The sequence below is a fragment of the Coregonus clupeaformis genome, chromosome 20 (genome assembly GCF_020615455.1).
Source record: "Coregonus clupeaformis isolate EN_2021a chromosome 20, ASM2061545v1, whole genome shotgun sequence".
Classification (NCBI taxonomy): domain Eukaryota; kingdom Metazoa; phylum Chordata; class Actinopteri; order Salmoniformes; family Salmonidae; genus Coregonus; species Coregonus clupeaformis.
The window spans coordinates 19,855,648-20,059,037 of record NC_059211.1 but is presented as its reverse complement, the minus strand read 5'-3'; the positions used below and the strand labels follow the sequence as shown (position 1 = coordinate 20,059,037).

Sequence of the window (203,390 nt, the reverse complement as noted above, 5' to 3'; positions counted from 1 at the left end):
TTGAGGCAAAGGTAAGAATCTCTGGATTAACTAATGTTAGCTAAATGTAGTAATGAATAAATTGGCAACATTTCTTTAAATGAACAATTCTGTGAACGGTCTTGTGAAAGTTTTAAATTGACACAATAACTGTTAGCAAAGGTGTCAGAGATGGCGTGCAGGAGCTTGCAGGGATTTGTAGTTTTGCATGATGTCTATTTTGCTGCTAATTAGCATGATCAAATCTGAGAGTAAATAAAGCCGAATATATTGATAAAAGTCACCTTGTCCGAGAGAGATTTACATGGTTATCAAACGTCACACCAGGGTAAGCCTACACGAAACACAGCCCTTACTTTATGTGTTTCTAAAATCCCGTATGGGAAAAATGAATGTTGGAAAACCGATTGGAACCATTTCCCTGTTTGACTGCTAGGTTTCATGGGTATTATGACACCTCCACTGTGGGGCTTTATTGACCGCCATACGTGGTCCTCTGTAGCTCAGCTGGTAGAGCACGGCGCTTGTAACGCCAAGGTAGTGGGTTCGATCCCCGGGACCACCCATACACAAAGAAAATGTATGCACGCATGACTGTAAGTCGCTTTGGATAAAAGCGTCTGCTAAATGGCATATTATCTTATTATCTTTATACAAAAACTCCCTGCTTGGTGGGCGAAACAATGAAAAAACGCCACCTGCTGGACGGAGACAGATATTCTGCTGTGTTGGGCCTCTCTCTTCCTCTCTGCTTTGGCTTTAAAGCCACCGGTCGGCCATATTGGTACTCCCCAGTAGGAGCAGAACCCTGGATCTGGTTCGTTCAACCATTCTTGTGGGGAAAATTAATGGGGAAAGAATAGGGTTTTGCGATAAATGCCGAAAATAAGGTAATCTTATACGCTTATATATTCATTTTCCCATAGAGCACGCCAGCTTGTAGTCTTAAAAACCAGAAAAGAGTTACCTCTGGTTCGTCCAGCCATTCCTATGGAGAAAATTAATGGGGAAAGAATAGGGTTTTGGGATAAACACAGAAAATAACGTCTTAGGTTAACACAGCCTTAGGAGATCTTATATGTTTTGTTCTATTTACATTTTTACAATTTAGTCATTTAGCAGACGCTCTTATCCAGAGCGACTTACAGTTAGTGAATGCATACATTCTTTTTTTTTTCATACTGGCCCCCCGTGGGAAACGAACCCACAACCCTGGCGTTGCAAACGCCATGCTCTACCAACTGAGCTACATCCCTGCTGGCCATTCCCTCCCCTACCCTGGACGACGATGGGCCAATTGTGCGCCGCCCCATGGGTCTCCCGGTCTCGGCCGGCTACGACAGAGCCTGGATTCGAACCAGGATCTCGAGTGGCGCAGTGCCTTAGACCACTGCGCCACTCGGGAGGTTGCCGAAATGAGTAGGAGATAACATCTATGAGATAACATCAGTCAGTTAACATGACCTTTATGAATTATGAAGCCTTTTTTTATTACATAAATACTTCCAACCAATTTGTTCATCAAAAGCAATATGCTGGCCAGAAAAAGGGTAGTTATTTGAAAACGTATTCATGGGTTGCACGTTGCGTCACTATTGTTTTGAAGGTTCGTTTTAGGACTGATGCCCAACAGAGCATTCTACTCAATGCATCCTCATTGGGGGCTGATGAAGATTTGGTCGAAAGTTTATTACTGTGGCTTGAAAACACGATGACATTTCTAAAGAAGGCAAATCATTAGTAGGAAAACCTTTTGTTGTCATTTTGATGTCGCTGGATTTACTTTAGATGCAGTATAACGTTAGCTAGCTAAGATTGAGGGGAGACCTCCAGATTTGAGCTTTTCTAACGTTAGCATTGCTAGCTATTTTGAACAAACTTTGCTAGCTAATGACATTGCCATATGTCTAAAGTAAATTTGACAACATGATGATGGCAAAGTTGTTTCCTACCAAATATGTGCCTACTTTAGTAATGTCATCGTATTTCCAAGCCCCTATAGTGTCATTTAGATGACAGTTATTAGCCCCCGTTCTACTTTTGAGCATCAAAATGGCTGCAGCGTCTTTAAAACGTTGATAACAATGGCAATGATGCGACCATTGAGGGAGGTCCATTATCATTTCAATATACTTTTAGACGTTCAAGAGAGGCCTGGAGTTTTTTTTACTCAAACCTCCCGCGGGCTGGATTAAATAGGCTCGTAGTCCGGATCCGGCCCGCAGGCCATATGTTTCCCACCCATGTTGTAGTCCAATGTTAAACAGTCATTGTCTTAAACCCAAACATAATTACGGGGTAGGATGGTCAACCTCTCCTTCTACTAGTGAGAGAGATTGGTTTCTGACAGGTGATGTATGCTGAGAAAGATGATACTTTTTCTGATATTTTTAACTGGCAGTAATGCTATTATTGTATGATTAGCCCTTGACTTGTACACCTGACCAATGCATTATAGTAATAATAGTTATAGGCAGTCTAAAGGGAGGAGGTCAGAGACCTGGCAGTGTTGTGCCAGGACAACAACCTCTCCCTCAACGTCAGCAAGACAAAGGAGCTGATCATGGACTACAGGAAACGGCGGGGCGAGCACACCCCTATCCACATCGATGGGGCTGTAGTGGAGCGGGTCGAGAGCTTCAAGTTCCTTTGTGTCCACATCACTAAGGAATTAACATGGTCCATACACACCCACACAGTTGTGAAGAGGGCACGACAGCACCTATTCCCCCTTAGGAGGCTGAAAAGATTTGGCATGTTATTCGTTATTCACTGTGTATTTATTCCTTGTACCACTATTTTTTGTTGTTGTTGATATTTTTGTTTATTTATATCTTTAACTGCGTTGTAGGAAAGGACTTCACTGCATTTCACTGTTAGTCTACACCTGTTGTTTACAAAGCATGTGACAAATAAAATTAGATTTGACAGTAGACAAAATGTCTCCAGGGGGACATTCATCTACACAGGCGAGGTGAATGCCTATCCTTGATGTGAGTCAGCAAAAAAAGGCACTCGAGAATGATAGAAGAATGATACATTCTGTTGACTATAATAAGTAACACATTTCTTTCAATATCCTATACATCACTGTAGCATTCTCCTGTGTCTTGTGGCCCACCACACACTGCTCATCATATGTTATCTGATTTATGGCAAAACATGAAAAGAAACCAAATAATCTAATTTAAAAGTATGTTCACCATCAAACAAACTACTAGCCATTTCGTTAATGCATTAATACAACAATCACAATTAAGAAGGTGTCATAAAGAGGGTTTAAAGCCTGACCTTGCCAAGGAAGGAGGATGATGTCATCTCTCTCTCTCTGGTGAGCTGCTCTGCTAAGTGGGAGATTAATGGCGAGATGATGTCCTGCCATCTCACTTAATGGACCTTGGAGTCATTATTTCCGTTGTGTGCGTAATTCTGCCCAGGCTTATGAGAGGGCAAGAAGCAAACAAAGCAGAAAAACCAATTAGGTGTGGGCAGAACCTTGTACTTAGAGAGTTGGGCCAATGCAGTTTCTGCATTATGATGCATTTACATGACACTTCAACATTCTATGGCAGCCATGTTAGCTCCCCATTAACATTACATGGAGAATATTTTTAAAAAATACTATTAAAAACTAAAACAGAGATCTATCTATTAAATTACCGAATTATATGGTCTAGAATGAGCATTATGGTGCATTTACATGACACTACAACATTCTATGGCAGCCATGTTAGCTCCCCATGAACATTACATGGGGAATATTTATTTATATACAGTATGTCTGTAAATAATTGCATCCTGCACTTGTATGCCGATGATACTTTTGTGTATGCTATTGCCCCCACGGTTGACCAGACTCTATCTGAACTACAGTCTGCCTTCATTGTATTACAAAACAACTTTATTGACCTGAAATTAGTACTGAATGCAGGTAAAACTAAGTATATGTTGTTCTATAGAGCGCATAAAAATAAGTCTGTACTTTGGATGGTGTCCATATTGATCGTGTCCCTGCTTACAAATATCTGGGCATCTGGATAGATTTAAAAAATGGTATTTTAAAAAGCATATTGATGAGTTCGTTAAGAAGCTGAGAATAAAAATGGTCTTCTTCTATAGAAATAGGTTCTGCAACTAGCTAAATAGTAGAAAGTAGATTATTCAGTCGAAGTTCCTATTGGTCCTAGACTATGGCGACATCATCTGTATGAACGCAGCTGCCACTTCATTAAAGCCGTTAGATGCAGTTTATCACAGCGCACTGCGCTTTATTACGGGCAACAATTTTAGTTTGCGTCACTGCATTCTCTACCAGAAAGTTGGTTGGCCCTCTGAGGTCACATAGGTTGATACATTGCTATGTTTTCATTTATAAAGCCATTTTACAAAAAGTCCCACTGTACCTATCATTACTAAACTTTAGATATATTAGTGACCACACGCAAACTCTGGAAATTCCTTTTGTCCCTATGAGTTAGGTAAATCAGCTTTTAGTTTTCTTGCACATTATTTGTGGTACTATCTTCAAAATGTTATGTGATGTTCTGTTGCCTCTCGAGCAATTCAGAAAGCTGATTGAAGACCTTATTACTGATGAATGTGTTTTCTATGACCGTGTTTTTCTTTCTTTCTGCTTGCATTTTGTATTTTCTATTTTGATGTGTGTATTTTCTGTAATTTACGAAATTCAGGGCGCATCTGTAAAAGAGACCTTGGTCTCAGTATGACTCCGTGATAAAATAAAGGTTAAATACAATTTTAACAATGCTATGTAGCTGAATTACAACAATATAACCAATTCTTAAAGTTGGCCTAACTCTCTAAATATACGGCTCCGGGTGTGGGGTGGGCATATACAGTAAGGGGGAAAAAGTATTGCTGATTTTGTACGTTTGCCCACTGACAAAGAAATGATCAGTCTATAATTTTAATGGTAGGTTTATTTGAACAGTGAGAGACAGAATAACAAACAAAAAATCCAGAAAAACGCATGTCAAAAATGTTAGAAATTGATTTGCATTTTAATGAGGGAAATAAGTATTTGACCCCCTCTCAATCAGAAAGATTTCTGGCTCCCAGGTGTCTTTTTATACAGGTAACGAGCTGAGATTATGAGCACACTCTTAAAGGGAGTGCTCCTAATCTCAGTTTGTTACCTGTATCAAAGACACCTGTCCACAGAAGCAATCAATCAATCAGATTCCAAACTCTCCACCATGGCCAAGACCAAAGAGCTCTCCAAGGATGGCAGGGACAAGATTGTAGACCTATACAAGGCTGGAATGGGCTACAAGACCATCGCCAAGCAGCTTGGTGAGAAGGTGACAACTGTTGGTGCAATTATTCGCAAATGGAAGAAACACAAAATAACTGTCAATCTCCCTCGGCCTGGGGCTCCATGCAAGATCTCACCTCGTGGAGTTGCAATGATCATGAGAACGGTGAGGAATCAGCCCAGAACTACACAGGAGGATCTTGTCAATGATCTCAAGGCAGCTGGGACCATAGTCACCAAGAAAACAATTGGTAACACACTACGCCGTGAAGGACTGAAATCCTGCAGCGCCCGCAAGGTCCCCCTGCTCAAGAAAGCACCTATACATGCCAGTCTGAAGTTTGCCAATGAACATCTGAATGATTCAGAGGAGAACTGGGTGAAAGTATTGTGGTCAGATGAGACCATAATGGAGCTCTTTGGCATCAACTCAACTCGCCGTGTTTGGAGGAGGAGGAATGCTGCCTATGACCCCAAGAACACCATCCCCACCGTCAAACATGGAGGTGGAAACATTATGCTTTGGGGGTGTATTTCTGCTAAGGGGACAGGACAACTTCACCCCATCAAAGGGACGATGGACGGTGCCATGTACCGTCAAGTCTTGGGTAAGAACCTCCTTCCCTCAGCCAGGGCATTGAAAATGGGTCGTGGATGGGTATTCCAGCATGACAAACCTGGTGGCCAACTACAAGAAACGTCTGACCTCTGTGACCTTTTTTTTCCACTGTATATACTTCACATCTATTCTGACAATTATCAATAGGAGATCGGCTTAATAAGAGGGCCTGTTTCGGAAAAGTGATTTTGCAAGCAATAGCTAAAAGACTCATAACAAGAATATAAATAAAACAACTAACATATTGTTAAGTATTTTATTGTAAGGCAAACACATGTTTATATTCTCTTCTTAAATCTGATTCCTCACAAACAAAAGCATGCCATTTTGGTGGGATCATCAGACCCAGTTATCCAATAAAAGTGGATGTGGTCAAATTGTTAGATTTTCCAGTTGCCAATAAGGGCACTCTACTGTACATTGTGGACCCAGTGTCTGACCAATGGGAACATCAGTGTATGTGCTGTAAACACATGCAGTGGGTGCTGTTCTGTTCCCTGTGTCCCCGAATCCCTCCAATGGTCCTTGGGAATGTCCTGATCTGCTCCAGCCTTCGCCCCGCCGAGACCAAAACGAGAAAAACACTTTTTTTCTGTGACTAAACAAAAGATGCGGTAAGTGTGTGAGTAAGTACCATGATGGATTAGCGAGAGATTAGCTAGCCAGCAGTAAGTAAGCAATTTCGAGCATTGTGTCCCCACGTCCCCCTCCTACTCTCAGGAGATGCTCTCTCCTTCTCACCTGTGGCAGGTTGAGCTGCACACTGGAGCATTTAGGAAACACAAAGCATTGTTTGAATCATAGAATACCAATGAGATATAGTAATATGGGTGTTCTTCTTCCCAAGCTTATTTGGTCGGCATCTCTCTCACTAAAATCTGGATTTCACAGATTCTCAAGAGTAGTAGTGTACCATATTTCCCACACACATCCCGTATGTCCATTCTGATCTGGACCTATCAGGACTGACACATACCTGTTTGTCTGATCCTTAAATACTTCTAGAGAGAGTATCAAATTACATCTACTACCTGTTAATGAAAATGGAGCACTGTCTAGTATAAAACAGACAAATGAGGAAGAACAAGTATGTGTGATGGATGAGCTGTAGGAGTGAATGAGAGGTACTGGGTTGGGCCCAGTAGTGAGGAGAGGCAGCTGTCTGAAAGGTCAGTGCAGTGAGACAGACAGTACAGTGGGCCTGCGCCCACCCTAGCTCTGCTCAGCCACAGAGATAATGGATGGGGAGGCCTCATGGAGCCAGCCGGTCCATTAAGTTGCGTTAATGCCGTTAGGGGAGATTCGCGTGGCTCATCCCTTCATATCCATTTTCAGAGCTGCTCAGTCATAGAGCCAGTGTGCTGGGTGAGCTGAACATCCTCTCTCTCTCTCTCTCTCTCTGAAATCCACAGAATCAGTTCTTAGCATCAGAGCAAGGACTTGGTTTATCTTTTAATTTGTTGTGCTGCCTCAGCTTTAGGCAGTGGTTTTAGTACTGTCACACCATCTGTTAAACTTGAGAACAGGTTGGTCTTCTCTGTATTACAAGGGATTTTTATATATTCACACATTTGCAATACAATGGGTTGTTACCCAATCTAATTCATCTACGGTCCATGTGTATGTAGCATGTTGAAGACAGTTCCCACAGTGCACAGGCCTCGTTGAAAGCTGTTGAAAGATCTTTGAAAGGCATTTAATAAGGCATGGGTGTGTAAGTTACCATCTGGGCTTTCACTGATTTCCTGCTATGCTGATTTGAGCAACCACAAGTTACAGTAAATCTAAGCGGATACTACTGAGTTCACAGAGTTTTTGAAATAGCATGTTCCTAATGTGTACTGGGAACTTCGATTGTGAAACAGAGAGTTGCACCAGCTGGCCATGTCTTCATAGAGATCGAATGAGAGCAACATAGTTCATGAATGGAGCACATTGGTTTCAGGGCCAGGCAGGTTGGCAATCTGCTCAGCATCATGACGGGAAAATATGTTGTTTAATGCTTCCCTCCAACCCACAGTAACGACTTCCACTCTCTGACCACCTGACGTATGTCTCTGACACCTCTCCGCTCTCCCAGATATCACTCTATTAAAGAGACTCTGAGGCATGACCAATCTTTCACAGACCCATAACTTAGACTCCTACACTGCCTGATGCTCTCCTGTGTTTAATATAGCTTTTTGTGGATGACTGACTTGTAAAGGTTAGTAAGTGTGTGCAGTCAGGTTCACCTCGACATTCTTGACATTCAAATTTGTCTCAGTCAGGTATTAGCAAGGCTTTCGAAGCTGTTAAATGAACAAATCCTTGAAAGTTCAACTTTTTTTGTGTCAGAGTCACACCCCAAAAAACGGTTTATTTGTAGTTGCACATTAACCTCTTTTATTTTTTATTTTTTGTAAATGTTGAGGGGTAGATCAGCTTTAATATTGCAGATAGATTGTAACTTCCATCAATGTAATTGTCTGCATCACTTCCAATGTGGGGTTTTTTCTTCTCGCAAATATATATATAAATATATATCCTTAAAAAATATATATTCCCCTTTATTACTTTCCAACCCCACCACCCCTTCCTTAATTAGAGTAAACAACGCTTAGGCCTCTACTTCCAGCTTATACATACTATATACATTTTATGGACACAGTCAATCTTACAATAATTCTATTTTGTTTGTTTTTACTCCTGAACTTCCTCAACCTCTCTGATCATTTTCATGATGTCCATCCGGTTTGCTTCTATATGCCATATCTTTCTAACTGTGCTCTTTCACAAAAGCTCTCAACCTATAACCTATATACTTATTATGGACACAGTATGCTTTACATGAGTTATCTTGTTGTTATTAGTTGTTATTATTAGTCCCATCCTTATCCATATTGGATTTCTATTTGCCATATATTTTTCAACTGTACTGTGATGTTTCACAAAAGTTCTGAACCCTTCTATTCTCATTGTTTCTACAGATTGTAAATTGAAAATAAACATTTTTGCTAAAAGTATTATTATTGATCGATTTACTATGACTTTTCAGATCACCCAGTAGTGCTATCTGCAGGGTTAGCTCCAGGTAAATATTGCAATCCTTCAGCCATTCCTGGACCTGTGACCAAAAACAAGCTAAAAATGGACAGTACCAAAACAAATGATCTAATGATTCTGTCTCTTCGCAGCAAAATCTGCAGAGCTGGGAAGATTGTATCCCCCATATGAATAACATTCTATTGGTAGCAAGAATTTTGTATAATTTAAATTGAAAAATTCTAAGTTTTGAATCTGGCGTTGTTTTGCGTATCAGTTCATAAACACTATTCCATGGAATCGGTACATTAACCTCTTAAGGATCAGACCCTTTTTTTCAATTTTCGCCTAAAATGACATACCCAAATCTAACTGCCTGTAGCTCAGGACCTGAAGCAAGGATATGCATATTATTGATATCATATGAAAGGAAACACTTTGAAGTTTGTGGAAATGTGAAATTAATGTAGGAGAATATAACACATTAGATCTGGTAAAAGATAATACAAACCAAAAAACGTGTTTTCTATATTTTTTGGGGGTTGCAACATCTTTGAAATGCAAGAGAAAGGCCAGACAGTGATGTGGGATTCTAGATGCAATTTAGATATTGTCCACCAGATGGCAGCAGTGTGTGTGCAAAGTTGCAGACTGATCCAGTGAAGAATAAAACATCACTTCACAATATTTTGTATCAAGTCTGCCAGGAGTTTTCCCAAATGTGCCGAATTGGTCATAAATGATGGATCATTAGCTTCCCTACAAAAAAGACACTAACCTTCATACATCTTACATTTACGTCATTTAGCAGACACTCATATCCAGAGCGACTTACAGTTAGTGAGTGCATACATTTTCATACTAGATGGCCGGGCAGGGTGGGTGTGGAGTCAGAGGTCAAACTGTAGAACCTAGTTCCTACATTTGAATATAAAAATTGATTTTTCAAACAAAACTACAGTCGTGGTCAAAAGTTTTGAGAATGACACAAATACTAATTTTCACAAAGTCTGCTGCCTCAGTTTTGATGATGGCAATTTGCATATACTCCAGAATGTCATAAAGAGTGATCAGATGAATTGCAATTAATTGCAAAGTCCCTCTTTGCCATGAAAATGAACTTAATCCCCCAAAAAAACATTTCCACTGCATTTCAGCCCTGCCACAAAAGGACCAGCTGCCATCATGTCAGTGATTCTCTCATTAACACAGGTGAGTGTTGACGAGGACAAGGCTGGAGATCACTCTGTCATGCTGATTGAGTTAGAATAACAGACTGGAAGCTTTAAAAGGAGGGTGGTGCTTGAAATCATTGTTCTTCCTCTGTTAACCATGGTTACCTGCAAGGAAACGTGCCGTCATCATTGCTTTGCATAAAAAGGGCTTCACAGGCAAGGATATTGCTGCTAGTAAGATTGCACCTAAATCAACCATTTATCGGATCATCAAGAACTTCAAGGAGAGAGGTTCAATTGTTGTGAAGAAGGCGTCAGGGCGCCCAAGAAAGTCCAGCAAGCGCCAGCACCGTCTCCTAAAGTTGATTCAGCTGCGGGATCAGGGCACCACCAGTGCAGAGCTTGCTCAGGAATGGCAGCAGGCAGGTGTGAAACCCACATATTCTGACAAACTCCAAGCATTGATTATGCAAGAATGGACTGCCATCAGTCAGGATGTGGCCCAGAAGTTAATTGACAGCATGCCAGGGCGGATTGCAGAGGTCTTGAAAAAGAAGGGTCAACACTACAAATATTGAATCTTTGCATAAACTTAATGTAATTGTCAATAAAAGCATTTGACACTTATGGAATGCTTGTAATTATACTTCAGTATACCATAGTAACATCTGACAAAAATATCTAAAAACACTGAAGCAGCAAACTTTATGAAGACCAATACTTGTCATTCTCAAAACTTTTGACCACGACTGTACACTACATTTGATCTCTGGGACCCTCAGGATGACAAATCAGAGCAAGATTACTGAATGTAAGTACATTATTTACCTTCAGAGGTGAATGTATCAAACTAGTTGCCGTGATAAGTGTTTTGTTGTTGTGCACTATCCTCAAACAATAGCATGGTATTTTTTAGCTCTAATAGCTACTGTAAATTGGCCACTGCAGTTAGATTAACAATAATTTAAGCTTTCTGCCCACATAAGACATGTCTATGTCCCAGAAAGTTGGCTGTTGTTTACAACACCATTCTAGTCGCATATTGAGCAACAACCGTCCCATATAAAGGACACCAATCCTTTTTTTTGTTTGAGTCACACCCCAAAAAAACGGTTTATTTATAGTTGCACATTAACACATTTATAGTACAAATAAAACATTCATTAAACTTGTTTTGATCCCTTAATATCGTGTTTACACCTAGTTTGAATCAAGGTTGCATCAAACATTCCCCTCCGCCCCCCCTAAAAGCCCTGATTTATCCTAGACTGAGGCCTTGCATTCCACGCCCGTCTCTTGTCATGTTTTCATTCGCCTGGCCTGCGGATCACAAAGGAGCACTGTGCCAGGGCCTCCCTTGACCTTCTCCTCTCAGACATGCTCTGAGAGCGGGAATCAGCCTCTGACAGCCTAATAAATACAATAACAAATTGCGGCAGGTCAAAAGTATGTGGCGTGGGCCGAGCTGTTAATGTAATGAACTCAGTTATGGAAATACAAGGCAATTAAACTCCCATGGTGCCTTCTGGGCCAGACGGGTGGCGGACTGGCTGTGGACGATGGTGGGGAGAATAGGGCCATTTTAGTGGCCCACAGGAGTAGGAAATATGCTCTGTGTGATTGAGCTTAAAAAGCCACTGAACACTGATTGGCATGTGTTTTTCTGTTGCTCATTAGAAAAATGAAATTTCAGTCTTGGAGGTGTGTTTCCTGACCAATTCCGCATTTGGTTAATGATGTTTGTCCCCCATGAGACACTGTAGACGTGGAAGCCTATTTCATTTCCTCTAAATCCCCAGAATGAATCTAAAACAACTTTTGATGTTTTCGCCAAGGATGTTTTAGTTGCTCAATTTTACATCTAACTAAGGTGTTGGTGCAGTATTTCTCAAGTAAAAAAATGTGCGACGTGGACATAGTCAAATCAAAACCCAACCTTCATTTACCCGTTGTGACGCACAGCTGTTCCAAACTCAGTTTTAGACGAGACAGACTTTATGACCAAAATTATCCTATTTACACTTTGTAGTCAATTTTGACACTAGAATAACTGTTTCTGATTCATATTGATGCTACATAGGCCATTTTCAAAGGGATTCGTTGCATTTTAAAGGCAGTCGCTCTTTAAACTTCAATTAGTCATGAGGATTGTCCTGGGGTGACATCTGGGTTGGGGGCCATTGTCACTCACTCACTCTTGTGTTTGTTTTGGTTGTTGTGCTGACTGCTAATAGCTGGTCAGTCAAAGGGTAAAAGATGGATGTACAGGCTTTTGTTCTGAGTTCAAATGTAGGCCTACATGGTGTTGTTAGTGAAAATATATAGATTAATTATTTCAATAAATTAATTATTTCAAATTGTTATTCAGAATAGGCTGTACTTTGCTACTAAATATGGACCTACAGTAGTGTTAGAGAGTAGGCTGTCCATGTAGCTTGGTCCATATAGGCATTGGTATTACCATACATATAACCCCACAATATGAGTCATTTATAAATTCCAGGCAGGTTACCACCTGCAGTATTGCTCCATAGTGTATCCAAACCTAACTGGAGGCTAAATCAAACATGTGACACTGAGCTGCTCCAATCAGGGAGGCCTAATCCCAGATTTAAACCACATATGTTTGGTATTTGGTTGGGCTACCGGATGGATGAACTGTAGCTGGGAGAGACTGTGGAGTGTTCCATTTAAGTGATAATGCCCGAGAAGCCAGTGTTTGTTGGATATATTGTCACTAGAAAACAGCTTAAACAAATGCAAATGCAGCTACTTTGCTGTTATTCTGGCGGAACTCTTTGACGTGACTAAGTTAGCTGTAGTTGACTAGCTAGCAAGCAAGGTATAAGAACGTTGCCAGCCAGTATGAAAATGGGACATTTAGAACGAACGATTGGGTCGCGTCTCTAACAACCCTAGATTTGTGTCGGGACTATATCTTGTGGAAGGAAGAAATAGTACAAATACATTAATCAAAATAACGTTGTAAATGAAAATATGTCAATCATTATTTGAATATGTTGGTAACCCGTTGTATAAAAGTGATAATGCCCTCGAAGCCGGTGTTTGTTGGATATATTGGCACGGATATATTGACAGTCGTTCGTTCTAAATGTTCCATTGCCATACTGGCTGGCAACGTTCTTATCCCTTGCTTGCTAGCTAGCCAACTACGGCTAATTTACAGTCACGTCAAAAAGTTCCGCCAGAATAACAGCAAAGTAGATGCGTTTCATTTGTTTAAGCTGTTTTCTAGTGACGTTTATTTGGATACATCCATAACAATGAGCTAATGAGGCGCGATTTCGCCTGGCATAGAGAATGTGCTCACTCGTCAGGACACTGTTGTTCAGAGGAGCTAGCCAACAACACAGCTACAGTAACACAATCACTTCAAACTGAAGCTGAGAAACGCTGCCTGCCTTTCTGTCTCGTCCCGACTCCCAACACGTTCAATACTATGGGACAGCAGGAGATCGAATTTGAATATTTAAACAATGTTGCAAATATCGGAGAGACAGGCAGCAACGTTTATACAAATCTCCACTGTTGAAAACTAAATGTTAGTCTAAAAGAAATGTGAGATAATGTCTAGATGCTTTTTATAGAGGAGATCAAGTTTATAAAGTGCCAGACTGGGTAGATGAGACAGTGGATTGCACAGTCAGATGGAACTGTGTAAATAGGCATTTTAACTCATAGATTTAGCTGGTGGTAATTTGTGGAATAAACACGGCTGGAATGCGGTTTTAACCAATCAGCATTCAGGATTAGACCCACCCGTTGTATAATGTGCAAATAACCCACTCCTGTTCTCAGAGTCATAGAGAAGCAATGTATTCTGGCAGCCTCCTGGGCCACATTGCCTGTGTTATTCTCTCCCCCTGTGTGTATTTTCCTCACAGATTCATTGTTGGTTATAAGAATAACAGTCATGGGCCAGATGCAGGAGGGAGACACGATTTTGAAATTCTAGTGAACTTTCAGGGAGTAATCAGAAGAAGAGGGGACGCTTTCCTCCCAGTTCACTTTATGCTCACGTAGAGATTTGTGTGGAATGGGACCTATTTTCACATGACCTCACCATATCTCCATGGTGACCTACAGCTTATCCATATAGCTGCTTATATCAGCACGTGGTGTTAACCAGATCTTGTTAGACAAATAGAAAACAGAGGGCTTTGAGCACACTTTGATAACCACCGTTGACCACCTCAGTGAGCGCTCTACTGGTTTAGATATTGAGGGAGCTCTTGCGTTGGACCGGTAAACCTCAGAGCTTTGAAGCTCCAGTAGCCTACCATGATGACATGCAGGCTATAGCCTAGACTCAAATCTACTAGCTGTGCAGTCAGGAAATGAAGAAGTCATGGTGCCATGAGTGTGGAAATTGGTATGAACTTCACATGGTATAACTAGAGCATTTACATTGGGAGGTTTTGTGTATATCGGGCATATCACTGACCCACTGGGAACAGACGTCAATTCAACATCTATTCCACATTAGTTCAATGTAATTTCATTGAAATGACGTGGAAACAACGTTGATTTAAACAGTGTGTGCCCAGTGGGGAGTGTGTAATGACTCAATAACAGAGTAACATTTTGCATCTCATTGACCAACATTTAGATATGTAGCAATGATTGTATTCATTAGGTATATTGTGCTAAGGTTAAATTAGGTTGTAAATTCATCATAAGTTAATTTACTTCTGTACCATAAATATAATTTATTGTGTTTAGGAAACAAGAATCCACAATGTTGCCATGGAATCATTAGGCTAAATGTAAGTCTGATGTTTGAGGGAAAAGGTTTGAAGACTGATTTGCAGCTCTGCCTATTTCTGAGACTCTGCGGCCCATGCATTTTTAATGCTTTTCCATTGACCATCATCATCCATCCTCTTTGTTTAACAGTTCACTCACCATTTCCCCATTACCTCCTTGATAACGGGCCAACGGTTGTAATGATCTCCTTGTTTTACAGCAGTACATCTGCGCTCTACATGGCATGAGCATGACCCTCTCCTTTAGCTTTGTGTGTGTGTGTCTGGCTGTCTGTCTCATGCTGCCCAGCTCTGTGCCACAGCCTGCAGATGGTGTTAGATGAGCTGGAGGGGATGATGAGTGAAGTGGCTGGCGTCAGGCCTTCATCTGTGATGCAGCCTTGGGGATCAACACCGCCTTCACCACACTATGCTAAACATCATGGTTCACTTCCACTGAAGAAGCACTCTCATAACAAATCACTGACAATATGAACATTGATCCTGGCAGATCAATATGTTTAGGGGACCTGTCATGCCAAATAGTGTCCCCCTGACAAAACGTGTCCGGGCTGAATTTGGCATGTTCTAGCAACGGCCCTAGCAACAGACGCTAATAGCTTCTCAAATCCCATTTGTAATTTGATCCCTGACAGGATCTCCTCTCAGGGCAAAGTGCATCCAGTCAGGGTGGCCTTGGTCTGGGCTGGGGGTTAGAGGCCAGAGGTACTGAAGGATAAAGGGTGAGGTGATCTGAGGGGTGATATACTGTAGGTACTGGGGGTGGGCCAGTGGGGGACAGAAGGGCCATATTGGGGAGGGTGAGTTGTGGTAAGGAGCGAAGGTACGTGCCACCTGTCTGCACGGTCGCGTCCTTTGATGTGCTGTGGCGGGGTGGCAGCCAGATGTGGAGGCCCAGCTGTGGTTTTGACCTGGAGAGTTTACGTAGTCCCTCTGGATTTCCCTCTGAGCCTCTCCACAGGACTGACAGCCATACAGTTATAGACACCACATGTGCCTCCCTCCTTCCCTCCCTCTCTCCACTCCTCCTCAATCCCAGGATGCAACAGATCCACAGAGGAATCTAACCCCCTCTTCATCCCCACTGGTCATGGTTATCTGATTCACTATGTGGGAAGGATTAACTCTGGTCACTCAACGACAGCCCACCTATTGTATACTGTACTGTCTGTGTTTCCCCAACAAAATGTAGGAACTGTCAATAGTTGAAGCCTATATTGATTTAGAAAGAACACATTGACTTGGCGTGTTTATTTCTTTCCGTGGCTCTGTCAGTCGTGACTGGGGTGAACATGACCTTATTACAAAGCCCTCAAAGAAAAAGCCCTCGAAAGAACACACAGAGCTCCGAGCTCACTAGGCAATATGCACCACGCTCCCCCTCTTTAACAGCTTACCATAAAATTCTCAAAGCTTTAGGAAACATATGTGTCTATTTTTATTGGAAGAAGCAATTGAGCAGGCCTCTGTGTGTGTTGGCGTAGATCAGGCAGGGTTCCTGCCCACGGATAATTCCAAACAACACCTCAGGACAGATGAGGAAAAAGGGTTTTCTAGAGGTCATTATATTATCAATTTGTACCTATTGTGTTTTACTTAAGGTAATTTCAACAAAACTCACAATTTTTCTAGAGACTGAAAACGAAAAGTAATAAAAGACCTAAACACATGAAGATATCAGGACAGCGGACAGGCATGCTTCGATATTGTGATCTGCCCTTCCTCTGTGTCCTCTCTTGTTGCCCTATGAAAAGGTAGGCTCTTGTCCGGAAGCCGAGCGTGGGCAGGAGAGAACTGTGTGTCTGCCACATGCAGTGTAACCTCTCCCTGTGGGTTGAGAGTGGTGCCCATGTGAGTAGGCTGTGTGTGTAGGTGTGGCTGTGTGTGTGTGTGTGCATCCCTTCCCGGCACAGGCAGCACCACGCATGACATCCCCATTTGGCACTGCCCACATCCCACCCTGACAAAGCCAGCCCTGCCCTGCCTGCCCCTACTCCCCTGCCCTGGCAACGTCCCCTGGAAAGTTAAAATGCTCCAGCTCAGGATGAATAAACAAACCTAGCAAGGAGGGGAAAAAAGAAAACCCTGTTCATTAATGGACTACCACCATTTGAAAGCCGGCTTGTGTGCGCTGTCTATCTGAGAGGGAAACAACAACACAATCATTTAGAGAGAAAGAGGGACAATATGGCTCTGTGTTCCAGATAGTCACATTGAGATGCTCTTTTGTTTGAAATGATCCGTAGTCACATTGAGATGCTCTTTTGTTTGAAATGAACTCAAACGGATCAATGCCTCAGTGTCTTCTGTTTAAAGGACAAAATCACCCCATAATGCATCAGAAAACTAAACTTAGGAAGTAATGGTTCTTAGGAAGAACGTGTCCTTACATTTTTTTTTTTGTGTAGTTTGATGATTTATTACACTGAAGTCATTTCTCAGTGTAATTACTTTGACATGGCTTTCTCCCACCCACCGCTTTTGTGGAGCATTATGTAACTTCAAGGAGTTGAGTCTTTCATGAGCAGAACCTTTGTCTTGACATTTGCACAGTTTGAGGTTCGAAATCTCTTTCATCTACAAGATGCCCTTATTTCTTCACTTCTCAGTCGACAACACTATTGTTGCAGGACACATACTTCTTTCAATATTTTGCCTTTTAATTAAAATGTATTTTAACATGCATAGCTGTCTTCAGTTCAGTTGTCTTCTGTTTTTAAGGAGATCAGGAAGTGTTAGAAGTTAGTTGAATTATTGAGTTAGGGTATTACTGGTATATAGACCTATTAGAAACCCAATGACCTGACAGGTTGTGTGTTTCATACCATTCACATTAGGGTTCGGCCTATTTTGATGTAGCATTGATCATACATATGCTGCTACAGCTCTGGTGCACGAATGTATGAGAGGTGAGGCAATGACACAGTGCACACAGAGTCACATGCTAACGCACACACACACAGTCAATGTGTTTCTCAGTAGTAAAAGGATACTGCACCTGGACTCTTTAGAAGCACCTTGGAAAAACAGAGACAGTGCCCCTTTAAGGGATAAGTCATGAGAGAAATAAAAGCCCAAAAGGAGTGAGAGGAGGTGTGTGTACGTGTACGAGAGAGCGCATTAGGCACTTAAAGCCATTCCTCTATGGCTAAAGGCTAATGCAATTGCCACAATAAGAGAGTCTCAACGGAGCCTGGAAAAAAACTGAGAGGGGGATGAAAGAAGAGAAGGAGGGAGGGGAAAAGGGAGGGAGGGAGGGAAAAGGGAGGGAGGGAAGAGGGAGGGAGGGAGGGAGGGCAGCACTGCTTCCAGACTCTCACATGGACAGTGGAGCTCTCAGGATGAACAGTTAAATGTTTATTTCTCACAATCCTTTTCTATAGCTTTCTCTCTTTTACTCTTTTACTTTCTTTTAGACTGTCTCTCGGTCATCTCTCTCTCTCCTGTTACTCTGCTCTAAGTGGACGAGCTGGTGCTGTGCATCTCCAGAGTGATTGATCAGGTTAAAAGGAGACAAAACTACAGTAGCAGCTAGTCACTAGCCAGCAGGTTGTGTTAACTAGCTCCACGTCTGACCTTCTTCTCTCCACTGCTCTCCTCTTCTCTATGGGAAACCGAACAGACCAGGACAGGACAACCCTTCTCTCCCTCATCTCCTCTCCACCACTGGCTGTGAGGACAAGACAGGGACAGCCCCCCTCTATGTCCCCAAAAGAGACCTCGGCACAGGACAAAGTTGTTGCTGCTGCTGGATCTGAAATGGAACATTCCTTAGAGCAGTCTTCCGAGAAAGAACTCCTCCACTGACTGCTCCACTCCTCCATATCCTCAGCTGAACTCGGCTCTCACGCAGCACTGCTGGATCTGTGGGCATGGTGAGTGGCAGCACTGTGCTCTCTCTCTCTCTCTCTCTCTCTCTCTCTCTCTCTCTCTCTCTCTCTCTCTCTCTCTCTCTCTCTCTCTCTCTCTCTCTCTCTCTCTCTCTCTCTCTCTCTCTCTCTCTCTCTCTCTCTCTCTCTCTCTCTCTCTCTCTCTCTCTCTCTCTCTCTCTCTCTCTCTCTCTCTCTGTCTCTCTCTCTCTCTCTCTCTCGTCTCTCTCTTCTCCCTCTTAGTAGGCTAAGGCAACTCCCTTGTCAGTCACTTAGATCAGACAACCAGCAACAGCATCAGACCTGTCTAAAGTTAACCAAGCAGACTGAGCATCAAAGTAAGTTCACGTCTACTGTACATCTCTACAGCCAGGCTCTCTTTCTATTGACTGTGGTGCTATCAGGAATAATGAAGCAAACATACTATTTACTGTTCAATTACTGTTTGAATCTGTTAATATGAAAAACAAGTTGTAACATTTATAGATGTTTGGTATTTGTCTGCATATCTTTCATAATGGGCATGAGGAGATTTCCATGTTGATAGATTACTGTTGGCCTGTCCACATATTTCAGAACTGAAATTTTCCCACAGACGAAGAAGAAAAATAATCCATGTCAGATTTCTATTTGAGACCTTGTTTAGACCTAGCTGTGTACGAAAGATCATTCCTCTATCCAGTTAAATTTAGTGAATTTGTGAGCGTTTCAGCAATACTGTGTACTAAGACTCTTCAAATACATAGCCTAGTCTATGTTTTGATACGGAATAGTTTGATTCGATAAACTCAAATTCTTCTATTTCGAGACAAATAGTCCAACTATTTGAATATGTTCCATTATTTCTGATTTACTAATCTAGTAGTTCCAAACAGATAAGGGCAAAGGATTCATAAGGTCTGATTTTTGTATTTCTTTAGGTGCGTTTTCAGATACACGTCTATTTCCTGCTGGAGATGCGTCTTTGGGCGTTGCCTGCAAGATAGGGAATAATGAACAGATGTTTATTATTTGGACTGATGTTGATGTCTTTGTCAGTAATAGGTGACAATTGTGTGTGTTTGTGTGTGTGTGCTCGCGTGCACATCTGTGCACACATTTATGTGGGTGTGTGTGCACTTGTTTGTGATTGTGTGTCTTTTGTTGGGTCTGTGTGTGTGTGTGTGTGTGTATGTTTCTTCAATCAGGTCTGGAACATTTAAATGCACAGGATGAGTTGTCACCACACAGTGAAACAAGAATGGTTGTCTGAACCCTGGCAATTACCAAACACATCCAAGTCATGCACCCAATGAAGGAGCCTTTGATAGGCCAGACTGACGCTTAGAATTTACTTTTACGACCCACCAAGCAGTAAACAGCTTCCCTTGTTGGCACTGGAGTGTGAGCTTAAACATATGCTTGCACGCACAGCACACACATTTACAAACAAACAAACAAACACAGACAGTACACACACATTTATAAACACCTATTGTACAGTACACAGTACCCAGTGGTGTCAATCACCCAATCATTTTCAGGGGGCACTGTTTGATAACCAAATTCCATCTTATAAAAAAAATCTATTTTTATATTAAATTGATCAAATTACAAATGAAATGGGCATGACGCTTCTGAGTATACACAAACATACCATAATTTCAACACCACCAATTCAATTAGCCTGATCAAAAGTGTGTGAAATTGTTGTAGTAACATTGGTCAGGTCAGTATGTTGTTTACCAGTCATTGAATAATCAGGTTATGAAAACAATGCTGTGCATCACGTTACAGTAACAGCAGGAACAACCGCCTACAATTGGAGACATCTGTCATGGAAAAACAGGCCTCAGTGTGGAGAGAAGAGAGAGCATTGGAATTGGGAGGGAGGGAGCCTTCCAGTCACCGGGGTCACCATCCGTGCACTGTGCACTCCTCATGTCTTCGTACATGCATTGTTGTTGAACGCTATGATTGATGTTGTGTTATCGTTGGCATGGCTTCAGGTAAACCATCTGATATGGTTTTGTCTGGTTCAGTGTAGTTTGTGACTTTCTGACTGACATATACGCCATTTATGTGTTCAGTCTGTCTCCTTAGATAACCACAGACTGTGTATGTGTGAGTTCACTATCTCTCTCTCCTCTCGCTCTCTCTCCTCTCTTTCTCTCACTCTCTCTCCTCTCTTTCTCTCTCTCCTCTCTTTCTCGCTCCCTCCTCTTTCTCTCTCTCTGCCACTCAGCATAGCTAATAGGTACAGTAACAGCTCTTAGCTAATAGCCAGGCCATCAAATTATGTGATAGCATAAGTTTCCAAGCTGCATTTATGCAGTTTTTATTTTTTACATATCCATTACACATTATGATCGATCATGATCCTTAAGTGCGTCAAAGCAAATAAACATTTTTCGTACCTCATTTTTCATCTCGAGCGGAGTGCATAATTCTGGATATAAAGCAGACTTCAAACCACGTAAGATAATTATTAGATAGACTAATACCAAATTCACTCATGAACTTTCAACAAAATCTGCTATTCAGAACAACAAGTTCAAAAGACATTCACTAGGTTAGATTTGATGTAAGCCTACTGGTAATGAAAGTGCAAAGTGAATTATAGCTAATGGGACGCCAGAAGCTTCTCTTTGATCCCCAGTGCCTCCATATGTCAGTTCTGAAAGGTGGCTAATTCTAATTGAGTGACTCAATGGGGTGAATAATGAAATCCAGACCTAATGAACAGCTACAATGACTTTTTAAAGCCGCGGTGCTTCTCTCTACCTGCTGGAACAAGGGTGTGATCTGACCTTTTGGGTTCAACATGGATCTCCTCTCATCTCCCAAACCACAGCTACTCCATCATGATTACCTCACCAGTCACCACTAAAGCCTATATACTTTAACACTAGGACAGCCAGCAGTGAAGGTCAGAGTGATGTAAATCCTGCAATGAGAACAATGTCTTACAATTCAGACTTTTAGGACTGTGTTTACACTAATCACCTATGGAATATAATAGAGTAGAATAGTATGAAGTAGACTAATGTGGCATATATAAGTGGTTTATAAGCAAGAGGGGCTGAGTCCTTCCTCTCTAGCTGTCTCACTCTCTCCTGCTCTCCTGTGTTAGTTTTGTATTGTGAGAGCAGCGTTTCGTAGTGGCAAATCATTTTGGCGCCTGTGTGTGAGATGCTGGATGACGTTAACAGTGTGTCGCTGTGGTCAGATTCTAAACTTACACCTGCAGTCAGAACCATCAGATACATGCCATGTCTCCTGTGTAAACAGAGGAGATATTTTACCAGTTTGGTGTTTTTCCATCATGTCTGGGAAACATCGTAACCTGGCGCATAATAAGCAGAAAAAGCAATCCATCACATTTTGAATGAGCTCATTTTGCTTTGCTCGGACAGAAAACACAATGTATCCCAACCCATGAACAAACTTGTCTGAGCATAGTGGTTATCTACTATGGATACAGTTGAAGTCGGAAGTTTACATACACCTTAGGCAAATACATTTAAACTCTGTTTTTCACGATTCCTGACATTTAATCCTAGTAAAAAAGTCCCTGTCTTGGGTCAGTTAGGATCACCACTTTATTTTAAGAATGTGAAATGTCAGAATAATAGTAGAGAGAATTATTTATTTTCTGCTTTTATTTCTTTCATCACATTCCCAGTGGGTCTGAAGTTTACATACACTCAATTTAGTATTTGGTAGCATTGCCTTTAAATTGTTTAACTTGGGTCAAACATTTCGGGTAGCCTTCCACAAGCTTCCCACAATAAGTTGGGTGAATTTTGGCCCATTCCTCCTGACAGAGCTGGTGTAACTGAGTCAGGTTTGTAGGCCTCCTTGCTCACACACGCTTTTTCAGTTCTGCCCACACATTTTCTATAGGATTGAGGTCAGGGCTTTGTGATGGCCACTCCAATACCTTGATTTTGTTGTCCTTAAGCCATTTTGCCACAATTCTGGAAGTATGCTTGGGGTCATTGTCCATTTGGAAGACCCATTTGCGACCAAGCTTTAACTTCCTGACTGATGTCTTGAGATGTTGCTTCAATATATCCACATAATTTTCCTTCCTCATGATGCCATCTATTTTGTGAAGTGCACCAGTCCCTCCTGCAGCAAAGCACCCCCACAGCATGATGCTGCCACCCCCGTGCTTCACAGTTGGGATGGTGTTCTTCGGCTTGCAAGCGTTCCCCTTTTTCCTTCAAACATAACGATGGCCAAACAGTTCTATTTTTGTTTCAACAGACCAGAGGACATTTCTCCAAAAAGTACGATCTTTGTCCCCATGTGCAGTTGCAAACCGTAGTCTGGCTTTTCTATGGCGGTTTTGGAGCAGTGGTTTCCTCCTTGCTGAGCGGCTTTTCAGGTTATGTCGATATAGGACTCGTTTTACTGTGGATATAGATAGTTTTGTACCTGTTTCCTCCAGCATCTTCACAAGGTCCTTTGCTGTTGTTCTGGGATTGATTTGCACTTTTCGCACCAAAGTATGTTCATCTCTAGGAGACAGAATGTGTCTTCTTCCTGAGTGGTATGACGGTTGCGTGGTCCCATGGTGTTTATACTTGCGTAATATTGTTTGTGCAGATGAACGTGGTACCTTCAGGCGTTTGGAAATTGCTCCCAAGGATGAACCAGACTTGTGGAGGTCTACAATTTATTTTCTGAGGTCTTGGCTGATTTCTTTAGATTTTCCCATGATGTCAAGCAAAGAGGCACTGAGTTTGAAGGTAGGCCTTGAAATACATCCACAGGTACACCTCCAATTGACTCAGGCTAATTGACATCCTTTATCAGAAGCTTCTAAAGCCATGACATCATTGTCTGGAATTTTCCAAGCTGTTTAAAGGCACAGTCAACTTAGTGTATTTAAACTTCTGACCCACTGGAATTGTGATACAGTGAATTATAAGTGAAATAATCTGTCTGTAAACAATTGTTGGAAAAATTACTTGTGTCATGCACAAAGTAGATGTCCTAACCGACTTGCCAAAACGATAGTTTGTTAACAAGAAATTTGTGGAGTGGTTGAAAAACAAGTTTTAATGACTCCAACCTAAGTGTATGTAAACTTCAACTGTATATGTGGAAATTATGTTAAGAATATGGAAATTGAAATCTGAATATGAGTATATTACATATTTGTGTATAGAATGTCTGGTTCTCCAAATTCTATTCTATTGCAAGTTGCCCATTCCAAATACAGTATCAGTGCATTTCCTATGCTGCGTGGTGTTGGGTAGGCCTAATCATTTGTTTGCTTACTAGAGCTGAACTGATATGCCACAGAGTCCTGTCATTTCGCCTCTGTCTTGGCAGACATGCCAAGAAAATGTCACCATCAACATCACTCTGTAGACATTGATCTGTGGAAAATGATGTCAGCAAAGAAACATTTCCTATAGCACATCTATCAAACAAACACACTGACTCACAAGTGACAAAGAGGGAAAGACAACTCCCTTTCTCTCTTCTCTCTCTCTTTTTCTCTCCCTCTCTCTTTGTCTGTCTGTCTACAGTGAAGCATAACTTGCCATTTCACATCTCTAAACTAGACAAACATATGTATTAATGATTCCAGAGACAGGAAGGAGGGTGTGACAGGAAGTGTTAACACCAGGCTAGACAAACAAGACATACATATTTCCCTCGCCGAAGGAAATTCTGCATCAAAGTTTTTTGTTAAAGGTACTTAAGCAATAGGGCCCGAGGAGGTGTGGTATATGGGTACCCTGGCTGCTACAGAATGACAATGTATGGATGCAAGGCCAAAGACAGGACATTGTGTTGCCTTTACAGACATGCAAGGGTAGGCCATTCCCTTGAGAGTTAACATAAAAATATACAGTATGTTACACTTATTGACAAAGCTTAAAACTCAGGGATAATAAACTTTAATCTGGGTAGGGTCCGTGATATGCATAATTATGGGTGTTGTACATTAAATCAACTGTTATTGATTTGATATATATAATATGATGTATCTGATTATTTGTGTCAAGAACTGCAACACTGCTGGGTTTTTCACGCTCAACAGTTTCCTGTGTGTATCAAAAATGGTCCACCACCCAAAGGACATCCAGCCAACTTGACACAACTGTGGGAGAGTTGTATGCGCCGATGAATTGAGGCTGTTCTGAGGGCAAAAGGGGGGGTGCAACTCAATATAAGGAAGGTGTTCCTAATGTTTGGTATACTCAGTGTATAATGGGCATAGACATTTCATTGAGATGAAATTGGCCATAGACGTTTATGTGTTGTGTGTGTGTGTGTGTGTGTGTGTGATGAGCTATTGCACACCAGACCTCCTCACAACTCAACAATCCTGTCATTATGTAGTCACCACGAGGGTGACTCTGAAAGAAAACAACAATAATATTACATGACATTCCTCATACAGCATGAAAAGGAAGTTGTTAAAAGAGGAGTTTGTTTGTGGTTTTCTTTTCCCGCCAAGTTATGCCCACACACTTGAATGTTCTAGAACACTGTAGAACTTGAAGCTTACACGTTCTGCTCATCTCTGTTCCATGACCAAGGGTGAAATATTTTTATTGGGGTGGTCTGGGAGTACACTGCACTCTTAATAAAAAAAGGTGCTACTGTATCTAGAACCTTAAAGGGTTCTTTGGCTGTCCCCATAGGATAACCCTTTGAAGAACCCTTTTTGGTTGCAGGTAGAACCCTTTTGGGTTCCATTTAGAACCCTTTCTACAGAGGTTCTACCTGGAACCGAAAAGGGTTCTCCTATTGCACATGTCAAACTCATTCCACGGAGGGCAGAGTGTCTGCGGATTTTCGCTCCTTCCTTGGACTTGATCGATGAATTAAGGTCACTGATTAGTAAGGAACTCCCCTCACCTGGTTGTCTAGGTCTCAATTGAAAGGAAAAAACAAAAACCATCAGACACTGGGCCCTCCATGGAATGAGTTTGTCCCTGTGGGGACAGATGAAGAACCCTTTTTTCTAAGAGTGTAGCCCTCTGTGTCAAATCCTGCTATACGTATTTGAAGTGTTTTGGGACAAATATATTTATTTACAGAATGTATGTCTTATGGTCCATACTGCATGTTTCATGTCCTGTTTTTCTCTAGTTCTGGTGTTAATGGGAGTATTGACATCCAGTAGCAATAGACAATGCTCCAGCCATTCCAAACAAGAACAATGTTTTCCCTCTGAGTCACTCCAAACAATGAGCCTTGACTGAACAGCTGTGTCTGCATATTCCAACCAGCCTCCACATCTGCTGCTTGCCTGCTTCCCTCTGACACAAACTGCATGCAACCAGAGTCTGCATAGTCATTCCATGTCCACTTACTTCATCAAAACCGCCTTTCGTAATGGAGATCAGACTATTGTCTTCCATTCCAGTCTCATCTGTATTGCATGGTGGACAGTAAGTAATCTCTCCCCCAGTCTGTGCTGAGGTGGTGACAACTTCTCTCCCTGCAGGGTGGATCTGACTGGGAGCAGCCAGAGAACACAGCTGGACCACAGCTGGGGAGACATCTGGTGGCCACACCGCTGCGGGCCAGGGACGGGTACCCGGGCTTGCTCGCTACCAGTCTGGCTGTGGTGGGGAGGGTTCCTGGCACAGTGATTTGGTGCACAAACATAAATGAAAATCACATTGCCAGGGATTTCCACCCTTTCACAGGCAGCTCTCCAGGTGACCCAGGTGGCGTCGGTATGTTCTGCCCGTCAGGGTACGTTTGTTTCTGTTTCCTGTCTTGGCCCTCTGTGGTCTATGGAAACAAGATAATGTAAAAGAATACTCAACTCCAGATAAAAGCTGTTTTCAGCTCTCACACAGGGATTTACAATTTACCTCCTGGTATTAGCTCCTTACAAACTGGAACTGTAGGAAACTGATCATACTTTGGCAGCCTTTGCTTATAGACATGCGGAGTGGATAGATTCAAAGAGCAAAGAGTGTTTTACCTTCTATAGAAGTCTACAAAGTACTTCCAGCTTTAGAGGAGTCAATCAAAGTTCCTCCCGACTGCCAATGAAAGTCTATTATTTTCCTCATGTGCATCCTGTAGTGAGCAGCCACTTGCTAAAGGCACAGAGCTTAGCTAATTGGTGAGCATTGATCCCTCTTATGTGTTGTTCACAGTGGCTAAGTTCAGTGCCTGAGGTGAAATAGTTGATGCGGCAGGATGTGCTCCAAACGATGGCGATGAATGGAAAGAGGACTGGCTGAGATGTGAAGTTGAAGGAAGAAGGTGGAAAGAGAGGGAGAGATAATGATGGAGGAGTGCGGTGTTGCGTGGGCATGAAGACGGAGGCGACAGCGGGACGCAGCAGATCCCTGTAGAGAGTGGAGGAAGGAAGGAATGCTGCTGAGGGAATGTCAGGCCAGCCCAGGCATGCCCAGTTCCACTCCATCTCAGTCAGTCAGAGCACAGGGCACTGGTTTATGTGTCAGAGGATAGGGCACAACTCACCTCACCTCCTCCCCAGAGCTGAGCTAATGTGTGGGCTAGGCTGCCCTCCATTCACACTCTGAGCTGAGGACTGTGGGTGCTTGGTACTTGGTATAGTACCACACCAAGCTGCCATGCAACTCTGAGGCCACATTACGAGTGTGTGAAATTCACTTTGAGTTAACATACATGTAAAACATATTGTGGGACAGTGGTCAACCCAATTACGTAGGCATATTTGCATATTTTTTATGCTTTCATTTGTTGTTGTAGTACTTATGTCTGTCCTTGTCCATTGGTCAGTTGGTTAATTGTGGATAATTATTATAGAGTCCCTATGGCCTATTGGAATGTTGTTTCGTCAAGCGGTTTAGACCTCTTGTGCCAACTGCTTAGTAAGGCATTAGACTGACAGTTGCAGATTCGAGTCCTGCTCAGGGCTACCCATCAAATTGGCTGCAGTATGTTCTGTGGGTTCCATTCCGTCTCAATGCAGAGTGGTAGAGTGTTTCTAAAGGGATGGACGTGGAGGGTTAAATACTCTATGGTTGGGGCTGTGCCCTCCTGTGCCTACTGAACTGGTATCAGTTTGAACTCTGAGTACTGGCTCAGTTCAGCAGGAACAGGAGTGGAGCCCACTGTGTGCCATTACATCATTATCATCGCCCTCCAATCAGCATGCAGAAAGACGTCCAGTACCCCATTAGCCCTGCCCACCAGACCCCCAAGGGCTTCTGCCATTGGCCTTGCTGAAACCCAACATTCCACCTGTCAGCATTAAACCCTTAGATATCAGACCGAGGCATTGCAGCCTGTGAGAGTTGAATGTCCCTGCTTCAAGTATGAATGTTTCATAACTAGATTTATCACTCTTGCTAGGAACTGGCAGTCAGCGTGGAAAGCGTACATTGAATTTGCTGCATACTGATGCAGTCATTCTCCACAGACTTCATGTTTATTTCAGTATCGCATTCTTCCCTTGACAAGGCCGCAAACACGCACACATGCACTCTCTAGCTCTCTGAGCCGTCAGAGCGCAAACGAAGAAATAGAAGTTCATTGTGTGGTAATCCAAGTGAAATGTCTGCTATGTCCATGTATTTGATGTTACCCGAGAAAGCCTCATTTTCAGCTGATTGGGAATGTCTGCTATGTTACTTTATGCTCCCCTGCCACAGAGATAATGTTGCACGTTATAAATCAGGACTTTGGAAACATACTTAATCTTAAGAGTCTTTACTCATAGGATAAAAGAGGTTCATTAACTACACAACAGCTCATCCAGTGGGCCGTGAATTGTAGATGGCATTTGCCGCCTCTTGAAATTTTTGCAATTACTTTTAACCTTGAAGAGATTACCTGAATGAAATCTTGTTTTGTAATATGACAAGACTGGTGGATTCTTGTCCTCGGGGCATTGTTCCAAATTAATATCAATCAAGTGCAATGGATTTTTATTTGTTTTATCTATTAGGGGATACAATTAGTCTAATCCATCAGACAGGAGATTAAACTACTACTTAAAATGTCATATTTGTGGTTTCTTAACTCTAAGGCATGCTGTGTTTCCTTTGTTGTCACAGGTATCTCTTTCATGCTGTTCTGTGAGTCACCACTTTTACTGTAAATCTCATGTAATGCTACCACAAAATCCATTAATAAAAAAGTATTACTTCATACAATGTCTGCTCTATAATTTCTTCATTCTGAAGGTTCCCAGGGTTTTCTCTTGCTTCTATGTGGGTGTAGTGGCAAATGATGAACAACACCATCCTTTTATCATCATAATGTCTTTGCTTAGGTTTAGGTTTTTACTTGGTACATTGTACATGAAAGGGGCTTAAAAGGCACCCAAATTATTTTCCATGTAATTGCAGGTCACAGGTTCAAATCCCCACCAAGATTACACTTGTTCCACCCAGTGGGCTGCCTACAATCCACACTAGAATCATAAATATGACAATACACACTTTCCAGCCCTCTACACGCACAGTCCTAAATGGGTTACCCAGACCAAAGACTCGGCTTTACCCACTACTCCTATTTTAGTTTCCATAGCAATGATAAAGTCCTTTTATCATCCTCCTCAAAGGCTGACCAGATTTCATGATGTGGCTGCTTTATTTGGCTTGATTCGCTTTTGTTGCCCCCTCCACTATTTAATCAGGATCCTTGTGGTCCTGGCCATGGTAGCGTGCAGGCTGGGTAATTGGCTTAGGCTGAGCAGTACCAGCTGTGCTACAAAGCCAAGCCCCAGTCAACTCTGCCTCATAGCGTGTAAATGACAAGCTTGGAGAAAAACCACGGAATCGGGGGTACTGCCTGTCAGTCCTCCCAGCCACAGGTCACAACCTTGCCAAAACTCAACTCTCAGTGAAGAAAATAAGGTCATCTCTTTGAAAAAGTATGCGGTGTGAAGTCATGCAAAAATTACACTGAATTTCCTAAGAATATTCTTTATTAAGTTCATATGCGCAGCAGCTATTGGAAGGGAAGAAGGGTGTCTGAAGAATTTCATCACGTCATACCCGTGTCCTCCTATATCATCTAATATGCCATCATGCATCATCTGGTGTGTCAATTGAGCTTTACCTCAAGAATGCTTTTTTTATTTAAGAGAAAATGTCTTCATTTAAAATATATGCAGTGTCATCACCCTTGAAACATCTTTCCCAACACAATAAGTTAAGTGGCAACAGTGCTCAGCCAAAAGAATGAGAGGATAAAAGTAAACTTGCCCAGATTTGCTCACAAGGTTAAGAACAAAGTAATTGTTGCTGGACTGAGTCCAAGTTTAAGGAACATGAACTTATTTTTAGTAATAATATTTTTTACTCAATGAATGAAAGAGGTGTAGCCGTGAACTCTTACTACCCTGCTCTAGATGATAGAGATGAACACATAATGTACCCTACTCCACGTTTCTCACAACTAGGGCCCGGAGCATTTCCTGGACAGACCACGTGGTCAAGAGAAATTCCTGGTCCTACATAGCCTCTATCTTGTCCCTCCCCCCATACATCTTCTGATCTGGGAGCCAGACTCGAGCGATAGAGAGATCTGAGACTGATAAAGGAGAAGGAAACAGCTGAGTTGAAGGCCTTAGTACATCTCCTCCGTGCTCTCATGCTCTCTTTTCCTCTCCAGATGTTTTTTCAGCTTCTCAGAGGCCAGCTCGTGTGTGTGTGTGCCCTCAGTACAGTTACAGTACATATTTCCAGACTTATATCAAAACTAAATCAAAGCCGACAGGGTTTACAATACAAGAACAACTGAGTATACTGAACAATAAGTACTCCAAATCCTCAGGGCAAGATCCCATGGCCAGGTGCGACAGACAAATGAAATTGCAGCAATGGTGTAATATGCAAATAATGCACTGTGTGGACAAGCTGTGATTACGCAGCTATGCCCTTCTCTTGCTTTGTTCTCTGTGCTGGCAGGAGCATTATCTCAATGATCCGACCTCAATTGGAAAGGAAAAGGCAAGTGTTATGATTATTGGATGGGATTGTATCCACAACACTCACTATTTAGGTAGCCTTTAGTAATGGCTTAATGCGTAAGCCTAGCATGACCGCTGAATGCGAAATTCCTGACATATGTCCTCTGAACAACTTGGAGGTGTTTGGAGGCACTTCGATATTGTCAGATCGACAGTTTATGAAATCATCCACCTGAACACTGAAAAATAACAGATAACCAGTGACCTCCATGACACCTTCAACCATTACCTCAGACTCCAAACACCTTCAAACCTCTTTTCTCATTGCTTCTGTTCTGTTCCTTCACCACAGTCCAAATCCCCTTTACGCACTTACAATCTGCGCCAGAACCAGGGAGAATGTGCAAATGTTCCCACGCTCCAGACCACATCCACCTCCCGGCCTATTCAAATGTTGTCCTCGTTCCTAATTTTACAGTCTAGAGAACACACCATTTTATAACTCACTCAGGTAGCTAGCACTCCGGTGGGTTCATGAACTGCAAGTGGAAAAGGAAAGGGGGAGGATAGGAAAGAGAAGCCAGAAGGAGTGGAGTGCTGGAGCGGTTTCAGGGCCCATCGTCATGTCAGACAGTACATCATTGGCTGTCTGCCGAACACCTGGAGGCAAAGTGCTGGTTAATTAAAGAGGGCACGGCTGTGTCTGCACGCAACCACCATTCACCCATTGCACCTCAATTGGAGCAGAGAAAGGGACAGTTGTGGGCGAGAGAGAGCTGCCGTGAGTGGATCAGCCCTTGACATGTCAAATATGATGGCTAAGCCCTGGGCTAATAAAGCCTGGAACTTTCCCCCCATTACTGTAAAGTGCAGGAATTTGTGTGAAGAAGTAGAGCGACACTTGAAACCAGTTGTTTGCTTCAACAATGTAACAACAACTGTAAAGACACAGAAGGCCACTACCCAGCTAGCACATTTGGTTCTTTGGAAGTTGTCAGAACATATGTTTTTGTTTCACATTGGTTGTGGAAACAAAGCCATACGTTTCCTGACGTGTAAAACAGAATTTTTTAAAAAATGTTCTGAGAAAATAAGTGAAAATGTAGCCTGTTCTGGAAATCTACATTTTTTGTTGAATGGAGGTTCTGAACACGTTTTACTCTGGTTCCTTGAAAGTTTTCCTGGGAGGTTTTATTAACACACTGAGAATGGAAATTATAGGTTATTTTGAGTTTTTTAAATAATAATAATATGCCATTTAGCAGACGCTTTTATCCAAAGCGACTTACAGTCATGTGTGCATACATTTTTACATATGGGTGGTCCCGGGGATCGAACCCACTACCCTGGCGTTACAAGCGCCGTGCTCTACCAATTGAGCTACAGAGGATCCCTAATAACTTCTTTAACTTTCAATTAATGTTTGAATAACACTTTGAATAACACTGCTAGCTTATTTTGGATTAACTTTTTAATTACTCGAAGCACAGATAGGACACATGGAAATTCATTTCCTTAGGCATTAATTATGCGAACACATTTCTTTTTTTATTGTGACATGGCATCAGTGAGATTCGAACATACAGTGCCTTCAGCAAGTATTCACACCCCTTGACTTTTTCCACATTTTGTTGTGTTACAGCCTGAATTTAAAATGGATTAAATAGTATTTTTCTCACCTATCTACACACAATACCCCATAATGTTATGAGTCACACACATGTCATATAAAAATATGACATTAAATAGAAACACATGGGAACTTGTGTGGAGTGTTCTGTGGAAGTACTGAAATTCCCACAGAAGAACATTGTTTCTTAATCTTCTCTGAACAATTTGAGAACATTACTTTAATCAGAACCTTGAGGAAACATTACGCTGAAGTACTGAAATTCCAACAGAAGAAGGTTGTTTCTTAACGTTCTCTGAACTATTTGAGAACATTCCCAATGTCAAACCAGTTGGAGAAGGTTCTTAGAACATTACCAAAATTGAAATGAAATGTAACCAGGTTTTAACTTTTAGGAAACGTTCTGTTAAAGTAAATAAATATTTTTTTATCAAGTTCCTTAACTGTGCTGACAATATTCCAATGCCAAGCAGCTATCCTGCACCATTCCCAGAAAGTTGTATACAAAATAACCTTAGGACAACCACACTTTCACCAAGCTCTAAGAAACGTTACGTGCTAGCTGGGAATGCAGTGTATTTTATTGCAGTGACCTGAATTATTTATCCTCCACTCCCTGTGTGTGTGTTTGTGTGTGTCATAGCAATCACCTGCATGGCCAAGCAGGTGAAGGGCACATTTGTCTTCTCTCACCTCATGCCCCTCCCAGCTCCCACAGCCGCCATTGATGAGCCCGAGCAGCTCAGCGACATCACAAACAGGCATGCCTGTGTTCCAAGGTCTCTCTTGAAAAATATATTTTATCTCAATGAGAAAAACCTGTATAAATAAAGGTTAAAACGTATTTTATTTTTTTATCACCAAACTGTGGCTGCATGTCAATACTCTACGTGGCTTCCTTGTCTTTTTTCACTTTCCAAAGGTGTTTCAACAAAGTACTGAGTAAAGGGTCTGAATAATGTAAATGTGATATTTCCGTCTTTTATTTGTAATACATTTGCAAAAAATGCGTCACTGCACAGCTATTTTCAGGTTTCCAGAGATGTTCGATCGGGTTCAAGTCCGGGCTCTGGCTGGGCCACTCAAGGACATTTTAGAGACTTGTCCCAAAGCCACTCCTGTCTTGGCTGTGTGCTAGGGTTGTTGTGAACCCCAGTCTGAGGTCCTGAGCACTCTTGAGGTTTTCATCAAGGATCTCTCTGTATTTTGCTCCGTTCATCTTTCCCTCGATCCTGACTAGTCTCCCAGTCCCTTCCGCTGAAAACCATCCCCACAGCATAATACGGCCACCACCAGGCTGCACCGTAGGGATGGTGCCAGGTTTCCTCCAGATGTGACACTTGGCATTCAGGCCAAAGAGTTCAATCTTGGTTTCATCAGACCAGAGAATCTTGTTTCTTACGGTCTGAAAGTCTTTAGGTACCTTTTGGCGAACTCCAGAAACAACAGAACAAATAATGCAACAAATATTGTGGTTAAACTCAAATATACTAATTGATAAATAAACATTATTTATTGATATTTTTTTTTTTAAACCTATAATTTTTCGTAAATGATATCATAGGTAGGACTGGTGGAGTTATGTCGCACATGCAGCTAACAAAAACATATGGAAATGTCTGCTCTACCCAAAATTACACCCAAATAATTGCAGCATTACCGCAAAAAATGGAAGAGGAAAGTGGAAGGGGGATAAAGAAAGGAACTTGTCTGACGGCCCTGCATTAAAGAACATAATTGGTTAAAGAAAATGGTGATACTTAAAGTATACCAGTTTCACTTAAGGACCAAAGGATTGACAGCCGTCCCATATACAGCTCTGGAAAAAATTAAGAAACCACTGCACATTTTTCTTAAATCAGCATCTCTACATGTATGACAGCCATTCCATTCCAGTGTCTGTTGAATTCCAACACAAGCACACATCATTCTACTGAATTAGGTACTGATTAGGTGATCACCTGAACCAAATCTTTATTTAACGAGGAAAAGTATAAAAACCACTGCTGTGGTCATCACTATCCTCTTGCAATAGGACCAGCTGGATGGCAAAAACAGTGCTAATAGTACCGCAAAAGTAATATTAATCAAAAAATAACTATTGACCATGCCAAAAGAGTTGAAAATGAAAGTTTTGAGTGAGGAAAAGAAGGGTTCAATTCTGGCTTTACTGGCAGAGGGATACAGTGAGCGCCAGGTTGCTTCCATCCTTAAAATTGAAAAAGACGGCGGTTCATAAGAACAAGGTCAAGCAGCAGACATTGGGGACAACAAAGCTACAGCCCAATCTCCAGACCTGAACCCCATTGAAAAATTCTGGAATGTGATCAAGAGGAATATGGATGATCACAAGCCATCAAACAAAGCTGAGCTGCTTGAATCTTTGCACCAGGAGTGGCATAAAGTCACCCAACATCAATGTGAAAGACTGGTGGAGAGCATGCCAAGACGCATGAAAGCTGTGATTGAAAATCAGGGTTATTCCACCAAATATTGATTTCTGAACTCTTCCTAAGTACAAACATTAGTATTGTGAGAAATGTTGTCAATAGTTTATAGAATAAAACAAAAATGTTAATTTCACCCAAACACATACCTATAAATAGTAAAACCAGAGAAACTTATATTTTTGCAGTGGTCTCTTAATTTTTTCCAGAGCTGTAGATTGCAAAATAGTTGGGAAAAGATTTTTGATGTACCGATTCCATGGCATAGTGTATATGAACTGATGCACAAAACGACGCCGGATCCAAAACTTTGAATTTTTCAATTCAAATTATTATATACAATTCTTGCTACCAATAGAATGTTATTTATATGGGGGATACAATCTTTCCAGCTCTGCAGATTTTGCTGCGAAGAGACAGAATCATTAGATCATTTGTTTTGATACTGTCCATTGTAGCTTGTTTTTGGACACAGGTCCAGGAATGGCTAAAGGATTGCAATATTTACCTGGAGCTAACCCTGCAGATAGCACTACTGGGTGATCTGAAACGTCATAGTCAATCGACCAATAATATAATAATACTTTTAGCAAAAATGTTTATTTTCAATGTACAATCTGTAGAAACAATGAGAATAGAAGGGTTCAGAACTTTTGTAAAACATCACAGTACAGTAAAAAAATATGGCAAATAGAAATCCAATATGGATGGTGTCAAGATATAGATGGGTGGTGTTGAATGGAGTTGAAGGATGGGACTAAAAACTAACATCTAATAAGATAACTAATGTAAAGCATACTGTGTCCATAATAAGTATATAGGTTATAGGTTGAGAGCTTTTGTGAAAGAGCACAGTTAGAAAGATATGGCATATAGAAGCAAACCGGATGGACATCATGAAAATGATCAGAGAGGTTGAGGGAAGAGGAAGTTCATGAGTAAAAACAAAAATAGAATTATTGTAAAATTGACTGTGTCCATAACATTTATATAGTATGTATAAGCTGGAAGTAGAGGCCTAAGCATTGTTGTTCACTAGTTTACTCCAATTAGGGAAGGGGTGGTGGGGTTGGAAAGTAATAAAGGGAAATATCAATTTTTTAAAGGATAGATATATATATATTTGCGAGAAAAAAAAACATATGGGGGATTGGAAGTGATGCAGACAAGTACATTGATGGAAGTTACAATCTATCTGCAATATTAAAGCTGATTTACCCCCTCATAAAAAAACAAAAACAAATTAAGACCTAATTGGTGTGCTGCAGAGACGGTTGTCCTTCTGGAAGGTTCTCCCATCTCCACAGAGGAACTCTAGAGCTCTGTCAGAGTGACCATCGGGTTCTTGTTCACCTCCCTGACCAAGGCCCTTCTCCCCTGATTGCTCACTTTGGCCGGGCGGCCAGCTCTAGGAAGAGTCTTGGTGGTTCCAAACTTCTTCCATTTAAGAATGATGCAGGCCACTGTGTTCTTGGGGACTTTCAATGCTGCAGACATTTTGTCATGGCTTGGGTTTTGCTCTGACATGCACTGTCAACTCTGGGACCTTATATAGACAGGTGTGTGCCTTTTCAAAATCATGTCCAATCAATTTAATTTACAACAGGTGGACTCCAATCAAGTTGTAGAATCATCTCAAGGATGATCAATGGAAACAGGATGCACCTGAGCTCAATTTGGAGTCTCTTAGCAAAGGGTCTGAATACTTATGTAAATAAGGGGTTACTGTTTTTTATTTTTAATACATTTGCAAACCTGTTTTCGCTTTGTCATTATGGGGTATTGTGTGTAGATTGATGAGGGAAAATAGTATGTAATAATTTTTAGAATAAGGCTGTAACGTAACAACATTTTGAAAAAGTCAGGGGTCTGAATACTTTCCGAAGGCACTGTATTACTCAATATTAGGAAGATGTTCAAAAATGTTGGTATATTCAGCGTATATTTAATATAGGATTAAAAAGATTTTTAACATTTCCATGTGGAATTTTCAATTGAAATAAATTCATTAAGCCCTAATCTATAAATGTCACATGACTGGGCAGGGGTGCAGCCATGGGTGGGCCTTGGAGGGCATAGGCCCACCCACTTGGCAGCCAACCCACTGGGGAGCCAGGCACAGCCAATCAGAATTATTTTTTCCAGACAAAAGGGCTTTATTACAGACAGAAATACTCCTCAGAATCCCCCACCCCCCTCAGACGATCCCTCAGGGAAGAAGCCCGATGTGGAGGTCCTGGGCTGGCGTGGTTACACGTGGTCTGCGGTAGTGAGGCCGGTTGGACGTACTGCCAAATTCTCTAAAATGACATTGGAGGTAGCTTATGGTAGAGAAATGAACACTAAATTCTCTGGCAACAACTCTGTTGGACATTCCTGCAGTCAGAATGCCAATTGCACACTCCCTCAAAACTTGAGACATCTGTGGTATTGTGTTGTGTGACAAACTGCACATTTTAAAGTGGACTTTTATTGTCCCCAGCACAAGGTGTACCTGTGTAATGATCATGCTGTTTAATCAGCTTCTTGATATGCTACACCTGTCAGTTGGATGGATTATATTGGCAGAGGAGAAATTCTCACTAACAGGGATGTAAACAAATTTGTGCACAACATTTGAGAGAAATAAGCTTTTTGTGCATATGGACATTTCTGGGATTTTTTATTTCAGCTCATGAAACATGTGACCAACACTTTACATGTTGCGTTTATATTTTTGTTCAGTGTAGATTGATGTAACAACCTGTTGGTCAGGTTAAGTCAATGTATTGAAGTTGAAGTTTTACCCTACTTTCAATATTTTAAAGAGAGTATCACTGCCTCCTTCTCACAAATGATCCAAAAAATATAAAAATTAAATAAAGTTGGTTCAACACAGTGGCGGGTCATTTTGACCCTAGGACAACGGGAGAGTTAAATACCTTCACGGGTTCCGTCTCAACTCTCACCATTGCACCTCACTCACAGATCTGGTGTCACAAAACAAAGAGGTAATCTGGAAATACTGGAAATTCAGGCATGTAAAAGAAACTATGGCTCAGAGCCAGAAAATAATCTTAAAATGAATAAATTCTCTGCAAACATAGTTACTCATGTCACTTGTCACTTGATATCTCACATGGAAGGAATCTGTATATTTTCTAATCCTAATGTCTGGAACTTTTGGCGACGTGTTGATATCCATTTCTATGCATGCCTCATCAGTTGGGAAAATACTCAGAAGGTAAGTAGTTCAGAGGTCACTGTTTACTGAATTATTTCCTTCTGTGACCTGCCATTGGACGTGAAGCAACATCTTCACAGAAGCCCCTGGTAACATGTCTCCACCTTGAGGTAGATGGTGGTAATTGCTTATGGGAGTCAATGGTTCATTTCCATTGACACAGCAGTGATCCAGTACAACAACCGGACTGAGCGTTTCCGTTGCAGTGCCATCCCAGCCAAGGTTCACCTGCTTAACAGTTTTTAATTGTCTACATCTGTTGTTTATTGAGTTTTAATATTCAAATGTAAGTTGTAATTCAGCATGTTGCTGCCACTTCTACAATGTTCTGTTGAAAAACAGTAAAAAAAAACATTCTCTCTCTTGCTCTCTCAACAAGACACATATTCTATGTTAAAATATTGATTTATACATTTTCAATTTACAAAATAACAGCAATATTACCCTCCTTCAGAATAACAGCAATAGTAAAGCGTTCAACAAATGTATACTCTTAAAAACAAAATTGAAAAAATGTATACAACGCTACCATTTTGTACAATGTACACTGAGTGTACAAAACATTAAGGACAACTTCCAAATATTGAGTTGCATCCTCCCCCCCCCCGCCTCTCTTTTGCCCTCAGAACAGCCTCAACTCATCGGGGCATGGACTCTACAAGGTGTCGAAAGCATTCCACAGGGATGCTGGCCCATGTTGACTCCAATGCTTCCCACAGCTGTGTCAAGTTGGCTGGATATCCTTTGGGTGGTGGACCATTCTTGATACACACGGGAAACTGTTGAGCGTGAAACACCCAGCAGAGTTGCAGTTTTTGACACAAACCGGTGCACCTGGCACCTACTACCATAACCCGGTCAAAGGTACTTAAATATTTTGTCTTGCCCATTCACCTTCTGAATGGCACACATACACAATCCATGTCTCAAGGCTTAAAAATCCTTCTTTAACCTGTCTCCTCCCCTTCATCTACACTGATTGAAGTGGATTTAACAAGTTACATCAATAAGGGATCTTAGCTTTCACCTGGATTCACCTGGTCAGTTTATATCATGGAAAGAGCAGGTGTCCTTAATGTTTTGTACACTCAGTGTATTGTGATGTCACGAGAGGCTACACAGCTTTCAGCGGGATTGCTCAAGTAGTGCAAGGAGGCCAGGTTCAACCAAAACAAGGATTTTATTAAAGGTCTTGGGAAACTAACGAAAGTATAACACAATTCTGTTCTCTGGTGGCTCTTTAAGGGTTAACAGTTCAGGGATGTCTCTTCCACATCCAAAATCATAACTCTCCCTCGCTCAAATAACTTTTCCCCAGTCTTACTGTATTCCACGTTGCAGCTAGTGGCCAACCCAGCAAAACGTCCTTCCAAATGTCCCACACGTATTTCCACAGGTGCATATATCCAAAGGTGAGTATTTCCCAAAGGTAAGTATCTCCAAATCCTTATATTCCTCATGGAAGTGGACGTGCAGCACTCTTGTCCTCCAGAGAGCCCAGGTTTGAGACCGTGTCTCTTCCCTTCAACAAACCTTCAGCTCATCAGCTCCTGATTGGTTTCAGCTGCGTGGGAAGATTGGCCATAGAGGGTTGGAGTTCCCGACCATACCAGCAGATGGAGCCATAGCTGTCTGGGTTTGCAGCCATCTCAGGGGGATGTAACGTCCCTCCAGGACACAGCCTCTCGTGACATCACAGTATGTATAAAGAATATTGCATTTTCAAAATATATATACATATTTATTTGTTTTTAATTCACTTCTATTTAAGTGATACAATAAAAAAGCGCAGAAAAAGTGCATATACACCTCTTTCAATGAAAATATTTTACTGTGAAGATGGTTATATGTTTTAAGGCTGAAACAGTGAAACGAAAGCAGCTTCCATATTGCAACTTTTATGATAAATCTTGAATGAGTTTGAACTCTTACATTTTTTGTAATGCATACAATAAAACAGATCGGTGTTGCTACAATAACAGATATCCAAAAATATGCTCTTTCATCAGTGTATCAGGTCCTGGTCTGATGACAATGAAAACAATTATAATTAACAAAACCAACAACAGATAAAACCGTTAGACCTCTATCATGGCTGTATTAAGGCCATATTTGGGTGGAGCTAGATAATGGAGGAACTGCATTCTCTGTGGTAACACAGACACACACACATGCACACACACCAGTGGCGGTTAGTGCCCTTTCAGATTAGGGAGGACAATATTTTTCTTATGAGCATGGCCTCATTTCTATTACAGCATATTGGATGACTGTCATTCATATTCCATTCACCCAGCTCAATGTAACATCAATAGGTTTAGGCTACTACATGATACTAGAATTTGCCCTATACCCATCATGACCCACTGGGCACAAAATGGTTGAATCAACGTTGTCTCAATGTAATTGGTCAATGTATTGTGACATGGAATCTACGTGGAAAATACATTGGATTTGAAAAAAGTAATCAACTGTTGTTTTGAGGGTGAAATTTCAACCACATGATTATGTCATCATTGTAACCAATTTTCAAGATAGACAAACCTTCTTTAAAATACAGTATGTTGAATTTGTACCTTTGAAACGACGTCAGATCTTCAACATAATGTCCATTATCAGGATTTTATTTTTGTCTGGGCAGCACCTCCTACCAGAGAGTTGATCTACAACTATTCATTTGGTCTCCAATACAGGGTTTTAACCAAGCACTGCTAAGCTTTTATATTACCTACTACCAATGTGTTATTGTGAGAATGATTATTTAGAGATCTCTTAGCAACTCAACATATTCACTGTTGCTATCAAAGTAGTTCCAAAGGGTAGGTTTAACAGAGCAAATTAAATGTACCATACATTATAAGTCATATCATCAACAATACTATTTAAGCCTATATAGCATTTGCAAAGTCAGCAACAGCTATTGTTTCAATTCAACGCAGGGTTCACATTTTTTTCTCTCTCCAATATACAGGACATGGGCCTAGGATTTCAAGCTTTAGTTGATTTCAAATGTAATCTTCACGTTAATCATTAATATGTCAGATTCACGTCTCCGTCTCAACCAAAAATCAAAGTTAAAGAATGGGACAAAATCAAATCAAACTTTATTTAAAGTGCATTCAAAGAATAGGACTAAATCAAATCAAAAACGTTATTTACAGTGCATTTAGTTTGATTAGATTGTCATATTCTTTAACTTCGATTTTTGGTTGAGACGGAGACATATCAATTATTCATTTGTAGACTGGATATTGAATTGTGTTTTGTTGTCAACACAACCAAATATCAACATTTGATGGAGATCTTCTGCTTGTATAGTTCCATCTGTGCCTCTGACTTAGTCTGGCTTTAACTGCAATTTGTCTACAATAATAATAATTTATATTTTGGATTTCATTTGTATTTTTTATATTTGTATTTTTATGAAATTCACTGAGTAGGATGGTCCTCCCCTTCCACCTCTGAGGAGCCTCCACTGATACACACACACACACACACACACACTCTCTCTCGCTCTATGTCTCTCAAACACACACACAGCTACGCCCGTTGTGGTCTAACCGCTCGACACAGACAGGCAGGTGGTGGTGGAGCTGAGGCGGCGGCTCTTCTTGGGGGCCTTGGGTGCAGGCGGGGGGCTGATACTGAGACTCCTGACCTTATTGAAACTGTTCCTCAGGCTGCTGTGCCTGGTGCTCCCAGTGCTGCTGCTCTCCTTGGACACAAAGGTGTCAGGATGACAGAGGCCTGCCCTGAGGCAGCAGCAGCACAACAGGCCTGCAATAGCCTTCCTCAGCTCTGTGCTGCCCAGGGCGTAGATGACCGGGTTCAGGGCCGAGTTGATCACGGCCAGGGCGATGACCCAGTCGGAGCTGAAGAGCGGTGCGCACTGCCGCGACACACAAAAGAAGTCCACCAGCAGCAGGGTGAACAGAGGCCCCCAGCATATGATGAACACACCCACGATGGAGATGACCGTCTTCAGGAGCCCCAGGGAGCGCTTGCGGCTGCGCTGGGAGCCCACCTTGGAGCTGCTGCGCACGTGGCAGTAGATGGCGCCATAGAGCACGCCAATGGCCAGCAGGATGAGGGAGAAGATGAGCAGGGAGAAGAGGATGTAGCTCTTGGAATAGAGCGGCAGCAGGGTGGAGCAGGTCTCCAGGCTGCACACACAGTTCCAGCCCAGCAGGGGGAGGAAGCCGATGGCGAAGGCCACGATCCAGCACAGCACCACCAGGCCGTAGATACGATACGTCTTCCTGGCCGACTTCTGGTGCAGCGGCTTCATCATGGTGGCGTAGCGCTCCACAGCTATCAGCAGCAGGCTAAAGATAGACGCAGCGAGGGCCACAAACAGCACCCCCTCCCTGAACAGCCACAGAGCTGGGCTCAGCCTGAACGTCTGACTGCCCGACATGCAGATGTTGACCACATAGGCTGCCCCGGCCAGCAGGTCGCTCAGGGTGATGTTGGCGATGCACACGTAGACCCAGCGGCGGCTGTGGTGAATCCGGGAGAGCACGGCCACCAGGACCAGGAGGTTCTCCAGGATAATGAGGACACTGATAAAGAGGGAGAGGACCGTTCCCAAGCTCAGACCACCATGCCGGGGCACGCGGTACTGCAGACGCCCTGTGTGGTTGTAGTGCTCCAGGATCACATCGCTGTTAATACTGCTGCTGTTGGTGGTGTTGCTGGCCCATAGGTACAGGTGAGAGCAGGAGGTTGAGGAGCTCAGGGAGGACAGGGCATCCATGGCTGGGTTGTGAAGGGCTTGGCTGGGCTTGGCAAGTCAGAAAATGATTGGGTTGGGCTGGACAAGGCAGGACTTGGGTGAGTGTAGAACTCCTGCCGTGGGCTCAGACTCAGGCTAACACACTCTCTCCACTGGAGCTCTGCTGTCTCACAACCCACCTAGCAAACACAGGAAGATGTTTTATGTGAAAAGATGTCTGATATGCGATAATAATAATAAGTTATAAGCTGTTTGTAGTGCATGAACTGCAGGTAATGAAAATCAAATATTTTTGGTCAAGTTGCATTGTTTATAAATGTATTGTTAAAAGCTGAAAGATATTTTTAAAAATCCCCCCAAAAAATTAGATAATATGATAAGACATTTTGTCAGTAGACCTGACAAGGATTCTCATCATAAAACTGCATGCCTCCACTAGCAGGAGTTGGGGCCATTTAAACCTCTGTGGTGACATTTAAATCACCATGTGGTTAGTTGAGAGGAGCAGCCAGCTGCTGCCAGGAAGGGGGTTTAAATCTGCACGTGAAGTAAACATCTTTGAAAGTTGTAAAACGGCTATTTCCAAATTCCTGTTAGTAGTAATGATTGAAAAACGACATCCTATTCTCCCAATATTGCAAAATATTAACTGTTTTCCTCTCTGGAGTGAAATAAAAAGTAGCATATTACATTTATAACTTTTGTTCATTATTTGATTTTATAGTACAATTTCCCTTTAAATTCCTAGATTTTTATTTTATGCATAATTATTGTTACAATTTGTTGCATGGGAGCAAAAGCTTGTTCATGACCGCAAATGCCTTGCATATTTACTGCTACAGTTAAATTAAATTTGACAAACTCTGGGGCTTGCGAAAGTATTCACCCCCCTTGGAAAACGCAGGCAGGCTGGGAGATAAACAATAGGCACACAGAATGGCCGCTACTCCTCTATACTTCCTGAGCAACAATGCGGCGTCTGTCGACACGCCTAGTGTGCCGATTGACCAATGGCAAAGGGAGGCTCCTGCAGCTAGCTCTTCCTGTAGCATAAAACTGCTGCTTCCTGTTAGAGTCTGCAGTTAGAGCCCACTGATAGGAGGTTCCTGTCTGTGGGCTGGGAGACTGTGTGTGGTACAGGGAGGGTATGGTTGGTTAGACTGGCTCAGAGTCACTACTATGGGCTTCTGGATGCAGAAGGTACAGTAGGTGCCAGGTAGAGGTTAAATCCTGGCTTAACTCTGGGCTTTCTGCTAGGCAGGGCCATCATACCAATCAATCAATAAACCAACCAATTTGTATTATCCAAAGAGGTCACATTTGGGTAATTCCAATCTACCAGCATTTGGCTGGTGTTAATTTTCCACCCTGGCACCAATATTGCATTTTAAAAGCCTGTAATATTTAATGCAGTGCCCTTTAATATAGATGACATGGAAAATTCAATATAAATGCAAAATATAAAGTGTTGGTCCCATGTTTCATGTGCTGAAATAAAAGATTGCATACATTTTCCAGGCACTCAAAAAGCATTTTTTCTCAACAATAAAAAAATCTTACATTTGAATATGTCGCTGTTAGTGAGCATTTCTCCTTTGCCAAGATAATCCATCCACCTAACAGGTGTGGCATATCAAGAAGCTGATTAAACAGCATGATCATTACACAGGTGCACCTTGTGCTGGGGAAAATAAAAGGCCATTAAAATGTGCAGTTTTGTCAAACAATGCAACAGATGTCTCAAGTTTTGAAGGAGCGTGCAATTGGCATGCTGACAGCAGGAATGTCCACCAGAGCTGTTGCCAGAGAATTGAATGTTAATTTCTCTACCATAACCCGCCTCCAACGTTGTTTTAGAAAAATTGGCAGTACGTCCAACCGGCTTCACAACCGCAGACCACATGTATGGTGTCGTGTGGGTGAGCGTTTTGCTGATGTCAACGTTGTGAACAGAGTACCCCATTGTGGCTGTGGGTTTATGGTATGGGCAGGCATAAGCTACGGACAACGAACACCGTTGCACTTCATCAATGGCAATTTGAATGCGCATAGATACCGTGATGAGATCCTGAGGCCCATTGTCGTGCCATTAATCCGCCGCCATCAACTAATGTTTCAGCATGATAATACATGGCCCCATGTTGCAAGGATCTGTACACAATTCCCGGAAGCTGAAAATGTCCCAGTTCTTCCATGGCCTGCATACTCATATGTCACCCATTGAGCATGTTTGGAATGCTCTGGATGGACGTGTACGACAGTGTGTTCCAGTTACCGCCAATATCCAGCAACTTCACACAGCCATTGAAGAGGAGTGGGACAACATTCCACAGGCCACAATCACCAGCCTGATCAACTCTATGTGAAGGAGAAGTGTCGTGCTGCATGAGGCAAATGGTGGTCACACAAGATACTGACTGCTTTTCTGATCCTCGCCCCTACCTGTTGCCAACAAATGCATATCTGTATTCCCAGTCATGTGAAATCCATAGATTAGGGCCAAATGAATTTATTTAAATTGACTGATTTCCTTATATGAACTGTAACTCAGGAAAATCTTTGAAATTGTTGCATGTTGCATTTATATTTTTGTTCAGTATATTTATTTCATGTGATTAGTGATTCATAAATGTACAAAAACCTGTCCCTCATTTTAACCTGTGGTCCTCTGTAGCTCAGCTGGTAGAGCACGGCGCTTGTAACGCCAAGGTAGTGAGTTCGATCCCCGGGACCGCCCATACACAAAAATGTATGCATGCATGACTGTAAGTCGCTTTGGATAAAAGCGTCTGCTAAATGGCATATTATTATAATTTTTCCTATTTTGTTGCTGTCACACCCTGGCTATGGGACTCTAGTTGTTGAGCCAGGGTGTGTTTGTTCTATGTGGTGTGTTTCTATGTTGGGGGTTCTAGTTCGTCTATTTCTGTGTTTTGCCTGAGTGACTCCCAATCAGAGGCAACGAGTGTCAGCTGTTGGCTGGTTGTCTCTGATTGGGAGCCATATTTAAACTGTATGTTTTCCCTTTGTGTTTGTGGGTTTTTGTTCCGTGTTCGGTCATTGTCACCGTGGACTTCACGAGTCGTTTCTTGTTTTGTATCATGTTTAAACTTTAACTAATTAAAGTATGTTTATTCATCACGCTGCGCATTGGTCTCTCCCTGACGATCGTGACAGTTGCCTTAGAACCTGGAATTAAAATGGATTTTGGGGGGGGTTGTATCATTTGATTTACACAACATGCCTACCACTTTGAAGATGCAAAATATTTTTGGGGCTGAAAAACAAATAAGCAAAAAAACCAGAACTATTCACCCCCCCCAAAGTCAATACTTTGTAGAGCCACCTTTTGCAGCAATTACAGCTGCAAGTCTCTTGGGGTGTGTCTCTATAAGCTTGGCACATCTAGCCACTGGGATTTTTGCCCATTCTTCAAGGCAAAACTGCTCCAGCTCCTTCAAGTTGGATGGGTTCCGCTGGTGTACATCAATCTTTAAGTCATACCACAGATTCTCAATTGGATTGAGGTCTGGGCATTGACTAGGCCATTCCAAGACATTCCAAGACATTCCCCACAGCATGATGCTGCCACTACCATGCTTCACTGTGGGGATGGTGTTCTCGGGGTGATGCGAGGTGTTGGATTTGCGCCAGACATAGCGTTTTCCTTGATGGCCAAAAAGCTCAATATTAGTCTCATCTGAACAGAGTACCTTCTTCCTTATGTTTGGGGAGTCTCCCACATGGCTTTTGGCAAACACAAAACGTGTTTGCTTATTTTTTTGTGTAAGCAATGGCTTTTTTCTGGCTACACTTCCGTAAAGCCCAGCTCTGTGGAGTGTATGGCTTAAAGTGGTCCTATGGACAGATACTCCAATCTCCGCTGTGGAGCTTTGCAGATCCTTCAGGGTTATCTTTGGTCTCCTTGTTGCCTCTCTGATTAATGCCCTCCTTGCCCGGTCCGTGAGTTTTGGGGGGCGGCCCTCTCTTGGCAGGTTTGTTGTGGTGCCATATTCTTTTAAAAAATGTATAATGGATTTAATGGTGCTCCGTGGGATGTTCAAAGTTTCTGATATTTTTTTATAACCCAACCCTGATCTGTACTTCTCCACAACTTTGTCCCTGACCTGTTTGGAGAGCTCCTTGGTCTTCACGGTGCCGCTTGCTTGGTGGTGTCCCTTGCTTAGTGGTGTTGCAGACTCTGGGGCCTTTCAGAACAGGTGTATATATACTGAGATCATGTGACAGATCATGTGTCACTTAGATTGCACACAGGTGGACTTTAACTAATTATGTGACTTCTGAAGGTAATTGGTTGCACCAGATCTTATTTAGGGGCTTCATAGCAAAGGGGGTGAATACATATGCACGCACCACTTTTCCGTTACTTATGTTTTAGAATTTTTTGAAACAAGTTAGTTTTTTCATTTCACTTCACCAATTTGGAATATTTTGTCCGTTACATGAAATCCAAATAAAAATCCATTTAAATTACAGGTTGTAATGCAACAAAATAGGAAAAACGCCAAGGGGGATGAATACTTTTGCAAGGCACTGTACACCTGGCTCTCCATCCCAATCATGATCTAATTGTATAATTTCAAATGAATAGGCTAACACATAAAGACAAGTGTTGTATTATTTTGATTTTAACACAATAAACACTTGTAGAATAAATGTTACTTACTGGTGAAGAGATGCTGTTGGTAGTGATGCAGTGTGTGGATAGCCATCCCCTGTGTGGGCTGGTAGTGCAGATGTGTTCTACTCTATAGACGCGATGAGGAAGGAAGCCCTTCACATGGTACCACACCCAAAGCGATCAACACATACACGAGATGCAAGAGGTTGTTGACACTGATGGGGTGTTTCATCACTGGCCAAGAGAAAACACACCAATTGTGAAATGCTTCAGAACGTGATTATTCATAGACCCCAATCAACATGTTAATTGATAAATAGATATAGGCTAATCCACACTTGCATAAGGTCACCACAATATACAGTGGGGAGAACAAGTATTTGATACACTGCCGATTTTGCAGGTTTTCCTACTTACAAAGCATGTAGAGGTCTGTAATTTTTATCATAGGTACACTTCAACTGTGAGAGACAGAATCTAAAAAAAATCCAGAAAATCACATTGTATGATTTTTAAGTAATTCATTTGCATTTTATTGCATGACATAAGTATTTGATCACCTACCAACCAGTAAGAATTCCGGCTCTCACAGACCTGTTAAGAAGCCCTCCTGTTCTCCACTCATTACCTGTATTAACTGCACCTGTTTGAACTCGTTACCTGTATAAAAGACACCTGTCCACACACTCAATCAAACAGACGCCAACCTCTCCACAATGGCCAAGACCAGAGAGCTGTGTAAGGACATCAGGGATAAAATTGTAGACCTGCACAAGGCTGGGATGGGCTACAGGACAATAGGCAAGCAGCTTGGTGAGAAGGCAACAACTGTTGGCGCAATTATTAGAAAATGGAAGAAGTTCAAGATGACGGTCAATCACCCTCGGTCTGGGGCTCCATGCAAGATCTCACCTCGTGGGGCATCAATGATCATGAGGAAGGTGAGGGATCAGCCCAGAACTACACGGCAGGACCTGGTCAATAACCTGAAGAGAGCTGGGAACACAGTCTCAAAGAAAACCATTAGTAACACACTACGCCGTCATGGATTAAAATCCTGCAGCGCACGCAAGGTCCCCCTGCTCAAGCCAGCACATGTCCAGGCACGTCTGAAGTTTGCCAATGACCATCTGGATGATCCAGAGGAGGAATGGGAGAAGACCATGTGGTCTGATGAGACAAAAATAGAGCTTTTTGGTCTAAACTCCACTCGCCGTGTTTGGAGGAAGAAGAATGATGAGTACAACCCCAAGAACACCATCCCAACCGTGAAGCATGGAGGTGGAAACATCATTATTTGGGGATGCTTTTCTGCAAAGGGGACAGGACGACTGCACCGTATTGAGGGGAGGATGGATGGGGCCATGTATCACGAGATCTTGGCCAACAACCTCCTTCCCTCAGTAAGAGCATTGAAGATGGGTCGTGATTGGGTCTTCCAGCATGACAACGACCCGAAACACACAGCCAGTGCAACTAAGGAGTGGCTCCGTAAGAAGCATCTCAAGGTCCTGGAGTGGCCTAGTCAGTCTCCAGACCTGAACCCAATAGAAAATCTTTGGAGGGAGCTGAAAGTCCGTATTGCCCAGCGACAGCCCCGAAACCTGAAGGATCTGGAGAAGGTCTGTATGGAGGAGTGGGCCAAAATCCCTGCTGCAGTGTGTGTAAACCTGGTCAAGACCTACAGGAAACGTATGATCTCTGTAATTGCAAACAATGGTTTCTGTACCAAATATTAAGTTCTGCTTTTCTGATGTATCAAATACTTATGTCATGCAATAAAATGCAAATTAATTACTTAAAAATCATACAATATGATTTTCTGGATTTTTTTTTTAGATTCCGTCTCTCACAGTTGAAGTGTACCAATGAAAAAAATTACAGACCTCTACATGCTTTGTAAGTAGGAAAACCAGCTAAATCGGCAGTGTATCAAATACTTGTTCTCCCCACTGTATATAGATATTTTTTTATACATTTTTTCCCCCTGTAATTTTCCACATGTCAAGGTCAGACTTAATCTCACTGATGTAAACACTTTTCCCACCCACTGCTTGAGCCATGTTTTTGACCCCTGCAATACTTTAATAATATTTCCCAAGTTGCCCCATGATGATTACGGGAAGAGCCTTTCATAATGTTTTCATGGTACATGTATGTTGAAGTGATTGGAGCAGGAAGTTTTCTAGGATGTGTCGCAAGATACTTTTTCTACTAGGAGGGCATCAGGCCAGTATTTTGGGGAGGATTCCCATAAGCCGATGTCAATGGCGACAGCTAGTCTTACTGGGGTCCGACACATAACGAAAAATACATTACAGACAAAATAATTTACATACATTTAAAAACATGAACATGTAGTGTGTGTGTGTGTGTGTGTGTGTGTGCATGATCAGTTACACATACATGTCAGTACATACACACAAAAAGTAGGTCACATGGGGGAGAGGTGTTGGGCCGTGCTTTATTTGTTTTTTTAAACCAGGTTTGCTGTTCACTTGTGCTATATGAGATGGAAGAGAGTTCCATGCAATCATGGCTCTGCATAATACTATACGTTTCCTTGAATTTGTTCTGGACCTGGGGACTGTGAAAAGACCCAGGTGGCATGTCTGGTGGGGTAAGTGTGTGTGTATGTTGATTATGCAAACAATTTGTAATTAATGTTTCTTGTTTCTTATAAAAACAAGAAGTGATGCAGTTAGTCTTTCCTCAACTCTTAGACAAGAGAGACTGGCATGCATAGTATTGATATCAGCCCTCTGATTACAATGAAGAGCAAGACGTGGCGCTCTGTTCTGGGCCAGCTGCAGCTTAACTAAGTCCTTCTTTGCAACACTTGACCATATGACTGGACAATAATCAAGATAAGATTAAACTAGAGCCTGCAGGACTTCTCAGCAAAAGAGAATCATGACATGAAGAAAACAGGAACCTTCTGATCAGATGTGTAAAGGGACCCCTCCCTTTGGTTTCCCTACTACAGAGATACAGCTATGGTTTCACACCTCACTTCACCCAGCTGTGCCAGACTATACTCCTGTCATAAAGACCTACTTGGCCTACCCAGTGGGCCCCAACCACTTACCATAAGTGGCCAAATACACTACACACACTCAGTAGTCAAAAATATCACTACTGATAAAAAGGAAACACCATCCCATTTGCTGGCTCTATATTCCAGCATTTTGGATTTGAGATCAAATGTTTTATATGAGGCGACAGTACAGAATCTCACCTTTTATTTGAGGGTATTTTCATGCATATCTGTTTTACCATTTAGAAATGAAAGAACTTTATGTATGTAGTCCCCCCATTTGAAGATGTCATAAGTATTTTGACAAATTCACTTTTTAAAGTAGTAAACAGTTTAGTATTTGTTCCAATATTCCTAGCACTCTACAAACTTGTTGGATGCATTTGCTGTTTCTTTTGATGTCTCAGATTATTTTGTGCCCAATAGGAACTGAATGGTGAATAATGTAGTGTCATTTAGGAGTCACTTTTATTGTAAATAAGAATAGAATATATTTCTGAACACTACCATGATTATGGATAGTCCTGAATTAATTAATTTTGGGGGTATGATCTTTGTGAAACCCAGCATGCAAAGATGACCAATATGAAAATCTTCTCAATTAAGTGATGCAAAAAAGGCAGTACCTGTTCGTGGGCCTATGAAAAACTGTCCAATAAATAAATAATTAAATAAATGCATCCTTAGGTGTCAACACACACAGAACTGTTGAAAACACTGTCTCTGAAAATAGAACTAAAACCACAATGTGCGTAGCTTACAAGGAAACTGAAACTATGAAATGTTTACCTTCTTTCCCCCAACATAAAGCTGAGTGGCGCAGTGGTCTAAGGCACTGCATCGCAGTGCTAGCTGTGCCACTAGAGATCCTGGTTCGAATCCAGGCTCTGTCGCAGCCGGCCGCGACCGGGAGACTCATGGGCAGCGCACAATTGGCCTAGCGTTGTCCAGGGTAGGGGAGGGAATGGCCGGCAGGGATGTAGCTCAGTTGATAGAGCATGGCGTTTGCAACACCAGGGTTGTGGGTTCGATTCCCACGGGGGACCAGTATAAAAAAATATATATATATGTATTCACTAACTGTAAGTCGCTCTGGACAAGAGCATCTGCTAAATGTTAATTTTCTATTACTATTTTACCTTTAAAGATAATAATTGAATTAATAATAATAATAATTATTATTATTATTAAGCTAATAATCCTTAATTGAAACAAGTGGTCACACTGCCTCTGTTTTGGTAAAAAGCTGAGGGATAGGCCTGGAGAAATTGTACCATTCTTAAATTCATAGACCATCCATGATATCAAAATTATAGTTTTAAAAATGTTTTGAGGCTATACAGTGTTTGCTTACGTTTACATTGTTTACAAACATTGGAATAAAAGGCTTATATTTTGGGTTCTGATGGGGTACAACAGTTTAACTAAGCTCATGAGGCATTTATAAATTATATTCTTCAAAAATCAATGGGTATATATTATTAATTTAAAATAAAATGGATGTAGCAACTACAAGGTTTCTAGTTTTAAGTATGTGAAAGATATACAGTGTGGGCAGTATGCCAAATACAGTCAACAAGTTGCCCTTAAACCACAGATACAGCAGGATATGGTATATTTTTCCCTCTCCATTATGATTAGGTTAGGATTAGAGGTAGGGTAATCTGATGCTAGATATTTTGTTGAGACCAAATTCTACCTCAATTGAGCATTTACAGTGAGGGAATTAAGTATTTGATCCCCTGCTGATTTTGTATGTTTGCCCACTGACAAAGACATGATCAGCCTATAATTTTAATGGTAGGTTTATTTGAACAGTGAGAGACAGAATAACAACAAAAGGATCCAGAAAAACGCATGTCAAAAATGTAATAAATTGATTTGCATTTTAAATCAGGGAAATAAGTATTTGACCCCTCTGCAAAACATTATTTAGTACTTGGTGGCAAAATCCTTGTTGGCAATCACAGATGTCAAATGTTTCTTGTAGTTGGCCACCAGGTTTGCACACATCTCAGGAGGGATTTTGTCCCAGTCCTCTTTGCAGATCTTCTCCAAGTCATTAAGGTTTCGAGGCTGACGTTTGGCAACTCGAACCTTCAGCTCCCTCCACAGATGTTCTATGGGATTAAGGTCTGGAGACTGGCTAGGCCACTCCAGGACCTAAATGTGCTTCTTCTTGAGCCACTCCTTTGTTGCCTTGGCCGTGTGTTTTGGGTCATTGTTATGCTGGAATACCCATCCACGACCCATTTTCAATGCCCTGCTGAGGGAAGGAGGTTCTCACCCAAGATTTGACGGTACATGGCCCCGTCCATCGTCCCTTTGATGCGGTGAAGATGTCCTGTCCCCTTAGCAGAAAAACACCCCCAAAGCATAATGTTTCCACCTCCATGTTTGACGGTGGGAATGGTGTTCTTGGGATCATAGGCAGCATTCCTCCTCCTCCAAACACGGCGAGTTGAGTTGATGCCAAAGAGCTCGATTTTGGTCTCATCTGACCACAACACTTTCACCCAGTTCTCCTCTGAATCATTCAGATGTTCATTGGCAAACTTCAGACGGCCCTGTATATGTGCTTTCTTTAGCAGGGAGACCTTGCGGGCGCTGCAGGATTTCAGTCCTTCACGGCGTAGTGTGTTACCAATTGTTTTCTTGGTGACTATGGTCCCAGCTGCCTTGAGATCATTGACAAGATCCTCCCGTGTAGTTCTGGGCTGATTCCTCACCGTTCTCATGATCATTGCAACTCCACGAGGTGAGATCTTGCATGGAGCCCCAGGCCAAGGGAGATTGACAGTTCTTTTGTGTTTCTTCCATTTGCGAATAATCGCACCAATTGTTTTCACCTTCTCACCAAGCTGTTTGGCGATGGTCTTGTAGCCCATTCCAGCGTTGTGTAGGTCTACAATCTTGTCCCTGACATCCTTGGAGAGCTCTTTGGTCTTGGCCATGGTGGAAAGTTTGGAATCTGATTGATTGATTGCTTCCTTTAAGAGTGCGCTCCTAATCTCAGCTCGTTACCTGTATAAAAGACACCTGGGAGCCAGAAATCTTTCTGATTGAGAGGGGGTCCAATACTTATTTCCCTCATTAAAATGCAAATCAATTTATAACATTTTTGACATGCGTTCATTTAATAAAATTGCATCTACTACTCCAGACACAAAGTTGTCAGTGCGCCATCTTCTTCTTCTTCTCTAGTATAATGGTGTTCACACAAATGTAATGTGCATTCCACCACCTACTGTACGGGAAGTAAACTGTTGGGGGGACGATGTTAAGCAAAGAAAAAATAACATCCCACTCCTTCAGTCACAGTCCAATCCAAATCAAATCTCTACAAAGGCTCAGGGGCCTGGGAGGGGGAAACATCTTCATTCAGTATTCCCTGCCATGCTTCGGCTGTTAATTCCTGCAGACCCAAAAACCTTTCAGCCAACCCTACAATTAGGTCCAGTTTCTTAGACTTCTTGTTTGGGCAGTACAATGAATCACCTGCGAAATAAGTCGCCAAAAAATCCATTAACTTGTCCAGTGATTTTTTGTCGACATTTAGAACGTTTGCATAGAAAATAGATGCGACAATTGCCTGCTAGGGTGCGTTTCCATTGAACTATCTTGTGTTGGTAAAAACAGCTGGGTGTAATGACATCAGACCCTGGGCCGTAACCAGGGTGAGTTCTAGTGTCCGCACAGAAGGGGGGGGGGGGGAAACAAGCAAAAATGACCCCAGCCATTATCACCGTGGCTGATGTAGGGTCATTCACGTCAGTCGATCTACAAACACATTGCCTATTAGCTATACAATTCTAATGTTATACCCCTGAAAAGGGGAAATATGATAAATTATTCACACTGACATGTCGCATCAGCGACGAAACAAAAAGGTATGACATTTTTTAACTGTATTGTTTGCTTTTTAATGTACGCCTATAGGGAAGACTTGTTTGATAAGATTAGTACAGATTTTCTCAGAGGACCCGACCCCATGTTTGGGAACCACTGTACTAACCTCTGCTTGCTTCCTCTCGCTTGGTCTCTGCTTCCTCCTGCATGCATTGCAGCCTGCCTCAGCCTCACCACTAAGTGTCACATCATGTCTGTCTCAGTAGCCTACTCTCTGTAAAGCAAAGTTATGAGAATTTAGTAGCATATTTTTGCTTCTGCTGAGGTAGGCTCCGTTTAACGTTAGCTTTCTACTTCAATCTTCAAATGAGCAAAAAAGACCAATGTCCAGACCTTGGTGTCCTCATATGTAGTTACCACTATGCTTCTTCTTCTTCTTATTATTAATCCACTTGCCTCGCACTCGCTGTCACAGCGCGCAGGCAGCCTCCATTCCGCACACACAGTATGAGAGCACCAGCTGTTCCAGACGACTGTGTGATCACGCTCTCCGTAGCCGATGTGAGCAAGACCTTTAAACAGGTCAATATTCATCCGCGGCGCCAGACGGATTACCAGGACGTGTACTCAGAGCATGCGCAGACCAACTGGCAAGTGTCTTCACTGACATTTTCAACCTCTCCCTGACTGAGTCTGTAATACTTACATGTTTCAAGCAGACCACCATAGTCCCTGTGCCCAAGAAAGCGAAGGTTACCTGCTTAAATGACTACCGCCCCGTAGCACTCACGTCGGTAGCCATGAAGTGCTTTGAAAGGCTGGTCATAGCGCACATCAACACCATCATCCCGGAAACCCTAGACCCACTCCAATTCGCATACCGCCTCAACAGATCCACAGATGACGCAATCTCAATCGCACTCCACACTGCCCTTTCCCACCTGGACAAATGGAACACCTATGTGAGAATGCTGTTCATTGACTACAGCTTAGCGTTCAACACCATAGTGCCCACAAAGCTCATCACTAAGCTGAGGACCATGGGACTAAACACCTCCCTCTGCAACTGGATCCTGGACTTCCTGACGGGCCACCCCCAGGTGGTAAGGGTAGGCAACAACACATCTGCCACACTGATACTCAACACGGGGGCCCCTCAGGGGTGCGTGCTTAGTCCTCTCCTGTACTCCCTGTTCACCCACGACTGCATGGCCAAGCACGACTCCAACACCATCATTAAGTTTGCTGACGACACAATGGTGGTAGGCCTGATCACCGACAACGATGAGAGCCTATACGGAGGAGGTCAGAGCCCTCCTCCGTAGCCCTCACCCTCCGATCCAACAGGTCCCAGACATGCTCAATGGGATTGAGATCTGGGCTCTTCGCTGGCCATGGCAGAACACTGACATTCCTGTCTTGCAGGAAATCACGCACAGAACGAGCAGTATGGCTGGTGGCATTGTCATGCTGGAGGGTCATGTCAGGATGAGCCTGCAGGAAGGGTACCACATGAGGGAGGAGGATGTCTTCTCTGTAATGCACAGCGTTGAGATTGCCTGACACCGCCCCAGACCATGACGGACCCTCCACCTCCAAATCGATCCCGCTCCAGAGTACAGGCCTCGGTGTAACGCTCATTCCTTCGACGATAAATGCGAATCCGACCATCACCCCTGGTGAGACAAAACCGCGACTCGTCAGTGAAGAGCACTTTTTGCCAGTCCTGTCTGGTCCAGCGACAGTGGGTTTGTGCCCATAGGCGACGTTGTTGCCGGTGAGGACCTGCCTTACAACAGGCCTACAATCCCTCAGTCCAGCCTCTCTCAGCCTATTTCGAACAGTCTGAGCACTGATGGAGGGATTGTGCGTTCCTGGTGTAACTCGGGCAGTTGTTGCCATCCTGTACCTGTTCCGCAGGTGTGATGTGCGGATGTACCGATCCTGTGCAGGTGTTGTTACACGTGGTCTGCCACTGTGAGGACGATCAGCTGTCTGTCCTGTCTCCCTGTAGCGCTGTCTTAGGCGTCTCACAGTACGGACATTGCAATTTATTGCCCTGGCCACATCTACAGTCCTCATGCCTCCTTGCAGCATGCCTAAGGCATGTTCACGCAGATGAGCAGGGATCCTGGGCATCTTTCTTTTGGTGTTTTTCAGAGTCAGTAGAAAGGCCTCTTTAGTGTCCTAAGTTTTCATAACTGTGACCTTAATTGCCTACCGTCTGTAAGCTGTTAGTGTCTTAACGACCGTTCCACAGGTGCATGTTCATTAATTGTTTATGGTTCATTGAACAAGCATGGGAAACAGTGTTTAAACCCTTTACAATGAAGATCTATGAAGTTATTTGGATTTTTACAAATTATCTTTGAAAGACAGTGTCCTGAAAAAGGGAAGTTTCTTTTTTGCTGAGTTTATATACTAGGCGGTGTCAGAGGAAGGCACAGAAAATTGTCAAAGACTCCAGTCACCCAAGTCATAGACAGTTCTCTCTGTTACCGCACGGCAAGCGGTACCGGAGTGCCAAGTCTAGGTCTAAAAGACTCCTTAACAGCTTCTACCCCCAAGCCATAAGACTGCTGAACAATTAATCAAATGGCCACCCGGACTATTTGCATTGACCCCCCACCCCACCCCTACCTACATGTACAAACTACATCGACTAACCAGTACCCCCCGCACATTGACTCGGTACCGGTACCCCCTGTATATAGCCTCATTATTGTTATTTTATTGTGTTACTTCATTTTTTATTACTACTTTAGTTTATTTAGTAAATATTTTCTTAACTCTATTTTCTTAAAACTGCATTGTTGGTTAAGCATTTCAGGTAAGGCCTACAACTGTTGTATTCAGCACGCGACAAATACAATTTGATTTGATTTGAACACACCCACACACCCAATGGCCCAAACTGGGGAGAGGATGAATTAACAATGAAATTGAGCAAGCAAGATCTATGTGTAAATAATGTGACCAAGGTGATTTTATAGCCTAGAACATTGGTGCCCAGGCCGTCGATCGTGGTCGACCGTTCGATCGCTAACTTCTTTCTAGTAGACCGCATAAAAGTTTTCAAAATGTATGCACTAAAAATATATATTTTGGCAATTCACAGCGTTATCATCGAGTCTCCTTAAAAATAATGAGGTCCACAGTTCTGAAGCACCGAATGCTTTGCTTACAGGTTAGCTTCTTTGTCGAATTTTACTGCACAGCCAAAATCTTTTTAAAAAAGACTGCTTGAGGCTAGTAATCAGTAGCTACAACCCAGACTATGCAAAGCATCCAATCAATAAGGTGACATGTTATTTAATTTTGGAGGGGGGTGTTGTATACCGCGTTAGGAAGAGGGTGGAAAAAGTAGATCATAGTAACTAAAGTCTGGGCAGGCCTGGCCTACAATATAATGACAAAAAATAGGGAAGGTATATGTCTGACTGCCCGCAGCATGAAAAATACTGACCGCCGGGCATCTCGCGGTAATGCAGCCCTCTACCCCTATGCAATGACCAAGCTGCCCCAGTGAAAAATTCATTGCGCTGCTGAGCAGAACTGTGGGGATCTAAGAGAAAGGCTAAATGACTTACTCATTGGTGGTGGTGTGTTAAGACAATAAGAAATATTCAGCTGTCAAACATCCCCACTTTTTTTTATATAGGTATACATTTGTGCGCAGGCAAATTAACCTACTTCTATATGCGTGATCCACATTCAACAGTAGGCAGGTTTCCATTGACGTGGGTTGATTCGACAGTGTCACGGTTTCGGCCGAGGCGGCTCCTCCTCCTTGTTCGGGCAGGTTTCGCCGGTCGTCGTCTCCGGAGTTCTAGCTGCCACCGCTCGATGTTTCTTGTTTGTTTGGTTTTGTCTGTTAGTCACACCTGTTGTGTATTAGGTCTCATTTAGCACCCTATTTAGTTTCCTTGTTGTTAGGTTTGTGTTGTGTGTAATTGTTCGTGTCGTGGTTGCGCTACCCGTGTCGGTACGTTATTTTTCCTGAGCTTCCTCCTTGTTGTGTGAGGAGAGATTTACGCACCTGTGTGTGCGCTTGTAGTTACGCCTGTGTGCGTCTTTTTGCCTCCGGGCTGTTTTGGATTAATTTTCGTGCTCAGTAAAGTCTTGTTGGACTTACCCTCTGCTGCCTGCGCCTGATTCTACACCTATTCTATTTTGTAGACCGGAGATTCTGTGTTAAGTTAGGGATTCCCCTCCTTCCAGTCGAAAAACCCTTTCATGTACATGCCCTAGATAGTCGTCCGTTAGGATCTGGGTTGATTGGGAAGGTCACAGCGCCACTTAGGATGATGACGCAGGGGGGTCATGAGGAGACGATTCAACTCTATCTTATCGACTCTCCTGCGTATCCGGTGGTACTGGGGCTTCCCTGGTTGATGACCCATGATCCTACTATTTCGTGCGAGAGAAAGCTCTTAAAGGGTGGTCTGCTCAGTGTGAGGGGTTATGTCTGGGTGTTTCCGTAGGGGCGACCTCGGTGGAGAGTCCGAACCAGATGCCAGCACTGCACATTCCTCCTGAGTATGAGGATTTGGCGCTCGTGTTCAGTAAGACCAGAGCGGCACAGTTGCCACCTCATAGACAAGGGGATTGTGCGATAGACCTCAGACAGGAGCAGCGCTTCCGGCGGAGCCATGTGTATCCTTTGTCACAGGAGGAGAAAAGGGCAATGGAGACTTACATTGCCGAGTCTCTGAGACAGGGATACACACGGGCCTCCACTTCTCCCGCGTCCTCGAGCTTCTTTTTTGTGAAGAAAAAGGATGGAGGTTTGCGTCCGTGTATTGATTACCGCGGTCTCAATCAGGTGACGGTGAAGTACAGCTATCCACTTCCTCTGATTGGGACCATGACGGAGTCCTTACACGGGGCAAGGTTCTTCACAAAATTGGATCTCAGGAGCGCATATAACTTGGTGCGCATTAGGGAGGGGCGATGAGTGGAAGACAGCATTTAGTACTACATCCGGCCATTATGAGTATCTCGTCATGCCATATGGGTTAATGAATGCTCCATCAGTCTTCCAATCGTTTGTAGACGAACTTTTTCCGGGACATGCAGGCGCAGGGAGTAGTGGTGTACATAGATGATATTCTTGTGTACAGTGCTACTCGGGCCGAGCATGTAGCCCTGGTGCGCAGGGTATTGAGGAGACTGTTGGAGCATGACCTGTATGTCAAAGCTGAGAAATGTCTGTTCTTCCAGGAGTCAGTTTCCTTTTTGGGTTACCAGTTGTCTGCGTCAGGGGTGAGAATGGAGGTGGACCGAGTGTCCGCCCGTGCGTAATTGGCAAACCCCAACTACGGTTAAAGAGGTGCAGCGGTTCTTGGGTTTTGCGAATTACTACCGGAGGTTTATCCGGGGGTTTTGGACAGGTGGCAGCTCCCATAACGTCTCTTCTGAAGGGGGGTCCGGTGCGCTTGCAGTGGTCAGCTGAGGCGGACAGGGCCTTTGGGAGACTGAAGGACCTGTTTACCTCGGCCCCGGTGTTGGCGCACCCGGATCCCACTTTACCCTTCCAAGTTGAGGTGGACGCGTCTGAGGCCGGAATCGGGGCAGTTCTTTCTCAACGATCCGGTACACCACCTAAGCTCCGCCCCTGTGCTTTTTATTCTAAGAAGCTCAGTCCGGCGGAGCGGAATTATGACGTAGGGGACAGGGAGCTGTTAGCCGTAGTACAGGCCCTAAAGGTGTGGAGGCATTGGCTTGAGGGGGCTCAGCACCCTTTCCTCATTCTGACCGACCATCGTAACCTGGAGTACATTCGGGCAGCTAGGAGACTGAATCCTCGCCAGGCTCGATGGACTATGCTTCTCGCCCGGTTTGTGTTCAAGATCACTTACATCCCTGGGTCCCAGAACGGGAAGGCAGATTTGGGGACCGAGGTGAGGTGGGATCGGCTGATTTATTGGGCTCACACGTCCCCCTCCTCTGGACATCCGGGTATTGGCCGGACGGTGCACTGCCTTAGTACGAAGTACTGGTGGCCAACGTTAGCCAGGGATGTGAGGGTTTATGTCTCCTCCTGCTCAGTGTGTGCCCAGTGTAAGGCGCCCAGACACTTGCCCAGGGGTAAATTACAGCCCCTGCCCGTTCCACAACGACCCTGGTCTCACCTCTCGGTGGATTTTGTTACCGATCTTCCCTCCTCACAGGGGAATACCACCATCCTGGTCGTTGTGGATCGGTTCTCGAAGGCCTGTCGTCTCCTTCCCATGCCGGGTCTTCCCTACGGCCCTACAGACCGCTGAGGCTCTATTTACTCACGTCTTCCGGCATTACGGGGTGCCCGAGGATATAGTGTCCGATCGAGGCCCCCAGTTTACCTCCAGAGTCTGGAGAGCATTTATGGAACGTTTGGGGGTCTCGGTGAGCCTTACCTCGGGTTACCACCCGGAGAGTAATGGGCAGGTTGAACGAGTCAACCAGGATGTGGGTAGGTTTCTGAGGTCATATTGTCAGGGCCGGCCGGAGGAGTGGGCGAGATATGTGCCCTGGGCCGAGATGGCACAGAACTCTCTCCGCCACTCCTCCACCCAACTAACCCCTTTTCAGTGTGTATTAGGGTACCAGCCGGTTCTGGCACCATGGCATGAGAGCCAGATCGAGGCCCCCGCTGTGGATGAGTGGGTGCGGCGCTCGGAGGAGACGTGGGACGCTGCACACGTCCATCTGCAGCGTGCCATACGTCGACAGAAGACGAGCGCCGACCTACACCGCAGTGAGGGGCCAGTGTACGCACCTGGAGATCGAGTCTGGCTCTCAACCAGAAACCTGCCCCTCCGCCTGCCCTGCCGGAAGCTGGGTCGGCGGTTTGTGGGGCCTTTTAAAGTCCTGAGGAGATTGAACGAGGTGAGTTACAGGTTAGAACTACCTATTGATTACAAGAATATTAACCCCTCGTTCCATGTGTCTCTCCTCAGGCCGGTGGTAGCTGGTCCACTCCAGGACTTTGAGATTGAGGAGACTCCTCCGCCCCGTTGGACATCGAGGGGCTCCGGCGTACACGGTTCGGACCATCCTGGATTCGAGACGCCGGATGGGGGTCTCCAATATCTCGTGGAGTGGGAGGGGTACGGTCCGGAGGAGCGGTGCTGGGTGCCAAGGAGGGACATTCTGGATCCGTCCCTGATGACCGAATTCCATCGTGGTCATCCTACGCGCCCTGCTCCGCGTCCCCCTGGTCGTCCCCGAGGCCGGAGGCGGCGCGCGGCTGGAGCCGCGCGTCAAGGGGGGGGTACTGTCACGGTTTCGGCCGAGGCGGCTCCTCCTCCTTGTTCGGGCAGGTTTCGCCGGTCGTCGTCTCCGGAGTTCTAGCTGCCACCGCTCGATGTTTCTTGTTTGTTTGGTTTTGTCTGTTAGTCACCTGTTAGACACCTGTTGTGTGTTAGGTCTCATTTAGCACCCTATTTAGTTTCCTTGTTGTTAGGTTTGTGTTGTGTGTAATTGTTCGTGTCGTGGTTGCGCTACCCGTGTCGGTACGCTATTTTTCCCTGAGCTTCCTCCTTGTTGTGTGAGGAGAGATTTACGCACCTGTGTGTGCGCTTGTAGTTACGCCTGTGTGCGTCTTTTTGCCTCCGGGCTGTTTTGGATTAATTTTCGTGCTCAGTAAAGTCTTGTTGGACTTACCCTCTGCTGCCTGCGCCTGATTCTACACCACACCCATACACAGCACCGTGACAGACAGAACCAGTGTCGCCCAAAAAGTCATTGTGAAATGTGTAATGGAAACGGCAGATAAAGGAGACCTTTTTTTAAAGATCAACAAAACATGTATCTGGAGGTGTGTTGGGTCATTGTCCTGTTGAAAAATAAATTATAGTCCCACTAAGCCCAAACCAGATGGGATGGCGTATCAATGCAGAATGCTGTGGTAGCCATGCTGGTTAAGTGTGCCTTGAATTCTAAATAAATCACAGACAGTGTCACCAGCAAAGCAACCCCTCACCATAACACCTCTTCCTCCATGCTTTACGGTGGGAACTACACATGCAGCGATCATCCGTTCACCCACAACACGTCTCACAAAGACACTGCGGTTGGAACCAAAAATCTCAAATTTGGACTCCAGACCATAGGACACATTTCCACTGGTCTAATGTCCATTGCTCGTGTTTGTTGGCCCAAGCAGGTCTCTTCCTCTTTTTGGTGTCCTTTAGTAGTGGTTTCTTTGCAGCAATTTGACCATGAAGGCCTGATTCACACAGTCCCTTCTGAACAGTTGATGTTGAGATGTGTCTGTTACTTGAACTCTGTGAAGCATTTATTTGGCCTGCAATTTCTGAGGCTGGTAACTAATTAACTTATCCTCTGCAGCAGCGGTAACTCTGGGTCTTCCATTCCTGTGGCGGTCCTCATGAGAGCCAGTTTCAGCATAGCGCTTGATGGTTTTTGCGACTGCACTTGAAGAAACTTAAACATTTATTGAAATTGTCCGTATTGACTGACCTTCATGTCTTAAAGTAATGATGGACTGTCGTTTCTCTTTGCTTATTTGAGCTGTTCTTGACATAATATGGACTTGGTCTTTTACCAAATAGGGCCCCCCCCCACCCCCCACCTTGTCACAACACAAATGATTGGCTCAAACACATTAAGACGTTAACCCCAGTTGCAACTATCAATCAGCTAATTATTAGAATCAGGTGTGCTAGATTAGGGTTGGAGCGAAAACCTACAGGACAGTAGCTGTCCAGGAACAGGGTTGGATGAGCCCTTCTTAAACTATATGAGTTATTTCCATGATATTGTAAAACTTTGTTCCTTTAAACAGTACAAAACAATTCATCTCAAACAACATATAGCCTAGCCTAACGTTGCACGCATGGCTACAAACACAGGCACTTAATTAATGAAACAATTCGAAGATCCTGTTTTTATCATTAGTTTTAATTAACCGTATATAGGCCTATATAGAAATGTGCAAAACATCGCTATATTGTAGGCTATATGTGTATGTAGCTTACCCTACTGTGTGAGAGAGCTGCATGGAAGAATTCCAATGCCTATAGAAATGGCAGAGACATATTTTCTCCTTTCATTGCCGGCAAAAATGTGGCCTTAGGCCTATATCACTGGAGACATTAGCAGAATATTTTTAATACGACAAAAAATACAGAGTAGCCTGGCACTGACAGGTAGAATTTGGCTACACATCACTAGCCTCTCTCTTTCAACTGTTCCCGTGCGCAACAGGCTATGCAAGCCTCTCCGCAATAGGCCATTCCTCTACTCGTGAAATCCCAGGAAAAGCTATAGGCTACAAAAGTTATAGGACATTTATTTTGATAATTTTCTATACAAGGCCTAATGGCCTTTTGGGGAAAGGAGCATGCTTGCTCTTCCATATGCTAAATGTAAAACAGGCCTACAGCATAGAACATGCATGTAGGGGAAAGTTGAGGAGAGAAAGTGCATTGGTGGGATCACTTTTGGCTGGTTATGATAACATTGTTGCACTGATGCATTGCAAATAGTTGCACAGGACAGACAGAGATGAGCACAGTGAAAAAGAAGATCCAAAGGAATGGACATCCATTTGGAGTAGGATGCGTTGATCAGTTGATTGACAGGTGTAGGACTAGAACGATAAATGATCAACTTTCCTCTAGTGTGGATGATTTTTATAGTTATGTAGCCTATAGTTGATCATTATCATTATAGTTATCTTTATGCTGTAGTTATTGGCTTGGTGGATGGCCCTTAACTCTGACACAACTAACGTTATTATCACAACAGAACTAGCTTACTAGTAGGTCTAGCTCACGTTAGCGAATTTGAATTAAATAAATATAAAATTACACTTATACTTGTTTACTTGACTTTTATACTCTATAAATTGACTTCTTCAAATCATTTACTCTGGCAAATTTGCCACCAGCACGCTGCAGTAGGGAAATAAAGCGGAAATCAAATCCATCACTTCCGTTGTTTGGCTGTGCCCATAGCAACGTTCGAAAATGAGGTGGTTGCTAAACAAGTTAAATATTTTACCTGTGATTAAATGTTTTTCACACACATAGCTACGTGTAGCCTACTTGGACACCGGGTCCCCACATTTCCCACGCTGAATAGCCTGAAGCCACAGGGCTCTTCTCGCAGGCTCTATTTCCCTACATTGGAGCGGTGCGAAGCGTAGGTCGGGATATTTGACCTGGTTACATGTACATTGAACAACACAGCAGCTTTTCGGCATGTTTTGTTATTTCTGTATAACAAAACAATTATGACGAAGTTGGCTCTTTTACACTGGGGATCAATGAGAAATAATGTTTGTTTTCCCCAATTTGTGGGCGTGGTCGAGGGGAATTCCTTATTATTATGTGAATAGCGACTCGGAGTATAGAGTACCACACTATGAGTAATAATACCCATAAAACCTAGAGGTCAAACAAGGAAATGGTTCCAACCGTTTTTCCACCATTCAATTTTCTCATAGGAGATTTTAGAAACACTTAAAATAAGGGCTGTGTTTCGTGTAGGCGTGACGTTTTCATAACCGTGTAAATCTCTCTAGGACAAGGTGACTTTTATCAATATATTGAACAGAAATATAAATACAACATGCAACAATTCAAAAGATTTTACTGAGTTACAGTTCATATAAAGAAATCAGTCAGTTGAAATAAATCTATTAGGCCCTAATCGATGGATTTCACATGACTGGGCGGGGCGCAGCCATGGGTGGGCCTGGGAGGGCATAGGCCCACACACTTGGGAGCCAGGCCCACCCACTGGGGACAAAAAGACTCCTCAGTTTCATCAGCTGTCCGGGTGACTGATCTCAGACGATCCCGCAGGTGAAGAAGCCCGAAGTGGAGGTCCTGGGCTGGCAAGGTTACTCGTGGTCTATGGTTGTGAGGCCGGTTGGACATACTGCCAAATTCTCTAAAACGACGTTGAAGGCAACCTATGGTAGAGAAATTAACATTCAATTCTCTGGCAACAGCTCTAGTGGACATTCCAGCAGTCAGCATGCCAATTGCACGCTCCCTCAAAACTTGAGACATCTGAAGCATTGTGTTGTGGAACAAAACTGCACATTTTAGAGTGGCCTTTTATTGTCAGCATATATTCGCCTGTATTTACAAAAATGAACTGCTAATTAACTGCTAATGTGGCTATCATAAAGAACTACAAATGCCATGATGATCTGGACGAGACTGCCAAATCAGGGCAATGGTAAGAATCCTGGATTAACTAAATGCTAATGTTAACTATTAGCTAAATGTAGTAATTAATAAATTGGCTACATTTCTTTAAATCTTGTGCAAGTTTTAAATTGACACAATACCTGTTAGCAAAGGTGTCAGCTAGAGATGATGTGCAGGAGCTTGTATTTGTAGTCTTGCATGATGTCTACTTTGATGTTAATTAGCATTTTCGAAACTGAGAGTAAATAGAGCTGAATGTATTGATAAAAGTCACTTTGTCCGAGAGAGATTTACATGGTTATCAAAACGTCATGCCAGGGTAAGCCTACACGAAGCACAGCTCTTATTTTAAGTGTTTCTAAAATTCCCTATGGGAAAATTGAATGGTGGAAAAACAATTGGAACCATTTCCCTGTTTGACCGCTATGTTTTCTGGGTATTGAGGTTATAAGGTTTAAAATCATATTTTAAGAAGATAAATTGTAGAACCACCGAACTGAAGAAGTCAAACAGCAGCTTAATAGTTGCATCCATTTGATTTGATCTCTACCTGACAAATAAAAGACAAATCAACCTAAGCCGGTTTCCACTTTCGTCTGTGATGTTACAACTGTACTCATAAAAGTGCATCACTCATCTAATATCTGTAGAGGGCGCTGAGCAATTTCATTTCTGGTGCAACAGCGCTTTGTATGGAATATCGCTTGCAGCTTTTTCTCAACTTTTTCCCACCGCGCATAGCCTGCTAGAGATAACCGTTCTCCTAGCAGCAGGATATTATGCTGTGAGCACAATCGGGAATTATCTTTTCTAAATAAGAGTCCCCCTGCAAAGACATGCTAAACTGAGAATATCCATTTTTTTAGCACTGTTTTTCACGGCATAGCAACCAGTAGTATAAAATACTTACTACTTAAGTATTTTTTTGGGGTATCTGAACTTTACTATTTATATACAACTTATACCTTTACTTCATTACATTTCTTAAGAAAGTAATGTACTTTTTACTCAATACATTTTCCCTGACACCCAAAAGTACTCATCACATTTTGAAGGACAGGAAAATGGTCCAATTCACCCGCTTATCAAGAGAACATCCCTGGTCCTCCCTACTGCCTCTGATCTGTCAGACTCCCTAAACACTCATGCTTAGTTTGTAAATGATATCTGAGTGTTGGAGTGTGCCCCTGGCTATCCGTAAATATAAAAACAAAAACAAAATATGGTGCCGTCTGGTTTGCTTAATATAAGGAATTTGAAATGATTTACACTACTGGTCAAAAGTTTTAGAACACCTACTCATTCAAGGGGTTTTCTTAATTTGTTTTTACTCTTTTCTACATTGTAGAATAATAGTGAAGACATCAAAACCATGAAATAACACATATGGAATCATGTAATAACCAAAAAAGTGTTAAACTAATCAAAACATATTTTATATTTGAGATTATTCAATTGGCCACCCTTTGCCTTGATGACAACTTTGCACACTCATGGCATTCTCTCAACTAGCTTCATGAGGTAGTCACCTGGAATGCATTTCAATTAACAGGTGTAAGTTAATTTGTTGAATTTCTTTCCTTCTTAATGCATTTGAGCCAATCAGTTGTGTTGTGACAAGGTAGGTGGGGGTATACAGAAGATGGCCCTATTTGGTAAAAGACCAAGTCCATATTATGGCAAGAACAGCTCAAACGACAGGCCATCATTACTTTAAGACATGAAGGTCAGTCAATAAGGAACATTTCAATAACTTTGAAAGTTTCTTCAAGTGCAGTTGCAAAAACCATCAAGCGCTATGATGAAACTGGCTCTCATGAGGACCGCCACAGGAATGGAAGACCCAGAGTTACCTCTGCTGCAGAGGATAAGTTCATTAGAGTTACCAGCCTCAGAAATTGCAGACCAAATAAATGCTTCACAGAGTTCAAGTAACAGACACATCTCAACATCAACTGTTCAGAGGAGACTGTGTGAATCAGGCCTTCGTGGTCGAATTGCTGCAAAGAAACCACTACTAAAGGACACCAATATGAAGAAGAGACTTGCTTGGGCCAAGAAACATGAGCAATGGAGTCCAAATTGAAGTTTTTTGGTTCCAACCGCCGTGTCTTTGTGAGACGCGGTGTGGGTGAACGGATGATCTCCGCATGTGTATTTCCCACCGTAAAGCATGGAGGACGAGGTGTTATGGTGTGGGGGTGCTTTGCTGGTGACACTGTCTGTGATTTATTTAGAATTCAAGGCACACTTAACCAGCATGGCTACCACAGCATTCTGCAGCGATACGCCATCCCATCTGGTTTGGGCTTAGTGGGACTATAATTTGTTTTTCAACAGGACAATGACCCAACACACCTCCAGGCGGTGTAAGGGCTATTTTACCAAGAAGGAGAGTGATGGAGTGCTGCATCAGATGATCTGGCCTCCACAATCACCCGACCTCAACCAAATTGAGATGGTTTGGGATGAGTCGAACCGCAGAGTGAAGGAAAAGCTGCCAACAAGTGCTCAGCATATGTGGGAACTCCTTGAAGACTGTTGGAAAAGCATTCCAGGTGAAGCTGGTTGAGAGAATGCCAAGAGTGTGCAAAGCTGTCATCAAGGCAAAGGGTGGCTATTTGAAGAATCTGAAATATAAAATATATTTTGATTTGTTTAACCTCTACGGGATCGGTGTCCTGTACACGGGACGGTTGAGCTAACGTGCGCTAATGTGATTAGCATGACTGTTGTAAGTAACAGCAAACTTTCCAGGACATAGACATGTCTTATATAAGCATAAAGCTTAAATTCTTGTTAATCTAACTGCACTGTCCAATTTACAGTAGCTATTACAGTGAAAAAATACCATGCTATTGTTTGAGAAGAGTGCACAACAACAATAAACTTATCACGGCAACTGGTTTGATACATTCACCTCTGAAGGTAAATAAATGTACTTACATTCAGTAATCTTGCTCTGATTTGTCATCCTGAGGGTTCCAGAGATAACGGGTAGCACAGTTTTGTGTTAAATGTGAATGAAAAAACGGGTCACTTTTGACAACGGTTTTAATACACATACCTTGTCCATAATGTAGAGACCTCTGGGCTCTTCATTGAAGAGGTCAGGGAGGAGGAAGATGGCTGCTGTGACCGAGACCTAAAAGGTTTTAGAGAAACCATTAATAAAAAATTAGATGATAGCCGATATGTGATCTGCATAACATTATGCGACAAACCAATAGTACATACAGTGAGGGAAAAAAGTATTTGATCCCCTGCTGATTTTGTACGTTTGCCCACTGACAAAGAAATGATCAATCTATAATTTTAATGGTAGGTTTATTTGAACAGTGAGAGACAGAATAACAACAAAAAAATCCAGAAAAACGCATGTCAAAAATGTAATAAATTGATTTGCATTTTAAATGAGGGAAATAAGTATTTCACCCCCTCTCAATCAGAAAGATTTCTGGCTCCCAGGTGTCTTTTATACAGGTAACGAGCTGAGATTAGGAGCACACTCTTAAAGGGAGTGCTCCTAATCTCAGTTTGTTACCTGTATAAAAGACACCTGTCCACAGAAGCAATCAATCAATCAGATTCCAAACTCTCTACCATGGCCAAGACCAAAGAGCTCTTCAAGGATGTCAGGGACAAGATTGTAGACCTACACAAGGCTGGAATGGGCTACAAGACCATCGCCAAGCAGCTTGGTGAGAAGGTGACAACAGTTGCTTGGTGAGAAGGTGACAACAGTTGGTGCGATTATTCGCAAATGGAAGAAACACAAAATAACTGTCAATCTCCCTCGGCCTGGGGCTCCATGCAAGTTCTCACCTCGTGGAGTTGCAATGATCATGAGAACGGTGAGGAATCAGCCCAGAACTACACGGGAGGATCTTGCCAATGATCTCAAGGCAGCTGGGACCATAGTCACCAAGAAAACAATTGGTAACACACTACGCCATGAAGGGCTGAAATCCTGCAGCGCCCGCAAGGTCCCCCTGCTCAAGAAAGCACATGTACAGGCCCGTCTGAAGTTTGCCAATGAACATCTGAATGATTCAGAGGAGAACTGGGTGAAAGTGTTGTGGTCAGATGAGACCAAAATCGAGCTCTTTGGCATCAACTCAACTCGCCGTGTTTGGAGGAGGAGGAATGCTGCCTATGATCCCAAGAACACCATCCCCACCGTCAAACATGGAGGTGGAAACATTATGCTTTGGGGGTGTTTTTCTGCCAAGGGGACAGGACAACTTCACCGCATCAAAGGGACGATGGACGGGGCCATGTACTGTCAAATCTTGGGTGAGAACCTCCTTCCCTCAGCCAGGGCATTGGAAATGGGTCGTGGATGGGTATTCCAGCATGACAATGAACCAAAACACACGGCCAAGGCAACAAAGGAGTGGCTCAAGAAGAAGCACATTAAGGACCTGGAGTGGCCTAGCCAGTCTCCAGACCTTAATCCCATAGAAAATCTGTGGAGGGAGCTGAAGGTTTGAGTTGCCAAACGTCAGCCTCAAAACCTTAATGACTTGGAGAAGATCTGCAAAGAGGAGTGGAACAAAATCCCTCCTGAGATGTGTGCAAACCTGGTGGCCAACTACAAGAAACGTCTGACCTCTGTGATTGCCCACAAGGGTTTTGCCACCAAGTACTAAGTCATGTTTTGCAGAGGGGTCAAATACTTATATCCCTCATTTAAATGCAAATGAATTTATAACATTTTTGACATGCATTTTTCTGTATTGTTTTGTTGTTATTCTGTCTCTCACAGTTCAAATAAACCTACCATTAAAATTATAGACTGATCATGTCTTTGTAAGTGGACAAACGTACAAAATCAGCAGGGGATCAAATACTTTTTTCCCTCACTGTACCTTTGTGTGTCTCCACGTCCGTATACCTGCAGACACAGACAAATAAGTGGGCAGTTCAGTCATCTGCGCCCAATGCAACTATAGCCTTCAACATATTCTTACCTCTTTGTTGATTGACATTCATTGAATTGTGTCCATTTTCTGTTTTAGATATTTTTTTAAATTTTACATTTGAGTCATTTAGCAGACTCTTTTATCCAGAGCGACTTACAGTTAGTGAGTGCATACATTTTTCATACTGGCCCCCTATGGGAATCGAACCCACAATCCTGGCGTTGCAAGTGCCATGCTCTACCAACTGAGCTACAGGGAGAAAGTGCCAAACAACGCAGCCATTTGCACAAATATGAAAAGATAGATGGTATCATCATAAAGCAAAATCAATTTAGATCATACAAGGGAGAAACCTTACCTTAAATTGAGGAGATCTTACAAATGTTCAGTTAAGGGCCTGCACCTGCTGTTTTCTCAAATTCAGATCCACATTGTTCAGTTGAGCAGTTAGGTTCCTGCAATAACCCCCAAGAACTAAGGAGGTTCCTCAATGAACCCCACTTCCTATGGGGTTCTTGGGAGTACCTTTTTGGGGGCATTTTTCAGTGCCAAGAACCCTAAGGTTATTCAAATAACTTTTAGGATCTTAGAAGAACCCTTGTTCAAAACAGGGGCCTGTTGCACAAAACTAGGATAAAGGATTAAGCCAGGATATCTTGGTGATCCTGGCTCAATTGATCCGTAATCCGGTTGCACTAAAGATGGATAGGGGGCAGGAGGATATGTTATGGTATAAATTACCATGGAGATTTATTCTGTGGAGCTAGCCTGCTCCAGACCAGGCTAAATTCCAGGATCTATTTAATCTCATCCCTAATGTCAGTCAGCAGTCACCACAAATGGAAACCAATAGTTATTTCACTGCTCACTATACATTGTTATCACATATAACTAGACCCACTGTCATTATTTAAACGTTTGTGATCATTAATTTCAATGATTTTGGATAAAAAATGATTTTTAGATGATGTTGCTATCATTAGATAATTTACTGTTTCCCATAGACTATAAGGCTATATATAAAATGATAGAATATTAGGGCCACAGAGGGGAAAAAAACACAAGTCATAATATTGTAACCAGTTGTTTTAAAGGAGGACAGTTGTTAAAATGACAGATGTGGGGCATTTCGTGAAATTGTACTTCAGTATGGTTTCATAAACAAAGACATGCTGATGTGCCAGAATATTAAGTATCACATTGTCATAAGTATCAAAACTGTAAAAACAATATGTAGCTTTTCTGCAGAAAGAACCAGCCTCATAAATTTATGACTTTATCCTTTTTCTTCAGTGTGGCCCTAGTACTCTGTCATATAAACAAATACACATTCCATATGAATATAAAAACACAATGTGTAACATTATGTTCCTTTATTGAATAAGGACAAAACAAAGCAGGTAAACCATCAGCTCCTTTCGAAACTGAAGTCACAGTGACTCTACAAGATGGAAAGCACAGAATCCAAGCATATTATACAAAATGATACATACACATTCAAAGGTCTGTATATAACACACCCTGCATGTCTGCACACTAAAATAAATGCAGGACAAATCCATACACATCAACTGAACAGACAAATGAATGGATGCAGTAGCCTCCCCTGCAGCCTTGTATTACACACAGTATACCGCACAAACATCATAAGAGGCCAAATTCGTAAAAAACGAACCCAAAAAAAACCCAAATTCCTCTGCCACCGCAGGACATATTTAACCAAAATTGAAAGCACACATACTAACTAAAATAATTCAACACATATTGGTCCCTCAGCAGCCGACCACTGTCGTCATCAGGGAAGATTGCCGGATTGTCCCAGTCCATGGCTGGTGGCACTCTGGGGGCCCTCTCCTTCCTCAGGCAGGCCACATTGTGGAGGACAGCACAAGCCACAGTAATATCACATGCCCTAACAGGGCTGACCCCTTAATTTGTGAAGGCAGTGAAAGCGTGCCTTCAGGAGGCCAAAGGTCATTTCAACTCTGGCCCTGGTCCTGGCATGGGCATGGTTGTAGGCCTGCTGTGCTTCCTGGGGGTCTGTGAAAGGTGTCAGGAGAAAAGGCTGGCAGCCATACCCCTGTCTCCCAGCAACACACCAGAGAATTCACCTGTCAACACAAAATCTCATCATTACTACCTCATAAACACAGTGATATTCTTGACACAGCCATGATGGTTATAAATAGGGGTTGTGTGGCTTACCTTGTGATAGGCACTGATAGATTTCAGAGGCCCGAAGATTCTGGAGTCATGGACTGAGCCAGGCCATTTTGCCACAACATTGCTGATCACACAGTCAGCATTGCAGACCATCTGAAATCATAAGATGAGGAATATTACACCAATCAATGCACATCACTGGCAATGCAGAGTGTTCGTCAATGGACAATATCAAAAAGTTATGTTCACCTGAACATTAATGCTGTGAAAGGATTTCCTATTCACAAAATCGGCCTCATGGGCACCTGAGGGGGCTTTTATCCTTATGTGTGTGCAGTCCACTGCACCAATGACATTGGGGAAACCTGTCACACAAAGTAATGAGTATCCTACTATGTGTTAACAGTTGTCCTGTAATTTGTAGATCCTCTTACCTGCAATCCTATAGAACTCCTCTTTGATGTCACAGAGTCTTCTGTGGCCAGGGAAGGAGATGAAGACATCTGCTAATGCTTTGATAGCCAGACACACACTCCTTATTGTGCGGCAAATTGTGGCCTTGTTCAGCTGTTCTGCATCCCCCACTGAGTACAGGAAGGCTCCACTAGCAAAAAAGCGCAAGGCCACACAAACCATTTGCTCCACACTCAGTGCATGGCTCCGTGCAGTGCGGTGCTTAATCCTGGGACCCAGTAGTCTGCATAGATACCTGATGCCATCTGCAGAAAACCTGTATCTTTCATATAGATGGTCATCAGGGAAGGCCAGTGGGTCCAACCGGTCCCTGAAGACCCTTTCTCGCCTGAAGGCTCTCCTCAGCACAAGTGCTTCTTCATCCACCACATCTCGCACGAATGGGCATGCCATTGTCAGAGCAGAAAGGAACACACAATTTTGGGCCTTCATATAGGCTAGTGGCCACACCTGGTGCTGGGGGGTGGGCAAAAGAGGGCGATGCCTTATAACGATGACTTGGTTGTACTGATTGCTGGGAAAATAAAAAAACCTTAGAAAGATGCCACCGTCCTGTGTGCTCACAATAAGAGCTCATATGTCATGGCTCACTTGACTTTACGAGAATATACCTAATTTTTATTTTGAGCTGTGTCATCTTCTTGGAGCTGGGGGAGGAAAGAAAAATAATGATTAATACATTTGTGTTACAGTTAGCATACAGTGTACATTGAAGGCATATCTCACCTCCCTCTCAAGTTTTTTTATTTCAAGGTCCAGTTTCCTAATTGTCCTCTTTTTTATTTCGGACTCCAGTGCAAGATTTTCCATCTTTTTCTTCTTGTACTGAATGTCTATGTCTGCCAGTTCTATTTGGCGCCGGAGGTGGTTGCCATACAACTTTCTGATAGCTTGTGAGCTCTGTGAACACAATACAATTAGCGCAGCTGGAATTTGGCAGGATGTGGTGTCCTTTTATTAATACGCACTATGTTGCCAGGCTGGTTTTCCCCACTGTATAGCATCTGGGTCCTGTAAAAGAAATTAGATTTTTGATTTTGATGAGGACTCCTCACCATTGTAGAGTAAATAGTACTTTCACAGTCTTAACATGATACCTCATGCCTTCTGGAATCCAGAGAGATGGTCTCCTCCTCATCATCGTCTCCATCATGTGCTGTTGCTGCTGCACTGGGGCCTTCACCCTATCACATTTAATCGGATTCATATTGAAGCTAGTAGACAAGACATGCCAGGCCTACAGTATGCCTTTGATGGAGTACTCACTGGATCAGCATCGTCTGGTGCTTGTGCTGGTGGCTCTAACAGGAACACAGTGCTGCCAGACACTGCAAGGCAATAGGTAAACCAAAGTCAGACAGTCCAAATTGATTCAATATGAATGTGGTTGTATCCCATGTAGAGATGGAAGGACATACCTTGAATGAAGCGGGTGGCATCTTGGGAGGAACCTATGCTCGTCTCTTTCCCCCCAGGGATCCCCTCTAAGACGGGCCTGCCTTTATTTAGCTCCAAGGCCATGTCCTCTGCTGGGGTAAGGTCAGCCTTTGGTGACCCACCACCCGTGCCTTGTCTGTGGGTATTCTTTTTCACTGCTAAAACAGTACAGACAATGTGTGAGCAGGCACCTTCTGGGTACAATATATGCTTGTGCTTTGTTAAATATTAGTCAGGGACCATACCATTCTGCAGAATGTTCTTGTATTTGATTTTGACCTGCTGCCATGTCCATTTTGGCCCGTTCATGTTTAATCTCACACACACACACACACACACACACACACACACACACACACATTTAATGGAGTCACACTGCAAAAAATTACTTGGTATTTTTGTCTTGTTTTCAGTAAAAATATCAAAAAATTTATCATAGCTTTATACAGTGTGATGGAGTTACTTTACACAATTTCACTCATATCTGCAGTGCATTTCAATTAAACATTTAACCGTTTCATAATTACAGTACAACTGCATTTTTGGAGATGTGAATTAAATATTTGAATTGTAATTGTGATGTTTCAGCGGAGCGGTGAGTGTGTAATTGTGCACTACTTACGCATTCAGGCGGTCTGCAATACTTTGCCACGCTTTTTCTCTTTGCTTTATCACTGTGGCGGTGTTGCCTTTCTTCTTAATTATATCTTTTACCTCCTCGTATGCCTCCATGAGGATTTGTGCTTCCGACGGGGAAAAGTACGCGGCTCTAGTTGCCATGGTAAATCAGTTAATCTGTGATCTGTGGCGGGGTCTATTTGAGTGAGCCGTGAGCGCGCACCTATCCAGGATTGGTTTCACCTGGCTTAATGAATCCGTGTCTGCTCATCCTGGCTTGGTCTTTGTGCAACCAATTAAGCCTGGACGCACATGTTTTGGCTTCATTGAGCTCAGCTGAGTAATTTATCCCGGATGTCTTAATTCTACTTTTGTGCAACAGGCCCCAGGTCTCCCTCCAAAAACAACACATATTTGGTTAGTATAGATCCTACTGAGAATTTCCCACTCCACTTTAGTTGAGACAGGTAGAAAAGTTCTCTCTACAGCCCAATTTTCTCAATATGCCAGTGTCAACATTGTAGTTTTTCATTATTGGTCTTTTAAAAAAATGCAACCTTTATTTTTTATTTGTTTTCATAAATTACTTATTGCCTATTCTTGTTGGCACAATAAAAGTGGCCGTTGATAAAAAAAAAAAAAGTATATATATTTTTAATCAACGAATGAAATTGCAATGTGTTGAAATGCGGGCTTTCATTTTTGAAGATTTTTATCATTATCACAAGAAAGTGACGTTATCATTTGTGCTGCTGGCGGAATAGTACTCTGCGAGAAAAAGGAAGAAGAGTAGCTAGCTAGCAGCTAGTAGTCAGCTCGCGAAGCCAGCCAGTAGACTTGAAAAGGATGTACAATTCAACGTATTTTACTACAAGCCAGGTTTTAATATTCGGGTACGATAGCAATAGCAAACAGGTACACCACCTTGCAGATAAATAACTCTGCGGTATGCTCCTGTTTTTGACCAATGTTAGCTAATTTAATAGCATATTTTTACTGCTTGATTCTGAACGACAACGTCCTTAGCCTGTTGTTAGCTAACAGTAGCTAACGTTCGCTGAAGGTATTTGGTTGGCCAGTCTTGATTTAATCAAGAAGGGAACTACAAAAGCGGCTTTTTAAATTATCTGTCAGTTGTATGCGAGAAATACAATAAGGAAGGAGTTATCTTAGACAATGAGAAAAACAACTGAACAAGGTAAGATAATTTATTATGTTAATCTAGTTACAGTGCTTGTTCTGAACACAAGTTTGTCAATGAACTAATCAATGAAATATGGGAAGCAGACCTTAGACAATTGTTGTGCCGTATCCAAATCATTTGGTGTAGGAGTTTTAGTGAACAAAGTATCTCTAGTCATCTTTAGTGATGATAACAAACATTTCACTGCAGTCCATTGATTTCTATAATTCAAGTTACCTTAATGTCTACTTCCTCTCCCAAATAGATAAACGTAGCTATCATGTAAATCATTGAGAACTTGAAACGGCCTCTGTGATTTTCTTCTTGCACTGACGAATTGTTTGATACATTGTTGCATTGGCTACTTGACATAACAAGTGCTCTACCCACTGACTGTATGGGTGATTTCAATACTGGCACTTTGGAAAGACCAACATCACACTTGAATGCTGAACAGTCCTAGAATGTTGAGTTTTGATTCTCATTCCATTGTTGTCCAAAAAAAGCAGCCAGACAAGTTGGTTGTGAACTAAACAATACCCAGTGCTCTTGCTCATTGTCTGAGCTTACACATATAGAAGTGTAGTCGACCTACGTTTTATGGCACAGATGACACAAGTTTCCCACGGGGGGCCAGTATGAAAATGTATGCACTCACTAACTGTAAGTCGCTCTGGATAAGAGCGTCTGCTAAAATGACTAAAATAAAGAAATAAAATACATATTGGAGCATAAAAGAGTGGGTGAGGCAAGCTTCAAAGTTAGAGGACTCTCTCCTCTGTAATTCAGTCCCACGTCCTTTCACCTCCACCCAACCACATGCTGCCAAAATCCTCCACAGCACTGTAGCTACATGACTAATGTATGACCTGTGGAAAAACGTAATCACAAACTGAAGAGACCAAGTAGGAACAAGGTCATTCCATGTCATTTCAGGAAGCCATGACACCCATTATCTCAGATTACAGAAATTAATTCAGAACAGTTAGAAACAGATAAGATAAGCATTCTGGAAACATTATTTAGTTGAAATATAATTTGATCTCTGAGAAATTAAGCTAATTGATTGCACCCATATTGGCCATTTAATTTATAGGATTCATATAATTTCGAATAAATAGTACCTAACACATGATTTGGACCAAACTTTTTTCTAATGAGTAAGACTTGAGGAATCCAAAGAAATTGTCAAAAGCCACCCACGGAACCCCCACACCCCACGCCAAACCCACCCCTACAACAAGTATACAGTATCAGTTCTCTTTGTCTGACAAGTAGGCTAGTATAGAGCTGCGGCTTGGAGTATTGTTTCTTCATCCTATGTAATGTATTTTCAGTGAATTAGGTGATATTTTTTATCCCCTGTCCAGAGAAATGTGTCATTGAACTTGTTAGGGTTATGTTAAAGGGATAATTCACCCAAATTACAAAATTGCGTATTGGTTTCCTTACCCTGTAAGCAGTTTATGGACAAGGTATGACAGCAACCCATGCTTTGGTTTTGTTTACCTGGCCACTGTTTCAAATGCTAACCTTTTAGCATTTGTGGCACAAATCCAATGCATGGGGGGGATTCTTAATAAAACCCCACCTGGAACAGCACCATTTAGTGGTCAGAACCTGGTAATATCAGGATGTAGGATGGGACATAAACCCAACAACTTCAATTACTAATTTCTCTGGACAGGGGAAAAAAACCATCACCAAATTCACTGAAAATACATTACATAGCATGAAGAAACAATACTCCGAGCCACAGCTCTATACTACTTGTCAAACATAGAGAACTGATACTATATACTCGTTGTTGGGGTTGGATTGGCATGGGATGTGAGGGGTCTGTTGGTGGCTTTTGACCATTTCTTTGGATTCCTCATGTCTAACTCATTGTTAGAAAACGTTTAGTCCAAATTGGATGTTAGGTACTATATTTATTGGATATTATAAGAATCCTATACATTTGAAATGGCTCAGTGATCAAATTCAATTCAACAAGATAATGTTGCTGAAATACTAATCTCATCTGTTTCTAACAACAGAAACAATTTCAGAACAATCTGAGATGGTGGGTGTCGAAATCCTCTTTCTTGTGCTTTTTTAGGTGGAAGGAACCAACAGTGAAATTAGGTGTAGGTTTAGCTGAAAAGTCTGTCATTCTTGAGCTTGCTATTTGGTGTTATTCCAGTTGCAGTGTCTAATGTGCAAGTCATTTCCTCCTGATGAAATAATGTATTTACACTTCCCTCTCTTAAGCTGCTCTGTTTGCCATATGTGTCTGCATTTAGTGGGCCTTACAGCTTCAACTTCTTTGTTGAGAGATTCCTGTGCTCAACAAGATACAGCGACCATTTCAGCTCCTAACTCTGATTTGTAAACATGATTGGGGAACAGGAAACATATCTAATAAATAGAGACTTTGTTTCATAGCTGACTCAAATGCCTTGGAATGTTAAAGACATGAAATATGAAAGACAGGGTTTCATTTTAATCATTTGCTTCTGGATGCACTGCAGAAAGCGCACTGGATCCACAAAAAGGCTTTTTGTTGTCTTAAGAAAAGGGCCATATGGCCTTTGGCTCATACCCCATTGCCCAACTGTAGTCAAGCTACTGGGGTTGGTAAAGTGGGAGGGGTAAAGCTCAGGGTGACGTTCCATTTTTAGGAGTCAGGAGTTCTAATTGGCCTAAACATCCTGGCGGATGCAGTTGAGTGGAACTAAGGGTGGAAAGATAATCAACGTAATTTCTCAGATATCAGCCAGAGATGTCTTGATATTCACTCCATATTTACACTTTGATAAAGGAATGCTTTGATACCATAATTTGACAAGCAGAAGTCTATTCTCCCTGGTAGTAGGCTAATGTGATACAAGATATTTGCTCCGTATCTCAGTACATAGGCTAACTTAACAGAAATCAACACTTGTGTTGATTTCATCCACAACCCTTTTTCCTATTCGCATAGGCAACATTGCTTTTGCATAAGCAACTCCACAGATGGAAAGCTATTTTCAGAAAAGTCTCATCAGTTTGATCAATTCACCAAAACTAAACCATGTAGGTCTGGCAGCCTAATACAGGAACTGTTGTTGTTCCCAGTTCTATGTCTTATCAAGCACACAGCATGTTACTTCGAGTTACACAACCACATTTAATTTTTACACTGTTTTATTGTAGGTTAGTTCCTAGGCCCTACATTTCTTCATCTCATACTATAACCTTTATGAATGATGTCAAATCACGGTGTTCATTTTGAATAGCCTTATTCATGAAGTTAGGGCATTAGGCTACTGTACACTGAGTGTACAAAACATTAAGAACACCTGCTCTTTCCATGACAGACTGACCAGGTGAATCCAGGTGAAAGCTATGATCCCTTATTGATGTCACTTGTTAAATCCACTTCAATCAGGGTAAATGAAGGAGAGGAGACAGGTTAAAGAAGGATTTTTAAGCCTTGAGATAATTGAGACATGGATTGTGTATGTGTGCCATTCAGAGCCAACTGTGGGAAGCATTGAAGTCAACATGGGCCAGCATCCCTGTGGAACGCTTTAGATTCCTTGTAGAGTCCATGCCCCAATTAATTGAGTCTGTTCTGAGGGGGAGGGACGCGCACGCAACTCAATATTAGGATGGGGTTCCTAATGTTTGGTATACTCTGTGTATGTCAGAGGCTTGAGTGTAAGCCGTTGACTGTAGGGTGTAGGCCTATTGTGGTTTCATGTTTTTAAAGGGGGGGGTACTTTTATTTTTGATGATGACTCTCGGAAGTGATGTAGATGCATGGGTAAGTTTAGTGAAGAGATGAGTGTGAAAGCTGCCTGGGAACCGTCTCTGGCTATCTTATCTCCCAAGGTGTCGGTCTGAGTTTCTCGAGTAACTTGGAAAGTCACACATTTTTCCACATAAGCATTGATGACTCATGGCTAGACACGGCTACTTTGTGAAATTAGGTCAGAGAAAGTATACTGAACAAAAATATAAATGTAACATGTAAAGTGTTGGTCCCATGTTTCATGAGCTGAAATAAAAGATCCCAGAAATGTTCCATACGCACAGAAAGCTTATTTCTTTAAAATGTTGTGCACAAATTTGTTTACATCCCTGTTAGTGAGCATTTCTCCTTTGCCAAGATAATCCATCCACCTGACAGGTGTGGCATATCAAGAAGCTGATTAAACAGCATGATCATTACACAGGTGCAACTTGTGCTGGGGACAATAAAAGGCCACTCTAAAATGTGTAGTTGTCACACAACACAATGCCACAGATATCTCAAGTTTTGAGGGAGCGTGCAATTGGCATGCTGACTGCCGGACTGTTCACCAGAGCTGTTGCCAGAGTATTGAATGTTCATTTCTCTACCATAAGCCGCCTCCAACGTCGTTTTAGAGAATTTGGCAGTAAGTCCAACCGGCCTCACAATTCAATAGGCCCTAATCTATGGATTTCACATGACTGGGCAGGGGCGCAGCCATGAGGGGGCCTGGGATGGCATAGGCCCACCCACCAGAATGGTTTCAATCTATGAAGTCACATTTAAAAAGTGAATTTGTATCATGCATAGGATAGGCCTACTTTAATATATACTGAACAAAAATATAAATGCAACATGCAACAATTTCAATGATTTTACTGCGTTACAGTTCATATAAGGAAATCAGTCAATTGAAATAAATAAATTAGGCCCTGATCAATGGATTTCACATGACTGGGCAGGGGCACAGCCATGGGGGGGCCTGGGATGGCATTGGCCCACCCACTGGGGAGCCAGGCCCACCCATGGCTGCGCCCCTGCCCAGTCATGTGAAATCCATAGATCAGGGCCTCATTTATTTATTTCAATAGACTGATTTCCCTTCAAATGTGACTTCATAGATTGAAACCATTCTGGTTTAATAGGCATCCATGGTTGGACTTGGAGTGTGGAGCAGGATGTGTAGCCCAGTGCTGGCAGTGCAGTGTGCTCTGTAACAAACCCTGAACAGTCCCTCTGCTCTTCCAGGGTCAGATTTTCTTTATCCTGCAAATGGTAAAGGATAGGATTTGGGGTTCGGTAATCTGATCCTAGATCTGTGGTGTTCTCTTGTTAGAAACACTAATGAGTCCCCAAGCTCCCCCGGTCTGTTTATATGCTGCCTGGTCTACCTGTGGAAAGTAGTCAAAGCCATCTGCCTTCGCATGATACTATAAAACAGAGGCTCAGCAGTTATTCAGTGGCATTGAAATTATTTTAGAACATGAAAGGACTAATACTCAAACAATTGCAGGATTCGAGACTGCGACCAAAACACTAGACCCTTTGACATGGCAGTGCGACATCAATTTAAAATTGTCAGTGAATTTTGTTTTCATTGGTCATGTTCGTTTTTAGTTAACAATTAGATTTTTAAAATGTTTTATCAAGATTTATTCAAACAGCGATGGGTATGCAAACCAGGTATCAAAAAGTTTGTTCTGAAGTCTTAGTTGAATCTTTGCAATGCGCAATTCAGTCATCATGCACTGTTTGAATGAACATTTCTAAAGGCTTTCCCAAAAAAACTTCCCAATTTAAATGTTGACTGCTAAGTAGGCCTACCTGGCAGAATGATATCATGATGATTTGTATCAATCGTGGGGCATTTGTTTTGCGAACTCTGCCATCACACTGTCCATTGTACAGTACAAAAACACTGCTAGCCAAACACAACAGTCTCTTGTAGGGCGCGCAATTGAATTAAAGGGCAACTACACCCTCCACATTGGGGGGGATTGTTCCCAGACCTCAAAAGTGGTCTTCTGATGTCGTTGTTGTGGGGGAAAAAAATATTCTATACAAAAGTGTGATTTTGAGCGTGAACCTGAAAAAACTAGGAAAACTCGGAAACCTGGAACAATAATTGGCATAGGCCTTCAGATCCTCAAAGTTATACAGCTGCGCCATTGACAGCATCTTGACTGGCTGCATTACCGCTTCGTATGGCAACTGCTTGACATCCGACCGCAAGTCGCTACAGAGGGTAGTGCGTACGACGCAGTACATCACTAGGGCCGACTCCCTGCCATCCAGGACCTCTATACAGGCGGTGTCAGAGTAAGGCCCTAAAAATTATCAGACTCCAGCCACCCAAGTCATAGACTGTTCTCTCTGCTACCGCATGGCAAGAGGTACTGATGCACCACATCTGGAACCAACAGAACCCTGAACAGCTTCTACCCCCAAGCCATAAGACTGCTAAATAGTTAACCAAACAGCTACCCGGACTATCTGCATTGACCCCCCCCTCCCCTCTTTGGACTAACTCTTCTGACTAATCACATACGCTGCTGCTACTGCTACTGCTTATTATCTATCCTGTTGCCTAGTCACTTTACCCCTACCCATATGTACAGTGCCTTCAGAAAGTATTCATAACGGTGGACTTAATTCCGCATTTTGTTGTTACTGCCTGAATTCAAAATTGATTGAATTGACTTTTTTTCACCCATCTACACACAATACCCCACAATGACAAAGTGAAAACATGTTTTTAGAGATGTTTGTTGAAAATGAAATACAGAAATATCTCATTAACAATACTTTGTTGAAGCACCTTTGGCAGCGATTACACAAATAATTGTGTATGGAGGGTAGGTCATTATAGGCTATAGGCTACTTGCTCAGCCCGCAAATTAAAGATAACATTTAAGTGATGCTTGCGTTATCCGCTTTCCAGGTCCAGTATTCTTTTCATTCGGGCCAGTAGCTTTCAGATGGCACTGGCAAATTTACCTGAATGTTAAGCCCTGCAAGGGCATGCTAATTTAAAAGATGGCTAGTCATTATTAGCCTGGTTCTGTATGGAATGCAGGTACATTATGGGACACAGGTCAGGTCATTATCGTCGCACAGCGTATATAAATTGGTGCGACCAACTCATGAGCTGGTGCCACCAGTGGAAAAAGTTAGTTTAGATCCCTGACTTGGAGAGGAGCTGCTGCCTTGAAATGACACAGTTCTGTAAGAGAAATAGGCTAGGCCAAGTTGACTTTACTTTGAAATAACATCTAAGGGAACTATTGTTAAATCACTACAGAAATGAGAATGAATTAGCCTTAAGTTACTGCGATAACATTGCTGAGGACATTTCTTGGCATGAAGGTCATGGACACGTAGAGGCCTGTCTTTGTGTGTTTCAGGGAGGCTGTTTTCTGCCTCTGTCTCCTGTTGAAGAATACTGGGATGGGCTGGGAGGGAGGAGTGATCCTTTGTTAGTGTAGTTTACCTTTCATCAGTTTACTCACCAAGTAACTCATTCACTGTCCATAGGCTAGTCTTCATAAAAGTTGACGACAAGTTGTCATTATGTAGGCATTTTACAGTAATGCACTCCTATAAGAATAACATCTGTCCCAATTTAGATTTTCATTCATTCCAAGTAATGTTACAGTATAGGTGTTAGTTTGTACCAGCATGATTTTAACACTGTAAGCCGTTGGTTCTTATAAGCTCAGCAGGGTGCCCTGAACTGGTCATTTCTGAAAAGCCTGTCCAATGTAGGCTAGAATATGGAGTTGTCCTTGCAGGTGTTGAGGCCATGGACCAGTTCCTCTGTGCCTCTGTCCGTGATTGGCTGGGGCTTTGGTCAGAGCAGGCCTCTAATCCAGAGGAGCCCTGCCTGCAGTAGTTTGACAGGAATGCTCCTGGGTGTGTCGTTTTGTGGGGAGAGGGAAGAAAAAGAGCTTTGAATTCTGCAGTGAGCGGCTAACCGAGCTATGTTGTGCGGATTTGGCGATGACGTGTGTTTTGGTACTTAAACGTATGGAAAACGCTTAAGATGGAGACTGAGAACTTGGATGGCACTCCACAATCCTGCTGGCAACTCTGATCTCTCAATGTGGGCAATCTGAGTTAATTGCGAGTTTATAAATAGCTGCAATTACAGTGTATAAGTGAAAAAGCCAGACTGTCAATTTGAAGGCATATATTTGTTTCGGGCTGTTGTTGTGCTTAGTCTTCATTCAGGCCACCACAGCCATCATAAAATAACATATACAAAGTAAAACATAATGAAGTCATGATGCTGAATGATCAAAGACTAAACCAAAGACTAACCATGCGTTTAGCTGGAGATTTAGTGTAGCCTAATGTTCATCCACAAAATGCAACAACTTTCTAGCACAGAATGACATGAAAAGTGTGTGCTGTCAGTTATGGACAGATGACGGCATTTAAAAGCCACTTGTCACCTCATGCACGTCAAAAGAGCTATCCCAGAAGATGGCGTAGGCTTAGACAACGTCATAATATGCACTTTCAAAGACCACATCACAGGTTTAGGGGCAGGCCCTTTAGACATTTTCCCTGGTTGTCATGCCCAGACAGGGAGGGAGGTACCCAAACAGGTACTGGTAGTGTTTTTAAATATTTGTTCCTGTAGACTAGACCTTTCCCAATCATAAATAATGAACAGTAAAATGAGTATCCCAGGTCAAGTAAGAGCCTATTGGACCATGGCGCTACACCTCTACACCCCCTCAGTACTGGTTCGGTCCCTGAGCTTAGCTCTCTCAGGATGAGCGCTGTCTGGCCGTGTGTGCGTGGTGTGGACAGGATGACTGGTTGTTTGCCCTGGTGAGAATAAATAAACTCCCCCTCCATCCTCTGTGGTCAGTGAGCCAGGCCCAGAGACATGACAAGCACTCCCCTGCACCAGACCCAGTCCTAGCATCCACCCTAAACCTGGCTGCTCCAGAATCACAATGATCAGTCAAGCCACCCTGCTTTCTCCCTTTCCTCTGACCAGCAGTACAGGTCCTGGGTGTGTTTTGCTTTTCTGTTTAGAAGATTAGCCTGATACTGAAGCTTCATCAACTTTAGAAGTGCTGCGGGGAGCTACTGTAATATCATGTCCATGGCTGAGTTACTTGAATTGGTTGTGATGTGAAAAGTCACAAGTCTATATGAAGTGAAGTGAATTCCCCCACTGCTCCTCATGATGAAAATGAATATCAGTGTCCCTCTCCAGTGCGATAGTTCCAAGGTTCCTCTGGAGACCAAGGCCCAGTAAACAAACCCTTGTAAATAAACACTGCATACTTAAGAGAGGAGAACACGGTGAGAGAAAATAACATATTTAACATTAAGTAATTTAGCAGACGCTCTTATCCAGAGCGACTTACAAATTGGTGCATTCAACTTAGGATAGCCAGTGGGACAACCACCACTGGGGGAGGGGGGTTGTAGAAGGATTACTGTTATAATATTCCAGGTATTCCTTAAAGAGGTACGGTTTCAAGTGTCTCCGGAAGGTGGTCAGTGACTCTGCTGTCCTGGCGTCGTGGGGGAGCTTGTTCCACCATTGGGGTGCCAGAGCAGCGAATAGCTTTGACTGGGCTGAGCGGGAACTGTGCTTCCGTAGAGGTAGGGGGACTAGCAGGCCAGAGGTGGATGAAGGTAGTGCCCTCGTTTGGGTGTAGGGTCTGATCAGAGCCTGAAGGTAAGGAGGTGCCGTTCCCTTCACAGCTCCGTAGGCAAGCACCATGGTCTTGTAGTAGATGCGAGCTTCAACTGGAAGCCAGTGGAGTGTGCGGAGGAGCGGGGTGACATGAGAGAACTTGTGAAGGTTGAACACCAGACGGGCTGCAGCGTTCTGGATAAGTTGTAGGGGTTTAATGGCACAGGCAGGGAGCCCAGCCAACAGCGAGTTTCAGTAATCCAGACGGGAGATGACAAGTGCCTGGATTAGGACCTGTGCTCGTACTCTGCGAATGTTGTAGAGCATGAACCTACAGGATCGGGTCACCGCTTTGATGTTAACGGAGAACGACAGGGTGTTGTCCAGGGTCACGCCAAGGTTCTTTGCACTCTGGGAGGAGGACACAATAGAGTTCCTCGGAGGAAGAGCTGCTCTGTCTTGCCGAGGTTCAGCTTGAGGTGGTGATCCGACATCCACACTGATATGTCTGCCAGACATGCAGAGATGCGATTTGCCACCTGGTTATCAGAAGGGGGAAAGGAGAAAATGTATTGTGACGTCTGCGTAGCAATGATAGGAGAGACCATGTGAGGATATGACAGAGCCAAGTGACTTGGTGTATAGAGAGAATAGGAGAGGGCCTAGAACTGAGCCCTGGGGGACACCAGTGGTGAGAGCATGTGGTGCGGAGACAGATTCTCGCCACGCCACCTGGTAGGAGCGACCTGTCAGGTAGGACGCAATCCAAGAGTGAGCAGCGCCGGAGATGCCCAACTCGGAGAGGGTGGAGAGGAGGATCTGATGGTTCACAGTATCAAAGGCAGCAGATAGGTCTAGAAGGATAAGAGCAGAGGAGAGAGAGTTAGCTTTAGCAGTGCGGAGATCCTCCGTGACACAGAGAAGAGCAGTCTTAGTTGAATGACCAGTCTTGAAACCTGACTGGTTTGGATCAAGAAGGTCATTCTGAGAGAGAGAGCAGGAGAGTTGGCTAGAGAGTTTTGGAGAGAAAAGAAAGAAGGGATACTGTTCTGTAGTTGTTGACATCAGAGGGATCGAGTGTTGGTTTTTTGAGAAGGGGTGCAACTCTCGCTCTCTTGAAGACGGAAGGGACATAGCCAGCGGTCAAGGATGAGTTGATGAGCGAGGTGAAGAGACCCGTTCATAATGGAGCGCCCACCCACCATTTTGACTTGAAGTTTAACGACACAGAGGATGGCCGCAAAGGAGGGAAAATTGAGAAAAACAAGAAAAATCAGCCAGGCGAGGCAGTAATGGTGACGAACGATTCCCACTGAATGTGCCAGCTAGTCCAGCAGCGGCAACGGCAGTCAGTGTGACTGAACTGAACTCGGTATTTGTCCCAGGCTGCAGCACCACTACTATGGTGAGTGATGGGTGGGAAAGAACAGAAGACCTTGGCTCAGTGTTTAGTATTGCCCGGCTTCACCTGGTTGCGTTTGCTTTTGGTCTATTTTTACCTTTCAAGTCTGTCTGTTCACGGCTGAATGTCTCCATATGTATGTTATGTTTGTATAGAATGATTCTATGTCTGGTTGCATGGTAATATAACAGACATTCTAGGGTCAATATGGAAGTGGCACTGTCGGCAGGCCTTGGCTGTAGGCCTAGACCACACATTTTATGGAAAGGGGCAACATTGTGGTTTTGAGATGGCATTTTAGTTAAGCAAAATCAAGTTCATCCTTTGAACTGAGTCACCAAAACAATGTGCCTAAAGCCATTCAGATCATAGTTTGTCAGTAAAGTGACAATCTATGGATTTTCAAGGTTAGAAAGGAGTTATCCTTCCTAAGGTGGTTATCGTCACATCTTAGTGCAGGAATCCGACAGGGCACCCAAACATCACCGGGGGTACGCCACAGTGAAGACTGCTCCAGTACCCTATAGGAGGAGATTACACAAGCCCTCCTTAGTAACAGACAAGCTCCTTATATCAACATGCTGTTATATGTCCCTGTGTTTTATGGCAATCCCAGTTGAACACATGGTTTAGTCTGATGGGGTGTGGTCAGGGTTTAATACCTGACCTTAAGCTCCTGTCTCCAGAGCATTGTCTACTAGAAATTGGAGGGAGCTGAGAGGGAGGTAGCATGGGAGGGCTTAGCTAGGGGGGAGGGCAGAGTTAGTGGCTATTCTGGTGCCACAATGGAGTCATGTGTTTGGGAAGTGTTTTTAGAGCAGTGGCCCACATGAGCGCTCCCGCACAATATCCCCTCTGTCTGCCTCCTTGCCTCAACTTCCCCTTCAACTCTTCATGATTTCTGCCACTCGACGCGCACAGCTGCTCCCTCCACGCCTCCCCCACCTTCTTGCCCCACGTCTTGAGAGCAAGAATGTCCCCCCGGCTCGCCTCTGTGCTCAGGCTTGTTCAGGAGGGATTCAACATTACAGAATGTACAGACATGTTTCGATGGGATGTAGAATGAACAGTTTTCAGCTCTAGAGGCCTCTAACTGGAAATAGTCTGCTTGATGGTTTATATTTCACTCTTCATAATTCTGCTACCCGCTGACTAAACCCCCACCAGTTCTTAGCAGTTTTCCAGGGCAAAAAGCATAGGCACTCTCCGGGGTGGTCCATCACCACCTGCCAGGATGGCATGAGCCGTGGAATACTCTGGATTTCCTTATTGGAAACATGTAACGTTTCATGTGGACGCATTGAGTTTTGTGTTTCGGCTCATCAGCCTGATTTGAAGGCACATTTCCCCTTTAACGCCACCATCACTGCCATCCCCATCCATTCAAGCTGCCTTCTGGGTGAAATAATCGTCTGCTGGGAAGCTCCTCTGTTGTCATGCATGCAGGTCCTCTGGATTGAATGTTTTGCATGTGATTAAACCTCATGTTGTTCTGCTGCAGGCCATGTGGTGTGGTTTATAGATGGGTTAGCTGACAACGTCACAAGTGATTTTTTATTTTTTATTTTTTTATTTCACCTTTATTTAACCAGGTAAGCCAGTTGAGAACAGGTTCTCATTTACAACTGCGACCTGGCCAAGATAAAGCATAGTAGTGCAATAAAACAACAACACAGAGTTACATATGGGGTAAAAAACATAAAGTCAGAAATACAACAGAAAATATATATACAGTGTGTGCAAATGTAGCAAGTTATGGAGGTAAGGCAATAAATAGGCTATAGTGCAGAATAATTACAATAGTATTAACACTGGAATGCTAGATGTGCAAGAGATTATGTGCAAATAGAGATACTGGGGTGCAAATGAGCAAAATAAATAACAATATAGGGATGAGGTAGTTGGGTGGGCTAATTTCAGATGGGCTGTGTACAGGTGCAGTGATCGGTAAGGTGCTCTGACAACTGATGCTTAAAGTTATTGAGGGAGATAAGAGTCTCCAGCTTCAGAGATTTTTTGCAATTCGTTCCAGTCATTGGCAGCAGAGAACTGGAAGGAATGGCGGCCAAAGGAGGTGTTGGCTTTGGGAATGACCAGTGAGATATACCTGCTGGAGCGCAGACTACGGGTGGGTGCTGCTATGGTGACCAATGAGCTAAGATAAGGCGGGGATTTGCCTAGCAGTGATTTATAGATGGCCTGGAGCCAGTGGGTTTGACGACGAACATGTAGTGAGGACCAGCCAACAAGAGCGTACAGGTCACAGTGGTGGGTAGTGTATGGGGCTTTGGAGACAAAACGGATGGCACTGTGATAGACTACATCCAATTTGCTGAGTAGAGTGTTGGAGGCTATTTTGTAAATGACATCGCTCGAAGTCAAGGATCGGTAGGATAGTCAGTTTTACGAGGGCATGTTTGGCAGCATGAGTGAAGGAGGCTTTGTTGCGAAATAGGAAGCCGATTCTAGATTTAACTTTGGATTGGAGATTCTTTATGTGAGTCTGGAAGTTGAGTTTACAGTCTAACCAGACACCTAGGTATTTGTAGTTGTCCACATACTCCAGGTCAGACCCGTCGAGAGTGGTGATTCTAGTCGGGTGGGCGGGTGCCAGCAGCGTTCGATTGAAAAGCATGCATTTAGTTTTACTAGTGTTTAAGAGCAGTTGGAGGCTACTGAAGGATTGTTGTATGGCATTGAAGCTCGTTTGGAGGTTTGTTAACACAGTGTCCAATGAAGGGCCAGATGTATACAAAATGGTGTCGTCTGCGTAGAGGTGGATCTGAGAGTCACCAGCAGCAAGAGCGACATCATTGATATACACGGAGAAAAGTGTCGGCCCAAGAATTGAACCCTGTGGCACCCCCATAGAGACTGCCATAGGTCCAGACAACAGGCCCTCCGATTTGACACACTGAACTCTATCTGAGAAGTAGTTGGTGAACCAGGCGAGGCAGTCATTTGAGAAACCAAGGCTATTTAGTCTGCCAATAAGAATGCGGTGGTTGACAGAGTCGAAAGCCTTGGCCAGGTCGATGAAGACGGCTGCACAGTACTGTCTATTATCAATCGCGGTTATAATATCGTTTAGGACCTTGAGCGTGGCTGAAGTGCACCCGTGACCAGCTCGGAAACCGGATTGCATAGCGGAGAAGGTACGGTGGTATTCGAAATGGTCAATTATCTGTTTGTTAACTTGGCTTTCGAATACTTTCGAAAGGCAGGGCAGGATGGATATAGGTCTGTAGCAATTTGGATCTAGAGTGTCACCCCCCTTTGAAGAGGGGGGATGACCGCGGCAGCTTTCAATCTCTGGGGATCTCAGACGTTATGAAAGAGAGGTTGAACAGACTAGTAATAGGGGTAGCGACAATTTCGGCGGCTAGTTTTAGAAAGAAAGGGTCCAGATTGTCTAGCCCAGCTGATTTGTAGGGGTCCAGATTTTGCAGCGCTTTCAAAACATCAGCTGTCTGAATTTGTGTGAAGGAGAAGGGGGGGGGGTAATGGGCAAGTTGCAGCAGAGGGTGCAGAGTTGGTGGCCGGGTTAGTGGTAGCCAGATGGAAAGCATGGCCAGCTGTAGCAAAATGCTTGTTGAAATTCTCGATTATTGTAGATTTATCGGTGGTGATAGTGTTTCCTAGCCTCAGTGCAGTGGGCAGCTGGGAGGAAGTGCTCTTATTCTCCATGGACTTTAGTGTCCCAAAACTTTTTGGAGTTAGTGCTACAGGATGCAAATTTCTGTTTGAAAAAGTTAGCCTTTGCTTTCCTGACTGCTTGTGTATATTGGTTCCTAACTTCCCTGAAAAGTTGCATATCGCGGGGGCTATTTGATGCTAATGCTGTACGCCACAGGATGTTTTTGTGCTGGTCAAGGGCAGTCAAGTCTGAGGAGAACCAGGGGCTATATCGGTTCTTAGTTCTGTATTTTTGAATGGGGCATGTTTATTTAAGATTGAGAGGAAATTACTTTTAAGGAACAACCAGGCATCCTCTACTGACGGAATGAGATCTATATCCATCCAGGATACCTGGGCCAGGTCAATTAGGAAGGCCTCCTCGCTAAAGTGTTTTAGGGAGCGTTTGACAGTGATGAGGGGTGGTCGTTTGACCGCGGACCCGTTACGGACGCAGGCAATAAGGCAGTGATCGCTGAGATCCTGGTTGAAGACAGCTGAGGTGTATTTAGAGGGTATGTTAGTCAGGATGATATCTATGAGGGTACCCATGTTTACGGATTTAGGGTTGTACCTGGTAGGTTCGTTGATAATTTGCGTGAGGTTGAGGGCATCTAGCTTGGATTGTAGGATGGCTGGGGTATTAAGCATATCCCAATTTAGGTCACCAAGCAGTACAAACTCTGAGGATAAATGGGGGGCAATCAATTCACATATGGTGTCCAGGGCACAGCTGGGGGCTGAGGGGGGTCTGTAGCAAGCGGCAACAGTGAGAGACTTATTTCTGGAAAGGTGGATTTTTAGAAGTAGAAGCTCAAACTGTTTGGGCACAGACCTGGATAGTATGATAGAGCTCTGCAGGCTATCTCTACAGTAGATTGCAACTCCACCCCCTTTGGCAGTTCTATCTAGACGGAAAATGTTATAGTTGGGGATGGAAGTTTCAGAATTTTTGGTGGCCTTCCTGAGCCAGGATTCAGACACTGCTAGAACATCAGGGTTGGCAGAGTGTGCTAACGCAGTGAATAACTCAAACTTAGGAAGTAGACTTCTGATATTTATGTGCAAGAAACCAAGACTTTTGCGATTACAGAAGTCATCAAATGATAGCGCCTGGGGAGTAGGAGTGATACTGAGGACTGCAGGGCCTGGGTTAGCCTCTACATCACCAGAGGAACAGAGGAGGACTAGAATAAGGATACGGCTAAAGGCTTTAAGAACTGGTCTTCTAGTGCGTTGGGTACATAGAATAAAGTGGGCAGATTTCCGGGTGTTATAGAAAAGATTCAGGGCATTATGTACAGACAAGGATATGGAAGGATATGAGTAAAGTGGAGGTAACCCTAAGCGTTGGGTAACAATGAAAGAGATAGCATCGCTAGAGTCATCAATTGAGTCGGTCTCCGCGTGTATAGGGGGAGGTGCAAAGGAGCTATCTAATGCAGGTTTAGCTAGGCTGGGGGGTCTACAGTGATATAGTACAATTAGAAATAACCGAAACAACAATAAACTAACCATGTTTGGGCTGAGGCTAAACATAAACAGGATGTAGTACCGTAAAAAGGAACAGTCCAGCAGATATCAGCTGTATAGCTGAGTTATAAGGTCCGGTGGTGAAGCACTAGTAAGAGGCTCAGTAGTGTGTGTGACCTCCACGTGCCTGCATGACCTCCCTACAACGCCTGGGCATGCTCCTGATGAGGTGGCGGATGGTCTCCTGAGGGATCTCCTCCCAGACCTGGACTAAAGCATCCCCCAACTCCTGGACAGTCTGTGGTGCAACGTGGCGTTGGTGGATGGAGCGAGACATGATGTCCCAGATGTGCTCAATTGGATTCAGGTCTGGGGAACGGGCGGGCCAGTCCATAGCATCAATGCCTTCCTCTTGCAGGAACTGCTGACACGATATTGAACTGCTGACCGGTATTAATGCACGGACCGGTTAGGGTTTTTACTTGTTACCTTCTATAATGGTATTTGCATGTTTGGTTTGTTAAATGTGATATGCCGTGTACATAGCGTTCATTTTTATAGTCTGCACCGCTACTTGTCATCTCTCTCTGCTCTCTCTCCATGCCGCTTTCCACACAGACCTAGCCCCACCCCCTGTCACTCAAGGACCGCATTTGTTGTTGCTTGACCAGGAGACACTTGTGTTCAGTCTGCATGGTCAATGCAGCACATGCAACAATGTTAATTTACATTTTAGTCATTTAGCAGACGCTCTTATCCAGAGCGACTTACATGAGCAATTAGGTTTAAGTGCCTTGCTCAAGGGCACATCGACAGATTTTTCACCTAGTCGGCTCGGGGATTAGAACCAGCGACCTTTCGGTTACTGGCACTACGCTCTTAATCACTAAGCTACCTGCCGCCTGACAACGATGTTTCCACTTTGCTTCTTATATAAATCCACAAGCGTTCTATATAGGGATGTTAACCGTTAATCGGTTAGCTGCCGAAAATACATTTGACCGGTCATGCTTATCGGTCTATAGGTTCATTTGCTTAATTTAGTGGAATTAAATTGGCACAGCATACAGAGCCTAGTTTGAGGAGCAGAATATCTTATCGCCTGTCAGACAGCAAGAGAGTAGCTCCTTACTTGAGTGAAATGTGCTTTTGTAAGCCCAGTCATTGTGCAACAAATAACAATTCTAAATGCAATCACATGTTAACTTTGATGGCCACGATTAAAAGGAGCTATTTTTATTTCTCAACTTGTAATTAAAGTGCGCCTCCCATTTGCTATGGCTATAGTCAACAGTAGGCAGGCTATCAGCGCGTCACCCACCACTTTGCATTGTGAGCTTGAGGCAGGAATTGTCTGAAAGCTTTACTTCAAATGAGGCATGTCTTACCTTGTTTCAAAGTAGCCTTATGAAAATCCATCCATAGAAACGTGGAGGCAATTATTTGATAAAGACTTCCTGATGCCATTAACCAGCATTTCTCTCCTGTTTTATTGGTTTTCATATCAACTTTCTTTCATTGTCCAGAAGCCGAAGGCACAATCCAAGTCATATTAGCAACCCATCCTAGTTGTTGTTATAGATTCCCCCTCTTTCTAAATTTCTAACAGAGATTTTCATCGCTGTCACAACTGCTCGCATTAGGTTTAGAACTGTGTGATCCAGTGACTTGCATTTTGGCAAATGTTTGAAAATGACTTTTTATTAGCTGCTTCATTACAGGAGTTGCATGTTCCATAATAGGCTATAGCATTTTGACTGTAAGACGATAGGCTTGCTATTGTTGCATGTTTTCATTAAGCTATTAATTTAAAATGTCCGGTCATTGTATGCATGCATAGTATCCGAGAGGAAGAGGCGAAGCGAGAGCTTTCACTCTCGCCAAAATCTGTCCAAAACATTTACATTTACATTTTAGTCATTTAGCAGACGCTCTTATCCAGAGCGACTTACAGGAGCAATTAGGGTTAAGTGCCTTGCTCAAGGGCACATTTACGTCATTTAGCAGACAAGCCCAATGCATTTCTATGTCGCCTGCCTTGGGACGACTACCATTGTTAAGGCGGAGAAATGAGCATCTCGTCATTATATACAGATCTCTGATAGTATTTTCTGTTGGTCACGTCATTTTACTGTTTGGAATTTTTGTGACTGTTTGTTAATCGGTTAATGACGGTCAGTTAGTCGGCAGCAAAATTGACAAATTTGCATTCCTAGTTCTATAATTACACTATTTGTGCTTCTTACATCTGCAAACGGCTAGTTTGTCTTTTCTTAAGAAGTTTTAGCTAAATCGTGCTAGTCGCTAATCGCTAGTAGCTGGCTAGCTAGCTAATAAATGTACGGAGTCAGAGCAAACGTAGCTAGCTATACAGCCTGATACCAGTGATGGTGTAGGCCTAAATCAGCATGTTTGTGCAACATTATCTTCTAAATCAAAGAGGAACAGGTGAAGCCTGAAAATGTTGGCTACATGGAAAAAACATTTAATGTAGCCAAAGATTATAGGGTCCCCTAGGAAACACTGACAAACACTTTGGTTCCTACCCTGTCACAATAACTCCTCCCCTGGAATTTCATTTGTTGTCATGTCAAACAACACTGTATTCAAAGTGCCCACTATTATTAATATTTTAACTATAGAATGAGAATAAACATTCTATTTCCATAATTCCAAGTGTTTTGATCTAAATCGCAAGTGAAATCGCAATTGCAACATTTGGTTAAAAATAAAGCCTAGATTTGTTGTCCCTGCATACTCACCAGACATGTCACCCATTGAGCATGTTTTGGATGCTCTGGATTGACGTGTATGACAGCGTGTTCCAGTTCCCGACAATATCCAGCAACCTCGCACAGCCATTGAAGAGGAGTGGGACAACATTCCACGGGCCACAATCAACAGCCTGATCAACTCTATGTGAAGGAGATGTGTCGTGCTGCATGATGCAAATGGTGGTCACACCAGATACTGACTGGTTTTCTGATCCTCGCCCCTACTTTTTTTTAAAGGTATCTGTGGCCAACAGATGCATATCTGTATTCCCAGTCATGTGACATCCATAGATTACGGCCGAATGAATTTATTTCAATTGACGGATTTCCATAGATGAACTGTAACTCAGTAAATCTTTAGAAATTGTTGCATGTTGCGTTTATACAAAAACAAAAAACAACAACATTTTATTCATTTGACAACCCTGTTTTGTAAGCTTTTAAATTATATAAATCTCAACCGTTTATATTTTCCAGCGAGGAAGACATGTTATGGTGGGGTATACAAAATGGGTCAACTTTGAGCACCTTTTATCTCTTGAATGATTTGGCATTCAGGTCCAAAAAGTCACTTTCTGAGCACTTCTACAATGGGGAAATACACTGCTCAAAAAAATAAAGGGAACACTTAAACAACACAATGTAACTCCAAGTCAATCACACTTCTGTGAAATCAAACTGTCCACTTAGGAAGCAACACTGATTGACAATACATTTCACATGCTGTTGTGCAAATGGAATAGACAACAGGTGGAAATTATAGGCAATTAGCAAGACACCTCCAATAAAGGACTGGTTTTGCAGGTGGTGACGACAGACCACTTCTCAGTTCCTATGCTTCCTGGCTGATGTTTTGGTCACTTTTGAATGCTGGCGGTGCTTTCACTCTAGTGGTAGCATGAGACGGAGTCTACAACCCACACAAGTGGCTCAGGTAGTGCAGCTCATCCAGGGTGGCACATCAATGCGAGCTGTGGCAAGAAGGTTTGCTGTGTCTATCAGCGTAGTGTCCAGAGCATGGAGGCGCTACCAGGAGACAGGCCAGTACATCAGGAGACGTGGAGGAGGCCGTAGGAGGGCAACAACCCAGCAGCAGGACTGCTACCTCCGCCTTTGTGCAAGGAGGAGCAGGAGGAGCACTGCCAGGGCCCTGCAAAATGACCTCCAGCAGGCCACAAATGTGCATGTCTGCTCAAACGGTCAGAAACAGACTCCATGAGGGTGGTATGAGGGCCCGACGTCCACAGGTGGGGGTTGTGCTTACAGCCCAACACCGTGCAGGACGTTTGGCATTTGCCAGAGAACACCAAGATTGGCAAATTCGCCACTGGCGCCCTGTGCTCTTCACAGATTAAAGCAGGTTCACACTGAGCACGTGACAGAGTCTGGAGACGCCGTGGAGAATGTTCTGCTGCCTGCAACATCCTCCAGCATGACCGGTTTGGCGGTGGGTCAGTCATGGTGTGGGGTGGCATTTCTTTGGGGGGCCGCACAGCCCTCCATGTGCTCGCCAGAGGTAGCCTGACTGCCATTAGGTACCGAGATGAGATCCTCAGACCCCTTGTGAGACCATATGCTGGTGCGGTTGGCCCTGGGTTCCTCCTAATGCAAGACAATGCTAGACCTCATGTGGCTGGAGTGTGTCAGCAGTTCCTGCAAGAGGAAGGCATTGATGCTATGGACTGGCCCGCCCATTCCCCAGACCTGAATCCAATTGAGCACATTTTATTTTTTAAATTTAATTTAATCACATCTGGGACATCATGTCTCGCTCCATCCACCAACGCCACGTTGCACCACAGACTGTCCAGGAGTTGGGGGATGCTTTAGTCCAGGTCTGGGAGGAGATCCCTCAGGAGACCATCCGCCACCTCATCAGGAGCATGCCCAGGCATTGTAGGGAGGTCATACAGGCACGTGGAGGCCACACACACTACTGAGCCTCATTTTGACTTGTTTTAAGGACATTACATCAAAGTTGGATCAGCCTGTAGTGTGGTTTTCCACTTTAATTTTGAGGGTGACTCCAAATCCAGACCTCCATGGGTTGATACATTTGATTTCCATTGATAATTTTTGTGTGATTTTGTTGTCAGCACATTCAACTATGTAAAGAAAAAAGTATTTAATAAGATTATTTCATTCATTCAGATCTAGGATGTGTTATTTTAGTGTTCCCTTAATTTTTTTGAGCAGTGTATGTATTGAAGGTTTCTTTCATATAAAAAGGGGTGCTGTCAAAGTTATTGGAAAGGGCACTAAAAGAGTGGAAGGATTTGGTTGGTTGACTGGGAGAAGGTAAAAACAAGTAGGCTAGGCCTATACAGTAGGCATATTTTATAGGGGGATTATGCTATCATGACCGTGATGAAAATAAGTGCCATGAAATCGGCCTAAAAATATAATATGTTTTATTGTCACATACACTGGGTTAGGTGCAGTGAAATGTGTTGTTTTACAGGGTCATCCATAGTAGTATGGCGCCCCTGGTGCAAATTAGGGTGAAGTGCCTTGCTCAAGGGCACATCACCAGATTTTTCACCTTGTCTGCTCGGGTATTCAAACCAGCGACCTTTCGGTTACTGGCCCAACACTCAAACTGGCTACCTACCGCCCCTGCTAGGCTACCTGCCTCCCCTAGCCTACTTCAAAAGGAGAAAAGGTTGGTTTAAAGCCAAGAAGAGGAGACCGACCATGTCGTGTTCTTTCCTGGTGTGTCGACACACTATGAGCTGTGGCCTGGCCTAGCACTCTCCTCACAGCTCCTCTCGGCTCTTCTCCTGGCGCTGACACCCTTTGCAGGGGAAATTCAGTAACTTCGCATCTGGACTGCGTTACTGGAGCAGTGCCACATGTGAGGCTGTGGGGGGGCAGAGCTCAGGAGCTCGAGCCAGGCCTGTCGGATTACCAACCCGCTGTGTAAATTACACAAAGGGTTTTATTGAGCCCAGCTAAAATTGGTGTTGAATTCCATGAGGAACAGAGGTAGAGGTTCGATGTACAGTCTCATCCCAGGGTCATGATCCAGTTACATATTTTGCAAACATACTCCCTGCTGCTGCATGCTTGCCAAACAGCCTTTTGCGTGACCTGGAAAGACCTTGTATGAATACAGAGTTAGGTCTATACCTGCCTTCAAGGAATGTGAGATGGTGGCGGCAGCCGGCTATTTGTTTATCTATTGACCACTTTTTGCAGTACCTAATCAATACAGTGCAGTCTGCTGACCATCGTTAGTGCTCTTCCATTTGGTTCTGATAGGCTGTTCCAGAGGTTATTGAAAGGATGTCTGGCTGGCTCATTGTGCTTCTTTCCCTTGTTTGTCAGCTTACTTTATAACGAATATTTTACAAAATGTATATTTTACATTTGACATTTGAGTAATTTAGCAGACACTTTTATCCAGAGCGACTTACAATTAGTGCATTCATCTTCAGACAGCTGGGTGAGACAACCACATCAGTCTTAGCAAGTACATTTTCCTTCGATAAAATAGCAAAGTGGGTGCTAGTAGAGGTAGCAGAGCGGAGTGCTCTGGTTGGGGGGTGTAGGCTTTGAGAAAATGTACAAATCAAATGCAGTTAGGGATCCCTGTATTCTCTTATTTTCTTTTCCCTGAAGAAAGAAGAAGCAGATGCTCATGTTTTATTGTTCATGGCTGGCCAGGTTTAGGGAGCCGAGTGGCGTTGGTGGGGAGGAGGGGGCAGCCTGGCGTTGGTGGGGAGGAGGGGGCAGCCTGGCGTTGGTGGGGAGGAGGGGGCAGCCTGGCGTTGGTGGGGAGGAGGGGGCTACCTGCATCGCTCTTTTTTGCTGGCCTTTGAGTTTCTCTCTGCCCCGGCCGTCTGCTAGAAGAGTTAAGTCTCAGATTGAGGTTTTCCTTAAACAAAGGTAGTGTTTCTGTTTCAGCCACATGCTCCAGTGGGAGGCTCTCTTTCATTCAGACTGACTCTGGTTGCATCTATAAAAGGGCCTCTGGCTGATTTTACCACTGCAGGCCATTCTCTTTGTGCCTGGGGGACAGTCTGTTTGGCCCCGGGCCAACTCTGCTGCTCATCCCAATCAGGCTAGCTGCTGATGGATTCCCCAATGGCCCTTGTCTCCTCTTCCCCCAAAAGAGAATTAGGTGGTCTGCAGGAAGATATACTCTTCCTCTGAGACTGATAGAGTTGCCTCTTAGCTAATCCTGCGTCACACTAATGGGAAGCCTAGCATAACCCTTACATTCATCATAGCATGGGGAAGCCTTTACAGGCCTCCTGAGTGGCGCAGCGGTCTAAGGCACTGCATCGCAGTGCTAGAGGCGTTACTACAGACACGGGTTCGATCCCGGGCTGTATCACAATCGGCCGTGATCGGGATCCCATAGGGCGGCGCACAATTGGCCCAGCATCGTCTGGGTTAGGGGAGGGTTTGGCCGGGTAGACCGGGTTAGGGGAGGGTTTGGTGGTGTAGGCAGTCATTGTAAATAAGAATTTGTTCTTAACTGACTTGCCTAGTTAAATAAATAATAAATAAACATCATGTATCCTGCCCCTCCCTCTTGCCTCATTCAAAGGGATTGTCTCCTAGCTCAGGTCCTAGGAGACCAGGCCACTCAGAAGCCACTTCCTGTGGGTTGACCTCCATAGAGCTGTAATGTTGTGTGGGGTTTAATGACCAAACGCCTTCATTGGTCCGTCTGTGTCTCAGTAATAGCTCATTCACTTCCTGCCAGTCACCCAGTGGTGGCTCAGCTCTGACTGGCTGCTCTGTGTTTGCAGAAGCCTGACAGCCTTCTGCAGTTCACTGACTAATGCAGTGAAATGCTCGTAATCTTAAGGCTGTCAGCTCGGTCATAAACCCTGAAAACAACTGTTCATAAAAGCTATAGCTAGACCTATTCATTGTGGAATGGGGTGGGATCCTCTGTCTGTTTCAACTGTATGGCACTTCAGGTTTCGCTCCCCCACTTTGGGTGGGGTTTATAGCTTTAAAATTGAGTGCAGTGGTGAGTAACATGGCACAGTTGACATTCCAGGCTAGGCTGTCAGGCAAATCGCTCAAGTCGTTTCCCTATCTCTATGTGCCAAGTGGGATCAGTTATGTTGATAAAGGCTGTGTATGCTACATGTAGTGTTTGCAGATTTCTGTGCCTTGCCCCATATTGAAGCTGGCACTACTAATTGTTTTACCCATGTTTCCAGAAACACACTCCTGATTTCCATCACACAAGGTTGGTTTGGCACTCACACTTTGTGCTTCCAATAAAACTGTTATAATTTGTGTGCGTGTGTTTATGTCCATCTTCGTGATGTCATTAGGGTTCAATAAAACTGAACTCGAGGGCTATTCGCCCTACTCTACGTTTTGAGAATGGAGCTCATTGAAATATTGGTCACATCACAAGTGATATTTGTTACGGTCCTTGGAGGCATAGTATTGAAAAGCCACAGAAAAATGCCCAGTGATGGAAATATGTGGTTTTACACAAACTGGCCTAGTTTACATTGCTCTAAGTGTGCTTTAACAAGAACTTTAATTTGAAATCATGAGACAGTAGTCATCATCATTGTTCTAATTGTTAGAAAATGCTGTCTTGACCCTTAAGGTCATGAGTCATCTGATTTAGGCTAGACCTAGGATAAGCGTACCTATTAAGCCCACTGAATCTTTGGATTCAAATAAAGAAAAAAAAATGTTTTCTGCTATTTTAATGTTTTAACAAATTCATCTAGTTATATCCATATGTTTTTATTCTAAGCCAATCAAATGTTTTATTATTAAGTTATTGACAGTTGTGTATGTTCCCCAAATTCAAACTGCAAAAAAACTTTGGTGTTGAGACGACCCTCAGATAAACACATTTTCCAGATATTTGTTTGTACCTACTCAGGAGAGCTTTTTGAGGTAGGTTCAGTTTCGGTTCGATTATTAACGAATACTCACGGTTTTCGTTTTCTATTTATTTTGAAATGCTCTATGCATTATGCGGGTTGAATGCTGTAACAACACAGAATAAAACAATTATTAAAAGTACCATGGTGATAGTGACTGCACATTACTGCTTATCACTTATTAACCATCATTTATTCACATTACTTTAATAAAATAATTCAATTGTGTATATTAAATTTGTTTTAGGCCTATTTGATGACTTTATTATTTCATTCCAAGTCATCATCTCATTTCTATAGAGCTGCTGCCTATGCTGTCTGACAAAATCACTATTTTAGTAGTTCTTCAAAGTAAAAAAGGTATACTTTTATGACTGCTAATTACCAACTATCAATCTTAGATGTATTTTCAGATAGAGATACCTCACGAAGCAACTGCTCTCTATCCCACCCGATCGCGCCTTCTTCTCTCCATTTCAGACCGGACAAGTATAGATGAGATGATGACTTGGAATGAAATAATAAAGTCACCAAATAAGCCTAAAACAAATGTAAACTACACTATATATACAAAATTATGTGGACACCTCTTCAAATTAGTGGATTCGGCTATTTCAGCCACACCCGTTGCTGATAGGTGTATAAAATCGAGCACACAGTCATGCGATCTCCATAGACAAACACTGGCAGTAGAATGGCCCGTACTGAAGAGCTCAGTGACTTTCAAGGTGGCACCATCATAGGATGCCACCTTTCCAACAAGTCAGTTCGTCAAATTTCTGCACTGCTAGAGCTGCCCCGGTCAACTGTAAGTGCTGTTATTGTGAAGTGGAAACGTCTAGGAGCAACAACGGCTCAGCCGCACAAGCTCACAGAACGGGACCGCCGAGTGCTGAAGTGCGTAGCGCGTTAAAATAGTCTGTCCTCGGTTGCAACACTCACTACAAAGTTCCAAACTGCCTCTGGAAGCAACGTCAGCACAAGAACTGTTCGTCGGGAGCGTCATTAAATGGATTTCCATGGCCGAGCAGCCGCACACAAGCCTAAGATCACCATTCGCAATGCCAAGCGTCGGCTGGAGTGGTGTAAAGCTCGCTGCCATTGGACTCTGGAGCAGTGGAAACGCGTTCTCTGGAGTGATGAATCTTGCTTCACCATCTGGCAGTCCGACGGATTAATCTGGGTTTGGCGGATGTCAGGAGAACGCTACCTGCCCGACTGCATAGTGCCAACTGTAAAGTTTGGTGGCTAAGGAATAATGGTCTGGGGCTGTTTTTCATGGTTCGGGCTAGGCCCCTTAGTTCCAGTGAAGGGAAATCTTAACGCTACAGTATACAATGACATTATAGACGTTTTTCTGTGCTTCCAACTTTGTGGCAACAGTTTTGGGAAGGCCCTTTCCTGTTTCAGCATGACAATGCCCCCGTGCACAAAGCGAGGTCCATACAGAAATGGTTTGTCAAGATTGGTGTGGAAGAACTTGACTGGCCTGCACAGAGCCCTGACCTCAAACCCATCGAACCCCCTTGTGATGAATTGGAACACCGACTGCGAGCCAGGCCTAATCGCCCAACATCAGTGCCCGGCCTCACTAATACTCTTGTGGCTGAATGGAAACAAGTCACCGCAGCAATGTTCCAACATCTAGTGGAAAGCCTTCCCAGAGGAGTGGATGCTGTTATAGCAGCAAAGGGGGGACCAACGCCATATTAATTTTGGAATGAGATGTTCGAGCAGGTGTCCACATACTTTTGGTCATGTAGTGTATGTAGAATATTGGCCTGTTGGAAACTACAACTCCCTACTACATTGCACAGGTCGGGTTTGATCGGATTTAGCTCTAGAGAAACGGTGCATTGCTCTAAATGGAATTCAAATAATTGAACCGACGTCGGTCAATTAGTTGTTTTAAAAACCAAAAAACTTCCAACATTTTGGTTGATTGCTCAGCATTTCTTCTCCGATAAGTGCTCATACTTTATGTGAAATTAAGAGATTAATGTGCTGATATAGTGCATTTGGAAAGTATTCAGACCCCTTGACTTTTCAAAATGTTGTTACGTTACAGCCTTATTCTAAAATGGATTAAATTGTTTTCCCCCCTCATCAATCTACACACAATACCCCATAATGACAAAGCAAAAACAGTATTTTGTAATTATTTTTTGCTAATTTATAAAAAATGGAAATAAGTATTCAGACCCTTTACTCAGTTCTTTGTTGAAGCACCTTTGGCAGCGATTACAGCCTCAAATCAAATGTATTGGTCACATACACATGGTTAGCAGATGTTGTTATTGCGAGTGTAGCGAAATGCTTGTGCTTCTAGTTCCGACAGTGCAGCAATATCTAGCAAGTAATATCTAACAGTTCCACAACAAATATCTAATAGACACAAATCTAAGTAAAGGAATGGAATAAGAATATATAAATATATGGATGAGCAATGTCATTGTCAGAGCGGCATAGGCTAAGATGCAATAGATAGTATAGAGTACAGTATATACATATTCAGAGACATGTCCCGAAGAAACTCCTGCGTTGTCTTGGCTGTGTGCTTAGGGTTGTTGCCCTGTTGGAAGGTGAACCTTCGCCCGTGTCTGAGGTCCTGAGCGCTCTGGAGCAAGTTTTCATCAAGGATCTCTCTGTATTTTGCTTCGTTCATCTTTCCCTTGATCCTGACTAGTCTCCCAGTCCCTGCCGCTGAAAAACATCCCCACAGCATGATGCTGCCACCACGATGCTTCACCGTAGGAATGGTGTAATCCATTTTAGAATAAGGCTGTAACGTAACAAAATGTGGAAAAAGTCAAGGGGTCTGAATACCTTCCGAATGCACTGTATATGCACGATAGCGTATTTCTTGGGCGTTAATTACGTTAGTTTCATGCCAATTGAAAATATGGGTTTTTCATGCTAGCAGTCGTGCCTGCAAGTCAGTCACACAGTAGCACAGTGTTTCCCAATCTCGGTACTGGGGACCCCAAAGGGTGCACGTTTTGGTTTTTGCACTAGCACTACACAGCTGATTCAAATAATCAACTCATCATTAAGCTTTGATTATTTGAATCAGCTGTGTAGTGCTAGAGCAAAAACCAAAACGTGCACCCCTTGGGGTCCCCAGTACCGAGTTTGGGAAACACTGCAGTAACAGCATGACCTGGTGAACTACAACAAGATTATAGATTTCAGGCTAGTGTTGCACGGTATACCGAAACTTCAATACTTTTTCGATTACTAGAAAATGAAAAACTGTTCCGTACTAGAATTTGTTTTACTTTCGTTACTTCTATCAAATGTGTCTCACGTCATCTACTTATTGAGAGAGGACCAAGTCAGTCTATCAGCACAGCCGATGTCCCCTTACAGCGCGGGAGCACCGTGCCTGCTCCACTTACTCATTGCTAGCTCTAGCCCAGGGCTCTCCAACCCTGTTCCTGGAGAGCTACCGTCCTATAGGTTTTCACTCCAACCCTAATCTAGCACACCTGATTCTAATAATTAGCTGGTTGATAAGCTGAATCAGGTTAGTTACAACTGGGGTTTTAGCAAATTTCTACAGGATGGTAGCTCTCCAGGAACAGGGTTGGAGAGCCCTGCTTTAGCCTGTCCTGTGGAACTCACTGGGAGTCTGGGCTGCATCACCACTTATGCTGCACAAACGTTAATACACTTGAATAATGAATCACAGCATGTAGAAATGTTGAAACTGGTAATTACTGTTCGCAAAACATTGATCTCTGTGGATTGGACACCCCCCTGTTATGAGTGCTACTTTCATGATGAATAGTAATGAGTCTATTTTAATAACTTTAGGGGAGATTAATATAATGTCATTTTACATACGAACTGTACGTTTTTAACATTGGGAAATTAATTAAAATAGATTATAAGGTACATTCGATAGCCTACCCATTCAAGCACATCTGGATTTATGACTTATGTCTTATTAAAACATTTAAGTAAAGTCATAAAACTTCACATTAGAGATTAATATTTCATTTTATCTACACTTTTCTTACAGAAATTAGGGCAGTATATGATAGAAATGTCTGAACTTAGATATAGGGCTTAATAGGTACACTTACCATAGGAGGTTGCTGGCACCTTAATTGGGGAGGACGGGCTCGTGGTAATGGCTGGAGGTAGGTAGAATGGTATCAAATACATTGTTTCCATGTGTTTGCCATTCCATTTGCTCCGTTCCAGCCATTATTATGAGCCGTCCTCCCCTCAGCAGCCTCCACTGACACACTTACCCTATTTCCATTGACAATTCAGAGGGGATAGGGGTGTACCCTCTTCACCAATTAGCTACTTCTAAGGAGCTTGTTTGTCTTAATTCCTCATCTGCTCACAGTAAGCATCTTAGCCTCCACCACACAGACAATCCATGTATCCATTAACTTTATCTCTGGAATTCTGGGCATCCTCCAAGCTTCCAGGAGGTTCTGCATTTGGCTAAAAGATTTGCAGTAACCCCTTTTGATTATGTTCTGAGACCCCTCGCACGGCTTTGCTTCTCTGCTTTGAAGCCGGTGTGGGTATCAGTGGAAATAGTTAAATTGACAGATTTAAACCAGACCAGCTCATAATGGAGGATAATGATAATGCTGTTTTTTGTGGTCCCAGTATTTTTGCATGCTTGGCATTTTACAGACTGAATTTCTGGGGTTGTGGTCAACAATTGAGTCACTGACTGCTGTTTTGTATCTACAGTGGGGAAAAAAAGTATTTAGTCAGCCACCAATTGTGCAAGTTCTCCCACTTAAAAAGATGAGAGAGGCCTGTAATTTTCATCATAGGTACACGTCAACTATGACAGACAAAATGAGGAAAAAAAATCCAGAAAATCACATTGTAGGATTTTTTATGAATTTATTGGCATATGATGGTGGAAAATAAGTATTTGGTCAATAACAAAAGTTTCTCAATACTTTGTTATATACCCTTTGTTGGCAATGACACAGGTCAAACGTTTTCTGTAAGTCTTCACAAGGTTTTCACACACTGTTGCTGGTATTTTGGCCCATTCCTCCATGCAGATCTCCTCTAGAGCAGTGATGTTTTGGGGCTGTCGCTGGGCAACACAGACTTTCAACTCCCTCCAAAGATTTTCTATGGGGTTGAGATCTGGAGACTGGCTAGACCACTCCAGGACCTTGAAATGCTTCTTACGAAGCCACTCCATCGTTGCCCGGGCGGTGTGTTTGGGATCATTGTCATGCTGAAAGACCCAGCCACGTTTCATCTTCAATGCCCTTGCTGATGGAAGGAGGATTTCACTCAAAATCTCACGATACATGGCCCCATTCATTCTTTCCTTTACACGGATTAGTCGTCCTGGTCCCTTTGCAGAAAAAAAGCCCCAAAGCATGATGTTTCCAACCCCATGCTTCACAGTAGGTATGGTGTTCTTTGGATGCAACTCAGCATTCTTTGTCCTCCAAACATGACGAGTTGAGTTTTTACCAAAAAGTTATATTTTGGTTTCATCTGACCGTATGACATTCTCCCAATCCTCTTCTGGATCATCCAAATGCACGTCAGACGGGCCTGGACATGTACTGGCTTAAGCAGGGGGACACGTCTCGCACTGCAGGATTTGAGTCCCTGGCGGCGTAGTGTGTTACTGATGGTAGGCTTTGTTACTTTGGTCCCAGCTCTCTGCAGGTCATTCACTAGGTCCCCCGTGTGGTTCTGGGATTTTTGCTCACCGTTCTTGTGATCATTTTGACCCCCACGGGGTGAGATCTTGCGTGGAGCCCCAGATCGAGGGAGATTATCAGTGGTCTTGTATGTCTTCCATTTCCTAATAATTGCTCCCACAGTTGATTTCTTCAAACCAAGCTGCTTACCTATTGCAGATTCAGTCTTCCCCAGCCTGGTGCAGGTCTACAATTTTGTTTCTGGTGTCCTTTGACAGCTCTTTGGTCTTGGCCATTGTGGAGTTTGGAGTGTGACTGTTTGAGGTTGTGGACAGGTGTCTTTTATACTGATAACAAGTTGAAACAGGTGCCATTAATACAGGTAACGAGTGGAGGACAGAGGAGCCTCTTAAAGAAGAAGTTACAGGTCTGTGAGAGCCAGAAATCTTGCTTGTTTGTAGGTGACCAAATACTTATTTTCCACCATAATTTGCAAATAAATTCATTAAAAATCCTACAATGGGATTTTCAGGATTTTTTTTTCTCAATTTGTCTGTCATAGTTGACGTGTACCTATGATGAAAATTACAGGCCTCTCTCATCTTTTTAAGTGGGAGAACTTGCACAATTGGTGGCTGACTAAATACTTTTTTTCCCCACTGTATTTCCCTTCTGAATGATTCCAGAGTGTCTTACTATTGATGCCCATCTCTGGCCATGGTCTCTTTACTGCTTTGTTGCTGTTCTGTTCGGGAGCACTTTATAGTGAATATGGAGAATAGGCCTACATTTGGTAATGCAGGCTTTTTGCATGTTTACCAAGAGGAAACAATGGCTTTTAAGATAATGTTTTGATTACAAAACAAACCAATTCCTCCTTTTGGGAGAGGGACTCGTGTTTTTTGGGCATGTAGGTCAATATTTTGTGTTTTTCACATTGAAAAACCAAACTCTGGCCTGATGACAGCAGTGATAAATGATAGGTATGCACCTACAGTAATTTACATACAGTAATTTACATACAGTAATTTACATCTGTTTCTTGTCTCCATCTCTGTCTCTCTCTCTCTCCCTCTCTTACACTGAGCTATAATCAGCTGTTGTCTTCTGCTTTTGGTTTTAGCTCATTGTTTTACATCAATATTAGTTACAGATATACAGTATATTCCTTGGCGTTCTTTGTTTTGGATGTACATTTACATTTTAGTCATTTAGCAGACACTCCTATCCAGAGCGACTTACAGTTAGTGAGTGCATATATTATCATTCTTTTTTTTCTTTTTTCATACTGGCCCCCCGTGGGAATCGAACCCACAACCTTGGCATTGCAAACGCCATGCTCTACCAACTGAGCTACATCCCTGCCGGCCATTCCCTCCCCTACCCTGGACGACGCTGGGCCAATTGTGCGCCGCCCCATGTACTTGGATATGGGCAGATCCACAGTAACAGAATTACGCTGAGACTAGGGCTGTGGCGGTCATTACATTTTGTCAGCAGGTGATTGTCAAGCAAATAATTGCCGGTCTCACGGTAATTGACCGTTAATTAGTATAAACACGTTTAGCATCTCCTGGCTTCCACGCATAACCTACAAGGCAATGATGCAGACCTTTTGGAACATCTATGTTATGATGAGTTTCTCCGGTATCAAGTAATTCAGGATGCAAGAGAATAGTTACACTTAGATGGAGAGTTGGTACAAAGTATTTCATATTACAGTACCGGATTCACATGACAAGCGGTACGTGAAGGCATACAAAATATCTCCGTTTATATACTGCTTTGCAAGCTAATTCCATCCAACAGTTGCCAACCATTATTGAGTGTCACTCCACAATAGCATCACCCTATATGGTATCGTGTTGCACCCTAGTCAGTATATTCCATCACATACTCCTAAGATTAGCACCAGTGGCCTCCCATCCTTCCTGGCCCGCATACCTTCTGGCACCCACCAGTGACAGAAATAAATACATGGAATGTCCTCATCCTCCAAATCCCATGCAGCTCACAATATCAAAGACATTAACAAATCCTGTATAAAGATGTCATATCAATCTACATTTTAAAGTCTAATAAATCCATTTAATATAGCCTACACCATCACAATAAATCCTATATTTATTTTAGACAGGTCTAAAGAAACATGATATGAAGAAAATGTAGTCTCTTTCAGAAGAACAGAATAGCATACTCTGAGTTGTCCTTATGTTAGGCCCTGATCTGGCTATGCCATATAGCTGTGTGCTACGCTAGTTCATTTAGCAGACAAGATTTGCTTAGAATTCCGTGGCATTATTTTAAAAATTATTTTATAGTATGAAGAATACAATTAAACATAGCTTAATACAATAGAAAGGATATTTTCTCCAAACAATTTCAAAGGAAGTGCGCACATGCAGCTATTCTGTGTTGAGCGGTTAACAAAGAAACTGGTCCCTCCTATATGCTTAATTTAGTTATTTATGCAAATGTAGTTGTGATACAAACGTTGGGGTATATGTTTTTATGTTTAATACATTCTAAGGCTGCATGATGGGACTCTAATTATTTGAAAAAAGTCACAAGCTGCATACACTTCATCAGTCTCTCATTCACAATTGGACAAGCACTTGATAATATTCTCACCAGGCCTCGATTTTCCCGGCTGCATCCCCCTTGTGTGGCCGTTATGTCCCCTAAAAAATCCATGCCTTTTGCAGCAAAAGCTCAAGCCTATGCCAATCTACTATCCCATAGTCACTTTACCCCTACCTACATGTACATATTACCTCGACTAACCTGTAACCCTGCACATTGACTCGGTACCGGTGCCCCCTGTATATAACCATGTTATCTGGAGAGACCTGAAAATAGCTGTGCAGCAACGCTCCCCATCCAACCTGACAGAGCTTGAGAGGATCTGCAGAGAAGAATGGGAGAAACTCCCCAAATACAGGTGTGCCAAACTTGTAGCATCATACCGAAGAAGACTCGACGCTGTAATCGCTGCCAAAGGTGCTGCAACAAAGTACTGAGTAAAGGGTCTGAATACTTATGTAAATTTGATATTTAAGTGTTTTATTTATTTTGATAAATTAGCGAAAATGTCTAAACCTGTTTTTGCTTTGACCTTATGGGGTATTGTGTGTAGGTTGATGAGGGAAAAAAACGAATCAATTTTAGAATAAGGCAGTAGCGTCAGCATGTGGAAAAAGGTCTAGGGATCTGAATACTTTCCGAAAGCACTGTAGTAGGCCTAGCCTATAGAAAGCTGATGGGATCCTCCTCTTTTTAGTAGAGGCCATCAACTCTGTTTTCTCATGCAATTGCATAGCCTATAGAAATGTTGCGCAACATGAGCTCATGGGCACTCATGAAGTGTTTGATTAGATTTTCGAATACATTTGCGTTGTCAGAGTGATTAGAGGGACAATAGAGTGCTGAGTACCAGGTAATTAGCAAGTTTGGTAGGCTATTAATGACTATCAGCAGCATCAGAGCTTGGAGAAGCCTAATTACGGTGACTAAACGGTCACGTGGAATTTGATTGCGGTCATGACTCGTGACCGCCTGTGTGGCGGTAATACGGACCCGTAACAGCCCTAGCTGAGACACAGATTTTTCACTTCAATGTTACCAAACCATTGATTTCAAAGTTTAACAAACCATACAGCTCTATGCACCATGACTAATTTTAACAATATCCACCGAACATTTTACGAAAACGTATTTACTGGAAGAACTGTGCAGATGCAAAGTAAAATCTCCCTCCCTCCGTTTTTTTATGTGGCCACGTTTTCCAAAAACTCTTAAATATCTGTTCTGAATTACAATTCAAAGATGTCTGCAGAAAGAATGGGGTGTTAGCTATGACATGACACCTTGACTTTGAAAAAATCCCTTTGGTTATTTAACTACTGTAAGGTAAGTACATTTACATTCTGTAACATTATTGCATCATGGGTCCCTGATCTGTACTATACAGAAAAGCATAATTATGGATATGAACATAATTCTCTTCATGGTGATGTAGCCTGAATAAGTACACAAAGGTAGAAATATGTGTTATCCTCCTTTGCATATTTGGGTATTATTCTACACGCTGGCTATTATTGTAATGAGCGCCGCCCCCAAACAAGACCAAATTTGGTTGTTCCGGACCAGACCAAATCTGAATAGATGTCTGTGTTTCACAAGTTTGAACATCAAATTACAGCACGGTAGAGTACATTGGAGCAGTACAGTAGAGTTCAGTACAGTACTCTACAGTACTGTTCAGTACTCTACTTTTCTTTACTGTTCTGTACTCTACTGGAGTGTACTGTGCTGTCCAAACTTGTGAAACATGGACGTTTGGGTTCAGATTTGGTCCGGACCAAATCAGAACCAATCATGGACGTCTATGTTTGGGCCAAATGAAGGTCGGTCCGGACCGGACCAAAAAATGAAGTCTGTGGACATTGAAATCAAGGCCATGGCGGAGTGAGCAAATTTAAACTGCTTTGTCAACCTTTGTCCTATCGTGATTATATACTCCTAAAACATCGTGATATACGATGGAATCGCCCCCTATTGGCCATTACAAGAAATACATACAAAATAAACACTCTGCTAAAACCACCGTTGGGCTAAATCGCATGCTACAACTGGACGAATCATGACGAAAGACAAGGTAGTTGAAAGCCTGGGCAGAGGCTAAGTGCAGGCAAATCTAGGGGGGTAGAAGGATTACTTTATCCTATCCCAGCTATTCCTTAAAGAGGTGGGGTTTCAAATGTCTCCGGAGGGTGGTGAGTGACTCCGCTGTCCTGGCGTCGTGAGGGAGCTTGTTCCACCATTGGGGTGCCAGAGCAGCGAACCGTTTTGACTGGGCTGAGCGGGAACTATGCTTCCGCAGAGGAAGGGGAGCCAGCAGGCCAGAGGTGGATGAACGCAATGCCCTCGTTTGGGTGTAGGGACTGATCAGAGCCTGAAGGTACGGAGGTGCCGTTCCCCTCACAGCTCCATAGGCAAGCACCATGGTCTTGTAACAGATGCGAGCTTCAACTGGAAGCCAGTGGAGTGTGCGGAGGAGCGGGGTGACGTGAGAGAACTTGGGAAGGTTGAACACCAGACGGGCTGCGGCATTCTGGATGAGTTGTAGGGGTTTAATGGCACAGGCAGGGAGCCCAGCCAACAGCGAGTTGCAGTAATCCAGACGGGAGATGACAAGCGCCTGGATTAGGACCTGTGCCGCTTCCTGTGTAAGGCAGGGTCGTACTCTCCGAATGTTGTAGAGCATGAACCTGCAGGATCGGGTCGCCGCCTTGATGTTAGCGGAGAACGACAGGGTGTTGTCCAGGGTCATGCCAAGGCTCTTCGCACTCTGGGAGGAGGACACAACGGAGTTGTCAACCGTGATGGCGAGATCATGGAACGGGCAGTCCTTCCCCGGGAGGAAGAGCAGCTCCGTCTTGCCAAGGTTCAGCTTGAGGTGGTGATCCGTCATCCATACTGATATGTCTGCCAGACATGCAGAGATGCGATTCGCCACCTGGTTATCAGAAGGGGGAAAGGAGAAGATGTGTTCATGTCACATAGCCTAAATATCGAAAGCTGTTAAATGCGTTGCTGATTTTATTTATTGCTTGAGATGTAGGCCCTGCTCCCTCAGTGATGCCATTTTGTGCTGATAATAGCCCGTAGAATTCTCACTGGCTTGTTCTATTCCAAATGGTGCTGTCCTCTCACAGTTTCATTTGGTGGTGGCGTGGGCACCTGCTCAGTGCGCACATTTCTGGCTTTTTTTGCGCTTAGCCCTCGGAGGTGTAGGTTCAGGTTGAGGCTCAGTATTAGACGAATACTCATCAGAGATGTCATCATAATTAATTTCTTCCCCAACATCAGTCGTTTTCATTCAAATTCTGTAGCAACGCAACGTGTGCATCCATTCGTCTTGGTCTTCTTGCCATTGTAAATTACGCTCGCTCTCACTGTGTACTCCAAGTAGGCCAGAGTAGATTTATAGAGTACATAACATTTTGAGATTATAATTAGAATATACCAATACAATAGAATGGCCCGCCCTTTTCTTCATTCACAATTGGTGACTACATAATTATGCATTGTTCGCTTCCCCTCGCACATCAACTCATCCATTATTCCTCATCATACTTTAGCCTACTTCATTTATTTCATCTGTTATTATATGTGTGAAATTCATTTAGGTATAGCTTAAGTTAACTTTCGAGGCAAGTATCGGGGTGATTTTCAAATGGGCACGGCAGCTTCAACTATCGGGAGAAGGAGGGGCGCAGACCCTACTGTCGAGGAGGGTGAACGGGGAAAACCATATAAAAATGACATGCCCTCCTAAAACTGTCTATAACATCAGTTCTCTTTGTGATATTAAGATTCTAACAACATTGTGTTATATAGACTAATTTAGGAAAAGTAATAGATGGAGGGGGGCATGACTTAAAAAATGGCAGAGTAATAAATTTTTTAAATTCATGAGCAGTCCAAATGACTGCTTTAGTGGTTCTATTGTGGGTTTTATAGTAACATGTAATTTAACTGTAAAAATGTATTAGCCAACCTTTTTAATGTGGCATAAACACAACCAGTCATGTTTTCATCTGATGGTAAAACAAATGACCTCAAAGTAGGTTACCTTCACACGTTAGTCCAAAATAGCATCCGATATACTGAAACAGCGCCCTTCTTTCTTACAAGATGTAGCCCCATGTATCTGATGCGGTCTGGCTCGGATGCATTATCTGACAATGATTGGTCTTTCTGTCGGCGCGCATCTCGGTCAAATACTTTAAAAATATTTAAATATTTTGTTTGGGCGGGCAAGGAGCTATGGTAGGGCGAGCCAGGAGCAGTGTTCCCTGTCATTCTTTTTGGCACTGAGCAGATTTCAGGTCTGCTGAGCACAAACTTGAATGTTTGTGAAAATTCTGTGCAACTTCCAGCGTGCGTTTATTGTGAAGTGAGGCTGTACCCGCTTTAAGTTACTGTTTTAACAGTGGCCATGTAGGCTACTGTGGCTATTTGATCATAATGTAGGCCTACCATATTGTTTGCCATCAAAAACAATGGAGAAAATGCATCCCATAACATTTTAACATTGAAATAGCTGTTCTGTCATTCAGCCTACAGTAGCAGCCGCAGCCAATGTGTGGTGTTCAATGAAGGCCTTTAAAAAAAAATTTTTGTGGTGTTTGATGCAAGAAAATACATGATTATTCCCATACCATTATTACAGAGAATCACACAAATTATGTTACCCTCTGCCATTTGGCATGTTGCCCGGCTGTGCCATGCTCTCTTGTACGCTCTTTATTGCATTGTTCCAGTCAAGTTCAAATAGGCTAAACTATCATCTGTCACATCAGAATGTCGTCACCATAGACGATGGCTGTCAACCATCGTTGATTTACGATTCTATCATAATATCGCCCAACCCTAGTGTCAGTAAGAGCGGGGAGAGATTACATTAACTGGAGAGGTAGAGTGAGAAGGAGGGGTTGTCCAGACTGTTTTCACAGTCTTGCTTTGACCACCAGATAGCAAAAAGAGAAATAAAAGTTATAAGCTAAACATAACAGTATGCTAGTGTAAGGGAGGACAGAAACAGGTGACCCAACTGTGGTTTGTGACTACTATGATTTCCCATTGTAGCCAATTCAATTGCAGTAATTCCGTTACTGATTTGCTAACAGAATTACGAGTTTTCGTCACTTAGTAATTCATAAACAAACTTCATATCAGTAAAAACACTAGCTAATTGGTAGGTCTACCTTTTACTTGTTACTTCGGTGAACTTTATCCTCTTCATGAGGTAGAGTAATTAGAAAATATCTTAAGATATGTGGTCTTTGGTAACGGAATTACAAGGCAATGTTTCTTAAACTTACAGAAGGCAAATCATTTCTCCAAAGCTAAATATAAATTTTTGATATTAGTTTGTAGGAGTCTTTATTTTGTTTTTATGTATTTCTATTACCTTAAGACTTTTTCTGGTAGATGTTGTCTAAGACCCCCTTTTCTAGCTGTTTGACTAGAAATCCAAGGTTTTGCTTGTTCCAAATGTTTTGGATGGAAAATGGTTTTAAAAAATGTATATGTCTTCATTTCTAAAAAATATAGACTCTGCGCTTTCATTTGACACCCTGTTTGACATGCTCCTATGTACTTCACATGTTGGTGCTCATGTGTCCTTTTACATGAAAATGCCCATATGTAAATCTGGGGTATCTTGAGTTGACCTTGAGCCAAAAGCTATTGGCAGCAGCTTAATAAAGCATGCCAGTCTCATCTGGTCAAAGAACAGTGGCATTACTGGTATAGCAAAAGCTCCATGCCAGTCTCTCTATAGTCTGCCACTGGCTTGTTGGTGGAGGCTGTGAAATTGACTATCTCTTTGATTATATATACTGCTCAATGAACTAAAACCTTTTCACATTTTTTACATCTGCCAAGAACTTCCTGCTAACTTCCTATCAAATAGCGTTGTATCAAAACCAGTCCTGTACATTTTATTAGGCAACATTGACATAAAAACGCAATCGTGTTACTCATCATCATATTCATTTTGAGTTTCTTTGGCTGTCTTGCGGTCGACCGTAAAGTGCTGCCGAATGCTTGAGATGGTAAGTGTCACTTCCCTCTGGAAATCACGGGTACCTTTGAGTTTCCAGCCTGAACAGCCTCTCCACAGTTTCTGCTTATTAAATGTTTAGGGTCCATAATGTAGTACTATTGGAGCTCTGCCAAGGTGAAAATGTAATCATCCATGAATGGGAAGACGAAGTGTGTGACAGTATGGTGGGTGTCTGTGCGTGTGTTTCTTTTAAGGTTAAATTCGGAGGAGGGCTGTCCCCGACAAAAAAATAATCTTGGTCGACCGGCAGTTGTCTGTTCTTTCGACCATTTTTAAACATGTATTTTTCCATATAGACACACCCTATGTGTTTTTTAATAAAAATCAAGAGATTTTTGACATACCGATCCCATGGCATAGTGTTTATGAACTGATACGCAAAACGACACAGGATTCAAAACTTAGAATCTTTCAATTTTAAATTATTATATAAAATTCTTGCTACTAATAGAATGTTATTTATATGGGGGATACAATCTTCCCAGCTCTGCAGATTTTGCTGCGAAGAGACAGAATCATTAGATCATTTTGTTTTGGTACAGTCCATTTGTAGCTTGTTTTTGGACACAGGTCCAAGAATGGCTAAAGGATTGCAATATTTACCTGGAGCTAACCTTGCAGATAGCATTACTGGGTGATCTGAAAAGTCATAGTCAATCGATCAATAACATAATAATACTTTTAGCAAAAATGTTTATTTTCAATTCACAATCTGTAGAAACAATGAGAATAGAAAGGTTCAGAACTTTTGTAAAACATCACAGTACAGTTGAAATATATATGGCAAATAGAAATCCTATATGGATGGTGTTAAAAGATAGATGGGAGGTGTTGAATGGAATTGAAGGATGGGACTAATAACTAACAACAAATAATAACAAGATAACTAATAATGTAAGCATACTGTGTCCATAATAAGTTTATAGGTTGTAGGTTGGGAGCTTTTGTGAAAGGGCACAGTTAGAAAGATATGGCATATAGAAGCAAACCGGATGGACATCATGAAAAGAGGTTGAGAGTAGAGGAAGTTCAGGAGAAAAAACAAACAAAATATAATTATTGTAAAATTGACTGTGTCCATAAAATGTAGATAGTAGGTATAAGCTGGAAGTAGAGGCCTAAGCATTGTTGTTCACTAGTTTAATCCTAGTAGGGAAAGGGTGGCGGGGTTGGAAAGTAATAAAGGGGAATATATATATATATATATATATATATATATTTTTTTTTTTAAAGGATGTGTATGTATGTACAGTGAGGGGGAAAAAGTATTTGATCCCCTGCTGATTTTGTATGTTTGCCCACTGACAAAGAAATGATCAGTCTATAATTTTAATGGTAGGTTTATTTGAACAGTGAGAGACAGAATAACAACAAAAAAATCCAAAAAAACACATGTCAGAAATTTTATAAATTGATTTGCATTTTATTGAAGGAAATAAGTATTTGACCCCCTCTCAATCAGAAAGATTTCTGGCTCCCAGGTGTCTTTTATACAGGTAACGAGCTGAGATTAGGAGCACACTCTTAAAGGGAGTGCTCCTAATCTCAGTTTGTTACCTGTATAAAAGACACCTGTCCACAGAAGCAAACAATCAGATTCCAAACTCTCCACCATGGCCAAGACCAAAGAGCTCTTCAAGGATGTCAGGGACAAGATTATAGACCTACACAAGGCTGGAATGGGCTACAAGACCATCACCAAGCAGCTTGGTGAAAGGTGACAACAGTTGGTGCGATTATTCGCAAATGGAAGAAACACAAAAGAACTGTCAATCTCCCTTGGCCTGGGGCTCCATGCAAGATCTCACCTCGTGGAGTTGCAATGATCATGAGAACGGTGAGGAATCAGTCCAGAACTACACGGGAGGATATTGTCAATGATCTCAAGGCAGCTGGGACCATAGTCACCAAGAAAACAATTGGTAACACACTACGCCGTGAAGGACTGAAATCTTGCAGCGCCCGCAAGGTCCCCCTGCTCAAGAAAGCACATGTACAGGGCCGTCTGAAGTTTGCCAATGAACATCTGAATGATTCAGAGGAGAACTGGGTGAAAGTGTTGTGGTCAGATGAGACCAAAATCAAGCTCTTTGGCATCAACTCAAATCGTCGTGTTTGGAGGAGGAGGAGTGCTGCCTATGACCACAAGAACACCATCCCCACTGTCAAACATGGGGGTGGAAACATTATACTTTGGGGGTTTTTTTCTGCTAAGGGGACAGGACAACTTCACTGCATCAAAGGGATGATGGACGGGGCCATGTACCGTCAAATCTTGGGTGAGAACCTCCTTCCCTCAGCCAGGGCATTGGAAATGGGTCGTAGATGGGTATTCAGCATGACAATGACCCAAAACACACGGCCAAGGCAACAAAGGAGTGGCTCAAGAAGAAGCACATTAAGGTCCTGGAGTGGCCTAGCCAGTCTCCAGACCTTAATCCCATAGAAAATCTGTGGAGGGAGCTGAAGGTTCGAGTTGCCAAACATCAGCCTCGAAACCTTAATGACTTGGAGAAGATCTGCAAAGAGGAGTGGAACAAAATCCCTCCTGAGATGTGTGCAAACCTGGTGGCCAACTACAAGAAACGTCTGACCTCTGTGATTGCCAACAAGGGTTTTGCCACCAAGTACTAAGTCATGTTTTGCAGAGGGGTCAAATACTTATTTCCCTCATTAAAAAGCAAATCGATTTATAACATTTTTGACATGCGTTTTTCTGGATTTATTTGTTGTTATTCTGTCTCTCACTGTTCAAATAAACATACCATTAAAATTATAGATTGATAATTTCTTTGTCAGTGGGCAAACGTACAAAATCAGCAGGGGATCAAATACTTTTTTCCCTCACTGTATGTATGTTACTGCTCGACTAAAACAATCTCAGTCGACCAACAGCCTAACGACCAAACCGACCAGTCGACTAATTGGGGTCAGCCCTAATTCGGAGGCAGATGCTGAGGGGACAACTTCATTTGCCTTTGCTGCTAATAGTAAAGTTTCTGTGGTGGTGCTATTTTTAGAGTAGGCCTTTAATGTGACAGCTACTGTAATGATTTTGAAAAATTTGTCATCATTATCATCCCATTACCTTCTCACATTTAAGGCATGCATGGGTGTCTGATCTATGTCCAATGAACCCAAAGACAACAGAACATTTCTCACTAGTGGAAATTCCATGTGGGGAAATCAAATGTAGGCCAACTTTAGGGCCAGGGAGCTTTGAGGCTGGGTTCTAGACACAAAAACCTGAGAAAACTGGGAATACCTGTAAACATTAGTGTGTCATATGGACAGTGGCACAAAACATTAACTAAACTTGAATGTCAGTCAACAGTTTGTGGTTGTACTGGCCCCTGCCCCTTGGTATAGCCTATATTTATTCAGCGTTTAATGACACAACCTTTTAAAATACATTTCGATTTTTACTTGAACAAATATCCTTAAATTCATTGCATTTTCATCTCTAAAAAAAATTAAAAAACAATAAATAAATGTATTAAATAAAATTGTATTTTTTTAATGGTCTTTCTCAAAAACGTTTGTATATTGTCCTATACAATAATCTTGCTCTGAATTTTTTGTTCCTATTATTTTTTGTCATATTTTTTTTTCGTTTTTTTGGCGTTGCGACCCTGACTTTGAATACCACTGGACTAAGCATTAGCTTTCCTAAAATGCCTTTGCTATGAAATGTAGGATTAAGAATTCCCTTGATGGTAGTGTACATTGCTTGATTTCAATAGTTGAAGGATATTTCTAATCAATTTATTAGAACCACGTTTTCAATTGCCTGCCTATGTGCTGTGATGCAAGTCAAATTTCCACTCTTCAGCTGCTTAGTCCAAGACAAACAGCCGTTTGGAGTATACATACACTCAAAATGCTCAAATCCAAGCTTTCCCTCTGGGCTGTGAGTCTTTTTTGTTTAAAACCAACCCATGTGTTAGCATTTTTAAACACAGGAGTAATGCCATTGTGGCAAGCTGTTTAGAACTTTGCGAGGCTGCAATGCCCAAATGGGAAACTTCCACAATCGGCATAGCTCAATGTCTTTCATTTAGCCTAAATGAAACCCTTTTCTTAATTGAAGACTTGATCCTACAAAGGGTTGTTTGGCAAAGACACTTTTAGCGGAAATGTGGCTAACAGTTTGCACCACAGCTCTTGTTGCTTTCAGTCAGCTTCCTGCACATAAGCTCTGCTGTCTCTGAAAACAATTGTCTTCCTTTGCTCCCCAGGTGCTGGGTGGTGAGCGAATAGAAGGCAGTGCGGACGGCATGCTGAGGCGACTCCACCTGCCCCAGAATGAGTGTTAATGATGGCGAAGGCGGAGCAGCTAGCAAAGATGGACGGGCCTACAACCTGCAGGTCTACCCACGGCTCTCAGCGGACTGCCCACCTTGCTGCTCCCTCAAAGTGCCCAAGGAGGCCACGGCTGCCTCTGTCATCCAGGACGCAGCCTCGGCCCTGGGCGTGGACCCGCAGTGCCTCTACGTGCTGGCTGAGGTGAAGGAGTGCGGCGGGGAGGAGTGGGTGCTGGAGTCTGGGGACCTCCCCGTCCAGAGGGTCCTGCTGTGGCCTCGCAAAGCCCAGGAGCAGCATCCCCAAAGCGAGGGCTTCTACTTCGTCCTCCAGGAGAGGAACCGCGACGGCACCATCCACTACGTCCACCTTCCCGCCCTCTGCAAGGAGCAGGAGGCCCAGAGATTGGCGGCCAGAGGCTTCCTCCCCCCGCGCCAGGAGGACTTTGACGACCTGTGTAACCTCCCGGTGCTCAACGAGAGCAGCATCCTGGATAACCTTCGCAACCGCTTCCACAAGAAAAAGATCTACACCTACGCCGGGTCTATCCTCATTGCCATCAACCCTTTCAAGTTCCTACCCATCTACAACCCCAAGTACGTCAAGATGTACGAGAACCACCAGCTGGGGAAACTGGAGCCACACATATTTGCCATCGCGGACGTGGCCTACTACGCCATGCTAAGGAAGAGGGTGAACCAGTGCATCGTTATCTCTGGGGAGAGCGGCTCCGGGAAGACGCAGAGCACCAACTTCCTTATCCACTGTCTGACGGCCCTCAGCCAGAAGGGCTACGCCAGTGGAGTGGAGAGGACCATCCTGGGTGCTGGGCCTGTGCTGGAGGTAAGACTTTTTGTACGCATGTGCAATAGGGTTGGGAATTGCCAGGGACCTCACGATAGGTGCCAACATGATATGTACTGTGATTCTCACGATTCTATATGTATTTATTTGATGTTCCAAACATTTTGCTCACTATAGGCTATGTCTGCTGCAGAGCGACGAGAGAGCATTAGAAAATGAGTTTTGATACAGTTAAAGTCGGAAGTTTACATACACCTTAGCCAAATACATTTAAACTCAGTTTTTCACAATTCCTGACATTTAATCCTAGTAAACATTCTCTGTCTTAGGTCAGTTAGGATCACCACTTTATTTTAAGAATGTGAAATGTCAGAATAATAGTAGAGAGAATGATTTATTTCAGCTTTTATTTCTTTCATCACATTCCCAGTGGGTCAGAAGTTTTCAGGGCTTTGTGATGGCCACTCCAATACCTTAACTTTGTTGTCCTTAAGCCATTTTGCCACAACTTTGGAAGTATGCTTGGGGTCATTGTCCATTCGGAAGAGCCATTTGCAACCAAGCTTTAACTTCCTGACTGATGTCTTGAGATGTTGCTTCAATATATCCACGTAATTTTCCTTCCTCATGATGCCATCTATTTTGTGTAGTGCACCAGTCCCTCCTGCAGCAAAGCACCCACACAGCATGATGCTGCCACAACCGTGCTTCACGGTTGGGATGGTGTTCTTCGGCTTGCAAGCAACCCCCTTTTTCCTCCAAACATAACGATGGTCATTATGGCCAAACAGTTCTATTTTTGTTTCATCAGACCAGAGGACATTTCTCCAAAAAGTACGATATTTGTCCCCATGTGCAGTTGCAAACCGTAGTGTGGCTTTTTTATGGCGGTTTTGGAGCAGTGGCTTCTTCCTTGCTGAGCGGCCTTTCAGGTTATGTCGATATAGGACTCGTTTTACTGTGGATATAGATACTTTGCTGTTGTTCTGGGATTGTTTTGCACTTTTCGCACCAAAGTACGTTAATCTCTAGGAGACAAAGTGTCTCCTTCCTGAGCGGTATGACGGCTGCGTGGTCCCATGGTGTTTATACTTGCGTACTATTGTTTGTACAGATGAACGTGGTACCTTCAGGCGTTTGGAAAAAAATTCTGAGGTCTTGGCTGATTTCTTTTGATTTTCCCATGATGTCAAGCAAAGAGGCACTGAGTTTGAAGGTAGGCCTTGAAATACATCCACAGGTACACCTTCAATTGCCTCAAATTATGTCAATTAGCCTATCAGAAGCTTCTAAAGCCATGACATCATTGTCTGGAATTTCCCAAGGTGTTTAAAGGCACAGTCAACTTAGTGTATGTAAACTTCTGATCCACTTTAATTGTGATACAGTGAATTACAAGTGAAATAATCTGTCTAAACAATTGTTGGAAAAATTACTTGTGTCATGCACAAATTAGATGTCCTAACTGACTTGCCAAAACTATAGTTTGTTAACAAGAAATGTGTGGAGTGGTTGAAAAACAAGTTTTAATGACTCCAACCTAAGTGTATGTAAACTTCCGACTTCAACTGTATGTCATGGAAATAAGAGCTGAAATCATGTTGGCTCACTATTTAAAAAGAAGATGGAGAACAGGCTATAGGATGAAAATACCAGAGTTTTGGCGCAGGTACAGCCAACTAGCGCTAGCTAACACTACCTAGCAAATAGAAAAATATAGCGTTATAATATCGTCCCCCAAAAATATTGTGATAGGTAACGTTTTTTAAATATTTTTTTAAACTAATGTGCAATGAAGTTGGAGCTCATACCGAATATCAAACCTTGTCTAGCAGGATGTCTGTGTGGTTGGAATGGGGCTAAGGATGTTTGTTTGTGCCTCACCTTTATGTCTGTCATAAGTGTCCGTAAACACTCATTCCCCATTATTTGTATTTCTGCACAGTCTCACACAGTCAAGGTTAGCATAGAATCAGGGAATTAAACCGGATGTGAAATGTTTTTTGCTGATAGCTCATTCCCAAGGCAGATGATTCATCTTCATAGGTGACTAATGTTGTCATGATGCATGGACGATCCATCAGCCTGCACTCTGTCCACATTAATAATATTGAAGAAGTGCAGGAAGCATGAAGAGCATCAAACCTAGTTCTTCCAGAAAATAGGACTTTTGAGATGTGCCCCTAATCAAATGCGTTTTCCTTGAGCCAGGAGTTGGAGATCTCAGTTATAGTCATCAGTCATGTGATCTTAGGGGAGAAAGAGGATCTGAGGCTAATGTATAGACTGTTATAAAAGCTATTTTCCTAAAAAAGAAGAAATGAAAGAAGGTGTGGAGATATTAGCCCAGGCATCAGTTTAACAAAATGTTTATTAATATTCTCAAACTCCACATTTTCTATGTCCTGAAGAAAGATTTACCTGAAAATGATATGGTGTTAACACAATAACCCATTCAACTTTGGCTTTCTGGAAGAGAACAAGCTGCTATATCTGAATGTTTTTACTCAGTGATCCTGATTTGTGATATACCCCCTGTTCTACATCAGTGTCTCATGAGTCATGTCATGTGAGAATAGAGCGAAGGTCAGGCTCTTGACCAGTAGTCATTGTCAGTTTTGTTGAACAGCTGTGCAAACTAAAGGAAAGCTCATGGAAATATTTTCTAGACACCAGCTTTAGAATAACTCTGATAAGCTCTAGAGCTCCCATGTGGTTCAAATAATTTCCATCTTCTATTTGTGGTCTAGAGCTAAATCTAATTGTAAATTCTAATTGGATTACACACATTATTGCAGAACAATGGCTACCATTCATTACCTATAATTGGAAAAATTAGCATGCCATGATAGTTAGAATCAATCAAGTTTAGGCCTACTATAATACGAGTTGCAACAAGGGAACAACAATCAGCATAGAGCAAATTGTGTGTGCCTGTGAATCATCAGTGTTTTTGATCAGGTGACTGAGTTGCACTCCTGAAGTATGCTTAAAGGGATACTTCAGATTTTGTCAATGAAGCCCTTTATCTACTTACCCAGAGTAAGATGAACTTGTTGATACCATTTTGATGTCTCTGGTTGCAGTTTGAGGGAAGTCGCTAACTAGGGTAATGCAATTGCTAACTAGAGTTAGCACAATGACTGGAAGTCTATGGGAACTGCTAGCATGCTAGTAGATACCATAGACTTCCAGTTATTGCGCTAACGCTAGTTAGCATTGGATCACAAAACTACCTCAAACTTCCTTCATACTGGATGCAGAGACATAACAATAGTATCCATGATTTCATTTGACTCTGGGGAAGTTCTGTCTCTCTCGTTGTTAGAGGAACAAATACACCCATCTGTGGGCTTTCTTTCCCACATTTGGTTGTTTACACACACACACACACACACACACACACACACACACACACACACACACACACACGTGTAGCCTTTTTCTTACATCACATTTGACCTGTGGCCTGAGTCATGTGTTGTCAGTAAACTCTGGGCCCCTGGTCATGTGACATCATGTGACAGGCATGCTCTGCTCTGGGCACCATGTCACCTCTGACTCTGCCTGGATATACCAACACACGTACCAGCTAGCAGAACTCCAAGCCCTGCATTTTGAGGCTGATTCCTTGACCTGTCAATGTTTTTAATTTGCTGTTTTATGATTTTGTTATACTCCTGTGATTTCTATGGATGTTTACTAGATTACTTGTAGTTTTTCATGTTGTCTGTCTGTACTTGTTTAATGACTTGGTGCTGCCTATCTTGGCCAGGATGCACTTGAAAAAGAGATTTCAAATCTCAATGAGCCCTTCCTGGTTAAATAAGTTGGTATAGCATGGCGCTTGCAACGCCAGGGTTGTGGGTTAGATTCCCACCGGGTACCAGTACGAGGGGGAAAAAAATATGAAAATGTGTGCACTCTGGATAAGAGTGGCTGCTAAATGACTAAAATGTAAAAATTATATCAGCAGAAACCCCCCCTCCTTCCCAAACCCAATGTAAAACACACACATAACAGAATTGCCAAACGTGTAACCCAGATATCACACACTGGTCATTGATTGTCAACGAGTGTGGAGCGAGTGCTGCTTTGGTGTTTGTAATTAATGGGCCCCAGCTCTAATCTGGTAGCAAATCCCTCTCACATACTTCTGTTTTATTCGTCAATAATGTGGCTAAAAATAGGTCATAAACTCAGTAGGAATGCAGTTTATTGGAAGTAAATGCAGCATTGTAACTTATTGGTATTAAATTCTCAGACCCCCTTGAATTTGAACACAGAGTTCATTCTGGTTTCACACTAGAATGGCAGCATTGCCCTGTAAATGTCAACTGGTCTGGTCCATTCACTGCACTGCAGAGTGGGCAGAATAGAATACAGTATCTGGCATACTATCCGTCAAACTTACAACTCTTTGCAATGCCTCATAATCCATGACCCTTTTACAGGAGAGACTAGTCACTGTGCAATGTTCTAAGGCAGCAGCAGGATGAATAGATGGTCCTAAGGCTTTGGTTGGAGAGAACTGAAGAACTGAATATTTTCCCCTCAATCAGCAGTCCTTGTCCCTTTGGCAGGCTGGCTGAGGCTGGTTCTGTCTCTCTGCTCCAGACTGCTCTGCTGCTTCCCCAGGCCTGTGGTCTGACGGGCAGACTTAGACTGGCCTGTGAAACAACCGAGAACCAATTCCCACAGGACTCAGCCAGGACCAGACGCTCCATCCTGGCTCCCCCGTAACAGCCTTACCAGCCCTTCAGTACAGCTCACAGACCTGCGCAAGCATATATATGTATACATATATATATATATACAGTGGGGAAAAAAAGTATTTAGTCAGCCACCAATTGTGCAAGTTCTCCCACTTAAAAAGATGAGAGAGGCCTGTAATTTTCATCATAGGTACACGTCAACTATGACAGACAAAATGAGAAAAAAAATCCAGAAAATCACATTGTAGGATTTTTTTATGCATTTATTTGCAAATTATGGTGGAAAATAAGTATTTGGTCAATAACAAAAGTTTCTCAATACTTTGTTATATACCCTTTGTTGGCAATGACACAGGTCAAACGTTTTCTGTAAGTTTTCACAAGGTTTTCACACACTGTTGCTGGTATTTTGGCCCATTCCTCCATGCAGATCTCCTCTAGAGCAGTGATGTTTTGGGGCTGTTGCTGGGCAACACGGACTTTCAACTCCCGCCAAAGATTTTCTATGGGGGTTGAGATCTGGAGACTGGCTAGGCCACTCCAGGACCTTGAAATGCTTCTTACGAAGCCACTCCTTCGTTGCCCGGGCAGTGTGTTTGGGATCATTGTCATGCTGAAAGACCCAGCCACGTTTCATCTTCAATGCCCTTGCTGATGGAAGGAGGTTTTCACTCAAAATCTCACGATACATGGCCCCATTCATTCTTTCCTTTACACGGATCAGTCGTCCTGGTCCCTTTGCAGAAGAATAGCCCCAAAGCATGATGTTTCCACCCCCATGCTTCACAGTAGGTATGGTGATCTTTGGATGCAACTCAGCATTCTTTGTCCTCCAAACACGACGAGTTGAGTTTTTACCAAAAAGTTCTATTTTGGTTTCATATGACCATATGACATTCTCCCAATCCTCTTCTGGATAATCCAAATGCACTCTAGCAAACTTCAGACAGGCCTGGACATGTACTGGCTTAAGCAGGGGGACACGTCTTGCAATGCAGGATTTGAGTCCCTGGCGGCGTAGTGTGTTACTGATGGTAGGCTTTGTTACTTTGGTCCCAGCTCTCTGCAGGTCATTCACTAGGTCCCCCCGTGTGGTTCTGGGATTTTTGCTCACCGTTCTTGTGATCATTTTGACCCCACGGGGTGAGATCTTGCGTGGAGCCCCAGATCGAGGGAGATTATCAGTGGTCTTGTATGTCTTCCATTTCCTAATAATTGCTCCCACAGTTGATTTCTTCAAACCAAGCTGCTTACCTATTGCAGATTCAGTCTTCCCAGCCTGGTGCAGGTCTACAATTTTGTTTCTGGTGTCCTTTGACAGCTATTTGGTCTTGGCCATAGTGGAGTTTGGAGTGTGACTGTTTGAGGTTGTGGACAGGTGTCTTTTATACTGATAACAAGTTCAAACAGGTGCCATTAATACAGGTAACGAGTGGAGGACAGAGGAGCCTCTTAAAGAAGAAGTTACAGGTCTGTGAGAGCCAGAAATCTTGCTTGTTTGTAGGTGACCAAATACTTATTTTCCACCATAATTTGCAAATAAATTCATAAAATCCTACAATGTGATTTTCTGGATTTTTTTCCTCAATTTGTCTGTCATAGTTGACGTGTACCTATGATGAAAATTACAGGCCTCTCTCATCTTTTTAAGTGGGAGAACTTGCACAATTGGTGGCTGACTAAATAATTTTTTTCCCCCACTGTATATATATATACATACAGTGGGGAGAACAAGTATTTGATACACTGCCGATTTTGCAGGTTTTCCTACTTACAAAGCATGTAGAGGTCTGTAATTTGTATCATAGGTACACTTCAACTGTGAGAGACGGAATCTAAAACAAAAATCTAGAAAATCACATTGTATGATTTTTAAGTAATTAATTTGCTTTTATTGCATGACATAAGTATTTGATACATCAGAAAAGCAGAACTTAATATTTGGTACAGAAACCTTTGTTTGCAATTACAGAGATCATACGTTTCCTGTAGGTCTTGACCAGGTTTGCACACACTGCAGCAGGGATTTTGGCCCACTCCTCCATACAGACCTTCTCCAGATCCTTCAGGTTTCGGGGCTGTCGCTGGGCAATACGGACTATCAGCTCCCTCCAAAGATGTTCTATTGGGTTCAGGTCTGGAGACTGGCTAGGCCACTCCAGGACCTTGAGATGCTTCTTATGGAGCCAATCCTTAGTTGCCCTGGCTGTGTGTTTCGGGTCGTTGTCATGCTGGAAGACCCAGCCACGACCCATCTTCAATGCTCTTACTGAGGTAAGGAGGTTGTTGGCCAAGATCTCGCGATACATGGCCCCATCCATCCTCCCCTCAATACGGTGCAGTCGTCCTGTCCCCTTTGCAGAAAAGTATCCCCAAAGAATGATGTTTCCACCTCCATGCATCACGGTTGGGATGGTGTTCTTGGGGTTGTACTCATCCTTCTTCTTCCTCCAAACACGGCAAGTGGAGTTTAGACCAAAAAGCTATATTTTTGTCTAATCAGACCACATGACCTTCTCCCATTCCTCCTCTGGATCATCCAGATGGTCATTGGCAAACTTCAGACGGGACATGCGCTGGCTTGAGCAGGTGGAACTTGCGTGCGCTGCAGGATTTTAATCCATGACGGCGTAGTGTGTTACTAATGGTTTTCTTTGAGACTGTGGTCCCAGCTCTCTTCAGGTAATTGACCAGGTCCTGCCGTGTAGTTCTGGGCTGATCCCTCACCTTCCTCATGATCATTGACGCCCCACGAGGTGAGATCTTGCATGGAACCCCAGACCGAGGGTGATTGACCGTCATCTTGAACTTCTTCCATTTTCTAATAATTGCGCCAACAGTTGTTGCCTTCTCACCAAGCTGCTTGCCTATTGTACTGTAGCCCATCCCAGCCTTGTGCATGTCTACAATTTTATCCCTGATGTCCTTACACAGCTCTCTGGTCTTGGCCATTCTGGAGAGGTTGGATTCTGTTTGATTGAGTGTGTGGACAGGTGTCTTTTATACTGGTAACGAGTTCAAACAGGTGCAGTTAATACAGGTAATGAGTGGAGAACAGGAGGGCTTCTTAAAGAAAAACTAACAGGTCTGTGAGAGCCGTAATTCTTACTGGTTGGTAGGTGATCAAATACTTATGTCATGCAATAAAATGCAAATTAATTACTTAAAAATCATACAATGTGATTTTCTGGATTTTTGTTTTAGATTCCGTCTCTCACAGTTGAAGTGTACCTATGATAAAATGTACAGACCTCTACATGCTTTGTAAGTAGGAAAACCTGCAAAATCGGCAGTGTATCAAATACTTGTTCTCCACACTGTACATACATACACACACACACAGTTTCCTCTCCCTCTTGTAGTAGGCTCTGCAAGTTTTTTTTTAGAAGGCCTAGCAAACGTTCTGCAACAAGCCCACAAGATGGCTGACATGAAATTGCATTTTACAGAGGAAGTAATATCTTCTTAGAAGTTATGTTCTGCATTCTTGTTCCTTTTTTCCAGATAAGTCTTGCCGTTTCCTCTTCCTACAAGTCCAGTTCCAACTAATGACTTAAATATGAGGTTACTTTCAATCTTTATATTTTGGCATTTGGTTGCATTGGCTCCTGTTTCTTGGAGACAGTCCAAGTTTGAATGGGTAACGGGTGAGCTGTTTCTCCTCTCTGTCTCGGCTCTGAAGCTATGAGGGATCTCTTCAGCTTTGGTCGCATTTTGATGAGGTGAGATCATTGGCCTGTAGCGTGACTCTCTTTTAACCCTACAGTGTGCTGTGTGGACTACCTTTAGCGTTCAGACAGCTTTCAACATTTACTTCTTGAACAGAACTCCAATCATCTACCGCTATCCCATTGCCTAGTGACTTTATCCCTACCTATATGTACATATCTACCTCAACTACCTCGTACCCCTGCACATTGACTCAGTACTGGTACCCCGTGTATACAGTGAGGGGAAAAAAGGTATTTGATTCCCTTCTGATTTTGTACGTTTGCCCACTGAAAGACATGATCAGTCTATAATTTTAATGGTAGGTTTATTTGAACATTGAGAGACAGAATAACAACAAAAATCCAGAAAAACGCATGTCAAAAATTGTATAAAGTGATTTGCATTTTAATGAGGGAAATATTTGTCACATGCGCGGAATACAACAACTGTAGACTTTACCGTGAAACAATGTTCCCTCAAATTTTTTGGCTAATGTGGCTATTTTATCATAACGTAGGCCTACCAGAGTGGCCTGCCATCAAAAACTATGGAGAAAATGCATCCCATAACATTTTAACATGGAAATAGCTGTTCTATCATTCAGTCTACAATGGCTGCCAATGTGTGGTGTTCAATGTAGGCCTACATTCCATGAGACTTTGGGAAAAGAACATGCAGGGCTTGACCTTAACCAGTTTATCCACTTGTCCTTCAGACAAGGAGGTGACTGAAAATGTGTTGTGTGATGCAAGAAACCACTTTACAATAAAAATAAAATGCATTATTATTCCCATACCATTATTACAGAGAATCAGACAAATTATGCTACCCTCTGCCTATTGGCTACTTAGCTTATTCAAGCCTGTCTCAAAACTCAACACTGCCCCTTTAAGACAAATAAAAAGCTCTTTACCTGACTTGCTTTTCAAAGATGTCTAGAAATGTACACGTTTTGTGCTCTTGTAGGAAGCAATCACTCTCCTATTGCTGACTAAAAAAGTATCTATAACTGGGCTAATAACTCACTAACTAGCAAAGGATATGAACTAAATGTGCACACGTGGCTACATGCAGCTCTTGCTTTGATCTCAAAACAAGCGCATCTACTCACGACCGCTCATGCTGTAAACACAGTCCAGTTCAAAGGAAATGGCACAGATCCATATATGGCAATGGTCTATTTGCATATAGGCCTACTGCAGCTGTGATTGTTTCTGCCGCACCAGTCTGTGTAGAGTAGTGCGTGTCAATGCAATAGAATCCTACTCCGATGCGTTCTGCCTACAACAAAATCTCTTGCATAGTTCGTTTTGTTTTGGTATGTTGCATTGAAAGTGGCTAATATTGCGTTGATTTGATCATATAATTGCCACAGTAAAGGGAAATGTTGATAGTGTTAACAGGGAAAACTCTAGAACAATGGTCACCAACCTTTTCTGAGTCAAGATCACTGAGTCAAAATGCAAGCTGAGATCTACCGCTCCGATTAAAAAAAAAAAAAAAACTTGACTTGAAAAACATAAGCCTGTGCAACATTAACCAATTAAAAACAGGACTGTAATATTTAGGTTTGTGCAGTAAGCTATAGGCCCAATACATTATCACCGCATATTGGCTTTGCACTACCCTCTGTAGTCCCTTGCGGTCGGATGCCGACCAGTCTCCTGCCTCATATTGTCCAGTGTACACAAACTGAAAGCCTGCCTTATACTTGATTTCTTCACAGAACTGGTTATACAGGTACCTCTGTATTTCGCCTGTGTTTTCTCTCATGTGCTTTGAAGAGCTGTTTTAGACTGGTCCCTCCTCTTACAGAGTAAAAGCCTGATACAGGAAGATATGTCACTGCTCCTTTTCTTTTATTCAGGTGTCGTATTCTCTCAATGCAGGGTAAAGACTTGAACATAAACAGCGGCAGTAGAACGTTGCAACTCTGAGGTATTTTTGGTTTGCATACTTTTGACACTGAGAAGTAGATTGAAGGTTTGTTTTACTGAGAAGAACCACAGGGTGATTATCAGTACACACCATCTTTATATCTGCAAGTCAAGTCTTAATAGTATGCTGCGTGCCGACACTGTTCTCACAGCACTCCAGTATTATTAGCTTAGACTTTCAGATCAACTCAGTTAATCTTGTAATATAACATGCAACAGCACACTGTTGTTTTTTTGTCCCATGCAGCAAAGTTTCAGATCCCTCTGCAGTAGAGTTTGTAGTACTGCAGGTGTTGCTCTGGGCTGGTCACACTGTATGACATCATTGCGGGGCGGCAGGTAGCTTAGTGGTTAAGAGCGTTGTGCCAGTAACCGAAAGGTCGCTGGTTCTAATCCCCGAGCCGACTAGGTGAAAAATCTGTCTGTGCCCTTGAGCAAGGCACTTAACCCTAATTGCTCCTGTAAGTCGCTCTGGATAAGAGCGTCTGCTAAATGACTAAAATGTAAATGTAATTGTGGATCAAATAGCACTGTGTGGATTTGGCTCAGGAAGCTAGCTATCTACCCACCACCGCTAGTCCCCTCAGCCTCCAGTCTAAGACCTAGCCTTAGCCAGCCAGACTGTCACCCATTTCTTACTTTATCTTTACTCTTTGTCTGTGCATGAAGTTTTTGCATTACATTTTTTCTATGGCTTAGTGTATGTGCAGTTCCATGAAATGAGTCCCTTTTGGGTAGTGTAACTTTTGATTTCACCTAATTTTAACATTCTGTCATAAAGAGCAGAAGTTCAACTTAATAAACTTAGCAACAAAACCGACTTGGGGCATATTGTTGGCTTATATTGTTGACAACATGTAAACTATATTTTGTCTCAATGTTTATTGAAAACATAAATACATTTGCACAATGAGCACTTGTTGTATTCCAAATACTTTGTTATAGTTGTTGGTTAGCAAGCTAGCGAATGTTAGGTTTATTATAGGGTGTCCACCAACTTTGCCCAGAGTGCTTTGGTGATGAAATGTCACTTATGTTATAAAATGCATTTTACCATGACCAATATGATTCTTCATGCTCTGAATCGTTTAGTGGGATCTTTCTGTAACATAGCATTAACATTATATCCAAAAAGTCAGATTTCCTAACATGATACATCCGGTAATAAGCACCGAGCTCTGTTAAGATCGCTGCCGCTTTCTCGCAGTAACTTTTGAGGATTTGACATGTTGTGGTGGTCGTCTGCGAAGTTGTTTCCACGGGTTGCAAAAAGCAAAAATTGGCTTAACACAAGCTAAATTAAATGTAAAAGGCTTTTTAAAAAAACGCTTAGTGCTCCGTTGACGTATCAAAATCGATATCTATTTTACCTCTATTGCTTTATGTCGTCTGGATTCGAGAAGAAAGATGACTCGTTCAACGGTGAGCCTGTCAGTTAGCAATAATTCTTGCACAGCATCCAGCCTAGCTGACGCAATGCTATTTTCCTGTTTTTTGACCACTTATTTTCTCTGGCTTCAGGTGATTTAGTCACCCTAATTTTGGCCATCCTACAAGGGTAAAAACGCCAATAACCTTTTGAACGGTTTATGATAGAGATATGAGGGTTTGGACCATTTTGTATCTACACAATTAACATATTATTTTACCCATTGGTCAAAAGATGCGTTTTTGATTGAACACCCTACATATTAGCATTGACATGAAATCAGTCAAAACACCTCAAAGCATGATATCAAGAACAAGATAAAACGAGCTGAAACGAGCCACCTTCGATACCCCACATGACAGCTTCTTGTCATTGCTGCTAGCTATCTGACCGTTCAGAATCATAACAATGCACGGCTTCGTGATCAGCCAACACGTCTATGGGTAACAGGGTTGACGTGTTATGCTCAACCTGCTCAGTTTTCCACCAGGAAATAGCTAAAAAGAGTAGAACCAGCTCACCTGCTTTTACACTATGATTTGACTATTAGATGTTTAATTCTTCTTTAGAATAAAAAATAAATAAAAGGAATAGTTTCACCATAGGAGAATGAGAGTTCAGTTCACGTAACAGGGTTGACCTTAAATAAATAATAAATAATAATATGCCATTTAGCAGACGCTTTTATCCAAAGCGACTTACAGTCGTGCGTGCATACATTTTTGTGTATGGGTGGTCCCGGGGATCGAACCCACTACCTTGGCGTTACAAGCGCCGTGCTCTACCAGCTCAGCTACAGAGGACCACAGGTTAAAATGAGGGACAGGTTGTTGTACATTTATGAATCACTAATCACATGAAATAAATATACTGAACAAAAATATAAATGCAACATGCAACAATTTCAAAGATTTTCCTGAGTTACAGTTCATATAAGGAAATCAGTCAATTTAAATAAATTCATTTGGCCCTAATCTATGGATTTCACATGACTGGGAATACAGATATGCATTTGTTGGCAACAGGTAGGGGCGAGGATCAGAAAAGCAGTCAGTATCTGGTGTGACCACCATTTGCCTCATGCAGCACGACACTTCTCCTTCACATAGAGTTGATCAGGCTGGTGATTGTGGCCTGTGGAATGTTGTCCCACTCCTCTTCAATGGCTGTGTGAAGTTGCTGGATATTGGCGGTAACTGCAACACGCTGTCGTACACGTCCATCCAGAGCATTCCAAACATGCTCAATGGGTGACATATGAGTATGCAGGCCATTGAAGAACTGGGACATTTTCAGCTTCCGGGAATTCTGTACAGATCCTTGCAACATGGGGCCATGTATTATCATGCTGAAACATTAGTTGATGGTGGCGGATTAATGGCACGACAATGGGCCTCAGGATCTCATCACGGTATCTATGCGCATTCAAATTGCCATTGATGAAGTGCAACGGTGTTCGTTGTCCGTAGCTTATGCCTGCCCATTCCATAAACCCACAGCCACAATGGGGTACTCTGTTCACAACGTTGACATCAGCAAAACGCTCACCCACACGACACCATACACGTGGTCTGCGATTGTGAAGCCAGTTGGACGTACTGCCAATTTTTCTAAAACAACGTTGGAGGTGGGTTATGGTAGAGAAATGAACATTCAATTCTCTGGCAACAGCTCTGGTGGACATTCCTGCTGTCAGCATGCCAATTGCACGCTCCTTCAAAACTTGAGACATCTGTTGCATTGTTTGACAAAACTGCACATTTTAGTGGCCTTTTATTTTCCCCAGCACAAGGTGCACCTGTGTAATGATCATGCTGTTTAATCAGCTTCTTGATATGCCACACCTGTTAGGTGGATGGATTATCTTGGCAAAGGAGAAATGCTCACTAACAGCGACATATTCAAATGTAAGATTTTTTTTATTGTTGAGAGAAAATGCTTTTTGAGTGCCTGGGAAATGTATGCAATCTTTTATTTCAGCACATGAAACATGGGACCAACACTTTATATTTTGCATTTATATTGAATTTTCCATGTCATCTATATTAAAGGGCACTGCATTAAATATTACAGCCTTTTAAAATGCAATATTGGTGCCAGGGTGGGAAATTAACACCAGCCAAATGCTGGTAGATTGGAATTACCCAAATGTGACCTCTTTGGATAATACAAATTGGTTGGTTTATTGATTGATTGGTATGATGGCCCTGCCTAGCAGAAAGCCCAGAGTTAAGCCAGGATTTAACCTCTACCTGGCACCTACTGTACCTTCTGCATCCAGAAGCCCATAGTAGTGACTCTGAGCCAGTCTAACCAACCATACCCTCCCTGTACCACACACAGTTTCCCAGCCCACAGACAGGAACCTCCTATCAGTGGGCTCTAACTGCAGACTCTAACAGGAAGCAGCAGTTTTATGCTACAGGAAGAGCTAGCTGCAGGAGCCTCCCTTTGCCATTGGTCAATCGGCACACTAGGCGTGTCGACAGACGCCGCATTGTTGCTCAGGAAGTATAGAGGAGTAGCGGCCATTCTGTGTGCCTATTGTTTATCTCCCAGCCTGCCTGCGTTTTCTCTCTAGCCTGGTTATATTTGGCCAGGGTGGATGCCCGGTGGCACTACAGTAGTTTGGTGGTGTGGGAAACCGGCTCTCTGGCATGACACACAATGGCCTCAGCCTCCTGTAAGGCTAGTTCTTTTGTTTTGGCCATTCATCAGCAGCTACTTAGCAATTTGTCAGTCATCTACTGTGAGCTAAGCTACGTCAAATTAGCCTAGCTCTCAAGGGATGTGATTGTTTGCTCATATTTTAGGTCATATTTGTATTCTTGCACAGCATACTAGTTGACTCTGTTCACCGGTTAGGAACATAAGTGTCACTGTCTTATTTTCCAAGTTACCAGCACAGGTTCTCATGTAACAGGCCAGTTGTACAGTATTCATGGCATTGACCACAGACTATCTTGATGTGGTGCCCTGGGTGTGGCTACTTGAAATGGGACCAGTCTGGTGAACCATGGCATTGGAGCGAGACTCCCTGCAGCCCTGACTGGCTCCAGTACACAGGATCCTGTACTAATATGTGGCTAGCCATCCTCTGACTGCAGCAGAGCAGATGCATATTGAAGCAATTTAACCGGAGACCTCTCCAATCAAATCTCTTTATTATTTCCACTGAGCTGACATTCAACCCCTTTTTGTTTATTTTCCACTCAAGGCAAATGAGTGCAGCTTGCCTGTTGTTGTCTCCTGAGTGGCGCAGTGGTCTAAGGCGCCGCATCGCAGTGCTAACTGTGCCACTAGAGATCCTGGTTCGAATCCAGGCTCTGTCGCAGCCGGCCGCGACCGGGAGACTCATGGGCGGCGCACAATTGGCCCAGCGTCGTCCAGGGTAGGGGAGGGAATGGCCGGCAGGGATGTAGCTCAGTTGATAGAGCATGGCGTTTGCAACGCCAGGGTTGTGGGTTCGATTCCCACGGGGGGCCAGTATAAAAAATAATAATATATGTATTCACTAACTGTAAGTCGCTCTGGATAAGAGCGTCTGCTAAATGACTAAAATGTAATGTAAATGTTTTAAGATTACTAAGGTCTGTTAAAATGTGTATCTGAGATAGGGCTGTTTCTTCTTTCCAGCATTGATTTCTGCACAGTTTTACAATGCAATGATATCCCACAATGTATAGTGATTCACACAGAGTTATAATTGATCATTCTAATTCTATGGGATTCACACAGGGGGACCCTTGTCACATGCCACTTTCAGTACTGAATCCCCATCAATGTTCTCCAAGCACTAACACTGCCTAACACTACATATACAGTCGCATAACAAAATTAATGATTGGATGCTCAGTTGAGCTGTGCCTGGAGACCTTTGTCTGGTTAGCCATAGAGATGACATGCAGCAAGGCCAAACATACAAGATAAGTTGTGCAGTTATATTTAACTATCATCTGAATGTCCCACAGACAAAAGAAATGAATTAATTAGTTTGTCTGCCACCAATTAAAAATCATAAATGGCTTAAAATCACTAATATAACTATAGCTCAGTTGGTAGAGCATGTTGCTTGCAATGCCAGGGTTGTGGGTTCGTTTCCCACGGGGGGCTAGTATGAAAATGTATGCACTCACTAACTGTAAGTCGCTCTGGATAAGAGCGTCTGCCGCATAAAATTACAAAAAGTTGAACAGATTTTCGATGTCCCAATACCATGGCATCGGCTTTATGAACTGATATACAAAACAACAATTGATGTATTAATTCTCGGTACAAAAAGAATGCTCAGTATATGGGGAATTCAACAGTCAGACCGGTGCAGACTGCCATGCGGAAATAGAATCAATAGAGCATCTCTTTTGGTACTGTCCACCGGTGGCTTGTTTTTGGAGTCAGGTCCAGGAATGGTTGTTATGCCATAATATCAGAGTGCAGTTGAACATGCAAACTGTATTGCTGGGGGACTTGATGGACCACAGTCAGTCAATAGGAAATATAATTGTGCTCTTGGGTAAAATGTTTTTTTGTTGGGGCAATAAAATGCAAATTAATTACTTAAAAATCATACAATGTGATTTTCTGGATATTTTTTTTTTTTTAGATTCCGTCTCTCACAGTTGAAGTGTACCTATGATAAAAATTACAGACCTCTACATGCTTTGTAAGTAGGAAAACCTGCAAAATCGGCAGTGTATCAAATACTTGTTCTCCCCACTGTATATACATACAGTACCAGTCAAAAGTTTTTTTTATATACACAGTGCCTTCGGAAAGTATTCAGACCCCTTGACTTTTTACACATTTTGTTACGTTACAGCCTTATTCTAAAATTTGTTTTTTTCCCTCATCAATCTACACACAATACCCCATAATGACAAAGCAAAAACAGGCTGTTATAAATTGTAGCTAATTTATAAAATAAAAAAAACGGAAATATTACATTTACATAAGTATTCATACCCTTTACTCAGTACTTTGTTGAAGCACCTTTGGCAGCGATTACAGCATCGAGTCTTCTTGGGTATAAAGCTTGGCACACCTGTATTTGGAGAGTTTCTCTCATTCTTCTCTGCAGATCCTCTCAAGCTCTGTCAGGTTGGATGGGGAGCGTTGCTACACAGCAATTTTCAGGTCTCTCCAGAGATGTTCTATTGGGTTCAAGTCCAGGCTCTGGCTGGGCCACTCAAGGACATTCAGAGACCACTCCTGCGTTGTCTTGGTTGTGTGCTTAGAGTCGTTGTCCTGTTGGAAGGTGAACCTTCGCCCCAGTCTGAGGTCCTGAGCGCTCTGTAGCAGGTTTTCATCAAGGATCTCTCTGTACTTTGTTCCGTTCATCTTTACCTCGATCTTGACTATTCTCCCAGTCCTTTCCCTGAAAAACATCCCCACAGAATGGCGCTGCCACCACCATGCTTCACCGTAGGGATGGTGCCAGATTTCCTCCAGACGTGACGCTTGGCAATCAGGCCAAAAACCTTGGTTTCATCAGACCAGAACATATTTTTTCTCATGGTCTGAGAGTTTTTAGGTGTCTTTTGGCAAACTCCAAGCGGGCTGTCATGTGCCTTTTACTGAGGAATGGCTTCCATCTGGCTACTCTACCATAAAGGCCTGATTGGTGGAGTGCTGCAGAGATGGTTGTCCTTCTGGAAGATTCTCCCATCTCCACAGAGGAACTCTAGAGCTCTGTCAGGGTGACTATCGGATTCTTGGTCACCTCCCTGACCAAGGCCCTTCTCCACCGATTGCTCAGTTTGGCCGGGCGGCCAGAGTTTTGGTGATTCCAAACTTCTTCCATTTAAGAATGATGGAGGCCACTGTGTTCTTGGGGATCTTCAATGCTGCAGAAATGTTTTGGTACCCATTCCCAGATCTGTGCCTCGACACAATCCTGTCTCAGAGCTCTACGGACAATTCCTTCGACCTCATGGCTTGGGTTTTGCTCTGACATGCACTGTCAACTCTGGGACCTTATATAGACAGGTGTGTGCCTTTCCAAATCATATATCCAATCAAGTTGTAGAAACATCTCAAGGATGATCAATGGAAACAGGATGCACCTGAGCTCAATTTCGAGTCTCATAGCAAAATGTCTGAATACTTATGTAAATAAGTATTTATGTTTTTTATTTTTTATTAATTAGCAAAAATTAGCAAAAACCTGTTCTCGCTTTAATTATGCGGTATTGTGTGAAAATGTTTTAATACATTTTAGAATAAGGCTGTAACGTAACAAAATGTGGTCAAGGGGTCTGAATACTTTCCGAAGGCACTGTATATCTGAATGTCCCACAGCGTCTCTGACCTACATGAAAGTCACTGTCGCTGGTAGTATTGGCCTTGTAATTTAGGGTTTTGTCATTATTCTTGTAAGTACCATTGGTTGTTGTGGTGTTACAGTATTGGTGCTATCACATATCAGCCTCCAGTTATAGGTTATGCAGAGAGAGCCTGATATGTTACTGTCAATGCATTTCCTATTAATGTGGATATTCTCGTCTTAAGCAGCTTAGGAATCTGTTGTGCATGTAGCCAAGTGGTTGAGAGGTGTCAGAGCCTTGCTGTGATACAGGGAAACAAATATCAGTCATTTAAACCAAGGATCTTTCTACTGAGATGCCTGTCGGTGCAATAACAATTAGCGTGTAAGGCTGTGATTAGTAAGGAGAAGTGGTAAGAGTCTGAGGTGGCCAACTATGGGACTGAATGCGGAACTGAGCCTTGGGCTTCTGTACTGTAAATATACAGGGAGGCCGGCTGCCAGGGAACACTAGAAAAAGGAGCCAGTCAAGACAGGCAAATATGTAATGATTAAATGTGTACACATCTAACACTGTGGAATCTTAAAATCATCTCCCCCTCCTTTCTCTTTTGATCTTCTACCTTTGCTTTTCCTCTGTCTCTGTTCCCCCAATCCCCTCCCCCTCTCCCTCTTGCTCTCTCTCCTCTATCTTCTTTCCTTTCCCTCGCTTTCTCTTACCCCCATCCTCTTTCTCCCTTTAACAAAAAGGGGGTAAGCCTTTATTTCACTCTGCTTGGGTTGCCATGCCGTTGAGCCACTTCCTCATAACTGATGTGCCTCTCAACCAATCACAAAGGCCGCAGAGAGGGATGTTTGAATGTGAATGATGCTGTGACACGTTTAGCATTCCCTCCACGGCAGAGAGGCCAAGCACAGGGGAACGTTCCCAGGGTCTGCTAGCCTTCACCCTGGGACAACCGTTTGACAACACTAGGCACCATTCAGACGGATGGGCGGTCAATACCAGCTGACAGTGCCTTAACCTGGCCCTGTGTCAATGTTATCGCCCCCTCAGTAAAACACACACACACACACAACCATACATTCAGACACATACAGTAGCAAGAGGATACAGTCTCCTGGGAAAGAGGAGTCTAACAGGTTCATGTTAAACCACACAATCCTGGCCACGGATGACGACATTTCAGACAGACTTTTCGTCCGTCCCCCCCTTCAGCTCATGCCTCTTACTCTTTTGATATTTGCTTCAAGTTCCAACTCTTTGCTGTGCCCTCAAATGCAGTTTATGATTCTTCAAGCAGCACTCATCCTGGATCTTAAGTTGATATAGTGAGTGTAATTCTGCTCATAAATTGTGAACACAGAGCAATAGGTAAAGAGGGCATAATACCCAGACAGCCGGTCTATTGGAACAGTGGAAATGGGTCAACGGTTCACTGTAAGGAATCGTAATCAGAGCCCCTCTTTGAGGACCCCCTCCCCTCTAAATCCGTTCAACCACCACTGTATCAAATTCAGACTGCTCCCTGTACAATGTGGCTCCTATTTAAAATGCACTGACTCAACTTCCCCTGTGGCTGCTTTTTGTTGCCTGTGTGTGCGCGAACAGGGCTCCCCATTCAGACTAGTGGCCGTGCTGGGTTTGTGCCCCTGGCTGGGGTTGGTAGTAGCCTGTGGGGGGAGGCTTCTAGACCTAACACAGGCACCCCATACCCCATCAATCTCACTGGCCTAGTGTCATCCCCTGGACTTCTGCAAGAGAGAAGAAAGGAGGGGGCAGGGAGGGAAAGTGAGGACTAGCCCCCCCCCCTATTTCTTAACTATAATCACTTTATGGTCCACACAGTGAAAGTAACCATGCATTCTCTCTCTCGTTCCCTCTTTCCACCAGGCGTTTGGGAATGCCAAGACGGCCCACAACAACAACTCCAGCCGCTTTGGGAAGTTCATCCAGGTCAACTACTTGGAGAGCGGGGTGGTGAGAGGGTGAGTACTGACCGCTAGCCCACACTGTGTGTTGTGATGACACACACTCAATCCTCTTGTATGCAGGTACACTACCGGTCAAAAGTTTTAGAACACCTACTCATTCAAGGGTTTTTCTTTATTTTTACTATTTTCTACATTGTAGAATAATAGTAAAGACATCAAACCTATGAAATAACACATATGGAATCATGTAGTAACCAAAAAAGTGTTAAACAAATCAAAATAAATGTTATATTTGAGATTCTTTGCCTTGATGACTAGCAGAAACCTCCATGACAGCAGACAGCCGCTGTTACTTCCATCATACCATACAAGGCTAGTGAGAAGTGGATTAGTAGTGTCTTAGGTTGTTTCTGTTTGAGGCCTGCAGGCCCACGTTAAAGCACAGCCTCCTTCCTCTCTCTGCCTACAGTCATTCTGGTTACCGCCTGCGTCACACTGCTCTGCTCTTTCATTTCCTCTCTAACAGAGGAAGAGTGTGCTGCTGAAGATATTACAAATGAAACATGAGCTGTGAGCGCTCTCGCTGTTACAAGACAAGAGCTTACAATACAGTATAGACAAGACACATTGATTCACAACCTGATTAGTAGGTCCTAAAACATTGCCTGGCTACCCAAACTCCTTGCTCGGGCCAAACGCTACACCACGCCCACAGACGTTAGTTTCTTCTCTGCAATGAGTCTGGATCTGAGTACCCCCCCGATGATTTCTAGAACACAAGCACATTCTAACCGTTCTGATTGGTCCCTGAAACCAATGGGTTGGGCCAGAGCCAGAAAACACGTGGGTAAAGCGGCGTTTTGAAAATTCGTCATTGGCTTTGATACGCTGATTGGTTAGAGATGATCCAATCACTGATGACTTTGTTTTGTACAACGCCCCCCATTTTGACATCACCAGGTTTTATTAGTATGTACGTGATACGGAGTGGTATACATAATCCAACGAAATGCTTACTTGCAGGTTCCTTCTCGACAATGCAACAACAATAAGAAATGATAAAAGATAAGAATACGAACGTAAAGTAATTAGCTCAGTAAAATTGAATATCATTTTTAGCATAAGTATAATAAAAGAAGGCACAATTTATAGTCCAATATTTACACGTGTATTGGGGAAGGGGGTGGATGGGGGGCAGTGTATAAACTGATCAGTATAATAAGAGTCTGGTAGCAGCAGTTGTGGTGTGTGTGTGTAGCATGAATGTATAATGTCTGTGTGGGTGTGTGCTACGGTGAGGAGAATCAGAGCATGTGGTCAGTTCAGTTCAAGTGTTCAGCAGTTTGATGGCTTGTAGATGCCAACAGCCTCAGAGACAGTTTCTATCAGACCTCATGCTCCGATACCGTCTGCCTGACGGTAAGGAAGAGAACAGCTCGTTGCTGGGGTGTGTGGGGTCCTTGATGATGCTGCGTGCCAGTGATGTACTGGGCCTTGCGTTCGTGGACGGAGCAAATCCCATACCAGGCCATGATGCAACCGGTCAGGACATTTTACATTTACATTTTAGTCATTTAGCAGACGCTCTTATCCAGAGCGACTTACAGTTAGTAAGTGCATACATACTTTTTTTATTTTTTCATACTGGCCCCCCGTGGGAATCGAACCCACAACCCTGGCATTGCAAACGCCATGCTCCAACTGAGCTACATCCCTGGACGCTTTTGATGGTGCAACAGTAGTATTTGGAGAGGACCCTGGGCGGCATGACGAGTGGTGGTGGTGCCCTCTTGACAAGTTCTCGGTGATGTGGACGCAGAGAAACTTATAACTCGTGACTCTCAAATTGGAGTGGGTCCAGTGTGCCTGGCATACTGGCCTTGGTGTGGGCCATGACCAGCCTTTTGAAGCACTTCATAATGGCCGAGGTGAGCGCGACGGGGCAATAGTCATATGAGCATGTCACCTTATTTTTTTTCTTGGGCACTGGGACAATGGCAGTTGGGGACTACAGCCTGGGACAGGGACAGGTTGAGATGTCTGAGAAGACGCCCGCCAGCTGGTCAACACACACTGAGGACGCGGCCAGGGATGCCATCTGGGCCGGCAGCTATGTGAGCATTCACTCTTTTGAGAGTTTTCCTCAAGTCGGCCTCGGAGAGCGAAAGCACCTGGTTGTCCGGAGCGGCAAGAGTCTTCCTGGATGGCTCGGTATTGTCTGCCTCGAAGTGAGCATAAAAAATGTTAAGCTTGTCTGAGAGTGAGGCGTCGGTGGGCACCGCACAGCTGGATTTGCCCTTGAAGTCCTTGCCACATGTGATGCGAGTCTGAGTTTTCAAACATCAATTCAAGAGTCTGTATTGTCTTTTTGCGTCCCTAATGAATTTGCGGAGCTCATACCTGCTTGCCTTGTACGTGTTGCGCGCCACCGAGTCATCGGGGTTCATTCTGCTGACATTGAATGCTGCAGTACGGGCCCTCAGCATTGTACGGATATCTCCGTTCATCCAGGGTTTTTGGTTGGGGCTTGTCCGGATTGTTATTGTGGGTACAACATCATCAATACATTTCCTAATGAAGCCTGTGACTGACAATGTATATTCCTCAATATAGATGGATTAGTCCTGGGTGGATGAAACTTTGAACATAAATAATCAGTATTCTCAAAACAATCCTGCAGCACCACAAACGACTTAAACGATGGCAGTCTCAGACTGAGGTATGTAGCGAACATAGAGCAGCGGAAGACTTCAGTTTGAGTTGTCAGGCAACCTAAAACAGGGACACATCGCTTTTTATTGAATTGCTTAGCTTGAGAGGGGTCAAAGTAATTGAATATCGATGGCTGAATGTTGCCATTGAGACTTTAGTGGCTGAGCTGTAGTAGTAGTGCTGGTTGAGCTTGTTATGCTTGTAGTGGAGCATCTGTCAGTCAGAAGCCATTGATTACAGCAGGACAGTGCTGACATTCTGCTGAGCAAAGGCTCGCTGTGCAGCAGAGAGTGGTGCAGCAATGGAAAGCAGGCAGTGTTGGGCCAGTAATCGGTTCGAATCCCAAGCCGTCTAGGTGAAAAATGTAACCCTAATTGCTCCTGTAAGTCGCTCATGATAAGAGCCTCTGCTAAATAACTAAAAAGGAAACCCTGGTTCTACCGCTCAGCGCCGCATTAGTCTGGCTGGCTCACTGAGTCTAACTAGCTTTCACTGCCTGGGATGGGAGATACTCTCACTGTAGCAGAATATCGTGGTGATACCTGGAGTGGCTTCTTAGTTTGAGGATCTATCCAGTATCCATAGTCTGGTCTTGAACTGTGTATGTCCGACTATCTGTGTCTCTGTCTGTATCTGTCTGAGTGCGTGTCTGCATTGCATATGGACCTTATTGATAGATAGAATATATTATAGGCACCAGCCCCTTGGCTTGGCTGTGTTATTGCAATAGTGCACCTTCTGGCCTGGCATTGCTTTCTATTAGATCAGCTCTATAAAGAGACAGAGGGCCAGTTAGTGAAGTTTCCATGCCCAGCACTGGGTACTCTGCCTGCCTGAGCTACTCACAGCCCCTGTCATCCTGTATACAGTTGAAAATGGCAGATTATGTCATTGATAAGTGCCTAAATTGGAACACAGTGGCTGTACAGTAACATACTATACATGATGTCAGAGCTCAGGTTTTCCGACTCCACAGCGCTGTATGGGTTTTGACTGACAGACGTTATAATCTTGAGCACTGCATGCGACAGGAAGATGCCACCATCCCTCCCGCTAATTGCGCTACTTTTGCACATTTGTTGTTGTCTGAGTGAGGGAAATGCTGTAAATCGAGAGGAGTCGATGTGTTCTGAAAGATGAGACGTTGAAGATTATAATAAAAACCACTTTGATGTCGTACAAGCAAACCACACACCTATAAGTCCAAATGTGCACTTCACGTTTCCATTTTCCATTTACAGTATCAGCGTTTATGATCGCTATGTTTGCTCCACAGTTACAAGGATGGCATGGGTTATACCCTGGGTTGTCCTGAACAGAATGAGCCTATGTTTGTTGTATTGTGAAGAAAAGTAGCCGTGGAACACGCACCTGAATGCACTCATGACTCCATTCTGTGCGCACCAAAATTACAATCTGTCTGAAGTGCCTTTTGAAAGCCTAACGCTGTATGATCGTATTTTATAACTTAGCTAGCCATGATGCCTACCTGACCCAGATTGTGATTTATAATGGAATGTTTTTGGATTGCGTAAACAACAACAGCAATTGTGTGATGGTGGGGATGCAGGGCTGTGTTCCAAACAAAAACCTACAAGTGTGCTTGCTTCAGTTCCTCAATGGCAAAGCTGGAAGATAAAAAAAATAAAAAAAGCACCTTTATAGTTGAAGGCTCTTTCCTTGAATCCTAAAAGTGCATTGAAATTACTTAGGAACTGTGCACAGTTTGGAGAGCTGTGTGGCCACCTGGAGACACCAGTTGGACCTCACTCAAACCTTTTTTAATAATCGTTTTTTATTATCTTGCACATACCTCAAAATGTCAATGAATACTTATGTTACTGAATGTATACAGAGTATTTTTTGATTTTCGTTATTGACAAATGCTGTGAAAGTACAGTAAATGTAAAAATGCACATAAAATCAAGTGTAATATTTTAGATTCTGTCTTGTCAGGTGAAGTGTTGTGTCCTTACCTTTTGGTCTAATAATTTTCCCATAATCTCCAAAGTGTTCCCTTTCAATTGCTACCATTGTATGCTTTTTATAGTTCTTCTGTTAGAAACATTTCAATTTGGCCCTATCCATATAGGCCAATTTCCACGGGTGTAAGGGGTTAATATACACACACCACTCAGCCATCGCCCTGACACTCTATTTTTAGGGTGTCAACAAACAAAGATTAGCTTAATATTGTTTTCCTCGTGCCTGAAAAATTAAATTAGCTCAGTTTAAACTGTTGATCATAGTGGCTGTGTTGCTGGACATTAACATGACTATGCACCAGGCTGAGGCTGTCCATATCTGGACTCGTTGTTCAACTCTTTATTGTTCCACTGACCATCTGCCTTTGCTTCCCCTCCTCCTCAGTCACTACCATCCCACTTTCACTTATACGACCCCTACTCATAGACGTGCACACACACACACACACACACACACACACACACACACACACACACACACGAGACCCTCAATAGACACACAGCCAAGTGAAAGGACCAGACTAACTCCAGTGTTACTTGATTGATGTTTTCATTCTCTCTCTCTCTCTTTCTTTCTCTCTCTCTCTCTCCCCCCTCCCCGTCTCCCTCATTCTCAGGGCAATTGTGGAGAAGTATCTCCTGGAGAAGTCTCGTCTGGTCTCCAGAGAGAAGAATGAGAGGTAAAGGGCAACAGCAGGGGTCATAATCTTTGATCTCAGTGACCCGTGGAGGCCCTCTGTACAAACAGAGGGAGAATCCCCTGGGTGTCTTTGATATTCAGTTAACATGCCATGTCCAAGGGTGACTCTCGGACCTAGACACAGAGTTAACTTTCTCCCCAGCCTGAATATGTATCAAAGAGTTGCATCAATATGGGACCTGATACTTATTTCTTTCAGGAATAAATATTTAATTTATAATTTATTTACCCATGATGAGGACCGTAGTCCTACTATTTCTACTACAAATGCCCTGGTTGGGGTTGGCATAGCCTATAAACAGAATGGACCCTTGTTCTCACTAGATGTAGTATTATATTGTCATGTACTACTCATGTTGTTACTCATATACCAACATGTGTCTGTTGAAATGGATCACCTCTGTTTGCCTATGAGTCTGCCTGTGTCTGTGATGTCAGCGAGACTCCGTAGTAAACATGGAAAGTCATTACGCCCGTGTGTTTTTACAGCAATGCAAGCCGACCGGCCACCTGATAACAAGACAGGAAAAACTGATAGCAGCATTCACGCTCATTACTAGACTGGCACGTTATAGACACAGAGTCAATGTTGGGTGGGGAAAAAAGTACTACCATAGTGTTGACTTCTGATTGCCTTTATTTCACTATAAAAGAAGCCCCTTTTAAATAAATAAATGATTTATTCTTGCCACCTAAAAATATATAACCTTCACTCCACCAAATAACAAAGCGAAACAAATAACAAACGCGAAAACCACACTGTATCCACACACAAAACACATTTTACTGAACACACTAAACATTGTTTTGTGTCCCTGTAGGAACTACCATGTGTTTTACTATCTGCTGGTGGGAGCGTCAGAGGAGGAGCGCAAGGAGTTCAAACTGCTGCAGCCTGAAGATTACCTCTACCTCAAGCAGGTACCATACACACACACACACACACACACACACACACACACACACCACGGAGGTAATGGCTGGAGCGGAATAAGTGGAACGGTATCAACAACATGGTTTCCATGTATTTGATGCCATTCCATTTGCTCCGTTCCAGCCATTATTATGAGCCGTCCTCCCCTCTGCAGCCTCCACTGTTGCGCGCACACACTGGATATACATACTCTACACAACCCCTGTTTTTCTTAGCACAGTACGCATATTTCTCTACCTCAAGCAGTATATATCCATTTACTGTACTATCTCCTACTAAATCTAGAGCCACATCCCCATTAGTTTATCCCTTATGTACCCCTAGCTGGTTTTCTGCTGTATTCTCTTGTGTAAGGTACCTTGATTCTCTTCCTCTACCAGATGCCCTTGAATAAATTTTGAATATAATCCTTTGTACCCTGATTCTCATTATATTCATGGGTTCTGTGTGTCATAATCATCTTTTTCCATGTACTTGGATTGGCTCAAGGTAACATTTCCCATCGGATTCAGTGGTAGTAAACCTGGTATGCGGTGTCATTGTCATGCAGTGAATGGCCTGCATATGCTCTCAGTTCTCCCAGTTTCCTGCCCATACGTGCAGTGCATGTTAATGAACCACCCCCCCTCCTCTCCCCATTCTCCTCTCCCTCTCTCTGTGCAGCAAAACTTTAAGATAGAAGATGTAGACGACCTGCGTCATGAATTTGAGAGGCTGCAGCAGGCCATGGAGATGGTGGGCTTCCTGTCTGCCACTAAGAAACAGTGAGTGAACATGCCATGGGCAGTCAATCTACACTACTTCTACACACCATTCCATCCCTTAAATGGCTGCCTAAAAGGCAAATAGGTCATATAGATTTGCATATACTGTAGTCTGTTGGCATTACTTGGATCCACTTGAATCTCCTGCACAATGTACAGCTCAGCAAACATAGCCAGACAACCCTTTCCTCTGATGCAGTTGTTCCAGTAGTTGGCAGTGATGTGCATCCAATATGGCAGAACAATAGACATGCTGTAGAAGGAGGGCCTGTTCTATTCATTGTGATTCTATGATAATGACGCTTGTCTGTCTGCTGCAGGATCTTCTCTGTGCTGTCGGCCATCTTGTACCTCGGCAACGTGACGTACAGGAGGAAGTCTACAGGCCGAGACGAGGGACTGGACGTGGGACCACCGGAAGTCCTGGCTACCCTCTCAGACCTGCTCAAGGTAACAATGGTTCTGCTCTGCTGCTCTAGTCTACACATCAATGAACGAGTAGTCTTTACTCAATATGTGTGGGGACTTTGGTCCCAGCCCAGACCTAACACTGATTCAGCAAAAAAATCATATTGATGAATTTGGGGAGCCTGCGTCTCAGTGTAGGAGTTCTGATCTAGGATCAGGCCCCTTGTTTATTTATGATGATCTAAAAGGACAAACTGATCCTAGATCAGCACTCCTGCTCCAAGGAGACAAGGGTGTTAAAACGGGCTCAGGAGTATTAGTGGTCCACTGAGACAAATGAAGTTGAGTTTAAAGCATTGTAATAACCTAAACATGTGGCTAGGTATCTGTTTCATCATAACTTTGTGGTCCTCTGTAGCTCAGCTGGTAGAGCACGGCGCTTGTAACGCCAAGGTAGTGGGTTCGATCCCCGGGACCACCCATACACAAAAAAATGTATGCACGCATGACTGTAAGTCGCTTTGGATAAAAGCGTCTGCTAAATGGCATATTATTATTATTATTATTATTATTATTATTATTATTAATATTATTATTATTATTATTATTATTATTAACTAACATCCCCAAACAGTGAGTGTATACTATTATTGTCCACTGAAGATTTACATTTTACATTTACGTCATTTAGCAGACGCTCTTATCCAGAGCGACTTACAGTTAGTGGATACATTATTTTTTTTATTTTCATACTGGCCCCCCGTGGTTCTCCCCAATGATTATACAGGATGCCTCCTCTCCACTAAATTAATGTATTTTTAATGTCGCAAGCCTTGAGAATTGTGAGTGTAACATCTCTCTCTGTGTGTGTGTGTGTGTGTGACCTCCCAGGTGAAAGAGGAGTTGCTGGTCGAGGCGCTGACTAAGAGGAAAACGGTGACAGTCAATGACAAGCTGATTCTGCCCTACAGCCACAGTGAGGTAGGCAACCATCGACCGATATTCAGGGCCTATCATTATCTTGCTGGGTTTATTCCCCAGGATAATTGTGTCATGTGTTTGTCTCCTCCTTTTCCCTGTGTGTCTGTCTCCTCCCTCGGTCTCATCTGTCTGTTTGTCTTTACTCCCATTCACCCCCCCCATCTGTAATTCTATCTCATTCTGTTTCTCAGGCCATCACTGCGAGAGACTCCATGGCCAAGTCTCTGTACAGTGCCCTGTTCAACTGGATTGTCCTGCGCATCAATCATGCACTGCTCAACAAGAAAGACATGGAGGAATCTGTCCCGGTGAGAGAGAGAACACACACACAACAGAACAGACCTAGGAATGCAGCTCAAGAGTTCCCCCCTCCATGTTTCGGCATCGTCAAGGCCAGACATGTCGGCAGATCCCCAGAAATAACTACGCAATGAACTATTAAAAAAAATGAACTAACCAGAGCGCTAGTATTTCTAACTGACCTACTGTATGTCTTTTTTCTGTTCCAGTGTTTGTCAATAGGGGTCCTGGATATATTTGGCTTTGAGGACTTTGAGACCAACAGCTTTGAGCAGTTCTGTATCAACTATGCAAACGAGCAGCTTCAGTATTACTTCAACCAGCACATCTTCAAACTTGAGCAGGTGAGTTGGCCCTGGGTGCCTCTCATTGAAATATAATCTATGTCATTCTATTTCTATGGTGCCTCTCCGTAAAGACAGTATAACAGCCCTGATCCTATGTCTTGATCCTATGGGAGACCCGTGGGGCTGCGCACAAATGGCCCAGCGTCGTCCAGGGTAGGGGAGGGAATGGCCGGCAGAGATGTAGCTCTGGGTTCGATTCCAGTATGAAAAACATAAAAAATAATGTATGCACTCTGGATAAGAGCGTCTGCTAAATGACTAAAATGTAAATGTCTTTAACTCTGACCGTGTTATTGGTCCATTGCAGGAGGAGTACCAGGCGGAGGGCATCACCTGGCACAACATAGACTACACAGACAACGTGGGCTGCATCCACCTCATCAGCAAGAAGCCCACTGGTCTCCTGTACCTACTGGACGAGGAGAGCAAGTAAGGACTTCAAGCCTTTTTTCCATATTCCACAAAAGGGGATCGTTCACCCAAAACTCATTGATCTTCATGGGCCAGAAGTGACTGCAGCCTAAACATTTGCTTTGCTTTGCTACATAGTTGTCTAGAAGCGTCAATAATGTACATTTTAGATGAGATGCAGGTTGAAACGGTATACGTCTCCTCCCTCTGCTCTCCTCCTCTCACGCTCTCTCCCTCGCTCCAGCTTCCCCCACGCCACTGATAAGACCCTGCTGGCCAAGTTTAAGCAGCAGCACCAGGAGAATAAGTACTTTGTGCCCACGCCTGTGATGGAGCCTGCCTTCGTCATCCACCACTTTGCTGGGAAAGTCAAATACCAGATCAAGGTAGGGATGGATGGACCCCCACCCACCAACATGGTCACAGACTCCCTGTTTACTATCATGTAATGTCTAGGGGGTTGAGGGAGGTTTCTTGCATTTGTGTAACTGTTCATTTTTATTGACATCATCTAATTATTGTTCAGTGTATTAATAATCTTAGCGGCGACTCTAAAATGGCCTCAACATGCTAACCGTCTCCTGTGACTCTCTCCTGGCAGGACTTCCGGGAGAAGAACACGGACCACATGCGTCCGGACATTGTGGCTCTACTGCGCAGCAGTGACCGGGCCTACGTGCGTCAGCTGATCGGGATGGACCCTGTGGCCATGTTCCGCTGGGGCATCCTGCGAGCCACCATCAGGGGAATGGCTGCCTTCAACGAAGCTGGACGCCGTTGGGCCGCCAAGACCGCAGGTACATATACACCTGGAGCAGTAGTACAATACAGGTACATATACACCTGGAGCAGTAGTACAATACAGGTACATATACACCTGGAGCAGTAGTACAATACAGGTACATATACACCTGGAGCAGTAGTACAATACAGGTACATATACACCTGGAGCAGAAGTACAATACAGGTACATATACACCTGGAGCAGTAGTACAATACAGGTACATATACACCTGGAGCAGTAGTACAATACAAGTACATATACACCTGGAGCAGTAGTACAATACAGGTACATATACACCTGGAGCAGTAATACAATGGGCAGCTGATTGTATAGGTATACACATGCTTTAGACACCATAGGAGTCTACAGCCATGTCTCAGAGTTAGAACTGTACCCATACACAGTAACCAACAATTGCAGTAGGCTTACTTGTTTGCTTATTTCGTTTAGCAGGGCTGGGGGGGGAAACGTGAGGCTTTTGAAATGTCAGGTTTTTCCCTGCAAGCCTCAGTCATTATCCGCTAGATAATTTTTGTTGTGTTGACTAGATGAGAAAAGTGGCCCATTGACGTAAGAGGCTATTTTAATAGGGATTAATGGGATTAAATAAAATAAAGGAAAAACAAAGCAGGGAAATGGCCCCTGGAAGGACTCAACTGGATTATTCTGCTGTTTTTTGACAAGCAGGAGTCATGCGGTGCACTCTTTTGTCCTCGTAGAACCTCTAGGCATCTAATCTAATGATGTGTGTGTCTGTGCATGTATGTCTGTGTGTGTTTGACAGGTGTGCAGCGCACCACTTCCAGGACTCTTTTGGGGGAGCTGCAGAGGTCCAACACGCCTGTAGAAAGGATGTACCGGTAAGGCCCAGATCCTCTGCACAGTCCTCTGACAGAGGGACACACAGGGAAGGAGGGAAACGACATTTGGCCCAATATCCACATTTCCATACCACTTAGAAAGAAGTGATGTATTGGCCATGCATAGGGCCCTCGTGTATTTTTCCTGTCAGGTGACATGGTCACAAAAAATGTCTGTCCCTAGCCATGCATACTAGATAGTATGTTATTGTGGAAATTGAGACATACTCTGGGAGTGTTGTGAAATGGGCCATCTTCCTCTCCTCCACTGTTGTTTTGGGTGTGATGTCGTGATTGACAGATGGGTCTTTCTCTCCCCTGAGGCACACGGCAGGTGTTCAGTCATTATAATCCACCAGAGCGCCTGTGGAGCAAAAGCCCAAGGACAATGCCTCAATCTTCTATCAGAAATCCACTTTAAATGCACAACCTGACTACCTTGATCGAAGACCAAGTCATCTCATTGAATCTATACTATACAGACAAAAGATTGTATTTAGGATTAACCAGAATAACTTAAATCAGTTTACCATACAATAACAAGCCCCTTACTAGTCCCTGATTGGGGCCCTCTCACAGAGAACACATTGTGATTTGTGGATTTGGTCATCAATCACATTTGACATCACAAGGTCTTTTAAGAAATCCATTTGTCACAAAGATGACAAATGAAAGGGTGAGCATCCGTACTGTGGGATGCGTGTCGCTGCACCTAGGATGACATGAAACAGGATTAGACATTGATATCATGATTATGAATCACAAGATTGTTCAGGAAGTGTATCTGTACTTGGAGCCAAATTAATCTCCCACTAGGCCCCCAGTAAATGGAACTGAATGAAACTATTGAAACAGTTGGCTCCCATGTGTGCTTCCTAATCTCTTGTATGACATAAGCTCTGTCATATCCATAGAAATAGAATAATATCTCTATGGTGGAATGAATCCTCCTTCATCTCATCCTGGCCCCTGCGTTGTTTCCCCTGCCCCTGGGTGACCCCGTGTGCTGTTCTCTTCCCTCAACAGACGGGCTTCTATGCTCGATTTCTACTTTGATCACTCTGACGAGCGCCCACTAGAGGCCTTCGAAGACATCTTTGCTAGCTATGAGAGTAAGAAGTAAGTGGACTGGAGGAGAGCAGGAGGAAGGATGGAGGGAGGTCAAGCAGGAGGAAGGATGGAGGGAGGTCAAGCAGGAGGAAGGGACAGTATTGTTTTTATGGGCAGTTAGTCTCTGGCTCATTCCCGCTCTGAGTTTGCTCATATTCATAATGTCAGCGATACACAAGACACTCTACGTCATGAAGCTTTGCAGCAGGCATAGGTTTCTTTAGTTTGCAAAGGAAGTCCTAATATGAAACGTGCAGAGTCAGACTACAGAAATAGACTTCATAGAAACATCAAACACATCAAACATTTTCCTTTCTAATTATCAACGATTCGTTCTTATTCTCTTCCCCCTTTCTAGCCCTGTATTTTCCACCACATTGCTCTCTTTACTCTCTCCCCCTCTTTCGCTCTCTCTGTTTCTCTCTCCAACTCTCAGCCACGGTAATCTGTCTCTTCACCCTGGTTTATTATTGTTAATGTAGAACACAGGAAGGTCTTAGTGCTGCCCTGGTCTGATAATCTACTGATTACTGGGAGGAAACTGGAAAGGCTGTGCACACTAAAATATGGTAGTCCAGCATTAAGTACATAATAAACAGTAGTAGTAAAGTTTTGTTAATGAAACAGGTCAGGGAAAATGCTATACATCTCAGGTCCTGGAATAGTAGTGATGAGGTAGGAAATGTAATAAACAATTGCCTGTGGAGAAAGTTGAATGCGTCATTGTAGTTTCTAAATGGACCAAAAGCCCCTGTTCTAATATGAGCATTCTCTGAGAGGAACTGAGCAGTAGTGTGAAAACCACCCCTAGCTCCTTCCTTAGGCCCTACCCCTTATGTGTTTGCAGATAGTATAGGTGTTAGTAATATGGGGATAGCTCCACCTAGGCTTTTGATTAGCTTAGGGGAGGTTCCTCCATACTGTTTCCACCTATCTGGTTCCTTCAGACCTCAAAATACTGAAGACGTCAGGTCAAGGGGCTGTTTTTGGACTGGGCTAGTTTGTCTATGGTACCTTAACTTATGGCCCGTCCCTTCCTGCCTGACCTCCCTTGGTTTATTGATCAGAGTGGTAAGTACAGTAATGCATGGATCCAGTTCTGAGTGCAGAGGAACAGCCATCTTAACAACACCAGTCCTCCCCAGTTTACCATCAGTATAACACCAGTCCAATGCCCAATCCCAGTCGCCAGCAGTGTAACACCAGCATGGAGAAAAGATGTCAACCACTGAAGCTTTGATTCAGGAATGCATGCTCACAATACTTACTTACAGGAGTATGGTGTGTGAGAACATCCACTCAATGCACAACCTCTCGGTCTCTACACTTTCTACTGCAGCAATAGCTGGGTGGTCTGAACTGAAGTGACATTGTCCCACATGTTAAACAGCAGTTTTACATGCTCTCGATTTCAGACCTCTAACTGTTCTGTGTGTGTGTTTTCTCTTGGGAAGTGGGCTCTTTGGTGGTGGGGTGTTTTCTGTCTTTCGAGGTGTCCTAACAGCGGTGTTCCTACATCCCCTGCCCTCCCCTTATGCCCCGTGCCCAACCCCCCTTCCCCTCTCCTCCCCATGTCTCCTACCCACCGTCGTCCTCACCCACTGTGGCCCTTGCTGGGTTGAATCAGGGACATGCATGCCCAGATAATCAGTTCCATTAAGGACTTGCAGCTGGACGGTGAGGACCCTCGCAAGCTGCTGCAGTCCTGGGGTCGCCTGCGGTTCCCTCGACACCTCCTTCAGTGAGTCTGTAGCCCTGGCCCCTTCCAGCTCAGTCCAGCCCAGCCCAGCTCGGTCTAGCAAGTCTAACCCTGCTTTAACAGTGTTCAACCTTAATCCTCCTGGGGCAACATTTTGTTCCAGCACTAGCACACCTGATTTGACTACAAAAAAATAAATCCTATTCCAAAACGGCAACAGAATTATGTCTTCACCTCACATGGTTGTTAAAACTCTCAACCCGAGACAGACAGTTTAAGACACAGGCTAGGTAATTAGCTGTTTGAGACCACACCTCACGAAAAATGCACCTCCGAACAAAGAACTCCTCACAGGAATCCTAGTTATTTGCAGAAGGCTACCCAACAACACAAGGCTGCTCGTGATAGTGGAATGCAAGGCCCAGAGAGACTGGGTCCCAATGTGATGTTGATTAGCATGAAGCTGATGTTGTAATGCAACAAGGCTTTTGCCCATATGGGCTATAATGGAGATGCAGAGGCCTTGATGAAAGCTGAGGATGCAATGATGGCTTGAATATCAGCTGCTGCATGAACAAGGACATTACTCACATTAATGCATTGGCTACTAGATGAAACTGTGTAGGAATGTGTCTAAAATAAGTCTAAAAGAACGTAAAAATGTGTTACAAATGATAGTTTCTTTAACTTATATAGAACTATAGTTGTTGGGTATAGCCTATGCAAGTATTTTCAACACACAGTCAAGAAACAAAACAAAAGTTTACAAAGTGTTGTCGGCACATAGCAACAGTTCCCAAGGCTGATATAAGGCTCAATATGTAGTGATGAAAACAAGACGGGCTGGCTGATTGGTTGGCTAGGTTCCCCCTTCCCTCCATCCTTCAACCCCCCTCCTCCATCATCCCCCCCCTCCCCAGCCCTTGTCATCCCACCCATACTCCAGGTGCAAGCCCTCACGCCTCACTGACTGAGCATGACTTAACATACTAACAACACGGCTTGCCCCTACACTCACCCGTAGACCTCCTCAGCGACGTCTCTGAGCTGAGCCTCTCTCACTGACCTATCTCTCCCCCACAGGAAAAACAAGAACGCCAAGCAGAAACAGATCATACCCAAGGTAAACTTCATACATCATACATATGCCAGCTATGTGCACTCATACATTACTATAATTTGAAATATAAACGTAATATACAATCCGAGATATATATCTTGAAATATGAGATCACGAAATCATCTGATAGAAAATGTTCCATATACACTCACCGGACAGTTTATTAGGTACACCCATCTAGTACCGGGTTGGATCCCGCTTTTCCTCCAGAACAACCTGAATTCTTCCGGGCATGGATTATACAAGTCGAAAGCGTTCCACAGGAATGTTGGTCTATGATGACGTGATGGCATCACGCAGTTGCTGCAGATTGGACGGCGGTACACCACCGCCACCAGCCTGTACTGTTGACACCAGGTAGGATGGGTCCATGGACTCATGCTGCTTACGCTAACTCCTGACTCTGCCATCAGAATGACACAACAGGAACCGGAATTCATCGTACCAGGCAAAGTTTTTCCACTCCTCAAATGTCCAGTGTTGGTGATCGCGTGCCCACTGGATTCACTTCTTGTTTTTAGCTCATAGGAGTGGAACCCGGTGTGGTCGTCTGCTGCAATAGCCCATCCGTGACAAGGATTGACGAGTTGTCTGTTCCGAGATGCCGTTCTGCACACCACTGTTGTACTGCGCCGTTATTCTTGCCATTCTCCTTCGACCTCTCTCATCAACGAGCTGTTTTCGCCCAAAGGACTGCCGCTGACTGGATTTTTTTTTTTTGTCATTAGGATATGTATCTGACTACATTATTTCTATGATAAACTTTAAAAACATGATGTCCATGCATAATCTTTGCAAAAAAGACCTTGCTTTTTCATTGTAAGCTCTGCCAGCCAAATAGTGTTACACTTCTGTTGTCGTCTGATGAAAATGAAGCTATTTTCTGCCAAATGTTTTGCACTGAACAAAAATATAAACGCAACATGTAAAGTGTTGGTCCCATCCATGTTTCATGAGCTGAAAGAAAATATCCCAGAGATTTTCCATATTCACAAAAAGCATATTTCTCTCAATTGTTTACATCCCTGTTAGTATTTCTCCTTTACCAAGATAATCCATCCACCTGACAGGTGTGGCATATCAAGACATGATCATTACACAGGTGCACCTTGTGCTGGGGACAATAAAAGGCCACTAAAATGTGCAATTTTGTCACACTGTTGCCAGAGAATTTGATGTTAATTTCTCTACGTCGTTTTAGAGAATTTGGCAGTACATCCGACCGGCCTCACAACCGCAGACCATGTGTATGGCGTCATGTGGGCGAGCAGTTTGCTGATGTCAACGTTGTGAACAGAGTGCCCCATGGTGGGGTTATGGTATGGGCAGGCATAAGCTACGGACAACAAACACAATTGCATTTTATTGATGGCAATTTGAATGCAAAAAAATACCGTGACGAGATCCTGAGGCCCATTGTGAGGCCCATTTTTTAAAAAGGTATCTGTGACCAACAGATGCATATCTGTATTCCCAGTCATGTGAAATCCATAGATTAGGACCTAATAAATGTATTTCAATAGACTGATTTCCTCATATGAACTCTAACTCAGTAAAATCTTTGAAATGGTTGCATTTATATTTTTGTTCAGTGTATTTTCTGTGAAGGAAAACTATAGTTGCACGTCCATGATCACTCTATTGAAGTAAAAAAAACACTGTTGAATTTCAATATAAAATGCCACTCCTGTTGTGCTATTTACAAACAAACACGTGACTGGCTCAACTGTTCTGGAAAACTACAGTAAGCTTCATATTGTAAACAAATCTGACCGGTTTAATGAAGAACCCGATCTGCTTTATCTCCTAATATATTGCACAAGTTGACTGCAGGTATTTACTTAAAAAGTAGCTACAAATATTAAAAAGTTATTGAAAAACTTCAAATAAATATATTCAATGGTATTGACAGTATTGAAAAACTATCCAAATACACTGGTATACCGAACCTACGTCGCATCATTCTCAGGAAACCCTAGATGCGTGAAAAGCCCAGGAGGGCTGCCATTTCTGAGATACTGGATCCGGCGTGCCTTGCACCGACTATCATACCACGCTCAAAGTTGCTTAGGTCACTTGTTTTGCCCATTCTAACGTTCAATCAAACAGTAACTGAATGCCTGTCTGCCTGCTGTATATAGCAAGACACGGCCACTTGACTCACTGTCTGTAGGAGTGATCATTTTTTGTGAACTGGGGGTGTACCTAATAAACTGGCCGGTGGGTGTATGTCTTCTTTCAAAATATTTAATTTGACTCTGAGAGTATCAATGAGACTGTTGTGCTATCTGCAGACATTTAGAACTCTGTGATGTTGATGCTGTTCCTTAGAGCCTTCTGGACTCTCGCTCCCTGAAGTTCATCGTCGGTCGGACCATCCACGACCGCTCCACCAAGTCTCTGCATCACCTCAACAAGAAGAAGAAGACCCCCAGCATCAGCGCTCAGTTCCAGGTCAGCTGATCTCATCAGCAAATACCACAGACACTAACATACACCTGCAAATACACAGCCACCCTTCACACACTGCAAACTTCATACAATGCAGATGCAGAACATGGTGAAATGTTTATTTGTTGAGGTAAGTCTTAATTGACATGAAATCTCTTTTACATTGACAGACCTCTCTGACAAAGCTGCTAGAGAATCTGGGCAGAGCAGAGCCCTTCTTCATCCGCTGTATTCGTTCCAACTCTGAGAAGGTAAAGTTACTTTACTAAAAACATGTTTTACAAGAGTTGGAGTTTGAATTTTTTTCAAGTTTCACTCCACAATGATACAATAGTTGACAATCCAAAATCAGCCGTCATAGTAAAACATGGTACAGTTTAATTAGGAGTCATCTATAACACATGATCATCTACAGTGGCGAGAACAAGTATTTGATACACTGCCGATTTTGCAGGTTTTCCTACTTACAAAGCATGTAGTGGTCTGTAATTTTTATCATAGGTACACTTCAACTGTGAGAGACGGAATCCAGAAAAAATCCAGAAAATCACATTGTATTATTTTTTAAGTAATTAATTTGCATTTTATTGCATGACATAAGTATTTGATACATCAGAAAAGCAGAACTTCATATTTGGTACAGAAACCTTTGTTTGCAATTACAGAGATCATACGTTTCCTGTAGGTCTTGACCAGGTTTGCACACACTGCAGCAGGGATTTTGGCCCACTCCTCCATACAGACCTTCTCCAGATCCTTCAGGTTTCGGGGCTGTCGCTGGGCAATACAGACTTTCAGCTCCCTCCAAAGATTTTCTATTGGATTCAGGTCTGGAGACTGGCTAGGCCACTCCAGGACCTTGAGATGCTTCTTACGGAGCCACTCCTTAGTTGCCCTGGCTGTGTGTTTCGGGTCGTTGTCATGCTGGAAGACCAAGCCACGACCCATCTTCAATGCTCTTACTGAGGGAAGGAGGTTGTTGGCCAAGATCTCGCGATACATGGCCCCATCCATCCTCCCCTCAATACGGTGCAGTCGTCCTGTCCCCTTTGCAGAAAAAGCATCCCCAAAGAATGATGTTTCCACCTCCATGCTTCACGGTTGGGATGGTGTTCTTGGGGTTGTACTCATCCTTCTTCTTCCTCCAAACACGGCGAGTGGAGTTTAGACCAAAAAGCTATATTTCTGTCTCATCAGACCACTTGACCTTCTCCCATTCCTCCTCTCGATCATCCAGATGGTCATTGGCAAACTTCAGACGGGCCTGGACATGTGCTGGCTTGAGCAGGGGGACCTTGCGTGCGCTGCAGGATTTTAATCCATGACGGCGTAGTGTGATACTAATGGTTTTCTTTGAGACTGTGGTCCCAGCTCTCTTCAGGTCATTGACCAGGTCCTGCCGTGTAGTTCTGGGCTGATCCCTCACCTTCCTCATGATCATTGATGCCCCACGAGGTGAGATCTTGCATGGAGCCCCAGACTGAGGGTGATTGACCGTCATCTTGAACTTCATCCATTTTCTAATAATTGCGCCAACAGTTGTTGCCTTCTCACCAAGCTGCTTGCCTATTGTCCTGTAGCCCATCCCAGCCTTGTGCAGGTCTACAATTTTATCCCTGATGTCCTTACACAGCTCTCTAGTCTTGGCCATTGTGGAGAGGTTGGAGTCTGTTTGATTGAGTGTGTGGACAGGTGTCTTTTATACAGGTAACGAGTTCAAACAGGTGCAGTTAATACAGGTAATGAGTGGAGAACAGGAGGGCTTCTTAAAGAAAAACTAACAGGTCTGTGAGAGACGGAATTCTTACTGGTTGGTAGGTGATCAAATACTTATGTCATGCAATAAAATGCAAATTAATTACTTAAAAATCATACAATGTGATTTTCTGGATTTTTGTTTTAGATTCCGTCTCTCACAGTTGAAGTGTACCTATGATAAAAATTACAGACCTCTTTGTGCTTTGTAAGTAGGAAAACCTGCAAAATCGGCAGTGTATCAAATACTTGTTCTCCCCACTGTATACATTATTGGTATCAGTTATTATATATTACATCATCCATACATGTGTATGCATAAACAAAAACAAAGAACAGTAGCTAAAAGGACATTTAGGCTACTACGTATAACCAAGATGATGATGATAAATCTTTGATGAGTTCGTTCCTCTAACGACGTGCTGTGTATCTGGGGGCGGCAGGTAGCTTAGTGGTTAAGAGCGTTGTGCCAGTAACCGAAAGGTTGCTGGTTCTAATACCCGAGCCGACTAGGTGAAAAATCTGTCGATGTGCCCTTGAGCAAGGCACTTAACCCTAATTGCTCCTGTAAGTTGCTCTGGATAAGAGCGTCTGCTAAATGACTAAAATGTAAATGTATCTGTGTGAGTGCAGAAAGAGATGTGCCTGAACGAGACCCTGGTGCTGCAGCAGCTGCGCTACACAGGCATGCTGGAGACGGTTCGCATCCGAAGGTCTGGCTATGGAGCTAAGTACATCTTCCAGGTACACTGCACCTCTTCACTGACTCAGATAGCCAGTAGACACCAGGAAGGAAGCAATATCTGTTGTTGATTATTTACCAATAGCTAACTCCGTAACTTGTACATGTATACTGAACAAAAGTATAAAAGCAACATGTAAAGTGTTGGTCCCATGTTTCATGAGCTGAAATAAAAGATCCCAGAAATTTTCCATACGCACAAAAATCTGATTTCTGTCAAATTTTGGTCACAAATTTGTTTACATCCGTGTTAGTGAGCATTTCTCCTTTTCAAAGATAATCCATCCACCTGACAGGTGTGGCATATCAAGAAGCTGATTAAACAGCATGATCATTACACAGGTACACCTTGTGCTGGGGACAATAAAAGGCTACTCTAAAATGTGCAGTTTTGTAACACTACACAATGCCACAGATGTCCCAAGTTTTGAGGGAGCGTGCAATTGACATGCTGTCTGCAGGAATGTCAACCAGAGCTGTTGCTATATAATTTTATGTTAATTTCTCTACCATAAGCCGCCTCCAACGTCATTTTAGAGAATTTGGCAGTACGTCCAACCGGCCTCACAATCACAGACCACGTGTAACCACGCCAGCCCAGGACCTCCACATCCGGCTGCTTCACTTGCAAGATCGTCTGAGACCAGCCACCCGGACAGCTGATGAAACTGTGGGTTTGCACAACCGAATAATTTTTGCACAAACTGTCAGAAACCATCTCAGGGAAGCTCATCGGCGTGCTCATCTTCCTCACCAGGGTCTTGACCTGACTGCAGTTCGACGTCATAAGAGGCTTCAGTGGGCAAATTCTTACCTTCAATGGCCACTGGCATGCTGGAAAAGTGTGCTGTTCACGGCTGAATCCCGGTTTCAACTGTACCGGGCAGATGGCAGACAGCGTGTATGGTGTTGTGTGGGCGAGTGGTTTGCTGATGTCAACGTTGTGAGCAGAGTGCCCCATGGTGGCGGTGGGTTATGGTATGGGCAGACATAAGCTACGGACAACAAACACAATGGCATTTTATCGATGGCAATTTGAATGCACAGATATACCTTGACAAGATCCAGAGGCCCATTGTCGTACCATTCATCCGCCGCCATCACCTCATGTTTCAGTATGATAATGCATTGCCCCATGTCGCAAGGATCTGTACACAATTCCTGGAAACTGAAAATGTCCCAGTTCTTCCATGGCCTGCATACTCACCAGACATGTCACCCCTTGAGCATGTTTGGTATTATCTGGATTGACGTGTATGACAGCGTGTTCCAGTTCCCACCAATATCCAGCAACATCGCACAGCCATTGAAGAGTTGGACAACATTCCACAGGCCACAATCAACAGCCTGATTAACTCTTTGCGAAGATGTGTCGTGCTGCATGAGGCAAATGGTCACACCAGATACTGACTGGTTTTCTGATCCACGCCCATACCTTTTTTTAAAGGTATCTGTGACCAACAGATGCAGATATGTATTCCCAGTCATGTGTAATCCATAAATTAGGGCCTAATGAATTTATTTCAATTGACTGATTTCCTTAAATGAACTGTAACTCAGTAAAATCTTTTAAATTGTTGCCTGTTGCGTTTATATTTTTGTTCAGTATAAGAAGGAAAATGTTTATTGGGTAATGTTTGTGTCAATGCAGACACTAATTACTTATGCGAAATTCATGACAGACACATAATTGTCCACTACACGATTTTGTATACAGTGCATTTCAATCACAGATAAAGGCAGTAGGTTACTTTATACAGAAATGATAGGAGGGAGGTTGGTCGGGGAGGATGGGTGGGTTTATAATCTGAAGGTCTAGCAATTTCAAATCAGTAGTTTGTGTCTATTTCACAAAAACCTGTGATTGTGTTGGTCAACCAACTAAATACGTTTTATAAATGTGTCCCTATAGGAATTCATTGAGCAATTCCGAGTGTTGCTGCCCAAAAATGCCACACCCTCCAAGCCAGAGGACATCTCAGCCTTGTTCCAGAGGATGAATCTAGACCACACCACCTACCAGATAGGCAAAACCAAGGTTAGACAAGCGCTCCTTTGCTCTTTTCACTCAGAAACCTCACTTTCCTATGATATGTTAAAGATATAGGAAATAGTGGTGATACTTTCTAAACTATTAACATAAGTAAAATGGACAGGTAGCCTATTTTCCCCAGAGAGATATAATAAGATATACAGTTTTCTCTTATGTATCTCTTGAATTAAATTGCGATCCTCAGGTTTACCTGAAGGAACTAGAGCGTCAGCAGCTGCAGGACATGCTGCACAAGGACGTGATGCGTAAGATCATCTTCCTGCAGCGCTGGTTCAGGGCCCACCTGGAGAGGAGGTACTTCTTGGAGATGAGACATGCGGCCATCTTGATCCAGGTAAGCTGTGTGATAACCCATCCTGTAGGTGTAACGCCATAAAACTGTCTGTACAGAAAAGGCACGGATGTCAGTTCAAAGTTATTACTTTTCCCTATATGGACTGCCTAGAAAACTATAATTTTCTGTGTCTATTTCTTACAAAGAAATGCATATAAATTGTCCAATAGCCTTCCTATATGAGACAATCATATTTCTGCAGACAGGCTAATAATGTGTTCTTGCCCCTGTTCGTCCCTCCTAGCGTGCATGGCATAGGCACCACAAGGAGAGACGGTGTCAGGCAGCCACACTGATTCAGGCCGTTTGGAGGGGCTCTAGACAGAGATCAGAGTACCTCCGCAGGCGGACCAACATCAAGAAAATACAGGCTCTGGCCAGAGGACACTCAGCACGGAGGAGGTACAGCACCAGGCCACACCACTGAAATACTTCTTGTAGTATTTATATAGTTTGAAATGCTTCGAGTTACTGGTAAACATTGACTAAGTGATTATTAATACCATCTCATGAATTCTGGTACTAGTGTTGTCAGAATCCCCACAGTCATTTGTTACAAATACTTAGAAAATGCTATGAGATGCCTAACATTGTGATATGGATGTTGAACCACCTCTGAATCATGTTGGACTTTACAGGTGCCATTCAATACGGGAGGACAAGAGGAAAAAGGAGGATGAAGAAGAGGAGGCCAGGAGGAGGGCAGAGGAAGAGGCAGCCAGGCTAGTGAGAGAGGCAGAAGAGGAGGCAGCCCGACTGGAAATGGAGGCAGAGGAAGTGGCATATAGGAGAAAGAAAGAGGCAGAGCGGGAGGCAGCGGAGAGGAGGGCGAGGGAGAATGAGGAGGCACGGCTGAGGCAGGCAGAAAGGGTCAATGAGGAACCTGAGACACAGGAGGAACCAGAGGCACAGGTGGCAGCTGAAAGGACTCTAGATGAGAGCCGACATTGGGACAAAGTGCCTGTCCAGGACAAGGAGGAGCAGAGGGAGGAAGTGGAAGATGGCGAGGCTGCAGCTAGTTCACCTCCCGAGAAGGTGGGAAAGCGGGATGCCTCTGCAGTCTCCCAGCCTAATAAGGGCAACAGTACACAGGCTGAGGCTGGGCCCCAGCCAGAGGATGAGAGCCAGGCTGTGGAGGAACTGGAGGAAGCCCACTCCGAGGAGCCCGAGGAGGAGGGGACCACAGAGGCAGCTGCCCCCCAGTCACCAGAGAGATACAAGGGGGCTCAGGCGGCTGCGGAGGCTTCCCCCTCCACAGACCCCCAGTCGGGGCAGAAGAAACTACGACCTCCCCCCCTCCACAAGGCCCCAGCCTCCAGGAGCCAGGAGAAGAGAGAGCTGCGGCGCCAGCGGGGCCTGGAGCACAGCCAGAGAGAGAGTGAGCGGGTCGCCTCGGCAGCCACCAAGGAGGAGCCCGCCCCTAAGGTCATGGATCAGGAGGCAGCCAACCGAGCCGAGGGAAAGCCAAAAGGCCGGCCTGAGCGGACAGACAGCAAGGAGATGGACCAGTACACCTTTGTAGCCTGGAAGAAAGAAGACAAGGGGAAGAAGGAAGCCAAAGCCGCCACCCCTGCACCTATACGCCCAAGCACCTTACACCTGAACCCCCCTGAGCCAATGGCTAACAGGAACGGCCATGAGGTCCTGGGTCCAGGCAACCTGACTCGCTACAGCCAACAGGACGCCATGAAGGAGAAGGCAGAGAAATGGAAGGAGAGGAAGATTGATGTACGACAACCAGAGAGTACCAGTCCTCCTGAGGCCCACAGCAAGGACAGGATAAAAAAATATTCACAGTACGACGTTTCATATCCTTCTGATATCTACACTAATATGAATTAGTTATACTTGCTTCAGGATGTTATTGTATTTGCAACATGAGGAAGGACTGATGATTCTCCCAGTTATGATCATGAATTTCCCTCATATCTGTATCCCACTTTATTTCCAGGAGTGGTGGAAACTCTTCATCTCTTGATGCTATGTCCCCTGGATTGGCTGGTGCTACTTCAAACAGAGAGGTAACATGCTCATTGCTCTAGTATTATACCCACCGTGTTGTGTGCCTTGCCTTTCTTATTAACTGTTATTTTCATCAAATATGAGAGCAGCACATCAGATCTGAACAGGCTGAAGCTAGCCAATCACATCCTTCCTGCATGGCATCTGAATGGAAGCTCAAAGTGTCGTTGTGCTTTTCTGGCTAGGTCAGAGCACGTTACCGTAAACGTTCCAAACACAAACGTCGGCTAGCTCGTAGACGCTCGCCTTTTAAGAAAAGTGCAGAAATGGAGGATGTGGCGTATTGGACCTGCTTCCCTTTGTCCCCTGTGAGCCCAAGCAGGCCCTTGCACTCAAAGTCCATGGATAAGGTATAATCACAAAGCCAGAGCACAGCTTGCCACCTCAGAGTAACTGAGCCCTGCCAGCCAAAGCAAACCTGGTGCGTCCTCGCACACCTTTGGCTCTTTATCTTTGGACTCTATTTTCTGACCTTTTCTGCCATAGTGTTTAACCCCATCATCATACACTTCCTTAGATGTAACACAGAACATAATAAAGAGGCTTAGGAGTGTATACACTCCAGGGATGATCAACTCCACAATGAAACCCTTTCTGGTCGACCGTCATGATTTAGCTGTTTCGTCACAGGTTGGGCTAGCCATGTGTTTCATAATGGGCTATTTCACCCAGCAGTTAATCTTATTTGATCAAATGTCATGTCCATGGCAGCAAAAACAATGAGTTGTAACATGGCTACCATTTTGCCAGACTCTTACTGTAACTGTGTGCCAGTATATTTGCATCTACATTCAGCAGTGTTATTGGACAATAACAAACACAACTCTCTCATTTTCCAATTGAATGATTCATTTGTTATTTAAATAACAAGTGGTCCCAGATTATTTGGGGACTTGACTCAATAATGATTTGGCTTTCCCAAAATCCACCACAAAAAAAGGTCAATGTGCTGATGGGAATAAACATGGGTGTATTTTTCAGGTGATAAAATGATAACGTCATCCATAATTTGTGTATCGATTATGAGTAGTGGTGAACTTTTAAGGTAGTTGTCCCCAAGATTGGTTGTTTGTGGAAGTTGGTTACTCATGGAAATCTTTGGAAGTTGTGTAGGTGGGGTTTTCATGGAAGTTTATTGGTTGCTGTTGTGTTGGGGCCATTCTTGATTGCTGGAAATGTAATCTCTCTTTCCTATCACAACTGGAACAAGGCCTGGGCTTTTGAACACCTGCTCAATGGGTAGGGAATTATACAGTATAGTTTGGTTCCTCACATTGTTCTTATTTCTTTTCTCCTTGTATCGCCAGTCTCCTACAGAGGATGGGTCAAAGGGCAGCATGAAGAGGAGGACCCATGACACCTCAGGCCACCAGGACACTGTCCACACTCACCCCTCCACCCCAGAGAGGTACGGTGCTTCAGGGAAACTAATGGGAGATATTGCACAGCAGGGTGGGGGACTGAATAGTCCTGGCTGATTCCTTTTGGGTTGTGAAAAGAGACTGGGTTGAACCTAGAAATATTGGCTTTGTTTATTTGATGAGTCATAAGAGCATTCCAAAAGCTTTTGGCAGGTTACAGCATAAAATGGTTTGGGAACAAGTGGTGTAGATTAGAACCTTACTTGGCCAATATTATGGTTTGATGCCTTGGGTTTTGGATGTCAAATCACATACTATGATGTCCTAAGGGTCTTCCAGATAACCCCAGTGCTTGAGTGTGATGGTAATGTAATAGAGACTAATATAGGAACAGTGGAGGGAAACCCTTCACCAGACGATTTCATCCACCCAGGAGGTCTGAGTCAGATGACCCATGGGAATATACTCTTCCTTGTGTAATCAAACTTTCCAGCTCCTTGATGTGGCTTGCTGCACAAACTAGAGTTTCCCATATATAGCTATAGAGGCAGTTTGTTATTGGATGGGATGGATTCCGGAAATTCCTTAACTTCATTTACTCTTTCATTAATTAACTTTTTTGAATGTGCTGTGCCATGACAAAGTTTCTATCAGATTGGAAGATTGAAGATTGCGCTTTATTTTGATTTTGCTTTGGATTGTTACCATGGTTCTCAGTGAGCAGAGTTGGTCTGTAAACCCTGAAAATATGTGGTGCTGGACTGTACCAATGAGAAAATGTAGTACTGTAGTCTTACATACAAAACCCCTCACAGGTCTGCCCCTTGATATTCCCACTTCATAAAGATTCAGCATTCACATCTCACACATCTGTTCACTAAAACAAAGCATGTTTTATCCAATTCTCATGCATGGTGGCAGATGTGATCTATTTCTGTGTCAAGTCTGAACAACAGGTACTCTTGTAATTGTCATTCATATTATTAGGATTAGATACATTACTCACCTGTGCCTATTTACTGTAGCTTAGTCTCGCACCAAGAATGGCATGACAGTCAAACCCATTAAAAACCATGATACACATTAATTACCCATAAATGTTCGACTTACAGTGCATTTGCATTGACTGAGTGTGGTAACAGTGTGGTGTTGACAGAGTTTGTTTGATTGTGCAGTAGATCCTCAGGGTTCCTGAGGAAGATCCTGAAGAAACGTCCCCATAAGGAGCCTCAGACCCCTGACGATGGAGATCTGACCACGGCCCAGGCCCTGATCGAACGAGGAGAAGGTAAGTGGCACCTGGACGCAGCCTTGAGGAACACCAAATATGTGACCTGACCAGGAAAAACTCTGGGTCCTAGTTATACAATAGGTTCTACAATAAGGACCACATTATTTGTGCTGATCCAGTCTGGCCTGGAATTGGCAGTGGTCTTAATCATGTGAAGGTGCTGGAAGAGTGCAGTGATGTAGGGGTGATACAGGGTCAGTCACTTCCTGAACATGAGACCCAGAGAGAAAATCCAGGTGTTTGCTTTCAGGGTAAATAATGAGGCATGTAGGATTAAGCTCTATCAAAACAAGATAGTTTGGACCTTTCATGAATCTGGCTCTAGCCTCTTGCAATGGCAGTGCATGAGAGTTTGGACCTTTCATGAATCCGGCTCTAGCCTCTTGCTATGGCAGTGCATAAGAGTTTGGCGTTTGAGAGGGGTAAAAAGGGGATGACATATCAACACTTAATTTGGAATGAAGTTAACAGCTTTAATTTCCTGGACAAAAATATATATACTGAACAAAAAATATAAACGCAACATGTAAAGAATTGGTCCCATGTTTCATGAGCTGAAATAAAAGATCCCAGAAATGTTCCATATTCACAAAAATATAATTTGTTTACATTGTTGTTAGTGAGCATTTCTCCTTTGCCAAGATAATCCATCCACCTGACAGGTGTGGCATATCAAGAAGCTGATTATACAGCATGATCATTTCGCAGGTGCACCTTGTGCTGGGGAACAATAAAAGGCCACTCTAAAATGTGCAGTTTTGTCACACAACACAATGCCACAGATGTCTCAAGTTTTGAGGGAGCGTGCAATTGACATGCTTACTGTAGGAATGTCCACCAGAGCTGTTGCCAGAGAACTGAATGTTCCTTTACCTACCATAAGCAGCCTCCAACGTCGTTTTAGAGAATTTGGCAGTACTTCCAACCGGCCTCACAACCGCAGACCACGTATAACCACGCCAGCCCAGGACCTACACGGCTTCTTCACCTGCGGGATCGTCTGAGACCAGCCACCCGGAAAGCTGTTGAAACTGAGGAGTCTGTCTGTAATAAAGCCCTTTTGTGGGGAAAAACCCATTCTGATTGGCTGGGCCTGGCTCCCCAGTGGGTGGGCCTATGCCCTCCCAGGCCAACCCATGGCTGCACCCCTGCCCAGTCATGTGAAATCCATAGATTAGGGCCTAATTTATTTATTTCAATTGACTGATTTCCTTATATGTACTGTAACTCAGTGAAATCGTTGAAATTGTTACATGTTGCATTTATATTTTTGTTCAGTATACCGGTATATAAAATGTGCCCAGGTCCCAACAAAATCTACATTTTAGAGCTTTGTTGGCTATCAGATTCTACAGCAAAGTTTAGGATATCTTTATTCCAAACCCTGTTTTTTTTCGCATAATGTATAATGATATTTATACATATTGACAACACTGCGCTCGCTCTCGCTCTCTCGCTCTCTTCCACACAACCCCGCCTCTCTCACACATCCCGCTCACACCCAGACCCGGCTAGTGGAGGTCGGGTGGTGAGCCAGAACCCCACCATCAAGATCAGCCAGGCCACACGGGTCTCAGAGCAGTGGAACGCCTCACTGGACCGGGAGATTACCAACGCCAATGAACTCCGACACCTGGATGAGTTCCTGGGGAATCAGGTCGGACCGCTTTTCTGCTTCTTCATACAGCTAGGGCTAACTGTTACGAGGGTTGTTCTCAGTCACACACCTTGTGTAGTTTCCAGGTGCATAGAGGTAAAATACACTTATTGTAATATTTTCAATTGACCACAATGTGTTTAATCTCTCTGTCTGTAGGTGAATGACTTCCGCTCCAGGGGGAAGCAGTTGTCGGCAACCGAGGACATCTTCATCTCAGCCACCGTGCAGTTCAGAGAGACCATCAAGGGCATGTACTCTCTCCCAGTGAGTGGACACACACACACACTATGGATTATGAATGGGTGATGTTTTATACATTTCTGACTCCCTCTCTCTCTCCTGTGGTGGACAGAAACCCCACATTGGCTACAACGGTCTGATGCGTGGCTACCAGAACAGGGTGATCATCCTGGCCGGAGACAAGAAGAAGGGTGAGGTGCAGCTGGTGGTCAACCTCTTCCAGTCTGTCCTGGATGGCTTCATACGGGGGGAGATCAAGAAGGAGGAGGCAGAACCAGCCAAGGTGAACCTGCGTATTTTGTCATAGGGCTATTATCAGGGGTTTTTCTGGATCAAAAAAGAGGCTTGGCTTAGGTGGTGGGTGTGGCAGGTGGCGAGGCAATGGGCGCAGTCGGCCCGTCAGCGAGGCTGAATTTTCAAGAACATTTTAAAGGCCCCCATCTTGGTGGTGGTAGACATTTTTGAATTTTTAAGCCAATTTCCTGCAATTCTACATATTTTTCCATAGACCTGAAATAAATTTTTGCAGTTTAATGCTCATTTCCTGCAGTTCTACACATTTTTCCATGGAGATAAAATGTTGCCATTTTAAAGCTAATTTCCTGCATTTCTATGCATTTTGCTATGGCTAGTGCTGTGTTATTTTGCTCAAACAGGAAAAACAAAATCAATACTGCTAAATTCATTGTGTTGAGAATTTTCTATTCTCCCGACTGTCTAGCTTTGGTGATTGTTAGTTCTCAAAGATTATATTATTGAAAAATATAAAGGGTCAGTTATCATTTCTACATACGTTGTAGCTTGTTTTTAGTAATTTAAGTTTACATTGAAAGCGTTTTTACATCCCGAAAATGAATTTCTAACAAATTAAAGATTTTACACCGCTTGGACTTAGGTCCGCCCAAGGATTTCAGTTGCAGAAAAATCCCTATATTATTGCAGTAGGCAAATCCAAGCACCCAGGTGAAGGCTTTATGCTATAACAGTTGGCATAAACAGCACTTTGGGTTTTAGTCATCAAAACATTTACAAGGCTTTTGTAGAACCAGTGCCTCGCTATGCTCGACTGCTGTATGATAAACACAGTATTGATTGATATATGGATTAAATGAATTAGCTATTGATGTGTTTATGTCTGTATTTCAGCCTGATAAAGCTCGGAAGAAGAGGCGGAAAAAAGACAAGGGTGTAAGTACAAAGGATCAGCCATAAAATCTGTCCAATCCTTTCTCATTATGGCAAGAAACAGGTAACTGCCAAAATAAAGGAAACACCAACATATAGTGTCATAATAGGGCGTTGGGCCACCACGAGCCAGAACACCTTCAATGCACCTTGGCATAGGTTGTACAAGTGTCTGGAACTCTATTGGAGGGATGCGACACCATTCTTCCACAATAAATTTGGTGTTTTGTTGATGGGAAAACGCTGTCTCAGGTACGGTTCCAGAATCTCCCGTAAGTGTTCAATTGGGTTGAGATCTGGTGACTGAGACGGCCATGGCATATGGTTTACATCGTTTTCATGCTCATCAAAGCATTCAGTGACCATTCGTGCCCTGTGGATGGGGGCATTGTCATCCTATGGGGGCATAGCCATGGTAGCCAAAATAATGGCCTGCCCAGCATTTTTATACATGACCCTAAGCATGATGGGTTGTTAATTGCTTAATTAACTCAGGAACCACACCAGTGTGGAAGCACCTGCTCATTTACTTAAGTGTTTCCATTATTTTGCCAGGTACCTGTATTCAATGAAATTACTCTATAAATATCTATATCAATGTGTCCAATTGTTATGGTTTAGATGGAGAACCCTTTGGACCATGTGTTCAGCACATACCAGGTTAACATCATGCAGTCCTGTGACCAGTGCAGCTCCTATATCTGGGGCATGGAGAAAGCCTGCATGTGCAGCTGTGAGTACCACAAACACAAATATTCTGACAACATTCACATTCTAGTAACAAGGATGACACTCTCGAAATGATTGATGTGAATGTTGAGAATAGTTTTTACATTCTTCTGAGCACCACCATGAACACAAATGCTAAGTAATGTTTTTATTCCTCCAGATTGCAAGATGGTGTGCCACAAGAAGTGCCTCTGCAAAATTGTCACAGACTGCTCCACGTTTTGTGTCAAAAAGGTCAACTTTAACCTCATTCTTGGACCATGATTTAGGTTGGCTAATGTCAAGTCAGGATTGGTCCCTATGTTACTCCCTATGTGACTAATATGCCACTGTCTGTGTATGCAGAGTGATGAGTCGGGAGGCCTGCACTTTGGGGTGCGAGTCTGTCACCTGACCAGCGATAAGAACCCTGTTCCCATGGTGCTGGAGATAATGCTGGAGCACGTGGAGATGAACGGCCTGTACACGGAGGGGATCTACCGCAAGTCTGGCTCCGCCAACCGCATGAAGGAGCTCCACCAGCGAATGGAGACTGGTAAGGACCTGCCATACCATAAACAGTGTAGCAGTGCTTTCAGAGAGCTGCAAATATATTGATGGGTAACACTTGAAGGGTTATATGTAAGACATACTTAACATGTAACACCTACACAAGCACTAGAGTACTTGTATTTTTCACATTTCATAGTGCCTAGAGATCTTACATTTTACATTATATCTCTTCATGTTCCCATTCTATGACTTGTGTAATGGTTGTTGTTGTGTGGCAGACCCCCACGCTGTGTGCCTAGAGGACTACCCCATCCACACAGTGACTGGGCTGGCCAAACAGTGGCTGAGGGAGCTGCCTGACCCCCTCATGACCTTCACTCATTACAATGACTTCCTTCGGGCCGTAGGTGAGTCCTGTTATAGCGCTAGGTTTAGACAAAACTCTGCCCCACTATAGACCATGGCTCTTCTCCAGTATTAAGAGAGATGGGTACTCTTCTTTTCATTTTGTAATATAATTTACGTCCACAAGGGGAAGCCCCTATATCAGCCCATGTGGGTTATGGTCTCCTTTGTATATTCTACTGAGATATTCTACTGAATGTTGAAATGTGGTGTAATATTGTCGAGTGTCAGCGGTCATTGCATTACATTGTGGCTTTGTTGTTGATCCAACATTGGTATTTTTCTCCTCTCTAGAACTTCCTGAAAAGCAAGAACAGCTACATGCCATCTACAAAGTGTTGGAACAGCTCCCCACCGCATGCTTCAACACCTTGGAAAGGCTTGTCTTCCATCTAGTCAGGTGCAATACTCATCATGGCTGGGGCTCTCAATTGGTTGAATAAAGGATTAACGACAAAAGCACCATGCTCAGTGTATGTTGCTGGACGAATACAATTTGAAAGGACATATTTTTCCTTCAAACATGAGTAATGTTTATTTATTCTTCCAGAGTGTCTAAGGAGGAGTCTCACAACCGCATGTCTCCCAACTCCCTGGCCATCGTGTTTGCCCCCTGCATCCTCCGCTGTCCAGACAGCGCCGACCCACTCATGAGCATGAGGGACGTGGCGAAGACCACCACGTGAGTCTCTCTCTGATCACTGCATAGACCGGAACTACTGTTACTATAGATCTGTAACAAAGGTTTTAATCAATTCTGTTTAAATAAATTAAAATGAAGGGGAAAAAATACAGGAAGATAATGGTCCATTTAGAATGAATTTGATTGATCTCAACCCTAGTCTTTGCTGTTATGAAGTGATTATTTTGTTCAGGCAGCTAGGTAGGTCACTCACTCTATGGAAAACAATGCAGTGCCTTTAACCTCTACGGGATCGGTGTCCCGTATACGAGACGGTTGAGCTAACGTGCGCTAATGTGATTAGCATGACTCTTGTAAGTAACAGCAAACTTTCCAGGACATAGACATGTCTTATATGGCATAAAGCTTAAATTATTGTTAATCTAACTGCACTGTCCAATTTACTATAGCTATTACAGTGAAAAAATACCATGCTATTGTTTGAGGAGAGTGCACAACAACAAGAAACTTATCACGGCAACTGGTTTGATACATTCACCTCTGAAGGTAAATAATGTACTTACATTCAGTAATCTTGCTCTGATTTGTCATCCTGAGTGTCCCAGAGATATAATGTAGCGTAGTTTTGTTTGATAAATAAATTGTTATATTCAAATGTAGGAACTGGGTTCTACAGTTTGAACCCTTGCTGTCTCTGGCTCTACACCCACACGCCCAGCCATCTAGATGTGTGAAAGTTAGTGTATAAGCTAATGATCCATCATGTATGACATTCCTGGGAGTGTGTACATTTACATTTACGTCATTTAGCAGACGCTCTTATCAAGAGCGACTTACAAATTGGTGCATTCACCTTATGATAGCCAGTGGGACAACTACTTTAAAAAGAGTATTTTTAGAATTTTCATTTGTTTTTATATATATATATATATATATATATATATATATATATATCGACAGTGTATCAAATACTTGTTCTCCCCACTGTGTATATATATACAGTGGGGAGAACAAGTATTTGATACACTGCCGATTTTGCAGGTTTTCCTACTTACAAAGCATGTAGAGGTCTGTAATTTTTATCATAGGTACACTTCAACTGTGAAAGACAGAATCTAAAACAAAAATCCAGAAAATCACATTGTATAATTTTTAAGTAATTAATTTGCATTTTATTGCATGACATAAGTATTTGATACATCAGAAAAGCAGAACTTTATATTTGGTACAGAAACCTTTGTTTGCAATTACAGAGATCATACGAAACGTAGGTCTTGACCAGATTTACACACACTGCAGCAGGGATTTTGGCCCACTCCTCCATACAGACCTTCTCCAGATCCTTCAGGTTTCGGGGCTGTCGCTGGGCAATACGGACTTTCAGCTCCCTCCAAAGATTTTCTATTGGGTTCAGGTCTGGAGACTGGCTAGGCCACTCCAGGACCTTGAGATGCTTCTTACGGAGCCACTCCTTAGTTGCCCTGGCTGTGTGTTTCAGGTCGTTGTCATGCTGGAAGACCCAGCCACGACCAATCTTCAATGCTCTTACTGAGGGAAGGAGGTTGTTGGCCAAGATCTCGCGATACATGGCCCCATCCATCCTCCCCTCAATACGGTGCAGTCGTCCTGTCCCCTTTGCAGAAAAGCATCCCCAAAGAAGGATGTTTCCATGCTTCACGGTTGGGATGGTGTTCTTGGGGTTGTACTCATCCTTCTTCTTCCTCCAAACACGGCGAGTGGAGTTTAGACCAAAAAGCTTTATTTTTGTCTCATCAGACCACATGACCTTCTCCCATTCCTCCTCTGGATCATCCAGATGGTCATTGGCAAACTTCAGACGGGCCTGGACATGCGCTGGCTTGAGCAGGGGGACCTTGCGTGCGCTACAGGATTTTAATCCATGACGGCGTAGTGTGTTACTAATGGTTTTCTTTGAGACTGTGGTCCCAGCTCTCTTCAGGTCATTGACCAGGTCCTGCCGTGTAGTTCTGGGCTGATCCCTCACCTTCCTCATGATCATTGATGCCCCACGAGGTGAAATCTTGCATGGAGCCCCCAGACCGAGGGTGATTGACCGTCATCTTGAACTTCTTCCATTTTCTAATAATTGCGCCAACAGTTGTTGCCTTCTCACCAAGCTGCTTGCCTATTGTCCTGTAGCCCATCCCAGCCTTGTGCAGGTCTACAATTTTATCCCTGATGTCCTTACACAGCTCTCTGGTCTTGGCCATTATGGAGAGGTTGGAGTCTGTTTGATTGAGTGTGTGGACAGGTGTCTTTTATACAGGTAACGAGTTCAAACAGGTGCAGTTAATACAGGTAATGAGTGGAGAACAGGAGGGCTTCTTAAAGAAAAACTAACAGGTCTGTGAGAGCCGGAATTCTTACTGGTTGGTAGGTGATCAAATACTTATGTCATGCAATAAAATGCAAATTAATTACTTTAAAATCATACAATGTGATTTTCTGGAATTTTGTTTTAGATTCCGTCTCTCACAGTTGAAGTGTACCTCTACATGCTTTGTAAGTAGGAAAACCTGCAAAATCGGCAGTGTATCAAATAATTGTTCTCCCCACTATATATATATATATATATATATATATATATATATATATATATATATATATATATATATATATATATATATATATATATATTGTTTTTTGTGGGGGGTGGGAGGGGGGGTAGAAGGATTACTTTTATACTATCCCAGGTATTACTTAAAGAGGTAGGGTTTCAAGTGTCTCCGGAAGGTGGTCAGTGACTCCGCTGTCTTGGCGTCGTGAGGGAGCTTGTTCCACCAGAGCAGCGAACAGTTTTGACTGGGCTGAGCGGGAACTGTGCTTCCGCAGAGGTAGGGGGACCAGCAGGCCAGAGGTAGAAGAACGCAATGCCCTCGTTTGGGTGTAGGGACTGATCAGAGCCTGAAGGTAAGGAGGTGCCATTCCCCTCACAGCTCCGTAGGCAAGCACCATGGTCTTGTAGCAGATGTGAGCTTCAACTGGAAGCCAGTGGAGTGTGCGGAGGAGCGGGGTGACGTGAGAGAACTTGGGAAGGTTGAACACCAGACGAGCTGCAGCGTTCTGGATAAGTTGTAGGGGTTTAATGGCACAGGCAGGGAGCCCAGCCAACAGCGAGTTGCAGTAATCCAGACGGGAGATGACAAGTGCCTGGATTAGGACCATGCCGCTTCCTGTGTAAGGTATGGTCGTACTCTGCAAATGTTGTAGAGCATGAACCTACAGGATCGGGTCACCGCTTTGACGTTAGCGGAGAACGACAGGGTGTTGTCGAGGGTCACGCCAAGGTTCTTTGCACTCTGGGAGGAGGATACAACGTAGTTGTCAACCGTGATGGCGAGATCATGGAGCGGGCAGTCCTTCCCCGGGAGGAAGAGCAGCTCAGTCTTGCCGAGGTTCAGCTTGAGGTGGTGATCCGACATCCACACTGATATGTCTGCCAGACATGCAGAGATGCGATTCGCCACCTGGTTATCAGAAGAGGGAAAGGAGAAGATTAATTGTGTGTCGTCTGCGTAGCAATAATAGGAGAGACCATGTGAGGATATGACAGAGCCAAGTGACTTGGTGTATAGAGAGAATAGGAGAGGGCCTAGAACTGAGCCCTGGGGGACACCAGTGGTGAAAGCACGTGGTGCGGAGACAGATTCTCGCCACGCCACCTGGTAGGAGCGACCTGTCAGGTAGGACGCAATCCAAGAGTGAGCCGCGCCGGAGATGCCCAACTCGGAGAGGGTGGAGAGGAGGATCTGATGGTTCACAGTATCAAAGGCAGCAGATAGGTCTAGAAGGATGAGAGCAGAGGAGAGAGAGTTAGCTTTAGCAGTGCGGAGAGCCTCCGTGACACAGAGAAGAGCAGTCTCAGTTGAATGACCAGTCTTGAAACCTGACTGTTTTGGATCAGGAAGGTCATTCTGAGAGAGATAGCAGGAGAGTTGGCTATAGACGGCACGCTCAAGTTTTGGAGAGAAAAGAAAGAAGGGATACTGGTCTGTAGTTTGAGGGATCGAGTGTAGGTTTTTTGAGGAGGGGTGCAACTCTCGCTTTCTTGAAGATGGAAGGGACATAGCCAGCAGACAAGGATGAGTTGATGAGCGAGGTGAGGTAAAGGAAAAGGTCTCCGGAAATGGTCTGGAGAAGAGAGGAGGGGATAGGGTCAAGCGGGCAGGTTGTTGGGCGGCCGGCCGTCACAAGTCGCAAGATTTCATCTGGAGAGAGAGGGGAGAAAGAAGTCAAAGTATAGGGTAGGGCAGTGTGAGCAGGATCAGCGGTGTCATTTGACTTAATAAATGAGGATCGGATGTCGTCAACCTTCTTTTCAAAATGGTTGACGAAGTCATCCACAGAGAGGGAGGAGGGAGGGGGAGGAGGAGGAGGATTCAGCAGGGAGGAGAAGGTGGCAAAGAGCTTCCTAGGGTTAGAGTGGTAGAAAGTGGCTTTAGCAGCAGAAACAGAGGAAGATAATGTAGAGAGGAGGGAGTGGAAAGATGACAGGTCCGCAGGGAGTCTAGTTTTCCTCCATTTCCGCTTGGCTGCCCGGAGCCCTGTTCTGTGAGCTTGCAATTAATCGTCAAGCCACGGCGCAGGAGGGGAGGACCGAGCCGGCCGGGAGGATAGGGGACATAGAGAGTCAAAAGATTCAGAGAGGGAGGAGAGGAGGGTTGAGGATGCAGAATCAGGAGATTGGAGGAAGAAGGATTTAGCAGAGGGAAGAGATGATAGGATGGAAGAGGAGAGAGTAGCGGGAGAGAGAGAGTGAAGGTTGCGACGGCACATTACCATCTGAGTAGGGGCAGAGTGAGTAGTGTTGGAGGAGAGCGAGAGAGAAAAGGATACGAAGTTGTGGTCGGAGACTTGGAGGGGAGTTGCAGTGAGATTAGTAGAAGAACAGCATCTAGTAAAGATGAGGTCAAGCGTATTGCCTGCCTTGTGAGTAGGGGGGGACGGTGTGAGGGTGAGGTCAAAAGAGGAAAGGAGTGGAAAGAAGGAGGCAGAGAGAAATGAGTCAAAGGCAGACGTAGGGAGGTTAGTCACCCAGAACTGTGAGGGGTGAACCATCCTCAGGAAAGGAACTTATCAAGGCGTCAAGCTCATTGATGAACTCTCCAAGGGAACCTGGAGGGCGATAAATGACAAGGATGTTAAGCTTGAATGGGCTAGTGACTGTGACAGCATGGAATTCAAATGAGGAGATAGACAGATGGGTCAGGGGGAAAAGAGAGAATGTCCACTTGGGAGAGATGAGGATTCCTGTGCCACCGCCGCGCTGACCAGATGCTCTCGGGGTATGCGAGAACACATGATCAGACGAGGAAAGAGCAGTAGGAGTAGCAGTGTTTTCTGTGGTAATCCATGTTTCTGTCAGCGCCAAGAAGTCGAGGGACTGGAGGGTGGCATAGGCTGAGATGAACTCTGCCTTGTTGGCCGCAGAACGGCAGTTCCAGAGGCTACCGGAGACCTGGAACTCCACGTGTGTCGTGCGCGCAGGTACCACCAGATTAGAGTGGCAGCAGCCACGCCGTGTGAAGCGTTTATATGGCCTGTGCGGAGAGGCGAGAACAGGGATAGACAGACACATAGTTGACAGGCTACAGAAAAGGCTACAATAATGCAAAGGAGATCGGAATGAAATGAACTAAGCATCTGGGAAAGCGAGAGAGCGGGGCCTCCCTCACGTTTCACTGAAACGCTCAAATTTAACTCTCCCAACTTCCATTTTAGATTAATAGACTTTAGTTAGTGTCTGGTCTGTTAGCGATGTTACCAAACAGACTAGTTCTGTCTCTTACCTCTAGTTAGTGTCTGGTCTATTAGCGATGTTACCAAACAGACTAGTTAAAAAACATAGAGAATTTGGAGACTATCCCCTCTCATCCTGAATCTATTTATATTAACAGGGATAAATCTGGTCAATGTTAGAGGCTGATCCAGGTTCAGATTTAACTTGACCCTGACCCTGTAGTGAGGTCTGATATCACCGCTGCAGGTTTTACACTAATCTGACAGGAGTTGACAATCCTTCTGTGAATAATGTATTTGATCCATAACGATGTATCACAGTGTTATTACATACAGTACCAGTCAAAAGTTTGGACACACCTACTCATTCAAGGGTTTGTCTTTATTTTAACTATGTTTTACATTGTAGAATAATAGTGAAGACATCGAAACTATGAAATAACATATATGGAATCATATAGTAACCAAAAAAGTGTTAAACAAATCAAAATATATTTTATATTTGAGATTCTTCAAATAGCCACCCTTTGCCTTGATGACAGCTTTACACACTCTTGGCATTCTCTCAACCAGCTTCATGAGGTAGTCACCTGGAATGCATTTCAATTAACAGGTGTGCCTTCTTAAAAGTTAATTTGTGGAATGTATTTCCTTCTTAATGCGTTTGAGCCAATCAGTTGTGTTTTGACAAGGTAGGGGTGGTATACAGAAGATAGCCCTATTTGGTAAAATACTAAGTCCATATTATGGCAAGAACTGCTTAAATAAGCAAAGAGAAACGACAGTCCATCATTACTTTAAGAAATGAAGGTCAGTCAATACAGAACATTTCAAGAACTTTGAACGTTTCTTCAAGTGCAGTCGCAAAAACCATCAAGCGCTATGATGAAACTGGCTCTCATGAGGACAGTCAAACTTACATTTTGTATTACCATATCATTTTTGTATGTTCTCTATAGTTACGTACTTGAAAATGTATAAATTGACCAATTCGGGACATTTGGGCAGACTTGATACAAAATAGTCCAGTATTGCAATGCTTCACTGGATCAATCTGAAACGTTGCACACACTGCTGCCAAAACGTATGTTTTTTTTTTGTCAGTATTATCTTTTACCAGATCTAATGTGTTATATTCTCCTACATTAATTTCACATTTCCACAAACTTCAAAGTGTTTCCTTTCAAATTGTATCAAGGATATGCAATCCTTGCTTCAGGTCCTGAGCTACAGGCAGTTAGATTTGGGTATGTCATTTTAGGCGGAAATTGACAAAAAAAGGGTCCGATCCTTAAGAGGTTAACACAATGGAATTGGTTACTAACATGTAATGTCTGTGTCCCAGGTGTGTGGAGATGCTGATCAACGAGCAGATCCGAAGCTACAACGAGAAGATGGAAGAGATTGAACAGCTGGAATATGCAGAGACTTTGGCTATCAATCAACTCAAACTCAAGAGGCAGAACACGGTAAGCACAATGCTACATGCCTTGGTCTGTCTGGACAATATCCAGGGTTGGGGTCAATTCAGGAAGTAAACTGAAATTCCAATTTTCCTCAATGCTTCTCTATGAGAAACATTTGGAATTTGAATTTGTTTACTTTCTGAATTGAAATGGAATTGACCCCAACCCTGACATTTACCAGGTCCATAGACTCACTAGGCAAACCAACTATAGTCACTGACTTGATTTACTGTAGGGCAGTGTTCTACACCCCTGGTCCTGTAAGGCCTCAGAGTGTCAGTGTATTGTCCAATGTCCACCATGGGTTACTGCTCATTGTTTTGTGGTTCTCCCTTGTCTCTCTTCAGCTGCATTGGCATTTGCCCCTCAGGTTTTCTGCTCCATACAAAGGAGTGGTGGTACGTATCCACTTAGCTCCAGTTCTCCTGGTAGCTAGATGCAGTTTGTCATGTCAACCCGTCTGTGCATGACATGTAGTAGTCGATGACCCCCCTCCCTTCTCCTCCTTTTCATACTAACTGGTAGTATACAATATTGCAGTGGTCACCCAACTATGGTTTTGGAGAACTATTGGGCGTGCAGGCTTTTGTTCCAGCCCAGCATTAACACACCTAAGTCAACTAATCGTGGACCCAAGTGAAGACCATGATCAGTAGATTCTGCAGAAAAGGTGTGTTCGTGCTGGGCTGGAACAAAAGCCTGCCTACCTTACCCACTCTTAGTAGCTCTCCGGAACTTCTTGTTAGACCCCTGTAATACTGCATATTTGTTTCAGTCCCCAGCGTCTGTGATGGGAAGGTTCTTCAGAGTGATGGTGTTGGGTTGATGTTGTGTATGGTTTGACTAGTATTTAGTGACATTAACTCTTGATCATAACTCACTTGTGCTGTGTGGCACATACATGATTCCAGACAGCACAACCTTGGGGTGAAAGGGATGGTTTGTGGATTCTTCCTGTTAACCGGTACCAAGCATTGGAACTCATGGAATGGGGAATGCTTGACATGGGAATGACTTCTTTCTTGATGATGACTTTTTCTCCTGGTGTAAAATAACCTTTTATCATATGACATGACTTCTGCTTTGATTTGCAGTCTCAAGCTGCATTCAATAGTGCATAAAACCCCTGACACCCGATACTGATGTTTTCCTACATGTTGTGTGGTTGAATAACATAGTGCCTGTTTCTCCCTACTGATCTTGACACAACCTCCTGCCTGCCTTAAGGTACCATGGTTCCCTGGCATGCCACAGGCATAATATGATATGCAACACTATGCATGATTACTTAACACAGGCACCCCCCACCATTCATTCACCCTCTCATCCTCTTAACCAGTGTGATGTAGACTTGCCATTGTTATAGCCCAATCGTTAAGGTGTCCTGAGTAACTGTGTGTGTGTCTGTGTGTTCTCTCCCAGGTGCATGAGAAAGAGTGCTCTGACCTGACGGTGGTCCCTGAGAATGATGTGCCGCTGGACTCTGATACGGAGGCTGAGAAAAACCTGATGGCGCGCATCAAGTCCATCAAACAGGAGAAGTAAGAACCGAGGAGAGCCTCTGAGTCACGCCTAGATTCACCACTGAATTCAGCACATATTTTAAAACTGTGATTTATACACTGTGGTTATATTTATATCCAATGGTTATATCTGATGGTTATAGTTTCGCTTTGCTGAGATCCACCAGCCCTTGGTTACATTTGTGACCCCTCTGTTTTCTGTCTCTCCCTTTCCCCTATTTCCCAGGGAGGACCTAGTCTGCAGATTGCCAGAGCTGGAGCAGCCTGGTTCAGACCAAGAGAACCTGGATTCTGAGGCGTCGGTGAGCTCTGAGAGCCTGCTGGACGAGCGCTGCCACAACTCAGAGCCCGAAGGTCAGTATTAAAGGTACTGTCTCACCCCCCCTTTTTTTACCTATTCACGCCTGTGAGTTTCTCATCGGCCTACCTGGCCCCGTCTGTCCCTGTTGTCTCTGATGCAGGTCTGGACAAGCTGGTGGTGGTGCATTTAAAGAGGGTGGCGGAGGTGCCATCTGCTTTCTAGCAGGTTGGAGGCTCCCAGTTTCACAAGCAATGTTTTGTGTGTGGGTTTTGTGTGTGTTTGCATGAATGTCTGTGTGGCATGCAGAAACATTGACCGAACTAACTGATGGTGGTGGAGTAACATGGTGGCATGGTGTTTATTTGTGGTGATATGAGCCCTTTCAGGATGGCTGTTACTCTCTTAACTCTCTGAGTGGATGATACTGTTTTTTCCCCTCCTCCTAACACTTTCTCATCCCTCTCTTCCAGGGAGAGGTTCTCTCCTACTGAATAAGGCCAAGCTGGCCTGCCCTCCCAAGCCTTCTGACCTGGCCCAGAGACCTAAGGCCCCAGGGGAGCGTTCCTCCCTCCGCAACCTTGGCTCCACCTCCCGGCTCCAGCTGCAACAACACCGCCCCATCATCTCTGCCACGGTAAAGCTGCCCCCGGGCATCCACTCGCAACCCCCCGCTGTGGCCCTCAACCCCCCTGCCAGCCGTGGCTTCAGCCTGATCAAGAGGCGGGAGAAGCCCGCCCGACGCGAAGACGGCACCCAGTCCCTGTACATCAGCCCAGACAAGGACCTGTTCCCCTCCTCCTCCCTCTCCATCTCCACCCCACAAAGCCTCCAGACCACCAGCAAGGCCCTCAGACGCTTCTCAGACCCCATCATCCCCTATACTGACCAGGCCTGACACAGACAGGAGGCACAATAGAACTCGATACAGAACTGGATATCTATGGTGGGTCCACTCAGGCAGGAGTGGCCTGGAGGGTACAGTATGCAGGCTGTTATTGTTTCGGTTGCTGTTGCCATGGAAACTGATCATGCCTGATAATAACAGGATGTGTCACCAAGCACTTTTTCTACACTTAATATATTGTTGTAGTTTTTTAAGAGACAAATTAAATCGAGTTTGCGCTGCATTTTGTGCGGCTGCATGGACTCTATGGACAAATGTTTTCTTTTTTAAATACTTAGGTTTCATGAGGAAAAACTGCAGGTTATTGCACATTTCCATTCCCAGGTCTCCTTATGAGAAGACCCAAACATTGTCCTCAATGTAAAGTCAATAGTGCCTTGATTTGTACATTGTCAGTGTACAAATTAATTGGTCATTTGTACTTTTAATATTCAATGGTGGAGACGGTATTTTTGTATGATACTCTTGTGCTAATTCAAAGAAATTGTACCAACTCAAGACATGATCGAACGAGGACCAAAACACTTGTGATCCAGTTATGGTGCCTTGAACAGCCTTCTCGTCGGAAATGAACTAAAGCCACGTTCTTCCCTCTCCCACCATTTCCTCCCTGTATAGGAACTGCTTTCACTTGTCAAAGGGAAAATGGGAGCAGCACTAGCCACTTTCCTCCTGGATGAAAACCGCTATCCCTTGTCAAGGGCTGCATGCTATGTCTTATAAATGGACCTTTTAGATTCTACTTTCTGTAATGTTTCCGCAGCTACATACATATGGCTTCAGTCAACTGTACTGTACCTGCCACTAAGTCAATAGGAGGGTCAGGATCACTATAGACTACAGACGACCCCCTCTTCAAAAGTTGTTTGATATGTAATACTAATGAGTGATTCCTCACGGAACCCAGACAAAAAAAATACCATGATTTGGGGGATTTTCACGAAATGTAATCCATGGAATAGTCCTTTGGAGGAAGGATTGTTGGCGTATAATTGAGAAATAATTCATCAAAGTTGGCATATGTATGACATTTTGGCCTTACCTAGGCCTCCTTTTAAGGCTCCATAATATTTCATCTGTAGATGCTAAAGCAAAGATTGGTGTCATAAGAAGCTTTACCTCTTGCTCTGTAATATGAGTAGTATTTTAATTTCAATAAAATGTTTTTTACATTAATTTATGAATATTGACAAATATAAATTGAATATTGAAAATATACCATTTTTGATTTGGCACATTTTTCAATATATTGTTGAACATAATATACTCTAGTCTTCAGGGATATAAAAATTCCAGAGTGGGATCTCTGCTAGTTTTCATGTTATGTCCCATTTTATTCAGAGAAATTGTCATAGTAGGCAATGTAGCCAATCACAGCCCTTCTTTTATCATTGCACATCCTGCAAATCACCAGCAGGAGCGAACATTTTGAATCCATTTTCACATTCACTCTGTTGGTAATGCTTACAAATTGGATCATAACGCTAAAAGTAGCAAAGGCCCCAGTCTGGAACTTTGAAATGCCCGTAGAGTATATTATGTTCAATAATATATTGAAAAAGAAACGGCAGTCATTTATTGAAGTCTACAAGGGCCATTGTTTGTCTGAGAACAACGTAGGAGTGCTGTATCGATAGCTATGATTCTAATCTATCATTGCATAATAATCACTGCTCTATTGGAAATAACATTTTCCTAATCCAGGCACTTGTCATCTCCCGTCTGGATTACTGCAACTCGCTGTTGGCTGGGCTCCCTGCTTGTGCCATTAAACCCCTACAACTCATCCAGAACGCTGCAGCCCGTCTGTTGTTCAACCTTCCCAAGTTCTCTCACGTCACCCCGCTCCTCCGCACACTCCACTAGCTAACAGTTGAAGCCCGCATCTGCTACAAGACCATGGTGCTTGCCTACGGAGCTGTGAGGGGAACGGCACCTCCGTACCTTCAGGCTCTGATCAGTCCCTACACCCAAATGAGGGCATTGCGTTCATCCACCTCTGGCCTGCTGGCCCCCTACCTCTGCGGAAGCCACAGTTCCCGCTCAGCCCAGTCAAAACTGTTCGCTGCTCTGGCACCCCAATGGTGGAACAAGCTCCCTCACGACGCCAGGACAGCGGAGTCACTCACCACCTTCTGGAGACACTTGAAACCCCACCTCTTTAAGGAATACCTGGGATAGGATAAAAGTAATCATTCTACTCTCCCCCTACCCCCCCAACCCAAAAAAAAGGTCATAAGGTGAATGCACCAATTTGTAAGTCGCTCTGGATAAGAGCGTCTGCTAAATGACGAAAATGTAAATGTACACCTGAAACATCGCATTTATAACAAAATTCTTGTTCATACATAATAATTGTTTTGACATTTGAGGTATTGCTCTGGGTTGGAAATAGATACAGTCAATGCGTTTGCTATTGCTTGAGCTAATAGACGCTTGAGGGACCCGTATTATCTCTGAGTCTAATGTATTGTCAAATGGCTCCCTCTAGCGTGTAGAAGAGAACCAACCCAATCGACCAAGCCATTTATTTATTATAGATTTTTTACCTTTATTTAACTAGGTAAGTCAGTTAAGAACAAATTCTTATTTACAATGACGGCCTACACCGTCCAAACCCGGATGACGCTGGGCCAATTGTGCGCCGCCCTATGGGACTCCCAATCACGTCCGGTTGTGATACAGCCTGGAATCGAAGCAGGGGGTCTGTATTGACGCCTCAAGCACTGAGATGCAGTGCCTTAGACCGCTGCGCCACTCGTGAACCTTAACTGATCATTTGGGTACCTGTTTGGGGTACTTTTTGGTTGTTTGGGCTTATTAGTAGGACACCAGAGAAAGCGTTAAAGCTTCATATGATACTAATTGTTGCTTTGAAGCATCTACAGATTTAACATTATGGAGTCTTAAAGGAGTAAGGCCAAAATGTCATAACTTTAATAAATTATTTCTCAATTATGCTTTTAGATACAAATGTCAAATATGTCAACAATACTTCCTCCAAAGGACTATTCTATGGATTACATTTCGTGAAAAAAACAACTAATTTTATTATTTTGTCTGGGTTTCGTGAGGAATCACTCTGTCCTTCTCTGACTGCTGTTTGATGTTGTCTGTCTGCCTGTGTACTGAGAAAATGCCAATTGGGAATGTCTGGGATTGAATTGTGTGAATTGAATGATGTGAGCTGTAATGAATATTAACAGGACAATACAGTACATGCTTGTATCCCATGCTGTGGTCTGACAATTGATTCACCACTAGGTAGAGACAAAGTAGAAGAGACCAGCATAGTGAATCTCTATGTTCAGCATTGAGGTCAACTCATGTAGTGAGGCAGCTAATGATATCAACATCCAACACAAGTGATTGAAAACAAAGGCGCTGTATGGTCTTTCTGATTTTATACCAGTGTATGTAAGGAATCCTACTGGTAATGTTGCCCAGATTATTCTCTCTAAACTAAAGGCAGAATCTTGTATCACAAGACTGTGGCACATTGTTTTGTTTTCGTCTGTCCTTACAGTATGAGGAAGTTATACAGTTATCAAAGTGAACTGAGGGAACAGCCAGACTTAAGACGACAACAGGGACTGTTAATCATTTACTACGCCAGTGGTCACCAACCGGTCGATCGTGAAAGCAATCCATGTCGATCATTAAACATTTCTGTAGAAAAGCCAACGATAAAGGCTTGCGCTCCCTTTTTTTTTGTGTTGCGCTGTGCCTATAGTTTCCACGACCCCTACCACAGCCAAGTTTGACACTAGCCTACGTGAGATTTCATAACTTTTATAAAACCATGACCAGAGAGAGACTGTCAAAGAATACAGCAAAGAGCTGCTGTTTTTGAGTGATTTTGTTAGTTTTTATTCAACACTATTACAAAACATAAAAACGCGCTTCTCCGTATTTCCACTCGTGCTGCAGCTACAATGAATGAGTAGCCAAGTGTACTGTGTTTTTATTATTATTAGCAGCTCGTAGTGTCTTAGAATATCGAGGAATATTTAACTTTCTCTGGTCATAGGAACAACATGAATTTGTGCACGAGGCAGATGTGGATGTGGTGCGAGTCGAGTTTCGCCATAAGGTGGAAGACTGTCCCCTCTCTCTGGTCAGTCTCACCAGAGGACCGGAAGGAGAGAGCAGGGACAGTGAGAGGCAGACCCTCTGCTGCTCTCTCCCTCCCTCCACGGAGACTAATGCCGTGTTCAAAACAACTGGGAACTCAGAAATCTCAGACCTCCGACTTCAGTGCGTTCTAGACAACTGGGAACTGAAAAAACGAGATCTAACTGGGAAAAAATAGTTTTGAACGGTCACCCAACTCGGAATTAAAAGTCGGAAACTCGGGCATCTTTCTAGAGATCAGATTTTCCGACCTGAAGATCACTGACGTCATGATTTGACCTAGTTTTTTTTTTCTCCGAGTTCAGTTGTCTTGAAAGAACCATGACAATCAGATGCAGTTACCATCAGTCCAGTTAAATAAAAAAGCTTATTTCAATTTATGCTCAGCTGTGCCTCTCAAGTGCTACACCAACTGATCTATTTTGTTATCAAAGCTCGAGTTCTGAAATATAATATGGTCTGAGAAGAGTAATATTGGCAGGCCAGGCATACAGCCAATATGCTATGATAATGTATGCTACTGCACAAACCTCATTCCTACAGAACTGTTTTTATTAGGTTAATGTTACATTTTTTAAGTAATGTTTAAATAAACATGAGCGGTAGATCTTGGCTTGCTTTTTGACTGTAAAAGGTTGGTTACCACTGTTGTAAGAGGCAGGGGCACAACTTTCACTGGGGGCGGGGACATTTCACCCCCACATTCTGAATTTGCATTTTTGTACCCCCAGTTTTGTAATTGGAATGTGATACAAAATTAGGCAACGGTGTGCTTTAGGACCATGTGGATGCCTCCAAGCGGTCGGGTAGGCTGTTTGGAGTGTTTATCCAACTGGATAAAAATATACATGTCCCCCCCCCCACTTCTAAAACCAAAGTTGCGCCCCTGGTAAGAGGTACCAACAATAAAGGGTTCTGTCAAAACATCTGAAAAGCAGGGTCTGTCAAAACATTGTTTCTTATAAGATCTCAACTTGTACACTTACACGATACAGCAGTGTGACAGTCTTGATCTAAAAGTAAGGTACCCACCCTGGCAGCCCTTTGAACCTTAACATACCCAGCCCCAAACTCATTCATGGGTTTCACCAAATAGTGAGAGCCAGAGAACCACTGTCAATGTGTGACAGAGATTGGTCTACATAGGTATAGGATTCTTCAGATACAGTGGGGAAAAAAAGTATTTAGTCAGCCACCAATTGTGCAAGTTCTCCCACTTAAAAAGATGAGAGAGGCCTGTAATTTTCATCATAGGTACACGTCAACTATGACAGACAAATTGAGAAACAAAAATCCAGAACATCACATTGTAGGATTTTTAATGAATTTATTTGCAAATTATGGTGGAAAATAAGTATTTGGTCACCTACAAACAAGCAAGATTTCTGGCTCTCACAGACCTGTAACTTCTTCTTCAAGAGGCTCCTCTGTCCTCCACTCGTTACCTGTATTAATGGCACCTGTTTGAACTTGTTTTCAGTATAAAAGACACCTGTCCACAACCTCAAACAGTCACACTCCAAACTCCACTATGGCCAAGACCAAAGAGCTGTCAAAGGACACCAGAAACAAAATTGTAGACCTGCACCAGGCTGGGAAGACTGAATCTACAATAGGTAAGCAGCTTGGTTTGAAGAAATCAACTGTGGGAGCAATTATTAGGAAATGGAAGACATACAAGACCACTGATAATCTCCCTCGATCTGGGGCTCCACGCAAGATCTCACCCCCGTGGGGTCAAAATGATCACAAGAACGGAGAGCAAAAATCCCAGAACCACACGGGGGGACCTAGTGAATGACCTGCAGAGAGCTGGGACCAAAGTAACAAAGCCTACCATCAGTAACACACTACGCCGCCAGGGACTCAAATCCTGCAGTGCAGACGTGTCCCCCTGCTTAAGCCAGTACATGTCCAGGCCCGTCTGAAGTTTGCTAGAGTGCATTTGGATGATCCAGAAGAGGATTGGGAGAATGTCATATGGTCAGATGAAACCAAAATAGAACTTGTTGTGTTTGGAGGACAAAGAATGCTGAGTTGCATCCAAAGAACACCATACCTACTGTGAAGCATGGGGGTGGAAACATCATGCTTTGGGGCTGTTTTTCTGCAAAGGGACCAGGACGACTGATCCGTGTAAAGGAAAGAATGAATGGGGCCATGTATTGTGATTTTGAGTGAAAACCTCCTTCCATCAGCAAGGGCATTGAAGATGAAACGTGGCTGGGTCTTTCAGCGTGACAATGATCCCAAACACACCGCCCGGGCAACGAAGGAGTGGCTTCGTAAGAAGCATTTCAAGGTCCTGGAGTGGCCTAGCCAGTCTCCAGATCTCAACCCCATAGAAAATCTTTGGAGGGAGTTGAAAGTCCGTGTTGCCCAGCGACAGCCCCAAAACATCACTGCTCTAGAGGAGATCTGCATGGAGGAATGGGCCAAAATACCAGCAACAATGTGTGAAAACCTTGTGAAGACTTACAGAAAACGTTTGACCTGTGTCATTGCCAACAAAGGGTATATAACAAAGTATTGAGAAACTTTTGTTATTGACCAAATACTTATTTTCCACCATAATTTGCAAATAAATTCATTAAAAATCCTACAATGTGATTTTCTGGATTTTTGTTTCTCAATTTGTCTGTCATAGTTGACGTGTACCTATGATGAAAATTACAGGCCTCTCTCATCTTTTTAAGTGGGAGAACTTGCACAATTGGTGGCTGACTAAATACTTTTTCCCCCACTGTAGCAGTGTGTCAGTCTTGATCTGAAAATAAAGTACCCAACCTGAGTTTATTTGACCCAGAAACCTAGGGGGAGGGGGGTAGGCTACATCAAACAGCCCTACTGTAGAAGCTTGAGGATTATGGGTATCAAATCATTGTTTGTCCTCCATCATAAAGTATTCAATCAGATTTTACAAGGGTCTTTAGTTGTAAAATCATATGCGGTAGTACTATTGAGAAAAATGTAAAATCAGGTGTCAAACACACTATGGTTCTAACATCTGTCTTGATAGCCTCCTATGCATAACATTTTACAGGTGGCACTAGAGCAGGGCTCGGCAACCCTACTGTAGGTATTCGCTCCAACCCCAGTTGTAACCAACCCTGTTCCTGCTAGTGGCTAACGCTAGACCCGGATGTTGCGTAGCTGCCAAAACAGTTGTTTTACGCCATTGTTAATTATATTAAAATACATTGTTTTACAAACAGAGTTGCCTGCTTGGCCACATTCTACAGTATGTTTCAGAAAGTGAAAGGCACAGATGAATGTACTGCAAACTGATTTTAATGAGTTTAACGGTCACACAGATGACACTTATCAAACAGGGTCTTTCCCAAATGAAGCACATACTTGAGTAGCAGGCAGATATACAGTATGTATGATATGTGATAGATTACACCGTCAGCTGAGAGAGAGCTCCAAGATGATGTAGGGTTGGTTGGTTTTCCTCAGGTAGAAAACCGTGACGTCGCTGAGTGTTTTGATCTGAGAACAAGCCTGTTAGTGAACTCTGGGGTTGTGGGTCGAGTTCAGCAACCACATAGCTCAAAGAATTCTACCACGGGCACTAGTTTGAGTAATTAGATCAAAAATATATTAAATTCATTAAATATATAACTGCTTGACACAAGGCAAGGACAAGCATGCACTTGGCACTCCCTCACTGGCCAACTTCCTTTAAGACAAACTCTGGGGACAAAGCTTCCCCACTCTCCCTTAACTAGGCATACATTTGATAGAGCCAGACAAAGTTATATTTAATCAAAACTGCTATCCAGACGTTTCCAGAGCAAGACCTTATTATAATTGTTCATGTTATAACTAAATGAAGCCGAAAGAAACTCAACTGATGTTTGCCTTACTCCAGGGTGTCCCGGATACCAGTTTTGATTGAATAAGAACCTCTGTCACAATGCCCCATCAACACCCTCCAAACAAACAAAAAACAGACAAAGCAACAGCAGCCAAATGTATAAATAAGTCCTTGGAAGTGCTCCCGATAAAATCAGCATCCAAAGGTTGGTAATAATTAATGAAGGCGTAATGTTTAAAGAGCAGGTTGTTCCCTGATGATGAGTGCATCATTGTTTGTGTGTGTTGTTAAAGCACCCTCTCGCCGCTCTTGTACATGGCTATAAACACCGGGTACTCCCGCCTCCACTCCGTCCCAATGACGACAGACCACCGCTGGTCATTGGACGTCCTGAAGACACTACTACTGCTTTGGATGCTGAAAAAGAAAAGGGAATAAATCAACAGATGGAAGCAACTGTTTGTGTGGTCAGGATATTCAAGAGCAATGGGATATTCAGCAGATCTGCTACAGATGTGTGGGGCAAAATATTCCTGGGATAATTATCACTTCTTGACCAGGACCCATTTGTCTGGATTTGGCAGAAATACTGTACCTTACTTCATGCTGGCCAGAAATCTGTGGTTCTTGGTGTTAGGCTAACTGAATTTAGACACCTGTTTTTAGGATGTGTGCTATGAGCAGCCTGAGAGTGTAGTGTACTTACAGCAGCGTTCAGGGCTTGTTTCAGGTCCTCGATGATATCCTGCTCGTCCTCCAGCCCCACGGACAGACGGACCAGTGTGTCACTGATCCCCAGGGCGGCCCTATCACTCTCCGGAACAGACGCATGGGTCATTATCGCCCTGAGAGAGAGGGAACAGGTAATAGCTCAATATTCAAAGAGAACCCATGTCTTAAAGTACTTTTTGTTGTTGTTGCTTATTTCTGATAAAGGACAAGTTATGCAGGGGTGTGTATAACTTTGTGCCTCAATTAGCAGAGTATCTTGAAAACATCTACATTTTATCATGACACTATTGAACAGGTATGATCAGAGGCCGTCTGCGCTCTTTTAAAGGTCCTTACTACTGAAAATGGTCTGTTCCAGGTGCATAGGAGTCAAAATAAGAATACTGGAAGAAAGAGACCCGCACACTGTCGAAAAAAGGAATAGATCCAAAACTGAGGCTTGAATGCAAAATTCATTTACATTTGAGTAATTTAGCAGACTCTCTTATCCAGAGCGACTTAGTTAGTGCATTCATCTTAAGCTAGCCAGGTGGGACAACCACATATCACAGGCACAGAAAGTACATTTTCCCTCAATATCGTAGCTATCAGTAGAGTCAGAGCTAGAAGGGGAAGGGGGGGTCAAGTGCAAGGGCTGGTTAAGGTTGTTTTATTTGGGGGGGGATTATTTAAGATACTTTTTGAAGAGGTAGGGTTTCAGATGTTTTCGGAAGATGGGCAGGGACTGTGCTGTCCTAGCTTCAGGGGGAAGCTGGTTCCACCATTGTGGTGCCAGGACAGAGAAGAGCTTGGACTGGGCTGAGTGGGAGGGCCAAGAGACCTGAGGTGGCAGAACAGAGTGCTCGGGTTTGGGGTGTAGGGTTTGAGCACAACCTGAAGGTAGGGAGGTGCAGTTCCTCTTGTTGATCCGTAGGTAAGCACCATGGTCTTGTAGTGGAGAGGTTTCGACTAGAAGCCAGTGGAGTGTGCGGAGGAGCAGGGTGACATGAGAGAACTTGGGAAGGTTGAACACCAGGCGGGCTACAGTGTTCTAGATAAGGTGCAGGGGTTCGATGGCACAAGTGTGGAGCCCAACCAACAGAGTTGCAGTAGTCCAGACAGGAGAGGACAAGTGCCTGGATTAGGACCTACGTCGCTTCATGTGTGAGGTAGGATCGTACTCTACTGATGTTGTAGAGCATGAACCTGCAGGAGCGAGTCACTGCTTTGATGTTTACAGAGAACGACAGGGTGTTGTCCGGGTCACGCCAAGGTTCTTTGCACTCTGGGAGGGGGACACTGTGGAGTTGTCAACCGTGATGGAGGGGTCTTTCACCGGGCAGGCCTTCCCCGGGAGGAAGAGCAGTTCCGTCTGGTTGAGCTTGAGGTGGTGGGCCGACATCCAAGTTGAGATATCTGCCAGGCACGCAGAAGGAGAAAAGTAGTTGAGTGTCATCCGCATAGCATTGATCGGAGAGACCATGTGAGGATATGACGGAGCCGAGTGACTGGTGTATAGAGAGAAGAGGGCCTAGAACCGAGCCCTGGGGGACACCAGTAGTGAGAGTAAGTGGTGCAGACACAGATCCTCTCCACATCACCTGGTAGGAGCGGCCTGCCAGGTAGGATACAATCCAAGAGTGTGCTGAGCCTGAGACAGCCAGCCCTGAGAGGGTGGAGAGGAGGATGTTTATAAAGAGGTTTATTTTAACATCATGGTGCCCAAAGAATATATCAGTGCAAGAAAGTGAATAAATAAAAGGTGTAAACAAAACAAAAGTTTCGGCCTCAGGCCATCATCAGAATTTACACTGATGGCCTGAGGCTGAAACGTTTGTTTTGTTTCAATAAACATCTTTATTTTGCATTCAAGCCTCAGTTTTGGATCTATTTTTTCGACAGTGTGCAGGTCTAACTCTTCCACTATTGAACAGGTTAAATATAAATAAATACGATTATCTTAACCACTGCTTCCCCCTTGTGGCATTGTTGTTAAAAAAGTGAAGCAATCCAAATACTGTCCATTTTCATACCACAGCATATTAATTGGTTCAGCTGAAACATTGATTAACCAGACTAGCGGAATAGTGAATTAATCTTAATATTGTAGCAGTTTAATGTTAAGGTTTATTGATGATATTTGGGTATACTTACGGATGCTCTGCCAAGCTTTCATAACCACCAAGGCTCTCGGCAAGTGCAAACAACTTGAAATCAAAAACAGCACAAAACATTATTGCAGTGTCCATCCGTGACTGAATCCTCAACACATACTGTAGTAAAATACAATGATGCCCGATTCATACTATAGAGCCGATCCTTGCAGTTCTTTCCAGCATGGTTCAAGCAACTACAGTGAGGGAAAAAAGTATTTGATCCCCTGCTGATTTTGTACGTTTGCCCACTGACAAAGACAAGATCAGTCTATAATTTTAATGGTAGGTTTATTTGAACAGTGAGAGACAGAATAACAACAACAAAATCCAGAAAAACGCATGTAAAAAATGTTATAAATTGATTTGCATTTTAATGAGGGAAATACGTATTTGACCCCTCTGCAAAACATGATTTAGTACTTGGTGGCAAAACCCTTGTTGGCAATCACAGAGGTCAGACGTTTCTTGTAGTTGGCCACCAGGTTTGCACACATCTCAGGAGGGATTTTGTCCCACTCCTCTTTGCAGATCTTCTCCAAGTCATTAAGGTTTTGAGGCTGACGTTTGGCAACTCGAACCTTCAGCTCCCTCCACAGATTTTCTATGGGATTAAGGTCTGGAGACTGGCTAGCCACTCCAGGATCTTAATGTGCTTCTTCTTGAGCCACTCCTTTGTTGCCTTGGCCGTGTGTTTTGGGTCATTGTCATGCTGGAATACCCATCCACGACCCATTTTCAATGCCCTGGCTGAGGGAAGGAGGTTCTCACCCAAGATTTGACGGTACATGGCCCTGTCCATCGTCCCTTTGATGCGGTGAAGTTGTCCTGTCCCCTTAGCAGAAAAACACCCCCAAAGCATAATGTTTCCACCTCCATGTTTGACAGTGGGGATGGTGTTCTTGGGGTCATAGGCAGCATTCCTCCTCCTCCAAACACGGCGAGTTGAGTTGATGCCAAAGAGCTCGATTTTGGTCTCATCTGACCACAATACTTTCACCCAGTTATCATCTGAATCATTCAGATGTTCATTGGCAAACTTCAGACGGCCCTGTATATGTGCTTTCTTGAGCAGGGGGACCTTGCGGGCGCTGCAGGATTTCAGTCCTTCACGGCGTAGTGTGTTACCAATTGTTTTCTTGGTGACTATGGTCCCAGCTGCCTTGAGATCATTGACAAGATCCTCCCGTGTAGTTCTGGGCTGATTCCTCACCGTTCTCATGATCATTGCAACTCCACGAGGTGAGATCTTGCATGGAGCCCCAGGCCGAGGGGAGATTGACAGTTATTTTGTGTTTCTTCCATTTGCGAATAATCGCACCAACTGTTGTCACCTTCTAACCAAGCTGTTGGCGATGGTCTTGTAGCCCATTCCAGCCTTGTGTAGGACTACAATCTTGTCCCTGACATCCTTGGAGAGCTCTTTGGTCTTGGCCATGGTGGAGAGTTTGGAATCTGATTGATTGATTGCTTCTGTGGACAGGTGTATTTTATACAGGTAACAAGCTGAGATTAGGAGCACTCCCTTTAAGAGTGTGCTCCTAATCTCAGCTCGTTACCTGTATAAAAGACACCTGGGAGCCAGAAATCTTTCTGATTGAGAGGGGGTCAAATACTTATTTCCCTCATTAAAATGCAAATACATTTAACATTTTTGACATGCGTTTTTCTGGATTTATTTGTTGTTATTCTGTCTCTCACTGTTCAAATAAACCTACCATTAAAATTATAGACTGATAATTTCTTTGTCAGTGGGCAAATGTACAAAATCAGCAGGGGATCAAATACTTTTTTCCCTCACTGTATGTTGTATGCATAACCAGATAAGCCCAGTACAGCTCGTCTTGGTATTGTCTTGTGAATCAGACATGAGCGTCTCAATTCTGTAATTACCTTTAGGTTGCTGAGGAACATGGTGGCGTTCTCCAGTTTTCCCTTTATGTAGAAGGTGATCATCCCTGGGCAGCCAGTGCACTGTCTCTTCATCAGCTCATGCTGGGGGTGGGAGGGCAAGCCTGCAGAGTGGAGAGGGAATAAGAGTCAAATCGGTCAGTCAACTGTTAAATTCGTTAACCACAGGGTGCGGTACACTCAATCACAGAGAATATGAGGGTAACTGGAGATGCATGTGCTGTGACTGAACTGTATGTGTTTCTACTGGCCCAGGGAATTACCAGAGACTACATTGAAAAATGTTTTATCATCCATCTGCCCAGAAAGCAGGTAATGTCAAAATAAGTTACATGTGTTTTATGCAACATACAGAAATACTATTTTGAAATGTTGATATCCACAGAGATCCCCCCGCTGTCACCTGGGAAGATGACTCGGTCCACCCTGGGGTCGGCCTCCAGGAACTGGGCTACTGCCAGGGCGTTCTTGAAGTGCTGCCTCATGCGCAGGTGCAGGGTTTTCAGGCCGCGGTTACACAGGTAGCAGTCAAAGGGGGACGGTACGGCTCCGAGGGCTTTAGGGTCAGGATTAGGGCACAATAAGGAAGAACAATTACAAAACACACCAATCAGCCCCTCAGACAAACAACCAACAAGGGTGCTATACAAAGCCTTCTTTATCAGCGGTTTATAATTGGTGGAAAGCCCTGGCATCACCAGCATGTGTGGATGTTTGATGAGCGAAAGTAGGTCACAAGAGTTGAGCAACTTCTTCACTGAGAAGTTCAACTGCTTCAGTCATAGTAGGGTAAAAATGTGGCAGGTGTATCACCTAAACATACATGGCTGTTTGCCAGTTGCTATTCATGAATCTCTCACCATTCTGTAGAAACCTCAGTCTTTCATACAGGTCCTCATCGTTCACAGACACCAGGCCCATTACAATGTCACTGTGACCTGCCAATCAAATAAAACAAAACTCCCATTTAAACTCAGATGTTATCAAACCCAATGGGAATTCTCCTCAGTCAACATCAATGTACAAACAGTGTGTACCTACCATTCATGTACTTAGTAGCTGAATACATGCAGATGTCTGCTCCGAGGGCCAAGGGGCGCTAAAGAGCAAGAGACGAGCACAGAGTATTTTTGGTTTAATCAATGACTTGTTTCCTCTCATATCCAGTTGGTATGAGCTGGTCTGTGTTAGGAAACTTAAGAGAGCGTGAAATGAAGGAACACATCCATTTCAATTCAAATCATTAAGCTTTATTAATCTCCAACTGTCACTGGGCTGAATGTAGCAATGCATAACCAACAACACCAAACAGGGCAGTGTGTATATAAATTATATACAGTACCAGTCAAAGGTTTGGACACACCTACTCATTCAAGGGTTTTTCTTTATTTTTACTATTTTCTACATTGTAGAATAATAGTGAAGACATCAAAACTATGAAATAACACATATGGAATCATGTAGTAACCAAAAAAGTGTTAAACACAATATATTTTATATTTGAGCTTCTTCAAAGTAGCCACCCTTTGCCTTGATGACAGCTTTGCCCCCTATTGGCATTCTCTCAACCAGCTTCATGAGGAATGCTTTTCCAACAGTCTTGAAGGAGTTCCAACATATGCTGAGCACTTGTTGGCTGCTTTTCCTTCACTCTGCGGTCCAACTCATCCCAAACCATCTCAATTGGGTTGAGGTCGGGTGATTGTGGAGGCCAGGTCATCTGAGGCAGCACTCCATGGCGTGGTGTAGCGTTTGGCCCAAGCAAGGAGTTTGGGTAGCCAGACAATGTTTTAGGACCTACTAATCAGGTTGTGACTCAATGGGTCTTGTCTATACTGTATTGCAAGCTCTTGTCTTGTAGCAGAAACAGCAGCGAGAGCGCCCACTGCTCATGTTTCATTTGTAATATCTTCACTTAAACTTTTGGGAGCAGCACTCTCTTCCTCTGTTAAAGAGGAAATGAAAGAGCAGAGCAGTGTGACGCAGGCGGTAACCTAAGTGACTGCAGGCAGAGAGAGGAAGGAGGCTGTGCTTTAACGTGGGCCTGCAGGCCTCAAACAGAAACAACCTAAGACACTACTAATCCACTTCTCACTAGCCTTGTATGGTATGATGGAAGTAACAGCGGCTGTCTGCTGTCATGGAGGTTTCTGCTAGTCACATTACAGTCCTACTGTATTTCAATGGCAACTGGTAACTGCCTTTGAGGCTGCCTTCGAGGGCTGGTGTGAGAGTGCTGATGAAGATGTTGTTCGTGTTCAAGGGGAAGAGTATGGTGTGTGTGTTTAAAGTGTTACAAACACACACACTCAGGAACATCCACACAGGAGGAATGGAGTGTGTGTTTACAGGGTTACTCAAACACAGTCATACACTACCAGTCAAAACTTTTAGAACACCTACTCATTCAAGGGGTTTTCTTTATTTTTACTATTTTCTACATTGTAGAATAATAGTGAAGACATCAAAACTATGAAATAACACATGCAACACCCGCTATAACATCTGCTAAACACGTGTATGTGACAAATAAAATGTGATTTGATGTATGTATGTATACACACATACATACATATATATATATATATATATATAAATAAAACAAACATTTACATACCTGGAAGTAGGCTGACATGAAAGTGTTGTCCACAACCACCACGGTAACCTTGTTGTGTTGGTGGACCACCTCTGCACAGGCCTGGATATCCACAACTTTCATAGTGGGGTTGGTGGGGGTCTCGATCCATACCAACTACATAAAGATAGAAAATAAAAGAGCATATTTTTTAAATAGTTCAACAGGTGTTTGGGTTTCATAGTTTGGCTCCTAACCAAAAACTCACAGCTATAACATGTAGGTCTTAAACTATAGTCATGTATGGACTGGAGAGACAAGTCACAGTGAGAGCGAAGCTCCTCCTATTGAATTCTCAAATGGAGTCTGATGATCCCTTGACTCACTGCGAAGCTTAGGGTGGAGCACTTAACATGAAGAACAAAAGGGAAATAATAGCGCTGATGCTGGATGACATCTATTCTTGTACAAATAAGAAACCTGAAACCTCGGTTGATTTAGGCAAAAATAAATATAGTGAAATAAGGTAATCAAGTAGACTTAGAATTCCACTCACCTTTGTGTTCGGCTTAAGAGCAGCCTGGAGCAATTCGATTTTGGTGCAATCAGCAAAGGACACATCCAAGCCAACTTCTGCAGCAATCTTTCGGAAATAACGATTGGTCCCTGTAGAGACAAATACATAATGTATTAATGTTTCATGGTCATATGCATAAAATAAAACATAAATATGTGTGTACTCTTTCACCCACAACGTTTTGTCTACCTTTTGGTGGTTCTCTAGACAGTTTTACAGACAGTGTGGGCCATGTCTTACCTCCATACACATCGTTCATGCAGACAATGCCATCTCCAGCTTTCAGCATGTGAGTGATGGTCATAGTCGCAGCCAGCCCAGAGGCAAGAGCAAGACCTTCACAGGAAATTCAGTTAATGATAGTTCAAATAATACATTATCTTCAAGTACACAGGAGGCTAGTTAATGGTCTGTGTAGATATCTATTTTCTACATGTAGGCTATATATTCTCTAAATTGTTATATTTTATTAGATACAAATTCACGAGGTAATGGTGTCTGACATGAACACTTACAGTGCTTTGCTCCATCCAGAGCAGCAACAGCTTTCTCCAAACAGTTTCTTGTCGGGTTTCCACTACGACTGTACTCAAAACCCTGATAAAAAGATACATTACATTTAAAGAGCACACATTTGCCACATCTTTCATAAATAAACAGATGCTGGTACTGATAATCACCTGGTCATTAATGATTCGGTAAAATCTAATGAAAATCGTTAACTTTCACTTTCAATATTCATCACAAAAAGCTCATTTCTCCATCACTGTCAGAGGTTGAGCAGCCAACATTCTGACTGTGGAACAAAATGTGTAATGTATGTGCTAGGCAGGGAAAGTGGTGTGGTGAACGTGGTCCTCTGTAGCTCAGCTGGTAGAGCACGGCGCTTGTAACGCCAAGGTAGTGGGTTCGATCCCCGGGACCACCCATACACAAACATGTATGCACGCATGACTGTAAGTCGCTTTGGATAAAAGCGTCTGCTAAATGGCATATTATTATTATTATTATTATAATAAAGACTAACAACCATACTCTCATACATATGAATATTAACACCAACATTTCCCCTGGAAATTCGTTGAACAGGACCGGTTCAGTATACCCGATCGGTATAAAGACACCCCATACTGAACTAACGCCCCGCGATACCAGACACCAATGTTATTGCATCAGGCAACTTACAGCATGATTTCCAGGTCTATACTGCTTGAACGTGGTGGACAGAGAAATAGGTGGCACCACTGCCATAGAGTTCCATTGCTCCGGTTCTTGCCCAACGTGGATCGCCTCTGTTGCGAAAGATTTGAACTGCACGCGGAAACCGGCAGACAAGTCGTTTTGTTGGTGTGAAGAAGCCATGTGTTACAAATCCAGTCCGGTTCCCTGAGAGTGATGTGTAGCTATGTTTTACCGTTGAATAATCCTATTGAAAACGAAATTGTCATTTAGCGGCGACGTGTAATACCCATATCCTTTGTAACCCAATCACTGCTTCTCTACAAGGGGAGGATGGCACCGATTGGTGTTTCAATAGGGGCGTCCCGTGACCCATGTTAGCGCGTGGCTTGTTTTATATGCTTGCAGGATGCAATGCATGGTTTGAGCCAATTGGAGGGAGATAATGCTACATTATATTCTTACATAGGTACAGGGGCGGACTTGCTATCTGGCATTTTGAGGGCTGGTCCATTTTTAGCCCAGTGGGCCTGTCTAACTTGTTTTTTTGCGCAACATTGGAATGATCTGGTTCGTAATGGGGGCCTCAAGAAAAATAATGGGCCGGTGTGGGAGCATTGAGGAAAGAAATGGGCCGGTGTGGGGGCCTCAAGGGAAAAAATGGGCCGGTGTGTTAGAAATGCCAGGGCCGAATTCTGGTCCCAGTCCGCCCCTGATTACATACAAATCATGTTATTTGTTCTTAGTTTGAAAGTAATCTAAGACACACATTTCTACCACCAATTTGTTGAAGACAGTTTTGTGTATTTTTTCCACATACTTAATTTGTATATTTCTTCATAGTACAAAAAAGTCAAACAACAACACTCCCATTGGCCCATTGATACTATGGAGGAGAGTCAAGATATTGCTGTGATAAAAAGCAGTACAGTTTTTCTCTAGCACACTTTTTCCAGTCCTGTGCCACAGGGGGGAGCCGGTGTGCTATGTTGTTCAGTGTTTCAGGCAGAAGACAGTTTGACTGTAAAGTCAAATTGAAAAGTTTATAGATCCACAGTCCATCTAGGGTCTATAACCACAGACTATGGACCTGGCAGAAGATTTCTTTAGGGTAGTTATATAAATGCACATAATTTTCCTCTGAAACATTTCTGATGAATTGAAGGACAATCAGCACTCTCTTCATAGTGGGTCTAAGCAAATGCATTGTTCAGTTTGTGATAAAAGCACAACATTTGGCGCAGAGGTAGGTTTATAGATTCTGAATAGATTTTGATATTGGGCCATCACAGATTTGGCCCCTAGGGGGCGTGGCAGCCATTTTACAAAATGGCCACCAGAAGTTTCCTTATAGCGGCCATTTTGTTTGAGCTTCACTCATGAAAATATTTTAGGACGATAACTACTTCCCTTGATGCTGCATACCAAATTTGTTGCAGATTGGTCAACCGGTTCCCAAGAAGCAGATGTTTAAAAAAGTACACAACCTTTAAAAAAATGGCAGCAAATCCATCACAAGCTGGTGAAATCCTTCACTGATAAAAGCAACAAAGTTGGCAAATATGGTGATTTATGTACTCTGAATTTAAAAGATTTAGATATGGAGCCACCAAAGATTTGGTCCCTACCCCTAGGTACATCCTACAAAATGGCCACCAAATGTAACACTTTTACAATTCAGAAGAACTGTTTTGAGATAACAGCACCAACATTTGGTACAGAGGTAGATTAATGTACCCTGAAAAGATGTAGATATGGAGCCACCACAGATATGGCAGACATTTTACAAAATGGCCTCCAACAGTAAAACTGTTTTACAATTCAGAAGAACTATTTTGATATAAAAGTACCAAATTTGTCAGATTTTTAACTTGCTCTTTTGCTTAGTAGCCCCTAGTAAGTTGCTAAGTTTCCTGATGCTGCCTCAGATCAATAGCCACCACCAGCCAAAAGTCCTTGGCATAGTAAACGGTGGCATGACATCAGTGTTAATTTTGTCAGCAATAACTAAGACAAAAAATACTTGTCAACAACCTATTTTACCTGACTAAAAGTATGACGATAACGAGACGAGAAGCCCTGGAAAAAGACAATAACTATTACAAATTACTGGGACTAATGGACATTTAATTTGACATGAGCTCCTTTTCATTTGTTTGGTCCAATCCTAAGCATGCATGCATGCAGAATATTTCATGCAATCCTCTCATTGGCAGAATTGACATCTTTCAGTTGCACAGTCTGATTGAGCTGATCTGCCCGGCTCTTCCACACAGCTCCCAGGCGGTCACTTCAGTCATTTGTCAATCTTTTGAACTGATGTGAAGCCAGGACACTTGACTTGTAACTAACCTCAACTAGAAACACTGTTTACTCCCTCTTACTTACATGTAGGCAATTTTTGCTTTGATCACATCAGAATCTCTATTTTCCCATGTGCGCTGTTATTCATTAATCTGTGTTGCCACTCTCATGCCGCGGTCCGCAAATGCCAGTTGTAGTTGCTTTTTTCCTATGGGAAAAACATTGTTTGCTCAGAATGTTTCTTGTATTATTACATACAGCCAAAAATAACTTTTTGATATTAGATCGGCGGAGCCTTTGTTTGAACTTCCTGAGGTAGCGCCATTCATCCCGGGGCTGCACCAAAACGCCAACGCCGGAGAAGAGGAAGAAGAAGTGGGTCCCTAGTGAGACTTTGTGCACTGGACGTATTTATTGTAACTGGGGACTTTAATAAAGGAAACTAAAATTCTATCAACACATCTCCTATGCTACATGCACATCGAAGACTCTGGATCATTACTACTCAGCCTTCCGGGACGGCTACAAGACCCTCCCCTGCCCTCCATTCGGCAAATTAGATCACGTCTCCATTCAGCTCCTCCCGACCTATAGGCAGAATCTTAAGCAGGAAGCACTCGTGGTAAGGACTGTTCAACATTGGTCTGACCAATCGGAATCTATGCTTCAAGATTGTTTTGAACACGGGGACTGGGAAATGTTCGGTGACTGGAGTCATCAGGAAGTTCATAGAGGATGTTGTTCCCACTGTGACGATTAGAACTTATCCAAACCAAAAACCATGGATAGATGGCAGCATTCACACGAAACTGAAAGCGTCAACAAATGAAGGAGCTGAACGTGGACTACAGGAGACAGCAGAGAGAACACGCCCCCATCCACATCAACTGGGAGAGGGTCAAAAGCTTCCAGTTTCTCGGCGTGCACATCACCAAGGACCTGAAATGGTCCCTCCACATGACATTGTGGGTAAGAAGGCACAACGGTGCCTCTTCAACCTCAGGAGGCTGAAAAAATGTGGCTTGGCCCCTAAGACCCTCATGAACTTCTACAGATGCACCATTGAGAACATTCTGTCAGGCTGTATCACCGCTTGGTACGGCAACTGCACCACACGCAACCGCAGGGCTCTCCAGAGGGTGGTGAGGTCCGCTCAACGCATAACAGGGGGCACACTGCCTGTCCTCCAGGACATCTACAACACCCAGTGTCACTGGAAGGCCAAGAAGATCATCAAGGATCTCAGGCACCCAAGCCACGGCCTGTTCACCCCTCTACCATCTAGAAGGTGGAGACAGTACAGGTGCATCAAAGCTGGGACCGAGAGGCTGATAAACAGCTTCTATCTCCAGGCCATCAGATGTTAAACAGTCATCACTAGCCGGCCTCCACCCAGTACACTGCCCTGAACCTTAGTCACTGTTACTAGCCGGCTACCACCCGGTACTCTACAA

The 203,390-nt window shown here is 43.4% G+C and overlaps 3 protein-coding genes across 10 annotated transcripts; 1 reads left to right on the top strand and 2 right to left on the bottom strand.

Moving 5' to 3' along the window:
- Positions 1-41,388: 41,388 nt before the first annotated feature.
- LOC121532735 (sphingosine 1-phosphate receptor 4) lies at positions 41,389-47,406 on the bottom strand. The gene is made up of 2 exons (XM_041838526.2): positions 47,332-47,406; positions 41,389-42,823 (listed from the first exon to the last, which is right to left on the bottom strand). Exon 2 carries the CDS (start codon positions 42,663-42,665, stop codon positions 41,466-41,468), a length of 1,200 nt encoding a protein of 399 aa, XP_041694460.1. The 5' UTR covers positions 42,666-42,823; positions 47,332-47,406; the 3' UTR covers positions 41,389-41,465.
- A 28,368-nt stretch (positions 47,407-75,774) lies between these two features.
- On the top strand, positions 75,775-184,341 carry LOC121533629 (unconventional myosin-IXb). Of its 8 annotated transcripts, XM_045205371.1 has the most exons (42): positions 75,775-76,158; positions 119,284-120,190; positions 140,100-140,194; positions 145,455-145,517; positions 146,359-146,458; positions 147,135-147,235; positions 147,556-147,685; positions 148,535-148,624; positions 148,816-148,932; positions 149,134-149,268; positions 149,579-149,700; positions 149,927-150,068; positions 150,284-150,479; positions 151,251-151,326; positions 154,064-154,177; positions 155,219-155,258; positions 157,587-157,709; positions 157,877-157,957; positions 160,095-160,205; positions 162,116-162,241; positions 162,441-162,590; positions 162,835-162,992; positions 163,229-164,386; positions 164,542-164,611; positions 165,920-166,020; positions 167,149-167,261; positions 168,770-168,921; positions 169,081-169,188; positions 169,277-169,447; positions 170,311-170,352; positions 170,971-171,082; positions 171,239-171,312; positions 171,424-171,613; positions 171,849-171,977; positions 172,270-172,375; positions 172,526-172,657; positions 179,724-179,847; positions 180,192-180,242; positions 181,267-181,385; positions 181,594-181,721; positions 181,829-181,893; positions 182,139-182,228. In XM_045205371.1, the coding sequence occupies exons 2-41, from the start codon at positions 119,351-119,353 to the stop codon at positions 181,888-181,890; spliced, it is 6,252 nt and encodes a 2,083-aa protein (XP_045061306.1). In that variant the 5' UTR covers positions 75,775-76,158; positions 119,284-119,350; the 3' UTR covers positions 181,891-181,893; positions 182,139-182,228. The 8 variants fall into 8 exon arrangements, with proteins under 8 accessions (XP_045061306.1, XP_045061304.1, XP_045061303.1 ...); XM_045205369.1 differs by lacking the exon at positions 181,829-181,893 and having other exon boundaries at positions 167,152-167,261; positions 182,139-184,341; XM_045205368.1 differs by lacking the exon at positions 181,829-181,893 and having other exon boundaries at positions 182,139-184,341.
- A 5,638-nt stretch (positions 184,342-189,979) lies between these two features.
- LOC121533631 (cystathionine gamma-lyase-like) lies at positions 189,980-200,011 on the bottom strand. Its single transcript, XM_041839754.2, has 12 exons — positions 199,639-200,011; positions 198,969-199,050; positions 198,694-198,789; positions 198,433-198,542; positions 197,919-198,053; positions 196,343-196,400; positions 196,162-196,239; positions 195,705-195,857; positions 195,284-195,405; positions 193,392-193,444; positions 191,233-191,371; positions 189,980-190,943 (listed from the first exon to the last, which is right to left on the bottom strand). Exons 1-12 carry the CDS (start codon positions 199,813-199,815, stop codon positions 190,929-190,931), a joined length of 1,218 nt encoding a protein of 405 aa, XP_041695688.1. The 5' UTR covers positions 199,816-200,011; the 3' UTR covers positions 189,980-190,928.
- Positions 200,012-203,390: the final 3,379 nt, after the last annotated feature.

Excerpts from the sequence above, each read along its gene's own strand:
- LOC121533629 (XM_045205368.1), top strand. The coding sequence starts at position 119,351 with ATGAGTGTTAATGATGGCGAAGGCGGAGCAGCTAGCAAAGATGGACGG. Across the intron at positions 155,259-157,586 it reads AGAAACAGATCATACCCAAG|AGCCTTCTGGACTCTCGCTC; the intron begins GTAAACTTCATA and ends GCTGTTCCTTAG. Across the intron at positions 167,262-168,769 it reads CCTGATCGAACGAGGAGAAG|ACCCGGCTAGTGGAGGTCGG; the intron begins GTAAGTGGCACC and ends GCTCACACCCAG.
- LOC121533631 (XM_041839754.2), bottom strand. The coding sequence starts at position 199,815 with ATGGCTTCTTCACACCAACAAAACGACTTGTCTGCCGGTTTCCGCGTG. Across the intron at positions 199,051-199,638 it reads ATAGACCTGGAAATCATGCT|GGTTTTGAGTACAGTCGTAG; the intron begins GTAAGTTGCCTG and ends TCTTTTTATCAG. Across the intron at positions 198,543-198,693 it reads CATGAACGATGTGTATGGAG|GGACCAATCGTTATTTCCGA; the intron begins GTAAGACATGGC and ends TTGTCTCTACAG.
- LOC121532735 (XM_041838526.2), bottom strand. The coding sequence starts at position 42,665 with ATGGATGCCCTGTCCTCCCTGAGCTCCTCAACCTCCTGCTCTCACCTG.